Source organism: Zootoca vivipara, chromosome 8 (genome assembly GCF_963506605.1).
Source record: "Zootoca vivipara chromosome 8, rZooViv1.1, whole genome shotgun sequence".
Lineage (NCBI taxonomy): Eukaryota > Metazoa > Chordata > Lepidosauria > Squamata > Lacertidae > Zootoca > Zootoca vivipara.
The window spans coordinates 2525813-2774219 of record NC_083283.1 but is presented as its reverse complement, the minus strand read 5'-3'; the positions used below and the strand labels follow the sequence as shown (position 1 = coordinate 2774219).

At 47.8% G+C, this 248407-nt stretch overlaps 1 protein-coding gene across 1 annotated transcript; it reads left to right on the top strand.

Moving 5' to 3' along the window:
- The first annotated feature begins 7485 nt into the window (after positions 1-7485).
- ZC3H3 (zinc finger CCCH-type containing 3) lies at positions 7486-243959 on the top strand. Its single transcript, XM_035124913.2, has 12 exons — positions 7486-7628; positions 8759-10145; positions 11502-11698; positions 89614-89770; positions 155159-155352; positions 177317-177407; positions 178921-179079; positions 179710-179779; positions 187802-187933; positions 211931-212118; positions 220792-220982; positions 243052-243959. The coding sequence occupies exons 1-12, from the start codon at positions 7583-7585 to the stop codon at positions 243081-243083; spliced, it is 2844 nt and encodes a 947-aa protein (XP_034980804.2). The 5' UTR covers positions 7486-7582; the 3' UTR covers positions 243084-243959.
- The last annotated feature ends 4448 nt before the right edge of the window (positions 243960-248407 follow it).

Here is a 248407-nt window from a genome sequence, read left to right as displayed (position 1 = left end):
TTGTAAAATAATAATAATAATAATAATAATGAAAAAACCTGAAAGTGGTTTACAAAACAGATAAAACAATTAAATTATCAATAAGAAAAAATAAACAATAATTTAAGACTTTAGAAAATTTAAAATAAAAGACTAAAATCAGATTAAATATTGAAACAACTTTCTAAACATCTGGGTAAAGGTATAGGTAAAGGGACCCCTGACCATTAGGTCCAGTCGTGGACGAATCTTGGGTTGTGGCGCTCATCTTGCTTTACTGGCCGAGGGAGCTGGCGTACAGCTTCCGGGTCGTGTGGCCAGCATGACAAAGCCGCTTCTGGGTAGGCTCGTCTAAACAAAAAATGTTTTTAGGAGGCATTGAAAAGAGTACAGTGAAGGGGCCTGCTTGATACCAGTGGGCAGGGAGTTCCAAAGTTTAGGTGCTGCCATACTAAAAGATCAAGATGTGGAACAGGTATTGTGTGGCACAATTATAGGTACATGCCAGCATACATGGTGGGAGTGTCTACAAACAGAGCAATTTTGGAAGGAAGTTTTTAATTTTAGCCGTTATGGCAAACTCCTGCATCCTGCGCACACACACACCCCGATCCACTCTCCTATACATTATATTATTTGTAGTTTCTGTTTATTGGTAAACAATATCCTTGCCACGGTGACTATACATGAAACTTTAACCGGGCCATTCATATAAATTAACAACAGGACTGGGTCATACCAGATGCTCTATCCAAAACTCTTTTCCAAGCTGGAAGGGGGGGAGGCAGAACCCAATGTAGGCTGCCTTTTTGATTTGGAGGCTGCAGTAATGGGAGAATCGGGACCCTTTCGGAGTTTAATGCTGTGAACTTCTCCATTGCAGGTTCAGGTTGTATATGTGTGTGAATAAAACTAAAAAAAAAAAAAATCCAACAGTGAACCAAACTGTTATGGATTTCCATGGGTTTAGTAAGTGTTAGAGTTAAATTAATGCTTGGAGAAATAAACTGGAATTCCGACTCTGAATAGCTGGACTGATGGACCATTCGCAGGGAACAAAGACAAGGAGAGAGGTTGTCAGCAAAGCAAAGCCAGAAAATGGGGGGAGTCCCTCTCTGAGCCCTGAGATCAGAATGCAATGGCAGAGTTTTTGTTAGGAAGACGTTTTAGGATTTCAGTTTTTGCCCGCTGCCTAAAAAATATACCATGATGGTGCCCAGTAAGCCTCCCTGGGGAGAGCATTCCACAAACGGGGAGCCACTGCAGAAAAGCCCCGTTCTCATGTTGCCGCCCTCTGGACCTCTCATGGAGGAAGCACATGAAGGGCCTCAAATCTTGATCCCAGGGGGCAGGGCACGTCATCTGAGGAGAGGCGGCCCTTGAAGTATTGGGGTCCTGAGCATCTGCTTTGCAAATGGGGTGTGTGTGTGTGTGTGTCATGCAAGCAGGAGGTCTTACATCTGCCTTGCAATCCCCCAGGTATCTCCATGTAGGGATGGGAGGGACTCCAGCCTGAAATCTTGGAGAGAGACTGCCAGTCAGTGTAGACAATATTAAGCTATGTAAAAAAATAAAAAAATAAAAATAAACAATATTTATATACCGCATTCAGGCTGGATGGGTCCATGGTCTGAGTCAGTAGAAGGAAGCTTCCTATGTTCCTATAAGGCTGTGTTAGGTGGTCAAAAGAAGGATTTTGACTTGGTATGGAGGAGAAGGAGGCTCTTTTCAGCCCAGTAGTCGTGAAGACATGGAGGTCTCTGGTGCATTTGCAACCACTAACTCTCCTTGAGCAGGAACCTACTGTCCCTGCCCTCCTTCCCCAAAGAATAATCCCACCAGGAAAATGTGATGCACATTTGACAAATGAAAGGAGTCTTTCCTTTGGGGACCGCAGGCAGCAGCTTCTCCTGGAAGAGGACCCCCCCCCCCTCTGTAAGCCAAGTGATGCTCCTTCCCTTGGGCACGGCTCCTCGGCGAACGCTGGCATCAGCAAAAAATTCAATTTCAAACTTCATTTGCCCTTGGGAACCATCTCTCTCTCCCCCCTCCTTTTCTAAAAACAGATAATTTCCCCACCCATCCCCAAGCTGTTAACTTTTCTCGAAAAGTTTTACTCATAGAGAGCATTATCTGGAACTATTGCAACAACTACCTGACTTTTAGAAGTTTTTTATGTGTGGTGTTTTGCTGTTTGAGGTTTCAATTTACTGCAAGCCACCCAGAGTGGCTGGGGCAACCGAGTCAGATGGGTGGCATATCATTATTATTATTATTATTATTACAGTGGTACCTCGGTTTATGAACACAATTGGTTCCGGAAGTCTGTTAATAAACTGAAGCGTTCATAAACTGAAGCGAACTTTCCCATTGAAAGTAATGGAAAGTGGATTAATCCGTTCCAGACGGGTCCGCAGAGTACTTAAACTGAAGCGTTCATAAACTGAAGCATGGGTGTAATTGGCTCCGGAAGTCTGTTCATAAACTGAAGCGTTCATAAACTGAAGCGAACTTCCCCATTGAAAGTAATGGAAAGTTGATTAATCCATTCCAGACGGGTCCGCAGAGTACTTAAACTGAAGCGTTCATAAACTGAAGCATGGGTGTAATTGGTTCCGGAAGTCTGTTCATAAACTGAAGCGTTCATAAACTGAAGCGAACTTTCCCATTGAAAGTAATGGAAAATGAATTAATCCATTCCAGATGGGTCCACGGCGTTCATAAATCGAAAATTCATAAACCGAGGTGTTCATAAACCGAGGTTCCACTGTATTATTATTCCACCAGGATGGCCCTGCAAAAAAGCATCAGGCCCACCAGGAAATGAATGTTGGTTATATTCACATATTTATTACCTTTATCTTCCTACCTGCCCTCCAAGGAGCTGAGGGTATGTGGTCCCTAGACTGCCCATTTCATCCTCACAACAGCCCTGGGAGGTAGGCTAGGGTGAGAGTTGGGGGCTGGGCAAGTGAAGACCTGTGGATGACTAGGGCAGCAAGGACAGCAACTGGATCTTCCTTTGTGCCCCAGGCTGCCAGTTGTCCCCAGGCAAGGATCTGCAATTTGTAGCCAACCCCCCCCCCCCATACATGCTTGTTTCCAACAGGGTTACCTTGAATTAGGGACATGGGTGGCGCTGTGGTCTAAACCACTGAGCCTAGGGCTTGCTGATCAGAAGGTCAGTGGTTTGAATCCCCGCAACGGGGTGAGCTCCCGTTGCTTGGTCCCAGCTCCTGCCCACCTAGCAGTTTGAAAGCACGTCAAAGTGCAAGTAGATAAATAGGTACCGCTCCAGCGGGAAGGTAAACGTGCGCTGCTCTGGTTCGCCAGAAGCGGCTTAGTCATGCCGGCCACATGAGCGCCACAAGCCCAGAGTCATCCGTGACTGGACCTAACGGTCAGGGGTCCCTTTACCTTTTACCTTGAATTGAGGGGAAGGGATGTGGCTCAGCAAAAGGGTGGCTGTGCTCCTAAGAGTCCCAGGGGCCAGGCAGGGAGTCCTGGAGTCCACATTCAGCCTGGGGCCCAGGGCTTCTCGCCCTCTGAACTAGTCCTTTTCCACCTGCACATAGACCAGCGCCAGCTCACCCAGGAGACAAAGTGAGGCGACTGCCTCAGGCGGCGAGATCCGCTGGGGCAGCAGATCAATCTTTCTCCCCCCCCCCCTTGCTCCTGATGTAAAATCCTCCCTCCCCGGCTTCTTCCCTGGGGGGGGGGGAGCGAGGCATCATTTTGGGGTCTGCCTCAGCTGCATCCTCTCCAAGTGTCCCTATTTTCTAGGGACAGTCCTGGAATTACAGAAGAAGCCATCCCAGTTTATGATTTGATCCTGGAATGTCCTGCTTTTCCTTTTTCCTCCCCTCCACATCTTGGAGAGCAATTAAAAGTGATGTGTGTCTGGGTACAAAAGCAGAGTTCCTGTTTATACAGAAAATAAAATACTTGCGCTCAATGAAGGAAATGGTGGAGCTGCCATACGAAGACCTTCCTATAATTCTGAAGGAAAATGTCACCAACTTTCAATGATTTGATTGCAATGCTACAGCACACAGCCATTTCTTAGTAAATGTGTGGAGGTTTTATTCCTTTCTTGTTAATGGAGCCTCACAGCGTCTACTCAGAAGTAAGCCCCACTGTAGTCAATGGAGCTTACTCCTATGTAAGTTGCAGTCTTACAGTGCTATCCTCTGCATTTTTTAAAAGGTAAAGGTAAAGGACCCCTGATAATTAAGTCCAGTCACGAATGACTCTGGGGTTGCGGCGCTCATCTCGCTTTACTGGCTGAGGGAGCCGACATTTGTTTGCAGACAGTTTTTCCGGGTCATGTGGCCACCATGACTAAGCCACTTCTGGCGAAACCAGAGCAGCGCAAGGAAATGCCGTTTACCTTCCTGCCAGAGTGGTACCTATTTATCTACTTGCACTTTGACGTGCTTTTGAACAAGGCAGCTCACAGCTAAAATCAGGGTTGCCATATGTCCTCTTTTCTCAGGACACATCCTGTTTTTCACAGGTATGTAAAATGAAAGTCCACAGCAATCCATATTTAAAAGTAGAAGTTGGCAAATGCGTCCTCTTCTCCACTCTTCAAAATAGGGCAACCCTAATTGTTGAAGTTGAAGACAGGAGTGTCTGGCGTGCTCTGGTCCATGGGGTCACAAAGAGTCGGACATGACTAAACAGCAACAACATGATTCCTTCCCCTGCACATTTTTTCTTCACAACAATCCTGCGAGGTAGGTCAGGCTGAGAGGTTGTAATTGGCTCAAGGCAACAGATGTAGATGTGTATGTGGCATGTGCCGTGGGGGGGCGGCGAGATCAAATGCAGGAGAAGCTTCTTGATGGAGAACAGGATGCCCCCATTTACACTGGAGAAATGTTGGAGGGTATGAAAGTGCCGAAATATCTTAGGCCGCCCTGACCTAGACGGACTCTCACAAGGGCAATTCAAGATTCAATCCAAAGAGTCCCACAGAGAGGCATTAGCAGAACACCTGCCTGGGTATCTCTGGGATTCCGAGGTATTTTTTCCACAAAACTCCTCCCAAATTGCCTTCAAAACAAACAAACAGTCCTGGATGCTGTTTGCAGCTGCCTGCCTGGTGCCAACCATCTTCTCTAACCACTGCCATTCCCTCCCCTCCCAGGTCTCCACAACCTGCTGGCTCAGCTCTTCACCAACTTGAGCATTTTTCTTTTTCTTTCTTTCTTTATTTTGCTTTTCTCAGCAAATTTCTCACAAGCCACCGAGAGACTCCCACAGCCTGAACCTAAACTGATGAGGCTCTGATGATTTCAGATGTGTGAGCGAGCTAATTGGGTCCTAGCGCATGCTTGTTGCAAGATTCATCGTTCTGGGCGAGGCTGAACTCATTAGGGGGATTAGCAGCGCCGTGCTTATTTGCAAGCTGAATTAGGCAATTTAATTTTCCTTAAGCATGCCACCTTCCCTAGGGTATGTTCTCGCACGCAGGCCTCCCTGCCAACGCAGTGTCAAAAGGCGCCGCTTGCTTTTTTGAAAAGCGCTCCCCCCCACCCCCGAGTTAGACTCACAAAACAAGGGGGGCGTCACGAGTTGCAGCAGGTGTCAGTGAAATCTTTGGAAGGGATGGAGTTTTAACACAGACCCAAAGTTGGAGATGGATGTTTCTCAGGGGGTTCTAGTTAAGGATATGATGATGGAGGGAAAACTTGGTTTTTTTTAAAAAAAAGGGTTACACATCACCCCAATCTCAGAGCAGTAAAAGAATCCTGGGCTTCCAAGAGCTTGCCCAGTTTCCATCGAAGGTCAGCGGAGAGAATTGTGGCATCTTTGGGATATATGGTTTTGTTCGCATGCATATACAACCCAGGCATGAGGGGTGTGTGTGCATGTGTGTGTTTCATGGCATTCGCACCCCAGCAGATCTCACATCTCCATTAGGAAGCAAGTCTGTTACTCCAGCTTCCAGCCTGTTTCCAGCTCTGATCAAACCAAGCCTGATGAGGAACGGTTGAAGGAGCTGGGTGTGTTTAGCCTGGAAAAGAGGAGACTGAGAGGAGATAGGATAGCCATCTTTAAATATCTCAAGGGCTGACACATAGAAGAGGGTGCAAGCTTGTTTTCTCCAGCTCTGGAGGGTAGAACTCAGACCGATGACTTCAAGTTACGAGAACAGAGATTCTGACTGACGTACGGACAAACTTTCTGACAGTAAGAGCTGTTTGACCATGGGATAGAAGGTGGCGGACTCTCCTTCCTTGGAGGTTTTTAAGCAGAAGTTGGCTGGCCATCTGTCATGGATGCTTTAGCTGAGATTCCTGCATTGCCAGGGGTTGGACTAGATGACCCTCAAGGTCCCTTCCAACTCCACAGTTCTATGATCCCGTATTGGCTATTGTTCTCCTACCTAGCAGCTAGGAAAGGGGGTGCAGGAAAGGCCCACCTCTTAGCCTGGAGGACACCATCACTCAGTTGCAGCTCTTGCAACCCAACTCATTCTTTTGTGATGCTGCTGAGGACACAAGTGGCTTATCAAACTAGTTCAACAATCTCCTGTGTTAAGAGTCTCACCCTCACTGGCTACAGGAGCTCAAGAACTGGAAGGTACTGGGGGCACCATCCAGATCAGGCACCCCCAAACTCGGCCCTCCGGATGTTTTGGGACTACAACAGATAAAAACAAACAGATCATGAACGGCATAGCCCTCCACGGATTTGCCCAGCACTCTTTTAAAGCCATCCAAATTTGGTGTCCATCGCTGCCTCCTGTGGCAGACGGTTCCACAGGTTAACTGTGTGCTAGGTGAAGAAGGACTTTCTTTTATTTGCCTGGAATCTGGCAGCATCAGCATCTCAGCTTCGTTAAATGTCTGGGACTCCTGGCAGCGAGGGCTACTAGCCACAATGGCTGCTAGCCACGACGGCTACGTTTGCCGTTCCCATCTGGAGGCAGCACGCGAAAGTGCTAGTCTCTGCCTTACTGCATTGCAGGGGGTTGGACTAGATGACCCGGGGGGGCGTCCCTTCCAACTCTACAATTCTATGGAATCCCAAACACTGCCCTCGGGTCCTCGTGGGTTCCCCTGAAGGCACCTGGATGATCCGCGTTGAAAGCAGGACTCTGCCACTGCCAGGAATGAGGAGTTGCCTGCGAGCCTCACGCAAAGCGTGGAAAGCGTAGCCACAGGAGCCACGCAAAGCACACAGAGGCCAGTCAAATTCAAAGCCCGAGCGCCGCAGAGTTTAATGAATCGCGTAAGGACACTTCCGGTTCTGCATCGGCAGGACCCTGAGGCGGGGATGCTGGGTGAGCGGGTGGCGGCAGCGACCAATCCCGAGTACCCTGCATAGGAATAAGCATCGTCGGTCTCGTTCGGCGCCGCGCTTTTTGCGCCTCCCCGCATTTCGTAGCGGCGCTCGAGTGGAAACCGGAAGTGTGCGGCCGCACGCATGTCTCCTTATAAAAAAGGAAAGGCGCCGGGCGCGCGGGACGATGACGTACACGGAAGCGGACGGGCCTGCGGGCCTGGAGGCGGCGCTCGGCCGTGACGTCCAGGGCAGGTAGGCGAGGAATTGCCGGCTGAGGCAGCAGTGGGAAGAGCAGGAAGAGCCGGGAATGGAGGAGAAGGAGCAGCTGAGGCGCCAGATTCGCCTGCTTCAAGGTGAGGGACCCAGGCGTCCGGGGGTGCCCCCCTCACAGGCCCCTTGGGGCTGAGGGCAGGGGGGGCCCGAGGGTCCTGGGAGGGGGCCCTGTCTGCCTGTGGGAGCGCTTCTTCCCTGGCTGCCTTTCCTTGCAGGCACTCCCTCGCCTAGGCGGTGCTTGAGCTCAGGTCCCTGCCCCAAGGGGCTTACAGATAAAAACAAGAACTGCTGAAAACATAAAAGGGGGGGGGAGGCGGGGAACCAGTGACTGAAAAACAGATAGACATTGATGGAATTAAAACTATACAGTATATAGGTTGGCATCCGTCTTTCTCGGGAGACGGTGGAGGAGGGAGCCCTTGGGGGTGAAGTCAGACAGTTGGAGAGTTATAGCGCCAGCTGTGGGTGCAGAGACTGATAGGGGAGAGACATGTTTTGTTGCAGCTGAGGCAGATGAAGGCATCCGGTTGTGTTGCTGCAGATGCACCAAGGTGTTTCTTCCCTCTCTCTCTTTGGGGTAGCTTTTGGAGGTTATGGTTATGGGCACTGAGATCCAGCGCCAAGGGCCTTCTGGCGGTTCCCTCCCTGCGAGAAGCAAAGCTACAGGGAACCAGGCAGAAGGCCTTCTCGGTAGTGGCACCTGCCCTGTGGAACACCCTCCCATCAGAGGTCAGAGAGATAAACAACTACCTGACATTTAGAAAATACCTGAAGGCAGCCCTGTTTAGGGAAGTTTTTAGTCTGTGATATTTTAACGTATTTTGATGTGTGTTGGAAGCCGCACAGAGTGGCGGGGGATACCCAGCCAGATAGGCGGGGTATAAATAAATATATTATTATTATTATTATTATTATTATTATTATTATTATGGTTGTGGTTAACCAGCACAAGGTTGGGGCAGGTAGGTTGAAATGTATTTGAGTTTGGTTGAAGATTATTATTTTTTGTATTGTAATGGGGCTTCATATGTTCTGTTAATTCAGGTGGGATAGATTATGACTTCTTACCGGCAGGGCCAAATCCCGCAGAAACATGCATGATACTGACTATGCAGGACCTGTCTTGGTTTGGAAATAAATTGTGTTGCAAATCCTTCAAGGTACTGCTGGAAGGCATAACTAGTGGAATCTTTTCCTTCTCTCCTTCTAGGTCTCATCAACAACCATAAAAACATCCATGGGAATACACCAATTGCCCCCCCTGCCCCAGCACCTCAGTGGCAGAATCCCAGGCCGCCTGCCTTTAGCAGCCAGGGTGCTTTCTCTGCTAGATATTCCCAGCAAACCCAGAGGGATTTTCAGCCTCGCCAGAGTTGTCCTAATGCCTGGAGAAAGAAATATTCTCTAGTCAACGTCCCGCCTCGGCCGGCACTTTGTTCTGGAACCAGCGTTTCTGCTAGTGCGTCTCGGACCAGCTTGAGCCACACAAGCCCTGAGGCAACAGAGGCACAGGCCGCGCTCTCGGGAAGAAGCGTAAGCCTCAGTGCAGATGGCAATATCGTTGTGGGGATGCAGGCTGGTTCGGCAGCAGCCAGCACTGCTGCCCCAGGATCCCACCTGAGCTCTGCGGAAGCAACAGAAGGCCCAGCTGTGTCTAGAGGATGCGTGAGCAGGACTGCTTGGCCTTCGGGTGCTGGCCCGAAAAAGACTAAAGCACTGAGCGCCCCCAGCTCGCCTCACTCACTGCATTGCAAGGGCTTTGCTAAGGAGAAGGTTGACACGCCTGCCGGGTGTTGGAAGGGGCCTTCTGTTCAGGGTGCATCGGAATTGGCCCCTGACTTGTGCAGGACTATCAGTGAGAGCGCCGTTACGTTGAAATCTGAGCCTCAGCAGCAGCAGCCCCTGACATTGCCTGATCATAAAGCAAGTGGTCTGTTGGTGAGGAAGGTTCCAGCCCTGCGTAGTTTGCAGCAGACGCTTGCAGTGACGGGGAAGCCCGGCCCACTGAGGCTTGCTGAGAAGTCTGCTGCTGCTTCCACTTCGGAGGTTCCTTCACCTGTTGATACGAGCCTCTCCCAGGGCAAACCTCCAGCACCTGCTCTCCAAGGAGCTCCTACCTTGCCGGCCTCCATCAAGTCTCCAAAGTTCAGGAGAAACAATTACACGTGGGTGGCGAATCAAAGCAAATCCCCCCGTACTGTGAAAAAATGGGCTGCTCCCAGAGCCTCTGAAAATGCACGCAAGGTTGCTGTGAGTGCAGAGAGAGGTCCCAAGTTACTCCCAAGGGGGGAATTGGGAGCAAAGCAAAAGAAATCCAGCCCGCAGTCCAAGATGGGTATTTCTTCCAGCCTGTACAAGTGGAAGGCCTCCAGTCTCCCACTGTCTCCGGCTCCATCCACCTCTGCATTCACGTGGCAGCGTAAGGAATGTGCTGGGTTTGGAGCGCCTCCTCTCGTGGGAGCTGGCGCTTCCCTTCAGACTGTGAGGCGTGGGCCTCTTGGTCATGGCAACCCGAGATCACCCTCTGGGAATAGTGGGGTTTTTAGTTACAAACTGAAGAGCTGGGCCAAAATCATCAAGAGGAAGGGAAATGCCTGGTAAGTTACTGGTTGTGTTGGGAGAAATTCCCAAGACTTTCTCCTATAGCAGGCAAGTCCAACAGGTAGATCGCGGGATGTCTATGGGGTAGATCATGGTCAAAAAAAGCTCAACAACTTTGCCTGTCAGTAACAATGGGTAGATCACAGCCAGTATTTTTATAATGTGAGTAGATCACAGTCTCTTGGGAGTTGGACGTGCCTGCCCTATAGTAATGCTTACCACTCCAATGCAGCCGCTGGGGCCCATGAAAACACTTATTTTTGCATTGCAAAGTGTGGAATGAGCTCTGTCAGGGCCTGGGGGTGAGAGTTCAGTTGGACTGTATGTTTGGGGCATTAGATGTGTCTGGGTAGGTAAAGCAGCGAGCAAATTCATGACAACTGTGGGATCCACTCTAGCTGGGAAAATGCTTCCCAATTTTTTCCACCTGCTAGATTCTAATTTCCAGCAGTTCATATAGTACCTGGATCCTCCCCGCCCCAGCCTGAAGTCCAGAGTCTTGGGTGCAACTTTCCGCAGAAAGAACCCAGAAGAGCCTGTACCATTTCAGAATGCAGATATTGGGAGAGCATGAGTGCATTATTCCCCACATCAAAAACATCCTTCCTATAGAAAGCTAGCATGCCAGGGTGAAGGATTGTAAACTAGGTAGGCTATTCCCTGGTGTGCTAACTGTCTGTGTGCATGGAACATTCAGACAAGTGACTCATTGCCTGTGTGAGGTTTTATGGTGGTTGCCTTCAAATATCTACTCTTAAATATATTTTGTAGTTCTTTCTTGTGGTCCCTAGTCCCTAACCCTCTGCTTCCATGTATCCCCCCCCCCCTGATGTTCTTTGATTCTAGCTTGCAGGGCTAAACATGTAGATGAGATTTTGCACAATTTCTTTCACAAAAATCAAGTAACATTCAGTCTGCTGGTGCAACTTATTGCAACTGTAGAACATGAGGTTTTGGATTATTGGTCCCCCTGCACCACTTTTTAGCTGGTACCTGTGATTATTTTACCAGCACCTCTTGGTAATGAACACTATACTGCTGAGCAGTATAAGTATGCAGAACATATACCGGTAACTTTCATTGGATTTGCTTTTTGTAAGATGGACTTGGAAAGCTATCAGTGGGTGAAGCTCCATTCATCTCTGAGTGTATTTGAGTCACCTTTCTCTATGAGGCGGCTGGGTTGAATAATTCCTGCAGCTTCCTGGAGCCCTGACTACATAAAAGGGTTTTTGGCTGAGAGCTCCCTGCCCCTCCCCCCCAATGTGAGACTGCCCTATGAATCTGCTCATGGTCCGAGTGTGATGTGCTAGAGGACTACACCATGGTGAGTTCTTCTGTTGTCCTTCCAGCTCCCCGACTGAGAAGAAGAGCCCGTCCTTTCCCACCGTGCTTCTGAGAAGCCGCTATTGTCTCAGGAAAAGGAACTCCCCTCGGGGAAGGGGATCGCCCACTGCCAGAAGAGCTGGATCCAAAGGCCTGGTGCAGATTGGCAAGCACAGGCTACGCCGCCTGCCGGCATCCCGGACCCACCTTTTGGCCAAAGAAGGTAAGAACAAGCTTGGAAGTCGTGTCTCTTGGTTTAATGGTATGCTTTTTAATACACCAGCGCCTTGTCCTGGGAACTGCAAGGGAAGTCCATCCTGTTGGTCTGGTTTGCAGAAGCATGGTGTTGGTTGAGATTCTCTCTCTTGCTTTGGCCAACTCTGCTGGAAGAGTTGCAGACCCACTTGTTTTCCAGCCCAACTGAACCGTAACTCGTTCCATTTCTTCGAGCATTCTGTGCCTTTGGCACGACTTTTGAGCCGACTGGCCCTCAGATGGCAACTAAGCATTTCGTTTTGGTGAGCATGGCCCTGGTTTAAATAGCCATTTGGCTCCTAGCTTACATATCTGAGTTTCTAATATTGGCTGTGGATTGGGGTGCTGTGGGAGGGAATGGGGCTAGATTGCATTTTACTGATTTGTGAACTTCCTAGATAGTATGGGCAGGATAATGTAATGGAAAAACAGCCTCCTGCTACCTGGCAGTGTTTTGGGTTAGGAGTCCCTTTGGGCCCAGTCAGCATCTCAAGTGCCAGGTTGGTGTGAAGTAATCATCTACGCTTATTTATAAAAAGTCTGGTGAGGGTGGGACATTATTATTATTTAGATTAAAAAAAAAACCCCTGAAGCGTTTTACACAAATGCCAGAGCGCCTTGTTTGCTTGTTAAAGGGTTCTAGAAATTTTTCAGGTGTCTCCAGGATGCTCAGTTCCTCGTATGGAATTAATCCAAGTAAATGTTGTAAAGCCAAGCCTAGCACCCTTGAGCATTTCGAGGTAGTTTTGTGCTCTTTAATGTGTTTGGCAAAGTTAAGAAAATTTTTAAAAACCTAGTGTAGTTTTGCTTTTTAGGAAGAAGCAACAGCGTTTTGTAGCACATCGCACTTTGTCGTTCACTTTCTCGCCACTGTCGCTGTCACTCCACCCATGTACATGTTGATTTATCAGTAACTAAGTACACTAAAGAGGCACACCTTAACCAGGGAGTATTTTCGGATGCGTCATCCTGGAATTTCTTGGCAACGGGGTGGTTTTTATAGCTGTTTCTTGAGGGTTGGCCAAGTGCGGGACACTTGTAATCTTCTGGCAGTTTCACAGTTCTGAGGCTGCTGCACCTGTAACTATTATGTGTGACTTCTTCGCCAGAATAAACTCCCCACACTCCTTTCCTCCATACTTTTGAGTCTTTGACATGTGGGCATGTGTGACTTCTGACTTTTTAGGCAGCAGTTCTAAACAACTGTGAGTCAGTTGAATTGAACTCAGCGGGACTTACTTCTGAGCAGGCTCACATAGGATCCGGCTGTTACAAGGAATGTTGGAATCGGTCCTGAATGCTCCCTAACTCGATGAGCTGCTGGCTTCATACAGACCAGTGGCTCCCAACTTTTTGGGTATGGCAATCCACAAGTGCAAATCTACAGGAATTTCGCATGAATTTCAGACCTTAGTTCAGGGGTCAGCAAACTTTTTCAGCAAGGGGCCAGTCCACTGCCCCATAGACCTTGTGGGGGGCCGGACTATATTTTGAAAAAATAATAATGAATGAATTCCTATGCCCCACAAATAACCCAGAGATGCATTTTAAGTAAAAGCACACATTCTACTCGTGTAAAAACACACTGATTCCAGAACTGTCTGCAGGTCGGATTGAGAAGGCGATTGGGCTGCATCCGGTCCCCGGGCTTAGATTGCCTACCCCTGCCTTAGTTCTTCTTTGCTGTCAACAAGCAGTTCCCAAGGGTTGAAATGTAAGGCTCGAGCCTTTCCTATGTTCGGCTGTGAGTGTCAGCACAGCATTAAAATATGCCAATGAAACAAAAAGCTGCAAGAGGTATTAATCACAACCATTATGGATTGCAAGAAATAATTATTTTGGGGCTTGCTTATAACCCATGACCCACCTGCACAGGCTTCACGACCCACAGGTTTCATTCCAAGGTTTGTATATTGGATTATTAAACCAATATGTGAATGGGACTTTTGCCTATGCAAGCAACCATTTTGCTATTCTGTTTGCAAAAAGAGTTACTCAAATCAGAAAGAGAAAGAGATGCACTTGGGATTCTTCTTGGAACACAAGCTTAATATGAGCCAACAGTGTGATGCAGCAGCAAAAAAAGTGAATGGTGTTCTCGGCTGCATCAACAGAAGTCTAGTGTCCAGATCAAGGGAAGTCATAGTACCCCTCTAGTCTGCCTTGGTCAGACCCCACCTGGAATACTGTGTCTAGTTCTGGGCAGCACAATTTAAGAAGGCTGTTGACAACCTGGAAGGTGTCCAGAGGACGGTGGCCAAGATGATCAGGGGTCTAGAAGCCAAGCCTTGAGGAATGGTTGAAGGAGCTGGGTAAGTTTAGCTTGGAAGAGAGGAGATATGATAGATATCTTCAAATATTTAAAGGGCTGTTCCATGGAAGATGGAGCAAGCTTGTTTTCTCCAATGGCTCGAACCGATGGCTCCAAGCTCCAAGAAAGGTGATTCTGACTAAACATCAGAAAAAACTTTCAGGCAGTAAGAGCTGTTCGACAGTGGAACAGTCTCCCTCAGGAGGTGGTGGACCCTTGGAAGTTTTCCACCAGAGGTTGGATGGTCATTGATCAGGGGTGCTTTAGCTGAGATTCCTGCATTGCAGGGGGTTGGACTAGAGGACCTTTGGGTTTCCTTCCAACTCTACAATTCTTTGATTCTCTAGGATCCTCCTTTGAGGAAGGCTCAGAGGATAAGAGTCTTTTCGGTTGTGGCACCCCTTTTGCACAAAGCTCTACCCAGTGCAGTACTTCTGGGGCCTTCATTGACATATTTTCAGCATCTGGTAAAAACTTACCTTTCCCCTCATAACTATGTTGTTTTTTGTTAGTTGAGCCTGTGAAGATTTTTGATGCTTGTTTGGTTAGTGGTGTTGGTTTGTGGATTTTTAATGAATTGCATGCGTTTTCTGTAACAGTATTAACCGCATTTTTCTGTGTATAAGTCTAGGTCCCCCCCCCCCTAAAAAATAATGTCCAAAATTAGGGGGCATCTTATACACGGATAATGTCTCTCCCAATTTTCTTAAATCTGAGTCCCCCCAAATAGGGGGTGTCTTATACAAGGGGGCATCTTATAGACGGAAAAATATAATGTATTTTTGCTTATGCTTATAAATCTTTTGCAGGTTGCTTCTCTGCAGCCAAAGATGGAGAAGCTCTATACAGTCAGCAAAAACAAGACCTGGAGCTGATTGTAACTCAGATCATCAGCTTCTTATAGCAAAATTCCAGCTTAAACTGAAGAAAGTAGGAAAAACCACTGGGCCAGTAAGATACAATCTGAATCAAATCCCTTATGAATACACAGTGGAAGTGAGGAACAGGTTTAAGGATTTAGATTTGGTGGACAGAGTGCCTGAAGAACTATGGATGGAGGCTCGTAACATTATACAGGAGGCAGCAATGAAAACCATCCCAAGGAAAAGGAAATGCAAGAAAGCAAAATGGCTGTCCAACGAGGCCTTACAAATAGCGGAGGAGAGGAGGCAAGCAAAATGCAAGGGAGATAGGGAAAGATACAGGAAACTGAATGCAGATTTCCAAAAAACAGCAAGGAGAGACAAGAGGGTCTTCTTAAATGAGCAATGCAAAGAAATAGAGGAAAACAATAGAATGGGGAAAACCAGAGATCTGTTCAAGAAAATTGGTGATATGAAAGGAACATTTCGTACAAAGATTACCATAATCAAGGACAAAAGTGGTAAGGACCTAACAGAAGCAGAAGACATCAAGAAGAGGTGGCAAGAATACACAGAGGAATTATACCAGAAAGATATGGAGGTCTCATACACCCCAGGTAGTGTGGTTGCTGACCTTGAGCCAGACATCTTGGAGAGTGAAGTCAAATGGGCCTTAGAAAGCATTGCTAATAACAAGGCCAGTGGAAGTGATGATATTCCAGCTGAACTATTTAAAATTTTAAAAGATGATGCTGTTAAGGTGCTACACCCAATATGCCAGCAAGTTTGGAAAACTCAGCAATGGCCAGAGGATTGGAAAAGATCAGTCTACATCCCAATTCCAAAGAAGGGCAGTGCCAAAGAATGCTCTAACTACCGCACAATTGCGCTCATTTCACACGCTAGCAAGGTTATGCTTAAAATTCTACAAGGCAGGCTTAGGCAGTATGTGGACCGAGAACTCCCAGAAGTGCAAGCTGGATTTCGAAAGGGCAGAGGAACCAGAGACCAAATAGCAAACATGCGCTGGATTATGGAGAAAGCTAGAGAGTTCCAGAAAAACGTCTACTTCTGCTTCATTGACTATGCAAAAGCCTTTGACTGTGTCGACCACAGCAAACTATGGCAAGTTCTTAAAGAAATGGGAGTGCCTGATCACCTCATCTGTCTCCTGAGAAATCTCTATGTGGGACAAGAAGCTACAGTTAGAACTGGATATGGAACAACTGATTGGTTCAAAATTGGGAAAGGAGTACGACAAGGTTGTATATTGTCTCCCTGCTTATTTAACTTATATGCAGAATTCATCATGCGAAAGGCTGGACTAGATGAATCCCAAGCCGGAATTAAGATTGCCGGAAGAAATATCAACAACCTCAGATATGCAGATGACACAACCTTGATGGCAGAAAGCGAGGAGGAATTAAAGAACCTTTTAATGAGGGTGAAAGAGGAGAGCGCAAAATATGGTCTGAAGCTCAACATCAAAAAAACCAAGATCATGGCCACTGGTCCCATCACCTCCTGGCAAATAGAAGGGGAAGAAATGGAGGCAGTGAGAGATTTTACTTTCTTGGGCTCCTTGATCACTGCAGATGGTGACAGCAGTCACGAAATTAAAAGACGCCTGCTTCTTGGGAGAAAAGCAATGACAAACCTAGACAGCATCTTAAAAAGCAGAGACATCACTTTGCCGACAAAGGTCCGTATAGTTAAAGCTATGGTTTTCCCAGTAGTGATGTATGGAAGTGAGAGCTGGACCATAAAGAAGGCTGATCGTCGAAGAATTGATGCTTTTGAATTATGGTGCTGGAGGAGACTCTTGAGAGTCCCATGGACTGCTAGAAGATCAAACCTATCCATTCTGAAGGAAATCAGCCCTGAGTGCTCCCTGGAAGGACAGATCGTGAAGCTGAGGCTCCAATACTTTGGCCACCTCATGAGAAGAGAAGAATCCTTGGAAAAGACCCTGATGTTGGGAAAGATTGAGGGCACTAGGAGAAGGGGACGACAGAGGACAAGATGGTTGGACAGTGTTCTCGAAGCTACGAACATGAGTTTGACCAAACTGCGGGAGGCAGTGCAAGACAGGAGTGCCTGGCGTGCTATGGTCCATGGGGTCACGAAGAGTCGGACACGACTAAACGACTAAACAACAAATGGGGACATTTTTGTCTAGCAAGTCACTTAATCTGAGATTATTATTACACCATAGTTTTAATTTTTATGGTCCCAAACAGGAAGCTTTGGTTGCCAGCAATGGAACAAATCAGGATATCAAACCAACTCTAAACTGTAGTTTAATATCACGACTTCTTCCCTAACTGGTCATCACAGTTTTTTGCTTTGGACAAAATGGGAACAAACCAAAATGTTGCGAGACCTCTGTGTATGTGCAAGTTGGAAGTCGGTTGCCAGACCTTTGTGTTGATAAGTTGAGTGTGTTGAAGGGGAGCACATGGATTTATGGTGGCTTCAGGAGTGTGCAAAACTGAAACCTGCGTGTGTTGCTTCCCGTTGGGCAAAATGGGAGACCAGTGCTGCTCCATTTCACATGTCGCATTGTCTTCATGGATGTGGATGCAAGTGAACTTCCGGTCCAGGCCATCCCAAATCTCTGATGTAACGCGGTGTGAACCAATCCACTGGGCCTTCATCTGGGCTTGTCTAGATACTTGGGTGTGATTTTTGGGGCAGTGGGAGGCTGGCATAATCTGACTTTTCTGGCAGACATGCCAGATCTAGGTAATTCTGTGATTTGCCTGATGTCTTTTTGGGGAGGCTGTTGTGGCGGTTGGCCAAGTGGCAGGTGTCCAATAGCAGGATAGACTATTGACAGCAATATGCTATTTTAGAGTGGGCAAAAGCCCACCCCCCCACCTCCACCTGGAATTGCAGAACGGTTTGTGGAGGTGGACTATTAACAGATTATTATCCTTCAATGCTGTGGTCGGGCTGCATTCTGGACCAGCTTGGATGATAACTGTTCAGGTCTCCAACGAACTGGAGATCTTGCTCTTATTGCCTGCAGATTGCAAATGGGCCCTGTCCTCCAAGGAGGCCTGAAATTGCCTGGAAACCTAGGCTCAAGATCCAGCATCCTTATAAGACACTTTTATATGTTACTCTTGTTTGTATGTATGCACGGGAGTCACATCCGGTGCGGCGCACAGACCTCGAGGCAGACCATTTATTGGGGCAGCTTGCCTGGCTGATGTAGAGCCTCATCCTGCTTGGTGCTGGGGGGGGGGGTCTGGGCCCCTGGGGGAGTTTTGTTCCTTAATGAAACAAGTGGGCAGTGGAGGAGAAGGGGGGCATGTATGAGCGGCCGGGCGCTGTGAACCTTGCCTCACCCCAGTAAAATCAATGCTGTGACATTCCCTCTGCTTCTCTGATCGCTCGCGTCGACTCTGCTGACATCTGCTGGAGCTTTTGGTGTTCGGTACAAGACCCGGCCATGATTATTTTGAGGGTTTCCCTTTAATTACGAGATAAAAGCAAACACCTCCCCCCCTCTCTCTAGCGTCGCCTGCTAGCAAAGGCTCCCTTGTGTGTGCGTGCAGGCAGCTGCTTGCGGTGTTTTTCAAAGGGTGCCCGTGGGGTGTGTGTGTGACCCCCTGTGTGATTGGTGCCCATCCAGACTCTTGGACTGACAGCCACAGAGTCGGGACAGGACGGTCCTCATTCCGGCAAGGGCTCACGTGACGCTTCCTCCCCTCTGACCTGTAGAGGGCAGTCTTGCCCCTGGCATTCTCCCTCGTCCACCTTTTTCTGGTAATTGATTGCCTAATTTCCTCTTTATGTGAAAGAAAGCAGATATCAAGTAATTTGCAGCAATAACCTGCTAATGCTGGGCCAGTATCAAAACTCCCATGTTCATTTCAAGTGGCAGATAAAACACTAATATATAATTATCCTTGCAAATTGGATTGTTTTAAATAACCAAAAGACTATGGCCAGGAGAAAACTATTCCATTTCCCTTGAGTTAGTATTGCGGCATAATTGCTGCGTTCAATCAATTTCCTTGGCATTAGAAATTCCATCACAATCAACATTAAGCTATATTCATTGTGATGGCTAAGAGCCGGGCCATTTCTCCTCTTTTCCTTAACTGGCAAAATTAATCAGGGAAAAGATTTTAAACATTTACCCGTGCGAAAGAGGTCAGCTCTGCCACTATATTGCTCAGCAGATAAGGGGGCTAATAAAAAGAAAATTGAATTACTAATGATCGCCAGGAACCGAGTATATAAAACCTGGCAATCGCCCGCTTCAGGAGAAAAGGAGAATCAATTTTCTTCGGACAAGGTGTGCTCATTTTTTATTTTGGCGCATATTATCAGCGATTTAATTTGAAAGCGCATAAACAGGAGGAAACAGTTAGGAAATAATGAGCCCGAAGGTGTAAAGTGCTACAGGATATATGCTGTACACAATTTATTTGGCACAACAGATAATCACTTTAATTGAATTCAAAACTGCATTGTTCAGCAGTGTGGCCTGCCTCTCTTTGCCCGTGGGGAATTGCAGAATATTACAAAGGTGCCAGAAGAGCCGTGTTTTTTTTTCCTGTGTGTCCCTCCTTTGTAATGTCCCCTGGAAGGCATGACGTGCCTTCGTTCATGCGTGGAAGGATGCAGGCCATTGATAGTGTAATATTTAAAAGGCAATAGAAGTCTCCTCGGCTTCGAGAGCACTTGGTGCCAGTGAGCTGCAAAGTACGCAGCTTCTGCCTTGATGGATAACTTTTGCTCATGGAAGGATCCGTGTGGAGCAGGGAGTTGGCTCCCCCCCCCCAGCTCTCCATGCTCATCTTGAGTAGCTCTGCGTGAGGACTGCAGGTCATATTTTCCGCTTTCTAACTCAGTTGCATTGCCAAATCCAATATCCAGATATTGTGTCAGAACTTTGAGGAGGCCAGGCTATTTTCCAACCTTGCCACCAGGCCATCGGATTGGGGACTCGTATGAAAGGGCAGTCGCGGTTTTGGTAACCGGTGGGGAGGGAAGAGCTGGTTCTGTGAGCTTTCCCCCTCCCAGTCAACCCCAAATGCCTACGACCTGGGGCACTAGAATCCCAAACAAACAATGCTCCTGATTTCAGCTGAACCAGCGGTAATTTAAATGTTTTTCTGTTCCTCTCCTTAGACTGCAGAGACAGACTAGGTGGTTGTGTCTCTCTCCTTCTGCTAACTGTACATATGCACTTACAAATGCAGCATACATGGAGTTTTTATTCGCCTTGCACTAAAGGCTCATGACGTCCCAGTTGAGAGCGGCAGATTCAGGGAGCCTATGTGAAGGGAACAGAACCGAAAGTGCCAAATGGCATTTGGGTGGGTGGGCATGTGAAGCCCATGATTTGGGATTCATGTCAGCCTTTATTGGAGCGTACTATTTGATGCTTAGGAGTTCCAGAAATGGATAATTTTCATAGGGGAATTGGAGAGATCCACGATTCCTCTGCTGCAGGGACATGTCCCTTGGAAAGGGTAAATACGAAGGTGCAGCCCAGCAGGAACATACAAGATACAGAGAGTGGAAGTTTGCCAGAGCACAGCTGCAATTTGCATGTCGTGCCTTCGATTCCATGGGGCTGGCAAAGGAGAGGACGGATTGCGTTCTGCCTGTGTCACGCTATTGTTAATTTCACAAGTATCTCTCCCCCCTCCCCCGCTTTCAAGATCTGCAGTAAATGGGGATTGCTTGGGTTAATTACAGTTTCATGCTCAAGTTTTTAATGACGGAAGATGAGGGAGTGGAAATGCTGAGATTGCCGAGATAATATCTTGAAACAATGAGAATCCCAAGCTTGCTGTTGGGAGTGTGTCTGTGCAAAACGAAGATGTTATTTTCGTGTGCGTGGCTGGCTAATCGGTCTCGAACAGAAATGGGAAAGCAAGTCTCAATTCCATACTGAGCATATTAAAAGATGTTCACGGTGGGGGATTTTTGGCCTCATTTTCAGAATTTCACTTCTGACTTCCGGTTGTCTTGACCTGATTCTGCAAAGGTTTTTCACCTGCAAACTTTCACGGCTCGCCTTAGTGATGCAAGGAAGTGTTGCTCATTTTTTTTCTGGTAGGATTCCCATTGCCTTGATGCAGAGAGAGAGAACCCGCCTGTGAAAGATTTTGCTGGATCAAAATCTCAGGGTGTCAGTTCAGTGCACATAATAACAATTATTATAAATAAAGATAATAATAATTTATTTATTACCTGCCCTTCACCCTAAGGTCCCAGGGGAGGCTACAGCATTAAAAACAATTTAAAATAACTATATGTGGATGTTGCTTGAGTTAGCAGGGCATTATTTTCAGTGGGATGGACCTCTCACATTCTGGTTCAATTAGTCATAGGTAAATACGATTTTTTAAATGCATGGCTGGAGCTGGATCAGCCTCCCCTCCCCTTTTTGGCAGCTGCCAAAAATAGCAGTTGCCGTGCATAAAACATTCTAGTGCTGTGTAAACATAATTGGTATCTATTTTTTAATATAAAAAACAGCAACAAGACACAAATATTCATTTAAAAATATATACATATTAGGTATTTGTATGGCAGCCTGGAATCAAGTTCTTAAGGAGGTTGGCAGCAAGAAGAAAAGCAGATTAAAATACATACAGTAACATCCTGGTGTGTGAGAGAGGCTGAGGCATTTAAATAGGGCTGTGTGGTTAGACTTATTTTGGTTTGCTTTCAAAACCTTTATTTTTCTTCGTGCTTGTTGACCTTGTTCTCCAGGTAGAATCATAGAACTGTTGAGTTGGAAGGAACCATCTAGTTCAACCCCCTGCAATGCAGGAATCTTTTGCCCAACGTGGGGCTCGAACCTGCAACCTGGAGATTAAGTGAGCTATCCCAGGCCTGAAACCCAGGGGAGCTGCTGCCAGTCAGTCTAGACCAGGCATCCCCAAACTTCGGCCCTCCAGATGTTTTGGACTACAATTCCCATCATCTCTGACCACTGGTCCTGTTAGCTAGGGATCATGGGAGTTGTAGGCCAGAACATCTGGAGGGCCGCAGTTTGGGGATGCCTGGTCTAGACAGTACTGGGCCAGTGATCCTACTCAGTGTAAGGCAACTTCCTATGCTGATGCTCCACCTTTCCGTCCATTATGGGGAAGGCTGTTGTATCGGGTGCAAAACTTAGCTTAGTGTTGCACATGTCTCTATTCTTAGCGGCCTGTTTTTAGTCCTGCCTGCCTGGATACCTTCTGGCTGCCCTATGGAGTTTGCTAACCCCCCACCCACTGCCATGCTGCCCTCGGAAAAGTGGAACTCTCGAAATGTCTACTAGCCGTGGCTCTCAGAAACAGGTTGCCTTTGCTTTAGAGATCATTACGCTCTTCCCGGTGGAGCGATGCTGAAGTGTGCTCTGTAAAGGAGCTGCTTGGACCCCCTCGCTTGTCAAAGTTGTGAAAGTTCACATACTTGGCCACGATCCCCAGCCACTGCTTCTTACGTCAGCCTGCTGGGGTGACAGTGTTGGGTTTCCTTGGCACTTTACGGGGGGCTCTTCCAGCGTGCTTGTGAGGCTCTCTCGGAAGGATGTTTTCGGAAAACTCTGCTAAGGGATCCTTTCGCCTCCTCCCCCCCCTGGGTTCTGGGTAATTCCCAAATACTGGGTGTGTTGCCTTCTATTTTAAACATCTACTGTATATTCTTGCGTAAAAGACTACTTTTTAACCCAGGAAAATCTTCTCAAAAGTCGGGGGTCGTCTTATACGCCGGGTCGTATTTCTTATATGGCGAGTATATCCCAAACTCTATATTTTAACTAGAAAAGTTGGGGTCATCTTATACGGCCAGTCGTCTTATATGCTGGAATATATGGTAAATTAATTTGATTTTAAATCATGTGTTCCTCTTCTTTGTTTCTATTGCTCTTCCATAAATCTCTCGGATGGCGTTTGTCCTCCTAGCGGTGCAGCAGCTAAACTGCTAGCACATTTGCAAAGCTAAGCGGGGCCCAGGATGGCCTCAGATTCGTGTGCCACGATTCCTGCATTGCAGGGGGTTGGACTAGATGACTCTCGGGCCCCCTTCCAACTCTACAGTTCTGTGTTTCTGTTTCCTACAACTTGGCCGGCTTTCTGCCCCAGGCGCCCCTTGTCACTCACGGCATTGCCATTGTCCTGGCTATTCTCTCCCTCGAGACCACCTTCAACAAATGCCTTTTCCAGCATCTCTGAGCAGTTGAGTGTCTTTTGAAGAACTTGGAGTGGCTTCAGTTTGGGATGAGGGGGTGCAGATGCCAACCCCCACTTTCTCACTGTGGAGTAGCCAATCTCCTCTTCCCGTTTCATTATTTCGCAGCTTCTATCAGATCAACAGCTTTCCATGGCGTGACTAAATTGAGCAGAGAGCTCCTTTTGAACCCAAACTTTGCTTACATGCAAGGTTCTCATATGATTTGCAGTACAGTATTGTACATTTTTGCCGCCATTCAGCTTTAACAAAGACCCCTAAGGTGGTTTTGCAATAAAATTAAATTGAATGCTGTCCAAATCTGCAATTCTATGGTTCTATGCTTCTATGGCTGTAGAATTAAAGCAAATAACCAAAATGGCTAAAATTACAACAATTAAAAGCCTAAAGGATTAAAAGTATTGTTGAGGGAGGCCTGCCTAAAATTCATCTGAGATGGGGCCTGTCTGACCTCCCTTGGGAAGGAGTTTCATAACCAGTGGCTGGGCTGCTCCACATTCCCACCCACTTAAAGTACAGTAGAAGATGTCTCTGGAGTGAGAGCCAGCATTCTGGGTCCTGGTGTTTTTACAGAGAGGCTTAAAAGATATGTTGCAAACTCCTATGCATAGAAGCAGCAAGGGCTGTGACTGTTTCTTCTTGCAACATAATTATTACTTTTGATAATAGTAAGAAAAAGTAGTTATTGTTGCGATGCAAAAGTCCAAAGCGGTATAAGAATATTTCATGTTGGGTTCTCACTCTGTTTTCTCCTGTTTCTCTCAGCAACTCTGCACATTTTTCTGCCACCCCCTCTACATTAACCCTTTCCCTCCCGTCCCTCTTTATGCCAACTGGATTCTGCGGGAAAATATTCTGCAGGATACTAAGAAGTTTTGTGGGATCGAAACACATACACCCGGAGTTTATTCCAGTTGCAGAACTTAAGATAATTGCATGTTTTGGGTCTGATTTTTTGGTGTGGACGATTCAAGACCCCTTCCGCAGGGATGTGACCCGGATCAGGGAGCAGAATTCAGCAAGAGGAAAGTTTTGTGCCAGTTCATCCCTTGACGTCCAAATTGCAGTTTGGCAATATGTTATTTCCTGGAGGCTACCGCTGCAATGAAATGCACGTTAGAAAATTTTTATTTTTATTATAATTTTATTATTTATACCCCGCCTATCTGGCTGGGTTTTCCCCGCCACTCTAGGCGGCTTCCAACAAATACCAAAATACATTAAAATATCACCGATTTTATCTGATATTTTATCTGATATTTTATTAAAATATCACAGCACCAACACTTTGAATTGTGCTCGGAAACGTACTGGGAGCCAATGAAAATACAATGAAATAATTTTATTTCTGGGTTCTCCAATTCTTTGCTGGTCCAAATGTGAGTTTTCCTGATCAAAGCAGCTCACCTAGCATGGGGCTCTTCCCCGGCCTGGCTGCAAACATAATTTTCCCTTGGCTGGATTTCACCATTGATTGGTGATCTTAATTTAGTGACAGGCTCTAAAATGGCTCCCATGTAATGCAGCTGCTTAGGAAGATATTAGGGTGAAAGCAATACCCCCATGTTTTATGTGAAACGAGCTGTGTTATCAGCAAGAGAAATCAAGCATGGGAGACATGGTTGGGCTGGTGAGCTATTGGGGGCATCACTGAGAGCGGAGGATTTACACTTCCGTCCAAACATTAACTGGGGTGTTTTACCATTTATCCCCCCTGCTCTTCCTCCTGGTGTGTAAGGGGGGCAGCGGCTGTGATCCATCATTCCCTCCCTGGTGTTGTACTGTCTCTTGCATTTTACTACCCCAAACACCGTAAAAGGGCATTAGAGCAGTTAAATCCCAGAGTCCTGCTTTCCTAAGGAAAAAAGAAAACGCTGAATTAGGCAGTGAAAAAAAAAAGGCAATGACAGCGATACTTTAATCTTGCATAAATTATCAGAAGAGTCAGAGGCTAGCCATTTTATGTATTGTTAGAGCTGCGCTAATTAATTATTCCCGAATAATCAATGGTTTTTGACTTTTTAAAAACGTGGTAATGGGCCATAGTATATTTATTTCCAAAATGGCAGAAGTACACACATAGATTTGGTTGTGTTTTTATTGCGTGACTATGTTTTAATCTTGCCCCACATGACCGGGGGGGGGGTTTATGTGTCAACGCTGCAAAAGTGGTGAGCAGAGAGAGCAGAACAGTCCACAAATTAGCCAAAAAGTTATTCTTAAATTCATCCAGTGCTGTGAAATGGATGGAGGGAATATGCAATGTTGGCTGGAGATGCAAGCGTTCCTGGAGGCTCTGCTTAGTCTAGGGCAGCTCGCCTTTGAAAGGTGGGAACCCAGGGGTGCAGCGTACGTCCAGCTGCCTGGTGTATGAGGCTGAACTGAATGAGCTTCACATTCTTTCTGCAGCTTCCGGTTCATAGACAACCATTTCACTTAATAAATTTGCAATAGCTGCATCCCCTGGTCTTTGCAACTTGTACTCCTGATCCTTAACACAAACTGTGTATTTGCTCTCTGAATGCATGTCTGCTGAAAGAAGGGAGGCAACAGGGCTTCAACAGAAACAACCTCCCTCCCACCCCACATTTTGCAGCCACGTCTTCAGAGGAGGCAGTGATGGCCACCAACTTAGATGGCTTTGAAGGATAATTGGACCAAGTCATGGAGGAAGAGAGCGCTATGGATGGCCACGAGCCATTGAGGCCTATACTCTGCCACCACGGTTGGAGGCAGCAATGCTTCTGAATCGCAGTTGCTGGAAACCACAGCAAGAGGGGAGACGGCTCTTGTGCTTTGCATCCTACTTGCTGGTTTCTCATTGGGAGAACAGGAGGCTGGACTAGACGAGGCTTTCACCAGGTCCAGAGATCTCTTCATAGATCATTATATCCTGGTGTGCCTCTCCTCTCCTCTGCACTACTGGGTGATACCCAGATTTAGTCATACTTGTCGTAAGCCTATTGCAATACATTCTGGTCCTTACTGTTGAGTATGCTGCATACACACACACACACACACACACACACACACACACACACACATGTCTCTGTGTAATGCCCACAAGATGCACCTGAGGATTCTCCCTGGACTTTGATACTTGGCTAAAGGAAGCCATGCACCCTTTCCTGTGCTGAATTGGACAGGGGCAGTGTTAAAAATATGAGCCAGGCGCCAAATGGCTCTTTAAACCAGGGTTACGGTCGCCAAAATGGAATGCCTGGTTGCCATTTTTAGGCCAGACACCTCATAATTTTCAATATGACTTTTTGGATCCTGAAATTCGTTCTTATTGCGCAGATAATATATCATGGGTAGAATTCTACAGGATGCGTTGCTAGTGTGTGAAAACAGTCAAGATTCAGGGATCCCCAGGCATGCACCCCCAGACGGTGGAGATGCCAGCCCCCATTCTGGTGCCTGGGACTCTTCACTTGGTTCGCATGTGGCCGAAAGCCAGCTGCAAAATGCCCCTGGCGAATTTCGAACACTGGGCAAGCATGTGTCCTCCTCCTGGAAGCACCTAATGTGCAGCAGAGTCCCAGGATATATTCCTGCCAGGCAGAGACATTTGTGAAGGCTGTGAAGCAGAGGCGCTGAGGTGTGTGTTCCCGGAGAGAGTCCTGGACGTCTGCACTTGGACCCTGGGCCTGTTTGCCCATCCCTGGTGTGGTATGACCGTGCTCCCCCGCCACCCAAGTGCCAATGTAGTCGTGGTGCGCAGAGGTTTCTGAGCATGCTGCTGTTAAACGCCCAACCAGCCCAATCCAATCCCATGCCTAGAAGTGCAACAAAGAGCAAATTGCACCTGTGGCCTACGGCTGTATAAAACCCACCCAACAATAGAGCAGCACGGCCCATTGTCATGCAAAATGCCTCCTGCACCACCAAAGATAGATATTTCTATTAACTTTGCTCATTGTGGAGAGCCAGTCGGATGCAAGAAAGACGCCGATGTTTCTCTTGCTGCCCGGAGCAGGCATGCAATCTTTTCTCTCTCTCTGTGCATTTAAAAAACCCACCAAGCGCCTCCCATCCAGGTCTGCCTGCATCTGGTTCAATCCTGGCTGCATCTCTCCTCTCCCCCACCATCGCCATTTTTGCACCAGTCCCTCTCTGTTGTTGTTTTTAAAAGAAAAGTGCTATTTTTTGTGTGTGCATGTGTGTACATTCGTATTGGGGCACCTGTCAGTCATCAGGGGCTGGAGAGGAATGAGGAAGCACCATGGAAGATAAGGGGACAGGTGGATCAGCTACCTGCTTCATTGAGGAAGCGTTAGGGGGGCTGTTTGTGGGTGCGTGGCAAGGCTGGCACGCCTCTACCCTTGGGGCTGTGTCTGCAATGGCCATCCTTGGCTAGGGGGCAGAGCAGTTCCTCCTCTTCACTCCTCTGTCTGGAGAAGTTTTTGAGCGCAGGTGCGTTAGCCGATGCCTGAATGCCGCAATGGCCACATAAACAAGAGAGATCTGGCTGTAAAAAGTAATGAAGAATATCAGTGTGAAATCAAGATGTTAAACTCCCACTTGTGACAGGCAGTAAATTCCCAGCCCACTGCGTTCACTTCAGGCCTCTTTCTTTTGGAAGTGTGTGTGTGTGTGTGTGAGAAAGCGGGCAGCTTGTTTTATGCTCTGTTTCATGGAGAGAGAGAGAGATGGAGATGCAACTGCCTTTGGTCTGGTTAACAGCCAGAAGCACAGAAATTGGAGAGGGACAGACTCTGAGACTTTGTCCTCGTTAATCCGTTTACCCTGCCAGTCCAGCGGTTCTTAAGCTGTGGTCCAGGAACCAGGATGAATACAAAGGTACCTGTTGAGTTTCCTCCGCTTTCTCCTCTCTCCATTTCATACCGCTACTTACTTGAAGGGACAGCTTCCTTTAACATGTTCACATTTAGCCTGAAAAGCAGTGCGCTTCTTCACCTGCTGCCTCCCAGGCAGCTGTACCTCCTGTGGCTGATGGGAATTGTAGTCTAAAAAAAAATTATAGGAGACACCATAGCTGCTTTTGTGTGTCTGTGTGTGCAGCCTAATATGGCTCCAGCTGATTCCTCACAACCCAGCGAATCATGCAGGGCACCATGAATGCCAGCTTTTAAGTGCCAGGTTAAGGCACTTTTGTTTGCCTAGATTTTCTTTCTTTTTTTTTTACAATAATATTTATTGAATTTTCCAACATTACAAATCAAATCAATATATCTTCACATCCACTTTATATCTTTAGCACAAAAGAGAAAAAGAGAGAAGAAAAAAAAGAAGAAAAAAAACATACAAAAAAGCAAACAATATCAAGAAAAAAGAAAAAAGAATTTTTATAAAAATTAAACATCTAATATAAACCATTGTATTAAACTTTGACTTCCCCGTTCCGTCCTTCCCAGGTCATATTATATCCCATTTTGGCAATTTTTCTAATTCTTTACATTAATTCAATTATCTTAAATAAATTCTTATGATATCAAATTACAATAAATCCCATCAATTATATTCCCCACACTTTAATTCTGTAATAATCCCCTTTAGCTTCCTGTTTCCCCTAAAAATCTCCTCAAATCTCTATTTCTAATAAATTCTAACAGAAAAAAAAAACATTTATTATTTTAACTCAATACAGAAGATCACCCTCCTTCACCCGGGTGCCCTTCTCCGGACGACCTGACCAGCATCTTTAAACAGTCCAAATCAAAACCGTGTTATCCGTCTCTTAGTTATAATGTCCTCTGACACTCAGCCTATTCCGTCTCTCGCCCACTCCAACCCCATCTCTTCTTCCCAGCAACCCTTCTGTCGCCCCCATTGTTCATGTCCATCGCCCGGACCTACCCTCCCCTCTCTCACTGAGGAGGTTCGACTCCGGGCCATCACTTGGTTGTTTTTCCCTGGAGCCAGCTCTCCTCCTCTCACTAGGAGAGACAGCTCCTGGATTTCTTTGCACATTGGAGCTCCTTGGTAGCAATCTAGGTCCTGCGCAACCTCTCTCACCGCTTGCGCTTCGATCCAAAACTACTTCTCCTCTTGTCCTGTCACCTTTGTATCAGTGTTTTTGTCATCCTCTAAATTGTCCTCTTGTTTTTCCTTATTGTCAATGGAGAGAAGTTGTTGCTGTGTCTCAAGGCATGACTTTGTAATCCTTTTATATTCTTTTACTCCTTCAAAAATTTCGTAGATTTTTCCCCAGACTCTTTGTAGTCCATTTTCTCCCATCTTGTGATGTTGTTTAGTCTGGGGATTTCCTTTGTCCTCTCAAATTTCAATATGGCGTTTGGGCAGAAGTGTCGGAGACATATCTTAAATTCAATAGCCAGGGCTCCAGATTTCCGCCACCCGGTTTCCGAAGGGGTCGCCACTCAAAGAAAACAAAACCAATTTTGCAGAAAACCAATCTTATGAAATGAAATCGTCTCCCCTTGGCTCTGCTGACCACAGGGGAGAACTCCTACTTGCTATTTTTAGGACGATTCCAAGTCCCGTTTCCGCTTAATGGCTGCAGGCTCGGTAATTGCGTCTAGCAAGCCTCAATGAAGGGGGGGAACGACCTCCGTTTTCTTTAAATTCCACCCCCAAGTCCAAATTTTCCCGAATAAAAAAAATAGAGTCTTACTTATAGATCCAATCTTGATTTTGGAGGCATCTGGTGCTCAATTGGTGTCGGCTCGGAGCTTTGCGCCACAGAGTGAGCGTATCTTCCCAAGGCTCCGTCGCGCGCCACCTGCGGACTTCACCCCCTAAAAAGGGGGGGTTACTCGCAGCGACCGCGACTTTGAGGAGCTCTGCCGGGTACCACGTCCCTGGACAGCCCAGTCCAGGGGTTCTCTGGGGCGCCACCTCGCTCGGGTGGCATTCCCCCCTCTCTGTAGCACTCGGGGATCTCGGAGATCGAGAATCCCCCGCCGATCCTAATGGCGACCAGACCGGAAGTCTTGTTTGCCTAGATTTTCTGGTGGTTTATTTGCATAATAACATACGAAGAGTCTGCTGGATCAGACCAATGGCCCATCTAGTCCAGCATCCTGTTCTCGCAATGGACAACCAGATTCCTCTTTAGGAAACCTACAGTCGGGAGCTGATCCCAAGAGCCCTTTCTCCTCCTGTGCTTTCCAGCAAGACGGATCAAACTGAGGCATGACTTCTGGTCTATTTAATGCTGGTAGGGTTGCCCTTTCTTTTGTAGCTGAGCATTTTGGGGGTAGCCTGTTCTGGGGTTGTCCTATATTTGGTTTCTAATGTTTGCCAGGCTGTTTTTGTTTCATGAATCTGTAGGTTGCTTTCGGGCATCTTTTTTGTGTGAAATGTGGCAAATGAATGCCACCAGTACTACTTCTGCAACACTATGGCGTGCGAAGGATTTGCATGCACGCCATGGAAGCTTGTAGCAGGGCTGAACCACGTCAGATTTCTACCCTGGCTGGCCTGCAACTCATGCCACTTGTCATATGAATCCCCGTTTGACTTTGTTCTGTTTTACTCAATAACTTTGCCTTTATTTATTTTTATTTGCATTTTTAAAAAGCACCCAGCCTTTCCCAATCTGCATGGGGGGAGGGGAAACCCAATCAAAACCCCTGCAACCAGCACTTTTGGAAACTCAGCTGCCATGTCCTATTAGCCTCTTTCTCCGCGTGTCTCTTTGCATCTCCAGCTCCTTGAGTAGCAGGCGAGTCGAGCTTCTGAGCCTCTCCCCGTCCTGTGACCCAAATGCAGCCAGAGAGATGGCTTAGCAAAGCTGCGAGGAGTAAACAAGACAAGGAGCTCGCACAACGTGTTGCTTGTTTTCTCAGGGTGCAATTCCTCTGGAAGCGGCCTTCTGGGCTCTTGCTTCGAAGCCTGTGATGAGCAAGGTGATCAGCGTGGATGGGGGGGGGGGAAACCGGCAGCACAACTCCTCTTTCACGAAACCCTTCAACTGCCCAGTGAAAATGTGTTCAATCTGTTGATGGGCAGTTTATTCATGGCTATGCTCACCTGCGTTAAATCTCCTGTTGCAACGAAAACAGGGTCATGTGGAATGGGTGATTGGCTGATAGGTGTGGTAAACCTGTTGACGACTGTTAACGACTGCAGTTGGTCTTACAGGAAAATGCAAGGCCTGTAATACCAATTGCAGTCGTTAACAGTCGTCAACAGTGTATCTGTGTATCTGACGAAGTGTGCATGCACACGAAAGCTCATACCAAAATAAAAACTTAGTTTGTCTTTAAGGTGCTACTGAAGGAATTTTTTTATTTTGTTTCGACTCAGACCAACACGGTTACCTACCTGTAACTAGTCGTCAACAGGTTTACCACACCTATCAGCCAATCACCCATTCCCACCACCCTTCTGAGTAATACTCCTCCCCACCCTCTCACTATATATAAAGGTCTGGTGACTTCTGTTTCAGTGTATTTGAAGAAGTGTGCATGCACATGAAAGCTCATACCAATGACAAACTTAGATGGTCTCTAAGGTGCTACTGGAAGGATTTTTTAAAATTTTGTTTCCATCCCTGTTGTTCAGCCCGGACAGCGCCGAGGGTCTTATGCAAGAAGTGAGGTTACAGGAAACCTGGAAGAGGGCCTTCTCAGTGGTGGTGGCCTCCCTGTGGAATGCCCTCCCTTTAGATGTCAAGGAGATAAACAACTATCTGACTTTTAGAAGACATCTGAAGGCAGCCCTGTACAGGGAAGCTTTTAATGTTTGATGTTTTATCGTGTTTTTTCTATTCTGCTGGGAGCCTCCCAGAGTAGCTGGGGAAACCCAGCCAGATGGGTGGAGTATGCATTATTATTAATAATAATAATAATAATAATAATAATAATAATAATGTTGCTATTAGTGTGAGAGGAGTTCTCAATTGGAGACTGACTTCCCTCCTACCTGATGGCTTCATCAACAACTGTTGCTGGCTGGCGGTGGGAGATTCTTAGCTGGAGCAGAGTTCAGGTATGGGGGGGGGTCTGCCAACTGGACTGGTAGACCCTCTTAATTGCAGGTGAGCTAGCACTCGTTAGAAGGCTGTCTGGTTTATAATTGCACTAATGAAGGCCCAAGCTGTTTCCGGGCTGCTTTGTTTTTGGTTGGGGGCTCTCAGTGACAAATATGAAATCTCCCGTAGCAGTGGGAAGTGTTATTTAGGTTTTCTTTCCTTTTTCCTTTTAAAAAAATTATTGACAAGCCCTCTTTTGTACTTGGAAGACTCCTCTGCTCCATTAAGTAACTCAGCCACTCTCCCGCTATGAATATTTCAAAGAAAAAGCAAAAGTGCCACATTAGTCATCCATTCAGGGCAGAACGGGCATTGATCCCTTGGAGGAGAAGATGGTCATCAGGCGAGTAATAGCAGCACTTACACAGGGTAGGCAACATCTTTTCTGGAGCTTGCAAAATACCTTCCCTTCCTCCTTCCTTCGCAGTGCCACGCCTTGGAGTTCTCTGTCCATGCGGGTTCATAGGTCATTATAGCTGGGAGGCGGTTTTACTGAAGCCTCTCAAATGTTGTGATTAGAAATGGGATAAACCGGACCATTTTGCATTAGACGGGCTCCGTTAGCAAGATTCAGCCTGCATCCGAAAACCCTCTCACCCAGGTTGAACTCAGTGGGGCTCCCTTCTGAGTCTGGGTCTAGAATTGCACCGTTGCATAGACTGCAAAGGTTCAGTTCTAGGAAGGGCTGCCGCTGACTTGCAGAACGGCTTGCACGCAGAATCTGCAGCTTTGCCAGTTAAAACAGTCTTGGGGTGCAGGGATGAGAGAGAGTCTGTGTGGTCTTACCACTCTGAAGTACAGTGGTACCTCTACTTACGAATAACTCTGCTTACGAATGTTTCTACTTACGAACAGAGCTCCGTCCGCCATCTTGGATGCGGATTAGATAGGATTTTTTCTACTTACGAATTTTTAGATAGGGTTGCTTCTACTTACGAATTGTTTCTCCCAATTCATTCCTATGGGATTCGACTTACAATTTTTTTCGACTTACAAATGTGCGTTCGGAACGCATTAAATTTGTAAGTAGAGGTGCCACTGTAGCTTTGTAGGTCCAGACTTCAGGGAACTAGGAAGAAGCAAAGGGGTGGGGATTGTCAAACTTTTCTTAATCTTTTACCATATATTTGCATGGTGATGGTGCTCCTGTTGCAACCTGCCTTGCACCAGCCGTGGCCACTAGGGAGTGGGTCCGGACACACCAGTTGAAAACCAGAGCCCTAGAACACACAAGCTTTCAGTGTCGCGGACCAGAGTGCATCTCCCCACCTGCCACTGCCCCCCCATCCCCCCGACCTGGCCATCTCTCTGCCTGCTGAATTCTTCTGATTTTCTTCTGGGTTGGATGATTCCAAAGTGGTTTTCTCAGCCGCCCTTTTAAAAGCTCTTTTGCTTCCGTTCCTCTCTTTGAGTTTAGGGAAACTTGCTTACTTGGCAGATTGGAGTTGTTGTTGCTCAGATGCTACTCGGAAGGGTAATTGGTTTTGGTCTGAAATATTTACCGGATGGGAACATCTCTGTGTCTGTCCTAGAGGCTCTTGCCCTACAAAACATGGTCGGGGCACAGAGGCTGATGGGGGACACACTCTAAGCAGCCAAGAATCCTTTGCTGCATGTTCACGGTCGGGTTTTATCAGCACCCAAGGGGAAGGGTAGCGTCAGTAGGGAAGACGAGGAATAATTGGGCTTTCTTCTCTGCTGCTGCTGGTACTGCTGCCCCACTGCTTATTTCTCAATGAAGCTCACTATATAAAGTTGAAGGACAAACTTTGGTCTTAGTCAGGCACCCCCAAACTGTTACCCTCCAGATGTTTTGGCCTACAACTCCCATGATCCCTAGCTAACAGAACCAATGGTAATTGAAAATGGGAACTGTAGTCCAAAACATCTGGAGGGCCGAAGTTTGGGGGTGCCTGGTCTTAGTCATGATCGTGTGTGTCTTTCAGGAAAAAGGCAACTTAGAGAAAATGAGGGGATACCATGAGCACTTACATCCTTTTCAAAACCAATCCAATCCAAGTTGAAAAGAGACCTTTGTCGGGAAGGAAGATACCATATTGAGTTAGCCCATCTTTTATGGGTGTCGAAATGGTAGGCTGCACCCTGCATGTATTGGGTTGCAGCAGAGGCTACAAACATTTTTGGGCCACTGGGAACATATTGAATCCCGGGAAAGCGCTGTGGGCGCCAGTCACAAAATGGCTGCTGCATGGATGACCCAACTGCCCCATCTAAAAAGAGCGAAAAAGAGGCATGCTGGAAAATGGTGCAAGCATGCCTCAGAGATGCTCGAATGGCACCAACATTTCATGCCTTTAGGCGCCAGGCAAAAACATTCCTCTTTACCCAGGCCTTTGGCCATGAAATAATCTATGGCCTGTTAAAGCTTAGAGAGGGGGCTGTTGTTATCATTTTATTAGTATGCTTTTCATTATGTTTTATTATTGATGCTCTGTAATGTGTTTTTAATGCCGTACATCACTCTGAAACTTTTGATAAAGGGTGGTACAGTTGTACCTTGGATCCCAAACACCTTGGTACTCGGACGTTTTGGCTCCCGAATGCCGCAGACCCAGAAGTGAGTGTTCTGGTTTGCGAATGTTCTTTGGAACCCAAATGTCCGACGGGGCTTCTGTGGGTTCCGATGGGCTGCAGGAGCTTCCTGCAGCCAATCTGAAGCTGCACCTTGGTTTCCGAACATTTTGGAAGTCGAACGGATTTCCGGAACGAATTCCATTTGACTTCCAAGGTACAAATGTATATAAATTGAATAAATAGTGAATGAAAAACAGCCAGCCTGCCAGCCTCCCTCACCAGCTGGCTCTGTTGAGAAGCCCTGTTTCGATTGTGTGTCTGCCCCTTCTCTGCTCCTGCTGTGCCGGGTGCCCCGAGCCAAAGCAGCCCGGCAGCTGCGAGGGTTTCCGGGCCGCTGCTGGGCATGTGCCTTTCCCCTTGCCTCTCCTGCCTGCTGTGCCTGCCGCCTGGGCCTCCCTGGCCCTTCATCTCTCTGGAAAGAGGGTTGCGTGTCCTGGGAATGTGGCTGCTCCATTCCTTGAGAATACAATTTGAGCGATGATCTAATCCCTGTACCAAGTGAAGAGTCATTAGCAGGTTCTTTCTTACTGCAGTTGGTGGTGGGGGAGCCGCGGCTCCCAGGATTCTGCTCATTCCTGGGTGTTTTCTCATGCTCCAGAATACCAACAGGTGACGCCCTTGGCAGTCGTGGGACGGGTCCATCAGGGGCAGAGGCTGCCTTAAATCATTCAGCACTGCTTCCTCTCCTCCCCTCCCTTCCTCCAGGCATCTGGTCTGCAGAGCCCACTAACTCCAGGAATTGAGCGTGTGTGTGTGTGTGTGTGTGTGTGTGTGTGTGTGTGTGTGTAGAAACAAAAAACCCCAAGGGTGGGAAGCGTGCATTATAGTTTTGTAGGTGTTTGGATTGCCTTATAGTTTTGTAGGTTGCATAATAGTTTTGTAGGTGTTTTGGGTTGAGAGCCAGTGTGGTGTAGTGGTTAGAGTTGTAGACTCGTGATCTGGGGAACTGGGTGGGTTCGCGTCTCCGCTCCTCCACATGCAGCTGCTGGGTGACCTTGGGCTAGTCACACTTCTCTGAAGTCTCTCAGCCTCACTCACCTCACAGAGTGTTTATTGTGGGGGAGGAAGGGAAAGGAGAATGTTAGCCGCTTTGAGACTCCTTAGGGGAGTGATAAAGCGGGATATCAAATCCAAACTCTTCTTCTTCTTCTTCCTTGCTGAATTTGACCAGGCAAGTGTTCAGTGGGGTCTCTCTGTTGACTGACTGTTGTTAGGACATTTTCTGTTGATATCGAAGTGTTCAGATACTGTGTTCAGATACTGAGTGGGGACATGTGCCCCTTGGAACAGCAAGTGAAAGTTTCTGTCTCCTGCTCTCTGCCCCCCCCCAATACCTTTTCAGATGGGATGTATAAAGTATTAAAGCCCTCCCCACAATTCCTCATCATGACACAAACAGAACTTGCAGAGCATTTCTTATTTCAATTAGGCTTGTTGTGTTCTTAGGTAAACTTTATTTGGAAGCGTAGATGGAGAAGGTGGAGGCATCCACACCGGTGTATTTTGGTAATGGCTACCTTAACTTTAATGACAGTCTTGCGTAACTTGCAGCCTGCCTAGCCGCATGCAGCCCGTCAGCCCTGTATTGATGGTACCCTTAGGGCAAGACCAGCCCCCTTTTGCTTGCTGCCTTCCCCCTGGGGCGTACCGCTCCTTCCTGACGCTGGTCCTAATCCTGCTGGGATGCACAGCGCCTGCTCTTCACATGCTTGGCTGACCGTGGCCCACCTCTCATCTCTTGGGGCTGCTCGTGTGTCTCTTCCACCAGCAACTCGGTGTTGATTTATATAAAACAGCAAATCCTCTCGAAGAGAGTGATGAAAATTACCAATTAGCCGCCTGTGTGAAAGTGAAGAGAGGCGCAGCTGTGAGCAGGCTATTGCTTGCCTTCCTGGTCTCCCAGGGTAACCCTATCCCTCTCCAATTTGCCCTCCAAACTTTCCATTTCAGTGTAACAAGACAAAAATGCAAGGCAGGTGTGTGTGTTTGGAGGCTTGCGGAGAGGGCGATTGGGATGGGAGAGGGAAGGCTGGGGAGGAAACCTTAGCTGCAGGTTTATTCTGGTGCTCAAGTGCTATCTTTGCGTCTCCCTTTGGTGGTGAAGAGCACTTGCGCTCTCGAATCACCAGCAGAAGCATCCGACTTGGCATCTGAGCCACGACAGACACGTCTCCCTCTGTTCAGCCAGCTCAGGGCAGCCTTGGGGAGTTTCTTGTTCGGCACACGGATGCCATTCCAATTTTAAGGTTTGCTTCAAATGGTTGGAATTCACAAATTAGATCTCTGGCCACATGTAGTCACCATAAATTAGATAAGCACCGGCTGTGGCATGCAGGCTGGTTGTGGGGCTCAGGACAGCTCGCTCAACCTGGACAGTTGTTCTGGAAATGAACGGGAGTCCAGAGCAACATAGCTGACCCGCCTGCCTTAGTTGGATGGGCTACTGTGCTGAGCTTGAGTTTCTGCAGCCAAGAACAACGGCTTCCTCCACATCCACTTCGTAGGTGCACATGGCTAGGAAAGCAGGGGTTTAAATGTCAACAAAACACCTTTAATGCTCCTGCAATAAGGTGCTTCATAAATACAGTATCATAACCAAATTGTTTGTGTATGTTGGGGGGCAGGTGGGCGAGGCAAATACATTTTTGTAGAAAAACACACACCTGTAATTCTTGTGCAAATCCTGAGAGATGCTGTCCAATGTGGTCATGAAATCGAATTCCATCCAGTTTTAAAGCAGTTTCCATGCATCAGTTGCACTAACTCACTGTTAGTAGCAGGTTTGCTGGACCGCATGCTTCCATTTCGACAGTCTTCAGCGCAACAGCGTATATAGGTATTAAGTGGGCTTGTATTCAAGGTGGAGTGCAAGCTCAAACATGTGCCGCTGAACACCTGTCTATTTGCATGGAAATATCCCCCGGTAGCTGCTCCGAAGCTTAGGGTGCATGCAGGTGTGACCATCCCTCTCTGTAAGGGCAAGTATTCCTATATGCATGCCATTTGTGTGAATGGGGCTTCTGAGTCATCCTACCTCAAAAAGACTGCCCAAATATCTGCACAAAACTAATTTAGCCCATTGACATTTTTCTTCTGTGCATGATTGGTAATTTCCACATTTCCTTATAGATTGTTTAGGAGTTCATATACACTCTGTGCCAAATCAACAATTCATCTCCCAACAGAATTTGTAATACCCAAAGATGAGAGAACTTCCTGTTGCCTGTTGTTGTTGTTTAGTCGTTTAGTCGTGTCCGACTCCTCGTGACCCCATGGACCATAGCACGCCAGGCACTCCTGTCTTGCACTGCCTCCCGCAGTTTGGTCAAACTCATGTTCGTAGCTTCGAGAACACTGTCCAACCATCTCGTCCTCTGTCGTCCCCTTCTCCTTGTGCCCTCCATCTTTCCCAACATCAGGGTCTTCTCTTCTCATGAGGTGGCCAAAGTATTGGAGCCTCAGCTTCAGGATCTGTCCTTCCAGGGAGCACTCAGGGCTGATTTCCTTAAGAATGGATAGGTTTGATCTTCTAGCAGTCCATGGGACTCTCAAGAGTCTCCTCCAGCACCACAGAAAAGCACCTGTAGAAAAGATTTAAAAGCGCATTTATTGTAGAATGTTCAAGCTTTAGAGCAGTGTTTCCAAAACTTGGGTCTCCAGCTCTTTTTGGACCAGCGGTCAGGGGTGATGGGAATTGCAGTTCAAAAACAGCTGGAGACCCAAGTTTGGGAAGCACTGCTTTAGAGCCTCGCAGAGCTGTTCTCGAAGGCGAAGAATAATTTAAAATCTAGCTTTTTCTTTTTTTCTTTCTAAAGCCCTGCTTAGTAACATTGTGCCACATGGCCAAGCAAGGAGATATTGCTTTAACTTCACCTTCAAGCCTTCAGCTCCGGGTTCCGATTGAGCTTTCGGTGGCAAATGCACCTAAAACAAGAGAGCATCTATTTATGAAAGTTTAAGCTGTTAAGTTTATGCTAGGTGAGAGAAAAAGTAGTTTTGCTTTGAGCTGAAGGGAACAAACAGGACTCTGGAGTCGGGATGTCAAGGAGTTATTGTCTTGGAGCCATGAGGCCAAGCTTGTGGCAGAGTCTCCCACTGCCACCCCCCCCCGGGCTTTGCAGGAAAATAAAACAAAACTCTTAGTGCAGCTCCAGCTGCTTCGCCCTGGACCTTGTGAAACGCCAGGCCGCTGCTGTTAGCAGGCTGAGCCCACCTGCGAGATCCTCTCCTAGCTCAGCATGGAGGATTCTGGCGGGCTGCAGCTTGTGGGGAAGTGGATCAATATTTCCCCCTCCTCCCTGGGGCGACGCCAGAGACAAAGGGGGGCCCCCGGAAGCAACAGGAGCCTGATTAGCTACAGTTGGTTAAGAAACTAATGCGCCAGGATGCCTGTGATGAACTGCGGCTGGCAGTTAATCCCACCTTTCCGTAACTTTGGGTGGGTTTCAGTGTCCTGCTATGATGCTCCTCCTAGGCAAGCTGTCCTGGGGGGTTCCCTCAACCCCCTGACCCCATTTTGGAATGTATGGAGTGTGTGCGGGAAGAGGAGGAGGAATAAAACCCTGTTGCGGAAGAGGAAGTCTTTGCATACAGTTTTCATTGATGGTGCTGGTTAGGTGAATCTCACTGTAAGTCTTCAAAGTGATCTACCCCATGTATGTCTGATGGTATAAATTTTAGAATGATGATGATGATAAAAATAATTATAAACTAGGGCCTGCCGCATCCTCCCTCCTCTCTCCCTTCCCTCAGGATAGCTGGTCAAAGACAACTATTCCATCAAGGACCACTTCTTCTGCAGCCAATAATACAAAGCCCTTTATTGTCTCAAAGGGCTTTGGCTCAGAACCGTGCTTTTAAAAATTGCTTTTAGAAACATGTCTGCCTGCTGCCTGCTGCCTGCTGTTAACCACACAGCACAGGACCAAACGGCCTTCTTATCATGATGGTCTGTGCAATCTCTCAGATTATAATATTTTCAGACTTGGAAAAGTGGCATATTGTTTGTGTGTTTGGGGCGGGGGGGAGAATCGGTCAGCACAGCCTTTGCTGCTAGAATAGTTGACATCCTTTTTGAGCAGGGTAACAGGCCATTCAAGGGGAAATGACACGGTCTGTTTTTGCCCCTCTCTCTGGTGGGATTAACAACTCCTGGACCTCATCTCTCTCTCTGTTTGTTGGCACTCTCAGGTATATTCTAAGGTGGACTCCAAAGGACTCAAAGCTGCATCTGTGAGCATCTCCTGTAGGGGGCGCCCTGGGCCTGTCTTTCTGCTCAAAGACTTTCCTCTGAGCCTTGCAAAAGGAGTGTTTGCTTGCCTGCTTGCAACTGAGGAAAAAGTGGTTCATCGGAAAGTGGTAGGAATTAGCTCAACTGAAGGCTGAACATTAATATCCAAAAAGCAACATGCAGTCGGCCAAGAACATTGGCTTCCTCAGAGCTGGGAATTTTTATAGAGGTTTCATTGGAAACAGCTTCCAGCTGTAGACTCCAAAGAGCCCAGGCCCCTGTGTGGCATTTTGGTTTAGGGATTCCAAATGCCATTCAGCTCACCTGTTTGCTTTTGCTTCTGTTTCTTCTGCAAGATTTCTACGCCAGCTTCCAGGGCAGTTAAAACAACAAGATGAAACAGGCAGACATCAGAAATGAAATCTAATAAACCAAAGCATGCTAAAAACAACACATAAAGAAACCTGGGTGAATTAAAAACGTATTTGCAAGGCATCAAAGGGTCTCTGTGTGGAGCAATTCCACAAATGGGGTACCACCACTGAGAAGACCATGCCCTTTTTCCTCAACACCCAGTTGAGGAGAGTCTCTGAAGAAGTTCTCCATAGTTGCTGGAAAGAATAAAGAGCCAAATGTGCGCGTATACACACACACACACACACACACACACACAAACACAAACACAATTCAAATTTACACACTTGGCAACAATTTCTAAAAAATCAGAAATCAGGCAGGCATCTGGGGGAAAAGGACTTTGACAATCCCACCTGCCATTGAACCCAATGTGTTTTGGCTATACGTGATTTTAGCTAGATGACCCTTGGTGTCCCTTCCAACTCTACGATCGTATGGTTCTGTGATTTTGGCATTAGGCACAATCCTTGGAACGTAACCCCTTGGGTAAGTTGCAGGCTTACTGTATGGCACTCAGAGGACAGGAGCTTTCTTTCTAGCAACAGGCAGGTAAATGTCCTATCAGTTGGCCTTGGGTTCACATGTACATTTTCCATTTAGGTAAGTGCAATGTCTTGCTACCGGGTTTGATACTTAGTCCTCTTGGTTTTTTAAAGTCTAGTAAATGAGAGTTCATCGAGTTCTCTTTTATTTGGTGTTAAAAAAGCAAAAATAAATGTATCTAAAAATGACTGTTAATACGTACATGAAAACTGAACTTTGAGGCTGCTGTTAATAAAATAGTTCACATTTCTGTAGTGCTTTTAGGTGTTCAAAGTGCTTCACATGCATTATCTAAGCTTTTCCACATACCAGCCCTTCACGGTATGTTGGCTGTTATCCTTCATATTGCAGACATTAATTTGGGTGTTCCGGAAAATTTTGAATTGGTAATTTCCATGGGGTAATTTGCATTGGAAAACATTCAGGTTGCACGGAATTTTTGTAATGTCCTAAAGAAGAACCTAATTTTAAAATTTGTTTAGTTTGGGTTTTTTTTTAAAAAAAAACTGCCAGGGTTGCCTAAGATTGTGTGTGCATTGCAGTTGGGAATTGAAATGGAACATTTTCCACATGAAGTTTTTTAAGCCCTACATCACTGATTGAAGGACGGAGGCATCTGAGCCTGAGAGCCTGCTTACCACAGTGGCTGTGTTCGAACCCCACCGTCAGAAGCATTATGCCTCTGAATACCAGTTTCTGGTGGTGAGATGAAACCACCAGAATGGGTCTAATTACAGGTGGAGATGAATCAGCGTATAGGGAGGAGGTTCAAAAAGTCTCGACATGCTGCCTAGAGAACAACTTGCACCTAAATATCATTAAGACAAAGGAGATGGTTTTGAACTTTTGGAGGAAGAGAGGAGAACCAGCCCCGTTGAATATCAGGGGGGGGGGCTGTGTGGAGAGTCTCTTCCTTTAAATTCCTGGGAGTTTACCTTAGTGAAGACCTCACTTGGAAAATCAATACAACGCAGGTGGTTAGGAAGGCCGAACAGAGACTCCCATTTCCTTAGGGTCTTGCGTAAGAACAATGTCAAACAAAAATTGATTATATCCTTCTACCGGTCCGCTGTAGAAAGTGTCCTTTCATACTGTATTACAGTGCGGTACGCTGGTTTGACAGTCACGGACAGGAAGTCCCTACAGAGGGTGATGAACACAGCACATGATATCATGGGCTGTCCCTTGAGTCTGCTAGATGACATCGCAAGGGATCGTTGCCTTAGGAGAGCAAGGAAAATTCTCAGGGACGACTCACACCCTGGCCAGCACCTCTTTAATTTCCTACCTTCAGGCAGGAGATACAGAAGTATAGTCAGCTGTACCAACAGGTTAAAGAACAGTTTTTATCCATGGGCTTCTGGGCTGCTGAATGGAAAAAAATAGTGGTGCAATTGACTTCTGACAAGCACACAGAGTGCGAACAAGACTGAATGTGTGTGTGTGTGGGGGGGCTTGTTTAAATTCGGTGCACACAGGTGGTGTAGTGACAATAAAAGTTTATTATTATTATTTATTATTATTAGGGTTCCCGTTTGTCACAGTTGGAGACCCTGAGAAGGGAATTAACGTAAGCAAGACCATCCTGGATCAGTCCCCAAGGCCTATCCAGTCCAACATCCTGTTCTCATAGTGCCCAACTAGATGTCTCTGTAAAGCCGGCACACCCTTTCCACTCGCAATTCCTAGAAACTGGTTTGCAAAAAGCACGCTCTGGACTAGTCACTTAGGGGGTCACCAACATTTGTAGGCCTGTGCAGAGTCTTGGATTCTCGGGTGAGTGCCACCCCTTCTAGCCACTTGCAGTCCCTTGTTTTTACCTGCAGAATTCAAGGGGCCACCTCAGGGAGTTGCATCTTGAATTATTATTATTATTATTATTATTATTATTATTATTATTATTTATTATACTGACCTTCATCCAAAGACCACAGGGCAGTTCACAAAAATACAAAATGAGAACACAGAATACAGAATAAAACAAAAGCAGAAGCAAACCAATCTGGACACAAGAGATGTCCTTTGAAAAAGGATGAACTGAGGTCCTTTGGCTTGCCACATGGGTTCAACTCGCCGAGAATGAAAACATTAGCAGGGGCCCCACCTCCAGTGCTGAAGAATTCCTAGAGAGGGATGGCAACCCTCGAATCTTCCAAGGGGACGTGGCTTGGGGAAGCGAGAGAGGGATAGGGATATTTCTCCTTTTTATATGCTGCTGGGCTGAGGTTCTTCAGCTAAGAAATCAGAAGTTGTAACAGCCCAGCCCCCCCCCATTATCCAAGGCCTTCCCCTCTGCCTTTGCCATGGTGCCAGCAGGACTCTGGGTGGAGGGGAGGGTGAGCACCCCTGTGGCAACTTAGTGCTTGAGCACAGCACAGCTGTTGGTATAGCGAAGAAGGCAGCGCTGGTGTGTAGCAGAGCTGGTAACTAAGACACTCACCGGTTCACTACATTGTGAAGTAATGAAGTGGAAATGAACTGCCTGCCTCGGGAGGGGAGCTGGGAGGGGATTATCCCCTCTGACAGTAGTTCTCTGCTGCCGAGATTGATGGGATGTGCTGACGTCGGGCGCCAAACATGACCGTCTCACTTTGGAGAGCAATTAATCTGAGGAGTCGGTAATCTGTCATCCTCTTGAGCCCTCTAATAGGTGGAGGGAGCCTCACCAGAAGCTCGAAAATGTTGGGGTGGCTTTGGAAGAAGTGCCACATGCATTTCTCTCTCCTGCCCCCCCCCCAATCTAGAGAATGCCGTAGGTGCCAGGCATGAACCGTCCTCTTTATCACACAAGATGCTGATGGGCTGTGATGATCAAAAGCACTTTAGAAAAAGAGAAAATATAACTTCAATAACGTGTGATCCCAGGTTGAGAGAGAGAGGGCCTTCGGGGATTTCCGACATCAGTGAGACTTGAGGATATCTGAGTTTAAAGGGCATGTTGAAATCGTGTAAGCCAGCCTTCCCCAATCTGGTAGGTGTTTTGAGACACAACTGGGTTCTTGTTACAGTTTGCGTCGGTGATGTAGAAGCGTTCCTCTGTTTTTCACGTGCGTCAGAGCAGCCTCCTGGATCAGGCCAAAGGCCCACCTTGGCTGTGATGCGTGCAAGTGTCTCAGCATCAGTCGATATCTAAGAAGATGGAGGAGATGACAGAGGGTGAAGAAAGGTCTGTGAATGGAGGGAGGTCCTTTCTCCATCCTTTGGACCCTTTGGGAAATTCGGCAAACCTGCTGTACCTGGAACTGGGGCTGGAGAGTGCAGCTGAATGGGACACAGCTGCTAACCTTCACCTGCTGGTTCTGAAGTTGGAGCTATTAATGGGTAGCGCCAGGCAGGTAAAGGGGCAGAAAGCTGCATGTCGGAGGGGATGAGGAGGGAAGCCTGTGGCTTTTTCATGGTGCTCAAAACCGTGGTTCGAAGTTGCCAGAAAGGGGCACAGCATAGTTTCTGGATTAAAGAACAGGTTTCTCTATCTGTGCAGTCAGTTTGTCCTTCTCCACATGGGGAGTGTATGGCATAGCCAGTACTTTTGCTTTTTCACCCCAATCTCGATGTGAGGGCGTAGAGAAGGAAAAGGGAAGAGCAACGGTATAATCCCTGCTAAAGTTGTTGTCTAGATTATGGTATTTGCTAGATGCAAAGGGTAGGCATTGGACGTATAGGATCTATCAGTGAAAAGGAAGAATTTAAAACCAGATCTTAGCCACCTGTGTTTGTGTGTGTGTGTGTGTGTGTGTGTGTGTGTGTATGTGTGTGCTTGCCCAGCTGCTCTGCAGAGGGGGAGTTGATGCTGTGAGCTGAATCCTGTGAAAAAGCCTTTGAAACTCAGTGGCTTCTTTCTGCTTTGATGCTGGGAAACTCCATGCTATTTTGGCACAAACAACAGTTGCGTTGAGGGATTGTCTCTCTCTGTACCATTGGCCTTTCAAGGTGGGGTGCTTTTCGACTCTGTACTTGAACATACTTTTAATGGCTGTTTTCCTTCCCTCCTTTTTTGTCTTTTTATCTTGCAATATTCTGTGCGTTTATAAACTGTTGCTCCTTGCCCTACAAGGCCTTGCAGTCAAGAGTGCATGTTATAAATGGAAATAAATGCCACAATGAGTGCCTAGAATTTAAGGGCTGTGTGGTTTTTATAGTTTGCAAAAGAGCTTCCTAGAAAACATCCTTGTTTTGTCAAGAAATTAAACGGCGATGCCTCTGTTGTTAATTGTGTGCTGGCCAGGGGTCTGTAGGGGGTGCCCAGAAGGAGAAGGGCTTTGTGGCAGGAGAGGAGGAGTAAAAATGTGTCAGCCAGAGGTCAACCATCAATAATGCGTTGCATCTCTGCTAAGCCCCAGCTTCCTCCATCCAGGACTTCCACAATTTTGGAAGTGCTCAGGACATGACACGCTAATGTTCCAGCATGTAACTCCTCCTGGCAAGAATGGATGCCTAAGATTACGATTAGTTCTACGTTTCGGGAGTTTATGGGACTGCATGAAAACATGCCAGCTGCTCTCCCACTTGTGGCTCCGCAGATGGACAGGATTGTTTCGGGAAGTTGCTGGCAGCGTAGCTGGGCTCACGGCCTGAGAGCCATGCTGCAGCGTGAAAACTCCATTCTTTTTATTTTGCAATCCGTTGGGACAACCTTTGCCAACCTGGCACCCTGTCGGCATTTTTGGGCTGTAAATCCCACCGGCCACATCCAGCCAAAATACCAGGAGGGTACCAGGTTACAAAGAGTGCTTTTGGGTCTGACCCATTGCTCTTGGAGGAAGAAAAGTTATGTCGGAGAGCTGTGTTATACCCGTGGAGGATCCCTTCAGCAGGGTTCAGGATTGCTGTACTTTTTAAGTTCTTCCCATCAGGAGTGGACTAGTGGCTAAAAGTGAGAGTTGAGAGCTGGGGAGGCCCAAGGGTATGGCCTGAGGTTTCCTGGGGCTACCATGTTGTAGAAGTTAAGCAGATCTGGGTCTGGTCAGGGGAAGACCTCCTGAGATCTAGACACCTACCGCTTTGGGTTCCAGGATGGAATGAAGGTGGGTTGTGAATGTAAGAAAATAAGTCCCTGGTTCGAATCTTGCCTCTTACATTAACTCACCTGATAGCCTTAGGCAAAGCAGAGAGGAAGACATGGGTCATAAGCTTCGGCTCTTGAGATCCCCTCTGTAGAATCCAAAGAATGTTAGTCACTCTTGAGGTTCCAGTGGGAAAGTTGGCAGTTCCTGCTTAGCTGCTAGGTTGTGGGTTACAGCCAGGGCTTTTTTTGCAGCCGAAACTCGCCAGAATTCAGTTCTGGCACCTCTCAGGTGAGCACCCTGGCCCGTATAAGAGAACAAGGGAGGCGTTCATGGTGAGTTCCAGCACCTCTTTTTCTGAAAAAATAGCACTGGTTACGGTGTCCTTGTCATTTGCATGAGTTGTGTAATGAGTTGTTGCCTCTCTCAGAACAGGCCCAGCCTTTCTTAATGGCCCCACCCTTGGTTTTCATGACTCCTTGCGAGCCAGTTATATCTGAGGTGCCTTTAAGGACAAGGGAAGTTGTTCTCACCCAACTATTATTACTTTTTATTAATTCCATGAAACGTATTGGAATGTTGCTAAAGTTATTGTCAATGGCGCAGTTTTCTATTGTTTAATACAGTACGCAGTGCAAATTACCCGCCAGTACATTAGAAATGGCTCCCTGGATTGTTATAAATTTCCATGTAGCTAAATATTGATATTCTGCTTGGATTTTATTGATATGCGCTCTCCTGGGCTGCCATATTGTTCCACTTTTTATGAATATGAAAAATCAAAGGCGCTTTATTATTTTAAATAGACCCCAGTTCAATTGTATTGTTGTTTTATGTCCAAAATCAGCTGCACTAATCAACGAGGAAGGGCTTGGCTGGATTTATACTCCCGCCCGGTCGTTCTCAGGATCCTGCGAAGTAGCCTAGTGCAGCGCAGCTGAGAACCTGCGGCAAGGACAGCGGTTTATCTTGTTGATGGCAGAGCAGAGGAAGATGCCTTATGCTGAGTCAGACTGTTGGTCCATTGGGCTTAGTACTGTCTACACGGACTGGCAGAGTCTCTCCAGGGTTTCAGGCAGGGAAGTCTCTCCCAGCCATTGGGAATTGAACCCAGGATCCTCTGGGCGCAAGGCAAATTCTCTGCCACTGAGCTACAGGCACAGAGAGGGGTCCTTGCGAGTTTGCATGGCCTTGGTAATGTTGGGTCCCAATTTTCTTTCAAAATCACTGTGAATCCCCCTCCCGGTTCTCTTCCCTCCCCCCAAATAACACTTGTGAGTAAAATAAAAAAATTCCTTCAGTAGCACCTTAAAGACCAACTAAGTTTATATTTTGGTATGAGCTTTCGTGTGCATGCACACTTCTTCAGATAACTTGTGAGTAAGTTATGCAGGCCGATAACTTTCCGGCCAAGTGACTTGTCCTTCCTATATGGGGGCTGGGGATGGTACCAGAAAATGAGCTGTCACTTAGGGTCTGGTGAAAAATGTGTGGCTGTTGGCAAATGTTAGGAAGCTGAACCTGGCATGGATTGTGAGATGGGAAGGATCCTTACATGGCTGTGGGGTTTTTGGGTGTGTGTGTGTTTGTTTGTTTGTTTTTACAGCTGTGTGTGTGAAATCTGGGTGTGGCTGCAGAGGCCGCTTCTTGCACAGTTCATTCGAAAGCTATTAGAAGACTTGCTTTTGTCTTCATTAATCTTGCCATTCCCTCGCCTCCTCCCGCAATCAATCTGCGGCGAAAATTCCTTGGAAAATGATAAGGGTTGCAACAGCGAAACATCATATAGAATTAAAAAACACTGGGCTTTTCAGTTGCTACCCCCCTCCCCCTATTCAGCCTGTCTAAATGTGACAAATCGTGTCTTCTTGTCTCAGGGAAAGAAATAACTGAGAATTTGGGAGGAACTACGCTAAGCTCTAAGCAGGACAGTGACTCTGTTCCCAACGGAGGCCCCACTTTGATGGCGCTTGTTCGCGTCCCCCTTCCCGTCTCCGTGCAGCCTTTGGGGGGATTGCTGGTCCCAGAAGGCTGAGCTCTCCACCTTGTGCTCCGCTGACGTCTGTTCCCGTGTGCCTTGCGAGCGCCGTGGGGCACCTCTCTTTGCCGGTATCCTGCTGCGTGAAAGCGGGTTGGGGGGGGGGAAGTGCATTGGGGCAGGAGGGCTAGAAAAGGAAGGTGTCTCTTGATGAGTTGCAAAACACCCCGATCTTCTTTCTCTCTCCCCTCCTCAAGCAATGCTTCTGTAACTTCTCTCTCCCTGGCATATTCCACCCTTGTCTTTGGGGGGGGGGATGATGTGTGCATGTGATGTGTTATTGGATGCTTGCTGAGACTTCTGGGAGTTAGGAACAGGTCCATGAAGGAGGAGAAGACCCCTTTCCCGTTCTCCAGATGAAATATCTATCTCCCCCTCCTCCCACCCCACTGAATTTGTAAGAAAGAGGTCTGCTTCGTTCCCCACCTTCTGTTTTCATCTGTGGTGAAAGGTGGCCCAGACTTGAAACCTGGAACATGAGACTCCAAGGCCAAACTGTACGTAGCATTGCTTCTGTGCCAAAGAGCAGAATGGCTGTTCTTTTTAACAGAAAGTCAGCATTGCCCCTCCTCAAACCCAAACTGGGAGCCTCGTGGGTGGGGGTGTAGGGGGGCTTTAACACTTTGCCCCCCCTGCTGCAGGCTCAATCCCTATTTGTACCCCCCCCTGGAACCTGTGCTTTATATTGCTAAAAAAACCAAACCTGGTTTCATTCATTTATTTTGGCAGGTGTGGGGTGTCCAGTATGAACCAGTCCTGCAGAGAGAGGATGAGCCCTATATCACGCCCCCAGGCTAAGTTCCTAATCCAGATCAGCACCCCCTCCCCTCTCTTAAACTCCGCCCCCCTGCACTTAGGGGTGGAGCTCTATGACTAATATCACATGCAGTTTGGCAGTGAGAATTTCTGAATAATGAATTAAGCAGCTATAGAGGTACAACTGAACTACCAATTAACCAAAAACACAGGCTGTTCAACCCTTATTAAAACAATCCCTAAGTATGCAATGGTGCAGTTGTAAGGAACAGACCGTCGTAACAGTACATCTATCAATATGCACAGGTAGAGCTCATTTTGAAAACCACCACCCAAAACACACATATTTGCTCCAAACGTTTCTTGCAATCATGCATGTTGCTTCACCGATCATATACTCAAGAAGGCAGCTGGATTCATAAATCTTCCGTTATCGTTGTGCTGGAACCAATTCTCGCATGCGTCATAGGAGACTTTCCAGCCTCAAGCGTGCTTTTGAAAAGTTACTGAAACTCCAAACTAGAGTCACGAGAAAGGAGTTGTAAGAAAGCTCTGTCAGATTCTTCCATTGAATTTGAAGGTGCTGGGGATTTCTCAGCATGTCTTGTTTTTGTCCTGAAGCAGCAATAACAGCAAACGGCCTGGCCAATGTATTATAAACCTCCCTTGGTCTTTCTCTTCCTTGCTGTCCCTGTACTCTTTGCCCACAGCTGGCGTTTTCTCTGAAGGTGGACTGTCGGAATGTGATTTTTGGAGTCTGACATGGTGCCTGGGATTTCTCCAATTTCCAGAGAGGCTGCCATGTTAGTCTGCCTCTGTAACTATTTTGTTTTTATGTACAGCAGTCATCCCTATCCTTTTTGCATCCCCCCCCCCGACCTCACAGAAAGACCCCTTAGAAAGCCACCAGGTGTTTTCATCCAGTGTAGTGTTAAATAGTTTGCTCCTTCAGTGCAAAAATTCATGCTTGTGGAACCACATGCTCTCTAAATCTGGGGCTTTCCCTGACCTTCCAGAGAAGATTTAGAGAGGGCAATATATATTGTTTGGGGGGGGAGGGAAATTCCATTGCACAAGCGTAAATCCTTGCACCAACAGAACAATTGCCTTCGAACACCCCCCTATGTATGTTTATGTCTGTCAGTTTATGATTACAATTCACGCATATGCGGCCGACAGAAAGCTTCTACCACCTTCCCTTTTATAATTTACACCCCCCCCCACAAAGGGGAAGGCAAAATAGAAACCCTGCAGCTTCTCCCTGACAATGCAAAATAAGAATCTGCCTGCAGATTTCCTTTGGTTGCAGAATTTGGTTTTCTAGCTACAGAATATTGAGATGCTTCGTAGCGCAAAGTTCCAAGACTCTTGTAATCTGCCCAGCGTGTCCTTTGTCAAAGAGCGGGCTAAGGCTGGCAGGCGATTCCCTCCCCCTCTGGTACTTTGCTAATTTCCACAAGTAGCTAATAAGTACAGCTGGCTAACTGCTTTTTAACTGAACTTCCAGGAGCCACTGACATTGACAAAAGGTTGTGCTCCCCGAGCCAGGCTTCCATTAAGTGAAGGGGGGTGGGTGGGAGGGGAGAGGAACCAAAGCAGAGAGAAGGGAACCTCAACCCAAGCAGGCAGGCATTGGAGCTGAAATCACGAACGCCCATCGCCCGTGGAGACCAATTAAGGAGTGCAGCAGCTGTTTTTGGAAGCAGTTTTGGAGGCGTACATGCCGAGCACATGCTGGAGGAGCTCCCTGAGCATGAAATGTTTGGAAATCTGTTCCACTTTGCCTCGTGCGCAGCCACTGTGTCCCAAACAACTGTATTGCGAGATGGATTGTATGTGTGCAAGCAGTAACGCAGGAGAGGGCCAAAGATGCTCTTGCTGAGTCCCGCCCCCCAACTCTCATCTTGGCCTCGGTTAAATGTGACGGTGGCTGGCTGGCTTTATCAGCAAACAGCTAAGTTTGTGCATTTTTGAAAGATCCTCCTCACTTTGTGCTGAGATATATGTGCTCCTGAGTCTCTGGCTGGTCTGTTGAGTTTTTGCCTTGGCCCTTCCTTCTTCCATGCTGCTTGCAATGGTTGCTGAGGTCCTGGCCAAATTTGCTGCATTTCCTTCTACTGTGCACACATGTATGGTGCAAACAGACAGAGGAAAAAGTGACTGCAGTGGTGCCTCGCAAGACGAATTTAATTCGTTTCGCGAGTCAATTCGTTTTGCAAAAAAATCGTCTTGCGAATCGCGGTTTCCCATAGGAATGCATTGAAATTTTTTTTTTTGCCCGTGGCTTCCAATTGGCTGCAGGAGCTTCCTTCAGCCAATTAGAAGCTACGCTTTGGTTTCTGAACGTTTCGGAAGTTGAACGGACTTCCGGAACGGATTCCATTCGACTTTGAGGGATGACTGTATTCAATAAGTCACCCATAGGCTTTTCCCCATTAATGTTGACTCTCTTGCCCACCTTCCATCTCATCTGGTGAATGTCCAAGTCAGTGTGAAGGTTTTGTGAGAGTAGATGATGTCTCTAAACGGTACAGAAGAAGAAGAAGAAGAAGAGTTTGGATTTGATATCCCGCTTTATCACTCCCCTTAAGGAGTCTCAAAGCAGCTAACATTCTCCTTTCCCTTCCTCCCCCACAACAGACACCCTGTGAGGTGGGTGGGGCTGAGAGACTTCAGAGAAGTGTGACTAGCCCAAGGTCACCCAGCAGCTGCATGTGGAGGAGCGGAGATGCGAACCCAGTTCCCCAGATTACAAGTCTACCGCTCTTAACCACTACACCACACTGGCTCTCCAGACCTTGGCCCAAGCGAATCCCCATTCTGCCTTGGGGATCTCTTTCTGCAAGTCTGTCTCTTCCTCTTACCCAGCTGTGGCCTCTGGGGTTGTCCTGTTAATAATTCCTGGTGTTGCTGGTGTAAAGGGGATTGAGTGGGTAGCAATGAGTTCTCTTGTTCTCAGCCTTTGCAGCAAGACTAGTTTGAGCATGCCAAGTTCTTGGGTAGCACAACTCGTTTATTTATTGCACAGGTGGTTGTTGTCTATTGTATTCTCTTTGAGAGAGAGAGAGAGAGAGAGAGAGAGAGAGAGAGAGAGAGAGAGAGAGAGAGAGAGAGAGAGAGAGAGACTTCAGATTTTTCCTGTGTGGGTCTTCCTTAACATTGGTTTTTGTTCAGTGTATTGGTTTATTTATTAAATTTCTATACCATCCTTCATCCGAAGATCTCAGGGCAGTTCACTGCATCAACTAAATATTTATGCTATTTATGCTGTATTATACAGTCATACAGTATTGATTTGATTGGACATTTGAGTGCCTCGCCTTGGCTTGGCGTGGCAAACAAGGTTGTCCTAGTCTCTCCCTCCATATCTCTGGCTACCAAATGCCAGCTGGAATGCAAGAAGCTTGCACCATGTTTGAAAGCGGCACAGGCTCAGGTTTTGGTGGGTGAACCAAAGGCGAAGAGAAGTCTGAACATGCAGGGCCTCTGAGCACATAAAATAGGCAAAGTGTCAGGTCCATATCATTGACATTCACCTGTCATGGTCATTGAGAAAGGGGGATGGTTATGGGGAAGGGCCGTAGATTGTCAGCATCTTCAGGTAAGGCTGGAAATATCCCTCACCTTGACACCCTGGCGAGCTGCTGCCAGCCAGTGTAGGTTATACAGAGCTAGAAGGAGCAGTGTTCTGACTCGATACAAGCCAGCTGCCTATCTTCCTATGCAGAGTATCCAGTATAAAAAATAACAGTTCAAAGGGATGATTTGAAAGTCAGAATTGAACAGTCTGCTGCCTCCGCCTCTTTACCATATCATTTGTATTCAGTCTAAAGTTTACTCAGAGTAGATCCATTGAAATTAATGAACATGACCAAGTTGGAATCTAGACATACATAAAAAACAATGTGAAAATGCTTTTTTAAAAAAATGTTTTGAAAAATATATTGAATTTGCCATAGCACACCATTGCCATCTAGTGTCATATTTGAATAATGCACTTTACAACACACTTAAAACGTTTTCTTTGCAGCTATATAGCAGGGTCCAGTAGGTATACTTTGAGTAAAACTTAGTTGACTGCCACCCAGAAAAGAAAAATCAGCTTACACAGGATAATTTTCTGATGCCCTGCAGAGTGAGCTAATTTAGCATGTTCCTTTTACTGGTGTTTAGCGGACAAAATGGACAACTGTGAAACTGTCAAGCTTGCCGAATACTATATTTACAGCTGGCACCCTGGTCTTGTTAATAATGAGCTTGTGAGATTCATTCATTCATTTTATTTGCATGCTGCTTTTTCGCAAGCCATGCTCAAAGTGGCTTCCAACAAACAGGGATGCCTTTCCAAACAATTTCATAACAACATAGCAGATGGGAAATGTTCTAAATAATTATTATTGTTTTGCCCCACATGAAGGGGAGTCTTCCTGTTGCAGGAGATCCAGCAGTCAGTGGTAGACGCTGCCTGCCTTTATTGGCTGTATGTATAATGCATCTTATTTAGGATAAAACAGAATATGGTAAGAGAATATGGTTTGCATATGAATACCCATCTTGTTTCTCTTTCTCTCTCTCTTAATAGACAGCAACACAGGGTAGGAGAGAAGCTTAGAAAAAGTTGAGGAGCTAAGGATGCCCCCCCCCAGTCAGATTTATGATAAATCAGCATAAAGTGAAATTAGGGTGAGAAGGCACAAGTTTGTCTGAACCCCGGAAGGTGACAGTAGGATGTGAAGAAGAAGAAGAATTGTCTAAGAACCAGCAGTGAAAAAAGCTGCAATCCTCCTCAAGTAAGAGACCCAAACCAGGTGTTTGGGTGCGATTTTGTCGAATTACAGAAGCAGAAAGCCTTTCTGGTGGCCAGCTTTGTCGCTTTCCTCTCTATTAGGAAATTCTCTTTTAAAAAAAGGAAAAAAGAAAAGAAACGCCACTATGTTTGGTTTAATAACAAGCTGGAGTGTGAACCTTTTCCCAGTGACTACAGAAATACTCCTGTAGCGCTGTCAATAAAAAGATTACCTGACAGCCTAGAAGGGAAAATGAGAATTTATCAAATATTTGCCAAGCGCTTGTCGAGAATTGCTTGTCAGACTGGACGTGTGGATAAGGGAGTTTCTCTCCTGCCTCCCCGCCTGCCCCCCTCCCCCAGGCATCATTTTGGTAATCCCAAGGAGAAGGTACAAGGGAAGAAGCCGATCTGCTCGCCTGTCAATCACAGTTTAGAAAATTAGATGTTTTCTAGGTAACAGGAAGCGCAAAGCCGCTGTAAGTTTCAGCATTGGAAAAAGCAACACTCTTTTTGGTTGGATGGGATTGTTGGGAGAGAGAGTGTGTGAGCTGGGGGGGGGGGAAAGCGATGTGAGAGCCAGCGGATTGGACTTTGAAGATTTAAGAACAAAAAGCAAAGCGCTTCCGATCGTGGCGGAGAGGTTGGATTATTGACTTGTCGGATAGAACAGGGCTACCTGTCAAACGGCAACTTTCCCTCTCTCCCGCCTGTTTGGAGGGTGTCGGATGAGGGGCAGGCTGGGGACACCAGTTTGGTGACATCTTCCCACGTCATTTGACTCCCCACCCTGTACGTTTGCATCTCCACCTTTGATGACTAAGAACGGATGCCCTCCAAACATTCCTCAGTTGAAAATCTAGGGGCATTTTCATCCGAGGAATGTTGGAGGGTCTGTCCGCCCTCTTATGTTTTCAAGCTGTTCTTAGCTGTAAGCAGCCAGGGTGAAAAAAGACGGTGTGCAAAGAAATATATAGCAATAATAACAATAAATGAAAATGAATTAAGACCACCCCTCTGTGTCCAATTCACCTCCCCACGGCATTCTCCTGCTCTGCCGCCTTGTGCTGACTGTTGCCCCGACTCCTCAAATCCCCCCACCGGCCCCCTCCCTCCGAAGCTCCCGTGCCCCCCAGGACCCCTTTTGCTCCACAAGGACCCTACTCACAACTCAGTTCTGGTCCATGATGAACTTGTCGATGTTCTCCAGATAAAACTCATCCTCCTGGGGTGGGGTGGGGGCGCTGCCATGACAACCCAAAGCTTCCCAGAGTGTGTTTGCGCCATGGCAGCCATGTGGGGAAACTCTGGGCGGGCATCTCAGGGCCAAGCATGGGCCTCTCTCATGCATGTGTGTTATGGAAGCTGCGCCAGGCCAGCGGCAGCTGAGACTCCTCTGCGATCACGTGTGTTCTGGCCCCTCTCCTGGGGGCTGATGGGAGTTGTAGTTCAGAAGGTCTCGGGAAAGCGCCCTGTAGGTGGGGAAGGAACGGGAAGGCACTCTCTTGTCTCCTTCGCAAGGTCTGTGGCGCCCCAGGAGCTGCTTCTGCAGACCCCGCCCGCTGACCGGGAGAAGTTGGGTCAGCCTGGGATCAAGGCAGAAGCTGTGATGGCTTTAGATGGCTTTAGAGGAGGGAGAAAGGTTGTTTTCTGCTGCTCCAGAGAAGCGGACACGGAGCAATGGATTCAAACTACAAGAGAGAAGATCCCACCTAAACATTAGAAAGAACTTCCTGACAGTAAGAGCTGTTCGGCAGTGGAACTTGCTACCAAGGAGTGTGGTGGAGTCTCCTTCTTTGGAGGTCTTTAAGCGGAGGCTTGACAGGCCTATGTCAAGAATGCTTTGATGGTGTTTCCTGCTCGGCAGGGGGCTGGACTGGATGGCCCTTGTGGTCTCTTCCAGCTCTACGATTCTATGATTCTAGATATTCTAGGACCGTCCCTGCAAAACTGGGACACTTGGTAACAGAGCCCTGCTTCTGTTGCTGGAGGAGGATCAAGTCAAAGACCATCTTAGTTCAGGATCCTGTTTTCACAGTAACCAATTGGGAGCCCATAGGCACTGTTCAAAATTAGCTAGGCGCCAGGTGCGTTTTGTGACTCTCTCTTGTGGCACCACCAAGTACACCTCTAAAGGCTGCAGCACATGGATTCTGGCCTCAGGTGTTGAATGTGGCATAGGAGCAGGTTTCTGTGGAGCAGGAAGGCGTATCTCAGACAACTCTGCTTCCTTTTGTGAGTGTTTTTCCATTGGTACCTCTCACGCTTCCTGCGTTACTCTCAAGATTTCGTCCAGCTCTGACATGCCCATCTTTGCAGACCAACAACCGACAAAGCCCTGATTGTTTTATAAGTCTTTCATTTGCCCTGGACCCAGGGTTTTTGCTGCTGGGGTGTTGATTGCCAAGAGGCAAGAAAGAGTAAGGGTTGCAGGACAGGACCAGGCGGTTGGCAGAGCAAGGGGCAGTGTTGTGGGCAGCCTGCAGGAGGAAGGGGACGGGGACAATGTTGCTTCGACAAAGCTCTGAAACAAATTCATATACAGTAGGTAATACCTGATCAGGGCAGGCAGCAGCTCATACCCCTCCCCTTGTGCAGAGGGTGCAAAGCATTTGAAAGATCATTGCTCTGGCTTGCAGCAGCAGTGTCCTGTGGCTCCATTGTGTGGCCAGTTGCCTCCTCGACTGGCAACCTCTTGGGGAGCAGACAGCCTTGGGGCGGTTGGAGGGCTGATGTTGGAGGGCTCCCAGTTTCCTGTCCCAAAGGATCTGAGCCACCTGGGCTCAGCAGCTGGCAACCTTCCCTTCCCTCTGGAGAGGCCTTCAGGCTATTCCTCCTCAAGGCTTCTGGGTGGGTTTTGAGCACTGCAAGATGTCCAGGGGCAGAGTCAGTGCAATTTCCATTTGTCGTCAGTTTCATGCTTTTCCTCTCTTGTCTGCTGAGATCCTTTTTTTCTATATATTTGCGGTGGGCTGATTATAGTTGCAAGCAGTTATGGGCAACTGTAAGTAATAAAACTTTATACAATCACGTTGTTTAAGGTGAATTATTATACTCGAAAATGCATTTTCTAACAGTTCCTGGCACCTTTCACTGCCACAGCACACAGCGTCTGGTATGTTACTTCTTCAACAGAGGCTAAATTTAGTTAGGTGTAAATCAGCTCTTCCGTGTTATGGGACTGGCTTACGGGAGTTTGTCCTCTTGGGAAATCGTAACATGGGAAACAGCCTGCAGATGACTCTGGTTTTATGTGTGTGTGTGTGTGTGTGTGAGAGAGAGAGAGAGAGAGAGAGAGAGAAAGAGAATGAATATAAGTACTCTCACTCATACCATTTTTGGCTTCCTTTTCAGTTTAGTCTTTGCAGCCTAGTGGGAAGGAGTGGGGGGGACGACCCCCACCTTCCATAATCTATAGCAACTGTCACCCAGCAAACTACTCCCATTTCATACAGATAGGTTAGGTGTCAGCCCGCGATCGATGGCTCTCGAACAATAATTATAAAAACTAGCAGGTTGTGTTGCTTGAGTGAGTTTAAGAAGAGTAGGGTCTCAATCTTCTCTCTAATAGGGCGTTGACAGTCCACAGACGCAGAGGGCTCTGTCTTCGTCTGACAGCGCTGTCATTAAACACCAGGTAGCGTGGAACAAGGGAGAACAAGGATCCCGCGCGCAAGGGAACATGTGGTGTTGACAGGAGTTATTTGTCATCGCAGAGCTGCCCAAACTCTTCAGACTGCGGTTCGGGCGGCTGCTTAAAGTGACTTATTGCCCCTGTCTGTGGCTGCGGTTGTGATTTGATAATCGGTAAATGTTTGTCAAAGATGAATTCCCTCCCTGATTCAGTGCTGTGCTGGAGAAGCAAATGAAAAGTGGTTGCGCATGAAAAACACATTGGATGGATTTAAGGAACCAATTCAGGGGTGGCCAGGTTGATCAACTCAAAACCAGGCCATGTTGATCAACTCAAAACTGCACTCCTGATAGGGAAATAGCCAGAGCTGGAATGGTGTTTGCCTTCTGTAATTCTGGACTTCCAGCGACCTCGGGAGCAATGGGTACTTGAGCATCTTGGCTCTAATTCATCCTTTTTTTTCTTTTGCCTCTTGCTTTTTTCCTTTTCGTATCCGCACATGATCAAAATGTGCCCAGTCTTTGCGGGCAGGAGCCTGTCTTTCCTGCTCCTGTTACTCTCTGTAAAGCTCTGCAAAGTGTGTTTGATGGTTTTGCAAAAGTATGACATGAAAACCTGGCTGAGGCGCATGGGGAAAGCTTCCTTAGTTCAGGTGTTAAATGTTCTGTGGCTTCCGGTTCCCCTCTTGTAGGTCTTTTATTTGTAGCAGCCCTTGCATCTCTATCAGTCCTTTCCTGTCCTTGCACTCTTCTTTGTCCTACAATACTCTGAACCCGCGAAAACTCAGATACCAAGTTCAGAATGAGGCATGCAAATGGAGGAAAAAGTTTATGCAAAACAGGGGGGCAAGCATGAATATTATTGATTTGTGTGATTTATTCGAGATTTCTTGGCACAGGGCTTTGACTTTCTTGGCACAGAATGTGAGCAGGCCCTGAACATGGAAAGCACTTTCAGGATTAATTTGATCTCTCATTAGGGGTTACTAGCAAAGCTTCCATGGGGCAGATTATTTATTTCTCATCTGTTATATGGGATTTTCTTCACATTATCTGAAGTGGACCACAGTGACATGGTCCACAGATCAGATGTGGCGTTCTACAGAACCTCTTTCAGATTTTAAATGTTATGTTGTGCCTCAGTAAATATCTTAAAAGCAGCCTCGCACTTAGCCTCGTGGGGCAAGTAACAATTCCCTCTGGGCAAGCAACTTTCCAGGTTAACCATGCACCACAAAGTGTGACACACACACACACACACACACAGCTGAATGAGCTGGTAACATTTTGAGTGGAGGAAGTAATACATTAGGTCATTTTAATGTCTAGAATGCTTCAGTTTGTAGGGTGCTCATTGCTGCATGGGCTGCCAGATAACTTTCTGCTAGCATATTTGGGGTGCACCTAAGTTCTATTCTTTTTGTTACTCTTCTTTACCCCTCTAACTTCCCGGCTGATCCGCCTGCGCTTGTCAGGGGAGGAGCTTCCTTCCTCAGACTATTTGCCTATCGAGTTGGCAGCAGCGGGGGCAGGAAGAAGTATTCCCCCATCTCTTCGATCTTTCTAATTGGAGTTGATAGGGATTTTGCATGCCAAGGATGTGCTTTGCCACTGAGTGATCGCGGGGAGGGACGTGATCGTCAAGCCTCTCTTCAGGAGTTGGTAATCTTGCAAAGACTGTCAGAGGGTCCATGGGCCGTCCCAGGAGAGAAATCTCTGCCTCGCCCTGGGCTTGGTGCTGCTTGGAAGCTTGGGAGGGTGGTGTCACTAGGGGCAGATAAGAATTTGTTCATCCCATGACTTCATTGAACCATAGAGTGGAATCCGTATGGGAATTCAGAGCTGGAGCATCTTCAAGAGACCTCCCATGAAGGAGAGCAAGAGGAGCAGAGGGAGCTGCCTTATAGCGAGTGAGACCATTGGTCCCATCCAGCTCAGTGTTGCCTCCACTGACTGGCAGCAGATGGTGTAGTGGAGCAGAGATGGTTGGGACCAAAGTACCACCTCATATTTCAGAGCCGGGACAAAGATGTTCTCTCCTGGGGATGCTATTTGCAAATGCTCTGTATTGCCAGATAAGCAGATCTTGGAGCAAAACCCAGCTAAGCAGAGGTGAGCTACTTTAGCATGTGTGGCTAAGGGCTAAACCTTCCTATGACCAATCCAAATGTCACACAGTAGTGAGCAAGGGGAAGTGGGAGAGGAAAGCTGGCTTGGTATTCCAGCCACAATGTCTGCATTGTCCAAAAGATTGTGGTGTTTGCCATGTTTTCTTAGAGAAGGTGAGGCTCTGGGTGTTCTTGTGCAGAGTGCCTGCATGTCAGAATTTGCCGCTGCGTCACTGCATAAAAACAGACGTGTATTCTTCCCTGTTGGGGAACTTTTCATAAGAACATAACAAGTGCCCTGCTGGGCCAGGCCAATAGCCCATCTAGTCCAGCAGATTGTTAAATAAGTTCCATAGTTTAAATACCGTATGTGCAGCTCAAATAAGTTTTTTTTTTAATATTAAAAATCTGTCTCAAACCTTCCAACATTCAGATTCTAGCGCCCCTGAACCAGCTGTAGGTCTCTTAAGTTTTTATGCTTAATAATAATAATAATAATAATAATAATTTTTATTTGTTGTTGTTGTTTAGTCGTTTAGTCATGTCCAACTCTTCGTGACCCCGTGGACCATAGCACGTCAGGCACTCCTGTCTTCCACTGCCTCCCGCAGTTTGGGCAAACTCATGTTCGTAGCTTCGAGAACACTGTCCAACCATCTCGTCCTCTGTCGTCCCCTTCTCCTAGTGCCCTCCATCTTTCCCAACATCAGGGTCTTTTCCAAGGATTCTTCTCTTCTCATGAGGTGGCCAAAGTATTTTTATTTTTATTTATTTTTATTTATACCCTGCCTATCTGACTGGGTTGCCCCAGCCAGTTTTTACAAAATGTAAAAAACACAATAAAACATAAAACATTTAAAAACTTCCCAAGAGTCATGTCCTGTCCCTCCCGCCCCGCCGTGGGACAGCATCCTCTTCTCACAGTGGCCAACCAAATGCCTGCGAGAAACCCACAAGCAGGATCAGGGCACCAGAGCAACACTTTCCCCTTCTGTGGTTTCCAACAACTTTCACTTAGCATTTGGAAGCATGTGCCTGTGATTTGCCCCAGCCCTCGTTGCCTTGTGATGCAAATGAGAGTCCCCTGGGAAAGGTTTTCTCCTGGGATCTTTAAATAAGCATTTTTGAGTGCCCTGATGCTTGGGGAGTCTGCGGTAGGGCAAAGGGATGGAGAGAAAATAGCCCCTTGGCTTTTGCATTTCCTATCATTAGCCAGAGAGAATTGCTTTGCCCCAGCCAAGTGCAAACCTTTCCTGAGCCCTGTGAGGAAAGAGGGGCTTCTGGCTCCTCTCGCCTCCCCCTTCCTCCTCCTGCGTGTGATCCACAAGGCCATTTGATTACAGTCCTGGATCTCCCCCCCCCCAAATGCTTGAAGTGCTGAAAACGATGAAGAGCAGGAAAAGTGGAGTGATTTATTAGACTCATAAAAATTCATACTTTGTTATTCCAGTCATCTTACATCTGAAGCTTGTTAGAATGAGAACCCCTGGCGGCTCCTGCCGAGCGAGCGGGGTGGGGAGGGGGCGCATTTATCACGTTTCATTCTTGCTTGGACTGCCACGGCGGTTCTCATTTAGAGAAATGGACTGGGCTCCTGCAAAGGCATTAATAATCATCCGCTGAAGGTGCAGGGCGTTTGGAGGGGGGGGGGAGGAAACAGCGTTTGGCAGAAAACCCCTTCGTTATCATAAGGGGTTGTGTTTGAACAAGGCCCAATACGCTGGGGACCCATTTGCTCTCTTTAACTGGGGCTTGAGCAAGGAAACGCGCGCACAGACTGCAGCCACCTCTCTGGCAGTCTCCGCAGAGAACAGAAGAAGCGCATGGCTGCTCCTCGCCCGCTTGCCATCTTCCAGCAGAACCAAATCGCCCACTTCAGGCCACAGGCCATGTAAACCTAGGAGGAGAGGAGGGAGCTGTTCTGGTTCACTTGTTAGCAGCATGCAGGTGTGAAATGGGGCCAGGGAGTTCTGGGTTCAAATCCTGGCGATCGCAAGTTAAAAGTGTGATTGGCCCTGTGGCACTGTGGGTTAAACCACAGAGCCTACAGCTTGCTGATCAGAAGGTCGGTGGTTCGAATCCCCACGACGGGGTGAGCTCCCGTTGTTCGTTCTCTGCTTCTGCCAACCTAGCAGTTCAAAAGCACGTCAAAGTGCAAGTAGATAAATAGGTAACGCTCTGGCGGAAAGATAAACGGCGTTTCCGTGCGCTGCTCTGGTTCACCAGAAGCGGCTTAGTCACGCTGGCCACATGACCCGGAAGCTATACGCCAGCTCCCTCGGCCTGTAAAGCAAGATGAGCGGCGCAACCCCAGAGTCGTCCGCGACTGGACCTAATGGTCAGGGGTCCCTTTACCTTTACTATGGCAGGGGGTAGGGGTCTTTTCAGCCAGAGGGCCACATTCCCCTCTGGGGCAACCTTCAGTGGCGGGGGGCGGGAATATGACAGTGGTGGGCGGGGCCAGAGGCAAAAGTGGGCGGGGTGTTATCAGAGGAAAGAGGCGTTATCAGAGTTCACGGACACATTCCAGCTGAGGGTTCAAAGCAGGGGAATAAGAGGTAGCCCTGGCAAGAGTGTAGGTGCCCTGAGAATAAGGTATTTGGGACCTGGGCATATGGCTCCTTCTCCCTGGTATGTGAAAATAATAAAGGCGCCCGCCTTACAGGGTTATTGTGCTTGTGCACACGCACACACACACACCCTCAGCTAAAATTCAGAGAGTTTGCAGGCGTGAAATTTATCCCCAGCAAAAAAATGCAACCCACATACTTGTGTTTTTTCTAGGTACCTTTCAGAGCAGCAGAGGGGTGCTATCTTGCAGAGAGGGTGTTGGGTCTGGGCATGTGAGAGCCAGGTTCAAAACTCCTGGGTTCTCCACACCTTGTTTTATACGCCTTTGTGCAGGTCCCTTCATTTCAAATATTTTCTTATTATTTGGTCATTTACGTGTGAGCTGTCTTGGGGAAATCTACAGAGAGGGGTTGTAAATTGTAGGGGGAAATCGGGAAATGGCGACAAAGTCTTCGCTAACCGGGTTGCAAGTTCCACTTTGAAGGCAACCGTCACTCCAGAAGTGTGGGAAGTTGAGGTGGGATTCATGCACAGGAGAGGCCGAGGGAGCATGCCAGCCCCATGGTTTTGCTCCTGGGGCTTTAAGTTTGGTGATTGGATCCAGTCCGGCATGTCTGTATTAGGCAATGTAGCACGAGAGTTTTTGCAGTTGATTGGGACGTTCTGAATGTTCAGTGTAGCACAGCCCCCTGGTGGTGGGCACCACAGCTTCTTGCACCAGCAAAGTTCTGGGTCGGACTCGGCGAGGCCGGCTTGCCTGCATTGGACATACTTTGTGGGTTGCAAGATGTGCAGGGTGGAAGTGCTTAAAAGCCAAGGTGGAAGCAGGAGTGCACTCTCTGTGCTGTGTAATGTGCTGACGATGGGAGCGTAATGGGCCACCAATCATCAGTAAAGATCTCTGGGTATTAAATCAGCATTAGCCTTCTGAGGCCTCGAAGCCATACACCGTGAATCTTCGGTAGCAGAGGTGAGATTTACATGCCTAATTTAATACCGCGAAGAAGGGGGGGGGGAAATCCCCAACGGGGGAAGAGTGCTTGTGTGGCCAGAGGGTTATTTATAGGTGTGTTTAGGGGAGCCGTTTAGGGGCCCACCTCTTGCCTTGGCACACATTTCAAGAGAGCCTGCATCAGGAGGAAGCAGTCAAACCATATTAAAATGCTGGCAGTGGATGTTCTGGGAATTAATGGGCTTTTCAATTTTGCATGTGTGGAGTTAAGCACCGAACATCTGGATTCACAAGAACCTCCCTGGCTTCGTTTCTCACCTTTCCTCCGACCCTCAGAAAGCAAGTAATCATCTCCCAGGCGAGGTTGCCTGGTTAATGCGAGTGGTTCTTCTATGCCCTCTCATCTGCCCTCTCCTGTATCTCTCTTTCTTTCTTTCTTTCTTTCTTTCTTTCTTTCTTTCTTTCTTTCTTTCTTTCTTTCTTTCTCACCCAATCTTTGCCTCCTTCACCACAGCCCATCTCGTTGAGAATTTCTCCAAAATCTGAAGCATCCCTTTCATAAAGAAGCAAGCAGACCTGGGCGTGCCAACTTCTACAAAGGTTTTGTTGATTCACATACCTTTTTTGGAAGACAGAATCTGATTTTGCTGGTGCTGGGGGGGGGGGGCAATGCAGTGTGACTAGTAGTCCCAGACAAAAAGATTAGACGATGGTGATTTATTGTTCACCTTCTTCATTTTCCTGGTCCGCTATGGCCAATTTGCAATCAATTGGTTCAGTTGCAGCCATTGCTCTGCTTGCTTCCCATTCTGCCCAGGCCCCTTTCTGGGGAGAGGCAGTTGAGGTGGGCCCTTGTAGCTTTCTGGAAATATGCCATGGTGCAACCTTGGCTGTGTGCACTTCCTCTGCTGGTCCTTGAAGGTTGCCTGGGAGAGGCCACTGCCGCCGCCATGAATGAGTTCAGATGCCTTTCCTGGGGAAGGTGGCAGGACACGGTGCCTCTCACCTGCTGTCATCCGGGGCAATTCCTTGCAGGTGACTGAGTGCACTATCAGGGGTGTGTTTGTGTCTTGCTGCCTTCACATTAGTCCATCTTTCTTCCTCTTTGTGTTTTAAGAATGGGTCCTGCTTGTTCTGTCTCAACAGGCCTCTTTGCTACAAGGCCAGAGTTAAGGTTAAAGTTGGGATTAGTAGATGTTTGCATTGTCTGGGTATGCAGTCCTTGGTTTTGAGGGCTGCTTCTTTATTTTCTTTCCAAAAGAAACACCCTAAAACCTTGCATCTTTCATTCAATCTTTGGTCCACTGGATATTAATAATGGAGAATAAATCATTCAAAGGGAGCCTCTGTAAGCGCCAGAGCCCTCGATCTTCCCAGCGTCCGCACGAACATGTGTCCTGTTGCACATCATTAACTTGCCATAATGCCCGAGCTGCGTGTTGTGTTAAGAGTTCCGGTGGCAGACAAATTTGAAATGACAGATTCCACAGACAGATGCCGAGATTGTGCTCTACACATAGACAGGGCCCAGACAGATGGGTGAAGGAAAGTGCAGAGGGAGGTTGAATAGATTAAACAGATGGGCGGATTGATCAGAAAGACGGATAGGTGGGTCTAAGAGACTGACGGATGGATCTTGGCTCCCCTTACGCCTTGCGGCTTTAGAACGACAACAATAACAATTTATTATTTTTTTTGCAGCCAGGGGTGCGAGCGTGCATTCCGATAACCGGTGGGATCTTCTGCATGGGATGGAATTTGACATCTTATAGAATCAGAGTTTCCATTGTTATTTTTAAAAGGGAGATTATTCGTTGTGGAGAAAAACATGGCTGCACCATAAAGCATGCCCCGTAAGTCTCCACCTTTCCCAATCTCACTGTCTCCCTCTTTTATCTCCACTAACTTTCAAACTGTTTCCCAAGAGTTGCAGTCTCTTCCTCCTGATCTTCTTGCCCTCTTCCCCAGCCCGCTGCCCTCTTTGACTCAGAAACTGCCCTCCACCTCTTTTCCTCTTGGCAATATTGCCCTGCACAGTGGCACTGAGAGGGGCTGTGTGGCTTTTTGCTGGGGTGGGTGGGGGGCTGTCATGCCACGCTGCCCAGAGCTCTGTCAGTGTCTAACGATCTTGCTCTCCTTTTAATAGTCCAAATGCTAAAGCACCATAATAATGTTCTTTTGCATTCCGCTCCTGAGTGTTATTCCATTAGCCTGGATTACAGCTACGATTCCTTATATTGATGGCTTGAAATGCGTTGGCTTCTGTTGTATTGCTTCGTTTTTGCATTATGGATCTCCGAGGCTGGCTGACTGGCTGGCTGATGACTGATTCTTAGCCTAAGCTGCAAATGATGTATACAACCTCAACCTGATATGCACGGTCTCTTTCCCCCGCACCCGGTCCTGCTCGCCTTCCTAGCAAGCTTCTTCTCCCTCCCAACTGATAATATCAAGCCTTTAGTTAATGAAGCTGACTGCTGTGTCTGGGTCTGTGGATGAGACCCATCTCTTTTGGGCATAAGGAGCTGTCTTCTGCTGCTGCCTCCTACTTCTTCCTTCCAGCGTCTGTGAGATTGCTGCCTCTGGCAATGGTCTGTTGTTGTTGTTGTTGTTGTTGTTGTTGTTGTTGTTGTTGTTGTTGTTGTTGTTGTTGTTGTTGTTGTTGTCATTATATATTTTTATATCCCGCCCTTTTCCCTGACAGGGATTCAGCTTGGCTTATGGATAAAAATAAGGGCAGCTAAAAACATAGAAAAGAAACAGGCATAAAAAATTAAACATTGATAGAATTAAAACTCACATATTTATATGTATCTCTATATCTTTATCTGTCTCTAGTCTGAAGTTTATTGGTCAACGCAGGTAGCGCTGTGGTCTAAACCACTGAGCCTAGGGCTTGCCGATCGGAAGGTTGGCGGTTCAGATCCCCGCAACGGGGTGAGCTCCCATTGCTCAGACCCAGCTCCTGCCCACCTAACAGTTCGAAAGCACACCAGTGCAAGTAGATAAATAGGTACTGCTGCGGTGGGAAGGTAATTGGCGTTTCCGTGCGCTGCTCTGCTTTCGCCAGAAGCGGCTTAGTCATGCTGGCCACATGACCCAGAAAAACTGTGGACAAACTTTGGCTCCCTCGGCCAGTAAAGCGAGATGAGCGCCGCAACCCCAGAGTCGTTCGTGACTGGACTTAACTGTCAGGGGTCCTTTACCTTTTTTTAAAGTTTAGGCTATAGCCAAAATGTGAAGCAACAAACAAAACAAAGAAGCAAATGGATTCCAACGGACTAGCAAAGGGATTGAAAACAGCATATGAAAACTCATGCAATTAAACACATGTAACAAAGCCAACATACTATGTGTGTGAGAGAGAGTTGGCCTCCACGGTCACTTATGGGGACACGGTTAAGACTGTGTTCATGGACGACAATCTTTCTCGGCTACAAGGAATCGCCAAAGAAGCACACACACACACACACACACATTATTAAGACTATACAAATAATTACATAAAAAACAGCACGGCACCAGTCCGTTCATTAAAAGCAATCGGTCCCCCGAATCCTGTTGGAAATTGAAAGTCTTCACCTGCCAGCGGAAGGAAGACATGCACAACTCTTTGGACAAGGCTGCACCCTGGAAGCTTCCACCGATGAGCTGGGCATGAGCTGCCTTTGTTGACACTCCTCGTGCCCTCGAAAAAAATCCCCCCCAGATGTCCTTTGCGCAATCTTCTGCTAGATTGCTTCCCATTTAAAACAAAGACTCTGAAACCTCTTATCTTCAGCAATCCACAATGGGTTATCGATAGACCACTGAAGGATAGATAGACCTCCTGCAATATCCTTATAGGTTACCTGTAAAATGTATTACTATATTATATGCTGGATTTTTAAAAAACTTGATAGGTAAAGGTAAAGGGACTCTTGACCATTAGGTCCAGTCGTGACCGACTCTGGGGTTGTGCGCTCATCTCGCGTTATTGGCCGAGGGAGCCGGCGTACAGCTTCCAGGTCATGTGGCCAGCATGACAAAGCCGCTTCTGGCGAACCAGAGCAGCACACGGAAACGCCGTTTACCTTCCCACTTGGAGCAGTACCTATTTATCTACTTGCACTTTGACGTGCTTTTGAACTGCCAGGTTGGCAGGAGCTGGGACCGAGCAATGGGAGCTCACCCCGTCGCGGGGATTCGAACCGCCGACCTTCTGATCGGCAAGCCCTAGGCTCTGTGGTTTAACCCACAGCGCCACCTGCGTCCCTAAAAAAGTTGATAGTGGCCCTTTAAAAATATACCTAAAGCGTTTCTAACATAATGGAAAAGTTGAGAGCTAAGGAGATGGGAGAGAGGAGGTTATGCTTGAGTTTGCAGAGAAAGAGGGGTGCAGTGCCCTTTCTACATGTATTCCTCGGAAGAAGAGGCCTGGATGATGTAGTGTGTCTGGGAAATGAAAAAAGAAAAAGCGACCAAGAGACCCTTAGTGAGAGGAAAGGGATTTTGAGCTGAGAAAGGAATGGTATGTGCCCCCCCCCAGCTGTCATGGGCTTTCGTAGTTTCTGCATTAAGAAAGTTTAATCATTGCCACTGCTATGAGTGTTCTTGGGTGTAATCGGTAAATTACTACTTTCATAAAATTCTGCACACTACCCTCAAGGTCTGTTCCAGCCAGCTAGCCTTATGCTAACCGCGGCGCGAGTATCAAATTGATTGGGTGAGCGGAACAAAACCTGCTCGATGGCCACAATAAATATCTCTGTTATGTTCTGTAATTTAATGGAGATAATTTATTAAGGAAAGCATGCAGTAGGTGGAAACATTTCACAGGGTTAAATTAAATTGCTCTTCCTTCTTGAATCCGGGGTGGCTCATAGGTTTTGAAGCAGGGGTGGCTCTACCCAGGGGTGCCCTCCAAATGTTATGGACTCCAACCCCCCAACTGATAGGCGCTGGGGTCCGAAGCGTCTGGAGGGTGCTGGGCTGGTGAAGACTGCACTAAGCCCAGCCGTCCAACAGGCCCTTGGTTCTGTGAGTGTGCACACAGGCCGCGATACTTTGGCCGAATCCAGGCCTAGTGGGTCACCGATTGTGCAGGCTTGAACTAGAGACTTGAACTAGCAAAGATCACGGGTCATTTCCCTTTGTTGGCAAATGTCCCTTTGGCCCTGCCCGATAATAAAGAGTGCAAGTTATTTAATAACAAGCTGATTTAGAGCATGCATTTCTCCTCAAGTCGTGGCATCTAGGGATTTTGGATGTTTCAGCCTACCCCGGTCCATTATATGGCGCTCAGTTGCTCCATTGCCTAGAGGGGATGAGAGATTGTGAATTATTGCTGCTACATTCTGCCGTTTCCCCAGAACCTGTATTGTTCCCTGTTCCTGGGACCATGATTGAATGGTGGTACGAAATAAATAAAATTGACCTCTCCCTCTTAATGGCGTGGGTTCACTCAGTTTGATTTGTGTGGTGTGTGAGATGCGGTGAGAAGTGGTTCCAGTAGGAAATACCCAGAGGTTGGGGGAAAGGGCTTTGGGCCTTCTGCTGCTTCTGATCATAGCTAATAGCCTGCTTGAGAACTGCATTGGAGAGCAGAAATGTGTTGATGTGCATTTCTAGTATTGTCCTCAAATTCCTGGGTCAGGTAACCGGTAAACAGGGATATATAGTCCAGGAACTATAATTTAAAACAGGAACACAGACTTCTCCCTTCCACCCCTCACTGTCTTGATTGGCATAGAGCACAACTTTGTAAAGCTTTTTCCAAATGTCAAAGGATGCCAGCACTCCTGTTGTGGTCAGTCTCGATGATAAGGGCCCCACAATCACAGGACTGCTACTTGGGTTTTTTTTTCTCTCCAATGCCTGTGCTAGGCGCAGATGATATTATTAAACTGGGATGGATGGGAGTTGTCCCAAAATCTGGAGGGCCCCATTTGGGGAAGGCTGGTGTAGTTCAAAAGGGTATGGACCAAAGCCAGATGCCTCCAACACTTCACACAATTGGTCTGTCTTGTCCAGTATTCTTTGCTCTGATTGGCAATAGCTTTTCAGGGTCTCGGGGTAGAGAAGGATCTTCTCCACCTAAAATCTGAGAATGGATTCTAGGACCTTCAGCATGCAAAGAGTGGGTTTCACAATTTGCAGCCAAGGACTCAACTATGAGATTTGGGCCAAATTGCTTGGTGTCCATTGTTCTATCTCCAAAATGGTAATAAAACTTGGCAGGTGTTGTGAGAACAAAGGTGAGGAACAATTAATTAGATAACCGTTCAAAATTTCAGATGTGGGGTGGCAAATACTTACATAGCAGGATTTATGAGGGATCTATCCGTAGCAAAGTTCTTAGCTCTACTTTAGAATGGCTCCTGAATGAGTGAGAAGGTAAAATTCAAATTGCCACGGTGTTTGGGAACAGACCACCGTCTCTACTGTGACATTCTCTACAGCTGGCTGCTCCATTCGTTTCCTTGTTCCACTTTAGTCCCATGCCTTCATCCAATTTGTTCTATACAAGAAAGCCCCTAATTGAAGTGGTTTCTGAGATGGGCTATTGCTTAGCATGTGCCCTGCAGCTAAGAAAATGTGATTATTTTGCTTAAAATTGGCAATAAATACTTTGAAAACATGGTGCTTTTATTTCAGGAAGATGGACTTTATTAGTGATATAGAATAAGGCATGAATTCTAGTGTATTTTTTTTTAAAAAAATAAGCTCTCTTGTTGACATTACAGAAAAGGAGATAATTCTTAAATATCTTAGTACAAACAATCAAAGGATCATTCTGTAAAAGGAAATGTGGCACATAAATGGAATATGTTGCAATCTAGTGTAAACAACCGAGGATCTTGTGGCATCTTAAAGACCAACAAATATATTTTGTAAGCTTTCATGGGCTAAAGCCCTCTTTATCATAGAATCATAGAGTTGGAAGAGACCACAAGGGTCATCCAGTCCAACCCCCTGCCAAGCAGGAAACACCATCAAAGCATTCTTGACATATGCCTGTCAAGCCTCTGCTTAAAGACCTCCAAAGAAGGAGACTCCACCACACTCCTTGGTAGCAAATTCCACTGTCGAACAGCTCTTACTGTCAGGAAGTTCTTCCTAATGTTTAGGTGGAATCTTCTTTCTTGTAGTTTGAATCCATTGCTTCGTGTCCGCTTCTCTGGAGCAGCAGAAAACAATCTTTCTCCCTCCTCCATATGACATCCTTTCATATATTTGAACATGGCTATCATATCACCCCTTAACCTTCTCTTCTCCAGGCTAAACATACCCAGCTCCCTAAGCCGTTCCTCATAAGGCATTGTTTCCAGGCCTTTGACCATTTTGGTTGCCCTCCTCTGGACACGTTCCAGTTTGTCAGTATCCTTCTTGAACTGTGGTGCCCAGAACTGGACACAGTACTCCAGGTGAGGTCTGACCAGAGCAGAATATAGTGGTACTATTACTTCCCTAGATCTAGATGCTATACTCCTATTGATGCAGCCCAGAATTGCATTGGCTTTTTTAGCTGCTGCATCACACTGCTGACTCATGTCAAGTTTGTGGTCTACCAAGACTCCTAGATCCTTTTCACATGTACTACTCTCAAGCCAGGTGTCACCCATCCTGTATTTGTGCCTTTCATTTTTTTCTGCCCAAGTGTAGTACCTTACATTTCTCCTTGTTAAAATTCATCTTGTTTGCTTTGGCCCAGTTGTCTAATCTGTTAAGGTCATTTTGAAGTGTGATCCTGTCCTCTGGGGTATTAGCCACCGCTCCCAATTTGGTGTCGTCTGCAAACTTGCTCAGGATGCCCTCAAGCCCATCATCCAAGTCATTGATAAAGATGTTGAATAAGACTGGGCCCAAGACAGAACCCTGTGGCACCCCACTAGTCACTACTCTCCAGGATGAGGAGGAGCCGTTGATGAGCACCCTTTGGGTTCGGTCAGTAAGCCAGTTACAAATCCACTGAATGGTAGCATTGTCTAGCCCACATTTTACCAGCTTCTTTACAAGAATATCATGGGGCACCTTGTCAAAGGCCTTGCTGAAATCAAGATAGGCTACATCCACAGCGTTCCCTTCATCTACCAGGCTTGTAATTCTGTCAAAAAATGAGATCAGATTAGTCTGACATGACCTATTTTTCATAAACCCATGCTGACTTTTAGTGATCACAGAGTTTCTTTCTAGGTGCTCACAGACTGTTTGCTTAATGATCTGCTCTAGAATCTTTCCAGGTATTGATGTCAGGCTAACTGGGCGGTAATTGTTTGAGTCCTCTCTTTTCCCCTTTTTGAAAATAGGGACAACATTCAGATGCACAAAGGTAGATATTAATCAGATGCACAAATTGGTAGATATTAATATAACATCATGATGGAGAAGAGACACTAAAAAAGGGAGGGAAAAGGCCACGCTCAAGATTGTCTAGTACAGGCACCCCCAAACTTCGGCCCTCCAGATGTTTTGGACTACAATTCCCATCTTCCCCGACCACTGGTCCTGTTAGCTAGGGATCATGGGAGTTGTAGGCCAAAACATCTGGAGGGCCGCAGTTTGGGGATGCCTGCTCTAGTAGCATGGCAGAACCCAAATACAGGCCTGGTTCACACTCTGTGACTTAGCTTTACAAACCACAAGTTGTCTCACAGACAAACAAATCATGGCTTGTTTCTCCAAAGTTTGTTTTGTTTCCCAGCTGCTTTTGCCTGTTGCCATTGTAGCTTGGTGAGCATCTAGGGTGGGGTGGCCAAACAAACCATGGCTAGTGTTGGGTTGTTATGTAACACCAGACCATACTTAAAACGAACCAAGGTTTGTAAGCCAACAGCAAACCATGGCTTTGGATTGTGGTTTGTTGGAAGTAAGAAAACCATAGAATGATAGAATAGAATCATACAGTTGGAAGAGACCACAAGGGCCATCCAGTCCAACCCCCTGCCAAGCCGGAAACACCATCAACCATAATTATGTTACTCGGCTGGGCTCACACCATAGTTTGAATAAGCCATGGTTTAGTATTATGTGCAAACCAGGACATACTCATTTGCTTGGACCTTACGTTCTACATCCAGCTAGAGTAGTGATGTACAAATTTTAACAAATCTAAACCTAAACCAAGATTACTGGTGCTAAAGAACTGGCATTGCAAATCCCTCCTGAGCTAAAAGTCCTTGGTTAGGGTATTAGATTAAAATACTTCTTAAATATGTCTAATTTGGTTTTTTTAAAAAAATACACAAATGAGATCATTTGTGCCCAAGTGGTTCTGTGTGCTCCTTATCTTGCTTGAACGGATTCCAGGGGTTTAAGAACAAGGAAGATTCTCTTGGATCTTGCCGGAGCCAGAACCTGTGTGTCTGCTGTGTTAGGATCCTTGATAAGCATTGCTAGCTACTACCGGTATTTGGAAGTCTTTTCAGCACAGAATTAGCAGAGCTGATTTGGCACTAATTCCCCTTGAATGCCTCCAGCTGAAGCAGATTGCCTTGAGAGGCAAACGTTGGAATGCACTTGGAGCCCAATAAAGACGTTTAAAAGTTTCAACACTCATTGTTCTGTTGTCCTCCATTGGAGCAGCCAACTGGCTTTTTTGGGGGGGTGGGGGTCGCAGGTGAAGTGTGTTTGATCGCATGGATTTATTGCCTATTAAACTGTGGCTTGTGATCATAAAGTGCTGCTTAAATTCTGGCATAAGTAGATCCTTTTCCTCTTTCCAAAGAGCCCCGGACTGAATAAGAGTGAAAATTAAATTCCCCTCTTAAACCAAAGGAAAGGCCTTCTCAGAAGCCGATTCCGGTAGCAATATAATTAACCTCTCGCTGTGCCATTCTGTGGGAACATATTGAGCAGCCTCTGTACTAATCACCCCATAATACCCGGGTCTGCTTTCACACTGAAATTGGTAACAGTATTAGAGTAATCCTGCCTCTTTTCTTTTTAGCGCTGGGGACCTGAGCCAACTGGGGAAATCAGAACAAGAGCTGTTGGGGCTGAGCAATACGGCAGAGATACTTTTCAGGTGTTAACTGACTTAACCTGCAGTGTCAAGTATGGAGGATTGTCTGGGAGCACTGGCAAGCTTCCAGCAGATTTAAGGTCTGCCCAAGGGTAAGACGTGGGGGGAAACGAGACAATCTCTTCATTCAAACCAAGCAGGATAGAAAATGCTGCGAGGAAGCTTTGGGGTTCTTCAGCTGCATATGTCCCAGCCTAAAAAATATGCATATTTAGGTTGGGTGGAAAGCAGGCATGGCTAAGAAGCAGGGTGCTGGTTCCTGAAGATACCAAAAAAAGATGACGAATGTGCTGATTTTGGAAGAAAGGGCACTTGAGTAGGTAAAGTAGCCAGGACAGTTCCAAATCTGTAGGGTTGGCGACGCAGCATTTGTTGGTGTCAGTGTGTCCAATGGTACCTTTTTCAATGGTGCCCATGAAAGGTCTCTGTTGCCATCCCTTCGATAATCCAGAATGCATGGGAGACTGTTTTGCTCTTCTTTCTCAATGGCACGGCCTCTCCTACATTGGACACCCCCTTGCACATGCTGTCAGCGATAAAACACCCGGTGTCAGTGAAGTTCCTCAAAGGAACCAAAGCAGCGCAGGCCTAGTGGTCGCAGCAACTCTTCCCAGTAGGTCTTCCCCCAATGAGGCAGTTTTGAGGACTGAAGGTCCTCTGCTCTCTAAGACTCCTCCCCCTGGCTCCTTCCCCAGCAGCCTAAGGCTCTCTTTGCTATGTCCTCTTGTTCTGGGTGTCCAGGGCGGAGGGGAGCTGGTCACAGCAGGAGGGAGAGATTCCCTGCCTTATTCAGCAATCAATCTTGATTCCCCTCTGATCCTGCTCTGCTGCCCCTCTGCCACAGCAAACTGATACTTGCAACTGATTTCAGAAATGGGCTACATCCCACCAACATTCACCAACTCTGTAATAGCCGGATGTAAAAGTAAAACGCCAGGGTGTGTGTTAAAGATCGGATAAAATAAAGAATAAAATCCTAGGATGGGACCTGGATGGACAGCAGTTTGGGAACTCCAATGGGTGTTGCTCCAAACGTATTCGAGAAGATGGAATTTTATTGTGTTTCATTTTTACTTGAGACTTTGTGCATTATTAGACTGCCTTCTGCTGGTTACAGAATATAAACTGGCAACTGGAACTGATACAGAACTCTTAACTACACTTAAGAACCTAAGGAGAGCCTGCTGGATCAGGCCAGCTGCCCATCTCGTTCAGCATCCTGTTCTCTCAGTGGCCAACCAGATGCTTATGGGAGACAACACTTTGCACTTCTTTGCATTGAACTGCATTTGCCGTTTTATGGCCCATTTGCTCAGTTGGAGAGCTTCTTTTTGAGCTCTTCACAATCCTTTTTTTGTTTTCACCACTCAGCAAACTTGGCCGCTTCGCCATCTAACTCACTGAGTGAGATGTAACTCACTGCCACCTTTTGTATGCCTGGCACACCTCTGCTTCCTCCTACATTTCTCCCAGGATTACAGTTCAGCAGCCGTGCCTGGTGTAACCTTGCGTTTGCGAGCCTAAGAATTGGCAACGCCCTCAATCCCTCTCTCCAGGGTGCCTCATTTTATGCAAAAATTGGTATAAATAACAATTTTCCACTGTGTTATCCACCGTGCAATGTAGTCTCTTATTCAATTTGTTGCGTATCTGGGGAAATGGGTTGAGAACCCTTATGAGAGATTTTTTTTTTTTAACAAGACTGCAAATTCCGAAGGCCTCCAAGCCTGTGGGGCTAAGTGCCTGTTGAGAGGAAGGAGGGAGGGGACTGTTCAAACTGTGGTCTGCCAGCAGGCTTTTTAATATTTAGCAGGCTTGCAGCATACAGTGATTAAATTTCCTTTTCCCGGTTGTAACTGGGCCGATTCAGCTGGGCAATTCAGTCGTACCCTTAGCATAAGAGCCGGGGGAAGAGGAAAATAGGTCCAAGCGTGGGTGGCGCTGTAGTCTAAACCACAAAGCCTAGAGCTTGCTGATTGGAAGGTCGGTGGTTCGAATCCCCACGACAGGGTGAGCTCCCGTTGCTCAGTCCCAGCTCCTGCCCACCTAGCAGTTTGAAAGCACGTCAAAGTGCAAGTAGATAAATAGGCGGGAAGCTAAATGGCGTTTCTGTGCGCTGCTCTGGTTCGCCAGAAGCGGCTTAGTCCTGCTGGCCACATGACCTGGAAGCTGTCTGCGGACAAACGCCGGCTCTCTTGGCTTATAGAGTGAGATGAGCACCGCAACCCCAGAGTCGTCCGTGAGTGGACCTAATGGTCAGGGGTCCCTTTAAAAAGGGAGGCTCTCCGGTCCTTCCTTTCCCCCTGTCCTTAAAAATAAAAAAAGTTTATGTGGTGGGATAGTCATAGCACATGTTGAACTAGTATTGTAAATTGAATTGAATTGCTGTGTGGCTTTATTTCAATAACCTTTCACAGTAAGAGAGGAAAGATTAATATGTGAGCCCCCCCCCCTAAACTAAGGATGGGGAAAATATTCTGCTTCACATCCCTAGTGACTAAATTTGTAGGAGCAAACATTCCATTTCTGATAAACGTTTTGATCCTTTGAGATTTGTGAAGAAGCAGTAGCATTAATATTCCTTAACAGTCCTTTTAAGTAGGCCTCTGAATGCCAGTTCCCGGAGAGCACAAGTGGGGAGATTGCTGTTGAGCTCAGATCCTGCTTGCTGGTTTCCGATGGGCACCTGACGGGCCACTGTGAGGACAGGATGCTATGCTAGGTGGCCTTTGGTCGGATCCAGATGCAGGGCTCCTCTTGATTCTGACTGGTAGCAATTCTCCAAGGTCATGGGTGGGGGGACATAATTTCTAGCCCACCATCCTATCTGGAGAGTCTTAAGCCAGGACTGAATCTTTGGCCTTTAGCATGGAGAGCATCTGCTCTGCCACTGAGCTTTGTTCCCGTCATGCACAGATAAACTCACATTCTCTATGACTCAAGATCTCAGGAAAACCCCCCACAAAATTATGTATTGAGAGCATAAGCTTATCCTGAGAAAAAGAGTCAAAGGGCGCTATTTCATTTCCCTCCGTGATTTGGTTCTGCTGTCAACTTTTTGCCTTCTTTCCCCAAAACTTCCCCCGCCCCCTGGAGAAGTTGAATTCACAATAGGGGCTTAGACGGTTAGCTAATTCATTCCAGCTGTGGTCAGTGGTATGGCTTGAACCTTGAGATGCTGGTTATTGTGCTGCCACCACTGTTGGACCTCCGGAGAAATGAGCTTGTCATTGAGATGGGAGCCCACAGAGAGGAGAGGAGCTCAGCGCATGGAGCTCCCCATTCTGCCCTACCTGCTGCGTGTCAGGATAGCTCCTCTGCGGCTGTGGAGATAATGAGGTATGGCAGCATGGGGGAGAATGAAGCAGAAGAGAACGGAAGCTGGAAAACAGCCTAATGATGCGGTCTGGTGGACTGTGCAATGCCTTCCTGAAGGAGCCGTCTCACAAGGGAGTGCCGGAACATTTACCCCAATGGAGGAGTAAAGGAAGATGGGAAACTTGAAAAGGAAGCCATGTGGATAGCCTTGAATCCCTTCTTGGCTCACCTGATAGGGTGGCAACGATGAGTACCCAAGACGGAAGCACTCTGGGTGCATCACGAAAATTTTCTATACCAGGGAGGGTGTCTGAATATAATACATATTGGGTGAATCATTTAAAAATGAATACTTCCTATTCTTGATCATTGCCCTTCAGGACTCCCATGCTGGAATAGCTTTTGTTGCAGTCCATTTGCTGGTTCAGCATTAAATCTGGTTTAATTATCATTGGAATATCTGGCTGTGATGTTGAACATCCCAGGGGAGCCAACTCCGAATGAGGAATGTAGGTGATTCCGGGGCTTGCTTGACTCAGCTATTGTTCTTGGGAACAGCAATAACTGTTCTGAAAAGGGACACCCTTTCAGAACACAGCAATTGGGCTTACTTTGAATTGGGACCCCCCCCCCCTGCAAACTGTGGTGACTTCTTTCCAGTGTTAGGGGCTTAGCTCTGGGGGTTGCGAAGTGGGAAGGTAGAAGGATACCTGTGATGGGGAAGCAGCTTTTGCCTCAGGGTCTTGGAGAGCGTGTTTTTTCTAGTCAGAGAAGACATTACTAAACCTGATGGACCAAGGGACTCACTTGATGTAAGGCAACTTTCTGCGTTCAGAATTAAGAGGGTGGGGGCAGAAGGTTGCTTTCAAAAGGTTCAGAGTTCTCCCTTGCTATCAATCCCCACCTTTTCTGAGATTAGTGACTTCCAGGTGAACTGCGGTCTTGGTACTGGTCTCAAACTCTCTCTCTCTCTCTCTCTGTGTCTCTTTCTGAAATGAAGCATGGAGAGGGTTCTGTTCCTGCTATTGTTGTCTTGTTTTGGTGCACCCTGTGCTGGTTGCATGGAAGCGTGGGCTAGCCGTTCTGTTTTGCTCCTCACAAAGGTGCTTGTTGAGGACGTGCCACGGAAGCAGCTGATGCCCACAATGGAGCAGGGCCAGAACGGATACCAATCGGGGACCGGCAAGTCAAGGGTTGGCAGCAGCTTCTGGTTCCCTTGCCTGGGGATGGGTGGAAAAAGTTGCTCATTAATTCTGAGACCCACTGCAATAGAGTCCTGTGCTCTTTGCTGCCGCGTTTCCCATCACCTGCGTTTGCGTGCTGATATGATGAGCTCGCCTGCCGAAACCCCTGTGGGGCCCTCGTGAAAGTATACGGGAAGGTCTCCAATCCTTTCCCCACTGGCCTCCCCTCTCCTCCTTCGGCAAGGTTGGCAGGAAATTGTTCAAGGGAGGAAGCATGTCTGGGCGTGAAAGCACCCTCTCAGCAATGCGCCGGGGACTCTGGGTGTGTGCAGGCCGTGAGCTGTGGGCTGATAAATGGTGCTCATATCCCATTCAAATATGATGCAAGCAGTTTCTTTGTAGTTTGTCTTCCATTGCGGTAGTAAAGTTTTTAATTAGGAAAGCTAATGAGATCGATTAGTCATTAGAACTGACCTCCGGATCTCTGCAAGGAGCGTGCATGTGTGTGCCGGGCTGATAACGCGGGACGCCGGGGCATTGTTTGTAATAAAAGCGTAAAGTGTTTGATTTGAGTGAAATGTGCCACGGGGAATACATCATGCGGAGAAAAAAAATTACAACCCTGGGAGCCTGTAATGAAGGGAATTAAACCAACATCCTATCTAAATAACATGATTATCTACACAAAACCCCTCAGCTAGCAAGTAATAATAGAAAACCGAGCTGCTTCGGAGAGCCCCTTTCAGAACGCAGTTAATGCTGAGGGCTCATGCCCGGACTCTGTCAGAGGAGGAGCTCCAGGATGAATGCAACATCCAATTACCGCTGGCAAATAGAGTTTTCACCAGGCACTCGCCCGCCTGTTTTCAGGACGGGAGGCTGAAAGACCTCAATCATGTGGGATCTCTACTTATGTCTATCTGGGTTGGAGCTTCCACATCTGTCCAGGGGTGTACGGAGTGAGGAAGTGTTTGATTGGGTTTCTGATGGATTAGCAGCAACTAGCAGCGCTTGTTCAAAGGCCAGAAGCTGAAGGGCTGGGGAAATGGGTGGAGGGAGCCAGAAAAGATGCTCAGTGGTGCCTCAGACCAGTAATTTTTCTGAGGTCAGGGGAGAGAGAGAGGGAGGGAGAGGGCGCTCATGGCCACTTGGAGAGGTGCAAATGGGGAGCTGTTTGGAGTGTTGGGCAGGGAAGGAGAGAGAGGCATTGCTAGAAGAGGGTCCCCCACTGTTTTTCACCATTACCCATTGGGCAAATCAGCATAAAGCATCCCTGAAGAACATGATTCCTTCTGATGTTACTCATGGACCTCTTACCCCACCATGTCCCCGAGGCTCAGGGTGAATAAATTGGCTGATGACACCATGTTAAAAATAGGGATATCTATCTTACCGTGTTTCCCCTTTTTTAATACGTAGTCAAAAAGTAAGGCATGGCAGGGTTTTTAATCATTTGAGAAATGTAAGACATACCCCAAAAATAAGCCATACTTCCGCGACGTGCGGAACAAGACCACTGAGCGCCCCAGCCAGCCAGCGGGACCCAGCACGGTGGCCGCAACAGGAGGAGGAAGCCTGCCGGGTTGGGTCGGTGCCCGGAAGCAGCAGCGGCTGCTGCAGCGCCGATAAAGCGTGCAGCAGTGCCGCACGGAACACTGAGGGCACAAGCCAGCAGGACCCAGCTCCTGCAATGCTGGCCGTGGCAGGAGGAGGAAGCCTGCCAGGTCGGGTTAGCGGTCAGAAGCGGCGGCTGCAGCGCTGACAAAGCGCGAAGCAGCGCCGCACTCTCTGTGTGCGTGTCCATCCCTTTCTCTGTGTGTGCGCGCGTCTCTCTCTCTCCCTCCCTCCCTGTGCGTCTTTATCTCTCCCCCTCTTTCTTTGTGCGCGTGCGCGCGCGTCTGCGTCTCTCTCTCTCTCCCTCCCTCCCTCCCCGTGCGTCTTTCTCTCTCCCCTGTATGTTTGTGATCGCGTCTCCCCCCCCCCCGGGACAGAGAAAAGGTGCCGCGCAGGTTCCTCTTCGGCTTGTCATTCAGCTGCCCCGGCCTCCTCGCTGAGAGCTGATGCCGCTCCTCTCCCCCTCCTTCCCTTTCCCCCTTCCCTTCCCTTCTTTCCGTCGGTCTGTCAGTTGGGGTTGCGCGCGCCAGAGGCGCAGGCCCAAGCCTCGTCCCCCTCGCGCTTCCCTCACGAGCGTCTCGGAGCGGGACGGGTCCTGGCCTCCCTCCTCATTCCCCGGCCAGCATGAGAGAGCCTGGGGAGCAGCCTCTATACCTCCGTGCGCGCACACACCCGGCCGCCGCCGCCTTCAAAGCCATGGGAGTTGAGCAGCCTCCCAGTGCTCCCACCCAACCGCAAGTGCTTCGACTGCGACCAGCGCAGTCCCACCTACACCGACATGACGCTGGGCAGCTTCATGTATACCTCCTGCTCCAGCATCCTATGAGGTTTAAATCCACCTCACAGAGTGAGGTGTCTGTCTCCTAGGCAGGTGGCCATCCAGCCTCTGTTTAGAAGCCTCCAAGGAAGGAGAGCCCTTGATTCAGGATGGGGAGGAGGGGAAACGGAGAGAATAGAAGAGGCAGAAAATGCACGCGGAAGAGAGCGCCAAGCGTCCTGAGCCAGTGGGACCCAGTTGTACCGGCACTTAAAAAAAAAAAAGACACCCCCTAAAAATAAGCCACCGTGTGTTTTTTTGAGGAAAAAAAGTTGTAAGACGGTGTCTTAAAAAAGGGGAAACACGGTATCTAGCATCTGCCTGTCTGTCTGATGTCACTCAATTCTCAGCCTGCAGGTGCCTACTGAAGTTGACCATGTGAGTGTACTCAGGTCAGGATTCCCAACAGCTGCCAAGGGCCTGCTGTTTAGCTTAGAGTGGGAAAGATGACTGAAGGGGGCAGAATATGAGAGAGGGGGGGGTATCACAACCCTTGATATTGGGGTTACCTTATGAAATTGATGACCATTAGGCTCAGATTGGATAAAAACAAGCACTTTTTCACATGATGTATAATAATTAACACTTGAAACTCACTGCCATAAGATGTTGCGACAGCGCAGTAGCACAGGTGGAATTAAAAGGGAGATAAGACAAATTCCTAGAAGCGGCAGAGGAGAGATCTATGAATGGCAGTGTCTTGCCATGGGCTTCTCATCTGTATCTGGTAGGCCATTATGGGAATTAGGGTGCTGATGGTGATTGGCCTGATCCATCCACACTCTTCTTACACAAGGAGAGTTCTGAAGAAACTGCCCTAGAGTGGTACCTGGCTACCTGTTTCCCCAGGTCAAGGAGGCTGGAACTTGGGGGATCCATGTTGCTTCAGCCGTGAAGCAGCTCAGACTTGGAGCTTGCCTGCCTCTCAGCCAGGTTGCTTTCATGCCACCCCCTCTCTTCCCATGTAGCTTTGTGCGCAACTAGCTGGACACTTTGGCAGTGGGTTTCAAGGTTGTGCCTGGTTGGCCCTTGGGAGATGAGGAATGGCCTAAGATCATGGCCCAAACTCTGGCATCCTGTGTGTGCGACCTTCAGTCCTGGGGCAAGGAGGCCCAGATCCAATGGCTCTTTGGGGTCACTGGTAGTGTGGAGACCAGTGTGCTTGTGGGGGGAGCTGCTCCCCTTGCTCGTCCTCTACAAGGTGAGCAGGTGAGTGTCTTGCTGGCTTCTAATCTCCAAGGAAGGAGACTCCGTGGTCTCTCCACAGCTAGCTGCCCAGCAGGGCAATGGACTTGTCTGCTCTGTAGGCTTTCCAAAGAAGATCGATCAAAAGAACTTATAGTATAGTATAGGAGAGCCTGGGATGTGGGGCTGAAATTGAGGACTCACCTGTGCTCTCCCAGTTTTGTGCCGATGACTGTTGGCTCATTTGCTTCATTGCAAATAACTACTTTAGGTGTATCTAATCACAGATTGGACATGCTTGGTTGATTTTATGTGTGGTCATTCTATCCTTTTATCTCATTTCTCTTGCTGTCTACTGTCTTCAATGTTAGTATATTTTGTGGTATCTCGGTTGCTGCCGCTTCATGTTACTTTTAAAATCTAGTTTAAAAGTAAATCTCCCCCCCTCTCTCACACACACTGTTGGTCACTTCAGTCTGCTTTCCACAAAAGTGTGGCGTACATTATAAAATAAATAAATCTAACTTGACTTGCAGACATGTTGCAAGGAATACTGAGGGAAGGGTTTCCTTTGAAGGTTTTCCCCAGGAAGAATAAAATGACGGGCTCGTTGAGCTGCAGCTGAAATGTTGCTAAATTAAGCCCTTTGCACAGGATTTGCCGAAATACTAGATGGCATAGAAAGGGGCTGGAGAAAGGCTGCCCTGACGCTTTTGTGAGTGCTGGAATGAAGTTATTTAGCAAAATGGGCTGCTTGGTGAGTGACAACTAAATTGGAAGCTGATCTGTAGAAGGGATGCCCTGGAGACTGACAGGAAGAATGTGACTGGTGTGTTTTGTGAAGTGAGTTAGTGCCAGGGAATTTCTCAAAGCAAATAAGGATGGGGAAGTAGGAACGAGAATTGGTCACTGTTCAAAGAGGCGCACAGCTCTGGTAGCATTCCTGGCATTGCTGCAAGCCAGCCTTTGGCAACGTGGTGCCCTCCAGTCATTTGGCAGTCCAAAACAGCTGGAGGGCACCAAGTCGGTAAGAGCTGGTCTAAGTTCTTGGCTCAGTTCTTCAGCTTTTCCTCTGCTTCTCTTTTCTTAGACATCTAACTGGAGGTTCAATATAACTAATACAGTGGTGCCTCGCTTAACGAATGCCCTGCTTAACGAAATTTCCACTTAATGAAAGGATTTTTCGAGCGGAGCTTGCCTCGCTAGACAAATGCGTTTTACGAAAAATTCGTCTAGCGAATCGCGGTTTCCCATAGGAATGCATTGAAATTCAATTAATGCGTTCCTATGGGCAAAAAAAACACGAAAACAATTCAGTGCATTCCTATGGGATTCGCTAGACAAAATTTTCACTATAAGAAAAGACCCGTGGAACGAATTAATTTCGTCTAGCGAGGCACCACTGTAAGTTCTCAAACATATTTTCGTTGCTATTCCGCTGAAATAATTTACTTTACTGATTGAGCTCCTTGCGGGATGGGAATCCTGCAAGTCTTCAGCTGATGTCACTCTAGTAATGAGTTTTTGGGGATGTGGGTGGCGCTGTGGTCTAAACCACTGAGCTCTTGGGCTTGCCGATCGGAAGGTTGGTGGTTCGAATCTGCTTAACAGTGGTGAGCTCCTGTTGCTCTATCCCAGCTTCTGCCAACCTAGCAGATGAAAAGCATACCAGTGCAAGTAGATAAATAGGTACCACTGCAGCGGGAAGGTAAATGGTGTTTCATTGCCCTCTGGCACTCATCACTGTGTCCTGTTGTGCCAGAAGTGGTTTAGTCATGCTGGCCACATGACCCTGAAAACCTGTCTGCGGACAAACGCCCGGTCCCTGGGCCTGAAAAGCGAGGTGTGTGCCGCACCCCATAGTCACCTTTGACTGGACTTAACCACCCAGGGGTCCTTTACTTTTACCTTTAATCTAGTAATGTTTGCCCTTTTGCAACCCACACTGCCACTTTCAATTGCAGCCACCAAAAAGCCAGACTATAGAACCAGCTTGATTCTGAAAGTAGCACAAAGTTAAAAAGATCCTCAACAACATGTCCAAAGGATGAAACAAAATATTTTTTTTCTTCCAGTAGCACATTAGAGACCAACTAAGTTTGTCATTGGTATGAGCTTTTTTGTGCATGCACACTTCTTCAGATACACTGAAACAGAAGTCTCCAGACCCCCATATACAGTGTGAGGGTGGGGAGGGGTATTCTCAGGAGTGTGGTGGGAATGGGTGTTTGACTGATAGGTGTGGAAACTCGTTGATGACTGTTAACGACTGCAATTAGTCCCACAGGAAAAAGCAAGGGGTGAGATGGCCAAAGACAGCCTCATCATGTATAATGAGATAAGAATCCAATGTCTTTGTTCAGGCCAGGTCTCTCCATGATTCCAAATTTGGTAACGAGTTGCAGTTCAGCAACTTCTCTTTCCAGTCTATTTCTGAAATTCTTTTGTAATAAGACATCTACTTTGAGATCTTGTATAGAATGTCCTGGGAGATTGAAGTGTTCTCCTACTGGTTTCTCTGTCTTGTGATTCCTGATGTCAGATTGAGACTTTGGTGAATCTCCAAAGGGAGGGAATTTCAGATCTGGAGAATTTCAGATCACACCTCTCTTCGTAGTGTGATGATAAAACTAGAAGGGTTCCTTTGCTTACCACTGAAATTGCAACTGGACATGTGGGAGGAGGCTGTGTCTCAAGTCCAGAACCTTTTAAGATCATGCCCCATACTTTGAATGGTGCACGGGAGAAAAGAAGGCAGGAGAGCTCTAGAGTGGGGTATTGCAACCTGCTTCTATTAGGAGAAGCCGTAACAGCTGTAGAGAAGCTGTTCCGTTTCTCAGTGGTTTTAAGGGGCTGCCTTCATGGGTTGCAATACGTCCGGAATTTCCCAGACATAGCCAGGATTCGGATGTCGGAAACAGTGTCCAGGCGGAAATTGTTGGAATGTCGTTTTTGGAGATTTTCCTTAAAAATCGTTCCAAAATGTCATTTTTTGTGTCCGGATCTTCACGAGAGATGCATCCCTCTGATTGGCTGTGGACCTGAAGAGCAAGGGAAGGGGCTGGACCACATGGGAGTCCAAAAACACCCTCCCAATTAATAGCATGGCCTGCCAATCAGCAGCACTTGCCCATCCTCATGTCAAGCTTCAGCTACATGTTTGCTTCACATCATAGAATCATAGAATAGAATCATAGAATCATAGAGTTGGAAGAGACCACAAGGGCCATCTAGTCCAACCCCCTGCCAAGCAGGAAACACCATCAAAGCATTCTTGACATATGCCTGTCAAGCCTCTGCTTAAAGACCTCCAAAGAAGGAGACTCCACCACACTCCTTGGTAGCAAATTCCACTGCCGAACAGCTCTTACTGTCAGGAAGTTCTTCCTAATGTTTAGGTGGAATCTTCTTTCTTGAAGTTTGAATCCATTGCTCCGTGTCCGCTTCTCTGGAGCAGCAGAAAACAATCTTTCTCCCTCCTCCATATGACATCCTTTCATATATTTGAACATGGCTATCATATCACCCCTTAACCTTCTCTTCTCCAGGCTAAACATACCCAGCTCCCTAAGCCGTTCCTCATAAGGCATCATCATGTTATATGATGCTTTTGGATTGTAAGCTACCATGAGCCGAGGGATGGAGTGGCAAAATAAAATTAAAATTCACTGCTTTCTTCAGGAGTGGGCAGGTTTACTCGCTCTTGCCAGCCGATGTTACTCTGGGCGCTGGTTTTCATTCTTGCAGTAGGTTGGAGCAGAACCCCTTGCAAACAATCCTTAATTAACAGGGGACAGATATTGCAGAAGGTTGATTAATATACCTTTTCCCTCAGCTAGTGTGTGTTTTATTACAAGGCAGCAGAAGGTCTTTTAAGCCCAGACTTACAGCTTTAACTTCCTGCCTTTTGTGGGAATTATGAGACTTAACATTACCTTAATGTACCCTTTTTTGTCTTTTAATATACTTTATAGCAACTCTTCTTTTATTAGTCCTTACTGGCAAGGCTTAGTAAAATTATAGCTATAGGTTTTTCTTGGGAGGAACCCTGGAAAGCGGATATGCTGGCATAGCATGGAGCTTTGTCGATGGGAGTCCAAAAATGTCTATTTTTTTTATTTATTTAGAGAGGTGCGCGCGCGCAGCATTGCAACGCACACATCACTTGATTGTACAAAAATCTCTTAAGTGGTTTGCAACGTGGAATTATCCAATACATGCAGACTGGAGTGTGTGTACTATTGCAATGTTGTTGTCCATTTATTATTATTACGTATTACATTTCTGTACTGCCCTTCATCTGAAGATCACAGGGCAGTTTACAATATAAAAACACAAAAATACAGACCACAATAACAAACAAAAACACGCCCCCCCCCAGCAAAAAATACAATGCTTTCAAAGCTAACTTTTTGTTCACATTTTTCCTAGTGCTCAAGGTTGCAAGCCTCCATTTGATAATATATTCTCTTTTCTCGGGAGCCAAGTAGCTTTTACTTATTAATTTATTATTCACCTTCTACGTATTATTCAAGGCGATATGCAAACATGCCGCAAATGGAGCTGTTAGTAGACTTTTGTCACTACACTGAAGTATCATGGTAGAATTTTGCCTCGGAAAGCAGTGGGCAGTATCTCAACCAAGTCATGCTCCATGTAGACCCAATGAAGCCGATGGACTTAAGTTCGTCATGTCCATTGATTTCCCCGAGTCTCATTTGAGTGTGACTTTGTGATTCAGGACCACATGGAGCAAGTCTGGAGGAGTGAAGCAGCAACAACCTCCAGTGACTTGCCAGCACTGGGAAGGAAGTGGGAGAGCTAAGTAGGACTTAGGTCTCTTCACTGGGTGTGAATGGGATGTACTTTTTGGAGACCACTGTGAAACTCCCGGATGGCAGCTTTGAGGAAAACTCCAGCAGACTATCTCTGTCTACATCAGCCGCCTTCCAACTTTCCATGCCCAAGACCCACCTTAATACTCCAGGCTGTTTTAGACCCACTCTAGAAGCAAAAATAGCTCGATTGTTTAGATTTGCTATCTCCCTTCACTCTTCCAGAGAGCCAGTGTGGTGTAGTGGTTAAGAACGGTAGACGTGTAATCTGGGGAACCGGGTTCGCGTCTCCGCTCCTCCACATGCAGCTGCTGGGTGACCTTGGGCTAGTCACACTTCTCTGAAGTCTCTCAGCCTCACTCACCTCACAGAGGGTTTGTTGTGGGGGAGGAAGGGGAAGGAGAATGTTGAGCCACTTTGAAACTCCTTTGGGTAGTGATAAAGCGGGATATCAAATCCAAACTCCTCCTCTTCTTCTTCTTCTTCTTCTTCTTCTTCTTCTTCTTCTTCTTCTTCTTCTTCCTCTTCCTCTTCCTCTTCCTCTTCCTCTTCCTCTTCCTCTTCCTCTTCCTCTTCCTCTTCCTCTTCCTCTTCCTCTTCCTCTTCCTCTTCCTCTTCCTCTGTCAGTCCCTTCTTGATCACAATGTAAGAGTTGCCTTGTAGGGTCAGACCGAAGGCCCCTCTAATCCAGCAGTTTGTCTCCAGCAGAGACCAATCGGATACTTCAGTAATCTTCTCTTGCTTGTCCAAGGCATCTGTCAGAAAGAGGTGCACTGCGTCTGAACACAGAGGTTCTACTGTGGCTCTCTTTGCTGCTTTTCTGTCCAGGAGATAGCTTTGCTGCTCTGGGTACGACTTGCCTTGTGTGACTCTTGATTCACACTACTCATTGGCAAAGGGCCACCACCATCGCTTGCGGGGAGAGCACCCGCTTCGTGTTCAGGAAGGTCCTGGGTTCAATCCCTGCGTCTTTCAGGTAGGGCTTTGAAAAAAGACTCCTTGTCTGAAGACCCAGAGAGCCATTGCTGCCAGTCAGTGTAGACAATACTGAACAAGATGGACCAATGGTATAAGGATGTTTCCTAGAAGTGAAGGTTTGTGAAGTAGACAAGGCATGATTCCTCCTAGTTTGAGAGTCATAGAATCATAGAGTTGGAAGAGACCACAAGGGCCATCCAGTCCAACCCCCTGCCAAGCAGGAAACACCATCAAAGCATTCTTGACATATGCCTGTCAAGCCTCTGCTTAAAGACCTCCAAAGAAGGAGACTCCACCACACTCCTTGGTAGCAAATTCCACTGCCGAACAGCTCTTACTGTCAGGAAGTTCTTCCTAATGTTTAGGTGGAATCTTCTTTCTTGAAGTTTGAATCCCTTGCTCCGTGTCCGCTTCTCTGGAGCAGCAGAGGAGCTAATTCTACTTAAATAGGCCTGAAAATATGGGTGACCAGGCTCAGGGTGTCTGCTACCTGCCTCTGGGCAAAATTTTGGCCCCTTCTCTAGAGAAGTGGACCACCTGTGGACTTTCATTTGGTGCTGCTCCTGATATATTGCCTTTTAGAAGTTGCCTAACTTAGCTAGTAGGGAATATTAAGGTTGCATTTCCCAAGGCAGGCAGAAGACATTCAGAAAAAAAAGATATAGATATATATGGGCCTCCTTTTTTCCACTTTCCACCTTGCAATAATTTTAATTAGAGGATTCCCAAAGGAGGGGGGGGGGAGAGTCATCTCTTCAAATCAGTTATAAAACCAGCAGACTTCGTCTCAGCATGTAGTGTCAGCTTTAATTATCTGGGCAGTTATAGCTGTATGTTATAAAAGTCAGGCAATTAGATGCATTCCTTAAAGCTGTGAAAAAAAATTGCTGGCTATCAAGAAGGGGAAGAAACAGAATCAAACATATAGCTGTTAATTGCATGGGGCATTCAGCAGAAAAAATGGTGTGTATATCACATTGCAAAATATTGTGAAAGTAGAAATGATTAAATACATAAATCTGTTTGGGAGTGTAGATGTCGCGGATAAAGGTGTTCTTTCTAAATGACTGCAAAATGTGTCCAAAGACACTCAATAGCACAAATAGGAAGCATTTGTAATATTCAAGGCAGGCAGGCTAGGCACCCACTGCTCCCCGTATCCTACTGCCCCCCAATGTCTTATAAGTGTGGAATCCTTAGAGGAGGCCAGAAGGTCATCATTCCCTGCTCGCCGGTACAGGAGAAGGCTAACACAATCACACAATTGGATGTGCTGCAATCCAGAGATCAGGGGAGGCTGGCCACAGTGAAATGCCTGCAGGACAGAGCCGGTTGCTCTAAATGACTCAAGCAAGTGAGCTAAGCCACATGCTACAAGGGAAGAACAAAAGCTGTTCATCTGACCAGGGGGGCAGAGAGGTAGGGCAAGGGGCTAAGTGGGAATTCGTAGTGGGAAGTGTAGCTCAGGGCTATTGTGGCAATTGAGGATCGAAAGACCCGGGGCTTAGATGTGAGAGGTGGTGCTGAGTGGGTGTGTTGTCATTGTAGGTATGATGAAGCTGGGTTTGGGTGCTTCTCTTGGTCAGAATTTGACGGTGTTGTGCTTGGTTTGGGGGAAGGCAGCAGTTGCTGGCAAAACGCCACTGAGGTCTGTGCCTGGAGCTCCAGAGAAGCAGCAGGCCGAAGAGTCAGGCACTGCTTCTTTCTGCTAATCTTTTCAAGTTCTGGCAACAAAGGGCTTAGATGAGAAGCAGCCCTCGGAGGGTGCTGAAGGCTTGATTATAGAGGGCGGGTTAGGATGGAGAGACACGGGGCAGCGTTCTGTAGGTTTCACAATCTGCTCCTGGGGAGCACACAGAAGGAACTTCACGGGTTTTCTAGTCCAATGCCCGCTTGAAGCTTCCCTCTGATAGAAACCTGTTCAACCTTTTCTTTGAAAACTCCCATGGAGAGAAATGAAGCAGCGTCCTCTGGAAGCTTGCTTCCCTGCTGTATTGTTCTAGCTGTTAAGATGCTCTTCCAAATGTTCAGCCTATATATCTGTCTTCCCCAGCCTGGTGGGAGTTGTAGTGCAAAACAGCTGGAGTGTACCAGTTTTGGGAAGTCTGGCATATCTTAAATGGCAGGTCTCGGAAAAGGCTTCTGCCTCGACCAACCTTTGCCAACCTGCTGCCCTCCAGATAGCCTTGCTGGCTGGGCTGAGGGGAGGACACCAGGTCCATGAAGGCTGGTCTAGAGTCTAGACCAGGCACCCCCAAACTCGGCCCTCCAGATGTTTTGGGACTACAATTTCCATCATCCCTGGCCACTGGTCCTGTTAGCTAGGGATGATGGGAGTTTTAGTCCCAAAACATATGGAGGGCCGAGTTTGGGGATGCCTGGTCTAGACAATACTGAGTTAGATAGGCCTGTGGCCTTACTCAGTGTAAGATAACCATCAGTTCAGTTTATGCAGAGCGTGTACAATTGCATCTTTGTGATCAAAACCACTGATGGAGGAAAAAAGTTGGTTCCCTCCTTGTTCTTTTGCTGTCCATTCTTCAAAACCCTTTCACAATGGTTGTTACCAGATTTAAAATTTGAGATAGATTAACCAGAGAATTTATTCTGATGTTTCTAATGTGGTTTTTAGGTTCCTGCTCTATCTTGTAATACTTGAAGGAAAATGGGAACATTTTTGCTTTCAGCTGCCATGAGAACTGCCTGATCCTGTAATGCTCTTCCTGGGTTCACAGTTCTGACCATTTTGCACTTGGGGAAAGTAGTCAAAAGTGTAACCTATTGAGGGATATTATAACCCTGGGCTCTGTTTTATTAAACAATGCTCCATTTTGTATGTATGTGTGGATAAGAATTCGTATCTGTGCATTTCAGCAAAGAGTTGATCCTTTTTTCCCACGACCCCAGTCTTGTTCTACATGTTTCTTCAGGCCTGTGTTAATTTCTTCCTCCTCTCTCTTTAAATCCCAGGCTCCAGCTTCCTTCATGCAAGCCCCACAACCAATAAAGTGGTGAACACTCGCTACAGGATTGTGAAGAAGGCGGCAACGTCTGCTCCTTCGGCCTCTGCGGCATCTTTCAGCAGCCCTGCTCACAGCTGGAAGTCTAGAAGGCTCTCGACATCCAGGTAGAATTTCCGACGCAGCTTTGACCATTGTTCCAGTGTTGGTACCATGTTATAGTGGGCATCTGTTTACAACTGCCAATCAGCTAAAAAAAGCCATATCGCATTGTTCTTATGAGCAATGGAAACTGCTTTGCAGATCAAGCGCCTTGCCAAAGTGTTGACCACTTAGGACAGTGTTGGCGAACCTATGACATGCGTGTCAGATGTGACACGCAGAGCCCTCACTGCTGGCACGTGCCCCATCAGCCCATTCGCGCTGTTGTTGTTGTTGTTGTTGTTGTTGTTGTTGTTGTTGTTGTTGTTGTCATTGTCATTCCCCCCCATTTGTTCTCCCGCTCCTCCTACAGCTTGTCTCCGCTAGAGCTTGTCTCCGCTGTTAAAACCCGGATCCTTTGTTGTTGTTGTTGCTGGTAGCCAGAGATTGGATTTTTAACCCTTTCTGTGCTGTTTTTTCTGGCGCTTTGGCAGACTATGATTGGGTGTAACAGCGTTCTTTTTTAAACCCTTTCTGTGCTGGTTTTTTTGTCGCTTTGGCAGACTATGTCGGTGCTGTGTGTTAGTTCCAGCGAAGGTATTATTCGTCATTTATTTCTGTTCTCTTCCTCCCCCAAAAGATGCAGCAGCTTTGGGGCACCCCCCCAAAAAACCTCCAAAATTTGGTCAGCAGCTCCCCCCAAAAAGCTCAACAACTCTGGGCACTTTGTGATAAATAAGGGTTTTTTGGTTTGGTTGGTTAAATAATTAGTTTTTGGTTTATTAAATACAGTTATATATTACAACTATACATTTTTGTTATTTAAACTATAAATATCGCAAAATTATGGTTTTTTTCTCGAAGTGACACACCACCCGAGTTATGCTTGGTTTTTTTGGCGAATTTTGACACACCAAGCTCAAAAGGTTGCCCATCACTGACTTAGGAGAGACCTAAAGCCATGGGGCCGTTAGTGTGGTTCTTCAGCACCTGTCGAACAATTGCTGATTCTGCTGGTCTCTTTCTGGACAGCTTGGGCTAGATGAGGGATGCCATGATGATGATGATGATGATGATGATGATGATGATGATTTAATAATTTATTTATACCCTGCTCATCTGGCTGGGTTTCCCCAGCCACTCTGGGCAGCTCCCAGCAGAATATTAAAAACACAATGAAGCATCAAACATCAAGAACTTCCCTAAACAGGTAACAAAACCTAAACCATGGAAACAAAATTTATTGCTTTTCATATATGCTCCTGCCTTATCAATGGATTCTTTGGGTTTGGGGGTCATCTCAGCCTTCACATCAGTAGCTGATCAATATTTGGTCATCAGTATTTGGTCATCATACTGTATAGATTTTTCTTTCTGTAACCATCTTATTGTGCTTTATGTAAACTACTTTGGGATTCTTCAGATTATGTGACATATAAGTACCCTCCCCCCCGAAAATAAGACATACCCATAAAATAAGCCATAGCAGGATTTCTAGGCATTTCTGAAATATAAGCCATACCCCGAAAATAAGACATGGACTGCGCCGCACGGAGCCATAGCTGCCAAGTTTTCCCTTTTCTCGCGAGGAAGCCTATTCAGCACAAGGGAAAATCCCTTTAAAAAAAGGGATAACTTGGCAGCTATGCACGGAGCCCTTCCCGCTGGAATAAGACACCCCCCGAAAATAAGCCATAGTGTGTCTTCTTGAGTAAAAATAAATATAAGACAGTGTCTTATTTCTGGGGAAACACGGCAGTATACATTTTTGAGGATCCCCCGTGTTAGAAAATGTACTTTCAGTCCAATCCCATGTGCTTGTTCTCATAGGTAAGTCTCCCACAGTTTCTTGGGAGGAGGCTGCATGGAGGAATTTATAGGATTTCATTATTTTCATTATTCCTCTACTAGAATTTGCTTTTATTCATTTTTCTGTTCTCCCCTTCCGGCTTTCCCATTTCCAGCCTGAATAAGTTGCCTCTTTCTCCGCACACTCTGTAGAGGTTGTCATCCCTTTCAAACCTCCCTCCGTTACAAGATCCCTTCAGCGGATGACCAGTTGCAATTTGCAAGCAATTAGTTTAAGGTGCTCAACTATATTACAAAGTTTTACAAATGAGTGTGGCAGCTGGCTTGAAAAGGGGGGGGGAGAATGAATTTTAAAATCAAATAGAATAAACTTCCTCAATTACTTGGTGAAATAAAAGAAAATGCTGATATTCCCGTTTTTTAAAAGCTGATTATACAGTATTTGTTACAGTTTGAAAACAGTTTAAAAATTAAGAACCAGATGCTTTATCTGGGAACTTCTGTCACCAGCAATTTAGTAACACTTGACAGTATCAAAACAATTGCTATTTCAAGAATTTAAAATTGGAGTACAGCATTTACCTTCCTAAAACAATTGATTATCCCACCCAGCCTGCTTAAGAATAGCTTTATGTAAAGTACAGATTCTGTTTATGAAGGGGGAAAGACTGAGACATTGTATATGTGAAGATCATTTGTGCTTATTGTAAAACAAGAGCTGGTTTTCCGTTGGAGGGTATTGCACTCATTTGCAACTCTAAATTCTTCTGGAGGAGGAAATGCTTGAACTGCTAAAGCCAAGTCACAAAGCCCTACTTTATTCTTATTTTAAGCCTGACACAGATGAGATTTATATCATTGCTGTTGATTGCAGCAACGTTGCATTTAGGCGTACTGATAATCTGCCCCTAAATCTGGCGTTGGATAGGCATGCCCTTGGCAGGCCTGGTAAGATCTCTGACCATGTGATTGACACCCCTGGCTTAATGGATATTCCCAAGAATGTGTGAACAAATCTTCCTTTTGATCTGGCTCTGAGAGTTGTGTCATTTCTCTGCCATTAGTCTTTTTATTTTCTAGTGCCCTCCCTCCCTATATTTCAGAAACTTGCACCATTTTTACCCCACCTCTTTCCAAAGGGCCCTGCAGATTTCCAGCATCATGGGGACCAACTATTATATCTATATATTAGCTGCTGCTTTCATCACATGGGTAGCTGTCCCAGGTTCTGTTGAGCAGCTGCATCTCCTGACTATATCCTTGTTACGTCTTCACTGCCTGGCTAAATTTCCTGCGGGTGTCACAGGGGCTGCAGCCGACCTTTTTCTGACAGTCTCCTGGGGGTGGAAGCCGTTCTTCACATGGGCATTGTGCAGCATGAGCCCAGGCTCAACCCCTGGCATCTCCAGGAAGGGCTGAGAGAGCAGTCAGCCTAAAGTCCTGGAGAGCTGCTGCCAGTCAGTGTAGGCGATACTGAGATAGATGGGCTGACTCAGTGCAAGGCAGGTTCCTATGTTCCTTTGCTTCCACTCTAAGGTTTGGTGTGTCCATTCTCTCTCTCTGCCAGCACTATTGATTGACTCTCCGTGCTTTATTTAAGTCCGTTGAAAGAAGCCTATCTTGATGGAAACAGTTTCCTCTTTCTTCGTGTGCTACGGGTGTCTTGCTGAAATGACCATTCTTCCTCAGTTACCTCATCCACAGCAAATGCTGCCCATTTATCGGAGGAGATTGGTTTGCGTGTTTTCTCTCTCCCTCACCTCCCCCCTTTTTGCACGTTGTGTAGGAAGGCCACAGATGCTCAGTGAGAGATCTGGACAAAAGTGCTTCTTGGATGAGCAGAGACTGTAAATAGAAGGGCGGGAGTTCTGTGATAGGTCATCCCCGTCCCCCCCAAAAGTAGTTCTAGGACTTGCCAATTCAACAAGTTGTTGGGAGGGAAGAAGAAGGATACTTCTTGCAGGTTAATTTTTGCCTTAGCGCTTCTGCTTCCAGCTCACCTGGACAGTGGCAGGAGTTGTGGTCTAAAACATCTGGGGAGCCCCACGTTTGCTATCCTTGACCTTTGCGGTCTTAGTCAGCTACCCTACTGCAGGTGCGCCCTCAACATGTGAACACCCTTGGAGAGTAGCCGAAGTGTCCAACATACTCCCCTTGTTCTCGCAGAAGCTTTAAATGCTTGAAAAGGGCTAATGTTTGCTCCAGATCCTGGCCCTTTTCTGCTGTCACTTTTGAACTCAGTGGACTCTGTGATCTGGTATAGCTGGTTTTAAGTCTCACGGCTACCATCAGTTCATTGAAGTTCCTCCCTCGGCCCGTATTTCCTGATTGTAAAAAATGCATGTTGTTTGTGCTTGCTGTGGAATATTACCTGCAGCAAGTACTGTACCAGATTCTGCGATCCCACCTTAGTCTTGTCAATGCTCAGGGTGTCTCTATGGCTGCAGTTTGCAAAGTCTCTTTGTGTTTTACCTCTTGCACAGCCTCTTCACGTGTAGCCAGCAGTAATAATAATAATAATAATAATAATAATAATAATAATAATTTATTATTCATACCCCGTCCATCTGGCCGGTTCTCCCCAGCCACTCCGGGTGGCTTCCAACAGAAGAATAAAACACAATAATCTATTAAACATTAAAAGCCTCCCTGAACAGGGCTGCCTTCAGATGTCTTCTAAAAGTCTGGTAGTTGTTTTCCTTTTTGACACCACCGAGAAGGCCCTCTGCCTAGTTCCCTTCAACTTGGCTTCTCGCAATGAGGGAACCACCAAAAGGCCCTCGGTTCTGGACCTCAGTGTCCGGGCAGAATGATGGAGGTGGAGACGCTCCTTCAGGTATACTGGACAGAGGCCATTTAGGGCTTTAAAGGTCAGCACCAACACTTTGAATTGTGCTCGGAAACGTACTGGGAGCAGTATGGCGGCTGCCAAACCCACTGCCCAGTCCAACATTCAGGGTTGTCTGAGTGATGATGAGTGAGGCCCTGTGTCCTGCCCTTGCGATTTATGTGAGTGAAGCTGACGTGGTTTTGCTCCCCTCGTAGTGAGGCTTTTCACGGGGTCTAATTTTGCTTTGTCCTGTTTCACATTGGCCGGGGCATTGTGCCCACGTCGGGAGGAGTTCCTTCTCCCGTAAAGTAATTGTTTAGAGGCAAAAGACAAATGTGCCTCCCAGAAGGTGTCAGGGGCAGAGGGATGGGGAGAGAAGAGAGGGGAAACCTCACCCTTCTCTCTCCTGCCCCCCTCGACCCCCAGTGCTAAACCCCTTGGTGATTTCTTGCTTTCTCCCCTTATTGCTAGATTGCATTAAACTTCACCCTGCCACTGACTTTTCTGCAGGCAATAGATGGGAGTATATTTTAAATTAATTTTACTGCACTTTTGTAATATTTTTGTTTTAAATAGATTTATAAGCAGCTCGGGGGCTATTTCTACAAATTTATGAAGATAATTTTCACTCTCTTGATAAGGTTAAATTTACACCTGCTATTTCCATATTAATTCACATTGCTAAGTGGATCTAATTTTCTTCCGTTCTTCTATCTGGTGTGTGCGGCCTTTCCTAATGCAATTTCCCCCCTCACTAAATCACTGTGATCGGGAGTCATGATCGAGTTAAATTAACTTAAATTAATTTACTTAATAAGAGCTCCAATGAGGTTGAGATTTATTGATTGTGCTTCTTTCTCACTCCTCCCCCTTTATCTCTTCGGGGAGTTCCTACCCCTCCCCACCTTTTACGTTCCACTGTGGGGCTGCAAAAGAGTGGGGCTTCCTGGCCTTCACCAGCAGCGGCACAAGAAATCCACGGGTCTCTCTGGAGCCCTTGAGAAATCACTTGGGACCAAATCCTGGGGGATGAATTTCAGGTGGTGCTCCTTCGGTGAACTGTCTTGTGCCGGTGGGTAGATGAGTGATCACGGCCTGTGGTATCGTGGCTGTTCTTGCATTTGAGGATGAAACCCGAGCGCAGCCAGAGTGCTCCGGAAAGCCATTGCGAGCTTCCAAGGTTTCCTGAACAATGGACACAACTGAATTGTTCAATTAAGGCATTCCAGAGAAGCTTTTGAGAGGGGAGCAGCTGCCTAATGAAACTGGCAGGAGTGGAATCGCTGATGGCTTTATCTGCCACGATCCCCCACAAGTTAACTAGGATATGTACAATAAGCTTTGCATTGATTGTATGTGAAGCACAATGGGGCATGGAAGTACCAATTTTAGAGCCCCTCCCCCTTTTTTCTTATGCACATCAGTTTCACAGAGCAGCGCGAGAGCTGGGTCTCTCAAGCGGTTCACTGTGGCAGGAAGTTTGCGACCTGCACACTTCCTTGGGGCAGTAATAAGGCCAAGTCAGCATTTGAACCTGGGTCCCGTCTAAGGCTGCACCCCTTGAGTCCTATTTGCCCCATCTAAGAAATCTCCCTTTGCAAAAATCTCCTCAGTTCTCAGTCACCGGAATGAAACCCCCCCCCCAAAAAAACCCACCACCTTTGGGTGTATGCAACTCATTGCAAGCACTCCTTGGTCACTGGCCTTTGAGCTGGTGTTGGTGTCCAAGTTTCCGAGGGGGGGGGCTGCTGATCCCCACCTGGGTCACCCCTTCCTGCCACATGTTGAGGCGCCACTCTCACCCACACCCTTTGGCTTGCCTGGTGGGCTAAACGCTACGGCTTTTGTTACCTAGAGAAGTCCCTGTAGGTTTGCAGAGTCAGACGTGTCCTGGTTTCAAAGTCCCTGTAGGTTTGCAGACGTGTCCTGGTTTCAGGAGCGGTCCTGTCAACCGGTTTCAGGTGCTCTCACATAGAGAACAAGTGCTATGCTGCCCCCAGAAGTTAAGTACCCTTTCGATTTTGGCAGTTCTCTTCATTGTTGACTATTGTTTGCTGTGACGGAAAAGACATGTTGGGAACACGCTGCCTTCATGCTTCACTGGTAATGGTCCAGGCGGATGCACGGATCGCTCCCTCTCAGTTCCTTTCCCGGAGGGAGGGGGGGGGATGACTGTTGCGAAAGCAGATTTTTCCCATCATTGGCCCTGTGCTCATCTGGATCTTGGCAGAAAAATGGAGTTTTCCCTGGGAGCTTTCCCTTGCTGCTTTTCTTCCTTTCTGCTGACACTTCTCCAATCCCAATTTTAAGTTCCTCCAGGGAAGCAAGGGAATGAGGTGTGTGTGTGTGTGTGTGTGTGTGTGTGTGTGCGCGCGCAGATTGTGTTTTTCGGAAGTATCGAGACCGTATTGTTTTAAAAGGTCAGTTTATCTTAAGCTGCCGCGGAGAGCTCCTTTTCTTCCCCGTCTCCCCCGAAATGCCGGCCAGTGGCAATTAAAGGTACCAAAATGAGACTCCGAGATTCTTCTCCTCCCACTCTGGTTTTAATTTGTGCTTTTATCCCGGCAGCTGAAGCAATATTTAGGTTGAGACTCATATTTACTTCATTAAAGTTAAATGTTTTGTTCCTTCAAAACCCATTATGAAATTGCTGAAGGTATTAAAATAAAGTGTTCGTTATTGTTCTAGATTTGTTTCCCCCTGTTTAAGCAATATTTGGTAAAGGAAGAGAAGGTGACAGGTGTCCTGGGCTGCAGTTCAGCACCTGCTCAGGATTGTGTGAGGAGGGCCAGCGCTTGAATTACTGGTTTCAAGGAGGTTTTTGGGTGCCACCCCCCCCCCCCCCGGCTGTTTTAGCAACATAAAAAGCGCCCTGCAGCTGAATCAGACCAAAGGCTTTTCTGCTCCACCACAGTGGCTAACAAGGTGCTCTTGGGAAGCCTGCAAGCTGGCCCTGAGCTCAACAACTCCCTCTCCGCTCCTCTTCCCCATCCTGCCTCTGGCATTAGAAATACCGCACAGATAGCATGGCCAGAAGCCTTTTCCTCCACGAATTCCATGGCTCAACTGTGTGCTGCGGGAAGAAGTGCTTCCTTTTTCTGTCCCGAATCTTCCAACGTTAGGTGTTGCTGGATGCTCCTGAGTTCTTCTAGTACTATGAGAGAGAAAGGGAGAGTGAGCAGGTGAGTGAAAGAAGCTCTATCCACTTTATCTAAGCGTGCCTAGACATTCTGTTGTGGCGCCCATTTAGGGTGCCATTTAGCTCCTAGCTTTCATATCTCAGTTTCTAACACTGCATTTCAGGCTAGATGTGTGTCGAAGGGCCAGCAGGTGCTCTGTTTGGGAGTGAGGCTCACAGTCCTGCTGAGGGAAGGACATCTACCCTGAATAGTGCATCAGTTGCATGCTTCAAGGTATGAGGAAGCTACTTGCGAGCTTCCGAGCACACAGGGCCGTCTTAAGCGCCCCTGGTGCCGTGGTGTGCCGGATCCCTCCGGTGCCCTCCCACCCCGTTTCCCAGCACAGCGGGAGGTGGGCGCAGCTCGCGGCGCCCTCCTGGTGGGCCGGCGCCGTGGTGCCCGGCGCCACCCAGCCTGGCTGTAGGGCCGGCCCTGCGAGCACAGTTCAAAGTATTGGTGCTGACCTTTAAAGCCCTAAATGGCCTCGGTCCAGTATACCTGAAGGAGCGTCTCCCACCCCCATTGTTCTGCCCGGACACTGAGGTCCAGCACCGAGGGCCTTCTGGCGGTTCCCTCATTGCGAAAAGCCGAGTTGCAGGGAACTAGGCAGAGGGCCTTCTCGGTGGTGACGCCCGCCCTGTGGAACGCCCTCCCATCAGATGTCAAAGAGAAAAACAACTACAGTCATACCTCGACATCAGAACGACTCGACTTCCGAAGGTTTCGAATTCTATACTTTTAGAAGACATCTGAAGGCAGCCCTGTTTAGGGAGGCTTTTAATGTTTAATAGATTACTGTGTTTTATTTTTCTGTTGGAAGCTGCCCAGAGTGGCTGGGGAAACCCAACCAGATGGGCGGGGTATAAATAATTTATTATTATTATTATTATTATTATTATTATTATTATTATTATTATTATTACTACGAGCGCTTTCCTCCCCGCAAGCCAACAGCTTTTGCCAATCCTGCTTGTTCCCTCCTGGTCTGCACGTCTAAAAGTACTTTTGTGAGTTGACAGTTGGCGAGACCCAGCATTCCTCGTGTGTTCATCTTGATTAAATATCTTCCAGCTGATTAAATATCTGCCTTTTTAACTGGTTGATGAAACCAATTGCTATTATGCCTTGTGACATCTCGATAAAGATGCCTTTTTGAGGATGCTGAACGGAGGTGACAGTTTCTCTTAAGTAAGAGAAGTTCAGAAACTTGTTTGGAAAAGAGCAGTCCTCTTACTTTCATCCTATAAGCTCTGGCCCGCCCCAGTTTAGGAATTTGCAGGTAATTTCTGAAACGACAAAAGCTGCCAGTGTTGTTTTTCCCCCCTGCTGGCTACTACCTCTTGGCAACAAGTTCTAAACTCACCAGTTGAATACCCCAATTCCAAGCCAAATTGTTTTGTTAAGACAATTCTGGAAGTGTGTCTTGATTTTTTTTTTAAAAAAACATTTTAATAGTTAAATAGTTTTAAAATAATTTTAAAGAATCCTTACTCCTAGCATTAATAACTAACTGTAATATGCATTGAGTTTACATTAAATAACCTAATAAATTTAAAGTTGTGTCTGCATGCTACATTTACTGATAAATCAAATGACTGGAGATGATACCTCCTGTAAAGGTAAAGGGACCCCTGACCATTAGGTCCAGTCGTGACCGACTCTGGGGTTGCGCGCTCATCTCGCATTATTGGCCGAGGGAGCCGGCGTATAGCTTCCAGGTCATGTAGCCAGCATGACAAAGCTGCTTCTGGCAAACCAGAGCAGCACATGGAAACGCCGTTTACCTTCCCTCCGGAGCGGTCCCTATTTATCTACTTGCATTTTGACATGCTTTCGAACTGCTAGGTTGGCAGGAGCTGGGACCGAGCAATGGGAGCTCACCCCAACACAGGGATTCGAACCGCCAACCTTCTGATCAGCAAGCCCAAAAACTATTTACATGGAGGAAGTGTAGGCCGATTGCTCTTATCATACCCTGTATATATTTCACTTGGGCAGGGGGCAGGAATGCACTGGGACCAAAGCCTCCCCATACCTTTTATTTTTCATTTGTTGGGCACCCTGTGCCAGTCAAAAATTCACAGCTGCTCTTGCCGCACCATAGCATGGCAGGAAAGGAGGGGGGAAGGGGGGAAGGTGGTCCGAGAGGCCTTTCACTCGTCCTAGAAGAAAGAGCCACAGCCCTTCTCCACACTGCTGACACTTTGCTATTGCAAGGGGAAACGGGAACCCTGACGCAGAGGGGTTAGGCCTGTTAAATCACGCTGGGATTTATGAGCGGGAGAGCCGGGTTTTGGGGTCCCAGCTTAGCAAGCAAGTGCTGAGACTGCGTGATTCCAGCGTGCAATGCATCACAGAGACGTGGCGATCTATATTTCACCGGGGGTGGGGGGAGGCAGCAGCGAGTACTCGCGTTTGGAGAAAGTAAGCAGCAAAGTGCTTTCCTTTCTTGTGGTCTCACATCCGGGTGGCAGAGAAGCAGCTTTAGATATGGGACCCTGCGGCAGGTGCTGGAAGAACTTGCCTGGGCACCTCTGCCTGCCTGCCTTCCTCTTTCTCACTTCATGCTCAGTGGCTCTCAAAAGGTCTTGTGGAACTGCTCCCCACTTGCTCTTGGAATCCAAAATTGTGTGTTTCGCCAGTGCTCTAAGTGGGGCTTGTATTGTGCACCATTTCGCGCCCTCCCTCCCTCCCTGGTGTGTGTGTGTGTGTGTGTGTGTGTGTACGTACTCTTTTCAGCTTCTGGCACGTTAATCTGAAGGGCCGCTGAATTGTGACTAATGTCCTTAAAGTTCCTGTCATTTTCCTTTTCTTCCCAAATTCATTTGATAAGAAAGTGAGAAGTAAACAGAAACCTTGTGTTTAAGCAGATAACTCGGAAAGCCTTTTCCATCACATTTGGAAAACAGCTGTGTCATGGATTCTGCAAAATGGCTGGTTTTCAGAACTTTTCTTTTTAATTTTTTAAAATATATATATTTGTCTGTGGTAAATTTTGTTTTAATAATCTTGACGTGCTTTATAAAGGTTTAGGAATAAGACTTTTTTGAAGGGATGTTAAAACCATTCTCTAAAAATGACATCTCATTAAAGTAAAATTCATCTGCTGGGATTGGAAATATTACAGACAAGGAGAAAACAGTGGCTGTAGTTCTTTAAAATGTGTGTTTCCTCCCCCCTTCTTATAGGAAGTACTTCTTAATCTTTTTAATGAGGATGGTGAGAGACACACAACCCCATATTGTTTCTAAGAAGTCCTGACATCTGGCCTAACATAATCCATTTTCTGTTAGCTAGTAGTTGGAGGCTTCTTAATAATAAAAATAAAATAATGTAGCAGCTCTTTTGCCAAAGCTGTGGATTAATCTTTTCAATGCTCAGTGCGCTCTCCTCCCTCCTGCAGCAACGAAAGACAGTTTATAATGCTCAATCTGCTTTTCCCAACTGGAGCTGGCATCTGGGGGCTGCTCTTGACTTATCCTCATGCGCTGCCAAGACCTGAGCTTGGGTGCAATGCGGAATCAGGATTGTGGGATAGCACAAGCCCCATAATTGGGCACATGGCCGAAGTTGGGATTGGACCATTCTGCCCCTGCTCTTCCCCTCACACGTCCTCCTTCCTGGCCTTTGCCTCCTCCTGCTCCTGTCGTGTCGCTTTGAGTCAGGGCCCAATCCTGCGCAAATCCTCAGGCAAGGAGTAGGACCCCCCTACCCCAAGCACGCCTCCATACTGCCAATATATCCCTTCCCAGGACTGGGGACCGGCTGCCTGAATTCCTGGCCAGCTCTCCAAGGAGCAGAAGGAGGCAGCCAACCAGGCAGGAGCTTCAGCGCTGTGCTGAAGTATCTGGCTGGTCGCTCAGGAGGGGTGTTTGTGTGCGTGCGCACGTGAGTGTCTGCCTGGATCAGGACCTGGCTGAGAACCAGGAACAGTAGAAGCTTCCAGCTCCTCTGAGCTATGGTGGCTGATTGCACCATTCCAAGCACCAGGCCCAGTGCAGAGGGGACCTGCTCTTACCTTTTGTCAAGAATCCCACTGCTGCCTCCTTTAGGACGCAAGAGCATGAGAAGAGCCCACTGAATCAGGCCAGCGGCCCACCTGGACCGGCATCCTGTTCTCATAGTGGCCATAGAATCATAGAATCGTAGAGTTGGAAGAGACCACAAGGGCCATCCAGTCCAACCCCCTGCCGAGCAGGAAACACCATCACAGCATTCTCGACATATGCCTGTCAAGCCTCTGCTTAAAGACCTCCAAAGAAGGAGACTCCACCACACTCCTTGGTAGCAAATTCCACTGCTGAACAGCTCTTACTGTCAGGAAGTACAGATGCCTGTGGGAACCAGATGCCTGTGGGAAACCTACAAGCAGGAGTTGAGCACAAGAGCATCTCCCCCCTCCTCTGCTTTCTTCCAGCAACTGGGAGTCAGAAGCCATTGCCAAATCCCCTTTTTAGGTTGGTGGCATCGCTGCCTCCTGTGAGAGGGAGTTCCATAGCAGAGCATAGTTAAACTATGGAAACAATTGTGCATATTATTCCAAAGTGGTTGGGACCCAGGCAGCAGCAGGCACTGGACATGTAAGAGGGTGGGGTGGGGAGAGACATAGAGAGACAGAGAGACAGAGAAATCCTCCCCAGGTTTCTGTGCCCTTCAGGGAGCAGCTACAGTAATTGAGCTCTACTTTGGAGGAACTAATGAAAACAAAATAAAACTGGGACTCAGAGGTTAACGACCAGCTTTAAATGCATATGAAAATACTTAAGAATAATGGGATTTTCTTTTTTTAATTTTGGTTAATGGAGTAGTAGATTTTTGAATTGATCCTATTAAAAATAAAACTGTCACTTTCAAACCTGGGGAAGCAATTATGGGTTATTTAGTTGACAGGGTATTTTGTGTTAATCTTGGGCTGCTCTTTCTGCATGCTTCCTTCCCCGGTGCGGATCACACACGGAAGGGAGTGTGCACAGAAGGCCTTTGCGAGGGGTGTGCGTCTTCTCTCTTCTCCCCACCCTCGCCAAAAAAAAGAAAAGAAAACCCCTCCATTTGAAAGAGGATTTGACAAATTCATGGTGGAGAGTGCTGTGATTCATTGTGTTGCAGGGGCTTGGACTAGGTGGCTGGGTCAGCACTCTCATTTCTCAGAAGAGGAACGGAGGCTGATTTGAATCCCCCCACCCTTGCTACACACAGAGGAATACCACCGAAGCCATTCATGAGCTGGGATTTGAAGATGTTCCCCTTGTTCATTGCCGTCCATGTGAGCGAGCCCGTCACACCGCTTGCCTTAGCCGGCACATGGCCTCCAGATCATGAAGAAATGCAGGAGCTGAAATTGATGGGTGTGTGTGTGTGTGTGTGTGGAGGAAGTAGCGCAGAAAGATTCCTGAACAGTGGCGATGGTCAGATAAGGGGAAGGAACAGAGGGACCCTGGAAGGCTTGTTGGAGAAGCTCAGCCGTTCCTTGAGTTTGCATTCCTTCCTGGCCTTTGGAGGCCCCGTTGCGTGAGAACGCTTTCTCCAATGTTCAAATATGAACGCTTGGAAATAAATCGCTTGCTAAGCTGAGTTTTCTCCTTCCATTGACATGAGTCAGCAGTGTGATGCAGCAGCTAAAAAAGCCAATGCAATTCTGGGCTGCATCAATAGGAGTATAGCATCTAGATCTAGGGAAGTAATAGTACCACTGTATTCTGCTCTGGTCAGACCTCACCTGGAGTACTGTGTCCAGTTCTGGGCACCGCAGTTCAAGAAGGATACTGACAGTTCAAGAAGGATGTCATATAGAGGAGGGAGAAAGGTTGTTTTCTGCTGCTCCAGAGAAGCAGACACGGAGCAATGGATTCCAACTACAAGAAAGAAGATTCCACCTAAACATTAGAAAGAACTTCCTGACAGTAAGAGCTGTTCGGCAGTGGAATTTGCTACCAAGGAGTGTGGTGGAGTCTCCTTCTTTGGAGGTCTTTAAGCAGAGGCTTGACAGGCATATGTCAAGAATGCTTTGATGGTGTGTCCTGCTTGGCAGGGGGTTGGACTGGATGGCCCTTGTGGTCTCTTCCAACTCTATGATTCTATGTCATCTGGAGGCTTCCAGCATCCCTGAAAATCAGCCCTCTCCTTCTCTTCCCCACTCCCATATTTCTGACCGTTCCCACCCCCCTTTTCAGCTGCTTTAAATATGGATTTAGGCTCCTAACGCCAAGCACCCAAGCTCAAACTCGTGTTGTGAACAAGGCAGCGAGAGCCCATGGGGCCGCCTGCCTACTTGCTTAGGGGATTATGAGATGATTATATAAAGCAAGCGTGCAGCTCCTCAAACCTTGAAGAGCGTCGCTGAGCGTCGCCTGGGTTTCTGGAGCTTTGGGTGGAACTGTATTTCTGCGAGTGCTTTATACAACCCAGTGCACCACCTCTGTGTAAGTGAAAGTTCTGCGAGAGGCTCTCACTTCCCTTGAGTTCCGCCTCCCCAGCCCCCTCAGAGGGGGCTTTTGTCTCTGTGCAAACTCCCTCTGCAGCCCTCACTTAGTCCCTTTGGCACGCTCTGACCTTATTTCACGAGCGATGCTGCAAAGAGTCCCGAGATGAAAGGAAAGGAAATAACTAGAGAGAGGTTTCCAGTTGGTGCTCTGGTTTTTTCATTTAAAAACCTCTGCTTCTGGGTCTGCTTGCTTCGGATGGCAATGGCAGAAGAGACGCAAAATTGAGCTTCTTGGGTCCACAGTGAAATTCTTCACCTGAAGCAAATTTCAACCTCTAAAACTACTTTTTTTTTGCAGGAAGTGTTGGACGAAATTGATTTGCTCTCCTCTTTCGTCAGACATTTCTGATCCTTTGCGGTATTGCTTCCCCTTGGGTCAGTGAGGCAAGGCCTGAATCTTGACAGTGCCCTTTGCGGGGGCCCAAAAGCAGGGATGGCCAAGTCAGCCGCTCTCCGAGGTTTGAAGCACGGAGTCTTTTCCCAACCCACCTGGAGATAAGAATGTAAGCAGAACCTGCTGGTTCAGGCCAATGGCCCATCTAGTCCATTCTCACAGGGGCCAACCAGGTGCCTGTCAGAAACCAGCAAGCAGGATTTGACCACAAGAGCCCTCTCCCCTCCTTTGGCTTCCAGCAGCTGCTATTCAGAAGCATTGCTGCCTCCGACTCTGGAGGCAGAGCATAGGCATTATGGCTAGTAGCCCTCGATAGCCCTCTCCTCCAATTCTCTTTTAAAGGCCACCTAGGTTGGTGCCTTTGGGGATCGAACCTGGAATCTTCTGCATGCCAAGCAGGTGCTCCACCCGAGCCATAACCCTTCCCACCACAGAGCTCAACACCAGAGTCACTGCCTCTTGGCATAACCTACCTCGCAGGGGTGCTGTAGGGATTAAGTGAGGAAGGGGAGAACCAGGCACATCACTTTGGAGAAAAAGAGGTGGGATATATATATATATATGTTCCTGTGCTCTCTGCACTCGCCCCAGGAAACCAAAGGAAACAGCAAAGTTTTCCTTTGTGCTCTGGGAATTTCCCAGGAGCCTTTGTGGCTACCGGCAAAAAGATCTGTGCTTGGCTATCCTGGTGGGACAGTACATAAAAGCCTGTACGTCTGGCTCCTCTCATTTGTCTGTGACACCGGCATGCTGCTCACAGAAAAAATAAGGCAATTTTGTCAGGCTGGTATCCCTCTATTTTTATGCTCCCCATCAGCCTCTCCTGGCTGGTTGCCTGTCAGGCCCATCCATACACTGTTGTCTCATTTTTACCATGTTGACTCATGTTCTGTGTCCCAGATATATAGGGAAATCTAACTTAATTTGAATAAATGTTCGTCTTTCCTCACGGATCTTTTGCAGCTGTCTGTGGAGCGTTGGCTCAACTCTGTCTTCAGCTCTTTACATTTATAAATGGTCACTTCACAGGACTCCATCGTTCTGTCTGCTTCTCTTTTGGGCTCTCCATAAAACACTTCCTTGAAACCACCGGAATCTGTGACAGCGTTTATTTGTATGGCAGTGAAATCTCTTGCGAGGTGCTATGGAGACCCTTAAGAGACAGGGCCTGTTTTGAAAAACTTTTAGGAGGGCCACTGTAAAGTTATTTCAGTGGCATGGTTTACCTTGTAATGCTCACTTTTATTTCCCTTTGGGAAAAATAACCCAGTTGGAGTTTGTAGGTGGAAACTGGGCTCAGAAACATCTTTGGTAAAGATGTCTGGTTTGCTTTCAATTGGTAAAATAGACCCGTTTTGTATGGAAGGTGCCATTTCCTCTTTGTGTATTGTGTGATTATGTTTGCTAGTCATTCCATACCAACTACCTCAGGGACACAGGTGGCGCTGTGGTCTAAACCACTGAGCCTCTTGGGTTTGCCAATCAACGGGGGTGAGCTCCCGTTGCTCTGTCCCACTGCCCCAGCTTCTGCCAACCTAGTAGTTCGAAAGCTGGTGAAAGTAGATAAATAGGTACCATTGCAGAGGAAAGATAAACGGTGTTTCTGTGCGCTCTGACACTTGTTACGATCCTCCGTGTGCCAGTAGCAGTTTCGTCTTGCTGGCCACATGACCTGGAAAGCTGTCTGTGGACAAACGCCGGCTCCCTTGGCCTGAAAGCGAGATGAGCACCGCAACCCCATAGTCTCCTTTGACTGGACTTACCTGTCCAGGGGCCATTTACCTTACCTTTACCTACCAACTACCTCCCACCAAAAAGCCACCCTGGAAGATCCACCAGCCCTCTGTAGTTGGTTTTCTGAGGACCCAAGTGGCCACAGAAAGGGAAATGAATCCAAGTCCCTTTGTGACAGTGAGGAGGAAGGACCAGAGACAAAAGTGGGCAGAGAAACAAGTGCAAATGTTATCTTTTGTACAGTAGGTTGCCTTCTGCACATACACAGCTTTCAATGTCTTGCATCCAGGTAAGTAGAAGGAGTGGCCTGTTAGTGACTTGTGGAAGTCAGTCTGTAGTTCTCCATACTTCAGCCAGTGTGATATATGAGCGGAGGATGCAGGACTTTAGCAGAGTCTTCGGAGGTTTCCTGCTCCCAGCAGAACAGCTTCCGAGTCTCTGGTTAAGAGGAAAACTCTTCTCCTTCACAGCTCAGAATAATGAAGTGCTTATTGTCTCCAGACACAAAACAAAGCTAAAGTGAACTGCTCTAAGATCTTATGATGAAGGGCAACTAACAACAACAACAACCACTGCTATACAGTGGTACCTCTGGTTAAGAACTTAATTAGTTCCAGAGGTCCGTTCTTAACCTGAAACTGCTCTTAACCTGAAGCACCACTTTAGCTAATGGGGTCTCCTGCTGCCGCCGGCACGCGATTTCTGTTCTCATCCTGAAGCAAAGTTCTTAACTCGAGGTACTATTTCTGGGTTAGCGGAGTTTGTAACCTGAAGCGTCTGTAACCCGAAGTGTTTGACCTTTGGGTCTCTGCAGTAAAGATTCATATGTGCAGAGAGATCTGCTAACCAGATCTCCATGCCAGCTGAGGCTCCACAGTTTCTTCCCCTGACTCACAGATGCAGAGTCAGAGCCTGACAGGGCATGGATAAGGCATGGGTAAGGCATCAGGACAGGACAGGCGCAGCAGGACATTGGCATGATGAGAACAGCGCCCTGGAGACGATTATACCCGTCTCTGCCCATAGGCATGTTTCCTGAACCATTGGGAGGGCGAGTGGCTCAGCAGGTCATATACCTGACCTCGCCGGCACCCTTATCTCAGAACATGCAGCCTTGGCAGATGTGCTCCTCGAGACATGAGCCCAAGCCCTGTGGAATTGGACCCACAGGTCACATGACACCAACATGGCCAGAGTCCAAGGACGTGTCCAAACCGGGCAAAAACACTCAAGGAAGGTGCAAGGAGGGCTGGTAAGACTCCTGGCTGCAGAGGGGCTGTGGGGACAGTCCCAGGGGACACACAGAGATGTCCAGAGACTGCCCCAGCTAGAGGTTCCCCATCTCTGTGCTACATGAGTGAAACTGCCTTCCTGCTCACAGAGTGCGATCTTTGGATTCATGCCAGATATACCCAGCCGTACATCTGGATTGCTCTCTTTCCAATAACCCCCTCCCCTTCAATGTTTCCAATTCTTTACCAAAGGGGGGGGAGCAAAATGAATGAATTTCCCTCCCCACCGCCAGCCCTGCCATCTTTACGTTTCCGACGCCTCCCTCTGTTTCAGAAGTTCTCAAGAAGAAACGAAGGCTTTGTGGTTTGCTTTTGCCGTCAGTCTTTTCTGCCCTTTGTCCTGTCAGTCCAAGGGGTGGCTTGCGCGAACCGCTGGCATGGAAGGTGGCGAGAGCAAGCTTTGCCTGGTGAGTGGCAGCCCTGTGCCCTCCAGAAGTGACCCTGTGGCCGCTCCTGATTAGCCACTGCCTCCAGCTTGACCAGGAAGCCCCTCTCCAGCCCCCGGCCAGGCTCTGCTGTGCTGAGGCCCCTCCAACTGTTGCTGGCATCTGGGCTGCGTCTGGCTCGACTGCCAGCGCGTTACGGATGACTGACAGGCCGAGTCTCAAGGCTCCGCGAGAGAATCGAACCCGCTTCCCGGGGCAGGAAGGTCACTCGGCTTGGCAAATGTTCGGGCTTAATTTTAAATTGATTAATTCTTCCCTTTCCAGGCTAAGACAAACACATCGTTCTTTCCCAGTCTGAAGGATGGATCCACCTGTTTCTTCCTTGCGTGAGAAATGCTTGCATAGGCAGGGCCTCCCACCCTCAGGCAGGGCACGAGAAGTGAAGTTTGAGCTTGCCTGTGGGTGGAGGAACTCCGCTTTTTGGCAGGGCTACCGACCTGTTTTGGACATCCTTTTTTTTGTTATTTGAATGGCAGTTTTAACCAGGGGTGTGGGGTGGGGTTAGGAAATTGAATGGTTTTTTTTTTATGAGTTACAGAAACTGATCTGCAGGTACGTGTGCCCTTCAATTTGCTGTACTCTGCTCTTTTTTAGTGTGTGTGTGGGGATAAAAACAACAACTCATTATATTCTGCTGCTACATGGGTCTCCCATCCAAGAAAAGAATCAGGTTTGCACCTGCTTAGCTTCACAACTGCTACTTATCACATCCTTGTGCTTGTTGTCATACAGAATAACCGAGGTAATAACAACAGATCTCTGCCCTCAAGCAGCTTACTTTTTACGTATGGTTTAAGCCTAGGCGGCGCTGTGGTTAAACCACTGAGCCTAGGGCTTGCTGATCAGAAGGTCGGCGGTTCGAAACCCTGTGACAGGGTGAGCTCCCGTTGCTTGGTCCCAGCTCCTGCCAACCTAGCAGTGCGAAAGCACGTCAAAATGCAAGTAGATAAATAGGTACCGCTCCGGCGGGAAGGTAAACGGTGTTTCCGTGTGCTGCTCTGGTTTGCCAGAAGCAGCTTTGTCATGCTGGCCACATGACCTGGAAGCTATACGCCGGCTCCCTCGGCCAATAATGCGAGATGAGCGCGCAACCCCAGAGTCGGTCACGACTGGACCTAATGGTCAGGGGTCCCTTTACCTTTACCTAAGCCCAGGCTACCTGAAGGACCTCATTTTTCCATGAAAACCTACATAGGCTCTGAGTTCTTGTGGGGAGGCCATTTTCTTAGTTCCACCACTCTCCCGGGGACGCTTGGTGGGGACATGGGACAGGGCCTTCTCAGTGCTGGCTGCTCCCAGACTTTGGAACTCCCTCCCTAGAGAAGCTAGACTGGCTCCCTCCTTGTTGAAGACCCTTATTCCAGCAGCCCTTTGGGAACTGACTACTTTCTAAGGAAGCAACTTTTAATAGTGCTGCACAGTTTTTATTGTGTTTAATTATGGCATCTATATTTTAATAGATTAGTTTTTAAATACTGTTTAAATTTTATTAGAGTTTAATTACTTTCTAATGATTGTCCTCTGTATGGTTTTTTAGCTTTTTGCATTTTGACTGCTTTGTTTCAATTTGTGTATTCCACCTTGAGTCCCAGTCTGGGGAAAAGGCAGGATATAAATAAATGTCACCGTCGTAATAATTTTGACTGCGTGGTCAACAACAACAGGAGTAAATTGAGGCATGAGTAAATGAATAATGATAAATGTGGCCCTGTGTGATTCTGCATAATTTAAACTGGAGCTGAGAGATCGTGAGCGAAACGTCCTTTGCCAAATCACCCCAAAGAAATTGGACCAGGGCACATAAATACCCAGCATCCCACTGGGTAGCCGTTTGATTGCCAACTGTGTCGTCTTATCCTTTAGGTGTAAAATACTGCAGAAATGAACTGCTCCTGTTGTTAGATGGCCAGAACTCCTTGAAGTAAATAGCGATCCCATGAACAAGTCTGCTGAGACGGCAAGAATGGAATGGTGGTCTGTTCACCGATTCAGCAGTTTTTTAGCTCCATTGACAGTCGAGCCCAAACCTGGCAAGCTGTTTCCATTTCCATTTGGCTAGTAGCCTAACTTTAGTCAGCTGGTACCCGGCCCCCTTGCAGGCGGCTATCAGGGGATCACCATGCATTTCGAGAACATCTGTGGCTTGTGCCTCCTCTACTGCCTTTGCTGCTCTTGATGGCTGGCTGGAAAGTCCTGGGTTGCTCAGCTGACCACAGGAGCATCTGTTTTTTGTGCCGTCCTGCAGGCTTTTCCGAAAGGGGGAATCGGAGGTGGATGCAGGGGGGTCGTAAAGGTCACAGCTGCTAAACTCGGAGAGTGGCAGAGGGCAAGCAAATTGCGGAATCTGGCACAAGCTCTTTTGGCTTGTCCGGGAAAAGCCATCAAAAGTTTTCCAGGTTCTTGGTCTACAGCTTGTGTAAAATGTACAAAAGTATAAATTTAGGGTGTTGTTCCTGGCCAAACGGGTTTTCAGGGCTGTGCTGGTAGCAAAGCTCCTTAGCCTTTTGTAAGCAGGGCCGGCAGGGGGAAGAACTGACCTCTCTGCATGTCCCTTAATGCCTTGGAAGCTGAAGGTCTGCCCAAATGGGAGCTCAGCCTCTTTGGTAAGAGCTGATTCGCTGGTGTATAGAATCACAGAATTGTAGAGTTAGAAGGGACGCTGGCTGTTTTGTTGTGCGTTTTCTCTTTGAAGCAGTGTTAGAAACTGAGATATGAAAGCTAGGAGCTAAATGGCACCTTAAACCTATGTAATGGGTGCAACAATTGAAAGTCTAGGTGCTTTTTTTAAAAAAAACTAACAAGAATACAAAGCTGAAAATGAATGAACTGCAGGCAAAAAATATTATGTTCATTTTTCACATGGTCTAGTCCTTCCCCTGCCTGCCCCCTAATATTCCTAAAGAGGGTCTCGTCTTCAGAGAGTAGCTGGAAGTGGGGAGGCAGGAAAAGGTCCTCATTTTCTTCCACTCTGCAGCTTTAATCTGAAATTTTAGGCACAGTACACGCGGGTGGCACTGTGGGTTAAACCACTGAGCCTAGGGCTTGCCGATCAGAAGGTCGGTGGTTCGAATCCCTACGACGGGGTGAGCTCCCGTTGCTCTGTCCCAGCTCCTGCCAACCTAGCAGTTTGAAAGCACCTCCAAGTGCAAGTAGATAAATAGGTACCGCTCCGGCGGGAAGGTAAACGGCGTTTCCATGTGCTGCTCTGGTTCGCCAGAAGCGGCTTAGTCATGCTGGCCACATGACCCGGAAGCTGTACGCCGGCTCCCTTGGCCAGTAAAGTGAGATGAGCGCCGCAACCCCAGAATCGTCCGCGACTGGACCTAATGGTCAGGGGTCCCTTTACCTTTACCCTTTACTGTGTCCAGAGCTCAGAAACTGCTCTAATGAAATTCCCTGTCGCAAAATGCGCCTAGAACAATGGGAGTTTCAAACACTGGTTTGGAGTTGGTGACTTGGAGGGTCCTCTACAAACTCCTCGAGCTAAATATGTTCCTTCCCCAAAGCCTCTTCCAAAGTACAGCGACATCTTTCCACCCTTGGAGAGCCAATGGGAAGAGGCTGTAGTTTATTCCTTCTTTGAAATTATATCCCGTCCTTCTTCTCAAAGGAGCCCAGGATGGCAAATCCTGTACATCCACAACATTCTCTTTTTAAGCATTCTAAAATCAGATACACTAGAATCATTATTCTATTCAGCGATCACAGGGTTCGCAGGAACCTTGTCCTTCAGCCACCCATTGATTGGGTAAAAAGGAAGGTTGTCCAATTCACCCCCAAAGTTAATAATGATACAAACGGCTGCACCTCCCAAGGGAGGGCATTTCACAAACGGGAGTACCCCTAAATAGCCCTGTCAATGCCAACTGGGCATTCCCCGAGTCTTCAGCTGCTGATCGTAGGGTTCGAGATGGTTGATATGGACTTTACCTGAGCATTGGTTTGGACTGAGTAACTCATTATTCCCTCCATAAAATGCACTGGCAGTTCTGCTCAGAGGCTCTGATGTTTGCAAGCAGCTCCTTGCATTCCTGTGGCTGCAGCAGCATTAGAATCTTACTTAGGAGGTCTAAGCAAGAAAGTGGCCTATTGTAATCGCTCATTCTCTCCCCCCCCCCCCAAATTGCATTAACAAACCTGCCGTGCAAGGTTGTTGTGAAAACAAATGAAAGAAAAGTTGTAAAAAGAAACAAACACCTTGTGTGGAAAAGTGTTGCATATAGGACTATGAATATTCACCAGCTGGCATGTGCTAAAACACTAGTGCTAATGCAATAGGGTTGTGAGAAGTCGAAAGCACTGGAGAGAAAAATGTTTTTTTCAAGTTCCACTGTAGCGCATTTACTATTTTAGGCCATTTCAAAGCCTCATAGGTGCAAAGGATGGAATTGTGTTGGGTGGCAATAATAGTTAGACGGGCTTTTGTGCTCCGGAGTGTTGTATTTTGAGTTGTGCATTTATATTCATCTTGCCCTCTTAAAAGCGCACAGAAGGCTTTGGAATTTTAGCGAATGCCAGAGCCCAGCCTCTGCTTCCCCCAGATCCGAAGGGGAAGGCGCAAAGGCTCAAGCTTCTGTAGCCTGTAACTTCCTATGAAAATGGGTGTTGAGGGCCTGCTGAGAGTCAAGGCACCCACCGTGCCAAGGGTATTGATTTTTTTGGGGCAGTCAATCTGCAGCTGGTTTTCATGTAGCCACAAATGCAGGCAGGTAGCAGTCCAGCACTGAGCATTTGGAGTTTGTGCTAAGCAGTTGGGCTTGGAGGCCAAGCAGGGCTCGAGTGAGTCAGTGCACCAGACCAGAGTTAGGAGTCAAAAGCCCACGTGGTCTGTGGTGCAGTGAACATTGAGGTGAGAGCTGGGGTGGTGTTCCAAGTGGCCTGGAGATACCAGCATCAGAAGTACCCTGCAGCTGCGTCAAGCCAGTGGCTCATTTAGTCCAGCATCCTGTTCTCACAATGGCCAACCTGGTGCCTATGGGAAGCTTGCAAGCAAAGCCCAAGTACGACAGCAACTCTCCTCACCTGTGATTCCCAGCTATTGTCATTCCGACTCTTGACTGTGGAGGTGGCACATAGCGGTTGTAGCTAGAGGAAGACTCAAAGCAAGTAAGAGGCTCCCCAAGAGTATTTGGGGCACATGAGTCCTTGCCACCAGCGACTTGACTCTGGTGGGGAACTACCAGTTCTTGTGGGGTTTTTTTTACCCTTAAAAAATGGTCCCACCTGCTTCACTGTTTCTCCCGCGTGTGCATGGGTGTGTTCAGGTGTGTGCCAGCTCTCTTGTCTCTCACTCACACCCACTTGTATTGCTGAACCTCAGCCTGCTTGGGCAGGTTTTTTGAAATTTTATTTTATGAGAATAGTCGGTTACGACTCCCCAAGTGCTGTAAAAGTTAATGTGATGGTCTCCTTGCGCCTGTGCTCATTTTTATAATTTTTTATTTTATGAAACAGGACAGGGAGCTTAGTGACTTATTACTATTCATTTCGTTTCAATGCAGTAAATATTGATTCAGTTGGGGGTTTTCAATTTAAACCACTCGGCGATTATATAAAATATTACTAGCCTCTGAAATTATGCTTACCGATCCCTTCGGCTGCTCATTAAGGAAGGAGTGCAATTTTTAGATCCCTCGGCTTTCATCATTCTAATAAATGGGCCCAGCCACGGTTTTTGCACGCAAGGTGCTGCAGAGACGCAGCTAGCGGGAGCTTGACAGCTCGGCAGCGGCTCTTAATTTGGCACCACTTTCAAAGGCTTTATTTATTTATTTGGAGATCTGTAGGCTTCTTTCTCACACTCTTTCTATGGCAGAGGAGGAGGCATGATAGATAAATGAGACAGCTTGCCAAGGCAGAGTTAAAAGCCACGGAAAACAGGCTTCTCCTCCTCTTCCTCGTGTTGGGCCCTGAGCTCAAGGGTCCCTTTTGCAGGTGGGCAGGGATGGAGGGGGTGGGCATGCGAGCGAGCAGCTTCAAAAAGCAATTCTGTGTGTTGGGGGAGAGAAGCCTGACTGGCGTAATTAGCACTGGCATGATGACACCTTTAGCGACAATGTTCCTACTAGCAGCAGGCCACATGCCGGTGATCAGGTTTTTGCGTGTGACAAATCTCGGCATGAAACCAATGCAATCAACTCCTTGGAGTGCCTCTAGATTGTGGAGGAGGTTCAATGAGATCGGTTGCTGTTGGTTCCATGAAATTGCGAGGGGGTGTGGAGCATTGCGGATGGGTCATAAATTTGGAAAACCTTGCCACCTTCTTCTTGATGTATGTGTGTGGCACTCCATCTTTTGGGCCCTGCTAGCGGAATTGCCAATTTGCATCCAAGCAGTGTCTTGCCGCATGAGGTCTTCCACTCACTGCATTGCCAAGATCTCTGTTTCTTCTGCGTTCTCCAACTCTCAGACCCAGATAAGCCAAGAGCTGCGGCACGGTCGAATGCATTGCTGTTTCCCCAACCAGTGTGTACCCTAAATCGTTCAAAACATGAGAATGTAAGAATAGCCTGCTGGATCAGGCCAGGGGGCCCATCTAGTCCAGCATTTTGTTCTCACAGTGACCAAGCAGATGCCTGCGAGAAACCAGGGGGAAGAACTTGGAGTACAAGAGTGCTCTTCCCTTCCGTGGTTTCCAGCAGTTGGTATTCGGAGGCATGGCTGCCTCCAACTATGGCGATAGAGCACAGTCATATTGGGTAATAGCCATCAAGGCTAGTAGCCATTGATAGCTGTCTCCTCCATGAATTTATCTAATCCTTTATAAAACGATCTAGGTTGGCTGCAGAGTCAACAATGATAAAAAAAGTTTTGAATAGTCTTTTCCTGAGATATTTCAAGCTTATTGGACATAAGAGGCAGGACTCGCTTGCATCCCAACGTCCAGATTGTGAATAGAGAATTAACTGCCTCTTACTCATAAATCCTAAAAGCAGTGGGACTGCTCTACAAGTCAACTGGCCTCCCTGTAAGGGGAGTCTCCCACTTTTTAGTTTCACTGCTAAGTCAAGCATCTCTTGACTGCTCTGCATCGCCTGTCTTCGGATGAGCAGAAGCTGTTCCAAAAGCTGGCTTCTCCCCAGTGGCCTTGGGTGGTTGTTCCTTCCAAACCTTAATTTTTTTATTTAAAAAAATCTCTTGAGAAAAAGGTACAGTTGTACGCTGTACAGGATTTTAATGCCTGGAGCTATGCAGATTAGGTGGGACAGCAATCCCCAGAGCCACAAATGCTAGGAAATACTTATTCACTAACTTGTTTCGATTGCTGAGTCTAGAAGTTGCTCCTGACTTCCTCAGGTGGCCCCCGTGCATTTGAAAAAGCCCGTTTATACCTCCTTTGGAATATTGGCAGATAAATTTGAAATGGTTCTTTGTTATCGTGCCTGAACATGTTGCAGAAAAAGTTTTTTATTTGGTGACTTGCTCATATAAGTTTTTTATTTGGTGACTTGCTCATTTTTTATTTGGTGACTTGCTCATATAAGATCAGTATAAACAGTTAGGCCTGGTGAGCATTTAAGGTCCCCATCCCTAAATTGCGGGTTGCCATCTGATTGGATTTCACTTTGATTCTGATTTGATTTTAGGATGTATTTTCATTGATTGCTTGATTTTATGGTAATATGTTATATATTTGATGTTAGCCGCTCTGAGCCCTGTTTTGGCTGGGGAGGACGGGGTATAAAATATTATTATTATTATTATTATTATTATTATTATTATTATGGAGATGGTGGCTGTTGCCAACTGTTTTGATGTGTTGAAATGGTTTGGGAGAAGAATCAGGTTGTCTGAACAATGTAGTTGTTTTATACAACTCATATTCGATTATTATTATTAATATTTATTTACCCTGCTCTTGGATTATTTTAAAGGAAAGCGGGTTAGAAATCTATTTAATAAAATAGAAAATAGATGTGAGCATTGGATGTCTTGATGTGAAATATACTTTTGGATCCTCTGTAGCTGGCACAAACTTTCTGTCTTCAGGGCAAAACCAGACAGAGGCAAAGGCATGAAGCCAAAACTCCCAGTTGGAGCTGATGAAGAAGCCAGGCTGGGCCAGGCCAGGCAGGAATTTGGGCTCCATGCAAGATATATAGGACTATGGACAGCTCCCAGGCAGGCACCTTGTTCTTACAAGATTATATATATACACACACATACAAGTGAAACTCAGAAAATTAGAATATCATCAAAAAGTGCATTTATTTCAGTAATGCAACTTATTATTTTTTATTTTTATTTTAATTTTTACAAATGCTTTTTTGGGAAATTAATTCCACAGTAATAAAACAAATAGTTACAATAATACAAAAATAAAAATAAACATCGCTATTACATTTAATTAATTACATTCCATTTATAATTGACCTGCCTAACGACAAATAATTACAATTACAACAAATAAAGGCTTGACATATCTTGATTTGCATGTCATGCATCTATCTCATATATTAGTTTCACCTTCTAAGTTGCATTACTGAAATAAATGCACTTTTTGACTATATTCTAATTTTCCGAGTTTTACCTGTGTGTGTGTGTGTACGTGCAGATTCTATTCAAGGGACTCTGTTAAGGCAGGCATAGGCAAACTCGGCCCTCCAGATGTTTTGGGACTACAACTCCCATGATCCCTAGCTAACAGGGCCAGTGGTCAGGGATGATGGGAATTGTAGTCCCAAAACATCTGGAGGGCTGAGTTTGCCTATGCCTATGTTAAGGTGTCTCCTACTATCGCTTCCAGTCTAGCATAAGGTTACCAGATTTTTTTTCAATGAATCCAGGGACACTTTTCAACTTCAGTAGGAATGATAGGATTTTGTATGGGGACTGATTTGTAAATCCGGGGACTGTCCCCGGGAAACAGGGACATCTGGTAACCTTAGTCTAGCACTCTTTTGCACTTTAACCTTCGTTGTACGATCATTTTAGGAAAGTGGGTGAACATTAGAGGGCTTGTTGATGGGACATCTCCATGGAGAAGTCACTCTGCTCAGGTGGCCTAGGGTCTTGCGGCTTCCCTGTTTGACACAGAGCTCCTTCTGCCTTGGATGTGGTCATTTGCATGGTGCCAAATGGAGCTTCAGATCCCCCAGGATCCAAGCTAGCCCTTGCACCTGCCCCACACCTACCAGACAGGTTTTGGGTTGCTATGTAAGGCCAGGTATGTGACAGCATCACTCTCCCCCTCTTCTCTTGTCCTTGTCTGGGCTGCTACTTGAAATGCCTGTGTTGGACATGGAACTGATCTAGGACAGTTAGTTGGTGGGTTGAAGGTGCTTTCTTCTAGATGTAATTCTGTATCTGAAAACAGACAACACCCCCCTGGCAGAGTCTGATGATACCTTTCCATGGACCAGTGGAGACTGCGAGGCTCAGGCCTGTCCAGATTCTGCACATTTGTGACCTCAAAGTGCTGCAAAGTGCGCAGCATTTTAATTTTGTTCAGCCTTGAAGTCCTCAAGATGTGAAGTGGGTCGTTGCCATTTTGCACATGGGAAACTGAGGCTGAGCCCAAGGGTCCTTGAGACCATTGGGGATTGACGTCTGGCCTCCCGGGCCCAATGCCCCACCCGTTGACCCATGTTGATTTGCGGAGAATTTCCCCCAAAGCGGACTTGAGTTGCTAATTTTTCTTAGTTGGCTTACATAGTTAAACACTGTTTTAAATAGTGCTTTAGCTCTTGTTTTAAGGACAGTAGTAAACTTCCTTTAAGGTGATCAATAGAATATTAGACTAGTGGTATATTTCAACGGGCTGCCCCCTAATCTCACCCAAACTGCGGGCTACTCTTTTATTGGTCATGCTTATCAGCTCATTGGAATGCAGGGTTGACCACTACAAGGAGGTCACCTACAAATCAGAGCCTCCCACAGGGTTATCTGCTGCCGCCGCCGCTGCTACTGCAAAAACACTGATCTGGGAAGTTTAAGGAACTTGTAAACTGCAATCATTCCCCAGCTTTGCATCTGAAGGTCCCCCCCCTTTCCACATTCACTAATGTTGACCATTCCTTGTTCATAAAAGGTAAAGGGACCCCTGACCATTAGGTCCAGTCGTGACCGACTCTGGGGTTGCGCGCTCATCTCGCATTATTGGCCGAGGGAGCCGGCGTATAGCTTCCAGGTCATGTGGCCAGCATGACAAAGCTGCTTCTGGCAAACCAGAGCAGCACATGGAAACGCCGTTTACCTTCCCGCTGTAGCGGTCCCTATTTATCTACTTGCATTTTGACATGCTTTCGAACTGCTAGGTTGGCAGGAGCTGGGACCAAGCAACGGGAGCTCACCCCGTCACAGGGATTCGAACCGCCGACCTTCTGATCAGCAAGCCCTGGACTCTGTGGTTTAACCCACAGCGCCACCTGGGTCCTTGTTCATAGATAGATAATTTAATCCTGTACGAAAATGGAGTTTACCAGGGTGGGCCAATGTTGGTGAGCATGTTGTTCAAAAAAACATGTTCTGATAAAAAAATACCACCTTTTGTCCACCCCTCTTCTGGTCATTTTGAAGACTAGGAGGCAGCCTCCAGCTTCATTGTAGGGAATGAGTTAAGTTTGAAAAACACGACAAAGCAAGCAATTTCCCCTGAAGGGAGCCTCCTGCCCTACTGCCAAATCCTAACCGACAGATCTGTTCAAATTAAAGGCAGCTTCAGCCAGAAAAATGTAAAAATGTAAAAAAAAAAAAAACTTCAAAAGTCTCGGCGTAAAGGAACTTTTTTTGCTTGGTTCCTAAAACTAGACAGAGAGGGCTCCAGGCAAGCCTCCCTGGGGAGAGCATTCCACAAGTGGGGAGCCACCACTGAAAAGGCCTGTTCTCATGTAGCAACCTGAACCTGCCATGGGAGGGGAGCACATTGAGAAGGGCCTCGGGTGATGATTTCAGCGTCTTGTGGGCTTGCCTGGACAGGGGATGGGGAATGGTGTGTTTTAGGGCACACCTACTTTTGCCACACTCATCGTTTTAGGTGGCACCCCAGAAGATTGCCAGTGAGAAAATGTGGCCCTCTGGCTGAAGAAAGCTAAGCCACCAATGGCTTATAAATAAAATTTAAAACCTTCTGGCTAAATGTTGGGACAGGGGTGTGTGTGTGTGGGGGGGAACTTTCTGGCTTCAGCTCCCAGTTGCAAACACCAGATCCTCCCTCCCTCCCTCCCAGAGCAAGCTGTGGCGAAGCTGAGAGCGAGGCCAAGTGATAGGAAGAGGCAAAGGAGGTCTGTAGCCTGTAGGAGCAGAGCACGGAGTTAGCCTCTCCTTGAAACTTTGAGCACAATAGAATATTCCCTGCCGTGGCCTCTTGGTGCTAGGAGGGCTCCCTTTTCCGGTGTGACTGATATTTCCAGCTTCTTTGGTGAGCACTGGGTGAATTCTCCACCTGAGATCTCTCAGGGCACCTGTCAAAACCCCCACACCCTCTAGCTTGAAGAAGGGAGTGTCCTTAGATCGCAAAATGATTCTGGGAAAGACTTCCAGGTGTACTGATCGGGAAATACTGTTCCATGAGCAATGGGCTGCTTTAGCTGAAGTAGGCATCTGCAGAGGCTTCATAGCATTTTGGAGCTCAAAATTAACCCATGGCATTTGTAGTGACTTGGGGGGGGGCTTCAAACAGGTGCACCCCCCTCTAGCCCAACAATCACCCCCCTCCCCGTGAAGAACAGTGTTCTTTTTGCTTCTGTCGGGATTGGAAGGCTGTGCTGAAATGCAGTTAAAAATAATGCCTTTCGCCAAAGATCACCCAGGGCAAATGCAGTATAAGGACGCAGACACAGATTAGCTTGGCATGCATTGCCCCCCCTCCCCCCCGCTCCTTTCAAGCCCAATTTTAGAACATTCCTCCTTCTCTAACGGAGGAGCCATCTGTGGTCAGGCTGAGGGCATCTTTCCATGTTCTTGGAAAGCGCCTCGCGGATTCCGCCCCACCTCCCTGTTCTCCCTGCTCAGGCCTGAGCATCTCCCCATAAGGGCCGTGCCTGAGACCCCACGCCTCTTCCGTCAGCACCAGGTAGGCGGTCTCAGCCTCATGCCATTAAGGTGCTAATCTATCTAGCAGAGCTGCAGACTTCTGCGCTGCCCTTGTTTCCTATTAAGAGCAGCGTCAGGCACTGGGACATGCAGAAGATATTTTGCATTTTTTTGGTTTAAAAATAAGCCCATGGGGGGAAGGCAGCCTGTATTCTCAGCTTGGGGAATTTCATAATGGCTTTTTCTTATGTGAACCTTGGAGGTGCCCTCAAAGAGTCCACTCAGAGCACTGTTTCCCAACCTTGTGCCTCCAGCTGTTTTCGGACTACAATTCCCATCATTCCTGACCACTGGTCTTGCTAGCTAGGGGTGATGGGAGTTGTAGTCCAAAAACAGCTGGAGGCACAAAGTTGGGAAACACTGACTCAGAGAGTTGCAGGAGGCAGCAGTACCCTGGGGAGAGGCAGAGACTCCTCCTTTCCCCCTATGCCAACCTGGCGCCCTCCAGAGGTTTTGCACGACCCCTTCCATCAGCTCCAACCTCTTACGGCCAAGCTGGCTGGGGCTGATGGGAGAGGGCACCAGGTTGGCGAAGGCTGAACTGTGCACTTCTCTTTCCCCCAAACATGCGTCAAGGGGCTTTGGCACGCAACCTGTCAATCTATCATCCGCCAGGGATGGCTTGCCCAGAAGGCCCTGGGGCAGCGGCGACGGCATGAGCAAAGTTTCTGAAGCAGGCCGTGCTGCGTCACCTGCTGCCAAAGAGACGACTTGGGCTGATTTGCCGACAGGCGCTTGGAACGGAAACAGGCTGCCAGGTCTAGAGCAGCAGCATCTGTCGGCCGAGAGATGGCGTCCCTGTCGCACCCAGCTGGGGACGTGCAAAGGAGGCGGCCCGGCTCGACCCTTTAGCCACAACTGGGGTGGGTGGGGTGCAGCAGCCTTTGTGGGAGCCTGCGGGAAAGAGGCCTTGCCATGGCGACGGAAGAGGACTCACGTCTTGGCTTCTGTGCGCACCCAGCTTCCTTCCATCCCCGCCCCCCCTTTCCAAGTTATTTCCCTTTCATTTTGCGGGGTGGGTGGGTGGGTGTTCTACACCCTCTGCCCTGCAATCTCTGAAGTCAGCAAGGTTTGTCTTCTTAGCCCCACCCTTCCCCACAAAGTGCGAGAACCTCCTCCCCCAACCTCAGTTTAATTTGCGGTTAGATATCTGTTAAGATTGCATCCACTTCCCCCAGTCAGCAGTTAATTGGCAAGTCACTTGATTTAACAGCGTGGGAGCCGGCACCGGAAAAATGGCTTGAATAAATCACCGTCTGACGCCAGAAAATAGATATAATCTCAACATTAACTACATTAATAGTAGCAGGAGCCGAATTAAGAAAGCCATAAAGTATAGGCAGGAGAGTATAAATTATCGCCATCTCCCTGTCTCCACGCTCCCTCCTCCTTGCCCACCCGATTGCGTTCAGGGGTGGCTGAAACAAGCTGGTTTGATCCTGAAGGACTTAGGTGAGCTGAGGAGGAAGATCCATTCTCTGGATCACCCTCTCGGTCGGCAGAGGAGTAGGAGCAACGAGGGCTCAGGCTGTGCCGTTCCTAATAACTTGGTATTGATTTCTGCAGCTTTCAGAATGGAAGGCGCTTGTCACAATACTTTTCACTTCATTTTTCTTCTTTTTTCGGTTGGTGCACTCTCAGTTAAGAGCTGTGTTGGCTCACAGAGTAGTGTGTGTGAGTGTGTGTGTGTGTGTGTGTGAGAGAGAGAGAGAGAGAGAGAGAGAGACAGCTACAGCGCAAGAGCATTAAAATTACTGCCAGGTGTGGTGGTCTTCCCATGTGACCGGCAGTAGCAGTTTACCACCTGCAGTTGTTAGCCCTGGTGAACAGAGTATTTTGGAAGGTGGGATATGCATAAATAAACACATCTTTACAAACAGCATCACCCCTGTTACTAACCCATAGTAATTTCTTGCAGACACAAGCACTCTCTGGATCAGGGGCCAGCAAACTTTTTCAGCAGGGGGCCGGTCCACTGTCCCTCAGACCTTGTGGGGGGCCGGACTATATTTTGAAAAATAATGTGAACAAATTCCTATGCCCCACAAATAAGCCAGAGATGCATTTTAAATAAAAGGACACATTCTACTCATATAAAAACATGCTGATTCCAGGACTGTCTGCGGGCCGGATTTAGAAGGCGATTGGGCTGCATCCGGCCCCCGGGCCTTAGTTTGGGGACCCCTGCTCTGGATGCTAGACAATGTGAAACTTAAGCAAGGTCCAGCAAACTGCTGTTTGTGTTCTTGTTTACCAGCCCACACAGAACTCTCATTTAGTCATTTCAGCTGCTTCGAAGGAGAGGAGAGGGAAGAAGAGGACCCAGCCCCTGTCCAGATTAGAAGCAGTTCCCTTTCTGGTCCCCTAGGGGCTACTCTCTCCTTATTGCAGGCGACCAGGCAGGTGGCTGAAAGCTTCCTCTGTGGCTGCTTCTGGGGCAGAAATAGCTAGAGCAGCCTTTGCAAAGGACGGGAGGCTGTTTCCGATCAGGACAGCAAAGCAAAGAGTTGCGGCTTCTTCAGTCCCCACTGAAACGCAAAAAACAACCAGGAGTGGTTTCTTGCTGTATCTACAAAGACTCACAAATTTATCACAGAGTAAACTTTTGCAGACTCGAGGCAGCTTTGTGAGATGCAGGACATGAAATCTCACTTAGAAGGTGTGTAAAGGAGAAGATCGTAAGGTGGGGGTTGAATGGCAATGCGATGCAAGAATCACAGTCTGTGGCAGTTGGAACTTATATGGGAACCATTCACCAAATAAACAAACAAAAAAACAAAAAAAAACAGCCCTAGGTAGCACAGATAAATTCTAGCCCTGGTAAACTAATGGATGCATTCAGTGAGATAGAAATTCTTCGTCTCAATTTAACCCACAAGTGAATAATAATAATAATAATAATAATAATAATAATAATAATAATAATAATAATAACAACAACAACAACAACAACAACATTATTTATATCCCGCCCATCTGGCTGGGTTTCCCAGCCACTCTGGGCAGCTTCCAACAGAACACCAAAATACAATGATCTATTAAACATTGAAAGCTTCCCTAAACAGGGCTGCCTTCAAATGTCTTCTAAAAGTCTGGTAGTTGTTTTTCTCTTTGACACCTGGTGAGAGGGCATTCCACAGGGCTGGTGAAGGCATTGTGTGAGCAGCACAGAGTACTTGTTGCTGCCGCTGATGTGGGAATAAGTGACAGCTTGTGCAAAGATGGTCCGGAATCCACCAAAGTATGAATCGTTGTTCAAATCCCAGCTAAGGCCTGGAACAAGTAATCTATTCAGCTTCTCTCTCCTCTTCAGTAAAATAAAGATAATGTGAACCCACATCAGTGAATTTTTCTGTGAGGAAGAATAAGGGCTGTTTCAATAGGCATGGGGTTAACCCTTTAAGGCAGGAGTTGGGATGTAAATAAGAAGTTAAATGTTCTGGTTGCCGAAAGCTAATAGCCCATAATACATTTTCAACATTTGCAATCAGTTTCAGTCCTGTCAGATAGGGTTCTGTGCATCCATTATTTCCCTTGGTGGACAGGTAGACCCTGTCCTCTCCAGACTTCTAAAAAAGTCCAAAATTCAGTTTTCAGAATGAACGATGCAAATTAAAAAAAGTATTATTGCTACCAATAATTTTTATACCACTTTTCCATCTGTGAATAGGTTAGATCGGGCATCCCCAAACTGCGGCCCGCCAGATATTTTGGCCTACAACTCCCATGATCCCTAGCTAACAGGACCAGTGGTCAGGGATGATGGGAATTGTAGTCCAAAACATCTGGAGGGCCGATGTTTGGGGATGCCTGGGTTAGATTGCTGCAACACTTCATACCCAGGGCTGCCTCTGAAGACAGTTCAGAAACTTCAGCTGGTTCAGAATTTGGCAATCAGGTTGCTCACTGGGGCAAGACGGTTTGACCATATAATGCCAATCCTGGCCCAACCTCACTGGCTATCAATTAGTTACTAGGCCCACTTCTTGTTTTGACCCAAAAAAGGTGCTGGTCTTGACCTATAAAGCTTTAAACAGTCCAGGACCGCAATACCTCAAGGACCGCCTCCCCCCATTCTTTGTGTGCCTCCTTCACGAGAGGTCCAGAGGGTGGCAACACAAGAATGGGCCTTCTCTGCATTGGCTCCCTGTCAATGGGATGCTCTCCCCAGGGAGGCTCACCTGGCACCTTTGTTACATATCTTTAGGCGCCTGGCAAACCCGCTTCTCTTCTCCCAGGCCTTTGGCCAATGAAACAATCTGTGGCCTTTCCAACTGTGGGGAGGTTGTCGCTGTTGTTGGTTACCATGCCACGTATTTTTGTATTTTTATATTGTAAACCTCGCTGTGATCCTTGGATGCAGGACGGCATAGAAATTTAAATCATCCATCACCATCCATCAAAAGGGGTTCACAATAAAAAGTGCAGTAATACAATAATAAATCATTCCATTAAAATCTTCAATAAACATTTAATTGGCATTAGTGACTGGCATTACTTATCTTCCCCCACTTTGCTTTAGAACCTTTGTTGTTGTCAGGAACCAGATGCTGGGACATTGGTGTGCTCCAGTTGGGATGAGAGACTGAACAGGGTGTCCATTGATCAGAAGGGGTGCAGCTTTGCTGTCCTGGGTTCCCTTTCTTCCTCCACCTTTGGCTATATTTTCAAACAGTTGTTGTTGTTTTGCCCAGAGTTGCTGTTTTTGAGCTATTTTTGTGGGAAAACTGCACAAACGACATTGCCAACATGGGCTGCCATACGTCCACATTTTCCCGGAAATTCCCCCCATTTCCGTTTAGGCACTGCTGCCAACTGCAGTATTCCAGATATGTCCGGGGAAATCCGGACGTATGGCAACCCTATGGGAAGCAGAAAAACTTTGCAAAACCTGCTGCATTGGCAACATTGCCACTGGGTTTCTTGACTTGGATTTGAAGCGTTTGGATTTGATATCCCGCTTTATCACTACCCGAAGGAGTCCCAAGTCCCAAGCCAAGCAGCTAACATTCTCCTTTCCCTTCCTCCCCCACAACAAACACTCTGTGAGGTGAGTAGGGCTGAGAGACTTCGGAGAAGTGTGACTAGCCCAAGGTTCCCCAGATTATGAGTCTACCACTCTCAACCACTACAACACACTGGCTTGGACTTCTTGTGCTAGTTAGAGAGGGTTTGCAGGTTTCCACAGGGAGCCTAGAAGCCCCCCACTCACAGTTCCCCCCTCATCAATGGGGATTAAACCGACCATACCTGCTTAGGAGTGAATTGGGGAGGCCTCCTGCCTTCTATGTGGAGGGTTATATTGGCCCTGTATCATAAGCTGAAAGGCAGTTCGCTGGAATGTTTTTTGTCCCGTGAAATGAATTTGCATCTCAGTCTTCATGTCTGTGATGGATGCCAGGCACCACCTTTTGAGAGTGAAAATGTCTTCAGTTGTTTAACCCTAGCCTAGGCATCCCCAAACTTCGGCCCTCCAGATGTTTTGGACTACAATCCCCATCTTCCCCAACCACTGGTCCTGTTAACTAGGGATCATGGGAGTTGTAGTCCAAAACATCTGGAGGGCTGCAGTTTGGGGATGCCTGCCCTAGCCTCTTCCCCAGGGGAAAGCCGTAATTTTGGCTGAAGTACAGAAAACAACTGAATACTTCTTTTAGTGTTTATAACACTAATGGATAGGTGCCCCTTCCAGTTCTGCATGGCAATTTCCCCCTTCCTCTCATGATTTTTAAAAATAAATAAATATACATATAAAAACAAGTGGGGACCCTCCAAGTTGCTTACAAATGTCTCATATTCACTACTGCACAAGGTTGAAGCCACGAACATTTTCTTCCTCTAGTGCATTGCCATTACAAGGAACTCTTCGATTTCCTTCCTGCTTTCTCAGACCCTTTCATAATGACAGAGGGAGAAGAGGTCTTTCCCCAAGGTAAGAATAGGTCTCCATCTCCTCCGATTTTAGCAAAGGGCTGGCTAGCTAACAGGACCGGTGGTCAGGGATGATGGGAATTGTAGTCCCAAAACATCTGGAGGGCCGAGTTTGGGGATGCCTGATCTAGACCAACCTAACATTGGCTAAGCTGTACAATCAAAGGAGTCACCATTCAGACTCAGTGGTGTTTAGGGGGAAGGGCTCAGCAGTAGAGCACCTGCCTTGCATGCAGAAGGAAGGACCCAGGTTCAATCCGCAGCATCTCCAGGTAGTACTGTAGGGAGAAATCCCTGCCTGCAGTCCTGGAGAGACGCTGTCGGTCAGTGTAGACATTACTGACCAAGATGGACCAAGTGGTCCGACGCAGAATAAGGCCATCTTCCTGTGTTCCTATGCCAGCAAGCACTAAATGAATGCAACACCAATTCTAAACCATTAGCGAGACAACACATTTTCGAGTAAGCCTATGAGGATTGAAGCGGGTCACTTTCTCAAGGTGAGAAGGCTTCCTGTTTCTCCACCCTATGTTGTTGTTTCTCCCCATGGCAGCACAGGAGTAGCTGCAGAAGCAAACATGTGGATCTGTGCGCATGGCTGTGTGTTGGTTGGCCGCACTGACCTCTGGCATGGCCCTGGAGGAGTGGCCAGCCTTCAGCGCAGCCCTCGAGCTGAACAAGACCGCCCAGTTCCAGGCTACAGGTAGGTAGCCGTGTTGGTCTGGATCGAAGTAAAATAAAAAAATTCCTTCAGTAGCACCTTAAAGACCAACTTAGTTGGTCTTTAAGGTGCTACTGAAGGAATTTTTTTATTTCAGTTCCAGGCTGTTTGGTGCAGTGAGCGCCTCAGTCACTGGGAATGAGTCCTCTTTGCAGTGACACTTTGGGGAGTGTATTCACATGGGGCTGGATGGTTAGAATCATAGAATCATAGAGTTGGAAGAGACCACAAGGGCCATCCAGTCCAACCCCCTGCCAAGCAGGAAACACCATCAAAGCATTCCTGACAGGTGGCTGTCAAGCCTCCGCTTAAAGACCTCCAAAGAAGGAGACTCCACCACACTCCCTGGCAGCAAATTCCACTGTCGAACAGCTCTTACTGTCAGGAAGTTCTTCCTAATGTTTAGGTGGAATCTTCTTTCTTGTAGCTTGAATCCATTGCTCCGTGCCCGCTTCTCTGGAGCAGCATGGTTGCGTGGTCCTCCTGCGTCGCTCTGTAGAGAGGGCTGCTCTTAGCAAGTGCCATCAGTTCAGTCTTTTCTTTCGTAGTGCCTGTCTTGCTAGACACACATTAGCAGCATTGTCTGCCCTTGTTGACAGCAGACTGCACAAAGGGTGTGTGTGTGTGTGTGTGTGTGTGTGTGTGTGTGTGTGTGTGTGATGCTGGCAAAGACCTTATGCTCATTGGGTTCAGTGTGGTGTGTGTGATGCCATGCAGCCCGGAACCACAAATGATGCAAATCTTCAAGGCCTCCCCAGGGGCTCCCTCTCTGGAGGCCTCCGTGATGGATTCACAGTCCCTTTCAGCTGACGGTTCATCCTTCCAGGCGGAGGAGCGCTTTCTGGGCCACGCTCCCTTGGGTGCCTCCCTCGCAGTCCCAGTTTCAATGGCCCCGCACATTGCTGATTGCCAGCTCAGTGACTAACGCTGTCGCAGACGTGGCTTCTGCCCAATTTTATGGTGCTGTTAATTCAAAATTCCCAGGGAGTCAGTGGGCACATTTGCAGAGGCCCTGCTGAAAATGTGCAAGAGCAGGAGAGGGAAACATTGGCGGCTAATTCACTTTGGCTCTGAATGCGCACTCGATGTCCTTTGGGAGGAGTTGCCTGGATCAGATTCCTCTCCCTCTACCTGAACTTTTAATATTCTGTGTATATTGTGCTCACTTAGTGGAGTGAGTCTTCAGCAGCTGACTGACCAGGTAATGCAGTAGAATTTCCATTATTGGTACCTCAGCTGTAGGAAAAGACTTTACTTAATTGATTGATTGTCATCTGAATTCATTGTGTTCTTCTCACGAAGCCCTTAAATCGGCCTAACGACCCTTAAGAAGGAACGCTTCCAGGCTGTCGAGAAAAGCTGAAATTCTGCCGTGTGAACAAGTGTGCATGTATTTGCTTGTGTTTGCGTAATTGATTCTACCTCTGCTGGACACAGAGAATGGCAGAATCACACAAGACACCAGCCTTTCCAGTCATTGTAGACCAGCCTACCTCAACCAGGTACCTTTCAGATGTTTTGTAGTACAACTTCCACCAATCCCAGACAGCTTGGCCATTGAGGAAGGCTGCGGTTGACGGTATTGAGTGACACGGTCCAATTGTCTGACTCCCGATAAGGTAGAATCCCTTTGCACCTCTGAATGTGCACATTCTGAAATCCTGCTTGGCCTTCCTCTGGTTTCAAGGGGCTTTATCAGGATGTGCCAGAGATTTGCTTTTCAAAAACAACAGGCAGAGGGGACTCTTGAGAAGCTGCTGGGAACATCAGAAGAGCCTGGTGGATTGGGCCAACCAGATGCCACAGGACGAGAAGCTGAGTCTTTTAGTTGGGGTTGGGAGGGAGGACAGCACTGGACAAACTGAGCTCCCCTCCCACTGCAGAAGAGAGATGGATTCAGAACCTGCTCCTCCCTCCTCCTGGGATGGTCTCCAAGAAGGGAGGCTTGCTCCCTTGGCCCTGTGAGGCAGGGCAGGGGGATCTCTGAAAGGGACAAGGGCCTTCCCTTGGTGCCCTCTATCTCAGCCCCGCGCCCCAAAACTAGAGAGGAAGTGTTTGTGAACTGCTGCTCTTAAGGGGCCTCTGTCTGATGGAACCTACGGAAGCCGTGCAGAGTTATCGTCTGAACTTTTAAACTTTAGGGGGGAGAGCAATCTCTTTTCTCCCCATCCTTCCCCGCCCCCACCCCTCTTTTTTGTTGGTTTTCAGCCTGCTTTGCAAAGTACCGATAGCTCTGGCTGAAATGGATTTTTAAAAGTGTCATTTTATGGAGAATTTTACTTTCCATCTTGTTGTTTATTAGGGCTCTTAAAGGGAAAGCTTGTAACGCGTTCATTGATCGAAATACCAATTGAATAGATGTGAGCACATAAAATAGCCCCGACCCTTTAATAACGGCGTGATATCCTTTTGTAATGCCGGCAACGCCATCCGTGTGGCCGAGCCAATCCCCTGGCCCTGGGTGGGTGCCTCTGAATCATTTTTATACATGACGGGAGACGCAGGGATGGAGCGGCCGTAACGTGGCTTTAAGTAGCCAGCCAGGACCAGGCTCAGATAATGAAATCTGAGGAACATGTCCCCCTTAAATCTTCTTTCCACACCCCCTCCTGTGCCTTCTCCCTCCTTCCTCCCCCTCTTCGACTCGGTGAATCACAGTGGCCCAAATAAACGTTAAAACTGCTTCCTCCATCAGGACCATAGCTGCCAAGTTTTCCCTTTTCTCGCGAGGAAGCCTATTCAGCATAAGGGAAAATCCCTTAAAAAAAGGGATAACTTGGCAGCTATGATCAGGACCCAGTTTTCCAGGAGGGGGGCCCTTTGAAAAGGAAATGGGGGTTAGTGGCCCAGGGCCTTGGCTCTCAGCTCTCATACGTATGGGCAGGCAAGTCCTGTTGCTTCTTGGGTGGTAGGATTTGGGAACTCTGGTTGGTCAGCCCCACGCTGAGCTCAGCCCAGAAAAGCGAGCAATGCCTTTTAGAAGATAAATGAAATCTTGCGAGGTGAGCAGGGGTGTTGGTCAGGGTCAGAAAGTTCTAAAAGAGAGGACTAGAAGCTTGAATTTGATAGGGTTGGCTATAGTGAGTTGGTGCAAGGCCTTGAGGGTGAGAAGATAACAGGGAGCCCTGCCTGGAGAGGTGCATTACAAAGGCAAACACAACTCAGTGGAGCTGGGAGGGCACTACGAGCAGCACCCTTGTCCCAAGTCCCACACAAGGACCAGAGGAAGCTCTTGCAGAAGCATAGGAGAGGAAAGAGAGGCTGCTCTCCCTTGAGCGATGGTGGAGTCGCCTCCCGATGAGCACAGAGGCTGCCTGCTTTCAGAACCCCCTGGGAGCTGTTAATTACAGCTGCGAATGGCCCCCTGCCGAGAGCAGGAGCATTAATGCTGTGGCACTCTGGGCACGGCTGGCTCTGCGGAAGGATATTTTGCTCACCCGAGGATTTGGAATTGAAGCCAAAAAGGAGAAAGCATGTGTGCAGATTCATTGGGAGGGGGCGGCGAGGGACAGGAAGAATCGACGACTGTTCCACCATAGGATACCGCAGAAACCCCCAATATGCAATTTTGATTCGGGGCTCTTGCACTCAAGCAGTCCTGAAATGATCTTTTTTGGAGAAGTGCGTTTCTTTATGCTGAATGAGCAGAAGGACATTTCTCTAGGCTCTCTTAAATCTCATCATCCATTTTCGTGACTTGGCCCTGATAATAATAATACAGTAATAATAATAATAATAATAATAATAATAATAATAATAATAATAATAATAATAATAATAATTTATTATTTATACCCCGCCCATCTGGCTGGGTTTCCCCAGCCACTCTGGGCGGCTTACAACAGAAAAAAATGAAATAAAATAATCTATTAAACATTAAAAGCCTCCCTAAACATATCTGAGCATGTGCAAAATGTATTTTCTTCCTCTCCAAGATCAAGGTGGGGTTATGGGGAAAGGCTTCTAAGCCCTCGTACCTTTAAGACTTCTTGGTGCACAAAGGATTTTACTTCTCACAATCTCATTTATCCATCCAAGTGCTGTTTTTTTAGGCAGGCCAGGCCAATGGAAAACATACCATATTTGTCGGCTTCCCAGCTGTGTAGGGATTTGAACCTGGATCCTCTGCATCCACAGGCAGCTCTGTCAAGCATCATGTTGACACTTTTCGATTCCAGTGAATAGGCAAATAACCTTGCACCCCACACTCTGTGGGGCTCTCCAAAGTATGATCAGAGGAGTGGGCCTCAGGGTTGTGTCCTAAAATGCTCCTCCAGAAAAACAGTGAAAATTCCCTTCATGAATTCAGCTGCTTAACCTTTAAATAATTTGTAATCCCTGTTGGCGCCAGCTGTGGTTGGAATGAAATTTCCAAAATCTGGCCTCTCCCAATGGTTGCAAACCTAGACAGAGCTCTTTTTACCTCTTTATGCTTGCATCCACAGACGCTTTACAACAACAACAACAACAACAACAACAACAACAACAACAACAACAACAACATATTTGTACCCCGCCCATCTGGCTGAGTCTCCCCAGCCACTCTGGGTGGCTCCCAATTGAATATTAAAACAATACAGCATTAAATATTAAAAGCTTCCCTAAACAGGGCTGCCTTCAGATGTCTTTTAAAAATAGGATAGCTGCTTATTTCCTTGACATCTGTTGGAAGGGCGTTCCACAGGGCGGGTGCCACTACCGAGAAGGCCCTCGGCGCTGGATCTCAGTGTCTGGGCTGAATGATGGGGGTGGAGACGCTCCTTCAGGTATACAGGACTAAGGCCGTTTAAGGCTTTAAAGGTCAGCACCAACACTTTGAATTGTGCTTGGAAACGTACTGGGGGCCAATGTAGGTCTTTCAAGACCGGTGTCATATGGTCCCGGCGGCCGCTCCCAGTCACCAGTCTAGCTGCCGCATTCTGGATTAGTTGTAGTTTCTGGGTCACCTTCAAAGGTAGCCCCATGTAGTCTCCATTAAGGGAAGGTCTTTATCCTTTATTCTAATGCATAGTTAAACTGTGGAACTCCCTCCCACAGGAGGCAGTGATGGCCACCAACTTGGATGGCTTTTAAAAGAGGATTAATCACATTCATGGAAGAGAGGGCCAGGCATGGGGGCTGCGCTCTGCCTCCACAGTTGGAGGCTGTGATGCTTCTGAATGCCAGCTTCTGGGAACCCCAGGAGGAGAGAGGGCTCTTGTGTTCGAATCCTGCTTGCTGGTTTCCCACAGGCATCAGGCTGGCCCCTGTGAGAACAGGATGCTGGACTCGAGGGGCCACTGTCTTGATCCAGCAGGCTCCTTCGTCCGGAACATTGCAGCCTTAAGAGCTCCTCTCTCAATTTTTCCAAAAGCTGGAGCTCCAGAACATGACACAGGGCCTACAGAATTGCTCTTCCCTTTGTTTCCATTTTGATCTGGCAGTCCTAAAATGGTTGTTGAAGATACCCTTAAGAATGTGCGTGGCGAGAACAGGAGAAGAAGGCGATGTTTTCCCCGGTGGTTTTCCTCAGCTTGGGATCATTTGGTCCTTGCATTGTTCTGTTGCCATGTTTCCTGGCTAGCTTGGTTGTCAAAAGTGTTAAGCAGGAACGAAGGATGCTGCTGTACATTGAATCGGACCATTGGTCCATCTATCTCAGTACTGTCTACACGGACTGGCAGCAGCTCCCCAGAGTTTCAGGCAGCAGGCTTCTCCCTTCAGAGCTACCGTATTTGGAGATGTCGGGGATTGAGCCTGGGGGCAAAGGCATTGAACTACAGCCCTTCTGCTCTTATACTGAAAGCACATGGAATCATAGGATTTTAGAGTTGGAAGGAACCCCAGGGGTCATCTAGCCCAACCCCTGCAATGCCTACCCTGGTACCAGTGCACCACTGCTGATGATATGGGTTTCTTTGGTTGGAGGGGGCACTTGAAATGTTCATCCTTGTTTATCTGTGGTATGCCAAGGAGAGGGTCTGTGGGGAGCATGTACCGCAAATTGTCCCAATGAGAGGAAAGTCAGGTTGCAGTGGAAATGAACTTTAAATCCAAAGGATCGGGTTAATATTTTCCTTGCTCCCGTATGGCTGCCATATTTTGAAGCGCAAAAAAGAGGACACATTTGCCGACGGAAAAGAGGATGTGTCCTGGAAAAAGACGACATTTGGCAACCCTAAAAAAGCTATTGCCTTGTTCCTAGAAGGTGCTATTAAAATATGGCCTTTGCCACAGTGGAGAGAGTGGGGAGGAAATTCCGGAATAGTGGTGAGCTGTCTGGAGTGGCTGTTCCTGGACCATCCTAGGGACGTCTGTCGTTTTATTTCCTTCCTTGTGTGGCATTCGGCTCAATCAGTAAATTGTTTCCCTTGTCACTGCAGTTTAGTTAACCAATCCAGGCTATATTAGGAGGAGGCGATGGCAATTAAGCAGCTTGACATTAACAACGCTTTCAAATTAGCAGAGAAACTCTTTTGGTTTGTCCCCAAAATAATTAAGCTCTCACTCAATATATTATTGTTCTAGAAAATAACTGGCTCGGGTGGCAGTTATTGGCTCAGGCTCGCTCATCTTAGGACATGGGTTTGACCTTGCGGTCCATAGCATGGGGGTCCCAGAGCCTAGAGGAGGTGGAGCAGGGGTCACCGGGGGGGGGGGAGAGGCTGAAAAGATCTTTTTGCGGGGTGCAGGGAGGAGCTGGTCTCTATTATTTGAGGATTTATGCCATGTTTTTGAACTCAGTTGAGTTCTGCCTGTATTTCCTAAAGCATGGAATTTATGTGTTTGGAGGGGGCTTTAAAAAGGGCTGGGAAGATTCATGGAGGGCAGATTCACCTGTGAGTGGGTGAGTTACTATTATTTGAGGAGTTAAGGGGTGATATGATAGCCATGTTCAAATATATAAAAGGATGCCATATAGAGGAGGGAGAAAGATTGTTTTCTGCTGCTCCAGAGAAGCGGACACGGAGCAATGGATTCAAACTACAAGAAAGAAGATTCCACCTAAACATTAGGAAGAACTTCCTGACAGTAAGAGCTGTTTGACAGTGGAATTTGCTACCAAGGAGTGTGGTGGAGTCTCCTTCTTTGGAGGTCTTTAAGCAGAGGCTTGACAGGCATACGGTATGTCAAGAATGCTTTGGTGGTGTTTCCTGCTTGGCAGGGGGTTGGACTGGATGGCCCTTGTAGTCTCTTCCAACTCTATGATTCTATGATTCTATGAGTTATGCCATGTTTTTGAACTCAGTTGAGTTCTTTCAGCAGAGAGTGGTACTAACACTCCCCACCCTCTAAAACATGAAAGGAAATATCAGCAGAGGCCGCCGGCAGGCTAGTGTTGGAGGCAGAAGGCTGCGAAATCCAGCTGGGCTGCGTTTGCACCCTTAAACTCTAAGGAAATACCACCGCTGCATTCCTCAATTTTTTTCCATAAATCACGAGAGGTCGAAATATCTCGCCCCTCCCCACCCCTGCTCCCGCAGAGTCCTGGGTTGATGGGCCATGTTTTGCTGCCCCCGATATTTCATCTTGCCCCCCTTTTAATAAAGCCTCTGTGTCGAACGCAGTGCCTGCCCGGCATGCACAGGTAACCGGGAATCGAATTGTAAATTCCCCAAATGCTCCTGTTCAATCTGCATGCGATGCTGCCTTGGGCAGTAATAAACAGGAGATTGCAAGGGTTGTAGAAAAGTCTGTTGACACCTGGCCCCTCTTGCGCAGGCCTCTGGAAATGAAGAGGCTAAAAAGTAATGGAGTAGTTAGAGGCTGGAACATGTCATGGGACATTAAAGGTTATTTGCTCCTTCTCGTTTTGTTTTTGCTGCCCAAGCCATTAAACTCCCTCTTGCACTTTGGCTATTATTGACCAATAAGCGATAGTGTAAGCAGCCTCACCGCCTCAGGTGAAGCTCTTTCCCTGGCTGGACAAAGGGAGGGGTAAGCTGGCCATGAGCAGAGAATCATAGAGTAGGAAGGGACCCCGAGGGTCATCTAGTCCCACCCCCTGCAAGGCAGGAATCTCAACTGGAGCATCCAAGACAGATGGCCATCCAACTCTTGCTTTAAAACTTTCAAGGAAGGAGAAAACCCACAACTTCCAGAGGGAGTCTTCCACTGTCAAACAGTGTTCCTCTTGGAGAGGGGAGACTGTTGTCCCAGGGAACTTTTTGGTTGTTGTTTTTTAATAGAGAATGTTCCAGGTTAAACTCTGATTGGCATTTAAGTTGAAAATGATCTCTGGCAGCTGGACTAGGAAAGAACCCAGAGAGCCTGTGCCCATTGGACACACCAGTGACCTGACTCTAGATGAGAAGCCTTCATAGATTTCCATGTGGCCAGTCTTTAGCAGGGAGTGTCGAAGCCGAAGAGCCGGCTCCTGGAGGCCTTTGATGAGAAATTCATGTTGAAATGTTCTCCTTGAAACTGAACACGCAAGACAAGTTAGGAACCAGTAGATCCATCGAAGCCTGTGGTTCCCAAACCTTTTCAGGCCGCCACACCCCCTACCTCTCCCCATAGAAAGCATTATTCAGAATAGCAGTGTGCATGAACTACTGAGGAAGATAAGAACAGAATGAAATTTCAAAACAATTAATTGCATATTTATTCAAAATCCAATTAAAGCTATTTAGTTTAATCAACAACAACTTGATCTGATGATACCAGCTGTTCAGCCATTTGTATCTCCAGTGCCTCACTGCCACCCCCTTGCCTCTAAGTGTCCCCCCCAGTAATCCCACTGCCCCCCATGGGTCTGTACCACCCACTTTGGGAACCACTGGTCTAAGTGGAGTGTAAGCGTTTGGATGGCTTACAGGAGGCATAGGCAAACTCGGCCCTCCAGATGTTTTGGGACTACAACTCCCATCATCCCTACTTAACAGGACCAGTGGTCAGGGATGATGGGAATTGTAGTCCCAAAACATCTGGAGGGCCAAATTTGCCTATGCCTGGCAACCCTGGTGGCAATGTCAGGTTATTTGAAAGACTGTCTGCTCCTGTGTAGACCAGTGAGACCACAGATTATCCGGAGTAATTCTACTTAGGGTACCATACCCTAAGAACATAAGAATAGCCTGTTTGGCCCTTCTAGTCCAGCATCCTGTTTTCACAGTGGCCAACCCGATGCCTGTAGGAAACATGCAATGCTACAGAATATCAAAGGGCAACGGCCCCAAATGGGCATTTCCTGCTATTGCCCCAGTGTTAAGGAATGTCCCCCTGCCATGCCTGAATCAGCTGCCACCAGTCGCTCCGTACCTCTTGCAAAGACTTGCCTTTATGGCCAGGCTTTCCTTGACCTGTAAGATTGGACCCTGTTTTTAATTCCTTCAGTAGCACCTTAAAGACCAACTAAGTTTTTACTTTGGTATGAGCTTTCGTGTGCATGCACACTTCTGAATCCCCCAATTCCTGTTCTTACATGCTTCTATACTGCTGTCTTACTGGTTTTAATGTTGTATTTTCTTTCTTTCTTTTAATGACACTATTCGTTGTTTCTTACTTAGTGCAGTATAAATATAAAGAGAGCAATCCTAATTGCTGGAAGCCAGCATGACATACGTCAGATCCACATCCTAATTAGGAGCAGTGTGCTGCTGGCTGAGCCGGCCAAAGCCCGGCAGAAGGGAAGCAACCGTTTAAAACAGAATTGAACTTATACCACTTTTTCCAATGGTGCAAGAATCACGTGGCTGAGCAGAACAGAGTTAGGATCCAGCATGACTATCTGCGCCCCCCATTTAGTCCTCCCACACTTCATCCCTGTGGATCTTGGGTTTGGATTGTTCCCTAAGTGGTTGATAAATACTGTAAATAAATTAAAACAATGAAATAATATACAGCCGTCACGACTAGAAGCTGTTGCAGCCACTGAGTCACTAGAGGAGGCTTTGCTTTGCGTTGCTTGCAACCAATTAGCAGAAAGCGTCCTTCTACCAAGTTCCTGGCTTGAGGCAAGCTGGTTGTTTGAGAGAGGGAGACGTCTCATTTCCCGATCACCTCCGACTAGTCAGACACCGGGCCATCAATAACTAGAACCCGAGAGTGAAAGCTGTGTCCACTGAGAATTGCTGGTGGCTGTGAGAAATGTTTAAAGCTGGCGGGGGGGGGGGGCGTCCCACGATTGCTCCCCACCGGGGAGAGGCGAAAATGCTGCTTGGAAGCGGCAGTGGATCTCTGCCGAGTAGCCTGGGAATGAGAAGCGTATGTTCCCCTTCAAGGGCGGGGGGGAGTCATTAGTCAAATGGCTGCCAGGGGACAACTTTGTGCTGAAGTGCTGGATTGTTGGAGAGGTGAGTGCTGAATAGACTCAACCTGTTATGCGGTGGTCCGGGGGAATTGTAGAAATGGAGATGTTGCTGAGGAGCTGCTCTTTGGTCTCTTAACACAGCTCCATTTCGTGTTCCCCGGGAAGGGGATGTGCAGTTAATTTTGAGTCTTCTGAGGGAAGCTCCTCCAAACTCCTTATTGAGCATCTGTTCTCAAAAGCGAGCCAAATGCCGGCACGAGGGGCTGCGCTGGCAGCTGAGAAAGTCTGCCTTCTCCTGCTTGTGCCTAGCGATGGCTGGAGCGCGGCCAGCCACAGAACTGGCAGGCTTAGTCCCTCGAAAGGGTGGTAGGTTGCACCCAGTGGCTGGCCTGACCTTAAATAAGGCGGATGCTCTCTCCAGGCAGGCTTTCCCAGAACTTTAAAGGGTAAAGGTACCATTAGGTCCAGTTGTGACCGACTCTGGGGTTTCGGCGCTCATCTCACTCTATTGGCCGAGGGAGCTGGCGTACAGCTTCCAGGTCATGTGGCCAGCATGACAAAGCTGCTTCTGGCGAACCAGAGCAGCACATGGAAACTCTAGGTAAACAGGTTCAGTTCTGCACTCACCAAACCCACATTCTGTGGACCAAAGTCTTAAACTCTGCAAACAGGATTGTCTTTGCCTCTGGGTACTAAGGAACTGACCATGTCAGGAACTGCCAAGAGAACAGCCCCTTGCTTCCTAAGCACTGGAAGCCCCCGTACCGTGTTTCTCCTAAAATAAGCCATACCCTGAAAATAAGCCATACCTCGAAAATAAGCTATGTTGTTGTTGTTTAGTCGTTTAGTCGTGTCCGACTCTTCGTGACCCCATGGACCATAGCACGCCAGGCACTCCTGTCTTGCACTGCCTCCCGCAGTTTGGTCAAACTCATGTTCGTAGCTTCGAGAACACTGTCCAACCATCTCGTCCTCTGCCGTCCCCTTCTCCTAGTGCCCTCAATCTTTCCCAACATCAGGGTCTTTTCCAAGGATTCTTCTCTTCTCATGAGGTGGCCAAAGTATTGGAGCCTCAGCTTCACGATCTGTCCTTCCAGTGAGCACTCAGGGCTGATTTCCTTCAGAATGGATAGGTTTGATCTTCTTGCAGTCCATGGGACTCTCAAGAGTCTCCTTGTAGGTTAAACTGTACCATACTTAATAATAATAAAAAAAGACATCCCCTGAAAATAAGCCACCGTGTTTTTTTTTTTTTGAGGAAAAATAAATATAAGACGGTGTCTTATTTTTGGAGAAACACGGTAGGAGGACATTTATTTGTCTGTTTTGGGAGTTTTAAAGTTAATGTGTGTTTAGGTTCTTCACCAGAACATTATATAGTCAAACCTTGTTTCTCAAACGGCTCCGTTTTTGAACGTTTTGGCTCCCGAACGCCGAAGACCCAGAAGTAACTGCTCTGGTTTTCGAACGATTTTTGGAAGCTGAACGTGCTACGCGGCTTCTGTTTTGAGTTCCTCTATTGTATTGGGCGGGGTATAAATAAATTATTATTATTATTATTATTATTATTATTATTATTATTATTATTATTAAGGCTTCTGCTTTCAGTTTTTGGTTGTTGAACGTTTCAGAAGTTGAACTGTCTTCTGGAATAGATTATGTTTGACAACCGATGTTTGACTGTAGCAACAAGTGTGGGTGGAGAGGGAGAGAGAAAGAGAGATTTAAAAGCAAAGATTAAAGCAGAGATTTAGTAAAAACTCTGAATGTGTCCACTACTTCTTAAATGTTTAACCCTGAATCTCAGTTGTTGCAGTAAAAGTGAAACCCTCCTTCATTTCTCTCTTCTTTTTTTGCCTTCCAGAGAGGTTCACAGCGTGCTGCCAAATCTTGTGCAAAAAGTGCTTCCTTTGTTCAGCTTTGAATTTTCTGTTCCCTTCCACTGTGGCAGAGAGAGAGAGAGAGAGAGAGAGAGAGAGAGAGAGAGAGAGAGAGAGAGAGAGAGAGAGAGAGAGAGAGAGAGATGGAAGTTGCGCTCCTGTGTTGGGAACAGAGAAAAGCAGTTCGGCCCTTGCACTTGAGAGCCAGATAGGGTGGCTTTGTCCTGCTGTTCAAGTGCTGTGGTTTGAATCCCTCCATGGATTTAAGAGGAAAAGGTCCAGCTGGAGTTGTTATCATCATCTGTCTTTCTGGGAGAATGAAAGCCTTGAATTCGCTCAGTGACATGTGTGGAGGCTCCAGCCCCATGTTCTTGCAGCTGACTCTTGATGGTGGCACTTGGCTTGTTATTATTATTTTGTAAAGGCACGTTTGTATGGCGTGCCTCGATTTCCCTAGCCTTTTTTCTCCCACCCCCCTTTAAAAAAAATCATTTGAAATTTGCTTTCTGTCCCCACTTTGGGGGTGAGGGAAAGCCAACTCTCAACCTTGTGTAGTCAAGGTTATGGCGATAAATTCTGTTGCATTGTCACTTCTATTCGGAGTAAATTGGCTGGCCGCTTTCGGGCTGAAGGGAAGATAATTTGCTGTAGTATTTCAAATGGATTAGAAATGGATTTGAAGGGAAAGTTCATGCCTCCCATTACAAAGGCTAGAAAGAAGACTATCTTAAGGCACTGTTCACTTGCTGGCCTTCATTATCCACGCTTAATACCTTTCCTATTTTCCAGCATTAATGAAATTTCCTGTCGGAGCAGGCTTGCTGGACGGATGGGAGAAGTCTTTAGATCGGAGGGTTTGTGTTGCAGAAAAGGAATTACAAGCCCCTCGTGTTGAGGGCAGACGTATTCTTCAGGTCCTTGGCCTGGCTATTATCTCATTAATTTTATCCTCTCTTCTCAATACAGTTCATTTCCGAAGGCCGTCCTTTCCATTAGGGTAACAATTTGGTGGAGTGCTGTGACACCGCGGAGAATGAAAAGCTACAAGCTGTTTTTTCGAGGCACCCCCTGCCCTCCTATTTTGGAGGGTGTCCTTCCCCCCTCCCCCCCTGCCCCCTGCCTTTGCTCAGAGTTGAATGTCGGGCTCAGCAGTCACAGGTAAGGCCAGATGAGTGCCACTGCTGCTGGTAGATAACTGCTCGGGAGCCCTGTGAATTGGGCTCTGATCTTTAGAGTCACCCTAAGAGGATAACAAGGCCTTTATGAGGATGTGATGGGGACAATGAAGCCCCAGGCGCCCCCTCCCCTTCCCCCCTCCCTTTTGTGGGGAAACGCTTTGTGTTCAGCCAGGCATGGGAGTCCTCCCTCCCTCCCCCTCCCTCCCATTGCCACTGTCCTATTGAGTGTGGAGCATGAATGATCTTCTGCAGCCAATTATTCCAAAGCTGCTCCTTCCAACGGCAGAAAGGTGTGTTGGAATTACCTTTCCTTTCTCCTGAAGAATCAATCCAGCGCAACTCCTCTCCTTGTGACGGCTTGGCTTTTGTTTTAGCTCCGTTTTGTAATTGCGCCATCCCCTCTAGTTTTACATTTTATACTGGGAACGGCTTTCCCATAACCTCTTTCCGAGAGCCAGCAAGAACGGTGGTTAACGGAGGCCCAAGTTCACACAAGCAAGCAGTGGCTCACCTGGCTGGCTTCTTGAGAGTGTTGCAGCAAGTTTACTGTGAGGTTTTGCTGGGTTTGGCCAATTATGTGGTTGAAATTGGCCAAACCACATGGAAAACAGTTTCTGGGTGGCTCTGGAAGCTTGTGTGAACAATGCATAAGTCCATTTTGGCACTTTTTCTTCAAGGAGCTCAGTGTGGCCTGCATGGTCCTTGCCCTCCTCATTTAATCCCCACAGCCCTGTGAGGTAGGTTAACCGGAGAGGCAGTGAGCTTCACGGCCAAGGGAGGATTTGAACCCTGGTCTTCCAGGTCCTAGTCCAGCATTCTAACCGTTAGGCCATTAAGTGTCTGTCACGATGCGTGATAAATTTCCCGTGCTGCAAACCCTTCTGTGTCCACAGTGGACCATGTACCCTGTGTCGTGCTTGCCAGTCCGCCCTAAGGATGAATACTCCTTGGTAATGATCTGGAATCAGATGGTGAGACGGCTTTCTCCCTGGCGCCCAAACAGCGGCACTTGGAAGGCAGAGCAAGATAAAAGGCCACGATGAAGCATTTTGTGACTGTGTTGATAGCATGGATCCATTCTCTTTCACGCTTGTCTGCCGCACAGGGTGCTTAGATGATAAAAAGAGTGGAGTGCCTGATAGAGTAATGACTGGCATGGATTTTAATTCACTCTGTGAGTGGCACAGTACAATTTCTGAGCCCGCCATTGGCTGGCTCGTGCTGTCACATACGCAGGACGCTTGGAGATTTCTTTTCTTTCCTGCCGTTGGATGGAGCTGCCGTTTGTTGGGCCTCCTTGCTCCCTGGCATGGTGGTGATCCTGCAGCCTTCCTGCTCGATGATCCCCTGATCTCTGCTGTACCAGCCCTGGCTGTGTCCCCCCCCCCTTCTTCTTTGCAAGGAGGCTGGAAAGAGAGGGAGGGAAAACGAAAACTGCTGAAGCAGTGCTGAAACTTCCTGGCGCCTTTCGCCTCCCGTCTTGCCGTCTCCAGCAGGGGAAACAGCTCTAAAGGTTATTGGAGCAGATTACAGGTCTGTTCGGGAGTTTGCCCCCTTAGCTGACTTTGACTGTTCCAGAAATGAGCGTTTCTCGGGCCACAGGGCCTGATTTCGGGGGCCCAGATTCACAGATAGCTAGAACCTCTGCTCCTTCCGCCTGGAAAGTTCCCTCCTGGGCCCATCTGTGTTCCTGAAGATGGGCAGATTTCTGCTTTCCACGTCCTGTTTTTCTTGTAGGAGTTAAATGGCTGCCGAGATCAAATATTTATTTTATTGGTTTATATAGCGGGATTTATATATCAGTTAATCAACAAAACCTCTAAGCAGTTTACGTAAAATATAAATGTTCAAATTTTCGATAAAATGTGATGTTAAACGAGTTTTGGAGGGGCTGTATGCTTTCTGTGTGCATGCACGAATGTGAAATAGCTAAATGTGAAAAATAAGTTAGACCTCAATTTCTGTAGGGAGATTTGGCTTACCTTTAGCTTGAGGTTTGCTCACTTTGTGGTGAAACTGCAACCAAGAGAAAATGAAGGCAGTGTCTAGGCATATTTGTCCTAATAATAGCATATAGTCTTTAAATAATGCCTCCATCATTATGCAGTGTCAGCCTGGCCATCCTTAAAGAGCAGCTCAAGGGCAAGGAAGCACCTTAGATTGACAGCTCTGGGGTCTCCCTTCCTTTCAGCCTTTCGTGGAAACCACACGTCCACTTTCTCAGTGTCCCACTCGAATTTTGTGCCCAATACCAGCACTTTCCTGCCACCTATATTCATTTATCAGATTTATTACCCATCCTTCATGCCAAGGTCCCAGGGCAGGTTACAGCAGTTTGGTAAAACTTTTTTTTTAATAAAAAAAATACATGTTATATGTATTTGTTAAAAAAACAAGAGAAACAGCTCTGGACAAAAGCAGCACAGTTAGAAACAGAAGAGATCTCCCCCCCCCCAAAAAAAATTCTTTTATCTTCAGCAGGGGTGGAACTCATGGATGTCCAAACAAAATAAAAAAAATCCTTTTAGTAGCATCCTGGAGATCAACTAAGTTTGTCATTGGTATGAGCTTTCGTGTACATGCACATTTCTTAGGTTGCATGCACACGAAAGCTCAAACCAATGACAAACTTAGTTGATTTCTAAGGTGCTACTGGAAGGAATTTTTTTAAAAAAATTGTTTCGACTACGTCAGACCAACACGGCTACCTACCTGTAACTAGAATCATGGATGTCCAGTTCAGCTGAACTTTGGAAGATTCAGATAACGGAAAGTCCTTCATGCAACGCATAAACTATGGAACTCCCTGCCACAGGAGGTGGTGATGGCCATCAATTTGGATGGCTTTAAAAGAGGATGTGACAAAATCATGGAGGAGGAGAGGGCTATCGGTGGCTGCTCTTTCTCTCAAATCTTGTTTGCGGGTTTCCTATGGGGGCAGCTGGATGGCCCCTGTGAGAACAGGATGCTGGACTAGATGGGCCATGGGCCTGATCCAGCAGGCTCTTCATATGTTCTTATGGGCCTTCAGGCTTACGACAGAATCTGTGTGGTGAAGAGGCTAGGAGATGCTCCATCTACCTGTGCTCCCTGACTCACAGCTTCCTACTTGCTTTGGAGACAGAGTCCGATAGCTTTTCTTACCTTTGCTGAATTTCAACATTCTAAGATGGTTGTTTGTTGGCCAGAGAACTTTATGCTATGGGGTGGCACACAAATGCCATTGATAAATAAATAAGTCGGCATTTTAGGAGTGAGATGTTGTGAGGCATTTGTACCCTGCTTCTGCCCTCCCAAGCTTTCCACCAGATGGTATTCCAGGCAACTGACAACCATTGTTGTTGTTTAGTCGTTTAGTCGTATCCAACTTTTCGTGACTCCATGGACCAGAGCACGCCAGGCTCTCCTGTCTTGCACTGCTTCCCGCAGTTTGGTCAAACTCATGTTGGTAGATTCGAGAACACTGTCCAACCATCTCGTCCTCTGCCGTCCCCTTCTCCTTGTGCCCTCCATATTTCCCAACATCAGGGTCTTTTCCAGGGAGTCTTCTCTTCTCATGAGGTGGCCAAAGTATTGGATTCTCAGCTTCAGGATCTGTCCTTCCAGGGAGCACTCAGGGCTGATTTCCTTCAGAATGGATAGGTTTGATCTTCTTGCAGTCCATGGGACTCTCAAGAGTCTCCTCCAGCACCAAAATTCAAAAGCATCAGCCTTCTTTATGGTCCAGCTCTCACTTCCTGAAGAGAGAAAAGTCCCTAGGATCTCACAAGCAGTTGCTTCCTGATTGTCCCATTGGTGTTCTTTGTGCAGGTAGTAGAAAGCACCAGGAAATTCTGAAGCATCCATTCGTTCCATCTCAGAGTGAGTTGCCTCCCAGGCTTGAGGAAGAGTCTGGCAGCTCAGGCAAACCAACCATGGCTTCTCAGCTACCTTGTGCAGGGTGTGTGACACACAGAGAGGGAGAGGGAGGTGGTAGTGCTGATGTTTTTGATCTTAAGAGAGCAAGTGGGGGTGGGGTGGTTGTGGCCGTGCCCACTGCCAGCGTGCAACCTCAGTAGATTACCTCCAAGGGAGTGCAGTCCTTGGAGGAAAACCTTTTGTTTTATAGAAATGAATTTCAGGGGCTCGTGTCTAATGTTTTCCCCTTTCCATCACCTATACTCCCTGCTGATCTAACCTTCTTTGCAAAAAAACAAAAACAAAAAAACAACAACCCAACCACCCCAAACTTTGTGAAAAAAGCAAGTTCCAAAGGCTCAACTCCTCGATCCAGAATCACAAATATGAATGGAGTGTGTGATGCAAAGCATGCTGAGCGGCAGTTTTACATAATGCATTGAGTAAAATATGTTGCGTGTATACTTTTGACTATAATGGCATTCGTCTTGAGGTGCATTGTTTTTTAATTCCCAGACCCTTGATGTATAATGATTAGTCTGAATCAGTTTGCATAATATGGTCATTTTTTTTGCACGAAACAAGGGAGGCGGCAGGATGCTTGCCCAACCCAACTTGCAGGAGTTCCCGATACTGTTTTTTTCATGCCAAGGCAGTCCTGGGTGGTCCAGCTTTTAAAACCGAGCAGCCCTTCTGGGAAACGAAAAACAGAACAATAATGTGAGTTGCTTAGCTTAATTTACCTTTGCAAGGTGACTGAGGGCAGGAGCATTTCATTCACTTATCCATCCTGGCAAACTCTTGGTTTCATGTTGCAGATGGGAAGTTGAGGCTGAGCCAGTGATTTTGCCCCGTGACCCTGGCTCTCCAGCCCACCTTCCCTGGCAGCTGCTCCTGGTTGCGACTTTTCCCTCCTCGTGCTTACCTGCTTTGCAGGCATTAAATATTTATCCTTCTAACTCCCATGATTTTCATGCAATAGTTAGCATCCATCAGCACTTATTTCCTCCTCCTTGATACAGGAAGAGACGGTGGCGTCGAAAGGGATCAGTTTCTACAAATCACTTACACCTCTTGGGTGTGCGTTTAATGTGGAATTGTTCCTCCCTCCCTCCTTTTTTCTTTTCTTTTCTTCTTTTTTGAATAAGACCACTGGAACTTGTCAGGACTTCTTGCATTACAGGAAGAAATGGCTCTGTGGGATAGCCGAGGGGGAAACCAAGACCCCGGGCTGCACATTTTGTATTCAACCAGAGGGAAATAATGAGCTCCCTTAGGGTCTGAAACGGACAGGCTTCCGTTTTATGGCAGACACGTCCACTATGGTACGTTTCCCTAAATGACTCACTTTGTGCTTATAAAGCCAACCCATGCCTAATCTGTCGAGATATCAGCCCAGGTGTTTCTGTTAAAAGGAGTGCTGGGAGAAAGTCCAGACTGTATGCTAAACTGCCCTTAGTTTCAGTGCTCAGAATAATTTGCACAAATCTACAAATCTGCCTTACTCTGAATGCAAAGGTTGGGTTTTTTAAAAAATTTTTATTTTGCATGGCAGAGGAAAACCACCACTAGAAGCCCTAAGGAATCGACTTAGTGAAGCACTGGACCCCAGAATTCTGGCTATCTGCCATGGATGCTTTAGCTGAGATTCCTGCATTGCAGGGGGTTGGACTAGATGACCCACGGGGTCCCTTCCAACTCTACAATTCTATGATTCTACCTCCTGCCAGACCTTTTAAAAAAATTATTTAGAGCATTTGTACACTGCTTTTCAGCCAAAAAGATCTCCCAGAGCAGCTTACACGCAGTCAAGACAAGACAGCCCCAACCTGCAGACTTACAACCTAAAAAATGCACCCCAGTTTCTAGACAATTGTTCCTTTGCTGACCAGCTGGTGCAGTTCAGGGGCAGAAGGTGCCTGATCGCACCGGCCTCTCACACCAGAGCCCATAGAGGAAGCGCTGCTTCTCAGCTCTCTCCCACTCCTGGGTTGGGTCCCTCAGATCCCCATTGAAGGGAGGGGAGACCTGATGGAGCTGGCCTGTCACAGCAGAGCCGGCATACATCTTGCCTAGACATTTTCTGTTCTCTTCCACTGTAGCCTGGTTCACACGTCACACTAAACCAAGCCGTGGTTTACCCCAGTGTGACACAGCCCCAAGAACTACTGCAGAGGAGCGAGTCCCTGGGAGCTGACGCGTTCGTGCCAAGCCACGGTTTGTCTGAGAACTCTGTGCGAACAGTGGACTAGGAAAAGCTGCCAAGGATTTTCGAGCTGTCGTTCCCTGCAATTCTTTGCACGCTGAGTTTTGAAAAGAGAGCACTCTTACGGCAACTGAAACTGTTTTCCCTTCATCATACAACCCTCCTTCCGCTTGTCCAGCTAGATGTGGTTGTTTTCAGTTGCACATATAAAGATCTCTTTCAGCAATTGTCAATCTGCCACGTTAACCCGGTTACTAGCCAGGAAAACCTGGTTGGGGACCTCGAGCGTTCCCCACTTAGATTAATGTGTTTTAAACACTCAGTTCCAGCTTAAAGGAAGCGACTGCGGTGCGCGCATGTCTCTGTGAGAATCCAGTTGAGAATTACCTTCCACTTCAGCTCCAAGCAACGCACTCCATTTGCTGCTAACGCAGGAGAAAAATAAGCACAGTTTGCAAGAGGCTTCTCTTAGCGTGATTTTTCCAACGTGATAGATGTCCGATAATAATACGGTGGAGACTTCACACAGCTCGGGCTCTGCGTGGACTGTGCCGGCAGGACTACACATGTTCTTCCTCTGAAAGAGAAAGCAAAAAATGCCTTGACCACAATTCTGGGCAGCTGTAGCGCAGGGGCAAAGAACAGTGTTTGCAGCCTGAAGGGTTTTTGAAAGTTAAAACAAAAACAAAAATGGGGGCAGGTCCTGTGGAGAAAACAGTCTCCCCTAAGCCTAATTTGTTACTTTATGTTAGAAGCTGCTAGATATTCGGAATAATGAATCTGAGAGCAGATGTTCCCCATCAGGCTCTCAAGGCCAGTGCTAAGGAAAATTGGTTAATCGAGAACTCATGATGCAAACAGGTGTTTGTTCCTTTAGGATAGGAGGGGTGACTGAGCAAGCACCTTTTACTGGAACTTGTGGACACCTAGTGAAGCTGAATGTTCGGCGATTCAGAAAGCCCTTCTTTACACAGAGCATAGTTAAGCTATGGAACTCTCTGCCACAGGAGGCAGTGATGGCCACCGACTTACATGCCTGTAAAAAACGATTAGGCAAATTCATTGAGGGTAAGGCTATCAAGGGCTATTAGCTCCCGCAGTTGGAGACAGAGGCAGCAGTATTTCCGAATACCAGTTGCTGTTCTTAACATTAAAAAATAAAATAAAAAATTGGCCGCAGTCATTCTTACTGCGTAGGTAACGAACTGGATAAAATGCTGTAATACAGTCGTTACTAGGGCTGTGTCTGGAAAGTACATGGAAACTTCCAGAGGGTACCAAAATGCAAGAGCAAATCTTCTCCCTGGAGCAGGCTGCTCTGACATCATTCTGTGTGTGCTGGCTACTGATTTGTGTCTAGGCAGAATTCCAAGTGCTCTGATGTTTACCTTTTAAAACCCGAAGTCATCCGGGTGCAGGAGCACCCTGCTCCTCACATGCCTATTTGTGCACTCAAGATTAACCTCCGAGGCCCTTTTCCACCCCCACCCCCTCTTTAAAAGTAGGGGGACTGCCTGGCATTTGGTGAGCGGTGGAAACCTGGCTATAAAAGAAGATGGGCGTCAGGGATGTAGTGACTACTCTTGAGTAACGACCTTCCACATGCTTGTCTTTCAGACGTTTTTATTGGTGCACATTATTTACAGTGTAACAAACTACTGATTCCATGTCTACCCACTCGAGTCAGATTCCTGCACTGCCCCCCTCCGCGTTCTGGACCAACATAAAAGCCTCGGAACTGAGAAGCGCCTCCCTTTCCTCCTCCTCCTGAATTCCGACGTTGGGGGGAAGGGTCTTCTGTCTGACCGATTCCTGTCCTCTCTGTCCGCCTCCCTTTCTTCCTGCCTATGGAGCAGGGGCTCTTGGATGCTGCCAGAGCCCTGGCCCTCCCTCTCCGTTCCCTGACTCCCTCCATCAGACCCTTAGCTCTCATGACTGCTGGGAGACGGGCTGCTTCGGATGAAGGGGGGGGGGTTCTCTATAAGCCCTCCCCCTTACAATGTGGTTGGGTTTTTTGTTTTTGTTTTTGCAGAATATAGGCTGTGCGGCTGTTTGGTGTCTGTTTTCTTTTGTTGCTGATGCTGCAGACTTCCTGTTTTATGTGGTCTTATGTTGTTCATTATTAGTATTTAAAACCATTTTCTAAGTTACTTGTGTGGCTCCCTTTTGGGCTTGAAAGTGCTGTTTACCATAAGTCGTAAGTACAGGAAAAAATATGTTATCCAATTTAAAACCGAATGGTGGAGACCTCTTCCACAGCTACCACCAATATTATCAGCCAAGAGCAACCTTTCTCAACCTTGGGTCCCCAGATGTTGTTGGACTACAGCTCCCTTCATCCCAGACCACTGGCCCGGCTAGCTAGGGATGATGGGAGTTGTAGTCCAGCAACATCTGGGGACCCAAGGTTGAGAAAGTCTGGCTCAGAGATACATGAGGACAGATGTTTCCAATAAATAGATGTTAAAAGGCATGCTTCACGGTGGGTGTCATGCAAACAATCCCAATTTCTAACGGCTGGGGAAATGCCTTTCAGTTTAGCTCTTGGCAGTTCAATTTGTCTGTGGACGACTCACTGGCAGGGGTCGCTGGCACCCCAAGGCTTCTCCCGGCAGAGGCCCACAACTGGCTCAGCAAACCTAACAGGGCCAGGCGACCCGCTACTGGGATAGCTCAGTTAGTGGAGCATGAGACATTTAATCTCAGGGTTTGTGAGGGACAGAAGCTATAGACAGCCCCCTCCCATCTTAAACACAAGCTCTTCGCCCAGCGGAAGTGGGAGTGGGGAGGGGGATGTTTCTAGCGGGGAATCAGGAAGCAGAAGCTAGGGCTCAGGCAGGATAGCCGGGCCAAGGCGACGCTTGGGAAAGGAAGGGGGAGGCAGGGAAACCGCGGGAAGAAGACCGATCCCAGCAACCCCAGAATTGCGTAAAAAGCGCCGGGGAAGGAGATTCAGTATCCCCAGGCTACTTTGCTGGAGAAAAACGCAGGAATCTCCATTTGGAGGTTCTGCACTGGACTGACAACATAGCACTGTATCAGCACTGTAAATAGACTGCACTAAATAAAAGGATAAAAATGCAGAGCTGTGAGGAGTCGTTACTCTAGAGTAGCCACCACCACCACTGTGACAGGGTTTGAGCCCCATGTTGGATGAAAAGGTTCCTGCATTGCAGGGGGTGGTCCCTTCCAACTCTACAATTCTATGATTCTGCCGCCAAAGTTTTGCTGGTTAGCCAGGGCAGGAGGTGGTAGGAGATCTTTCCACCCATGAATTTGGGGAGGGGTTAACTGTGCTAACTCCAGAATGGCATAGTTCAGAGGCCAGATTGTGGAGCCTTTCAGGCAGGGGTAGGCAACCTAAGGCCTGGGGGCCGGATCCGGCCCAATCGCCTTCTCAATCTGGCCCACGGTGGTCCGGGAATCAGCATGCTTTTACATGAGTAGAATGTGTCCTTTTATTTAAAATGCATCTCTGGGTTATTTGTGGGGCAAAGGAATTCGTTCACCACCACCCCCAATACTACAGTATTTTGGAAATCTGCTAGTAGTAGATGTGTGCTTGGGGGGGGCAGGGGCATATTAAGATGGGCGCGGTGGGGGCGTGCCACCCCAGGCAGCAGGCTGGACAGGGCTGACCACCTCCGATGGCCGGCACCACACGACTTGGCCACTGCCATCGAGGACTTAAGCCCCGATGCGAGCAAGACTGCCTCACTCCGTGGCTTGCTCGTGGGGTTTGCCACGGCGCCGTGTCATAGGCATCCTGCGTGCACATTCGTCATGCTTCGCGACGTTTCCGTCGTGCCTTTGGGTTTCCCGTCCCGGGCAGCCAGAAGGCTAGCGACGCCGCTGGGCAGGGGTAGACTGTGGTCTCCAGGACATTCGCCCCCTCCTCCACTAACAGCACCCCTAGCAAAAATGGGGGTTGGGTAGGATTGTTCTCCAAATTGTGAGCATTTTCCACAAAAAGCAAGTAATCTAGGAATCGCAAGATCAGTAGCAGTTAAGCAACATTTTGCTCCTTTCTGAAATAATTGCAGCCTTCTGTGTACTGATCAAGTGAGTCTACCCTCTTCTGGCTTAAAGCAGTAACAGCCAAGTATGAGATCAGAAGGCACAGCAGGTCTTTTTGATAGGCATTTAGATTTATTTCTTGCGCTGGCGGTGGACTCCTGTTTACTCCTTTTAGAAACATAAAATATCAATATAGCCGTTTAAATGTCACAGTACTCATCTCAAAACCCCAAAGAGTCTATTGTGATTTTCGATTGTCACTTTGAATAATTCATTTTTCAAAAAAAGTGACCAACAAGTTAATAATACTCCAGCATTTAAAGAGAGAAAAACAGTATATGCCAGCTGCTATGGCCTCTGAATTCTGACTCCTTGGGGGCAAATGGCAGGGGACAGAGCAAACATAGGAGCTGCTCTCCAGGATTTCAGGAAGGAGTCTCTCTCCATGGCTCAGTCAGTAGAGCAGGAGACTCTCAATCTCCGAGTCATGGGTTTGAGCCCCACGTTGGGCATTGCAGGGGGTTGGACTTGATGACCCTCGTGGTCTCTTCAAACTCTACAAATTCTATGATTCTATTATTCTATTCATACTTGGAGATCAGGGATTGAACCTGAGACCTTTGGCTTGCAATGCAGATGATTTACTATTGAGCTAAGGCACTTCCTCCTAAAGGGGAGGGTTGTTGCATTTATGCTGTACTTGAGGGCTCCATAACAACAACAACAACAACAATTTATTATTTATACCTCACCCATCTGGCTGGGTTCCCCCAGCCACTCTGGGTGGCTTCCAACAAAAGATTAAAAATACATTAAAACATCAGTCATTAAAAACTTCCCTAAACAGGACTGCCTTCAGATGTCTTCTAAACATCAGATACAGTGGTACCTTGACTTACGAAGACAATCCATTCCGCGGCCGTCTTCGTAAGTCAAAGTATTCGGTTGTTGAAGCGTCCGTTCTGCGCATGCACGAAGCGCGATTTTGCGCCTCTGCGCATGCGCCGGCTGCACATGCCGCTTCTGCGCAGGCGGCAAAAAGACTTCCGGGGTTGTCGACTTTGGAATTCGAAACCTTCGGAAGTCGAGTGGTTCGGATGTCGAGGTATGACTGTAGTTGTTTATTTCTTCGACATCTGATGGGAGGGCGTTCCACAGGGTGGGCGCCATTACCGAGAAGGCCCTCTGCCTGGTTCCCTGTAACCTCACTTCTCCGAGTGAGGGAACCACCAGAAGGCCCTCGGAGCTGGACCTCAGTGTCCAGGCTGAACTATAGGGGTGGAGACGCTCCTTCAGGTATACTGGACCGAGGCCATTTAGGGCTTTAAAGGTACTGGGAGCCATTGTGGGTCTTTCAAGACTGGTGTTATGTGGTCTCGGCCGCACCTGGTTGGCTGTAGTGGAACAGGGCTAAGTCTGACCCAGAAAAACCCCATCATCACTGAGAGTGCCTGGGCACCACTACAATAAGGCGACCACATTTATTTCCACACCAATTAGACCATGGCAACTGTGGTCAGAATGGAATATAGCTGCTTTTGTTCTTTGGCCAGGATGCGATCTGTTTCCTCGACGTTTCTCGCTTGCTGTTTGATCTGTCTGTAACCTGTGGCTTGGTTTTCACGCCTGCAGCGGCAGCTCCCGATATAAAAAAGAGCTGCTTCCCTGCCTTGTTCAGTTTTAATCACAGCTGTGGTGTGTTGGAGCCCTAGCAGATGGAGCTTTCAGCAAAGCAGGCAGCCTTTTTACCTTTCCGTGTGCGCTCAGCAAGGAGAAGCGGTTGCAGCAACCACCTCGGGGTGGCTGGCTTTAATGAGTCTTCATTCGGAAATGTTTAGGAAAACCGCTGAGCGCAGGTGTCTGGATTAGAGGCCGAAGTAGTAAAGCTCAGCAGTCTCTAACGCAAACAGAAGCAGAGTGCAATTGGAGCGCAAGACATCTAATCTGCAAAGGAATGGGGCACGAGAGGCAGAAAGGCGATGGGCGCACCTTGGACGGCAGTGTTCCCTTTGGGAGAGGGTGGGTGCCTTGCCTTTGATTCGCTTATTTGGGTGATCTATATACTGTCCTTGGCAGGAGCCGCAAGTATGTTTTTCAACAAAGTCAATTAAGATTAAAATAACGCATAGAGTTCAAATAATAACACAGGTCTTAAGGCACTCAACACAACTCATAGCAGTTTGCTGAACAGCAATTTACTAGTTTCAATGGTAGCCGCCAATCCATTTTGTCTAATCATGCTTTCCCTCCTCCAAATGAATGCTGAAAAGTTATTTACTTATAAATAAATTTTATAAATTTATAAAATATTTCTGGTGCCTCCGGTCCTACTCAGATGCTCATTTCTAGAGGGTGACGCTTTCCAACCTCATGGAGCCTTCAGTGTAGGGTTCCTCAGGGTTCAGTTTTATGCCCCGCGCTGTTTAACATCCACATGAAGCTGCTGAGGGGGGTTATCTGGAGCTTTGGAGCATGTTGTCAGCAATATTGCTGATGACACAAAGCTCTGTTTGTCCTTTACATCTGCAGGTGAGGCAGTGGAAGAGCTGGACCGACGTCTTGCCTCTACAGTGGTACCTCGGTTTAAGTACACAATTGGTTCCGTAAGTCTGTACTTAACCTGAAGCGTACTTAACCTGAAGCGAACTTTCCCATTGAAAGTAATGGAAAGTGGATTAATCCGTTCCAGACAGGTCTGCGGAGTACTTAAACTGAAAGTACTCAAACCGAGGCGTACTTAAACCGAGGTATGGCTGTATAATGGACTGGATGAGAACCAGAACCAGAAGTTCAATCCAGATAAGACGGAGACACTGTTAGTGGGTGGCTCCTTAGACCAGATGGGTGGCCAGGTGTCCTGCTCTTGATGAGGTTACACTTCCTTTGAAGGAGCAGGTTCATAGCAGGTTCCTGAATCCTTTGCTGTCTCTTGAGGCTCAGGTGGCCTCAGTGGCCCGGAGTGCCTTCCATCAGCTTTTGCTGGTGGCCCAGCTGCATCCCTATCCAGACAGGGATATCCTAACTTCTGTCATCTATGCTCTGGTAACCTCTAAGTTAGATTACTGCAATGTATTACATGTGGGGCTGCCTCTGAGGACAGTTCGGAAACTTCAGCTGGTGCAGAACTCAGTGGCCAGGTTGCTCACCGGGGCAAGACGGTTTGAGTATATTACACTGGATCCTGGTCCAACTGCACTGGCTACAAATTACGCCATTTAGGGCTTTAAATGCCAAAGGAAGCACCTTTTGTAGAAGTCTTGTTCCAAACACCTCAGAGCCATTCAGCGTAGAAATACATTGGGGGAGACCTTGCTGGTGGCTTGCTTTTTACAGACTAATACATGCTACCATCTCTTTTCTACCACAAGGGTGTGTAGGACCTCAGTTCACAGTGAAGCATACAGGAGCAACAGTGGCGTCCGTTGCAGCAGCCCAGTTTCAAATGCCCAGGGGAAAATAGGAATAGTTTCACTGTGTCCCGGCAATCAGATGTTTTGTGCCTGTTTCCAAGTGTCTGCTCCACCTGAATCCATGCAGAGTCCTTTTTTTCCTAGGTCAGATAAGCGCTTTGATCTAAATACATGGGTCCCACCCTGGCGATGTTTCACAGAAGCCTTTTGATCAGGCGCTCCAGCAGAGATGCTTAAAGATGCATTTGTGCACCCAAGTCTTCTTCCTCCTCCTTCCTTGATTGTTTTGCGCAAACCAGTTAACGAACCAACTTTCTTCCTGCCCCATCTGTGGGAACTCTCAGGCACAATACATCAAGGCCGGTAGCCAATGGCAACAACCATATTAGAATAAACTTGTCATGCTAAGCACTAATAAATGTAATGATTACATTTTGCAATTCCCCCTTTTTGTGTGCCGCGCTTGCCTTCATTTAAAGGTATTGCTCCTCCGGCTTTTGCTTTCTGCTGATAGGAGAGCAGCTCCCTAATTTACACCCATTCTTCAGTCAATGCCGCGGTTTATATAGTTTCAGCTAATAGCATTATGAGCCATAGTTTTGTGCTAATTCAAAATTAGATCTCTCATTTGCATAAACAAATTACTGTTTGGATTAGCGCTAAATAGTTAAGGCAGCTGATACTGGAGCAGATTTGATTTGGTTAGAATGGCTGCTGGCCTAATGGTGAATATGCAAAACTCCGAATGCGAGTGGGAATAGTTACAGATGCAGAGTCAGCCCATGCAGCAAGCTGCGTCTTGGTGGAGTTGCCTGGAGGGCCCAGAATTTGGCAAGGAAATTTCATGTTAAAAAAAGAAAACAAGTTTCTAGTCCACAGAGGAAGCTTGGAAGCAGGATCTGAGTGTGACAGCACTCTTTCCACTTGTGATTCTGCCGCTGATGGAGAACATAGCCATCTTGACTTGTAGCCACTGATAGTTTTATCATCCAACAATTTGTCTAATCCTCTTGCTTCTGCCATGAACTTTCTGGAAGACCTTAGCAAGCCCTCGTCTCTCATCTATAACTGCTCCCTTCCCTGTGATGTGCGTTTCCCAGAAAACATTGAATGGAAGATTTCTGAAGAATTTCCCGATACAAATTGGGGTAATTTTGCACCAGAAAATTGTTTGCATTGGAGAATTTTCCGGTGTCCTAGAGAATGATCTAGTTTGGCATGCTTATTTTACATGTATTGAGTGAACCTAAAAACTTGGAAACTGCCAAGGTTGCCGGATATTTCTTTGCAGATAGCATCAATTCCTTGCTCCTAATGAACTTTGGTAATGCAAAAGTTCCAGTGGAAAAATATAAGTAAAGATGCTCTGCTCCACATCCCACCCCCTTCCCCTACGTGCAGTCTGGTGGTAATACTGGGGCATGCAGTTGGGGTCCAACTGGTCCAAGTGGACATTACTGGTCTAGAAAAGCTCTACCTCTTTCAGAAGCCTGGCTCCTGGAATCATGCAGAGCAAGCAAAGCACTGTTGAGTTCGCTTCAGTCCCAGAATGCATGTGGAAGGAAATGCCTGGGACAGGTCAGGCCAGACCACTTTTCAGAATAGCACATTGGAACAACAACTCTGCTAGCATTTAAACGCTTGTTTCTGTTGGATAGCCCTGTTGGATAGCCCTAAAAGAACATGGCAGGCTGTGAGCAAAGGTCCCCGTTGCTTACCTTGAGTGTATTATTTTGTCTTTGCAGGTCTCCGGTGCTGAGTAGCACCCGCCACTCTCCCACAGGGAGCAAGTTCCAGGCTTTGCAGCACCACTGGAGGAACAAAGATCTGCGCTGCATCGGAGGAGTCATGTACAGGGTGTCCGCTAACAAGCTTGCCAAAACTTCCAGCTCTCCGGCCAGGAGCGCTGAAGTTGCTAGCAGGAGCCACGCCAGAGCAGGTAGGCTATGGGACAGCTTCCTGGTCTTTGATACTAGCACATGTGAGTGCAGAGCTGCTCCCAGTTGGACTGGGAGGCAGCTGACATTGTAACACCGTCTCAGATCCCAACTATCTTTGTCCTGCTAAGTGTGGCTTGGGTTTCCATAACGGTCTTTTTTGTTACAGGTAGGTAGCCGTGTTGGTCTGAGTCGAAACAAAATTAAAAAATCCTTCAGTAGCACCTTAAAGACCAACCAAGTTTTTATTTTGGTATGAGCTTTCGTGTGCATGCACACTTCTGAAGTGTGTATCTGAAGAAGTTTGCATGCACACGAAAGCTCATACCAAAATAAAAACTTAGTTGGTCATTAAGGTGCTACTGAAGGTCTTTTTTGTTGTCAAGTTCAACCATCTCAGAGCCGAGGTTTGCTAGGTCAGTGCAAAGTACTTGGCAAGATAGCTTAGCTCATCTGCTGCTAATTAAAGTTAGCCTTGTGGGATTTGATCTCCTCAATCAGGAGTAGCTGAGATGTTACTCTCTAGATGTTGTCGGACTACAACTCCCATCCACATCCCTGGCCATGCTGGCTGGGACTGATGAGAGTTGGAGTCCAACAGCATCTGGAAGAGACCACACTGCTTAATCCATCCTGGATTAAGTCACAGCCCCTTATAAAATATTGGCTTCTTTGCAAGCTCACAAAGAAAAACTTCACTAATCCTGAGTGGCTCAATATCTCAGGTCTAAATTCTTGCAAGGAACCTTGGCTTATTTTCCAGAACTCAAAAGAAAATCTCCAAATTGGAAAGTTTACAAATGGAGTAACAACATTAAGACTCAGATCTACTTTACTTTGAGCATCTGTTTGGGAATCTTATTGGAATAAATGCAATTCAGGGACTCCAAATATTTTAAAATCTCCCTTTTAAACAGTGGCAGGTAGGACTTGAAAAATAGCTAACAGGAAAACAGAGATCTAGTTCATGTGTTAGCTTTTCCCTTTTAAGTTCAAGAACAAGGAAACGGACCATAGCATTTATTCAAACATTTCTCTGTCTGTGTCCCATCCTCTCCCTAGCACTGTGTGGGATGTATCACACTCTTAAAAATCCATCCATAAAAACCCAGGTATATTGTACTCCTATGGAGTGAGGAGTGCTATAAATCCAATTCAATAACCAGGTTGGTAGTTATCTGTTAATACCTCTCTAGCATTTCCCAGACATCTAAAACTCTGCTGCCAGTTCCCAAGTTCAGACATCACAGAGAGATGGTCTTGATAATAGCCTCTCCTTTATGGCAGCCTCTTCCCCTGGAAGTTCTCCAGAGCTCAGGTCTATGCATGTTTTAAAAGCAGGATTTAGATCTTTTTTTTATCTGGACAGAAATTTGTTGGCCAAGGCTCAGGTTAAGTGTGAACAGTGTTAACTCCTCCATATATTGAACCAAATATATATTTTAAAAATGGATGTAATTTTAACTCTCCTCCCCAAACATTATTTTGTGAAGATCCATTCATGTCCTGGTCAAACACCTGAGTGCATTTTCTGCCAAAACCTTTAATGTTCAGATCAGTGCAATGCATAGGCAAAGTAAGGTTGGAAGGCACAGCGGGTTCTACTCATGGCTAAGCAAGTGAAGACACTGATCTTACAAGCTAACACACCCCTTCGGGTCCCGTTCTATGGGGATGGGGCAGGCAAAAGGGCAAGCGGATGGCAGCTCCGTCGGTAGCCCCCTCTGGTCCTGTTTGTGGGTTTCCCTCTGGGACATCTGGTTGGCTGCTGTGAGGACAGGATGTTGGGCCTGATCCAGCAGGCTCTTCTTGCTTCAGAAGAACGGAGGTCCATTGCTCAGGGCCTGCCTGTTTGGAGATTCGTGTTAATAAGCTACAGTATCCTGCTGGCAGACTTCAGGGAGTCTCTTTCATGGAAAACGCTTCTTCAGAACAGTCCTACACTCCTGCACAGAAGCAGCAACATGAAAGAGGCCACTGAGTATTATGGGAAGTGTGCAGCTGTCTTCTCAACCCGGACAGGAGTCTTGTTGTTCATGTCAAGAAGCATCCCAACTCGAAGGTTCCTCCTCCAGCTTTCTTCTTAAGGCTCCAGGGAGATCAATTCCCTGGAAAGCGTGTTTCATCAACTCTGCAAACTTTCTCCCTGCTCAGCCCCCCCCCCACATGCACCTCCTGAATCTCCCACTCTGCTATTATCAGTGCACTTTAAAAATGTCCCGTCCCCCACATCCGCAGCACCCAGTGAGTTAATCGACGGCTTAAGCTAAATCTCCAACCCCCCCTCACCTGCTGAGATGAAGTGCCCTAAGCAGTTCTCTCCGCTCTCCCCCTCCCCAGCTCAGCCCTGATTTTCCACTCTCAGTTTCCTCTCTCATGCTTTTTACCTGCCAAGGCGTGTGTGTGTGTGCAGTGAGGGGAGCAGCGGTGGAGAGGAGCACAGGGCTGCTGAAGAAGAGCTCAGGAACAGCTCCCTCTTTGTCAGGGTACTGCTTTCTTGACTCCCCCCCCCCCCCGGGTTTCTGGCTGAGGTTTCTTACCCCCTCTTAATCCTCTTCTTTATGATCATCTTCCCTTTGGCCGCTCCTCTCCCTATTAAACATTTCATTTGCTTCAGTGTTTTGTTTTGTTTTTAAGTTTATTTCCATCTGGGTTGCCTTTCAGAGTGGGGTGGGGGGCAATGGCGGAATTAGATGGAGATTGATTCCTCCCCCTGCCCCATACTTAATTTGGACGCCAATCGATCCCAAAGATTTCCCTTCACCTTGGCCTGTGTGGCTGTGAAATTGGGGTGCCTTTTCCAGGAGCTCTGCAGAAGCATTTCAAATCTGATTACACCATAATCAGGAGGCCCCAGGTGTGCGCCAGCTTCCATCTCTTGTTTATCGTACCTGGCTCCTTTCCTCTTAGCAAGCAGGCAGGTGGGGGCTTGAGGGAGGAAGGGAGGACCGTCTCAAATTACGGCATGGTGACTCAGCAGTCTGGGGAAAAAATTCCTCTCCAGATTCTAAGGAGCCCATTTCCCTCGTCCACTAATGCCCCCTTTCACCATCTTACAGGTATTGCCTATTTTCAGCATCCATCTGTGCAACTTTTCCAGGCCCGGCATTGACACCCGAGGCATCCCTAGAATCAGAGAGTTGACAAGGACCCAAACAGTCATCTGGTCCAACCCATTGCAATACAGAAATCAAAGCTAAAGCATCCCTGGCAGATGGGCATCTAACCTCTGCTTAGAAACCTCCAAGGAAGGAGAGTCCATTCCCCTCTGGAGGAGTCTGTCCCACTGTCCAACAGCTCTTGCTGCCAGAAAGTTCTTCTGCTCATGAAGTTCTTCTTGCTGCCAGAAAGTTCTGCTCATGAAGCTGAGGCCTTACGCTGAGTTGAACCCATGGCTCCATTTAGCCTAGTGATGCCTGCTCTGAGTGGAAGCAGCTGTCAGGCAGGGGTGGGGCGGGATGTTTCCCAGCCCTGTTGCTTTGGGGGAAAGGGTGTAGCTCGGTGGTAGAGTATTTGCTCTGTGTGCAACAGTTCCCAAGTTCAATTCCTGGCATCTCTAGGTAGGTCTGGGGGAAAACCTCCATGTCCGAAACCCTGGAGAGCCATATTGATGCCAGTCAGTGTAGGCAGTACTGGGCTAGATGGGCTAAATGAACCAATGATCTGATTCGGTATAAGGCAGATTTATGTTTTCCTAGGTGCTTGGTTGAAGGAGCTGGGTATATTTAGCCTGGGGGAAAAAGGAGAATGGGAGGAGATGGGATAGCCATCTTCAAATATCTCAAGGACTGTCGTATGGAGGAGGAAGCATGTTGTTTTCTCCTGCTCTGGAGGGTAGGACTCAAACCAATGACTTCAAGTTACATGAAAAGAGATTCCAACTAAACTTTTGGAAAAACTTTCTGGCAGCAAGAGCTGTTCGGCAGTGGAACGGTCTCCCATGAGAGGTGGTAGACTCTCCTTTTTTGGAGGTTTTTAAGCAGAGGTTGGATGGCCAACTGCCATGGATGCTTTAGCTGAGATTCCTGCATTGCAGGGGGTTGGACTAGATGACCCGCGGGGTTCCCTCCATCTCTATGTTTCTATGAATTTAGCTGGAGGTGTTAGAGGTCTAACCTGGGACATTTCTACAGTGTTAGAATCATAGAATCATAGAATCATAGAGTTGGAAGAGACCACAAGGGCCATCCAGTCCAACCCCCTGCCAAGCAGGAAACACCATCAAAGCATTCTTGACATATCTTCTTAAATGATGAGCTCTAGCTAGCTTTCAGGAGCCTTTCCACATCTGATGGCCTGGAATAATAAGGCTTCCAAACTAGAACCATGTGTGTTTGTGTCTGAGTGTGTACGTTTGTGATTCTGAGTGCCCCAGCAGTATTTATTTGCTGAGTTCATCGCATCTCCATGCGTTTGCTTGATCTGCAGGAGCACATTCCCTTTAGAAGTTCCTTTTGTCACGGCGCTTTCCATCTCCTGAGCGTTTGGGACCAGCAAAGAGATGGGAGATACACTTGACAGCTTAATTGCTTGGCATTTAACTGGGGCTGGTTATAATTCCGCCTGGCAATGGCGCTCTCCATCTGGATTTATTGGGTCAATATTTTGTCTCCCTCTGTCATGACTCCAATTTAGAGCCAGGGTGAAACACTCAAGCGCTCCTCTCTTTTACCAGGTGGGCGGGCTGCTTCGATGTGATTTTAAGCACCGCAGCCCCTGACCCAGGGGCTCCGACTCTGAGCGCATTGAGCAGCCCCCCCGGTGGACCTGGGATGCACCATCTCACACGTTTGCTTCTCCCAGTCGTGCCCCATTCCTAGCAGCCCTAAGGGAAGGGGAGCACCAGCAGAGTAATGATGCAAAGGCGAGGAGATGGATGGAGCCAGTGGCTTCGTGCCACCAGCCAGAGGGCACCCCACCTCATCCACCTGAGGGGGTCCAATGTAGGCTGCAGAAGGGGCATAACTCAAAACAACACCAGATTCAGGTGCTAAATCTCTGCATCTGGAACACAGCGGTTCAGATCTTTCCCCAGTCGAGACAGAAGCCGGATATTGAATGTCAAGAGCTTTTGAATGTTAAATGAGCTGAACCAGGCAGGTGCCCGGCCCCTCCGCGTGCACACAAGGCTTCTCGGCTGCATTCCTTCAATTCCGTCAACTTCACCCGCCTTTGATTCCTCCCTGGAAACGACAAATGTGGCTGTTAATTATTTAACTGTCTTTATTTTGTCTTCCTGCTTGGGGGAGGGCTTCCCTTACGGGCAGCTGAGGCCAACCTGATTCACTTTCATCAGCCAGAACCAACACCTGCTTTGTCACCACTGGCAGAAGTTAAGGATTTTTTTTGGTCCCGGGGCTGCCTCTAACGCCAAGCCCTTTGCAATATCAGTGGCCAATCACGAGGCTGCCAGAAGTGATCAAGCAAGTCATCCATCTCTGTAAGTGAGAAGGAAACCAGTAGTTTTCCTCTAGCTTGTCCACAACCCACAAGCTCGTTATCACCAGCTTGGAGAGCCGTGGCTATTTGCCTTTTGGTTGGTGGACCTGAGCGGAGTGGGTTTTATTCACTACGTGCCCGGAGCTCAGATGCGTCTCGCCTCCCCGGCAGATTGGCCTCCGGGAGCCGAGAGAGCATGCCTTGCCTCGCCACCTTGTTCCACTTCCAAAATTTGATTAGATTGTTATGTGCAAAAGAGGCTTGGGGAAATGCCCAGAATTAGATGAGACGGCTCAGATCAGTGCTTAATCTCTAAGGCCTTGTTCTCGCAAACAGGAGGTGACGCGATCAGCCTGGTGCAGCTTTTGGTCTGCAGGCGAGGACTCCCATGATGGCATGCTCTGGCCTACAGTAAAGAATCCTCACATGTAGGAAACGGGGTGTCAGGGAGAAAAGGGCCAGCTCCTGGTGGGAGCTTTCGTTCCGTGGAGGAACATCCTATCCTATGACCCCCCCCTCTCCCCTAGCAACCTGAAGCAGTCCAGTTTGACCTGCTCATCTCCTACTTGCAAGGCCTGAAACGAGACGTTTCACCTGGGAATGAGAAGGGCAGCTCAAAGCCCCTTCTCCCAGCTGTGTGGCTCAGCAGGAAGAGGAAAGGACTCTGCATATGCTTGTGGAATGCCCTCCCTAGCGAGGCGTGTCTGTCTGCTATCAGGAATAATTTGAAAGCATCCCTGTCTACCCAGGCAAGGAAAAAAAAACCTGCTCCTGGCAACCCTGAGACCACTGGATGAAATCATAGAATCACAGAGTTGGAAGAGACCACAAGGGCCATCCAGTCCAACCCCCTGCCAAGCAGGAAACACCATCAAAGCATTCTTGACATATGCCTGTCAAGCCTCTGCTTAAAGACCTCCAAAGAAGGAGACTCCACCACACTCCTTGGCAGCATGTTTTCAATTGCAGCTGTTTTTATAATGCTTTGACTGTTCTGGGATGCTTTTTAAAAAGTGGATGTTTTTTCTGGCCTGGCTTCCTTTTGAAGGAAGGGCAAGATGCTACTACTACTAATATAATACGGTCAAAGGGACTTTCTTCTTAAAAAATTACTTCATATGTATAAGGGTTGAGTTTTTGCCTGAAAAACCAATTCTGGACCAGGCAAGCTGACCTCTGGGTCTCATTACTTTCCCATTTCTTTAAGATTTAAGCCTTCTTTATATGACCTATTTATAAATTGCACACATAGCCGAGGGCAGATGGAACATAATGTGCTGCAACTTTCAAATTCCAAAAAATGAGGGGTGCTCAAAAGTTGTAACATGACTTGGGAATTGAAAAACTGCTTTGCTTAAATTAATAAAATTAGTTTTGCTTGGTGTGAAATGTATATAAAATTGCATAGAAATCTTTCGAAATTATTGCCAAGTACTTGTAATTTTGTTTGTTTGTTTGGCATTACAGTACCTGACATTTTCAAAAGGATAAATGCGGTTTATGTGCTTCTTCATCAAACATAGTCTTACCAAGCTAAATGTTGTCCAATCACAAAAAAGCAGTTTTTAGTTCTTCACAAACATATTTTTAAGACCCTTCACTGAAGAAATTTGGGTAAAATAAGTTCCACCCCCTGAAATGGCACACCCTAAAGGGACAAAGAATATCAGTCGATATAGTTTAGTATATGTGCTGCCGAAGCGAGCACCAGCCGATATAGTTTAAGTACATTATTATCGCCTGCTTTGGTCTTTGCAGCTGTAGGTTAAAAACATTTTTAAATGCATAGATACATATTTGACCATTCATCTGAGCAGCTCAGAGGATCTTACATGGGGTTATTGTTTTTTACTCTGGCGACACCCCTGCAAGGTAGATTAGGCTGGAAGATAATGGCTGATAGAAGCCCGTGGGTTTCAGGCTGGAGACGTTCCAGCTCTACTGGAGATGGCGGGCATTGAACCTGGGGTCGTCTGCATGCAAGGCAGTTCCTTCTGCCAGTGAGCTACGACCCTTCCCCACTTCCGTCCTCCTCCGTATGCCAGCTGCTTGGAACTGCAGGTGAGGACGGGGCTGTTATACTGGGGTCCTGTTTGTGGGCTTCCTAGAGGCACCTGGGCGTCCACTGTGGGGAATGCGATGCTGGACTAAATAGGTCTGAAACAGAAGAGCCCTTCTTGCATTCTTCCACTCAGCAAAGGTGTGAGATATTTAACCGGCCGCTATAATAAGGAGTTTTGCCTGGCTCTGTGCCGGATGCACGAGTTACAGGCAGTCGAGGAAATAGGCAAGGTCTTTAGTGATGGCAAGAACCCCTCGCTGTTTCAAAAAGCAAATTCCACAGAGAAGTTTCAGGGAGGGGAGAGTGATGGGGGAAGGCAGCCCCGAGCACAAGATTGAAAGCAGCAGGAACAAAATTAAGGGCTGACATTGTCCGGAAAGCGAGCCTGACCTCAATCTATTAAAGAGCCGCCTCTGGTTGTGCTTAACACACTCTTGGCGCTGTGATGGAGTTGAAGAGGCCCCCAAGTGGCGTTTGTAGGCACCCTCCAGCTTCCCTCTGGAGCAGAGTCTGTAGATATTATGATCTCCTCCTTCCAGGGGGGTTGCACATCCGGGGCTCTTTTGCTTTCACTTGGTCGTGAAAAAGGGGAAAATAAAAAACGACGTGAATAGCAGAAAGGATAAAACCAAGGAACTGAATGGAGCTTGAAGCTGGTAAGAGTGTTGGCCGTGAGAGGATTCAGGATCAAATCCCTGCTCAGTCCGTAAACATATGCACTTTTTCTTAGCCAAGCCTACCTCGCAAGGTTGCAGGGAGAATGCGGGGAGGTTGCAATGGCTGTACTCTGAGTAAAACTTTGTTGAATACCAGCCCATATTGGGGACTGCTGATGTAAAGACATGGACATGTTTGTATGTGAACAGTTGGTTCTGGATCGTATCCTGTGCCTGATTTGCCTTTCCCCCTCATGTGAGTATTTGTGTATGCTGGTAAGGTAGTGGTTTCATTGTGTGAGTGTGCAAAAGACAGGTGTTGAGATGGGTGAGTGAGGGGACAGTGGTCAATTCTCTGCCTCCATGCAACTCTTAGGACAGTCCAATCCTCAGTGTGATAACGGTGCATGCAGATATTTAGACATTTAAGTGGAAGCAATCCAACTGATGCAAGAAAAATATGCACAGGATCCCCCAAACCACTTCAACTAAACTTGGCCTGTTCTGAAGGCAGGCTTTGGATGCTAGTGTCCCCCAGGAAGCATGCATGGGCTGTCGAAGGCTCCGTGATGGCTCTGCTCTGCCTCCACAGTTGGAGGCAACAAGGCTTCTAAATACCAGTTGCTGCAAACCCAGAGGAGTGGAAAGGGCTTTTGTGCAAGAATCCTGCCTGGGGGTTTCCCACAAGCACCTCGCTTGGCCACTGTGAGAACAGGATGCTGGACCAGATGGGCCTTGGGCCTGATCCAGCTGGCTCTTCGTATGTTCTTATGAACACCATGTGCTTTTAAGCGCCCCGGGATCCTTCAGTGTGCAATGCCAGAGAGTTCCCCAGGGACGTGTGTGCTGATCAGCATGAATCCCAAGGTGGCCGGGGAAACCCCCTTGCACAGTCAGGAGAGCCGAGTGCGGGGGTGGCTGACCAGGCGCCAGGCTGCCAAGGCCCGTCATTGCTGCCAGGAAGGACGAAAAGCGTTTGAAGAAAATGCACACTCGGCTGGTTGTTTACCAACTAATTTTAGAAGGGCTGAATGTCACGGGAATGCCGATTCTACATTTTGCAGAGCAGCCAAAAGTGCTCAGGGCACCCCCAGCCCACCCACCTCCTTTTGTCACTGCAAGGGATCACACGAGCAACCTGTTCTCTGCTTAATGTCCACAGGCCCCTTCTTGGGCTTTTGTGTATCTGATGAAGCTTCATCCAAGGAGGCAGCGTTGTGTCCTACCAGGAACTGAGGTTGGGGGAACCACTGAATGGACGCCCTGCAGCCACCTTGCACCATTGCAGCAACACTGGTTCTCTCCAAATGTTCTGGACTACAACTCCTGCCAGCTCCTACCAGCAAGAACATGCTCCCATTGGCTCTAGCATCCTATGGCTGTGCTGTCCGGGGCTAATAGGAGTCACAATGCAAAACAACTGGAGAGCACCGGGTTGGCAAAGGCTGCACTTTTTCAAAATGTGTCCTCACCCAGATTACTGAATTTTTTGCACCTTTGACAACTTTCTTTGCAGTCCCTTCGCAGCTGGGATGCATGCGTTGCAGTGCACGCCCCGTAGCTCTGAGATCGCATTCAAACCTCCTTGTGAAATACCTTTCAGGGTAGAGCAAAAAAACCCATGTTTAAAACCAACGGTTTATATGCGAGAGTTGTAGAATGGCTGTGCATCCCCCTGCAGATGTTTTCTGCTGAGGTTGGCCTCTGTGCGTGCGAAGTGTCGGCCCCAGAAAAGTTTTGGTCCAATTAATGTGAATTGTGCTGAGCAGGCTCCGTGCTGACCTGTGCAGACTGCTGAGCCATGGCTGGCAGGGCACCAGCTGATGGCTGGCGGGCAAGAGTGGCGAGGGCTTCCTTCGTGGTCACCGGACTCCTAAGGCGGGGCTGGCCGATGGTATTATGCAAGTCTCCTGATCCTGGGACCGTCCACAATGCACAGCTCAATCACGTTAAAGAGTGTGCAGGGCAAACCGGCTGTGTACAGAAATGGATTCTGATTAGGGGCTTATCTTTCTGTCCACCTGCAGAACTCGATGATAGTGGGTTGACTCCTTCAGTTGGCGCGAGAGCAAATCTTGGAAAGGCAGCTAATTTATGGAGAGAGCAAACTGGTCTGAAATGGCCTTCTGGGCAGAGAGGCTGCAGGACTTAAGCTTTTCAGCAGCAGCTAAAAAAGCCAATGCAATTCTGGGCTGCATCAATAGGAGTATAGCATCTAGATCTAGGGAAGTAATAGTACCTCTGTATTCTGCTCTGGTCAGACCTCACCTGGAGTACTGTGTCCAGTTCTGGGTACCACAGTTCAAGAAGGATACTGACAAGCTGGAACGTGTCCAGAAGAGGGCAACCAAAATGGTCAAAGGCCTGGAAATGATGCCTTATGAGGAACGGCTTAAGGAGCTGGGTATGTTTAGCCTGGAGAATAGAAGGTTAAGGGGTGATATGATAGCCATATTCAAATATATCAAAGGATGTCATATAGAGGAGGGAGAAAGGTTGTTTTCTGCTGCTCTAGAGAAGCGGACACGGAGCAATGGATTCAAACTTCAAGAAAGAAGATTCCACCTAAACATTAGGAAGAACTTCCTGACAGTAAGAGCTGTTTGACAGTGGAATTTGCTGCCAAGAAGTGTGGTGGAGTCTCCTTCTTTGGAGGTCTTTAAGCGGAGGCTTGACAGGCATATGTCAAGAATGCTTTGATGGTGTTTCCTGCTTGGCAGGGGGTTGGACTGGATGGCCCTTGTGGTCTCTTCCAACTCTATGATTCTATGATTCCTTTAAAAGCACCAAGCACATCCTGTAGCAGCAATCCCATTTTGAGGGGCTGCTTTGCAGGTTTCAGTTTCTTATATGGAGATGAATCCTTGAGTGACCAACCGTGGGCTATGAACTGTGTCTTCATTCCACACACACACACACACACACACACACACACACACTCCTTGGGAGTGCTGATTTGCCTGTGCATCTGTGGCAGAAAGGCCCGCGTGTGTCATGTTTCCGCAATCTAACCCTTCCACTTACACGGAGATTAATCTCTGTGCAGGAAATTCTGATATATGAAGCAGCCACTTACTTCAGGCAGGCTCTTCTGACGTGTCAAACCCTCAGAGTAATATAATGCATTAACCAGGAGACTTTGGGTAGCTTGTTGCAGAGCCCAAGATCGCCACTGTAACCTCGCTCCTTTGTAGTCAACAAGGTTATGGCCACAATCTGGGAAGCGGAGCGATTAAATTCCGCCTGCCCAACTGGGCGGTCGACTTTCTGATTTTAAATTGTTGCCCCCGGTGCCAAGTGTCAGGCAATTTGTGGGGGAGGCCGCTGTGCCATGAAAATAAAGTTGAAACTCCTTGCCTGCTGGATGCAGTTCAGTCCCTGAAGCTGCTCTTGAAAGGAACCCCTCTGGGTTGTGGGCCTGTGGCTTCTAAAGGCGGTGGGTGAATGGGGGGTGAGGGAGCCTGTGTTGTGAGCGGGGGGGGGGGGAGGTGAGAGAGGGCTGAATTGCACACCTGCATCCAGAATTACCCACCCGAATTTTTTACTGCAGATTTCCAGTGTGTGTTTATGTAGCGCCCAATCCTATTTTCTTGCACTTGAGCCTTTAAAAGTGGTCTTTGGAAAGTAAGAAAGCAACAGAAAATGGGTGTGTTGTTGTTGTTGTAACGGGAGCGTCCATTTAGCCTTTCCCTTCTGGCAAGGAAGGAGTACTTGAGCCGCTGGGTGAGTTAAAATAAATGAGCCCCCAGCAGCAGCTAGTGCTGATCCGCTTGGAAATGGCTGGACCTGCTTAAATGGGTAATAATTAAAGAAATAAATTTCCTCGGTGCCAGGCTCACAAATGTTTTGTTCAGCACTAAAGCCATGGGCCTCTGAAATGGAAAGTGGGGCTGAAATGGAAAGGGGAGGGGGGGAAGGCAGCGCTCGCCATAAGGCTGCCTTTGCAGATGCAAGATGCTAATGCGGCCGATTAAAGGAATTTTCATGGTTAAAAGAATACCTTTCCTAGGTGCCGAGGTCATGCATTAAACAGGTTTAGCAGAACAAATTGCGCCAAGGCGGCCGCGTGAAGCAGAGGGGAGGTGGCATCTGTGGCAGGTGCAGGAAAGGGCCGCTGCTTTTTATCAAGCAGGTGAATTAATGGAAAGGGCCTCTGGTCCAACCTGGTAAAGGGAGGCTGCTGAGCAGAGGGGCAGAGCCTGTCCACATGAAAGAGAACAGCCTTCCCCAATCTGGTGCCTTCCAGACACTTTAAACTTTGCCTTCCCATTACCCCAGCCAGGGCTTGATGGGAGTTGTAGTCCAAAACATTTGTAGGGCACCCGGTTGGGGAAGCCTGGTGTAAGACAATGCTGAGCTAGATGGTCTGACTCCATGCAAGGCAACTTCTTAGGTTCTTGCTTTGCTCTAGCTGTAATTCCCGGGCAGCCCTGAAGGACATTTGCACACATCGCAGTGCAGTGCAGAAGCAAAAGCTTCCATGACTGTGGCCAGCTCCTTGCTCTCCAAGAAGGGGCGCTGCTTCTGTGTCAAGTAAGTGTGGATAAAAAGAGCTCCGGGGTTAGTGCCCCTGTCTGTGAATCCAGCAGCAAAGCTGCATGCAGAAGCATTTCCAGGTTGCAAAGCTCCTTGTGTGTTGCCCCTATCCATGGCATCGTCATGTAGGCAGTTGCAGAAAACCTGGCTCTGTGCATCGCATCTTCCCAATGGGCACACTTTGTTCTACATGGAGTCTAATCTCTGCCTAGGGCATTTTGGAATATGAGGAAGCCCCAATAGCAAAGGGAAACAAAACAAATATCAGACAAACAAAACTTTAAAGATGCAAAGATCTTTTTTTTTTTTTTAAAAAAAAAGACCATGTGTCTAATAAAAGCAGTTTTCAGTTGCAAAAGCCTGTGTGTTGCAAGAGGAGTGGCTTGTCTCCATGTGCCTTCAGGGGTTTCAGGAATTGTAAAATGATACTCTGCTCTGGGCACTTGAGCAATCCTATGACATGAAATAAAAATTAGGTGCATTTTAGAAATAATCTCTAAATTTAGAATGTGTAATCCAGACACACGGGGATGTTTCTTTACAGTTGCAAATCGTGCAGCTATGATCCCAAAGCTGCCTGCAGGGGACAAGGCGCACAAGAGAGCTGCTTCCATGTGCCACATGGAATCAGTTTGTCAATAAAAAGCTCCAGCGAACCTGAACTGGTCCCATGGAGGAGGCTTCCTGCTGCATCTCTGCATGATGTACTGCCTTGACCTCCTTTCAAGCACAAGCTGTTGTGACCTGGGATTGGGGTTTCTGACATAGCTCTGTGTGCAGCATGGTCAGATCATCTAGTCACTGATGCTGAGATGCAGCCCAATCAAACCACCCTCAAGAGAGGCTGCCTGTTGTTTCTCTGCATGGCATTCTAACCCAATTGAGAAGCTCTGGCACATTCTGACAGTATGCCAAGTTCTACTCAGAAAAAAAATAAATGGCTGAATTGCAGGAAGTTTGGGGCACCCATTTTTCAGCCCCTTACAGAGTCCCCACAATTTGCCCATTCTCAGTAGACCTACACAAACAAAGATGTTGCTTTGCACCTTTTGTCAACTTGTCTTTGATTGAGAGGCCAACTTGGTTCGAGGGTTAATGCAAAGCCGAAGTTTTCAGAAATGTTTTCAGTTCAATCCTTTTGCAGAAGGAACTGAATATTCAGAAGGACCGATCAGAGCCCTCGTCAACTTTCAGCTCCGGCAACGGGTGCTATAGTCACTAGAGGCGCATGGTGCATGGATGAGTTCATTTAGTAAACAGTGGTAATGACTCAAGTTGACACGTTCCCATTCCTTCTCGATGGTTGTGTTAAAGGATCTTGCAGCCGGGGTGCAAATGTGTTCACAGGCCTTGCCTTCACCTATGGAGATTTCTTCGAAGCTGCCGTCTAGAGACAAAAAGCGTCCTTTGTGGGGACTGGAGAAACTCTGTCTGAATGTTGGCACATGGAGAAGGAGGGTGCAAGCTGGACAGAGAATAATTGGATTCTGGATTCTGCCTGTCTTGCCCTGAAATCCCACAGAACTCTCTCTGGCCTGTGGTTGCCTCCCAGCCCTGCAACTTCAGGTCCTGCTTGAAGGTTTCTCAGAGGCTTCTGGTCAAATGCTGCAAGAACAGGATGCTGGACTAGATGGGTCCTTGGTCTGATCCAGCAGCCAGGCACTTCTTACACTTTTACGATAACCTCAAAAGCATTTACAGGTGAAACTCGGGAAATTAGAATATCGCCGAAAAGTGCATTTATTTCAGTAACACAACTTAAAAGGTGGAACCAATATATGAGATAGATGCATGACAGGCAAAGCAAGATATGTCAAGCCTTTATTTGTTGTAATTGTAATTATTTGTCGTTAGGCGGGTCAATTATAAATGGAATGTACTTAATGAAATGTAATAGCGATGTGATGTTTATTTTTGTCTATTTTTGTATTGTTTTATTACTGTGGAATTTCCAAAAGAAAGCATTTGTAAAAATTAAAAGAAAATTAAAAAATAATAAGCTGCATTATTGAAATAAATGCACTTTTTGATGATATTCTAATTTTCCGAGTTTCACCTGTACTTTAGAGTACCCTAGAAAGTTTGTTCCATTCTATACTTAGGGTTCTGCTTATGTCAACAGTCCCGCCTTTATATACTGTATATAAAAAGCCAGGAAATACATTTTAATTAAACGTGTATGCCTAAATGCTGGTGTGTGTGGATATTTTAATGCATTCCAGGATAGGATAGGGAAGCCTCTCCTAAGGGCTGTATCTGCTTCTGAGGGCCATCTTGTAAGATTGTTGTTGCTGAAACTAAAAGTACACCTAGGAAGGGCAGATCAGAGGTAGCTCTGGAGGCTGAGCAAGGCGCTCTGCACTGGCTTAGTGAGGCATCTTAAGCAGCAGGAGGAAGGTGTGTGGTTATTCCTGTCCAGTCATGTTGGATAGAGACACAGCACTTTCTTGATCCCTGAAAAATCAGCGCTAGTGGTTGCCCTGGCCTATAATAAGCATTTTTGCAACCTACCTTGCACCCGTTGGGTTTCCGGGGTTGCTGAGGATCCCAGGCTGAATGGACACCTTTCAGGTCAGCTGTCTTGGCCTCCTCCACATCTACCTGCACGTCCTTGGATCTGGTCCTGTCAAGACTCTTTTCCCAGGCCCCGACCCTGAACATAGAATAGAATCATAGAATAATAGAATCGTAGAGTTGGAAAGAGACCACAAGGGCCATCCAGTCCAACCCACTGCTGAGCAGGAAACACCATCAAAGCATTCTTGACATATGCCTGTCAAGCCTCTGCTTAAAGACCTCCAAGGAACGAGACTCCACCACACTCCTTGGTAGCAAATTCCACTGCCGAACAGCTCTTACTGTCAGGAAGTTCTTCCTAATGTTTAGGTGGAATCTTCTTTCTTGTAGTTTGAATCCATTGCTCCGTGTCCGCTTCTCTGGAGCAGCAGAAAACAACCTTTCTCCCTCCTCTATATGACATCCTTTGATATATTTGAACATGGCTGTCATATCACCCCTTAACCTTCTCTTCTCCAGGCTAAACATGCCCAGCTCCCTTTGACCATTTTGGTTGCCTTTGACCATTTTGGTTGCCCTCTTCTGGACATGTTCCAGCTTGTCAGTATCCTTCTTGAACTGTGGTGCCCAGAACTGGACACAGTACTCCAGGTGAGGTCTGACCAGAGCAGAATACAGTGGTACTATTACTTCCCTTGATCTAGATGCTATACTCCTATTGATGCAGCCCACTCATGCCCTGCATAGCCAACAAGGGCTCTGGATGTGAACGGTGCGTCAAGGAAATTTCCCTATTTTAAGGACACCCAGCCTGCACCGCAGCGCCTTGCCTCGAAAGACTCCCACTACAGCCCACGAAAAGGGTGCCGTGCTGCGCCTTGATGCATTGCCATTGGCGTCCCGCTCTGGCAGGCTCTCGGCATCCTCTGGCGAGTGCGTCGCAAAGCGCTTGTTGCTGCGAGAACCTCTGCGTCCCTCCAGAGGGAGAGGGAACTGTCGTGTTCATTAAATGCATGATTATGGCGATGATTAATAGCAGATCTTCTTCAAGCCTAACTACTTTCCCTCTTCAGTCCTTGGAACGAATTCACAGAGCTGTGTGTGTGTGTGTGTGTGTGTGTGTGTGTGTGTGTGTGGCCATTCAGGCATTTTGTTCCCTTCCAGCCAAGTCCGCTTAGCCGAGCCTGACCTGCCCCCCCCCCCGCCCTGCGTGGTGTGTTTCAGTTCTCTGAGGACAAGAAGGGGTTGGGGTTTTTTTTTTTTTTTTTGCATAATGGGCTTGTTTTTTAAGATATTTGTTGGCCATTATTGCCTTCACAGCCACTGGGTGTCAGAGACACTGTAGTTTTCCAGCTCCAACATGCTCCTTTTGACCCTTGCCCCCGCTGGGTCACCATGCTTCATTGCAACACAAATAAAGCTCATCAGGCAACGGATACCTGGGGCACGTGAGTGGCAGTGCCTTTGCTTAGCATCCTGTACAAGATGCAAATAGTTTTCTTGCAGGTGGGGAGAGCCGGGGGCGCATCTTGCAGCCGTGGCGAAAGAGAGCCTGTCTGTGGTGTGGGCGATTGAGGGGCCTTTTTCTTTTGCCCTTTGAAAACAAACAAACTGTGCCGTGTCTTGCAAGAATAATAAAAATACAATAAGAGCAGCAGAATGCAAAACCCAAGAACAGTAAAAGCCAGTCATACGGCAATTCAAAAACAAGAGATTAGAAATGTTGGCTAAATGTTGCTTTACAGTTAGGGAAAAATAATTCTGGATGGAGCTCCAGGGGTAGGCAGGCATGTGATAAGGATAAAACAATGCACATTTTGTTCATAAGTAAGAATATCTGGAAGAACAGGGATTATTAATTAGATATACTACTTGTTTTCAACACTAGCAGATTTTTGGTTCTGCTTCTCTTTTCTACTTTAGTTTCTGATTCCTTTGAGAACAGGGACCCTTCTCTGTGGGCTGCTGTAACCTGTTCTGATCTGAGCAGGACGTTTTCTTGAATTCATAGAACCGTAAAATTGTGGACTGGGAAGGGATCCCAAGAGTCATCCAGCCCAACCCCTTGCAATGCAGGAATCACAGCTACTTCAGCAGGTCAGATTTAGCAAACCCAGTACACTAGCGGCAGCCAGTGCAAGGACTACTGCTAGCACAATGGGGCTACTCCCCTCCCCTGGTGCTGCCTCCTTATCTGCTCTGGAGGGTGAAAAGAAACCCCCAAGACATTGGAGGAGGAGAGGGGAGATAATTCAGTTTGCTAATACGGTTGTGTAGGCATGGCGTTGAATTTCACCCAACGTCCTAGGCATGGCAGCTTTTGTATTTTTATTTTAAAGCGAGTTTCTAGCCCTTTGGAAGGCAAATGTAGGTTCCAATGTGTGTGGATTTCTTGTGATCAGTGTTACATAATACTTCCCCCTGCAATTGGCGGCAGAAGACTAAAATAGGTAAAGGAAGATGTGTGCCAGTTTGCAGGATTTTGAAGGTTGCAGAATTCCATTTCTTTGGGGGCAGAAGATGGAATGATGCAGCGGTAGCCAGAGTGATGCCATCTGGATGTTTTGGATTACAAACCCCCATCATCTCAAACTATAAGCCATGCTGGTTGTGGCTCATGAAGGTGTCAGTACACAACACCTGGAGGGACCCACGTTGCATATCCCCGGATTAATGTTGCACTTGGCTTTTGCCCTGCCGCTTGACCTTGACCTATCCGAAAGGGCACAGGTGGGGAAGAGGCCCTCCAAGTCCTTCTAGGACTCCAATTGGGAAGACTGGCTCCCAGGGTAGCCTGTGCTTCTGGCTGCAGCTCTCCACCCATCCCAGAACTCTGTGCTCTGTCCAAGGTCCTGAAGACTCTGCCTTGCCTCAACTGGGCTCTGCTCTTGCTGCCTTTACCTTGGACGTGATTTTGCCATGTTTGCTATGACTTGACCTCTCCACGCACAACACTGCCTTGTTTGCCGTTATGTCACCATGCCAGTGTTGCAGCCCATTTCCCCCGTGAGCGAAGAGCCTGCGCAGAAATGCCCACGGCAAAGTTCAACAGCAGACCGTCTTGCTGAGGCTGGAATGGTGGTGTCTGGGGATGGGGTGGATTGAAAGGGTTGGTAAGCATGTGAGCCATGCTGTTTTATTATTTATTTATTTATTTATTTATTTATTTATTTATTATATTGTATATGTTATTAGCAACAATTGTTCCCATAGGCTTTGGGGAACTGGGTGCCATGCTCTTTTTATTGTAATTATTTGTATGATTTTAATAGATTTTTTAGTGTGGAACCTGCCATGGATGCTTTAGTTGAGACTCCTGCATTGCAGGTGGTTGGACTAGATGACCCACGGGGTCCCTTCCAGCTCTACAATTCTATGATTCTACCTCTTGGACCCGAGCACCTACTTAATATTGTAATCACACACTGATAAAAGGCCTTGGATGCAGCCCCCACTGAAAGGAACATGGTTCCTGGAAGTGCCTCAGAGGACCGTGGGCCAAACCCCTTTCCGTTTTGGTGGGGCTTGCTCCCTGGGAGCAGCTGTCATAATTTTATTTATTTATTAAGTTCCTGCGGCCCCAAGGCAGGTCCACAGCAGGCAAGAGGGCTCCTTAAACAGTTTGAACGCAGCTTTGCGAACACTTCCAGCAGAGATAAATAAATTAGGCCGTTTTTATAAAATGAAAGCCCAGCTATGAAGCTGTTTGGCTTCCAGCTATTGATCTATCGGTTTCTATTTCATTAGTTAAAAATTCTAGCCATTCATTTCTCTAAGCCAGACAGGAGGGAGGGAATAACTTTAGTTCTCTTTCTTTTTTTCTTGCTCAAGATGCAGTAGCTGGAAAGGCATCTGCGCTTATCTGCTGGAACAGAGTTTCCCAGACTCCAGCTCATGACAGGTTTTCTTCACTTTGCTTGGGATGGGGGGACAGGGGTCTGGAGGGCTGCTGTGAATCATGGCGTTTCATGGCTTCAGACCAGGCTTCTTCAACCTCAGCCCTCCAGATGTTTGTGGCCTACAACTCCCATGATCCCTAGCTACCAGGACCAGTGGTCAGGGATGATGGGAACTGTAGTCTCAAAACATCTGGAGGGCTGAGGTTGAAGAAGCCTGGCTTCAGACTCTGCTTCAGTATGAGGAGAAGAAGAGGACCATGCTCCCAGGTCCTCATGACTTACCTACTTAGGAGGAGGGAGTTTGGAGATGGGGAGTCCCCATCTCAAGACCACCTGTCCTGTCAGCACCCCCCCCGACATGAATCTAGTCTGCAGATCCAGGATGAGGCTAAGTTTTGCTCATGTAGAAGCCTCTGCTCTGGGAGAAGGGTTGTCACTCCTCCTTCTGAGGTCCTTTACCTGATGTGAAGCAACCCCTCACCTGTTTTCTCCAGAGGGAAGATATGGATAGACGTGATACTTGAATGCTTTGCCTTGCACTTTCAAAGGTGGGTGGAGAGTTTTAGTCAGGAAAACTGTGCATGGGAGTGGGAAAGGTTAAACCAGGCACCCCCAAACTGCGGCCCTCCAGATGTTTTGGCCTACAACTCCCATGATCCCTAGCTAGCAGGACCAGTGGTCAGGGAAGATGGGAATTGTAGTCCAAAACATCTGGAGGACCGAAGTTTGGGGATGCCTGGGTTAAACTACCCTTCCCCAAAACCCCAGGCCACAACTCTGTAGTCTGCAGAGGTTTGCAGCATCTTGTTTGCAGTGGCCCTTCTAGTCCTGCTGTTTCCCCCAGGGAGGCAGTTCACACACCAACACGTGAGGCATATGCATGTTGGGATGTCACCCAATGGGCAGCCATGCATGCTGGAGCCTGCAGAGAGCGGGCAGAGGAGCCTGGATCAAGCTTGAAACAGAAGAGGGTGTGGAAATCTGACATGCATTTATTTGCCGAATTAGAGTGTGGCTCCTCCTCATTCCCCCCCCCAAAGTGACAGTGTCTCAGACTGCAAAGCCCCCTCTGCTCTTGAGGGTCTGCTTGGAACTTTTTTGCATCTTTTCCCAGCTTCCCATCTTATCTTTTGCTTTAGCGCTTCTTCCCAAAGCAGGCAAGTTTATGAGCGCTTTTTAACAACCGGAAAGTAGCACTTGTAAAAGATCACTGGCTGATCTTGCCAAAATCCTCATGGTGAGAAAACCTTGTGATGGTGATGGGGAGAAAATGCTTTGCCACATCCCAGAAGAAGATGCACACAAGGCAACAGAGCTCAGTCCAGTCCATAGCAAAGGGTCCCATCTTGCGAGGGGCCATCCAGATGTTTTGCAGTGACTGCCTGTCTTGGGGGGGGGGGAGAGAAGAGGAGTTTGCCCCATGGCTGGGCTTGGTTGATGCCTCTGATCGGCAGCAATGCTCCGGGAATGCGACTGCGCCAGCAATTTTATTTGCACATGGAACAGATGGGCCTGTGCCGTCACCAGCGGGCTGCGTGACAGCCCGGGTGAAGAGAGTGCTCATTGACACGCTATCAAATTCCACTCACTCACTCGGGAACACACTCTGGTTGGCAGGTGAACGACGGAATGACGCTCTTCCCCACCTGCCACGCTCAGGCACACGTCTCGGCTGATGGTACAGGGCAGAACAATGCAGGAGGAACTCCCCATCATGCCTTGGGGGAGGGAGCCGCGATGTAAAGAAGCAACAGTGGCGTGAAACTCTCTTCTGGAAACGAGGCCTTTCAGTTCAGCTCCCAGCTTTCTCAGAGCATGCCTTCTCATAGACCCAAATTTTCTGTATGTTGAAGATCCCATGCGCCATCTCCCTAAAACCTTGGATTAGACCAAGTCATGGAGGAGAGGGTTGTTGGGGGCCACTAGCCATGACGGCCACACTCAGCCGACACGGGGAGGCAGCATTGCTTCTGAATGCCAGTTGATGGCAACCGCAGGAGGGGAGAGGGCTATTGTGCTCAAATCCTGCTTTTCCACAGGCCTCTGGTTAGCCTCCGTGAGAATGGGATGGTTGGGGCAGAGCAGAGCCTTTGTCCAGTTCTCTGTTAACGTCACCCAGGTTGGTGACCCTCGCTGCCTCCTCTTCCATTGGTTAACTCTGTGCAGCATGAAAAAGTCCTTCCCTTTCTCTGTCCTGCATCTTCCCACGCCCAGCTTCATCGGATGTCCAAGGGTTCTTGCTTTATGAGAGAGGGAAGGAAAAATTTTCTCCACCCGCTTTCTCCATGCCATGAATAATTTCATAAACTTCTGTCACATTGCCTCTCACTTGCCTTTTCTCTAAACAGAAAAGTCCCAAACGCTGCGACCTTTCTTCATAGTGGGTTTTCTCCATCCCCTGGATCATTTGGGTTGCCCTGTTCTCCGCAGCATCCTTTGTCCCTGCCAACCCTCAAGGCAGTTTGCTGGAGGCAGGAGACAAAGGCCTTGAGTAAAGAAATGTAAATAAAATACAAAATAAGCTCTCTTAGTTCCTCAGCTGTTGCCATACAGGTGGGTCCTTACCAAATTTTGTGACATGGGAATGGCACATCGCTGGCAAGCCTGTGCCTTTCTGCAATGCTGCCTGAGTCCCTGGCCTTATTTATTCTGATCCCCAGCCAGACACCTGGCAGTTTCCTGCTGCTGGCAAGGTGGCGGCAACACCTCAGCCCACCCAAGATGTGCTTATTTACCGTGCCGGAACTTTGTACGGTGCCCCCCCCCCTGCAAATCAAGAGAAGATCAAGTTCCTTTTGCAACTTTCATATCTGCATGAGTGCTAGTTAGCATCTCATTTGTTTCTCCTTCTCTCCAGGAACAGTGAGGCTGGATTCTGCCCACGGCTCCCCTGGCTATTCCCCATCCAGTTATCTGAGCAGGCCGACCACCAGCCGCTACATCGCAAGGTCTGTATTCCCTCCCTCGAGAGGAGAGACACTAGTCCCCAAAATGTGAACAGAGCAAGTGTCCTGTTAATCCTGGAAGCCCTGGAACCTCCCTGGCCATTTTGCTAAGACCCCGAAACTCTTCTATGCCCTCTCAAAAGGCTGTAGTCTGACCGAGTGACAATGAGACTGAGAGACATGATGGACTGTTACAATGTCCCTTCTTTCTCTTCTCCATCCCACTCCCAAGGGCTGGATTGGCGGAGGGCGTTTTGCCAATTATTAAGGTGGGGTGGGGGACAAAAAGCAGTGGAAATGGATGGAGAGAGAGAGAGAGAAAGCTGCAGGCCTGGTTTACTTTTAGGCATGTACTGTATTGTGTGTTGAAAAGCTCTCTTGCTTCCTTGCCTGGGGAGATGGCAGATATTGTGGCAGTTAGTGATGTCCTAAGGCAGGGATGCCCAACAGGTCGATTACGATCTACCGATAGATCCCCATGAGGTTTTGGTAGATCACGGTCGATCTCTGGCTCCCTTTCCTTAGTGTCAGTAAAACTGACTCCTGTCCCGCCCCCTTGCCCCGCCCTCCATTGTTGTATGATCTCTGAAAAGGAAGACGAAGGCGGAGATTCCTCTGTGCTGCTGTTTTGATCCATAGCGATCTTTTTGTGAGTGACTTTACCTCTTTGTCGCTTGCCTTTACCCCTCACAAAAAAACCACAGAATCCCCCCCAAAAAACCCTTTTTTTAAAAAAGGGGCCTTTTCTCCTCTCTAAAAGAAGTTCAACAACTTTGAGCTGAACCCCCCAAAAAACGGGCGTAGACAACTGTCATTTTTAAATTCTGAACGTAGATCGCAGTCTCTTGAGAGTTGGCCACCCCGGTCTCAAGGCAAGAGCATCCTTTGCAGTACCTGCCAAATGCTACTGGACTGTCGCTGCCATCATTCCTGACCGTTCCTGAAAAGCTAATGCTCAAAGTCCGTTTACAGAGAGGGGTAGCTAGAAAAGACACTTCTTATCTGGTCTGGTTTGACTTCAGTAAACATCTCCTGTATTTTTATCTTGTGAACCACCCAGATATTTTCAGGTGAAAGGGCAGCATGTAAATGTATTTATTTAATTAATAACCCGCTTTGAGGGTTTTAGCATTTAATGTATAAATTACAAACAGGGGAAGAGAGGCTCCCTAGTGTACCAGCAAAGTGTAGGCTAGTTTATGGAACTTTTAACAGTGAGAAGATTTGACAGCAGAGATCAGGGGCCAGTACTTTGGGAGCTCTGCTCTGCACATTGTGGAAGAAAAGAGGGCAGAACAATCCTACTAAATCCTTATTATTATTATTATTAGTTTAAATCTTAGTTATTTATTACTTAATTTTGCTGTAATTCTGATGAGTTCCCTCATGCATTTGTCAGTTACAATTTGTCTTTTACACAAAATTAATAAATGTAGTTTTAAGAATGGTCATGCCTGCCGCTTGGCCCTGCTGGCCGGGGCTGAAGTGAGCTGCTTGTCTCTCTCCTTCCCTTCAGCCGAGCCGTCCAGCGCAGCTTGGCCATCATCCGCCAGGCCAAGCAGAAGAAGGAGAAGAAGAAGGAATACTGCATGTACTACAACCGCTTTGGCAAATGCAACCGCGGCGAGAGGTGCCCCTACATCCATGACCCGGAAAAGGTGGCCGTCTGCACGCGGTAAATGATCTTCCTTTCTAGAAGCGCCAGGAAGGGACAGTACTGTTGTGCACAAACATAGTGGATTAACCAAGTTAATGAGGCGAAAAGGGGCACGTCTCCATTTGTGTCCAGCGTGCATCAGATACACATGTATAATCCACACATTGGTCACAGCTGTCTGCGATTGCAAACGCCACCCTAAGCGAACATGTCAGTAAATTAAAACTGGCCTAAGTTGTCCGTGGGAATTTTGCAGAAATCGACAGAGCCTGTCCCATCTTTGGACAGGCCTTTCCAAAGAAATATCTGCGCTCGACCTTTGCCTCGTGCTGGTGGAAGCTGAATTGCTTTTGGGTGAGGTTTGCGCAACATCAGTGGAGGCCATGCACAAGGGCTTCCACTCGTGCAGTGGGGCTCCCCGCTCCTCCTGCTGTGCACCCCCTGGAATCGGCTGGGGAGGGGGTCAGGAGAACCGCCAAAACAGCACACAGGGTTTGGAGAGCGAGGATTGTTCCGCACGGCAAGCAGAAATATATTTGCAACGGTTGAATTCCACCATTCCCCCCCCCCTGCCGAAATTTTCCAGTTGTCATCTGCTTCCCTCCAAAGCTCCTCAGACCTCCCTCTTCTCCCCCATCTTCTCAACAGGTTTCTCCGTGGCACATGCAAGAAGACCGATGGGAGCTGCCCCTTTTCGCACAAGGTTTCGAAAGACAAGGTTGGTTTGGCTCTTAGTCACAGACTGGTGCCGAGGGAGGAGGCCACAGAGGGGAGGTGTTTCAAGCAACCTATTTATTTGGAGTTGGCTCGGAAAAGCTGTTCAGGATCGCCATAGGGGCTGCTTCCCATACTGAGAGCAAAGCGGGTCTCTTAGGCTGCTTTGATAGCTCAGTTGGCTAGTGGGGGGTGCTGATGATGACAAGGCTGCAGGTTCCATCCCTGGATGGGGCAGCTGCATATTCCTGCATTGCAGGGGGCTGGACTTGATGATGCTCAGGGTCCCTTCCAACTCTACGATTCTGTGATTCTATGATGCATCAGTATTGTAGCACATTAAGCAGGTCAGGGCAACTTGGGCTGTCGTCTTCTGCATCTGGGGCGCCCTCAGGCACAGGTGGAAGAGTATCCTCAGGGCAGGCCATCACTGTCAAGCACATGCTTGCAACATGCGGCACTGTGCTGATTGCCACGGCAACCGGCTGGGCGGCACCTGGCGGCAGGTTTTGGCTTCTGGCAAGCAGGGCAGAAGCAGAGGGTCCCATTTCTGAAGATCACGGCAACTGCATTTGATGAGGGGTGGATTGATTGAGTTTCCTTAGATGCCACTGTTCTGCGATGCACCATCCCCATATCAGCTTACAGAGAACATTCCAAACCTCAGAATAATAATAATAATAATAATAATAATAATAATAATAATAATATTTTTTATTTATATCCCGCCCATCTGGCTGGGTTTCCCCAGCCACTCTGGGCAGCTTCCAACAGAAAAATAAAACACAGTAATCTATTAAACATTAAAAGCCTCCCTGAACAGGGCTGCCTTCAGATGTCTTCTAAAAGTCTGGTAGTTGTTTTCCTCTTTGACATCTGTTGGGAGGGCGTTCCACAGGGCGGGTACCACTACCGAGAAGGCCCTCTGCCTGGTTCCCTGCAACTTGGCTTCTCGCAATGAGGGAACCGCCAGAAGGCCCTCGGTGCTGGACCTCAGTGTCCGGGCAGAATGATGGAGGTGGAGACGCTCCTTCAGGTATACTGGACCGAGGCCATTTAGGGCTTTAAAGGTCAGCACCAACACTTTGAATTGTGCTCGGAAACATACTGGGAGCCAATGTAGATCTTTCAAGAATACAAATATGCAAGAGCGTGCCAGTAAATTAAAAAATGAGAATAATCAGCAGTTTAACAAACAGAATAAAATTCAACATTACAAAAACACAAACAAAACAGTTAAGGTTTAAGTGCATAAATAAAAAGCAAAATGAGTAAAAACGAAAATAAAGTTTCTGGTCTTCCATCTCTCCAAGGAGCCTGGCTTACATACAGTTCAGAGGGGAGGGGTCCTCCTCTCACCAGGCTAGCTGACATGCAGCTGGCTGCCATATCTTTACTCCAAAGGAGGCTGGCAGCAGCAAAAGGGAAAAGTTTGGGAGGACAGAGATGGTCAGCCTCTTCCCCAGCCTCCTGGAAGTACCAACTCCTGGTACCGGTCTCATTGTCCCGCCCAGAATTCTGGATAGGACATTTCCATCATCACTCTAGAGCGTGACCCATATTGGGAGAGAGGGGGCTTCTTTTTCATATGTGCAGATTTATTTATTTAGATCAGAGGTTCCCAAAGTGGGTGGAGGGCAGGGGTTGCAAAGAGGCAAGGGGGCGGCAGGGGGGTGCTGGAGGTGTAACTTATTATTACTTTGGTAAATGACCATGAGGCTTTGAAAAATGGGTATTGCTGGATCAAGCTCACTGACATTGTTGACATAATTAAACTAAATAGTTTTAATTTGATTTTGAATACATGTGCCATTCATTGTTACTGTTTTGAATTTCATTGTGTTATTACCTTCCATAGAGGGTCGTGCAAACTGCTATTCTGAATAATGCTCGTTATAGAGTAGGGGGCACTGGGGATGGGATGATGGAACCAATGGGGGCAGTAGCCCCCCAAAGTTTGGGAACGACTGTTTTAGTAGATTTATAACCAGCTTGATCAAAAAACTCTCCAATCAAGGGAGAAACAGAATTTTGGATAAAACACAGCTCAAATTCACAGTCCAATTAAGAACAAATATATATGAAGGCATTGTTGTTAAACACACACACACACATACACAGAGAACCATCACCATTACAAACAAAGATAAAATCAATACAGCTTTTAAAAGCGATAGAGGTAGCTAAATTATATGTCTGGGTAGGCTGGCTGAAACAAAAAAAAAGTTTTCAGCTGGCCCCAGTCAGGCCATTAGCTATGACTTCATGCTCTCTGCCTCCCTCCCTCCCTGACGCCTCCTAGATGGTATCAGGTGCAACACTTCAGCTTCCTGAGAACTTCCATTTTCACTAACAGAAGATAAGCAGGTTTCTGGCCCTTATTACTTTGAAGAGATGCTTAAAGCTGTGTGAGCAAAACCTGCTTAAATCTCGGAATCCGGAGAGGTAGCTAAATATGCTTTTTTGATTGGGGGGGACTGCAAAGCACCCATCTCTCCCCCCCGCTCGTGACTAGCAAACCCAGATTAAATAATGCGAAACGCTGAAAAATATTTGCACAATAAATGCCGCAAAGTCGAGGCGTAATTTACCTAGGTTCTGGAATTGCACGGAATGCAGATTGTCTGGGGCAGAATTTTGTTCTCTTCATTTTTTGTGAGCACAGAGGAACCCATCCCTGTGCTGTGCTGAATGGGAAACTAAAAGCACCCAGCCCCCCCCCCCACTTGTGGATCAACGTGTGGTTTCCCCAAAGCAAGTCCATGTTAGTGAGGTGCGTTGGGGGAGAGGAGTGGACTTCTTACTTTCTATTTTGAGTTGGGGAGTTTCTAGGCTGCAGCCTCCCCTTCCTTTGCTGAGCTCAAGAGTCCTTTTCGCCATGATTTATAGCCCAGGGGTAGCCGGCTGCCCGGAGCAAGTGGTGACTTCGGCACCTGCTCTCGTAGCTTCCTGTTAACCTGGCGATTACCAGGAAAGGTGATGTTAGCCTCATTTATCAAAGCACAACCCAAAGAGAGTGGCTGGTGAGTTAATCCTTACCGCAAAAGCAAGCCGTTTTCTGCTGTGCTCAGGCTTCGCTGCAAATGGCCTGGCTGGAGTCCACTGGCTCCAAATGAGCCCTTTCTTTTAAAGGCAGCTTTCTTGTTCTGTGTCTTGAGTTTAGTACAGGGACAGATTTTTGTTTTGGGTCTGGATACACGATTGCCCTACCTCCTGGCTGCTGCCAAGAGCAAATGCGCTTGGCTCCGACTGGGAATGGAGAAGTTGAGAAGTCCCTCTGTTGTCTGTCCCTTTCTTTCGGAAACCCTCAGGGGGAAGCAGGGGGACCAGGCAGTGTGCAAGCCAAACGGAAGGGAACACATGCCATGGAATGACGTGGTTATTGGTTTCTTACTTGCCCTGCTCCTTAAGGCCCTCGGGTGGGATTTCTGAGCAACCAGCAACAGACGGTTTATTTTAAAGTTGTGCTCTGCCTAGCCAGGGCCGGCACTGCCTTGAGACAGAGGGAGGTGGCAGGTGTTGGAGGTGGTGTTGGGACAGTGGACAGAGTAGGGCTGTCGTGCATCCAGGATTCCCTGGGATTCATCCATCGGAAATAGCGTCCGGCCAGAGTTTCTAAAAAGCGGCAAAATATGGCAACCCTAGGATAGAGCTACGTGCTGTATGCCCCCTAAGCTAGCCTGTTGCCCTCAGAGGCAGCCAAGGACACTGGCTCCATTGCCAGTGTTAGAGTTGGTTTTGACAGCCAGTTTGGGAGGGTTTTGTACATGGAATGGAGCTGGGGAATGGCATCTTGTCCATTGCCTCAGGCAGCAAAATGCCTTGGACTGGCCCTGCAGCTACTTCCCACCAAGTTGCCTGCTTGGAATGGAGACAGAGGCAGGCCCAGACCTTTCCAGACGTGGTTGACTTTCAAAAACGCTGCTTGGGCCTCCGATTCCTCTGCAGGTTGTGTGAGCAAACACAGTTTAGAGGTTTGTCTTTGAGGCCGGGGGGGGGGGATACATTTGTGTAGCATGCCCTTAGGCCCTCCTTCGTCAAACTGATGCCCTCCAGATGCTGTTGGACTACAGCTCCCATCAGCCTCAGCCAGCTCTCCTCGGGGGTCAAGCGCCATTTGTATTTGGGGCACCACTTTGGAGCAACCCTTGTGCAAGCTGATGCCCTCCAAAGGTTGTAGGACTACTACTCCCATCAGCCTCTAGCTAGCACACTGTGGGAGTTGTAGTCCGACAACATCTTGAAGGCTGCCTTTGATAGATAGGCCTGGCGTGCTTAACTAGTCCTTAACTAAATCAAAAAGGAAATCTGCAAATGTTTACGTTCAATTTTAATTGTTTTTTTCAAAAAGGGCAAAGCAAGAAGAGAAGGGATTATTATCTCTGGCTGCCTTAGAAGCCCAGCAAAAGAGAGGAGTCTTGATAGGTTTCCTGAGAATATGGTACGAAAAGAGTTGGAGCATCGAACAGCTTTCCTCATTTGGAGGGTGGGACATAGTGGAGAAGTGGCCCAGCCCTCCTGGGCAGAGCTGCTTGTGGCCCCCAGTTTGCTGCCCACCATCCCTGGGGCTGCCAGCCCCCTACCACTCCCCATGTGCCAGCGCGGCTGAGTTTGCGGATGCAAGAGGTTAGCATGAGGCTAAGACTTGGGCTGGAGCAGGCTGCTGTTGCAACAGCTTTTCCCCTTGAGGGACTTGACAAGAATCAGCATTTTTCTCCCTAATAGAGCTTCAAAACTCTGTTGTGAGCAATTTGGAAATTCACGTCGAGTTTCGGGTTCATTAGCCGCCGGCTCCGGGAAGGCAGGCGCGCGTCTTCGGGGCTTCCTAATATGGCCGCAGCGCCTTGCATTAATGTTATTGTTATTTGCGCGGACATCGCGGGGTGCAAACAAGGTTAATTGAAACGAGAACGGCGCTTCCTCTTGGTAATGGCTCAGCCTTGACAGCTGGGAGGAGTTGAGTTTTGCATAAGAGCTGGCTTTATTATCCCTTTTTATTAGAGCTAATTTGATCTCTATATCAAAACCTACATTAAGGGAATCGTTTACGGTCACGCCACCGCCGACAGGAGAAGGCAGCCCCAGAGCCCTGTCCTTTATTTTAATGTCTGCAGTTAAAAGACAATTAAAAATAAACTCTTTGCTTTTAAAGCCCTCTTTGTTTTTCCTTCTTGCGTGGCTTTTAGCCTTCCATTTTGCTGTCCTCTTTCTCTCCCCTCCCTCCTCCTCCTTCTCACTCTAGTGAACTAATTCAGTTAAAGCCCTAATACGTCCTTCGGGGGAAAGTTCCCTCCCCCATGCACCGCGTCGCCTGCGCTTATTGCACATCTGTAAATACTGGCCGGAGGATCCTTGAACCCGTAGGACTTAAGGCCATGGCACTTGGCAGAAGGGTTGGCTCTATTCATTGGGCAATAAGCTGATTTGCGAGCCAAGCACCCAGAACGAGCACTTCACAAGCCATGTGGTGACTGGGCCTTGGAAGGCACACTCAGGAGCAAGATGCTTTTAAGCAGTATTCTTATTTAAAGTTATCCTCTGCAGAGTCACGCTGGAGCAGCCCTCTGGTGCCCTCCACCTGTTTTGGACTGCAACTCCCATCTGCCCCAGCTAGCACGGCCATAGTGGCTGGGGCTGATGGGAGTTGTAGTCCAAAACAGCTGGAGGATGCCACAGGTGCTCTAGTCATACTGGCTCCAGCATGGTCATTTCTGACCAGAGTTCGTGGAGATGCCAGCGACTGACCCAGGCATCCTTTAAGAACATAAGAATGTAAGAAGAGGCTGTTGGATCAGGCCAAATGGCCCGCCTTGTCCAACACCCTCTTCTCACAGTGGCCAAGCAGATGCCTGTGGGAAACCCGCAAGCAGGATCCGAGCACAAGAGCAACCCTCTCCCCTCCTGCAGTTTCCAGCAACTGGGCTTCAGAAGCATCGCTGCCTTCAAGTGTGGAGGCAGAGCAGAGCCATCCTGGCTAGTAGCCACCCATAGTTCCCTCCTCATCCATGAATTTGTCCAATCTTCTTTTAAAGCCATCTAAGTTGGTGGCCATCACTGCCTCCTGTGGGAGGGAGTTCCACAGTTTAACTCTGCACTGCGCTGCTTTTCCCTGTCCTGAATCTTCCAACATTCAGCTTCCTTGGCTGAGCAGCAGTCCTAGTGTTTCCATCCCTGCAAAGGCAGCGCTTGGCCATCCTGGGCTGCAGCCCTTCTTCTCCGCCTCCAGTAGCCGCTGAAGGTGGAGGAGTAGGATTGTCACAGCAGGCCAGTAATTCGTTTTTAATTACCCAGCAGCTGGCAGAAGGTAAAGTTTTGTGCTTTGTGGCAGCAGTGCTCAAGGCGGTCCCACATCTGTCTCTGCGCACAGATTGGTTTTGCATTGCTTTTTCACATCACCCGCACCTGTGAACAACGGTAGCAGGAGCAGTGAGTCCTGTGGAGATCTGCCCACCCACTGGAGGAAACAACGGACAGAATCTGGCTTCAAGACGCAAAGGGCATTTCTCTCAAAGATGACAAAAATGGGAATCAAAGTACCCTTTGGCCCGTCGCCAGTCGCGTCTGGTGAGAGTTGGATGTCTTATCATGACACTTAGCCTTTGGAACTCCCTCCCCCTTGAATATTATGGTAGACAGGTGCTGCGTTAGACTGTGCTCTTGCTGTCCGAAGGTCCTTCCTGATGTTTAGTCGAAATCACCTCTCTTGTCATTTGAATCCATCGGTTTGGGTTCTCGGCTCTGGAGCAGGAGAAAATAATAATAATAATAATAATAATAATAATAATAATAATAATAATAATATATTATTTATACCCCGCCCATCTGGCCGGGTTCCCCCAGCCACTCTGGGCGGCTTCCAACAAAACATTAAAATGCAGAAATCCATCAAACATTAAAAGCTTCCCTAAACAGGGCTGCCTTAAGATGCCTTCTAAAGGTCTGGTAATTGTTATTCTCTTTGACCTCTAGTGGGAGGGCATTCCACAGGGTGGGCGCCACTACCGAGAAGGCCCTCTGCCTGGTTCCCTGTAACTTGGCTTCTCGTAGCGAGGGAACCGCCAGAAGGCCCTCGGCGCTAGATCTCAGTGTCCGGGCAGAACGATGGGGGAGGAGACGCTCCTTCAGGTATACTGGACCGAGGCCGTTTAGGGCTTTAAAGGTGAGCCCCAACACTTTGAATTGTGCTCGGAAACATACTGGGAGCCAATGTAGGTCTTTCAGGACCGGTGTTATGTGGTCTCGGCGGCCACTCCCAGTCACCAGTCTAGCTGCCGCATTCTGGATTAATTGCAGTTTCCGGGTCACCTTCAAAGGTAGCCCCACGTAAAAAAAACTTGCTCCATCTTCCATGGGTCAGCTCTTCACGTATTTGAAGATGCCTACCCTATCACTTCTCAGTCTCCTCTTTCCCAGGCTAAGCATACCCAGCTCCTTCAACCGTTCTTCATCAGGCTTGGTTTCCAGACCCTTGATCATCCTAGTTGCCCTCTTCTGCACATCTTCCAGCTTGTCAACATCCTTCTTAAATTGTGGCACCCAGAACTGGACACAGGATTCCAGGTGGGATCTGACCAAGGCAGAATAGAGTGGTATTATGACCTCCCTTGATCTGGACACTGGACTTATGTTCAACTTATGGTGCCTACTGACTTTCTTTGTTTCTGGTGTTAGAGTTCTAACAGTTGGTGGGTTTTTTTTTTGTATGGAGTTACTTAGAGATTGTTGTAATTAAGCACTGTATAAGTTATCAGATGCATAATATGTGCACCACAGGGAAGCAGCTATGAAGGCGACTAAGTTGGGTGGTGCACCTGCAAAATGGGAATATTTGTGGCCCGCTTCGGAGGGTTGTTGTGAGCGTAAGTGATGCATGTGTAAACCACGCCAGAATCAAACCTGGTATTGGAGGGATGGGGACTGTAGCCTTCATTTTATAGCAGGGATGGTTTTCCGTCAGACTTGGGGGGTTGGAACTGGCACTAAAATCATTGGAGATTAATCTTCCCTCCTGACTTTGTCCTTTCAGATGCCTGTGTGCTCTTATTTCCTGAAAGGGATCTGCAACAACAGTGACTGTCCCTACAGCCATGTCTACGTGTCCCGGAAAGCGGAAGTGTGCTCAGACTTCCTCAAAGGCTACTGTCCCTTGGGAGAGAAGGTAAGGTGGGGCAAGGGCTTAGACAAGTATCTCATTGGGATGAGAATCCAGATCTCTCTCTCTCTCTCTCTCTCTCTCTCTCTCTCTCTCTCTCTCTCTCTCTCTCTCTCTCTCTCTCTCTCTCTCTCTCTGAATTGTTGTTTGGTCTCATGACATGGTCCATACTCACAGAAAATCCAGTGCCTGCAGTGGAGAAGGGTGTCTCCTTTTCATTTTTTAAATGTTCTCCTACCCCCTCTTTCCTCCTTTTTGGGCTTCAGTACCACTGGTGAGTAGCAACTACCCCTAGGTGGAGAGATACTGGGCAGAAACGTTTCTATCTTCAAATCCACGCGACACATGCAGCTGGCATCACAGAATGTGATTCGCACTGTGTGTGTGTGTTTATGTGTGTGTGCATCTTTGGAAAAGTAGGATTTAAATATTGGGAATTTTTAAAAGTAAAAATAGCCGACTGAGTTTGGCTCTATGTGGTGTGTGCTGTTATTCTTCGTTTGGTAAGAAACAACCAGAGACAACTTAATCTTAAATTCTCTGAAAATCAGGGCTACCTCAAAGGTAAGGAATCTGTTCTTTCAATGAAACCAAGGGGGCTCCTGGTGGAAACTTGCTCTCTTTGCTGCAGCAGTAATCTAGTTTTTAAAAAATGGAACTGTTTTTAGATTTTTCTTTTTAAAAAGTACTGGTTTTAATATAGATATGCATTTGGGTTTTTTTGCTTATAATATTGCAAGTCACTTTGAGTTGCCATGGCAAAATTGCGACTCATACATTTAATAAAATCACCACTGTGTTTTTGTAATTAAACGATATTCCGTAGTTTGTGCTGTGTGAAAGACTACTTTCCTTTTGTCCTGAATCTTTCAACATTCAGCTTCATTGGATAGTCTTAACCTCTCGCCTTATAAGAGAGAGAAAACCACTTCTTTCTATCCACTTCCTCCACACCAAACATAATTCTCGACTTCTCTGCTGTGTCCCCCCACCCACTTAGCTCGCCTTCCCCCCATAAACTCAGAAGCCCCAAATGTTGTCACCTTTCTTCACTGGGGAGTTCCTTCACGCCCATGATCTCTTGGGTTGCCCTTTGATTCAGCTTTTCTAGCCCTGCAATATTCGTTTCTCAAATGTACAGTCACACACCTGATGATCCCATCTTTTATGTCCTTCTGTTGGGCGGTGGGCTTGAGAGAGCCCCCCCCTCCATCTAACATCAGCAGCCCTTGGTTCTATTGGTTTGCCACGTCCTCTTTTAAGGCTATCAAGGTTGGTCGCCCCCACTGCCTCCTGTGGGAGGGAGTTCCACAGCTTAACTTTAAAAAAAGGTAAAGCAGGCACGTCCAACAGGTAGATCGTGATCTACCGGTAGATCACTGGACGTCTGTGGTAGATCACTGGTAGATCACTGGCTCCCCCAAAGAAGCTCAACAGCTTTGGCTCCTCTAAAAAAAACTCAGCAACTTTGACCTGAACCCCCCAAAAATGGGCCTTCCTTCCCCCAAAAAGAAGCTCAAGAACTTTGACCTGAACCCCCCCCCAAATGGGGTAGATCACTGCCAGTTTTTAACTCTGTGAGTAGATCACAGTCTCTTGGGAGTTGGCCACCCCTGAGGTAAAGGACCCCTGACAGTTAAGTCCAGTCACGAACAACTCTGGGGTTGTGGTGCTCATCTCGTTCTATAGGCCGAGGGAGCCGGCGTTTGTCCGCAGACAGTTTTTCCGGGTCGTGTGGCCAGCATGACAAAGCCGCTTCTGGCGAACCAGAGCAGTGCACGGAAACGCTGTTTACCTTCCCGCCAGAGCAGTACCTATTTATCTACTTGCATTTTGACGTGCTTTCAAACTGCTAGGTGGGCAGGAGCTGGGACCAAGCAACAGGAGCTCATCCCGTCACGGGGATTCGAACTGCCGATCTTCCAATCGGCAAGCCCAAAGCTCAGTGGTTTACATCACAGCGCCACCCGTGTCCCTTAACTACATGTAAATAAATCCTCTCTTCTACCTGTCCCGAACCTGCCAACAAGAAATGGCCCTGGCAGTAAGAAGGCAGAATTTTGCTGTGGAATTTTGTGGCAGCAGGGCCAGCTGTGGCTTGTGGGGCGCCCATTTCCGGGACTGGCCGGACACTGAAGAGTGGGCACCGGGAGAAGGAGGGGTTGGGGACTGACTTGGAAGAAGGGAACGTTGTTGATCTGGGGGAATGTGTGACAGCCAAGAGACGAGAGTCACGAGTCGGGAGATGCTGCAGGTTTGGAGAGTGAAGAACAGGGCAGGAGGAGGGGGAGAGAAGTCAGGCTGGTGGGGAGTCAAGGGCTTCCACACCTCCTCCTGCTGCCCCTGTGTCTCCTGCTCCACTGTCTCTCAGGACCAGGAGAGGGGTGAAGAGGGGGGAGCAGAAGCAGGTTATACGCAGGTGAAGTCTGCTTCTGCTTGTGTGCAGCTCGGGTGGTGGTGGTACCTAAGCCGAGGCTGTAGCGGGCGGGGGGTCTCTCTGTCATGACAACTGCCTCAACAGGTGTACACCTAGGAGGTGATTGTGAGTGTACTTTTGACAATACAGTGGTCGTGTGCACTGTACACTCCAAACCCGGAAGGAAGTTTGCGAATTTTTTTCGGATGCCAAATGTGCTCCATTTTGAGTGTTACGCTGAGGTCTGTCTGTTTTTGCTATTTATTTTGCGTTTTTGCAGCTCTTTTTGTTGTTTTTGTGACTGTGTGGAATCCAGTTCAGCTACTGATTGATTGATTGATTGATTGATTGTGTGACTGCAGTACATTCTTTATTGCTTTCATTTTATGAATCAGTGGTCTCGTTAGTAAAATTCATGTTAAATTGCTCTTTTAGGGGTGGTTTTTAAAATTCTGGAACCGATTAATCCATTTTGCATGACTTTGTCTGGGAAAGCACGCCTTGGTTTTGGAACAGACTTCCAGAACAGATTAAGTTTGAGAACCAAGGTACCACTGTAGTTAATTCCTCACATTCCTTGCCTGACAGCGCAGTGACACCCACACGGCTGCAGTATTGTGAAGGAATGCAGCCAGGGCTGGCACACCCATGAGGCAAGGTGAGGCTACTGCCTCGGGTGGCAGGATCCTCAGGGGCAGCAGATCCCAGTGGTCAATCCCCTGCTTTGTTCCCAATTGCTCATCCCTTCTTCCTTGGCTGGGGTGCGTTTGTGTGTCAATTTGTGGTCCGCCTCAGTTGCCAAAATGTACTGGGCCAGCCCCGAATGCGGCTTCCTTGTCTCAGGTGATGGCAGCCACTGGAAGCAGCAGAGACCGGCATGGAGGCAAAGCTGACTCGAGGCCAGGGCATGTGCTTGCCCTACCTGTTGAGAAAGGTGTGGAGAAAGCAAAGGCAGGAGAGGTTTTCCCTCCCTCTCTGACAGCGCCAGAAAGTGAGCTCATCCAGCAAAGCGAATGGGTACGTCGGGCAAAAGGAAGATCTTCCCCACGTTGCTGGCTTGTGGAACTCGCTGCCACCAGATGTGATGGTTGCTAGCTTTAGGAGGGGGTTGGACAAATGCCTAGAGAGGACAGAGGGGGAGGAGAAGTCTGCCAGCAGCTGCTGGCCATGGTGGCTGGAGGGGAACCTCCAGGTTTCATAGGTGGTGGTAGGACAACAATGGAAGAGGGCGGTTGCCTTCCGGTCCTGGTTCTGAATTCTTTTGTTAGGGCACCTGGCTGGCCGCTGTGTATAACCCAGTAGGGCTACTCTTGTGCAACTAGGAGGAGGAGTTCCAGAGAGCACCTTGTGGTGTCTTGGTTAGATGCTGAACTGGGAGAGGCCAGGGTTCGAATACCCCCATTTCACCAGGTAACTTGGGGTCAGTCACTGCCTCCCTCAGTCTAGCCTACCTGATAGGGTGGTTGTAGGGATTAAATGGGGGGACATGTACACCACCTTGAGTTCCTGAGAGGGAAATAAAAGTGGGATATAGATGCAATAAATAAATTTAGAAATCGGGACACTTACATTCCATTGGAGAGGCAGCCATCAGTCAAATGTGGGGAAGAGGAACACTTGGCGAGGACTCTGGCAGGAAAAGATTGCTAGCAGATTACCTTTTGCTTACTGGGTTTTCCAGCCGGACCCCAAGCGCACCCTGGTTTCTGTGGTGGGAGACCTTCCCTCCGAGCCGAAGCCAGAGTCGATCGGGCAGCCTCTCTCCACAGCCACCGGTACAAGTCACCCAGGCAGCCCCTGTACAATTATTTTAAAATATTCCAATTTAAATGAAAATATAAAAGAGATACTTAGAATATTTATTCTATTAGTGAACGTGCTTACCGCATCACTTCTGGAGTGTCAGAAAAACATTCTCCTACAGATGATGGATAGCAGCCCGTAATTATATCGGGGGGGTGGAATTGCTGAGCGTGCCATATTTAACTGGGGAGAGGAAATACCCAGCCTGGGCCATTGAGGGTTAATTTTATTCTCTAAATAATATAAAAAGTGCTGAGTCTGTTCCTTTTGCACAAAGTAGAAAGTCCTCAAATGGACCCCGGAGAGTTTATAATATTCTACTGAATCAAGTAAAAATGTTAACCTTGCTTCATAAAACGATGGCTTGTTAAAGATGCGCAGTCCCTTTTCTTGTGAATAATTTAGAAAGGGAGTAAATCTCTTCTCGTTCTGCCTTTCCCCCCCACTCTTTCTCTCCCCTTTTCCTACTCTTGTGTCCGAGATGCGGCAGGGCACAGCTGTCTGCAGTTTTAGCTTTTAAAAGGGATGGGGAAGGCAGGGAGGCAGCTGAGGTCGGACCTGGCGCTGCCCGTGTCTGCTAGAAACCCCGGGTGCCAACCCCTCCTTCTGGGCACTGGGACTCTGTGCCAGGGACAGAGGTTCCCTTGGGAGATCCCCCAGGGGCTCCCCACCCTTCGTGGAACATGCCTGTGGGACCAGGCCAGTGGCCCATCCTGGCCAGCGTCCTCTTTTCACAGTGGCCAAGCAGAAACCCACAAGCAGGATCCGAGCACAAGAGCCCCCTCCCCTCCTGTGGTTTCCAGCAACTGCTATTCATATGATGATGATAATAATAATAATAATAATAATAATAATAATAATAATAATAATAATTTATACCCCGCCCAGCTGGCCACTCTGGTCGGCTTTCAGCGAAATATTAAAAATGCAATAATTCATCAAATATTAAAAGCTTCCCTAAACAGGGCTGCCTTCAGATGTCTTCTAAAAGTCAGGTACTTTTTTATTTCCTTGACATCCGATGGGAGTGCATTCCACAGGGCGGGCGCCACTACCGAAAAGGCCCTCTGCCTAGTTCCCTGCAACTTGGCTTCTTGCAATGAGGGAACCGCCAGAAGGCCCTCGGTGCTGGACCTCAGTGTCCGGGCAAAACGATGGGGGTGGAGACGCTCCTTCAGGTATACTGGACCGAGGCCGTTTAGGGCTTTAAAGGTCAGCACCAACACTTTGAACTGTGCTCAGAAACGTACTGGGAGCCAATGTAGATCTTTCAAGACCGGGGTTATGTGCTGCCTCCAACTGTGAAGACAGAGGATAGCCACCATGGCTAGTAGCCATTGATAGCCCTCTCCTCCTCCTCCCTCTTTTAAAGCCATCCAAGTTGGTGGCCATTACTGCCTCCTGTGGCAGTGAGTTCCACAGCTTAACACTGCGCTTCATGCAGAAGTCCTTCCTTTCCTCTGCCCTGAATCTTCCGACATTCAGCTTCATTGTACGTCCACGAGTTCTGGTGTCATGAGAGAGGAAGAAAAACTTTTCCCTATCCATTTTCTCTGTGCCATGCGTGATTTTATAAACTTCTGTCATGACTTCCTGTCTGGCCTCACCTCTGTCAAGGATTCTTTAGCTGTCATTCCTCCACTGCAGGGGTTGGACTAGATGATGCTTGGGGTCCCTTCCAACTCTCCAGTCCTATGATTCTGTGAGTGTTTCAGCCTGTTTCAGTAGCCCACCTTGCTACTTTCTGCCCAGCTGATCGACTGACCGCCCCCCTTTTGCTTAATCCAACCATGCCCCCTCCCCATATTTTGCCTGGTACAGTCCTGCCTATTAGATGCACTGGCTGTTCTCTGCCCCCCCCCATTTCTTTCTCATGTTTATATTGTCAGGTGCATGTTCTTCTATAGTCCCTGCTTTTTGGGGGGTGGGGAGCAGGGTGTTCATGCTGCGACCTGAAAAATGTGCCCATCACGTTTAATCCCCATTCAACAAAGGTGTGTTGGGAATTCCCGGTCTGCCGCCTTTGTCCCCAAACTGTGGGCTGCGAGAGAATTGCTAGTATACCACGTTGCTCGAACAATTGAGATTCTTATGGGAGTCAAAGGCTGCAGGCCACAACACCTACAAGGGCCCCCTGTTTTCCCACAAATCTGTGTCACGCCGCCGGCTGGAATTTGGTTTGTGGGCATGCATTGCAGTGCCTTCTCCGTGGCTGCTCCCTGTCACCTATTGGGCTCGCTCAAGGATGGCGTTTCAGAGGCATTTAGTGCAGCAGGCCATTGACTGTACGTCACCAAACTGCAGTGGACTTGGGCTCCGCTGAGGAATCACTGCAAATTAACCTTTCCGCTCACAGGACAGTGTGTAGTGATTAGAGCAGGGATAGTCAACCTTTTTATACCTACCGCCCACTAATGCATCTTTCTTGGTGGTAAAATTTCCTTACCGCCCACCAGCGCTCAGTGGAAGGAGGATTCAGCTTGTGCCGTAGAACCCCCTACCGCCCACCTAGAATCCTGAAACGCCCACTAGTGGGCGGTAGGGACCAGGTTGACAACCCCTGGGTTAGAGTGTCAGACTAGGACCTGGGAGAGGCCAGCGTTCGAATCCCCACATGGCTACAAGCTCACTGGGTGACCCTGGGCCAGACACTTTCTCTTAGTCATTGGCTCCCAGTACGTTTCCGAGCACAATTCAAAGTGTTGGTGCTGACCTTGAAAGCCCTAAATGGCCTCGGCCCAGTATACCTGAAGGAGCGTCTCCACCTCCATCATTCTGCCCGGACACTGAGGTCCAGCACCGAGGGCCTTCTGGCGGTTTCCTCGTTGCGAGAAGCCAAGTTGCAGGGAACTAGGCAGAGGGCCTTCTCGGTAGTGGCGCCTGCCCTGTGGAACGTCCTCCCAACAGATGTCAAAGAGGAAAACAACTACCAGACTTTTAGAAGACATCTGAAGGCAGCCCTGTTCAGGGAGGCTTTTAATGTTTAATAGATTACTGTGTTTTATTTTTCTGTTGGAAGCTGCCCAGAATGGCTGGGGAAACCCAGCCAGATGGGCGGGGTATAAATAATATATTATTATTATTATTATTATTATTATTATTATTATTATTATTATTAGTCTAACCTACCTTACAGGTTGTCGTGGGGATTAAATGAGGAGGGGGAGGGCCAGGTGTGCCAATCTGAGCTCCTTGGAGGAGAGAAGGCGGAATACACACACACAACCACACACACACACACACACTGCTTTTTTTCTTTTAAAAAATGTTTAGGGGCACTCTCATTTTCCCACTCATATTGAAATACTGCCCCTCAATGAGGCCAAACTTAGATTCACAAAATGTTTAAGGGTATGTGTCCCCCCCCCAAAAAAACGCACTGTGTATATACAGTGGTACCTCGGTTTAATTACACAATTGGTTCCGGAAGTCTGTACTTAACCTGAAGCAAACTTTCCCATTGAAAGTAATGGAAAGTGGATTAATCCGTTCCAGACGGGTCCGCGGAGTACTTAAACTGAAAGTACTCAAACCAAAGCGTACTTAAACCGAGTTATGACTGTACCCTGTTCTCCCCCCCCCAAAAAAAAGACATACCCATAAAATAAGCCGTAGCAGGATTTCTAAGCATTTGCGCAATATAAGTCATACCCCGGAAATAAGACATGGATGCGGCGCCGCACCCAGAGCCCTTCCCGCTCGAATAAGATACACACACACACACTGAAAATAAGCCATACTGTATCTTCTTGAGGAAAAATAAATATAAGACAGTGTCTTACTTTTGGGGAAACATGGTATATGTGTGAAACTTTGCTTCCAATTTAATTCCTGCTCAAGGGTCCTTCAGCTGAGCCTGCCCTGTTGCAGCCAAGGCAGTTGCCCAGCTGCGGCAGCCTCTCCTCCTCCCTGCTCCTCCTTCTCCTTCTAGCCCCTGATGCTGCCAGGATGGGCTTCGCTTCACCTCGGGATCTGCCTCCCTCACCTCTTCCTTCCTTTCTTTTCTGTGTGCCTTTTTTGTCTTTATGCAAGGCAGCCACTTTTAAAAAAAGATCCATTATTGTTTAGAATTCCTGGCCTGCTCTCTCCCTCTTCCGTTAAGGACCTTTTGAGAGGGTCTGCACAGGGCCTCTCTGGATTGGTAAAATAAACCTTTGCTGATGCCATGTGATGTAATTTTGTGCTGTGCGGGGTTCTTGCAGAAAACGCTGCCTGTTTTTCCACCGCTGATTCCTTTGACTAGAAATCACCTGCCTTGCGTGAAGAAGATGAATTCCTCTCCTTTGTTCTTCCAGACTCAGGCTATCTCTTCTGTGTTTGCCCCACGGAATAGAGGGAACCTTCCAGATAAATCCAGCAGACGCCTTCTGTTTTGACTCGTAAATGCCTGCCGAAAACTTTTCTATTCCACCATGCTGCTCACACGGGCAATTAAGAAGACGTCTTTCCGCAATATTTAGTTGATTTCCGATTTTAACTTCTTAAATATTCAAATACAAGAGCCATTTGCGGCAATTGTACATGTGGTTTCTGTTGGGTGGTTTTATGTACAATTGTCGCAAATGGCTCTTGTATTTGAATATTTTTAAGAACAAATGCTTAAACGGCTTTTAAAACCGGCTCAATGGCTGGTGGCTTTTCCTGGGATCTCTTTGCAGCCTTAGTTCATCAGCAGATCACCAGCTTTGCATGCAGCGGATCCCAGGTTCCTTTGAGAGCGTCTTTGAATAGGGTTGGAAAATGTCCCGTGCCTGAAATCTCAGAGAGCTGCTGCCAGTGTAGACACGAGTGAGATAGATGGATCCTCCTTAATCCCTCACCCAGTTTGCCCCACTTCTTTTAATGCAAAATATCCCAAAGGACCCTATTGGGACACAATAAGGGACTTTCAGTGGCCTGGCATAGAAATGAATTTAAGGTCACGCCAGGTCCCTTGACATTAGCCATCTGGACCCGGACTGGAATAACATGGATCCAGCCTTGTCTGAACCTCGGGAACAGGCTAGGAACCATGTGTCATAGGGAGGCTCATGCCCACAGAATGCAGTTCAAGGGAGCTGGTCTTCAGCAGCCGCTGTGGGCTGTGGTGTCCTGAGTTCCTTGAGGCACTTGCTCCATTTTCTAAGGCCGCTTGATGACTGTCTCTCTGCGGACCCATTTGAGTTGGCAGGGGAGAAAACTCCCAGGCCGCAGAGGCTCTTTTCAGGATGTGCTTCTGTTTCTGGCAGGGTGCTGCGTGCCGTCCCTCTTGCCTAGGAAGAGGTGGCTGCTCTTGCGCCACACAGAGCATTTCTTCAGGCAGGAAACCCACAGAGGTATTCTCTGAAGATGCCTGCTTTGGAGACCAGGGCTTTGTGTAATTGCAAAGCTTGCTCTCTTGCCCACACAGCTCTCCCAGCCAAAGAAGATTCCACCTAAACATTAGGAAGAACTTCCTGACAGTAAGAGCTGTTCGGCAGTGGAATTTGCTACCAAGGAGTGTGGTGGAGTCTCCTTCTTTGGAGGTCTTTAAGCAGAGGCTTGACAGGCATATGTCAAGAATGCTTTGATGGTGTTTCCTGCTCGGCAGGGGGTTGGACTGGATGGCCCTTGTGGTCTCTTCCAACTCTACGATTCTATGATTCTATGATTCTAAGGCAGACTCCAGGTCTTTCCGGATCCCGACTGTTTGCCACTTATACTCCCCCATCCAGGAGAAGGAGAACACGCCTCTCTCTGCTGGTTTGCTCTGTGCCTTGATCATTTGGCCAGCCTTTTTTTGGATTAATCTTCCTGGATTAATCCACAACTACAGCAGCGCAGCAGCAGCGGAGGCGAGTGTGACGGAGGCCACCGATCGAAACAGAAGCTTTTGATTTAAAGGGCTTAGCAAACTCTCCGAGAGCCCCAAACAATCCCCGCCGCTCTGGCTTTAACCTCCAAAGATTTCTGCAGAGATACCTCTTATTTACCCTCCACCGTAATGGCATAATGAGGGCCCCCACTGCTTCCTTAATATAACTGCTGCGTCTTCTGTGACTTTCAGACACTTATGCTGTAAATGTTGCTTATCAGTACAAATGGGAACTGTTTAATAGCTTGGGCAAGTTTTGATAATACAAAAAAAGGAGAAGGGGGGAAAAACATCCTCCCCTTTGATAATAGTCTGTGATTATCTTCTCAGTGGCAACAGCCTCGCAGACACCACAGCCCTCTGACTGCTGGTCTCCCTCCTGTGTTATTAACTCCTGCCAGGAATGTGCTCACAAGCCACGGAGGAGTGGCGCTGGTAGCAGATAGCGAGGGCAGAGGCTCTGCCTGGGACTAGATTATCCACCCTGCCGAGTCATTAATGGGGGCTGAAAGCCCCCAGCGTGTGTGTTACGTCCCTGCTAAAGGAGTTGGGCGGACGACACAGTTACAGAGTACGCACATGTTCCTTGCCGGAGGGCAAGCAGCAATTGCTGGCTTCAACAGCCAGGCTTGAGGTGCCTGTTGCTGGTTTCTGGGGCAACGTGTTTTGACTCCTGATAATCATTGTGCCGTAACACACCCGGGGATAGAGCGGGATCATCTCCGCCTCACAAGCCGCTCGCGTCGTTCCACTTTCCCTACGGCTCCTGGGCAGGTGTGTGCTGGGAACAGGGCCTCTGAAGGTTACTGGAGACCTATAGACTGTAGGTCCCCTTCATGGATCAATGCCTTGTCGTGGCGAAGGGGCTTGAATAACTCAGAGAAGCTATGAGCTATGCCATGCAGGGCCACCCAAGATGGACAGGTCATAGTGGAGAGTTTTGACTAAACGTGATCCACCTGGAGAAGGAACTGGCAAGCCACTCCAGTATCCCTGCCAAGAAAACTCCATGGACAAAGACAACAGGCATATAAAAGTTATGACGCTGGAAGATGAGCCCCTCAGGTCGGAAGGCGTCCAACATGCTACTGAGGAAGAGCGGAGGACAAGTACAAGTAGATTCAGAGCTGATGAAGCGGCTGGGCCAAAGCCGAAAGGACGCTCAGTTGCGGATATGCCTGGAAGCGAAAGGAAAGTCCGATGCTGTAAAGAAAAATATTGCATAGGAACCTGGAATGTAAGAACCATGAGTGGAGGTAAGCTGGATGTGGTCAAAAATGAGATGACAAGAATAAATATCGACATCCTGGGCATCAGTGAACTAAAATGGAAGGGAATGGGCGAATTCAGTTCGGGTGACTATCATATCTACTACTGTGGGCAAGAATCCCGTAGTAGAAATGGAGTGGCCCTCATAGTCAACAAAAGAGTGGCAAAAGCTGTAATGGGATGCAATCTCAAAAATGACAGAATGATCTCGATACGAATCCAAGGCAGACCTTTTAACATCACAGTAATCCAAGTTTATGCACCAACTACCGGTGCTGAAGAAAGTGAAATTGACCAATTCTATGAAGACCTACAACACCTTCTAGAAATGACACCAAAGAAGGATGTTCTTCTCATTACAGGGGATTGGAATGCTAAAGTAGGGAATCAAGAGATAAAAGGAACAACTGGAAAGTTTGGCCTTGGAGTTCAAAATGAAGCAGGGCAAAGGCTAATAGAGTTCTGTCAAGAGAACAAGCTGGTCATCACAAACACTCTCTTCCAACAACACAAGAGAAGACTCTACACATGGATATCACCAAATGGGCAGCATCGAAATCAGATTGATTATATTCTCTGCAGCCAAAGATGGAGAAGCTCTATACAGTCAGCAAAAACAAGACCTGGAGCTGACTGTAACTCAGATCATCAGCTTCTTATAGCAAAATTCCAGCTTAAACTGAAGAAAGTAGGAAAAACCACTGGGCCAGTAAGATACAATCTGGATCAAATCCCTTATGAATACACAGTGGAAGTGAGGAACAGGTTTAAGGATTTAGATTTGGTGGACAGAGTGCCTGAAGAACTATGGATGGAGGCTCGTAACATTATACAGGAGGCAGCAACGAAAACCATCCCAAGGAAAAGGAAATGCAAGAAAGCAAAATGGCTATCCAACGAGGCCTTACAAATAGCGGAGGAGAGGAGGCAAGCAAAATGCAAGGGAGATAGGGAAAGATACAGGAAACTGAATGCAGATTTCCAAAAAACAGCAAGGAGAGACAAGAGGGTCTTCTTAAATGAGCAATGCAAAGAAATAGAGGAAAACAATAGAATGGGGAAAACCAGAGATCTGTTCAAGAAAATTGGAGATATGAAAGGAGCATTTCGTACAAAGATTACCATAATCAAGGACAAAAGTGGTAAGGACCTAACAGAAGCAGAAGACATCAAGAAGAGGTGGCAAGAATACACAGAGGAATTATACCAGAAAGATATGGAGGTCTCGTACACCCCAGGTAGTGTGGTTGCTGACCTTGAGCCAGACATCTTGGAGAGTGAAGTCAAATGGGCCTTAGAAAGCACTGCTAATAACAAGGCCAGTGGAAGTGATGATATTCCAGCTGAACTATTTAAAATCTTAAAAGATGATGCTGTTAAGGTGCTACACCCAATATGCCAGCAAGTTTGGAAAACTCAGCAATGGCCAGAGGATTGGAGAAGATCAGTCTACATCCCAATTCCAAAGAAGGGCAGTGCCAAAGAATGCTCCAACTACCGCACAATTGCGCTCATTTCACACGCTAGCAAGGTTATGCTTAAAATTCTACAAGGCAGGCTTAGGCAGTATGTGGATCGAGAACTCCCAGGAGTGCAAGCTGGATTTCGAAAGGGCAGAGGAACCAGAGACCAAATAGCAAACATGCGCTGGATTATGGAGAAAGCTAGAGAGTTCCAGAAAAACGTCTACTTCTGCTTCATTGACTATGCAAAAGCCTTTGACTGTGTCGACCACAGCAAACTATGGCAAGTTCTTAAAGAAATGGGAGTGCCTGATCACCTCATCTGTCTCCTGAGAAATCTCTATGTGGGACAAGAAGCTACAGTTAGAACTGGATATGGAACAACTGATTGGTTCAAAATTGGGAAAGGAGTACGACAAGGTTGTATATTGTCTCCCTGCTTATTTAACTTATATGCAGAATTCATCATGCGAAAGGCTGGACTAGATGAATCCCAAGCCGGAATTAAGATTGCCGGAAGAAATATCAACAACCTCAGATATGCAGATGACACAACCTTGATGGCAGAAAGTGAGGAGGAATTAAAGAACCTTTTAATGAGGGTGAAAGAGGAGAGCGCAAAATATGGTCTGAAGCTCAACATCAAAAAAACCAAGATCATGGCCACTGGTCCCATCACCTCCTGGCAAATAGAAGGGGAAGAAATGGAGGCAGTGAGAGATTTTACTTTCTTGGGCTCCTTGATCACTGCAGATGGTGACAGCAGTCACGAAATTGAAAGACACCTGCTTCTTGGGAGAAAAGCAATGACAAACCTAGACAGCATCTTAAAAAGCAGAGACATCACTTTGCCGACAAAGGTCCGTATAGTTAAAGCTATGGTTTTCCCAGTAGTGATATATGGAAGTGAGAGCTGGACCATAAAGAAGGCTGATCGCCGAAGAATTGATGCTTTTGAATTATGGTGCTGGAGGAGACTCTTGAGAGTCCCATGGACTGCTAGAAGATCAAACCTATCCATTCTTAAGGAAATCAGCCCTGAGTGCTCCCTGGAAGGACAGATCGTGAAGCTGAGGCTCCAATACTTTGGCCACCTCATGAGAAGAGAAGAATCCTTGGAAAAGACCTTGATGCTGGGAAAGATGGAGGGCACAAGGAGAAGGGGACGACAGAGGACAAGATGGTTGGACAGTGTTCTCAAAGCTACGAACATGAGTTTGACCAAACTGCGGGAGGCAGTGCAAGACAGGAGTGCCTGGCGTGCTATGGTCCATGGGGTCACGAAGAGTCGGACACGACTAAATGACTAAACAACAACAACATAGACTGTAGGTGTGTCGAATGGAGTTGTCACTCCCCCCACTTTTAGCCTTAGGGAGGGGTTTGCACAGCCTGCGAATGGGAAGAAAGTGTCTCTAATGATGCTTTGTCTTGTGTGCTTCCAGGTGCTTCCAGGTGACCTATTTATTTATTCCGATCTGTTCATGGGGAGGTTAGATGACATTGTAGCAAGCAGACGTCTCCCCCCCCCTTTCATTTCTCTATCCTTATCTCAAAAAGTGATGATGATGTTGTTGTTGTTTAGTCGTTTAGTCGTGTCCGACTCTTCGTGACCCCATGGACCATAGCACGCCAGGCACTCCTGTCTTCCACTGCCTCCCGCAGTTTGGTCAGACTCATGTTGGTGGCTTCGAGAACACTGTCCAACCATCTCGTCCTCTGTCGTCCCCTTCTCCTTGTGCCCTCCATCTTTCCCAACATCAGGGTCTTTTCCAGGGAGTCTTCTCCTCTCATGAGGTGACCAAAGTATTAGAGCCTCAGCTTCACGATCTGTCCTTCCAGGGAGCACTCAGGGCTGATTTCCTTAAGAATGGATAGGTTTGATCTTCTTGCAGTCCATGGGACTCTCAAGAGGAGAGGAGCCCAAGAAAGTAAAATCTCTCACTGCCTGATGAGAGATGATGGTGGTGGTGGTTAATTAAATTTATATGTCACCCTTCATCTGAAGATCACAGAAAAAATTCAAAATAAAAATTCAAAATACATAATAGCAAAACGAAAAACCTCAAATAACCTACTCTCCCACAAGGACATTTAAAAGGCCATAGATTGTTTAATCAGGCCTAAAGATACACCAGGAAGGCACCAGGCGAGCCTCCCTGGGGAGAGCATTCCACAAGTGGGGGCCACTGCAGATTTCCTCACTGAGGATTTTCGAACAGAGGTTGGGCATCCATCTGCCAGGGATTCTTCAGCTGTGATTCCTGCATTGCCGGAGGTTGGACTAGATGGCCCTGGGGGTCCCTTCCGACTCTACATTTCCATGATTCTGTGATTCCATGGAATTTCATGGCTGGGGCTACATGATCAAGGGGGATTCTGCCACTGGCCTAGAAGCTTCTGGTTTGTGGAATTATTTACGATTTGGGGCGGCCCTGCTTTTGTGGATTTGTCTCAGATGCCACGGCGGCTCCTCTTTTAGGCTTTGTCAGGGCCTGAGATTTGGTTGCCGCCGGCAGGCATCATTTCCCTCCAAGAGTCTCACCGTCAGGGTTGCAAAGCAAATACGCCGCTGCAGGAAAAGCCGCTGCAGATCAATAGCTGTAAGTTGACGCTTGGGCAGGCGGCTCTCGGGTCTCTTCCTTCGTTAAAGAATAGAACGAGGACGCCGTGCCCTATAAATATGTGGAGGCATCAGCAGAATCGGGAGGGCAAGGCCGCCAGATGCAGCCTCTCCTGCAAGGAGCAAATAGCATGAAGGGCTCGGCTAGGGGGCTAGGCAGCATTTAAAAGCTCCATTTGATGTATATTTAAAACTGCATTTTAAAAACATGCATGAAATCACCCTCTGCTAAGTCGCATTCAGTCACTAGGCCACTGGGCACATAGCGCTAGGCCAAACCACGACTTTGCGTGAACCAGGATCTAGGAAATGCGTGACTTCCTGGAATGGAGAAGGCAGTTGCAACATCCTCTCTCTGCTGCTGCTTCCTGAGGCTAAACCACGTCTGAATCCGGACTCATGTTTTGTCTTGCTCCAGACAAACCGAATAGTAAACCCTGCTTGCAACAGCTATTTTAGGCTCTGCCGTTGGCCGTCGGCATTGCTCTCCAATATTAGAATACAGGTATAAGCCATTGCTCCATGGGCCAGATAAATTTGCCCATTATCCTTCCTCTGAGTCAAAGATGCTTAGGCTGGGTTGCCTTCCAGGTTTTAACGGCAGGAAGTGGGAATTCTGAAATCTTCTTCCATCTATGGCCAATTATTTTGAGGGGGGGGGGGAAGCCATCAGAAAGGCCGTTTACTAGCTGTCAGTTCCAAACTGCCTTGGAAAAGCCTTCCCTCCAGCCCTGTCGGTGGCTTCCCGAAAGGTGCCCAGCATTAGAGACTTGACGGAAAAGAGTGCCACTCGAACACCCTGCCCTCCATCCAGACAGCTAATTCTGCGACTCAGGGGCTCTTCTGCAGAGGTCACCTGGCAGAAACGTCTCTCAGACCTGGAGCTGTTTGCAGCAGAGATTGAGCTTTGGGTTTGAAACGGCTTTTGGCAAAACTGGACATTTCGGTACATGGCATGAGTATCCATCAATAGATATGGGAAAGTGGGGGGGGGGTTAAGGCCACATGGTGATTGAAAAGTGGGGAAAGGGATTTTTTTTTTCAGAAGGTCAGCGGTTCGAATCCCTGTGACGGGGTGAGCTCCCGTTGCTCGGTCCCAGCTCCTGCCAACCTAGCAGTTCGAAAGCACATCAAAATGCAAGTAGATAAATAGGAACCGCTATAGCGGGAAGGTAAACGGCGTTTCTGTGTGCTGCTCTGGTTTGCCAGAAGTGGCTTTGTCATGCTGGCCACATGACCTGGAAGCTATACACCGGCTCCCTCGGCCAATAATGCGAGATGAGCGTGCAACCCCAGAGTTGGTCACGACTGGACCTAATGGTCAGGGGTCCCTTTACCTTTACCTTTAACAACCCCAAAGTGCAGTCGCCGGGTCTTAACACTATAACGTCTACAAAGCAAACAAACAACAAATGTTAAGAGGGAAAAAATTGTGACGCACCAATATAAATCAAGACATCCATATTTCCCAAGCTGGAGTTGAGCACCTATGTCCAAAGCATAGGAAATAAAATCCCAGCAGGTGATACAAAAGTGCTCTGGAGGCCAGAGCTCTTTACAGGGACAGCCTTTCATGCTGACCACCCACATATTCAGGAATCACAGTTGTGGGGAAGCCTGAGCAGGGGATTTAATTATTTTAGATATGGTATTTCTTGATAGGCTTGAGACCAGGCTAGTGAAACCCGAGGGCATTGCCACCAAAGACGGCTTCTGGTTTCACTTCGGATCATATAAGAAAAGGAGGAGGAGGAGTTTGGATTTGATATCCCGCTTTATCACTACCCGAAGGAGTCTCAAAGCGGCTAACATTCTCCTTTCCCTTCCTCCCCCACAACAAACACTCTGTGAGGTGAGTGGGGCTGAGAGATTTCAAAGAAGTGTGACTAGCCCAAGATCACCCAGCAGCTGCATGTGGAAGAGCGGAGACGCGAACCCGGTTCCCCAGATTAGGAGTCTACCGCTCTTAACCACTACACCACACTGAGTCTACACCTTATAAACATGGTGACATTTTCTGATTTTGCTACAAACCCAACTAAACAAAGCTCCTGGCCATTTCTGAAGTTAGCAACCTTTGCAATGCACCTGGAATTGCTATACATCCATGTAGGGCAGGAAACAGCCCTCAAGGGATCTCTAGAGATCAGTCCTCCTAAGATATTGTGCAGTCTGCAGTCACTTCCCAAATCATGACACCATCGGCATTGTAGGACTCCCATAGGGCCTTCTCGGTGGCTGCTCCCAGGAAACTTTGGAACTCCCTCCCTAGAAAAGCCAGCCTGGCTCCTTCCTTGCTGTTCTGTTCTGTTTTCGCTGCCTGCATTTTAATAGATTTGCTTGTTTATATTATTTTAATTCTAGTAGAGCATAATTACTTTTTAACGAAATGTATTTTATACACTTTTTGTGTTTTATCTATGCTGTTTTGATGTGCGTAAGCCACCTTGAGTCCCAGCCTGGGATGAAGGCAGGATATACACAAAAATCACCAGCATCATCCTTGTGGTTCCTTCCAACTCTGCAATTCTATGACCATCACCATGAGGACAGAATGCTGGTCAGGATGAGCTCCTTTGGCCTTTCCTAGCACCTGGGCTCATCTTCCATCCTTCTCATCCACCACCATCCTGATGGCTCATCTCTCCACTTCTTAACCCTCCTCTCTGCCCCCCGCCCTGCATTTCCTGATGGATCTTCTTCTTCTCTCTTCCCAGGAGGGAGCTGCTTCCCTGCCCGATTCCCTTTCCCACCCTTCTTTTTATGGTGCAACCTGCTAGCTGGCCGTGGCCCTGCCGGGGGCGGTAAAATTAGCAGCACCGACAGGTGGAGAGGATCGGGTGACCCAAGGAATGAGGTCGCTCCCTTACAACGCTAAGCCCTCCTCTTCACCTCGGATGACATGTGCAGGGCTTAAAGTAACCGAATCCTCGTGTTTTGTTGGGTGTTAACGGAGCCAGCCGGGACGGAACGTAAGCGCATAGCTCTTTCCGTCATGCAACCGGACAGAAAACCGGGCGTGGAGGGGCAGATCTTTGTGCGCACCCCATCTCCGGGGCACCAGAGACCCTCTGCTTCCATTCCAAAGAAGCGTCCCCCTGCCTCGGAGGATGCTGAGCTGCGCCGCATTCCCCTTTCCCTTTCCCGTGACCCAGGTCCGGCCTGATGGACATCCTTACCCCAGAAGGAGGAGGCTGTTGCTCTGGAGGGAGGGAGGCCAAAAAGATGTTGTCATAGGCAGAGAGGCTCAGCCAAGCTCGGAACGGGTGTGCAAAAGTTATTGGAAACTTGAGAATAGGACACAGCCTTGGAATGAATTACACACACACACACACACACACACACACACACACACACACACACACACAGAGAGAGAGAGAGAGAGAGAGAGAGAGAGAGAGAGAGAGAGAGAGAGAGAGACTTGAAAAGAAGCTGGTAAACAGAGCCTAGTGCAATTATTGGATGGGCTGTATCTTTTTTTTAGGGGGTGGGGGGCAGAGAGTGCTAGGATTTGACCGGGTCTGTGTGTTTGGAGAAGACCCGAGGTGACAGAGTAGGCAGAAAGATATCTCAAACGGGACAAAGGCAAGTTCTGTGATTTGAAGAGGATGGGACCGGAAAAGAGGATGAACGCCATCAAGATGCCCCGGCAAGATTGGGCTTGTCCTTTAGGGATGGGAATATTTTTAGCTCTGGCCTGACGTAATCCCTTGGACGTACTCCGTGTAGCACTTGGGGAGAAACACCCTTACTTCTTGGGTCGGGAGCGTTGCCTTTATAAAAACATTTTACTGCAATAAAAATTATTTAGATCCTTGAAATGCATTTGAAATCTCTATATATGTGCACGATGCAAACGGACAAAAAACAAACGTAGCTGTGATAGCTGTGCTCTGCTTGAACAGCTGGAGGCAGCAATGGTTCTGAGCAGCAGCAGCTGGAAAACAGGAGGGGAGAAAATGCTTTTTGCGCTTGAATCCTGCTTGTGGGTTTCTCCTTCGGGCATTTGGTTGGCCACTGTGAGAACAGGATGCTGGACTCGATGGGCCCTTGGCCTGATCCAGCAGGTTCTTTTTATGTTCTTAACCACAATACTGCTTGCAGCATCTTTCCTCAGCCTAGTGTCCTCCAGATGCTTCGCACTAGAACGCCCAGGCGCATCCAGCCCTTGCACAGCCTCACCTGCTGCAGATGATAGGGAGAATTAGGTTGAGCGCAAGGTCAGAAGGAAGCTCCGTGACCGGAAGTGGGGCACAGAGAAAGAGATGGCTATGGGAGAGGAAGGGAAATTGATGGGGCTTCCATGGCTGTGTGTGTGACTTTCATGGAATCATAGAATTGCAGTCAGGCGGGACCATGAGGGTCATCTAGTCCAACCCCCTGCAATGCAGGAATCTCAGCTGCAGAAGCTGTGACAGGTGGCCATCCAGCTTTAGTTTCAGAACCTCTAATGAAGGAGAGCCCGCCACGTTCCAAGGTCATCCATCCCACTGTTGAACACCTCTTGCCATCGGAAAGTTCTTCCTAGTGTTTAGTCAGAATATATTTTCTTGCCATTTGAAGCCATTGGTTCACGATTCAGGCGTCCCCAAACTCGGCCCTCCAGATGTTTTGGGACTACAATTCCCATCATCCCTGACCACTGGTCCTGTTAGCTAGGGAGTTGTAGTCCCAAAACATCTGGAGGGCCGAGTTTGGGGATGCCTGGTTCAAGTTCTACTCTCTGGAACAGCAGAAAACAAGCTTGCTCCATCCTCGATGTATTCAGATATTTGAGGATGGCTACCATATCTCTTCTCCAGGTTAAACATACCCGACTCCCTCAACCGTTCCTCATAAGGCTTGGTTTCCAGATACTTTATCATTTTGGCTTCATAATGCCCGTCACCTGGCCTTGGAACGTAGCCTCTTTCAATGAAACCTCTTCCGGTGCCCTTTCTTACGTTTGTTTCTTGGGATCGCCAGCCAGATGCTTGGAGCTCAGTTCTGCATTTCATCCTGTTGCCTCTCCCCATCTTCCATTTCAGTCTCTTCTCTCCCGCATCCAACTTCACCCTGCATTCTGGATTTTGGGTGGCCTCTGTAGGTGCCTCAAGGTTGCCCAAACTCAAAGCTCTTAGCTGTCACCGTTCACAAAGGACGCTTTCAGGCAGCCAGTTTATTGAATGTTCATCCTGATTTGAAGGGAGATTGGGCTTACACAGAATCCGGCCATTGTTCTGTCCACCTCAATACTGTCTACTCTGACTAGCAACAACTCTCCAGGATTTCAGACAGGAGTCTCCCAATCCAACCTGCTGACGGTTGGACCCGATACCTTCTGCAAACGTAGACTATTTAATCAGCATTTATTCTGATTTTATTTGCAGGGAGGTTGGACAATGTTGCGTCAAAGAAAGTGTTTTCCCTCCCTTGCATTTTCCTGTCTCTTATAGCAAAAAGTCTGATCTTTAGGTGGGGGGGGGGAGTGGGTTTGTTGCCCAAGACCAGCTGTAATTGTGCAACCTGAATTCGCCAGTGTTCATTTTAATCATTTCAACCACCCAATGGAACTGCATTTGTTGTAGTAGTTAATATGGACTCCAAGATCCAAAACACCTATTTTAAGGGATGCATTAGAAGCAGTGTGGCGTAGAACCCAAAATAGTGTATTTCTTCAACTGGTGGTGTAAATTGTGACTTCCGATCCATCGTGCAAAAAACTGGGTGAAGTCATGCCCAAGTCATGCTTTGTCGTCCATCTTTTGATTCCGAATGGGGCCTGGCATCCAAACACCAAAGACCATGGCAACCTTCCAGCCAAGTTTGGCAACGGTATCCTGAGAGGCAGCCAAACCTTTGCCCCCAAAGGGATGAAGTCATGCCAAGGGCCATCATCTTTATTCAGAATGGTGCCCGGCATACAAATGTTGAAGGAAACTGCTTCCACTGACCTTGGGAACCCTCTTGCCAACTCAAAGCCCTAACAAGATCTTGCCAGGAAGCTTTTATAATTCAAATTGGAAGGTAAAGAGGGCAGGATTAAGCTAATGGTAGGGGTCAACGGAGTATGCCTAGCTGACTCGAATCCCAGAATTCAAGGATTTGGTTGAGGGTCGATGGCAAGGTCCAAGGCTAGACTGTAAGCTCCTTGAGGCAGGGATCTGTCTTCTTCTCTTTATAAAACGCTGCACCAATTGGTTGCCCTATAAATAATCAGCGAGGCCCTGTGAATTATCACTGGCTTCTGAACAAAAGCACCACAGCAGACAAGCTGGCCCTTACGACAGCGTCTGCGAATCTCGCACTTTGTGCATCTTTCATCTTGACCACGAAAGATCCTTCACTGCAATCGGCGTGTTAGACTTGTTGAAGTGTTGCTGCCACTGGGCTCTTTGCCTTTTTTCCTCCAGTAAGGCCAGACTTAGGCCCCTAATCCGGACTTCTTCCACTTCAGAGACTAGAGCAGACGGCAGGGCCGGGGCGGGCAGTCGCAATGAAATGTCAAGGCATTTGTCTTTGCCTGATGACGACCGGGGGGCCGTTGGCACCCTCTTGACAAGCCTTCTCGGAGCAGAGCAGTCGAGGGAAGCTGCTCAGAGAGGTTCTGGCTCCAGCTATTTTGGGTGGGAGCAGTTCGGTCAGCTCAGGTCACGGAATGAAATACAAGCCTGAAAAAGAAGAAGAAAGAAGGCCGTGCTGTCGTGGATTGCATATACAGTTTACACGAACGCTTAGCTGGGCGGCTGTCCAGTTAAGGTGACTTAGCGAAGGCAGGCGGTGCACCCACCCCGCGCCTGAATTCATGCGCCCCCTCGTTCTCAGGTCTGTATATGTGCTTGGGCATTTCAACTCAGCATTGCACATCCAGCGACGCCAAAGGTTGGAGGATTCAGGACAGATAGAAGAAAGCGCTTATACATGCAGAGCATAGTTAAACCGTGGAGCATAGGGACGTGGTAGTGCAGTGGTCTAAACCGCCAAGCCTCTTGGGCTTGCCGATCGGAAGGTTGGTGGTTCGAATCCGCACAACTGTGGTGAGCTCCCGCTGCTCTGTCCTAGCTCCTGCCAACCTAGCCATTTTAAAGCACACCAGTGCAAGTAGATAAATAGGTACCACCATGGTGGGAAGGTAAACGGCATTTCCATGCGCTCTGGCTTCCGTCACGGTGTTCCGTTGCACCAGAAGCAGTTTAGCCATGCTGGCCACAGGATCCGGAAAGCTGTCTGTGGATAAACGCCAGCTCTCTGGGCCTGAAAGCAAGATGAGCGCCGCAACCCCATAGTCGCCTTTGACTGGACTGAACTGTCCAGGGGACTTTTACCTTTACCTTTTGAAGCTATTTATGAAGTATCAATATTATATCATAACTTTCCTTGCTGTTTTGCTAGTGAATACACACTGACTAAAGCAAAATTAAATCTTTGCTTCGTATAACTAGTGAAGGGGAACCACAAACTTTCAAAATGCTCCACCCTTTGTCTCCCGTCCTTTAATTTTCCTGTTTCTGTAAGTAGAGACATTTTTGTGACGTACCGTGTTTTCTGAAGCCGTTCTCACTTGTGGGAGCTTCTGAAGTGTGCAATTGAATGCCTCATAATATTTTACAGTGGTACCTCTGGTTACGAACTTAATTCGTTCCGGAGGTCCGCTCTTAAGCTGAAACCGTTCTTATCCTGAGGCGCGGTTTCGCAAATGAGACCTCCCGCTACACGCGCGCCCCCGGCATGCAATTTCCGTTCGCATCCTGGGGCAAAGTTCACAACCAGGAGCAGCTACTTCTGGGTTACCGGAGTTCATAACCTGAAGCGTTTGTAACCAGAAGCGTTCGTAACCAGAGGTACCACTCAGTTGTGTCTCTGCTGCACACAATGCACGTGTTTGCGGCCTTCATTTCCTGCACCTCTGTAGATTTGTTGAAAGCACTGAAGAATTTTGTTAATTCCCTTGGTTTGCAGCCAGTCCCATACCGAAGACTTTGGGGGTGGTTAGTAAGACTACCAACAGTTACCAAAGTGTATAGTAGCTTTAATCAAAAAGCTGCTCCATCGAGGGCTTACAGCTGATAGCTATAGCTGAGCATGTCTTCCAATGCCAGAGCCTCTTGCTCCTTTGCCAGCCTGCACAGTTGACGCCAACTCATTGCCGGCTGTCAGAGGTTATTACGGCTACTCCTGAGTAACGACTCTCCACACACTTGCCTTTCAGAGTCTTTATTGGCGCACATTATTTACAGTGTGATGAGCTGTCAGTTTCATGTCCTCTCATTCCGTGTCAGAATCCGGCACTGCCCCTTTTCGCCCCTTGGACCAACATAAGAGCCTGGGGACAGCGAATCTCCTCCCTTTTCTCCTCCTCCTTAATTCCGCTGCCGGGGGAAAGGGTCTACGCTCCGTCTTTTCCCTCTCCCCCGTTTCCGTCTCCCTCTCTTCCCGCCTGTGGAACAGGGGCTCTTCCCTGCTGCCGGAGCCCTGGCTCTCCCTCTCTGCTTCCTGACTAGCTCCTTCAGACCCTGCGCTCCCATGGCTGCTTGGGGAGGAGCTGCTCCTGATGATAGGGGGGAGGTTCTCTATACTCTCTCCCCCTTACACCGGCACTCTTTGCTTTGCTTTTCAGTGCAAGAAGAAGCACACCCTGGTGTGTCCGGACTTCTCCAAGCACGGAGTCTGCCCCAAGGGATCCCAGTGCAAACTGCAGCACCCGCAGAGGAAACGCCTGGCCAGGCAGCCCAGTGCTACAGACCCCTCCTTCCAGCGGGCATGCTCAGCGCCCAAATGGGGGCGCCTTGCAGAGCGGACCTCAAGGTAAGAAGGCCCAGCTGCCTGAGGAACTGCCATCCTCTCTCCCGGTTACAAGCCTCTTACCTATTATGGGATGCCGTCCGTTCTTGAAGAAGCAGCTGAAGGGACACCTCTCTCTCTCTCTCTCACACACACACACACTAACTTCCTGACTGTTTAGCTCATCTCATAGGGAGTCCCAGCAGAGTGTCGGACTCTGACCTGGGAGACCAGAGTTCAGATCCCCCCTCAGCCACCCATGAAGCTCACTAGGTGTGAACTTTGGCTGCTTATCACCCTAAACTACCTCATTGGGAAGGAAAGGGGGGGAAAGAGGTAGATCTGTAAAAACGTTACAAGAGACATTGCACATATTTCTGTAAACCAAGAAAATCCTTAAATAAATAACCAACCTCATTGGGTTGTTGTGAAGATTAAATGAGAAGGGGTAGGAAACCATGCATGCCACTTTAGAGGGGAAACGGTGGTACTGTATATGATTGCAATGCAGCGTAGTGCAAGTGATGTATCCCCTCAGACGTGAAGAAGGAGATTATGCATCTTCCTTCCTTGCTTCCTTGCTTCCTTGCTTCCTTGCTTCCTTGCTTCCTTGCTTCCCTCTCTCTTTCCTTGCAAAACCTAGCACGCAGGACACAGTTCTGCTCCCCCTGAAATTAGCGGTGCCCCTTTTCTGCCCTTCTCTGCTCCCTGTTTCTCTAGCTGCCGCTCTGTAGGTAACACCATTGTAGAGTCTGTGGAACAGCCCAAGGAGAAGAGAGGGTGTTATCCTGGCACAGCGAGGCCCTTGCACAGTGGCAGATGCAGAAGGACACAGCACCTTTACGGCTGTGCCGGAGACTTGAATGCGTCAGCAGGCATCAGCATAAACGCAGAGAGCGCCTTGTTAGAGGTCATTGTCCCAGGTGCCCTTGGGGGCCTATTGATCATCTCATTGTCATAACGCCGCAGGCTCCCTCCTTCCCAGCTGTGCACCCTTAACTCTGGGAGCAGAGGCACTTTTAACTCTGCATTGGCCAGGGGGGGGGGGCAAGGCAACCCCAGCATAGTCGTGGCATCCTGGTTCCTCCACCTGCTCACAGCGAGGGATGGGAGGGAGACGGAATTCAGGTTGCATTCACAGGCGACCATACCTAATGCACACTTCCAGTCCGTTTTTGAGAGCAGAGATCACATTTGCTGACTCTGGAGCCCTGCATGTGTTTCTGCTCAGAATCGTAGGCACCAGTGTCCGTGTTTCGCTTGGCATTCTAGTTAGATCCTCCAAGGAGCTCAAGGCAGTATATGCATGGCTCCCCGCTCCTCGTTTTAGCATTAACACCTGGGAAGTAGGTTTGGCCAAGAGATGGTGATAGGCTCCAAGCCACCCGGTGAGCTTCATGACTGAGTGAGGGGATTCGAAACGTGGTCTTCCAGGTCTTAGCCTGACACTCTAACCACTGCACCATGCTGTTAGCCACCTGCGCAGTTAGATGTCTGGGAGCTTTCTCCACCCTTCCCGATCTGCCCGAGGTTTTCTCCTGGGCTCCTGCAGCCTGAGCAAAGCGAGTCCGCCGCAGGAAAAGGCAGCAAGCAGCTGCTTTATTGTTCGGGCCAAGGAAATGATCCTTCCCTAGAAGCTGTCACAGTGGACGAGGCCGGTCGTGGGACTTGATCCAAAGGCAAAAGCCAGCCAGGCTCAGAACCTTCGTCTCCTAGATACTTAACAGTTTGTTCTACGTTAGAAAGCGCTTCCACTTCAAGAGTGTTATTGTGAGCAATTTTGAATCCTCATCACTTTTAATTTGTATACAGTGGTACCTTTGTTTAAGAACAGTCCTGTTTATGAACTCCACAAAACTGGAAGTATTGTCCCAGTTTGAGAACTTTTCCTCGGTCTAAGAAAGGAATCCGAACGGTGGAAGGGCACTGGCGGCAGGAGGCCTCATTAGGGAAAGCGTGCCTCGGTTTAAGAACGGACTTCCAGAATGGATTAAGTTCGTAAACCGAGGTACCACTGTACTGCCATTCTATATCGCTCTACACAAGGCGGTTTACAAGCTGAGGAAGCAGCAAAGTATGCAACAAAGATCACACATCTTATAGGAGTCCAACCCAATGCAAATAAGTCACAATTAAAAATATATTTTTGTCGGCATCCACCTGTCTTGGGAGACAATGGAGAAGGGAGTCTTTGGGGGTGAATTCAAACCATTGGAGAGTTACAGCACCTGCTGTGGCTGTAGAGACTGATAGGGGAGAGACATGTTTTGTTGCAGCTAGGGCGTGACTTAAAATAAATGGATTACATAAAATGAAATAGTATTCAATAATCCATTAGAATATAATAATAAAAATAAAATTACCTCCCAAAATACCAGCAAATACTAATTAAACAAAAAATCACTCTCAACAATTACAATAAATCATTACTAAACTATAATTAACAAAACAACAGCAAAGTTACAATATGTAGGTTCCTTAAGAAAAGTCAGTTTAGAAATAAGGCTTGAAGCTTTCATTTGGTTAATCAGATTAATCAACCAAATGTATAGTTAACTGATCTATGGGCATAAGTGGCAATTGATGGGCTAAGGGTACATTAACTAATTTTTTTTCAGTTGCTTTTGATTCTGTACCAGCAACAGGGACTGAAATATGAGTTCTTAATCTGTGGCCTTTCCTTCCCGTGAGGAACGGCACCTTCTCATTATATAGTTGACTGAAACACCCTTCTTTTTGTATCTCTTAAAAGGTAAAGGGACCCCTGACCATTAGGTCCAGTCGTGACCGACTCTGGGGTTGCGCGCTCATCTCGCATTATTGGCCAAGGGAGCCAGCGTATAGCTTCCAGGTCATGTGGCCAGCATGACAAAGCTGCTTCTGGCGAACCAGAGCAGCACATGGAAACGCCGTTTACCTTCCCGCTGTAGCGGTTCCTATTTATCTACTTGCATTTTGACATGCTTTCGAACTGCTAGGTTGGCAGGAGCTGGGACCGAGCAACGGGAGCTCACCCCATCACAGGGATTCGAACCGCCGACCTTCTGATCAGCAAGCCCTAGGCTCAGTGGTTTAACCACAGCGCCACCTGGGTCCCTTTTTGTATCTCTTAGAGGCACCAATATCAAGGTTTTCCCAATAAGTAAATTTGGTTAAAATTTAATTGATTTAATTGGTTCAGCAACAGGTAATTAATCATCCAAAAATTATTTCATCAGCAGATACAATTTACTTCAACAAATAAGTGTTCTGAATAATCAACAGGTTAAAGGCCTGCGTTGTTTTTTTTTTACTGTACTTGATTTTATTGTGTATACCTCATCTTTCTACAGCAGCTGCACTTGAGGCAGCTCAGAACTTGCAGAAACAAGGGAATGAACTAAGCAAATGTTTTGCAGCTTGCAAGTCATGCAGCTTGCCTGTGTGCCTGAGCTGCTGTCCTGTGTCTCATGACCGCATTGTGTCGTGCCCCCGCCTCCTCCATCCCAGGGCTGCGAATGAGACCCACCTCCGCATTACAGAACAGAGCAGATATATTTATATAGTCCCAGAATAGAAAAGGTAGCTAATTCTGTCCGTAGCCGTTCTGGCAGGAGCCCCTCTGCCATTCCTTCCGCATCAAACGCTTCCAGCCTCGTATCTGGGCATTTTCCTTTGCAAGGGGTCTCTGCGCATCAGACATGCACTTATGCAAGAACCCAATCTGCAGCCCCACCCCCTGCTACGCACACCCAAAACTTCATTTCAGCGGCTGCTAAAGGCTTGGCTCATCCCTCCTTAGCGGGAAAAGGTCCAGAAAGCAGCTACTTTTGCTTCTTCTCCTCTCTAGCTCTGTGCCGAGCACTCAAGAGTGCCACCCCCAGTTGCCACTGGTCCTTAACGCTTCCTCCCGCATCCTCCCTAGGTAATTCCCACTTCCTGTCCTGCCCCCTTGCGACATGCCGCTGTCACCTGCAAAGAAAAAAGGCCGGTGTTCCTCTGATGCGGTCTCTTTGCGATGGACGCAGGTGCGGACAATCAGCTCTCTCTGTGGCACCTCTGACGTCTGTGCTGCCTGACCCACAGTCCCGGAGGCCTAGCGCAGTGAAACTGGGTGTGTGGGGGGGAAGAGTGGCAGGTGGATTATTTGAGGTGTGGTTGTGCATCCAGCGTGCACCACACATCCCTTTTCCAAAACGAGCATGAGAGATGAGTGTGGAGAGCACCCTCTTCCTTCGTCACCCTTCAACCCTGAGCAGCATTGCCCAAGAGTTCACTCTGGGCAAGCGACTTCAGCCCTGCTTTTGCTTGGTTTCCTTTCCATCACAGCCTATAAAAATGGCAGGACGCAGGATTGTTCCACACCTTAACTGCTTAAGGAACAGAAAGTATTTTTCACACTTAACAGAATCACAGAATTGTAGACTTGGAAGGGACCCCGAGGGTCATCCAGTCCAACCCTTGCAATGCAGGATGACTTAGGACGTTCTGCATTTGAGCCATTTGTCTGGGGTTTGCCTCTCTCTTTTTTATGCTTTTATTTGCTTTTAAATGTCTGCCGTTCGAGGCATTTCTTTTAATGGAAAAATTAAGGAAAGGTCATCATTCTCTCGCCCTTTCAATAACCTTTGCTTGATCTGCTTTGTCAACACCATGTCTTAGAAGGAGACCTTTCTTTCAAAGCTCCTAACAGAGGGAGGGCTACTTAAGAACCAAAGACCAACCTGCTGGATCAGGCCAGTGGACCATCCAGTCCAGCATCCTGGACTCTCAGTGGCCAACGAGATGCCTGTGGGAAACTCGCAAGCAGGATTCGAACACAAGAGCTGAGCTCTCCCCTCCTGTGGTTTCTAGCAACTGGCTTTCAGAAGCATTGCTGCCCCTGACTCTGGAGGCAGAGCAGAGCCATCCTGGCTAGTGGCCCTTGAGAGCCCACTCCTCCAATCCTCTTTTTAAGCCACCCCAGTGGGCCGTCACTGCCTCCTATGGGAGTGAGTTCCATAGTTTAACTGTGCTGGGAGACATCTAGCAGCTGCCGTTTTTATTACCCTTTTTACTGCCTCCATTAACCAGTGTAGGCCAACTTCCCCCAGTGCCAAAAAGGACTTTGAATCTGGGGGTTCCTGCATTGGCCCAGCCCAGCATTGGCTGAACATTGACCCCGCTCGCCAGTTAACACCATCTTTTTCTGGCCCCACAGAATCGCTGTGTCTGAACATGCATCAGCATGCCCTGATCAGTTTCTGTGAAATGGGAATAAGGGGTGTTGTTTGTTGTGCAATAACAAGCAGGTGCTCGTTTGTTTTTGTTGTTACTGATTAAATTTGTTAGTCGCCTTATCCTGCCCAAAGCTACCCAGAGCAGCTTACAAGTTGTGGTCCTTCCTCTTTAGGAGAGAGCAGAGAGTGCATGGTTGGACAAATTGCACAAGTACAGTCCTCTTCTTAATGTGTGTGTGTTTGGGGAGTCAATTCCCGTTTAGCGTCACCGGTCTTATTCATTTACTAGTGTCATTCAGCCCGTTAAAAAACGGGCGCTAGAACATACCGGTATGTGAGAGGAGCGGCGGGACCACAGCCTTCCTTCCCTTTAGCAGTGGGCGCTCCGCTGAGCCCCTCTGGGCAGCGGGCACCCAGGAGAAGGCCGCGATTTGGCCTCTTTCTGCGGCGACGCGTGGGGGAGCCAACTGGCCCCCCCACGCGTCGCCGTCGCCGAAACAGGCTGAATGGCAGCCTTCTCCTGGGCGTCCGCTCGCTCGTACAGAGCGCGCTCGCTCGCCAGGGGAGCAGCGGTTGGTGGCCACAGGTAGGCAGAGGGGGTGGGGGGAGAGTGCGCGCGTCCGCGTCCAATCCCTGTGTCCATGGGGCACATGCGCAGTAGTGCGGACACAGGGACACAGGGACTGGACGCAGAGACACTTGCACATTATTATATAGGATTTCTTGCATTTGCACCTCACCTTTTCCCCTCCAAGGAGCTCAAGGAGGCATATGTTTAACCCCCTCTTCCCCCCCTCCTCATTTCATCCCCACAACGCCCCCTCGAGGCGGGTTTGGCTGAGCGGAAACTCACAACAGTGAGTTTCTTCACGGCCAAGTCAGCATGTGAAGCCTGGTCTCCTAGGTCCTAGTCCAACAAAGTGTCCTTACACCTGAGTAAAGCCAGCTAGGATCAGGCTGCACGTGCGTCCAGTTTAGAGGGTCGTGGCAGCTCAGCTGGTCCTCTGGACGCACCAGCCTCTATTCCTCCCCGATGAGCAACCTGGCTGGGTGTGGACTGCAAAGTGGGGGCCATCTCTCTATATTGGTCCCTTGAGAATCCTCCTCGGAGAGCCCCCAGCCCTGCCTTGTATGGTAGCACTCGGAGCAGCGGATGCCAGACTCTCTCTGAGTTCTCCAGGCTGACAGAATAAACTTGGAATGCCAGCCAGCTTGCATCCCCTGTGTGCCAATGAGGTGTAAAATACCTCCTTGCTCATTTTTAGGTAAGAATGCCAGGGGGGTGGGCGGGGTGTTCATCAGGGTAGAGAGGAGGGGGCATCTGAGTTCCAGTCTCCCTTTTCCGGGAGAGGGAGGGCGGCCGCGAGACAAGAGGAGCTTTTAAATAGCAGGCTCCCTCTGTCTTTATTAGCCCTGCCAACAGAGACGTCAAACATGATAAAACATCACATTAGCCGGATTTGCTCAGAGGCACCAGAGCCCGTGGGGTGGGACAGGCCTTGAGCCAATGTGTGTGTGGGGGGGTGGAGGCTGGGCAGGAGGAAGAGGGGAGGGCAGATGCGGGGGGGGGGGGCTGAAGCAGAGCCAGGACTGGGCTCCAGCACCTGTTAAGTGCCAGCGCTTAGGTCAGGAGCTTGTGAAACAAGGTGTGAAAGCACACGGCAGCGTGGTTTAGTGGTTAGAGCAGTGGTTCCCAAAGTGGGCAAAACTCCCCCCCCGGTCTGTCAGACTTTGAAAAGCTGGCTATCGCTGGTTCAAGTCTGTCAATTTCATGGAGTGAATTAAACTAAATAGTTTTAACTGGATTTTGAATAATCAATTTTGTGCAATCAATTGCTACCGTTTTGAATTGTGTTATTGTGTGTTATTGTGTTGTTATCTTCCTCAGTGGGTTGTGCAATGATTTATTTATTTTTTACAGGGGAAGGGACACATCTTATTCTCAAAGATGGGTGCTCTGTTCCTTCTTGGGCTGATTTCTTTAACAACAACAACAACAATAATAATAACAATAATGATTTTGTTATTTATATGCAGCCCATCTGACTTGGTTGCCCCAGCCATTCTGGCTGGCATAGTTAATGTGGGGCCCACACTATGCTGAGTCCCACCCTTCCTATGGACATGCTGTGTGGTCTATTTGGTGTCTGGGCCTCCCTTTTTTATCTTTTAAAACAAAAAGCAACCCTGCAGGGTTGTTGAGAAGCAAAAGCCAATAAGGCTTGGAAGTGCTTTGCAAATGGAAAGTCCTCTTGCTCTGGCTGCAAGTGTCATCTTCCTTGGGTTGGGTTGGGGAGACGTTCTGAATCCCACTCAGGTCTAGGGTGATCTGTAGTCTTTCCCAGGGCAAGGCGCTCCTAGATTTCTCCCAGCTTCTGCCTACTGTGAATTTAATATTTACTTGCTTAATTCTGGCGGCCTTTGCAGCATCAAATTGTATCTCCCAGTAGCATTAAAAGCTCTGCATTTTTATTTATTTTCTGTAACATGTTTCACAATGAAGCATAGATTAAAAATGATCGGTTTTTATTTACTTAAGTCATTTCTATACCGCTGAATCACTAGCATCTGTAAGTGGCCCACACAAATAAATACACCATACAGGACAGAAGCAATAAAACAAAAGAAGTTTATCAAACAAAAAACAGCACTTCCTTAAAATGCCTGTTGAAACAATAAACTCTTTGGTTATGAGCCTGAAGTTCAGCAAGGAGGGTTCTTGTCTAATCTCAATCAGGAGCGAATCCCATAGACTTGGTCTCGCTGTCTGAATGCCCTGCTTCAGGTAGTTAGGAACCTTGCATCTAAGCCGGGGGGGGGGGGGCAAGAGAAACTCTCCCCAAGATCTCAGGGACCAAGGTGGGTATTTTCAGATGCTGTGTGTGGCATGGGGAGCAGGGAAAGAGAATTTTTTTCTTTTTGGTCTCTCTCCTAACCTTAGAACTCATGGACATCCAATGAAGCCAAATGTTGGAAGACTCAGGAGAGATAAAAGAAACTACACAGAATGTAGTTAATCTATGGAACTCCCTCCCACAGGAGGCAGTGATGGCCACCAACCTAGATGGTTTTAAAAGAGGAGTGGACAGTTTCATAGAGGGAGAGGGTTATGGGTGGCTACTTGCCTTTATGGCTCTGCCCTGCCTCCACAGTTGGAGGCAGCAATGCTTTTGAACACCAGTTGCCGGAAACCACAGAAGGGGAGAGAGCTCTTATGTTCGAATCCTGCTTGCTGGTTTCCTATTGAGGCATCTGGGTGGCCCCTGTGAGAACAGGATGTTGGACTAGGTGGGATCCAGCAGGTCCTGTTCATGTTCTTAAGTTAAGAAGAAGTTGACCTTAAAAACAGTTCAAAATGTAAACAAAACCAACAGCTGATTATAGATAGAAAAGAGAGAGAGAGAGATTATAGGTAGGTGTGTGTGTATTAAATTTACATATTAAATACATGGGAGCTTTACACATTGGATGAGCACTGACCTTTGTTTTTCTCCTCTAGGAAAGAGGAAGCTGAAGAAATGGCAGGGCCTTCAAGGGCAGAGCAGCGGGGAGACGTCTGGAGCCCCGAGACTCCCTCTCAGACCAGCAGGCTAACTAAGCTGCCCTCCTTCATCTCTCTCCAGTCGCCCCCCACGTCCCCCAGCGAGGAAGACTGCAAGCCTGAGAAGGATAGGAGTGGGGAAGATGCAGGTACAAGCACGGATTCTGGTCCTCAACATTGGTGGGCAGAGCAGCCAGAGCCGTCTTCCGGCACTATGCCAGTGTTCGTAATGTGTTCAAGAAGTGTCTGGATTCTGCTCCCGGGGAAATGATTAGCTGAGAGTTGGAATTTGGGGTGCATGGAAGATAGGAACATCAGAGCCTGCTACAGGGCTCCCAACTGGAATAAAATATCGGGTCAGCCCCACATAATCAATCAGAAGATGCAACGCAAACACACCAGTTGAGTGGCAGTGCCCATCAACTGAACAGCCTCCTCAGATCTTTTATTGGGGTGTGTGAAGGAACCTCAGGCCTGGTTCCCATGGCCTGCTGGATCAGGCCAATGGCCCCTCTAGTCCAGGATCCAAGCACGAGAGCCCTCTCCTCTCCTGTGCCTTCCGGCAACTGATATTCAGAAGCAACGAAGCTTCCAACTGTGGAGATACAGCCTAGTTGTCCTGGCGAGCAGCCATTGATAGCCCTCTGCTCTCTGTATTTCTAAACATTTGTTAGGCTCTTGCAAGTGACATGTGTTGCAAAATCGGATGAGAAAAAAAATCGGATTACCTTGCCACCAAAATCCTTTCTTGATGTAGGAATGAATAGGGCTCTGTTTTCTTCAGGGACCACTAAATATTCTTGGGGAGCTCACAGGGTGAGCATGAAGGTGCCTCCCCACCCCCACCCCCGGTTTTTTTGCTTCTTTGGAGAGAGAGATTACCTCTGCAGATGGCAATTCCAGTGACCCTTCATGGCTAAGCCTTTGCGGAGAGTGCTTGGTTTGCTGGGCGACCTTCATTAGTAGCAGGCTACCCTGAGTCCCTTCACTTCCCAGCTCTTTGCAAGGCCGACCACAGGCAATCGTTCAAGAGCCTTCCTTCTCCTCTCTGTTCCTTCTCGCTGGGGGGCTCTGCAAATCCCTCCGCCTTCTCGCGTTCTCGTGGCTGTGGCGAGGGCAGAAGCGAAGCCTCCCGTTGCTCCGGTGCTAATCGTCCGCAGGTAATGCTCCTTTCCATATTTCACCTTCCAGTTAAATGGTTTGCGCCAGAGCAGTCGGTCCTCCCCGTGCTAATTGTAAGCAAGTGCACCAATGTCGGCCCTTCCAATCGAGTGCTAATTTAATTAGAAAGCACCCATTTTAGTTAATTTGTTCGAGAAGATCACTGCAGGCTCCTGGAGAGAACAGATGTTCCCCTCTCCCCCGATGAACATTCTGGGGTTTGTAAATGACTCCACTCAGCCTTGTTTAGGAGAGAAAAGAGGGTTTTATGGTGGCAAACGACCCTTTCTGTAAACATTTTACAGCTCTCTGCACGTTTGAGTGAGGATAAACCCCTGGCAACTCGGCGGGCTGCAAATTTGCGGCCATACGGCTATCATTTTATTGTCATATTTCACGGTCGTAACGTTAATGGAAGATGCTCGCTCCAGTCTTTTTTAACAGCTCCGCTGAGCACGCTCAAAACACTTTCGCTTTGGAAAATTCATTGAGGTACAGTGCTTCAGTTTTTGTTTACCGCTTCCGCTTCTGCAGGAATACAGTAACTCTGCAAGAGCCCCCTTTCCCTCCCTGCCAATGCACACCCCTGAATCACGCCAGCGGGCCTCACCCTGGACTCTGTGCCAAGGTCCGGGCAGCACAGGTTAAGAAGTGTTCAGAGAAGGGTGGCCAAGATGATAAAAGAGTCTGGAAACCAAGCCTGGTGAGGAACGGTGGAGGAAGTTGTAGGTGTTTAACCTGGAGACGGGAAGGCAGAGAGGTGATAGGATAGCCATCTTCGAATATCTCAAGGGCTGTCATGTGGAAGATTGTTTTCTGCTGCTCCAGTAGGGACAAACTGAACCAATGGATTCACATTGCAAGGAAGCCGATTCCGATTCAACCTTAGGAACAACTTTCTGAGAGTGAGAGCTATTTGACAGTGAATGGGGAAAGAGGTTTTTAAACAGGGTTTGGATGGCCGTCTGTCAGGGATGTGGTGCCTGCATTGGGGGGGGTTGGACTAGATGGCCCTTGGGGGTCTCTTCCAACTCTACAATTCTGTGATTCTATTATTCTGCCACCTGCCACCTGGGGGCTCCATGGACCAGACAATAGCAGTCCTGAGTAGCCCTTTGCAACAAGAGGCTGAGTTGCTTCATTGCGGGGAGAGAGAAACTTGGCTAAAACTGTTTATGGCCAGCACACACTTCCAGGCAGTCTCTATTTTGCCGGTGGAATTCAATTGCACGCCAGCAGATTCTGGTTGTGCAGATAAGTTGTACTGTGCACTCTTGCACAACATACCTGCTCCCCCTCCCCCCATCAAATGTTTTGCAGTAAGGAAAGTGACTGGGAAATGGACTCCCAGGCGAGCGAGTTCCATAGTTTAACCATGCGCTGTGTGAAGAAGGGCATTAGGCAGCGTGATTTAAAGTATCAGCAGAGAGAACTAAACAGTTTCCCAGGGACCTGAAATTGTGTTTTGAGGCAAAAAGAGACAAATGAAGGAGAAAAAAGCAGGGTGTGGAGAATAGAGAGTTCCGTGGCCAATAAGGTAAATTTCTGAACCCCTTGCCCCCTTAAAAGCTCTGCCCCAGAGCCTCCCAAGCTGTTTCAATTGATGGTGAGGACTAGAAACCTAATGAATAGCATGCTTCTCAGAATAGCTCATTGTAGACCCCAGACTTCACTGCTCTTGGGTATCCCTTTTATGGATCCTACTCCGTGTTTCAGGGTTTCCCTGACTCAACAACAGCACCCCTTGGGTTTATAATCATAGAATCAATAATAGAGTTGGAAGGGACCCCCAAAAGTCATCTAGTCCAACCCCCTGCAATGCAGGAATATCAACTATAGCATCCATGACAGATGGCCACCCAACCTCTGCTTAAATGCCTCCTAGGAAGGAATGGCATCATAGAATCATATGACTGCATAATTTATTCCCAGAGCAAGATTCTGGAGTTTCGTTTCCTATCTGCAGTGGGCTGTTGCATCCCAGGCGCCATCTGCCTTTCGGTATTTGGGAGAGTGGCAAGCTGGTCTCTCTGGGGCTCCTGGGGCTCCGCTCTGCTGAAACAGATGCAGGGGAGAGACATAAAATGGGGGGGGGCAGGGGTTTGAATCTCATTCCTGTCATGTTATTTATTAATATGCCACCTTTTGGCCAAAAAAAACCCCCACCCCAAGGCAGCTCAGAAACAATGCAGATGCGAATACAAACATATCAATGCACATGCGACAGAATGCAAATCAATAACGATAAAAATAAATCTTTACATTTCAGAAGTATCAAAATGCATTCGTTTACCTACCAGAAGGGCAAGCAATTATTCCCCACGAAACCATCAAGAGAGAGCAAGAATAAGCACTTAAACAGCAGCTCCTCCTTTTAAGGGTCCCAGGTGGGGCAGGAGGGGGCAAGGCAGGTAGAATTGCTGCTGCTGCCCCTGATAGTTCCAGCCATCTCTATCCTGCAGCAATTCCTGTGAGCATCTATGGGGATTTTGCAGCCGTTCTAGCAACAACGTAGGCTTAGAGACACCCCCCCCCCAAAAAAATAAAATCACCAAAGAATATTAAAATAATACCTCATTAGGTACAAACAAAAACCAGTAAGTAATATGCCAGGTTTTTAAGTTCACCAGGACGCTTGTTAAGGCAAAACGTTAAATAAGAAAAGTAAGTTAGATTGCCTTTTACAAGCTGCACACTGGGCAGGCATAATAAATCCTGTTTCACATCTCACACAAGCCCCACCCCCCTTAAAATTCATCCCAAATAATGGTCCTAGTAAATTCAAAACTGATTTTTTTTTGCCTGGTGCAATAATGCAACTGTGATGATGATGTTGATGGTGTTGTTGTTGTTGTTAATTGTTTCTTTATTGCCTGCCCTTCATCCTATGGTCACAACACTTAAAAACTAATTGTTGGAAAACAAATCACCTTTACAAAAGCAAGGTGCGTCCTCGGCATGCACGGAAGTGTGTGCTGGCCTCAAGTGGCAAAAGCCAGTGTGAAGAAGGACATCTTCAGCATCCTTCAGAAGCCGTGCAACGAAGGTGCCAGGTGCACCTCTCTGGGGAGGGAGCGCCACAGCTTAGGAGCCACCACAGAGAAGGCCCCCTTGATAGTTCCTCTGCCCTGTGTGAGATCAGCAGGATACCCAAAGCAAAATCCAGCACCCTGCCCTCTTCTTGCCATCAAGCGGCCTACTCAACTCTAGCTGTCCCCTCCCGTTGTTGCCATTGCCACTGCCTCTTTCTGGGCTCCCAGCCCTGGCAGTGGGCGGCAGAGCTTCTTCCAGTCACCCTGCCTGCGTCCGCAGCAGTTCAGGTTCAGAGTTTTTTTTAGAAAAGCCCATTGATTGCAGGGAGACCTGCGGTGTCAGGAGTCGGGTCTCGGAGGCCTCAGGTGTGCTGATTCATTTCAGCGAGGCAGGAAAAGGCCCCAGTGGGTTGAGCTCTCTGGCTCCATCCTTCTGTGTGTGTTCCTACACACCCAGGCGCACCACTGCTTGCCTGCCTCCCTCCGTTTCCCAATTTCACACCACGGCCCAGTCCCCGCGTCGAGGCTCTGTCTCATCTGGCAAATCCATGCTCTATCAGGCGTACAGAAATGAGTTAATTAAAAAGCATCACAAACTACTTTCATAATTGAGTTAACAAACCTCTAATATAATTGCTTTCCTAATGCAGAGTCTATCAAGCTGCAGGTAGAGTGTGCACATTTGCAGAGCGGCGGATGTCTTGTCTGTCCGTTCTTGCTTGCTTGCTTGCCGGCCCCTCCCTGGGCCAGAAACTCCCCTCTCAGAAAACGCAGACTCTGCACTTAAGAACAAATTATTTGAGGTGGCTTGTGTGACTTTCCTCAGGGTAGTAGCCAACTGCTCAGAGTAGACCAACTGAAATTAACAGGCCTACATTAGTGATTGCATTCATTTCAGACTGATTCCATTCATTTCAGACTTGTGCGCTTCTCGGAGCTTTCTCAAATGTAGAATCTTTTTGGCAAAAAGCAGTGCATGGCAGGAGGAGGAATTGTGATTCCTGGGGAAGAAAGGACCCGGAGCCATGAAAATGCCCCCCCCCCGAAGCAATGCTGCTTTTTTGCAGACATGGCCTGCAAACATTCAGGTTACCTCCAGAACTACTAGGCCTTGGAACTAGTTTTTAAAAGAACCTAAAAGCCCTTCTGGACCAGGCCAATGGGCCATCCATTCCAGTACAGTATCCTGTTCTCACAAGGTTCTCACCAGATGCTCATTATGGGAAGCCAGCAAGCAGGATCTGAGCACAGGAGCCCTCTTCCCTCCTGTGGTTTCCAGAAACTGGTACTCAGACGCATTGCTGCCTCCGAATGAGGCAGCAAAGGAAGAAACAGCTGCGATTCTGAAGAATCGAAATTATTTTATGGGGGGGAAACACATGCAAGAAGCTGCTGTGGGAAGTTTGCAGGCAGGGCCTGGTGCCAGAGCCATGTCCCGTCGGTCCACAGGAGTCAAAGCTACATTACCCCGACCCATGGAGGCTCTATCATGACTCATGCCAATTTTTAAAAACTTTCTGCCCACCCCCCTTGCTCCCTAGTCAGCTCTCGTTCAGAATGCAACCCGTGTCTTCCTGTCCCCCAGGGAGCTCTTTGAGAATGTGCTTTCTGATCTCTTCATTTGTGTGCCTCTTATTGTGTCTGCAGCCGCCCGCCCCCCCCAATATCTCCTCTCTCCTTACTGATTTGTTGGCAACTTTCAAATCTGCCAAGCCTCCTGCGTTTGGTGGGCCTGCAATCCTCACTTTTTCTGGATGAATTGTGGCATGGTCTTTGAAAGCTCTTTCCTCTTGTAACGCAGAGCCTTTGCATCCCTATATGCAGAGAAAAGAGCATTAAAATCTCACTTGAGAGGCTTGGAAATATTTCCTGTTCCAGTGGCTGCATCTGACAACCCCAGCTTTACCACCCTCCCACGCTAGTTACTCACTTGGCATCGGAGTCGTTGGAACTGAGATACATCATAGAGTCATAGAACTGGGGGGTTGGAAGGGACCCCAAGAGCCATCTAGTCCAACCCCTGCAATGCAGGAGTCACAGCTAAAGAATCCCTGACAGATGTGAGGCTGGAGTGGAACACTTAAGCCCAAAGGCAGGGGTAGAAAGAAGTCAACCTTCCCCCCTCAACGTGAGAGGCAGAATGGATGCCAAGTCTCCGAGGGAGCTGTCTCTACACAAAGGCCGAAAGTGGATAGAGAAAAGTTGTTCTTCCTCTCTCATGACAAGAACTTGTAGAAGTTTATATCCTGATGAATGACATGGGAGAGAGAATTCATGGACATAAAACAAAGCTGAAGACTGGAAGATTTAGGACAGAGAAAAGGAAGGGCTTGTTCACGTAGCACGTGGTTTAACTGTGGAACTCCCTCCCACAGGAGGCAGTAGTGGCCCCTGACATGGAGGAGGAGAGGGTTCATGGGAACAACCCCTTTCTCCATCCCCAGCCAGCAAGATTGATGCAAATTAGAAGTGGTACTGGGCCCAGCTGCAAAAAAACACCCCTAGGGTGACTCTTGAATTGATCACCTGGTCACTACTATTTTATTTTATTTTATTTTATTTTATTTATGTGACAATGAATGTTGTACATAGACACACAGTGAGAGAAGGAAACTTTTGTTCTGCTGCCAAGAGGGGCGCTTCCTCCTCTTACTTGCTTTTTCTCATTTGAAAGGCTGCTTTTCAAATGAGAAAGGTTAAGGGGTGATATGATAGCCATGTTCAAATATATGAAAGGATGTCATATGGAGGAGGGAGAAAGATTGTTTTCTGCTGCTCCAGAGAAGCAATGGATTCAAACTTCAAGAAAGAAGATTCCACCTAAACATTAGGAAGAACTTCCTGACAGTAAGAGCTGTTCGGCAGTGGAATTTGCTACCAAGGAGTGTGGTGGAGTCTCCTTCTTTGGAGGTCTTTAAGCAGAGGCTTGACAGGCATATGTCAAGAATGCTTTGATGGTGTTTCCTGCTTGGCAGGGGGTTGGACTGGATGGCCCTTGTGGTCTCTTCCAACTCTATGATTCTATGATTTTCATTTACAAAGAGAGTTTTGCATTCGCTCAACCAGTTGTCCTGTGCAGGAGGACGCCATTCCCATTTTACAGGTTGGAAGCTGAGGCTGAGTAATTTGCTGACGGCCGCCCAGGTGCCCCCAGAAACAGAGGGCAAGTCTCTGGTGCCTGAACTGCAAATTTACAGAGCTGCAATGTAGTTGCATATCTCTCTCTTTTTGCCCCCCCCCCCAATCTCAGCAGGTTTGGGACTCACTCTGAAAACCCTGCTCTGTCAGGCTTCTGGTCAGGTAGATAAGCAGGAGTCCTGTAAGCCAGAAGGGCAGGGCTGGAGCAGGGCAAGACCAAAGGCAGAAGGAGTCAGTTGCAAGCAGGATTTCCAGGGAGACTGATCTCGCCCAGCAGGGCTTCACAGAAAGTGTTCTAAGTAGTGTTCAGTGTCCCAAGTGTTCAAACCACGCAAGTGCAGAATATGTGTGAGAGCTAGAACCTTGACTTTTGATTTCAAGCAAACATGATGATTCCCAGGATACCAAACTGTGCCGCCAGGTGCATGCAAAAAGACACCATGAGCTTGCAGAAAGACCGAGAGAAGTGAGGGGCCAGAACTGAGACCTACAGTTCCTGACACATGACAGCCAGAACTGGAGCCCCCGGCCTCTTGGGAGAACAGTGGAACAGCATGCTAGGAGGCAGAGGAGACCCCCGACAAGACCCCTTTTTTCTGGAGCTGCTGCCCATGGCTGCCTTTCCTGGGGCCGCTGTCGGTTTCCGCTCCTGGTGGCCCATAATGGATCACTCCCTGCCTGCTTCATGTTTGGCTGCATCCTGTCAGCTAACAGGGAGCTCATCTGCTGCATTTTATGGCCAGTGAGTCGCGAGACGGAACCATTGTGTTTGTGAACGAGTTGACAAGTGGAATTGAGGGGCCGTGAAGCATACAAGCCCAGTGTCACCGGAGATTTGTGCTAACCGCCGCCCTGCCCGAGCGGCCAGCAAAATGCTTGGGCGATTCCGTCATTCCGCCGGCTGGATTACATCTGGCGGCCCCTTTCTCTGCCACGGCCATGAGAGCTGGCTCCCAGGCAGTATGCCCTTACCCTGGGGGCAAGGCACAGGCACCCAGAGCATCAGCTGCAGGGAGAAACCGGGGGTTCCTCTCCATCTTCAGGCTGAGCCACAGAGGAAAATAGAGACAGCATGGCTTGTGTTCCATCAGCAATCACCTTTTGCCCTGAGTGAGAGGTGATAAAGATGGAAAGGAGACATAATAGCCAACTTCGGCCTCAGCCCAGTATACCTGGAGGAGCGTCTCCACCCCCATCGTTCTGCCTGGACACTGAGGTCCAGCTCCGAGGGCCTTCTGGCAGTTCCCTCACTGCGAGAAGCAAAGTTACAGGGAGCCAGGCAGAGGGCCTTCTCGGTGGTGGCACCCTCCCTGTGGAACACCCTCCCATCCAATGTCAAGGAAATAAACAACTATCTGATGTTTAGAAGACATCTGAAAGCAGCCCTGTTTAGGGAAGTTTTTAATGACTGATGTTTTAATGTACTTTTAGTCTTTAGTTGGAGGCCACCCAGAGTGGCTGGGGAAACCCAGCCAAATGGGCGGGGTATAAATATTATTATTATTATTATTATTATTATTATTATTATTATTATTATTATCTTCAAATCTCTGAAGGACTGTCACACGGATAGTAGAGCAAGCTTGCTTTTTGCTGCTCCAGAGGGTAGGACCGACACCAATGGATTCAAATTACAAGAAAGGAAATTTTGACTGAATATCAGGAAGACTTTTCTGATGGTAAAAGCTGTCTCGCGTCTGAATGGGAGCTGGCAGACTATCCTTCCATGGAGGTTTCCAAGCAGAGGTTGGGTGGCCACCTGTCAGGGATTCTCTAGCTGGGATTCCTGCATTGCAGGGGGTTGGACTAGATGACCCTTGGGGTTGCTTCCAACCCTGCAATTCTATGGTTTTATGAAGCCTAGTGAGAGATGCCAGGGGGTTGAGCCTGGGACCTCTTGCATTCACAGCATGTCCCCTTCCGCTGAAGGCCTTTCCCCAAATGATTGCATCCTTGTAGGCATGAGAGGTGAACAGCGAGGTCTTTGCAGATGCTCTGTGGACCTCCTCTCCAGAGAAAGGACAGGCCAATTCCTGGCCATGTGCAGCAGCATGGCTATGGAAGTGGGAGTTGGGAGTTGAAAACATTGTGCAGATTTAAAGGCCCTGGATATCTTGGTGCCTCTGACTAAGAGCATAAGAAGAACTGCTGGATCAGGCCAAGGAACCACCTGGTCCAGCCTCCTGTTCTCACAGTGGCCAACTAGATGCCTGCAAGAAAAATCTGAGCACAAGGGCCCTCTCCCCTCCCGTGGTTTCCAGCAACTGGCATTCCTCCTCCTCCTCCTCTGTGTCCTCCTATGACCTCTAAGAATAACCTAGAATGGCCTCTGAGGTGTTTTAAGTGATGCATCATCTCTGAGCAACAATGTCACGTGGGGAGACCTTCTTGGTGGCTGTTTTCACACACGCAGGCACTCCCCCACCCCTTTCACCCCGAGTTTAATCAAGGCCTAAATGTGAATATCTTCCAGAGGCAACGTGAAATATTTGGGCATGCATTTATCATCTAGGGATAAGTTGTTTTAGTAGCATTTCTAAGAAGTGTGTTTATCAGCTCTTTGGGCAATCATTTTTAGCTTTGAATTCACGGTCATAAAGTCATCTCCTTCACCCAAGCCTGTGTGCAAATGGTGAACCGTTGCCTAATTAAATAGAGAAAATGAGGGATTTTTCAGTCACCTGGAGGCAAACTAAACAAGCAAGATTTAAAGAAAAAATCTCCAGAGATGCTCATAGGGAACTTTATGAAGAGGTGGCAAGAATACACAGAGGAATTATACCAGAAAGATATGGAGGTCTCGTACACCCCAGGTAGTGTGATTGCTGATCTTGAGCCAGACATCCTGGAGAGTGAAGTCAAATGGGCCTTAGAAAGCACTGCTAATAACAAGGAAGTGATGGTATTCCAGCCAAACTATTTAAAATTTTAAAAAATGATGCTGTTAAGGTGCTACACTCAATATGCCAGCAAGTTTGAAAAACTCAGCAGTGGCCAGAGGACTGGAGAAGATCAGTCTACATCCCAATCCCAAAGAAGGGCAGTGCCAAAGAATGCTCCAACTACCACACAATTGCGCTCATTTCACACGCTAGCAAGGTTATGCTTAAAATTCTACAAGGCAGGCTTAGGCAGTATGTGGACCGAGAACTCCCAGAAGTGCAAGCGGGATTTCGAAGGGGCAGAGGAACCAGAGACCAAATAGCAAACATGTGCTGGATTATGGAGAAAGCTAGAGAGTTCCAGAAAAACAACTACTTCTGCTTCATTGACTATGCAAAAGCCTTTGTGTCGACCACAGCAAACTATGGCAAGTTCTTAAAGAAATGGGAGTGCTTGATCACCTCATCTGTCTCCTGAGAAATCTCTATGTGGGACAAGAAGCTACAGTTAGAACTGGATATGGAATAACTGATTGGTTCAAAATTGGGAAAGCAGTTTCGACAATACGACAAAGCTGTATATTGTCTCCCTGCTTATTTAACTTATATGCAGAATTCATCATGCGAAAGGCTGGACTGGATGAATCCCAAGACGGAATTAAGATTGCCGGAAGAAATATCAACAACCTCAGATATGCAGATGACACAACCTTGATGGCAGAAAGTGAGGAGGAATTAAAGAACCTTCTAATGAGGGTGAAAGAAGAGAGTGCAAAATAGGGTCTGAAGCTCAACATCAAAAAAATTAAGATCATGGCCACTGGTCCCATCACCTCCTGGCAAATAGAAGGAGAAGAAATGGAGGCAGTGAGAGATTTTACTTTCTTGGGTTCCATGATCACTGCAGATGGTGACAGCAGTCACGAAATTGAAAGACACCTGCTTCTTGGGAGAAAAGCAATGACAAACCTAGACAGCACCTTAAAAAGCAGAGACATCACCTTGCCAACAAAGGTCCGTATAGTTAAAGCTATGGTTTTCCCAGTAGTGATGTATGGAAGTGAGAGCTGGACCATAAAGAAGGCTGATTGCCAAAGAATTGATGCTTTTGAATTATGGTGCTGGAGGAGATTCTTGAGAGTCCCATGGACTGCAAGAAGATCAAACCTACCCATTCTGAAGGAAATCAGCCCTGAGTGCTCAATGGAAGGACAGATCCTGAAGCTGAGGCTCCAAAACTTTGGCCACCTAATGAGAAGAGAAGACTCCCTGGAAAAGACCCTGATGTTGGGAAAGATGGAGGGCACAAGGAAAAGGGGACGACAGAGGACGAGATGGTTGGACAGTGTTCTTGAAGCTACAAACATGAGTTTGACCAAACTGCGGGAGGCAGTGGAATGCAGGAGTGCCTGGTGTGCTCTGGTCCATGGGATCACAAAGAGTCGGACACGACTAAACAACAACAACAACCTTTCTTCGTAGGGATGAATCCCCTGAATCATTTTGGTTTATCTTTTCCAAACCTTTCCCAACTCTACAATATCCTTGCCGAGGTGAGACAACTGCCCAGGGTTTTTGTGAGTTGATGTAAACATCTGAGGGTTGCCACATTGGGGAAGCCTGCCCTAGGGAGAGCTGTTTGTTGAAGAACCAACCATTTCAGCAGAGCACTGCAGCTTAGTTTCTGCTTTTTGGACCTGACAACACTTTCATTCTTAAGCCTGGTTTGTCTGCATGCCGCTCAGGCCCAGGAAAAAATGTGTGTTGGTTTTCATGAAAGGCACGAGAGCATCTTGGAAGCACGAATTCTCTCGCCGGCGTGGCAAGCTCAGCAGAAGCGACTCGGGTTTCCACCGCAGCGGCTGGCTCCCGCTCTCCTTCCCAGCCTCGCAGTCTCCTTTGCTCGAAGCTGTTCAATCATCATAATGAAAAAGGGGCTTCTTAGCGGAGCTTTCACTAACTAGAAATTATATACCTGGTTCCCGGAAGATAGATTGTGCCGCTCCCAAGATACGGAGGGTGGCAGGAACAAGTGAGTGACTGCGTCGTCTGCCACCAAGATGGATCGCACAATTTGAACGCTCTACCAGGAACTTTAACCGAGGGGCTTGCAGCCGGGCGGGCGGGCGGCAGGGGGCTTGCTGTAGTTTCTGCAGGGACACTGCCTTCCAAGAGGTAGGCCAGAGGTATAGTCCTTTCCTCTTGCTCAGCTCGATGGAGGATATTTATCGGGCCACCCAAGAACGAACCCCCCCCCCAACCTGCAAAACTCTTTGATAAATGGCAGCAAACCTCGAAGCCTGTTCATTGAAGCGGCACCAGGCTTCTGCTCTCTGGATATTCCTTCATTTGCTGTCCTCGTGTTTTATAATGGATGGTGTTGCATTTCAAAATGATTACTCATTCAGATTAGTCTTCCTTTTTTTGCATATCCTGTATTGATTCTGAGACCATTAATACTCTGTGGGTCTCTTTGCTGAAATTGGGGAGATTTCCCTGGCCCTCCTCCCATTCTCCAAAGAGGGGCGGGGGGGGGGCTTGCGTTTAAAACCCCACTGGGGGCTTGACCAAGTCACTGTCTTGGCCCCCGTTCCTCACCTGCAACAAACAGAAAGATGCTGGCCCACCTTGCAGGGTTATCGTGGGGACAGAGCACGGCACCAGGTTCAATACGCTGCAGTTACATCAAAGTCTTTCCAACCCCGTCTGCTTCTTTGGTTCTTCTGGGTAATGTAGAAGGTTTTGCAGAATTCTGGAACCTTATTTGGAAAGCGTCCTGTTTTTTTGGGGGGGGGGGGAAGGAACGGAATCAAAGGGCTCTGTAGCTAGGATCCAAAGAACTAGTATTTTGATTCCTCCTTGTTGGTTTATACATTGCATTTTAGGGCTTAAAGTACATTTCAATAATTGAAAAGTATCTGAAGAAGTGTGCATGCACACGAAAGCTCATACCAAAATAAAAACTTAGTTGGTCTTTAAGGTGCTACTGAAGGAATTTTTTTATTTTGCTTCGACTCAGACCAACACGGCTACCTACCTGTGAAAAGTCCCAGTGGAACATGGAAACATAAGGAAGCACCGAGTCTCAGGAATCTCTGCCAGAGAAAAACAGTGTTAAGATGGACTGAAGCATCATGATGAGTCGTCAAAGAGCATAAGAACATGGGCCTGTTGGATAAGGCCCATCGAGTCAAGCAACCTGTTGGCAGGATTGGTTCTCAAGAGCCGCACTCTCTCCTTTGCTGCAGTTTCCAGCAACTGCTGTCTCCAACTGTGGAGGCAGAGAAGAGCCATCATGACTAATAGCCATGGAGAGCCCTCTCCTCCTCCATGAATTTGTCCAGTCCTCTTTTCAAGCCATCCAAGTCGGTGGCCATCCTTACTTCCTGGGAGAGCAAGTTCCATAGCTTGAACTCTGTGCTACATGAATAAGTCCTTTCCTCTGTCCTGAACCTTCCAACATTCAGCTTCCATGGGTGTCCTGGTGTTGAGAGAGGGAGAAGAAGCTTTCTCTGTCTATTTCTTCAAGCCACAAATAGTTTTTATAAACTCCTATCATGTTGCCTCTTATTTGCCTTTTCTCTAAGCTAAAATGTTCCCCAATGCTGTATCCTTTCATTGAACTTTTCGGTGGTCCTTCTCTGAACCTTTTTCAACTCTACAGTATCATTTTTGAGACAAGGCGACCAGAACGTTTAAAGGCCTCTGCTTGAAGGTTCCTTCTGCCCTTCTGCAGGAAGGGAGGTCCAGAACTGTGGGCCCACCACCAGGAAGACTCTGCTGTCCCTGTGCTCGCCAACCTAATTGACCATCCTTGTGGGACTCTGCTCAATCTTAATTAGGGCTGCCATATTGCAAAAAGTGAAAAATCGGGACACAAAAGTTGTTGATTTTTTTCTTACTTGTTGAGCTTTTATTGCATATCTTTTATGCATATTTTGTGAAATTCGCTGAAATAAACACTTCGGATTTCCCCCCAGACACTGTTTCGAATTACAGTATTCCAGCTATGTCCAGGAAATTCAAGACATATTTGAACACCTAAAATAGCTATGCCAGACTCTCTAGGCCAGGGGAAGCCTTAAGGGGCTGCCTCTCCCCATATGAACCCACCCGGACACTGTGGTCATCATCCGAGGCCCTTCTTCATGTGCCTCCTCCACAAGAGGTCTAGAGGGTGGGCCTTTTCTGCAGTGGCCCCCATCTGTGCAATGCTCTCCCCAGGGAAGCTCACCTGCCACCTTTATTATACCAGACCCTCCAAGTGCCCTTATTTTCCAGGGACAGTCCAGGATTTACAGAAGCTGCCCCAGGTTCTGATTTGATCTTGGATTGTTCCATTTTTCATTCAGACGCCCTAGAAATGATGGCGAGTATGGAGTTGTCCAACCCCCGAGCCATCTGAAAGCAGCCCTGTATAGGGAAGGTTTTTAATGTTTTATTATGTTTTTATATATGTTGGAAGCTGCTCAGAGTGGCTGGGGCAACCCAGTCAGATGGGCAGGATATGAATACAGTAGTAAAATTATTGTTATGGAATAGAATGTCCCTGTTTTCACTGGAGAAACGTTGGAGGGTATGTCATATGCCTTTAGGCACCAGACGAAACCATTCCTCTTTGACCACCAAGCCTTTGGCTGAGTAACATCCTCTATTGTTTCATACAGAGCCAGTTTTGTTGACTTTTACACCATTGTTTTACACTGCATCTTTAAATGTGGCACTTTGGGGACATTTTATCGGAGCCGCTCAAGAGGCTTCCATTCCTTTTACAGTCTCAAGATGCAAGTCCAGAGTTGGGGTTATTGTGCTTTGCCGGTAAAGGCAAGAATGGCCTGGATTTTCAGTTTCCTTAAGTTCTTAATAAGGAATTTAACTGACCCCCCCCCCCCGCTCTCTCTCCCGTACCTCTCTCCTTGTGCCTGCGAGTGTGCAAGAGTGTGTGTGTACTTGCGCACGCGCACGTCCAGGTGTGGCAAGGGTTGGGGAAAGCAGCCATGATCCAAAGCGAGTGGGGCAAGAGGGCAGAAGCGGAACCAAATTAATCCAAATCTGGTTAAAATTCTGGGCACCCACCCACCCTTCTCTTCTCGCGCACGTGTTGCTTCGTTTTAGTACATTTTTAAAATTCTCCCCTCTCCCCTCTCTGTTTGCAATTCATAATTAAGTTCAGCCAGAACACAGATGAGAGTTTTTAGCTGTTTAATGTTCTGTCAGGGCCTCTCGTTGTTGGGGAGGGTGGGGTGGGGAACTCTGGGGTGGGGATGTTGACAGACAATTTTACAGTGTGTCTGTAAGAATTTCATAGCGCCTCGTAAATAAATAAATAAATAAATAACATCACGAGCTCCCCCCCTCCCCGCCCTCCGTGCCTGGGTTTACGAGGAGCGCTGTCCTTCAGGGGAAGGAAGAAACAATGCGATTAAAGAGCCCTCTTGCCACCAGCCCCAGGGGGAAAGTGGGGCTGACATGAATGGCAACTAACTCCCTCTCGGCCGCCTTTGCTCACATCCTGTGTTGCCTCCCTCCTCCCTCCCTCCCTCTCGAACTTGTCTTCTTTTATCCGCACCGTCTTCGGGCATAAATGAAAAGCTGCCAATATTATGGCTCAGGAAATATTGCCAGTCTCGTCTTGCAGCTATAAATCTCTTTTTTTTTTTCTTCTCTGAGGGCCCTCCCCGATGAAAGGGCAGTTGCAGGAGCGACCACGTTGCATATTTATCGTGCTATGGAAGTCTAATAATCTGTAATGTTAGCCTCTAGTCTAGAGGTTGTTGTTGTTTAGTCGTTTAGTCGTGTCCGACTCTTCGTGACCCCATGGACCATAGCACACCAGGCACTCCTGTCTTCCACTGCCTCCCGCAGTTTGGTCAGAATCATGTTGGTGGCTTCGAGAACACTGTCCAACCATCTCGTCCTCTGTCGTCCCCGTCTCCTAGTGCCCTCAATCTTTCCCAACATCAGGGGCTTTTCCAGGGAGTCTTCTCTTCTCATGAGGTGGCCAAAGTATTGGAGCCTCAGCTTCAGGATCTGTCCTTCCAGTGAGCGCTCAGGGCTGATTTCCTTCAGAATCGAGGTCTAGAGGTACACCGTTAATAGAGATGGCCCAAAACGGAGAGGGCATCTCTACGTGCTCCTTCCTGGGCACCCTCCATCCTTTCCCCATTCCGGCCAGCGCCTGCCTGCCTGCTCCCTGCTCCCCTCTCTCTCCTCCCCAGCAAGCAAAGCTCGGGCGAGTGTCACAGATGCAGTCAACGCTGCTTCTTAACTTCTTTTCTCCTCTGGCACTGGAAACACGGACTTTGCAGCCCGTAAGATCCTCTGCATTCTGAAATTCACCATATTGAAAGCAAAGTCATGTATTGCCACCCTGATACTATCGTGAGCTGCTGCTTCTGCTTCTTTGGCGTTTCCTTGTAGCCGAGCAAGATTGTCTTCCATGAACACGGTTTTAACAATGAGTCCATAAGTGACTGTGGAGGCCAGTTCTGGATCCACACGTCCTTCCACAGTGGGGACATTGGTTTCCGGGTGGGAGTTGATCACTGTGAGGGTTTGCCAAGCGGGCTTTCCTCTTAGCACATTTCATAGAATCATAGAATCATAGAGTTGGAAGAGACCACAAGGACCATCCAGTCCAACCCCCTGCCAAGCAGGAAACACCATCAAAGCATTCTTGACATATGCCTGTCAGCCCTCTGCTTAAAGACCTCCAAAGAAGGAGACTCCACCACACTCCTTGGCAGCAAGTTCCACTGTTGAACAGCTCTTACTGTCAGGAAGTTCTTCCTAATGTTTAGGTGGAATCTTCTTTCTTGTAGCTTGAATCCATTGCTCCGTGTCCGCTTCTCTGGAGCAGCAGAAAACAACCTTTCTCCCTCCTCTCTATGGCATCCTTTTATATATTTGAACATGGCTATCATATCACCCCTTAACCTTCTCTTCTCCAGGCTAAACATACCCAGCTCCCTAAGCCGTTCCTCATAAGGCATCGTTTCCAGGCCTTTCTCCCTTGTGTCCTGAGTTCGAGTGTCTTCAAAGCCCGTGACACCTTCGGTAAAGGCTATTCTCCAATTGGAGCGCAGGCAGGCCAGTGTTTCCCAGTTGCCAGTGTTTATACTACATATTTTTAGATTTGCCTGCTAGATCAGGGCCATTGGCCCATATAGTCCAGCATCCTGTTCTCACAGTAGCCCACCAGATGCCTGTAGGAAGCCTGCAAGCCCTCTCCCCTCCTGCAGTTTCCCTCAAATTGTATTCAGAACCATTGCTACCTCTGACCGCAGAAGGCAGAGCACATCCACCGTGGCTGATAGCCATCAATCCTCCATGAATTTGTCTAAACCCCTTTCAGAGCCATCCAAGTTGGTGGCCATCACTGCCTCCTGTGGGAGGGAGTTCCACAGTTTAACTATGCACTATTCAAATAAGTCCTTTTTTCGTCTGTCCTGAATCTTCCAACATGCAGCTTCATTGGATGCCCACAAGTCCTAGTGTTACGAGAGAGGGAGCAAAACTTTTCTCTCCCCTCTTCCTCCGTGCTATGCATCATTTTATAACCAAGTTTCTCAGACGTGGGTCCCCAGCTGTTGTCGGACTACAACTCCCATCATCCCTGCCCACTGGTCCTGTCTAGCTGGGGGTGATGGGAGTTGTAGTCCGACAACAGCTGGGGACCCAAGATTGAGAAACACCGTACCATCACACCTTGTCATTGCCTTTTCTCCGAACGAAAGATAACCCTGAATGCACGGTAGAAAGGGTGGCCAGTGCAACAGTGACCCTGAGATGCCCAGCCTTTGCTTAAAGCCCTTGAAGACTGTCTAGAACAGGCTTCCTTAACCTCGGCCCTCCAGATGTTTTGAGACTACAATTCCCAGCATCCCTGACCACTGGTCCTGCTAGCTAGGGATCATGGGAGTTGTAGGCCAAAAACATCTGGAGGGCCGAGGTTGAGGAAGCCTGATCTAGAAGGATGCCTGCTCTCCTCTTGACCTTGCCAGATCTTCTGCCTCCTTGGTGCCTCTCATGCCTGCACACAGCTGGGCACCCAGAGGTCTGCTCGCCCACTGCTGACTCCTTTTTACGCGGCATTAGCTGGCGTCGCAGGTGACTAATGGCCAAGTCGGGGGCGACTGCCGGGCCTCCCTCTGATGTATGGTTGTTATATTAAGGGTGGAAAGGTGCTAAATGAGCCCTCTTTATTTTACATAAATTAGCTCAAAAAGCCATGCATCAATGCCACCGCCACTTACAGCCCTGCCCAAAGTTTGTCTGACCAAGTTTTAAAAGGCGGGGAGGAGAGCTAGCTACGAGACTTTGCCATGTTCCTCATGCTTCTTCGGTGGCGCTGCTGCAGGAGGGCACCCATGGTTTCCCAGCGGGGGAGCCCAGCGGGGTCCACGTGAAGAATCTCCGGCATGAAAGGCCTTTCCCAATATAAAGCCTAGATCCTTCTTGGAACCGCCCCAGGCCCTCAAAAGGCAGCATCGTCCCAGCAGGGGCCGTGACACCCGGGCTAAGTTCGGGGCTGAGATGGGTGTCCCTTGTTCTTTTCCAAGCAGTGGAGAGGGGGGGGGGAGGCAGTTTGGAAACCTGAACCCTTGTCACTTGGCAGGCAACGTAATGTAAAACCCATCCCGGCTTCTCAGGCCTTAGAGACATCCGTCCGTCCCCGATCTGAGCCTTTACAGGGGGCCAAGCTGGGCACTCTCCCCCCTCCTCAGATTGAGCCCCTTCCTCACTTATGATTTGCACACCTTGTGGGCATCCCAGCCTGTGGTCCCTGGGTCAAAGAGAGAGAGATCATGTGAAGCATTGATCCAAAGGAAGGTTGCAGCATTTATGACTCTTTGGTTTAGAGAAAAGGCGAGCGAGCGAGAATATGATAGAAGTTTACAAAACTGGACAGAGAAACATTTCTCACTCATAATACCAGAACTTGTGGCCATGCAAGGAAGATGAATGTCGGAAAGTTAAGGACGGACAAAAGAGAGTCCTTTTTCACACTGTGGAACTCCCTCCCACAGGAAGCAGTGATGGCCCCCAATCTAGATGGACAAATTTATGGAGAAGAGGGCTTTTGAGGGTCACTAGCCAGGACGGCTGTGCTCACTCCACAGTTTCTGAATACCATTTGCTGGAAACCAGGGGAGGGGAGAGTTGCTATTGCACTCATTTCCTGCTTGCGGTTCTCCCACATGCTGTAGGAGCAGAATGCTGGACGAGATGGGCCATTGGCTTGATCCAACAGGGCTCTGTTTTTTTGGGGGGGGAGAGAGGTCGTGTGCTGAACACACACTTAGAAACAAGTGAAAATTTGCACCCCTAACCATTTTGCACCCAGGGCAAACGCCCCCGCCCCCCCTCGCCACGCCACTGGATTATGTCTCTAAACCAGGTGGGTCTCCTGGTGTCACTAGACTACATCTCCCATAATGCTTGGCAGTTGGCCATGCTGGCTGGGGGCTGATGGGTGTCTGAAGTCCAACAGTATCTAGACAGCCATGGGTGCCCCTCCCTGCTCTAAATGCACCTTCAGAAGCAAGTGAGAGCTACAGAACTCAGAAATGATACTATTTCTTAACCCTCTTAGTCACTTGCTCTGGGCAACTGATGTCTGAAAGGATAGGCATGTGTTCATTTTATCAAACAGAGAGAGATCGCATAAAACATTGATCTGAAGAACAGTGCTTGTGACTTTTTGTTGTTTAGTCGTTTAGTCGTGTCCGACTCTTCGTGACCCCATGGACCATAGCACGCCAGGCACTCCTGTCTTCCACTGCCTCCCGCAGTTTGGTCAAACTCATGTTCGTAGCTTCGAGAACACTGTCCAACCATCTCGTCCTCTGTCGTCCCCTTCTCCTAGTGCCCTCCATCTTTCCCAACATCAGGGTCTTTTCCAGGGAGTCTTCTCTTCTCATGAGGTGGCCAAAGTATTGGAGCCTCAGCTTCACGATCTGTCCTTCCAGGGAGCACTCAGGGCTGATTTCCTTAAGAATGGATAGGTTTGATCATAGGTTTGTGTCTTTTTAGTTTAGACAAAAGGCGAGCGTGACCTGGCAGTGTTCTTCTGATGGTCTCTTGTTCCCTCGGTGCCACTAGAAAGCGACCGTCCTTTGGCTCCTAAGCTCCTCCTGCTGTGGCAGAGGGTCTGATCCCAGAGGGAACTGGCAGCCATCAGTTCTTTGAATGCACAAAGCACATTTTAAAATTCTAGGTGTGGGGAGTGTAGCCCGGAGTCAATATTTTCAGCGGGATTCTTAAATGTATTGCTTCCTTCTATTTCTACATTCTTGTCCTGCTGTTTCTCCAAGGAACGCAGGGCAATGTGTTTCCCTCTGTCCCCATTTTATCCTCCCAGGAGCCCTGTGAGGTAGGTCAGGCAGAGGGAGAAAGAGAAAGTGGCTGCAGGCCACTGAAAGGGTTTCATAACTAAGCTGGGATTCGAACCCAAGTCCGGCCCTCTGCCCACAAAGTCACTGGGCAGCCCCTCCATCAGCCTGAAAGTTTCCCCGCCTCTCCTGGCTTGTTAAGACCCGCCATCCTCTCCCCCGGGATGCTGCTCCTTCCAGAGAGACAGTTCTAGCGTTTTGCATTTTGTCATCCTGAGCAGCCTGACCTTGTCAGCAAACCTGAGCCCTTTGTCACATCCATCCTGCTAATTCACCCTGCTGTTTAATGTGTGCGGAACCAGGAGCGTTGGAGTGTTTGAAAGTGAGCTGCTCCTTCTCTGCAGGGCTTAAGGTGCCCAGATTTCCGGCAACGAGAATCACAGAATCGCAGAGTTGGAAGGGACCCCGAGGGTCATCTAGCCCAACCCCCCTGCAATGCAGGAACCTTTTGCCAAACGTGGGACACGAACCCACGACCCTGAGAGAGAACCCTTACCAGATTCCTCCCTTCCTCTCCCAGCCCAGCTTTGACCTGGTTGGACGGAGGATCTACTCCCTTTTCAAGTGAGTCATAAAGCCATTTGAGTGAAAGGATACCAAGCCCGTCTTTGCCTGAAACATGAGACCCTGAGTCTCATGCTCTACCCACTGAGCTCTCCTGCCAATGTAAACAACGTTGAGCTGGATGGGGTTCCCCGCAAGCAGTTCCCCATTCACTATAGCTCTTGAGAAGGGTAATTAATGGCCATGACAGTGGGCATCAGATTTCCTTCCTGAATTAAAAAGTAAGCCCCCTTTTATTAGAACCCAAGACCCTTCCTCTCCTTTTCTCCCAAACACTGCACCCTTTCCTCCTAGGGCAGTCGATCCGCCCTCCCTGATCCTTCTGATTGCCCTTCTCCCAAACTTTTCCAACGGGACAATGTCCTTTTTTGAGGTTAGGCAGCCAGAACACAACACCCTCGCTTTCCCAAGAGCTTTGCAGAGGCATCGGTGTACCTGCCTCGCTGTGGACTAGCAGCCTAGTGGGCTTGACAGCTGTGGCAAAGGGGGGGGGAATGAAGCAGGTGAGGTGCAACATCAGAGCAGCTGTTGCTGAGGTCAGGCAGCATTTTCAGGGTGAGGAGGATCAAACGATCCACTCTCTTTCCCAAATGCCAAGAGGGGTGTGTGTCCTTTTCACTTTTGGTTTATTTATGAAAATATTTCCGTGCCGCTGTTTCATATATATATATATATCCAAGGGGCTTGCAGCACTAAAAACTTTAAAACATACAATTAAACATTTAAAAACCAATATCACTTACCCATTGTGGAAGGATGCATTCTTAATTGCCTGCGTAGGCCTGGAGGAATCAAAAGGTTTTCAGTTTAAAAGTTGGTGCAGAGGGTGCCTGCTGAATCTCCAGTGGCAGAGAGTTCCACAGGACATGGCCAATGACATTGGAGGCTCAGTTTCTCATTGTTGTCAAGCAAGACTCCCCAACTCAAAAAAATGACCAGCGATGCTCCTGCAGATGATCTCAGCGATAGACACCGGGTTGTAATAGTTCAGGCCTCTTTTCCTTTTGATAACAAACAACTCTCTCTCCTCTTTTTTTTCACTCCCAGGGAAGCCTTTGCAGATCAAGCCCAGGTTGTGAGGACGGCAACACCTCCGAGCAGAGCCCTGCGCAGCAGATGACGCCTCGGCCACACACGCCTCAGGGATTCGAAGCCACCCTGGCGACTAACTCAGGAAGACACGGCACCGAGACAGACAGGCAAAAAGGCTCGGCTGGATTTGCCCAGAGGGGCTGTCCGCTTGTTTTATGTGAGAAGTGGGGTTTGCGAGAGGAAGGCTACCCCAGTCTCCCACACAGCCCAGGAGGGCAGCTTTGTGGTTTTATTTCCCCCCCCCCAATAAAGGAGCTTTTCTCTTTCAGACTTTCACCAGCTCCTAATTCAGCTCCGCTGGCCTGCACTGCAGGGGGAGCGTCACCCAGAAACGTCTGCCTGGGTCCCAGACTCAGCGTGGCTGTGCTGGCTTCACCTGGGACCATCAACCGCGATGGTGGACTGGGGGAAGCAGGGAGAGAGACCAGGTAGAAACCTAAGATATAGATTTGCACCCCAGACCCTTTACCACCTCATGCTTGGACCGCCTGGCCAGGGTGGTTTTCCCAAGGGTGCCAAGATGCAGAGTTAAGGGAGATGATTGCCGATAGATGGCTCTGGGATTTCAAAGCCATTGTGGGTTGATGGGTGAGGGGCTTAAATCTCATGCCTGACTTTGTCCCGAGAGAGGCAAAGTTCCTGCAGGCTTTGGAGACACGAGGGCAGAGGGCGGTTTCTCTTTCTTTCCCGAGCAGAATTTTTTTTGAGGGGAAAGAACTCTAGATTCTTTGCAAAGTTGTTTCTTTGATAGTCAAGGCCAGATTTGGGTCTCAGAGTGATTTGTAAAACCAGCTTGCCTGGGTGCTTTTATTATGCAAAAAAAAAAAAAAGCCACAAGCAAAACATTTATATTTGTAGAGGCGTGTTGTGAAGTTCTATACAGGTCTTGGTTGTGAAAGAGAGTCTTGTGTTTTCTCTGGGCGTGGGGGGGAAATCACAGGGTTTGGGGGGGTCCTTTCTCCAGACCGACATACTCAACCGATTTCCCTCTTTGGGTGGAAATTCTGGGGAAAGATCTCATGCAGGAAAAGAGCAGTTGCAGTACATACGCAGATTCCTTCCTTCCTTCCTCTCCCAGCCCAGCTGGTTGGACGGAGGGTCTACTCCAGGGGTCCCCAAACTACGGCCCGCAGGCCAGATGCGGCCCAATTGGCCTCCCAATCTGGCCTGCGACGACCCCCGCTGCCCGCTCTTATGGCGCACAGCGCGGCGGCGCACTTCCACGTCGGAAAAAAGCGCCGAAAATTGTTTGTGCGCATGCGTATGGGCCTCTCCCGACCCAGAAGAGGTAATTTCCGGTGCACTTCCGGGTCGGGGGAAGGCCCATACGCATGCACACAAACGATTTTCGGCGATTTTTCCGTCCTGGAAGCGTGCCACCGTGCCAGTAAGTGTGTGCGCGCATGCGCACGGGCGCACACTCCCCCGCCCTCCGGCCTGCTGCGCGCACACTCCCCTGCCCTCTGTCCCGCCGTGCGATTGGCGCGGCGGGCACTGGCCCAAAGCCGGGTAAGTCTTGGGACCCCTGATCTACTCCCTTTTCAAATGAGTCATAAAGCCATTCGAGTGAAATGATACCAAGCCCGTCTTTGCCTGAAACATACAGTAGGGTTGAAGGTTTCGCAATGACCCCCCTTCTCCCTGGAGCTAATCTGGCTGCTGTGATTCGTTGCCCATTTTTGTGGGGGGAACCTCCAACATTTTGAGCACCCTCTAGGTTGAAATGCACCCTGCTCCTTTCTGCTCTTCTGTAATCCGTCTGCTCCTCCAGCAGGTAATGTGAAATGCAAGAAGCCTCTCTTCCTTCCCTTGGGAAGAGAGTTTTCTTGGCAAGGAATCTCCCCTGCCGTGGCACCACCTGGGATGCATCCAGGGAAGGCCAAGCACTTTTTACTCATGATAATAATAATAATTTTATTTATACCCCGCCCTTCCCAGTCAAGACCGGGCTCAGGGCGGCTAACAGCAAAAATATCAACGCAAGTATAAAAGAAACAATTGAATTAAAATGCAGATTAATACAATGTTAAAATTCAATTTTGAAATTAAAAATCTTCAAGTAAGATAAAACCATTATAAGATAAAACCTTAGGGGAGGGTAACCCCGGGGTCAGACTGCGTCAGTCCGAAGGCCAAGCGGAACAGCTCTATCTTGCAAGCCCTACGAAAAGATGGCAAATCCCGCAGGGCCCTAGTCTCCTGAGACAGAGCGTTCCACCAGGTCGGGGCCAGTACTGAGAAGGCCCTGGTCCTGGTCGAGGCCAGCCTAACCACCTTGTGACTCGGGATCTCCAGTATGTTATTATTTGTGGACCTTAATGTCCTCTGCGGGGCATACCGGGAGAGGCGGTCCCATAGGTGAGCAAAGGAGACTGGCCTTGTGGCCTGGGCAGACCATGCTTGATCCTGCAACAGACTCTGCCTATCAAATGGACCATGATGGGCTAAACTTTGGCTGGGACGAGTGTACTTGTGTGTGTGTAAGAGAGAAGTCTGGTCCACAAGGATTCCAAGTCTCCGGATCTTGAAATAACAAGAGTTCGCATGTGATAGGGAGCACTTTGAGGACCTCTTGGTCTGAAAAAGCGATGTGGTGTTGCTGTATCCATCAGTGGTTTGGAGTTCGTCGCAGTCTCAGCAGAGGTCTTCTGGATTCTGTCAGTGTCATAGCGCAGGTTGCCAGCTCCCAGGGCCGAGTGGATGGAGGGTGGGAGGGAAACAGACGGTATGCACACACATCCAGCTGCCTAACAACATCTGTGTCACCCAGGAGATTGCCCCTCCCCACTCTACGCCAATGGATTCTGTCTCTAAACCAGGAATGGGGACCTGAGGGTCTCCTGGTGTCACTAGACTACATCTCCCATAATGCCCGGCGGTTGGCCATGCTGGCGGGGGACTGATGGGAGCTGAAGTCCAACAGTATCTGGATAGCCACTTCTGCCCCCTCCCTGCTCTCAACACACCTTCAGAAGCAAGTGCGAACCACAGAACTCAGAAATGATACTATTTCTTAATCCTCTTAGTCACTTGCTACTTAGGCATGTGTTCATTTTATCAAAGAGACATACCGTATTTTTCCGTGCATAAGACGCCCCCTAATTTTTGGGACTCAAAATTAATAGAAATGCACTTTGCACTATCCGTGTATAAGAGGACCCCTTATTTTAAACTTCATAAAATAAGGAAAAAATATAGTCTTATACACACAAAAATACGGTAGATCACGTGAAACATTGACCTGAAGGAAGATTGCAGCCTTTGTGACTTTTTAGTTTAGAGAAAAGGCGAGCAAGAGGCAACATGATAGAAGTTTATAAAATTATACACAGCATGGAGAAGGGGGACAGAGAAACATTTCCCCCCTCTCTCATAAGGCTAGAACTTTTATTTTAAAAAAAAAAAAAAATATTTTTTATTAATTTTCCAATTAAAACCAATTATATCACATTCAATATTTCAAATTATACACATATATATATCAATCAGACCGAATGTTATGCCAAATCATCTAAAGAATTTTTTATTTGGGTTCCCATGCTTCAAGAAATTGGGAATTCCTCGCAACTGTCCACTGCCGTCTTTTTTCTAAAGTTCAAATCGTCCTTCAAGTTCATAATAATCCAGATCTTCCCCTTACAGTCACGTAGATGTTTTCCACTTTCACGATTGTTTCCCAGCTGCTGATATAAATATCAAACAAAGTCTCACAGATGTTCTTTCTCCTGTGTGAGTTAATCAGTCCAGCCTCCCCATAAATCTTCTTAATGGAGCTCCTGTTGCGTTGAAGCAATTCGAAGTAGCGCCATCTTAAAAAGCTCAAATCACTTTCGCTTTCCTCTCATGGCCATGAAAATTTACGATCATTATAGAATTTACAGCTTTTCCAGGCAGGAGACCCAAACATCAAACCATAGACTCTTGGTAAATTAATGGATCTCCTTGCCCTATAGCTGAACTTAGCTTCAGGTCGCTGCTCCAATTTAAAGTGCGTCACAGCTCATAAATCCTCCGAACGCATTCAGAACTCCTTCCGTCCGACTAGAGGGGGGCTTTTCTCATCGGCAACTCCACATCTTTAAAAAAATATGCTCAGTAACAACAGTTATAAGGTTCAACTCACACAGTCTTTTGCTTCTCTTTCACTCCAAACAAGCCAGGACATCGCGTCCGGGAAGGTACGAGGCAACAATATGAAGAAAAAAAATAAAATAAAAACTCACTCCCCTTATCGCTCCGTCCCCATCAATCCTTCTTCCAGATGCAGTACAATCTTTGACTCCTCTCACTCGGCAGCATAAATTTCTCAGCAGTAAACAGCGCTTCTTTCCCTCCTTCTGAAGTATGTCCATAGATTTAAGCCTAATTATCTTCTTTAACCATGGAAATCCCCGCCATGCAGATTAGCGTCCGGGAGTCCTGGCCCTTGTAAGTGCTCAGCCCAAGCTCCCCCCACTCCAAAAACAGTCGGAGTGGGTCTGGGGGCATCGCGGGCCAGCGGCCCCTCTCCGTAACCCCCGGAGAGGGTAGGGGGTTGCCATTTACTCCCCTAGCAACCGCCAAATTCCTTACAAAGGTCAGAGAGATGGAAAACAGGTCCGCCATTCCTGCAGGCGGAAACCGGAACCCATAAGGCTAGAACTTTTAGACGTGAAAGGAAGTTGAATGTTGGAAAGTTCAGGACAGACGAAAGAGAATCCTTCACACAGCACATCGTTCAACTGTGGAACTCCCTCCCACAGGAAGCAGTGATGGTCATCAACCTAGATGGAGAAATTCGTGAAGAAGAGGGCTATCAATGGTCGCTAGCCAAGATGGCTGGCTTCACAGTTGGAGGCAGAAATGCTTCTGAATACCAGATTCTGGAAACCACCAGAGGGGAGACTTGCTTTTGTGCTTATTTCCTTCTTGCGGTCCTTCCACATCCTGTGGGAGCAGGATGCTGAACTAGATGGGTGGACTAGATTGATCCAACAGGGCTGCTCTTAGATGTAAGATAAGATATAAGATATCTTTATTGTCATTGTCCCCTTGCGGGAACAACGAAATTACTCGGTTGTTACATCCACTCCGATAAAGCATTCCGCATAATCCAAAATTACAAAACCTAATTAAAAACAGTAGATATAATACAAATAACAAGTAAAATAAGATGACTTCAAAGTCCAGGCTTTCCATTTAAGGCCAAAATCGCTCTAGAGAAGAAACTGTTCCTGAGACGGCTCGTTCTTGCCTGCATTGTTCTATATCTCCGTCCCGATGGCAGGAGCTGAAAGAAATGGTGACCAGGCTGCGTTGGATCTCTTGATAT

What these genes read in the sequence shown, in the direction of transcription:
- ZC3H3 (XM_035124913.2), top strand. Translation starts at nt 7,583, where the DNA reads ATGGAGGAGAAGGAGCAGCTGAGGCGCCAGATTCGCCTGCTTCAAG. An exon ending in AGAAGGCTCTCGACATCCAG is followed by an intron (nt 89,771 to 155,158) that starts GTAGAATTTCCG and finishes TTGTCTTTGCAG; the next exon opens with GTCTCCGGTGCTGAGTAGCA. An exon ending in AAGGTGGCCGTCTGCACGCG is followed by an intron (nt 179,080 to 179,709) that starts GTAAATGATCTT and finishes TCTTCTCAACAG; the next exon opens with GTTTCTCCGTGGCACATGCA.